General features: G+C 40.6%; 5 protein-coding genes and 1 pseudogene across 5 annotated transcripts in view; 4 read left to right on the top strand and 2 right to left on the bottom strand.

Annotated features, from left to right (window-relative positions):
- The first annotated feature begins 3,626 nt into the window (after positions 1 to 3,626).
- Positions 3,627 to 5,494, top strand: LOC135697250 (uncharacterized). Its single transcript, XM_065216873.1, has 3 exons — positions 3,627 to 3,856; positions 3,924 to 4,931; positions 4,995 to 5,494. The coding sequence occupies exons 1-3, from the start codon at positions 3,788 to 3,790 to the stop codon at positions 5,154 to 5,156; spliced, it is 1,239 nt and encodes a 412-aa protein (XP_065072945.1). The 5' UTR covers positions 3,627 to 3,787; the 3' UTR covers positions 5,157 to 5,494.
- A 16,239-nt stretch (positions 5,495 to 21,733) lies between these two features.
- On the top strand, positions 21,734 to 23,307 carry Alg14 (ALG14, UDP-N-acetylglucosaminyltransferase subunit). Its single transcript, XM_065216872.1, has one exon. It carries the CDS (start codon positions 22,343 to 22,345, stop codon positions 23,033 to 23,035), a length of 693 nt encoding a protein of 230 aa, XP_065072944.1. The 5' UTR covers positions 21,734 to 22,342; the 3' UTR covers positions 23,036 to 23,307.
- A 36,973-nt stretch (positions 23,308 to 60,280) lies between these two features.
- Gmap (Golgi microtubule-associated protein) lies at positions 60,281 to 225,028 on the bottom strand. The gene is made up of 7 exons (XM_065217071.1): positions 224,662 to 225,028; positions 194,800 to 194,898; positions 86,164 to 88,808; positions 85,734 to 85,897; positions 73,594 to 73,797; positions 61,004 to 61,276; positions 60,281 to 60,945 (listed from the first exon to the last, which is right to left on the bottom strand). Exons 1-7 carry the CDS (start codon positions 224,857 to 224,859, stop codon positions 60,590 to 60,592), a joined length of 3,939 nt encoding a protein of 1,312 aa, XP_065073143.1. The 5' UTR covers positions 224,860 to 225,028; the 3' UTR covers positions 60,281 to 60,589.
- On the top strand, positions 197,447 to 200,792 carry LOC135697511 (heterogeneous nuclear ribonucleoprotein L-like; annotated as a pseudogene).
- Positions 225,029 to 231,375: 6,347 nt separating the features above from the next.
- Positions 231,376 to 234,545, top strand: Dis3 (exosome complex exonuclease RRP44-like protein Dis3). Its single transcript, XM_065216987.1, has 3 exons — positions 231,376 to 231,469; positions 231,535 to 234,390; positions 234,456 to 234,545. The coding sequence occupies exons 1-3, from the start codon at positions 231,430 to 231,432 to the stop codon at positions 234,479 to 234,481; spliced, it is 2,922 nt and encodes a 973-aa protein (XP_065073059.1). The 5' UTR covers positions 231,376 to 231,429; the 3' UTR covers positions 234,482 to 234,545.
- A 22,614-nt stretch (positions 234,546 to 257,159) lies between these two features.
- The window catches only part of Stt3B (catalytic subunit 3B of the oligosaccharyltransferase complex), a 4,754-nt gene continuing 2,952 nt past the window's right edge, over positions 257,160 to 258,961 (bottom strand). Inside the window, exons 4-5 of the mRNA XM_065216985.1 lie at positions 258,650 to 258,961; positions 257,160 to 258,587 (exon numbers count right to left, since the gene is read on the bottom strand). The exon at positions 258,650 to 258,961 is cut by the window's right edge and continues 159 nt beyond it. Coding sequence (XP_065073057.1) covers positions 258,320 to 258,587; positions 258,650 to 258,961 — 580 coding nt within the window. The 3' untranslated portion in view covers positions 257,160 to 258,319. The remainder of the gene's footprint in view (positions 258,588 to 258,649) is intronic.

Here is a 258,961-nt window from a genome sequence, read left to right as displayed (position 1 = left end):
TCCATAACCATTTCAGTTAAAGTTTTGCAGGGATTATAAACAATTTTTAACCATTTTAGGTAAGGTCAATTTATGGTTCGCGTTTATGCGGGTCTCGGAAAACAATCAGATACAAAATTTAAAAAAATAATTTAAAGCTGTATTATTGAATTAGACCCTTTTGCGGATTGTATCCAGAAATGTCAAACTGGGATTGGTGAAAAAAGAGTGCGTTCAAAACCTACATGTCGATAAAGAAGATCAACAAATTATTGCGATGACTGTTCCACAATGTGATACAGTAAGATAAAAATGGCCAAACTTTCCAAACAGAAAAACGCGAAAAAGGCTTAACAAGTTTTGTGTACATAAGTTGATAGACCCGTTTCAAATGTTACGTGAGTATTATTCATGTGTTCATTTTTAGTAAACAGAGCCCCGCTGTTGTGTCACTTTTTGTGGAGTGAGTGAACTCAAATCCATCCGTGCACTCGTCAATACATGGTGTTGGGGGTGCACCTGCTCACAAAGCTCACATGACTCTTATAAAGTTTGATTAAATTCTTGTTTCAGCAATTCGTAACCCAGTTTTGGCATTATTATAAATATCAAAAAAAAAAAAACATTTATTCGAGCATCACGTTCGATGATTTACATTATCCGCCTACTAAGGTTGATGTTTCGACAGTTTCATAATTATAATTATTAATATGATTTCATTAGGTGTCTTGTGGTTCAAACAGTAACTATCAACATGACTTCTGAGCTCTTTTGAATGTTTGGCTCCCGTTTGACAATTGGACTCGGCTCCCAGATGACAAGCATTTTTAGTTAGTTCGCAGTACTCAGCTGTGTACCATTTGCCGATTTAAATTTAACTCGTGGTTAAAAGTGACATTTCGAAAGTTATTTTCTATGTTCTAAAATCCCTGTGCTGTCGATCGACCGGTTTTCGAGAAGAACTTATAGTACGTTCAGACTACAGAGTTATAACATGTTATAGCGCTATCTTGATGGTGGTCTCTGTGCTGCAATTATTTGACAACCGTTATAACATGTTATAACTCTCCAGTCTGGACAGCGTTTTAGCCAAGGTTGTCAAAATTTAACTGCTTGTCTGTCAGAAGTAACCACGCTCGCGGTTAATCGATAACTTTTCATCTGTCAAATTTTAACCAAAAGTTAAAATAATCCACCAAATGGTTCAGAGCCTGAGTACTGCGAAGTCATCCATACTTGTGGGTAGTTTTTTCTTACCGTGTAGTAAATAATTCAGATGCTGCCAACGGAGTTTCCATGCATTGTCGGTGAAGGAGGTACAGATGTTTCTATGGAAGTTTCTCGTGTTCTTGGTGGACGGGATTCCACATGATGTTGGTTGCGATTTAAGATGCTGCAAGTGGAACTTCCATTAAATTGCTACAGAGTTTTCTCGTGTTCCCGGTGAAGGAGGTTCCATACAATTTTGGTAGGAATTTAGATGCAGCTAGCAAAAGTTCCAGGGAGCTTCGACAGAGTTTTCCCGCATTATCAGCGGAGAAGGTGCCACATAATTTCGGTGATGCTTACCGATGCTGCTGACAGAAATTCCAGGGAATATCAATAGCGTTTTCTCGCGTTCTCGGTGGACGAGGTTCCACGCGATTTCGGTGATTTTGGATGCTACCAGTAGAAGTTCAAGGAAGTTTCAATGAATTTTTCTTCCCTTCTCGGCGAAGGAGGTTCTGCATGCTTTTGGAGACGATTCTTCGCGGCCAACTCCAACAACTCAGCGACTGAATACAGCGGCGCCGGTGGTTTAGTGGTAAGCGTGATTGCCTCTCACCCAGCAGGTCTGGGTTCAATCCCAGTCAGCGCAGCCGGGATGTTCTGAGGCATAACATCTCTGATCACACCTTCCTTCGAAAGGGAAGTAAAGCCGTTGGTCCCCGATTCATGAGTTGATGGGTCGATAGGGGTAGGGTCCAGGTGTGGGAGTTGCCTCTCTGGCGTCGGTAGCATTGATGCTCAGCACGGAAAACAAGATCGGCGGAAAATAAATCAAGGGAAAACAAACTCAGCGACTGAAATCAATTGACTCAGAGCATTTTCTTTCCATACGAAATTTACTCATATTTGTAGCTATGAGTAACTGCGGTTTTTTTTCCCAAACATGAGTAAATTTCGTATAGAAAGAAAATGCTCTGAGTCAATTAAATTCAGTCACTGAGTTGTTGGAGTTGGCCGTGTAGATCCTGCGAACGAAGATTCTTAGATTTTTTTTCTTTGTCCTAATAAGGCTCATCCATCAGGATTATGTTTAACGAAATAAATTGCAATTACAATTACATGCAGTATGAGCATAGAGGTAACTCTAAGACTAGTAGGTCCCGAAGAAACGTGCTCAACTTTTTGGCTCAGCTCTGATACTCTCTTCGGTCCCAAGCTAATCGATGCACCCCTCGAAACATAGGAAAATCCACGAACCCCTCATTGTATCTGTCAAACTTTCATAGCGAATCAAAACAAACATTGTGTAGTACTAGAATTTTGACTAGAATGGGGTACGTTAATCGATTTAATCGACCAATAGGCTAGTCAAGTAGTGAGCCAATTTTAAATCGTTAGTTTCCACCGGTTGGTATAACCAACAATCAATACGAAACTAACGATTTTAAATTGGCTCACCACTTTAGTAGCCTATTGGTCCCAAGCAAACGATTAACGTACCCTATTCTAGTTGAAATTCTATTACTACACTATGTTTGTTTTGATTCGCTATGAAAGTTTGACAGATAACATCAGGGGTGTGTGGATTCATGCAGAACATGCAGGGGTGAGTGAAATAGCTTGGGACTGCTTGGGACCGTTGTTCTGGTACTGAGTGAGCCAAAAATAATAATGATTTTCTTCGGGACCCAGTGGTCTTAGAGTTACCTCTATGGTATAACTACGTTTAAGCCCGTTAAATCTACCATGATTTCGGTATAGTTGACTATAAATATAATCAAATTTACTACCATTCTATCAAAACTACTATGCTTACTCAAACGGCATAGTAGCATAGAGGTAACTCTAAGACCACTGGGTCCCGAAGAAAATCATTATTATTTTTGGCTCACTCAGTACCAGAACAACGGTCCCAAGCAGTCCCAAGCTATTTCACTCACCCCTGCATGTTCTGCATGAATCCACACACCCCTGATGTTATCTGTCAAACTTTCATAGCGAATCAAAACAAACATTGCGTAGTACTAGAATTTCGACTAGAATGGGATACGTTAATCGTTTGCTTGGGACCAATAGGCTAGTCAAGTAGTGAGCCAATTTAAAATCGTTAGTTTCGAATTAATTGTTGATAGTAGTTTTGATAGAAAAAATAGTAAAATTAAATGAATTTCGTTTCTGCAAAAATCTATTGGTGGGAGTATTTAATTTAAACCATCAATATAGTATTTTTGCCATCATGTGGAAATTCGTTCTTAAAAATGTGTGGAATTTTTTTTAGTGTGAATTAATCTAGAATTATTGACCCCTCTGCTTCTATAAACCTTGACAATACATTATTATAAGCAAAGTCGCCTAATTCTATGACGCTTCACGTTTCGTGTTCGAAAATATGAAATCAAACTGTGTTGGTAAACAAAGTCGTTTGACCGGTTATCAAAATTTACATCAATATTCACTTATTAATAATTAATAGTAAAAAGTAAATAATGTTTAATTAGGGAAATTATTTTTATTAATTAAACAACAACCAGTCATCACGTAACATCGGATCATAAAATATAACCATAATTTTAAATATTTTGTGACCCAACAACTAACAATGACCAAAAGAAATCAGGCTCAACGGAAAATGTATCCCACATGCTCCATCAGAATGCTGCCAAACGACGTAAGTGTGTTGTTTCGTTAATCCCGATCTCCCGAAAAAAAATATAATGTTCATGCCTCTCGCACAGCTGCTGATGCAGATCTTCCGATGGCTCCCTCAGTACGCCATGCTGCCAGCGACGCAGGTATGCTCGCGTTGGAATTCGCTTATTTGTCGCAGCGAGCTTCTGGATAACTTCATGCTTCGAATTAACCCCTCGATGGAAGAGGAGGACGTCTGCCTGGAGTATGGGTACTATTTGAGTCGTTCGGTTCGGCGATACCGGAAGCTAATGATCATGATTCAAGACCAACGGTCCTTCATGGTGGCAGTGCTGGCACTGCGCAAATTTGGACAGCATTTGAACGAACTTAGCCTTACGTTGGACCAATGCCTTGTCCCGACCTACCTGCAGATGCACTATGGCCGGATGAAGGAGATTGAAATGGGTTTGGAAGAATACGATCGTATGCTGTGGGACCAGGAGGTGGATAGCTATGATCGCTGTCTGCTTCCGATTGCCCAGCATCCGAAGGATGAGAAACCGGACCTTGACGATGAAGAAGTCGACTACCGACGAATCGAGGAAGTTTTCCTGGCCTTCACGTACCGTTACTGCTTCCGGTTGGAGAAGCTGACGATCAGACATATCAAAAACTACAAAGACACCCGGACGAAGGTTCTACTGTACGAGGGAAATGAAATGGAGCATCTGAAAGAGTTGGAAATCTACGGCACGGGTTTCATCGTCCTGGCGGATTCTACTTCGTTGCGGAAGCTTACGGTGGATGGAGTGACCAGTGGGCTGCCCTTCTACAGGGGTTTCCGGTATGCATTCCCACTGCTGACTCATCTGGACATCTCGAATGATATGCAGTTTGACAACGCAAGTCTGTGGGCGATTTCGAAGCGATGCCCTCAGCTCGAGGAGCTGACATTTGTTTCCGATCGGATCACGCGGCACGGATTCTATTACATTCATCGGCTGCAGCAGCTGAAGAAGTTGTCCATTACGCTGCAAGGGAAGCAACCGGAGTGCACCTTCGACGGGTGCCAGGCTCTTCCGGTGGAGAATTTGTTCATATCGTCCCACGAGGTGAGGAAGTGGCAGTGGGTTGAATAGAAAATATGGGATTGATGGATGCTTTTTATTGTTTAGCTGCGAGTGGAAACCATCCAGGAGATGTTGGCGAAGAACGTCAACCTGAAGGAGTTTGTCGTGCGCACCATGCGACGTATTGAGTACAATATGCTGAACCTGTTGCATCAGATTAGACCGGCCTGTCAGTTGACCTACCTGCAGATGACGACGGCCGTGTGAGAAACTGCGTGTACGTAAGTGTTTATATTTGTTTGAAAATGGTCATTATTTTCTCTTTTATTTTCTGACTACATTGATCTGTATTACTTAAGCTACCTACAGTTATTTTTTGGACCAAGAGAAGAAAATAGTAGGTAGATAAATTCATGGATTTTTCTGAATAAGTTTTTTGTTACTTATTTTTAACTTTGATTCACAGTAAAGTTATAACTGCAATAAACGAAATCATCGTAACATGTTTAAAACAAGAACATATGTCAAAGTCACAAACAAATCAGTTAAAAAATAACGATGTGTATAAAATCAAATGCGATTTAGTCCAAGGTATCAACGCAGGGATCAACTGGTTAAATGGAGCATTACAAATGTTAAATTATTGTTGTTTCTGCGTTTGGTCTTTAAAATTTGTTCAAATTTTAACTATCTTAAAAATCCGCTCAGAACTCTTTACAAGATTTTATTGGTATGATCTTGAGAATTTCCTTTAGAATCATTCCCCTTCACAGCGATTCAGAATTCTTCCAAAATTAATTTAGTTTTCACAGGAAATCCTATGTATGAGTGCTCATTGCAAGACAGCCTATATTACATTATTAGTGTCTAGTGTAAGTTTTGCAACGCCAGCGCCACCATGTTGTCAAAGAGGGTTTTTAAGTGGGGAAATCGCCGTTAGTGGCGCTTAAGTCGAATAGGAATCTTTACACAAGTTTTTAGTGAAATTTTGGAGCCTCAACGTCTGTTCTCTGTGGCTATCTTATATCGAGCTCTTTTCAATAATTGCAACATGTGAATAATGCAGAACAAGCTTAAAATTGTTCTAGAGCCAAATTGGTTTTGAAGGAAGGTCAAACTACAAACGAACTGCTCAGCCGCTCTGAACCATATGAACATTATGCCTTCCCAATATGGTACATTCTCTCACTATAAACCTGTCATTTCTAGCCTATCTGAACTATTTAATAAATGGAAACCATAACATGGGTTACGCTCCTCCTAAGCGGCCCTCCGCATCCTATCTGTCTTATCTGAAATATTATTATTATTATTTATCTTTATTAGGGAGGCTTTCAGCCTTGGGCTGGTTCGCCTCCAATTATCTGAAATACCAAATGCCAATGGTTTGAATGTATCAATATATACATTGGAAATTGTGAATAGTGAGGAATCATGAGAGAGTGAGAGGATATGTCTAAGAGAGGTTATGATGAAACGAGGAGGCCGACAACAGGTCAGTCGAGAATGAACTATAGCTAAAGTGTACAGTGAGTGTGAGTTTTTAATATTCCGTTTGTGAAGCGTCTTCAAAGGCTTCAGAATCGTCCAGTGGGCAGTGCGCTCTACACTCCAAGTTCCCTTTCTTTCAAATTGACTCCAAATTTTATATTTTACCCCTTTCAGTGTTGATTAATCACAATGAAACATTGTGACAGAGCACGGACTTGAGGTTACTAGAGTATTAAATAATCTAGGTCATATTTAGGATTATATCTGAAAAATCCAAATTTGGTCAACGCCCACCATCTCTCCGATTCTTTTTTGATTATACCTAAAAAAAAATTCAATAATTCTAATTAAAACTCGTATAAATTAACATTAGAATTCTTATGCAGTTATTCTCAGAAATGTATAGAAATTTTTCACTGAAATGGATCACATCATTCGAGCAGTTTAAAATGACCCATCCTACTACTCGAACTTTGCCTTGCAACATTATTTTGAGATGTCTTCTAGAACCTCGAGAAAAGTAGCCAACATTTGTGCGATTCATAAAAAAAGTATAAACTAGTTGGTTCAGTTTTGTGAAATCACTGGTAGGAAGTCACACCAAAACTGCTTGACAAAGTGGTCAGTTGGTGCGTTTAGACTATCTGATTTGTTGGTCTGATTCGAGCGGACTGCTCGATAATTTTTGTCAGATGCAATGTTCGCATGCTTTCACACTTCTTCGACATGATGATTAGATTTGACGTTTGATTTGTCGGCCTACTGAAGATCCATCAATGAGATGTAAATGTGTAAGGCTCATTGAGTTTGTCATCTCTTTCGTTCTTACCTTACCTTACCAATCAGGCTAAGGCCTTGTTGTCCTCTACTGTCCGAAGAAGTCGTCTCCACTCTACTCGATCCATGGTCATACTTTGTCAACCTCGTAGTCTACGAAGGGTCCGCAGGTCGCCTTCTACTTAGCCGATCCACCTTGCCCGCTGCGCGCCTCTTCTTCTTGTTCCTGTTGGGTCGCTTTCTAGAACCATTTTCACTGGGTCGCCGTGCGGCATACTTACAACGTGCCCAGCCCACCGTAGTCGCCCAATTTTTGCAATGTGGACGATGGATGGTTCTCCCAGCAGCTGGTGCAATTCGTGGTTCATTCATAGAGCTAACTCTAAGACTAGAAGGTCCCGAAATAACGTGCTCAACTTTTTGGCTCAGCTCTGGTACTCTCTTCGGTCCCAAGCTAATCGATTCACCCCTCGAAACATAGGAAAAACCAATAACCCCTCATTTTATCTGTCAAGCTTTCATAGCGAATCAACACGGCGAATGAGAGTGACTCAAATTTGAGTTTAGTTCACTCATAATCGCCAAAAGTGCAGAAACTCAGCGATGAGTAAAATTTGTCTCATGGTTTCCTGTGGAAAACCTAAAAAATCTGCCGGAAAATGAGGAAATTGACGAAAATTTTATTCAGTCTCGGAGTAGTACCAATAGACTGAATGAATCCAATCTTTACTTTTCTCAAATTCGGGAATTTTTCCCTGGAAAATCCTGGAAAAACCTGGGAAAACATGAGGCAAATTAACTCATCGCTGAGTTCCTGCACTTTTGGCGATTATGAGTGAACTAAACTCTAATTTGAGTCGTTCTCATTCGCCGTGAAAACAAACATTGCGTAGTACTAGAATTTCGACTAGAATGGGATACGTTAATCGTTTGCTTGGGACCAATAGGCTAGTCAAGTAGTGAGCCAATTTAAAATCGTTAGTTTCGTATTGATTGTTGGATCATTCGCCTTCTCCACGTTCCGTCATCCATCTGCATTCCACCGTGGATGGTGCGCAACACCTTGTGCGGCGGCGAATTTTATTCGACCGGAGCGTCCTCCGGAGTCCAAAGTAGGCACGATTCCCTGCCATAATGCGTCTTTGAATTTCTCTGCTGGTATCATTTTCGGCGGTCACCAGTGAGCCCAAATACACGAACTCATCGACCACCTCGATTTCGTCACCATCAATCTGAACTCGGGGTGGGAGGCTAACATTGTCTTCCCTAGAACCTCTTCCTTTCATGTATTTTGTCTTTGATGCGTTGATGTCAAGTCCAATCCGCCTAGCTTCAGCCTTCAGTCTGATGTACGTTTCCGCCATCGTCTCAAAGTTCCATGCCATGATGTCGATGTCATCGGCGAAGCCAAGAAGCTGGATGAACTTTCTGAAGATCTTGCCACTCGTGTCTATCCCAGCTCTTCTGATCACACCTTCTAACGCGATGTTGAATAGCAGGCACGAAAGTCCATCACCTTGCCGTAACCCCCTTCGAGATTCAAAGGGACTCGAGAGTGTCCCCGATACTCGAACAACGCACATCACTCGATCCATCGTCGCCTTGACCAATCGCGTCAGTTTATCCGGAAATCCGTACTCGTGCATAATCTGCCATAGCTGATCTCGATCGATTGTGTCGTATGCGGATTTGAAATCGATGAACAAATGATGTATGGGCACGTTGTATTCGCGGCATTTCTGCAGAAACTGCCGAATTGCGAAAATTTGTTCCGTGGTAGCGCGGGCACCCATGAATCTCGCCTGGTATTGCCCCACGAACTCTCTTGCATATGGTGACAGGCGGTGGCATAGAATTTGTAGGCGGCGCTCAGCAGTGTGATCGCGCGGTAGTTGCAGTAGTTTTTGTAGATTGGGCATACGACACCTTCCATCCACTTCTCCGGTAATATCTCCTCATCCCAAATCTTGGCAATTACCCAGTGCAGTGCTCTAGCCAGTGCTTCACCACCGTATTTTAATAGCTCACTTGGTAGTTGATCTACACCAGTTGCTTTGTTGTTTTTCAGCCGACCGATCTCCTCCTCATCTTCTTGAAGATCAGGGGCCGGTAGCCTGTCGTCTTCAGCGCGTGCTCCAAGGTATGTTGCCATGCCACCTTCGTTTTCTGCTGCATCACTGTTGAGCTGTTCGTCATAGTACTGCTTCCACCTCTCAATCACCTCACACTCGTTCGTGAGAAGGTTACCGTCCAAGTCCTTGCACATATCGGCTTGCGGCACGTAGCCTTTGCGTCCTGCTGACGCTTCTTCTTCCGGAAAACCGACTTTTGTCTGTTCCGCGCTTGTCTGTATCGCTCCACATTCAATCTCGTGCGGTGTTTCAGCATTCTCGCCCGTGCTGCATTCTTCTCCTCTACTAACAGTTTGCATTCGCCGTCAAACCAGTCATTTCTTCGGTCCGGGATTGCAGTACCTAGTGCCGCTGCAGCAGTACTACCAACAATCAATACGAAACTAACGATTTTAAATTGGCTCACCACTTTAGTAGCCTATTGGTCCCAAGCAAACGATTAACGTACCCTATTCTAGTTGAAATTCTATTACTACACTATGTTTGTTTTGATTCGCTATGAAAGTTTGACAGATAACATCAGGGGTGTGTGGATTCATGCAGAACATGCAGGGGTGAGTGAAATAGCTTGGGACTGCTTGGGACCGTTGTTCTGGTACTGAGTGAGCCAAAAATAATAATGATTTTCTTCGGGACCCAGTGGTCTTAGAGTTACCTCTATGGTACTACCTATGGTGGAACGGATGCCCCTCCAGCCATCTTCAAGAGAAGCTGCGCCAAGCTGCTCTTCCGTGGGTAGTGCAGCTTCCAGCTGCTGCGCGAGTTAGCAACATCGTCACCCGACTTAGCAACATTGCCATCCGGCTGGTAGAACAATAAGTGCAAAGTCCTCACCAGGTGTCAACGAACGTCAGCAGAATTCGTGGGACTCGGCCGCCGGTTAATGAACGACATCGCACCGGCAGCATCGAGGCGCATCAGCAAAATTGACCAACGTGGACGACAGTGCATGGACTCTGCACCGATGGCATGAGGTGCTGAGTAGACATAAGTTCACCTGTAGCATTAATCGATAGAAATAAAGCTAGTCTTAAGTGAGTGTTCAAGTGGACTAGATGTTTAATCTTTTTTAAAAAGAAATCCGTTACCCAAAAAACTTAAGTGGCGCCCGAATAGGGACCTTCCACTTGGGAACTGTATAAGTCTGTGACTGTGAAAATTCTTTGTGTTAAACTGTGAAAATTTTAAAGCAGGTTGAAGTGAAAAATCAACTAATAACGGTGGAAAGAGCCGCACAGTGAACACCAGTGATAGACCTGCGAAAGTCTTAAAAAAGTGATTTAAGAAAAAAAAATCATCTCCCATCGGTTCCAAGAGCCGAGCAGCTATTAAAGTGAACACAGTGAAAACTAGTGATAGATCTGCGAAAATCTTAAAAAGTGATTAAAAAAAAAAACAATCATCTCCCATCGGTTCAAAGAGCCGAGCAGCTATTAAGTGATCACAGTGAAATTCACGACTGGTTTAAGAGCCAGCACAGCCCCAGACGAAGCAGGACAGGAGACACCGTGGGAAAACACCCCGATCGGCACCAAGGCCCGCAGTAGCGACTCCAGCGAACCGGATCAGTTCCTGAAGTGCCTGCTCCCGTTCTCCCCAATCAGCGAAGGAACCGCATCGAAGTCCAGTTCAAATGCTGGCCTATTTTTTGTAAGTAATCTTTTTGTATCTCTTTTCATCTATTCGATTCATTTTATTTTACTATTACCATAAAATCAGTTTCACAAGTGAGCTAGAACAGTGCAAATTAGTTATCCAATCCAGTAAATTGAAACAACTGAGTGCTTTTGGATTTTTTTTTTTTAAGTGAGTTTTTGTGTGCTTCAAAATTACAAGTGAAAAGTATTTAAAAAAATCTCGTGTAGATTTCTATTATCAAAACATTATGATGGAAGACGAAGAAACGAAGGCCCGCCAAGAAGAGGCAAAGAAGCGATTTATTGACGTGGGAAAAATCCCTGATTTTGCTAGGGATTTGACCACTTTTAGTGGTGAAAGACCGTCTGATCTAGCACTTTGGATATCAGACGTAGAAGGCATCCTGCACCTATACAAGGATCTGCCCAAGACTAGTTATCAGTATGGCCTGCTCGAAAGGACCATTCGAAGGAAAATTGTAGGAGATGCATCCAATGCGCTCAATTCTAATAATATTTTATATAACTGGTGTGAAATTAAGAATTGTCTCATTTTATACTTCAGAGATAAAAGGGATTTACAAACCCTTGACTACGAATTGACTTCTATACAGAAGCACAACCATGAAAACCTATCATCCTATTACAGCAGAGTTAACGAGCTCTTAGCTGCAACAATTTCACAAATTCAGACCAACGATGAATTTAAAGCGAACGTAGAATCACATATTGCCTATTTTAGGAAAAAAGCTTTGGATTCATTCATTCGAGGTCTAGATAGTCCTCTAAATTTATTGCTGAAGACAGCAAAAGTAGAAAACCTGAGTGCCGCATATAATTTCTGTATTGATTATTTCAATATGAACGCTCGCTCCTCATCTTTCAAAAGCACATTATCCGATAAACCAGTAATAAAACCACGAGAACTTGAAATGTTACCACCTAGACCACCTCCAAGAAGAAACATCCCACCCATCCCAGCACCACGGCTTATGCAACCAAGATTTCCTTCTTATAACAATAACCCGTTCAACACAGCAAGACCTCAGCCATTATCACAAAATCCTTTCCATAACCAAACTTCTTTCAATCAACCCCGACAACCTCCGCAATTTAATCTATTTCAAAACACAAATCCTTTTAGACCCCAGTTCCATCATCCTAGACCCCAACAAAATTTCCCAAAACCAGAACCAATGGACGTAGACCAGAGTATACGTTCACGACATATAAACTATTCGAATAGACCCCAAAATAATTCAAGTCAATTTAAAAGACAAGCGCACGCTTTAGATGATGAGCAGTGTAATTTGCAAGATTTTTGTTATGAAAATGAAGATGAATATTACACCACAAATTTACAAACACACGAGGATCCTTACGAAGATCATTACGATTATATGTACCCCGCTGATCAGAAAGTATTCACAGATGTTACAAGCAACCATGAAAAAGCACCAGAAGAAACAGCTAACTCTTCTACCACGGCAAATTTTTTAGAATGGAACCCAAGTTGGTGATACCGGTGTTACCATTCATCAACTTGAAGACGACTATCGGAAATTTTCCTTTTCTCATAGATACAGGAGCTAATATAAATTTAATCAGCCCAAAGCTAGCATATTCTTACAAACAGGCAAAACCCTATGATTTCACAGCTAATAGCATTTCAAGTGCTAACGGCAATTTTAATGCTACATCTGCAATAGACATCAACTTTTTTTACCCAAAAATAAACCACAAGGCTAAATTTCTATTGCATAAATTTCATCCATTTTTTCACGGTATTATTGGCACAGGTATACTAAAAGCATTAAATGCAAACATAGATTTAGCTAATAAAACGTTGACGTTAAATGATCATCAAAACCAACTAAAAATTCCCCTTCAAGAGTATACACCTATTGAAAAATCTTCAAACGTAACATTCAGAACTTCTCATCTCTCTACATTAGAAAAATCAAAATTGGATGTAATTCTCAAATCTAACGAAAGATGCTTCCATGAACCAAACAATAAATTGACATATGCAACAAAGGTAGAATGTGCAATTAACACAACAGACGATATTCCCATTCACCAAAAGGTCTACCCATATCCAGCAGCGTATACCGAAGAGGTTAATAAGCAAATCAGCAAACTCCTCGCTGATGGTATTATTCGCCCCTCACGGTCTGCCTGGACATCGCCAGTGTGGATAGTTCCTAAAAAGACAGATGCGTCTGGAGAAAAAAAGTTTAGAATGGTAATTGATTACCGCAAAATTAATGAGAAAACTATAAGCGATCGATATCCCATACCTGAAATTAATTATGTAATCGATCAGTTGAAAGGGCAAACATATTTTTCGACTATTGATCTGGCTTCTGGATTTCACCAGATCAAGATGAAAGAATCTGACATTGAGAAAACAGCTTTCTCAATAAATAATGGGAAGTACGAGTTCACGAGGATGCCGTTCGGATTAAAGAACGCTCCCTCAACTTTTCAAAGAGCTATCGATGATGTACTCAGAGAACACATCGGTAAAATTTGTTATGTATACATCGATGATGTTATGATTTTTGGAAAAGACTTAGACGAGCATTTAAAAAATTTAGATATTGTTTTAAAAACCCTTGACAATGCTGGTTTTAAAATTCAGTTAGATAAATCTGAATTTCTTAAGCAAGAAGTAGAATTTCTTGGCTATATTATTTGTTCCGATGGAATTAAGCCAAATGAGAAAAAAATTGAAGTTATTAATAAATTTCCAGAACCTACATCAATCAAGGAACTTAGATCTTTCCTGGGAATGATGGGATATTACCGACGATTTGTGAAAGATTTCGCAAAAATTGCAAAACCTCTCACAAATCTCTTAAGAGGGGAAGGGAACCCTTCATCTAACAGGAAAATAAACCTATCTGAAGAGGAAAAGAAATGTTTCAATCGTATGAAAAGTTTACTTTCATCTTCGGATATACTAATTTATCCTGATTTTAACAAACCGTTCACCTTGACGACTGATGCATCCAATTATGCTATTGGAGCAGTATTGTCTCAAGGAGAAGCAGGCAACGATAGACCAATACACTTCGCCTCGCGCACATTGACGAAATGCGAAGAAAAATATTCTGTTCCCGAAAAAGAAATGCTTGCTATATTTTGGTCACTAAAAGCGTTTCGCAATTATCTGTACGGCGCTCAATTTAAGATTTTAACAGATCACCAGCCTTTAACGTTTAGTTTATCTCAAAAAATTCGAATGCAAAATTAAAACGATGGAAATCATATTTAGAGGAACATGATTTCGAAATTATATATAAACCCGGTAGATCTAATGTAGTTGCAGATGCTTTGAGCAGAATAGTGTGTTCAATGACTGCCACTCAACATTCTGCTGAAAACAGCGACGATTTTTATATAATATCAACTGAAGCACCAATCAGACACCAAGTCATTTTGAGACATGGACCTGACAGAGTAGTCGTTACTCGTCCTTTCGACCATTTTACACGAATAGAAGTTACGATAGCCCATATTAATGATAACTCTCTCCTACAGGTTTTAAAGAATCACTTCGACTTTTCTAAGATTAACGGACTATTCACTAGCGAAAATATAATGGCAAAATTGCAAGAAGTTTACAAAAAACATTTTGGAAATAAGAAAATATTGAAGATCCGTTTCTCTCAGAAATTACTACGAGATGTACCGGAGGAAGACGAACAATGGAATGTCATTCGTCAGGAGCACTACCGAGCACATCGCGGTGCTGAAGAAAATAAATTACAACTTTTGCGGAAACTTTACTTTCCAAAGCTTTCTCAAAAAATTCGCGATTTTGTTACAAATTGTCAAATTTGTAACGAAAATAAGTATGACCGTAACCCCATCAACTTCCCTCTCCAAGAAACTCCCATACCAAAAGCCCCATTTGAAATCGCCCACATTGACGTACTATTTTTGGAAAATGAAACCTTTTTAACGTACATAGACAAGTTTTCAAAATTTGCTCAGATCAGACCAATTCCTTCAAGAGCCGCAATTGACTTAGTACCAGCAGTAAAAGACATCCTTACGAAATATAAAACACCCGACATACTAGTAATGGACGGGGAAAAATCGTTTTCAACAGGAGAGCTTGTAAATTTCTATAATCAGTATAAAATTAAAACATATATTACCGCTACCGGACGTAGCGAGATGAATGGAACTGTTGAGCGGTTCCACTCAACAATTCTAGAAATTTACAGGATCACTAAAGCGGAAAACCCCGGGAAAAGACTTCACGACTTACTTGACCTTTCGACTCACAAATACAATAACACCATTCACAGCTCGACAAAATTTACGCCTACTGAAATTATATTGCCCTCTGCTAGAACCCCTGATATAATAGAAAAAGTTTATGCCAACATTACTGCAAAACAGAAAAAGATTTAAAGTATCACAATAAAAGTAAAAAGGCTATTAACCCTGTTCCAAACCAAGAAGTATACGAAAAGACAAGGCAAAGAATTAAACACAAAGCTAGGTTCAAGAAGATTAAAATTGATAAAATCAACAAAAGTACTATCACCACCTCAGACGGAAGAAAAATTCATAAAAATGATTTGAAAATCAGGCAAATATAAATTAGTACTTTGAACTTCATTCTTTATTACAGGATTGCATATCTATCCACGCTAAGACTGACGACAATATGGACGACTGGACAGACACTTGCTATACAAAGACTCGACCACCCCATATTAGCTTTCGACAAAGGGCTAGCAAGGCTTGAGTTTGACAAAAAATATTACATTCATCATTTCAATTTAACATCTCTTCAATATCATGTACAGGATCTTAAAATTACATTCGAGAATTTAAAGTTCAACCAATACACAGGTTTAATAACAGAAAAATTTACACAAATAGAAAAATACACTGGAGTCGCTTTTTACGCGGTTTTTTTTTACACGGTTTTTTTTTACGCGGTTTTTTTTTACGCGGATTTCGGAATTTACGCGGTTTTTTTTTACGCGGATTCCGGAATTTACGCGGTTTTTTTTTACGCGGATTTTGGTTTTTTTTTACGCGGATTTCAGAATTTACGCGGTATATCGCTTTTTACGCGTTTTTTTCTTACACGGTCTTTTTTTACTCGGTTTTTTTTTACGCGGATTTCGGAATTTACGCGGTTTTTTTTTACGCGGATTCCGGAATTTACGCGGTTTTTTTTACGCGGGACATATCACCCGCGTAAAAAGCGACTCCAGTGTACTTCAAAATTTTGACCCCTAATAGAAGAAACAAAAGATGGGATAGAATAGGAACCTTTTGGAAATTTATTGCCGGAAACCCGGATGCAAATGATTTAAAAATGATAAATACTTCAATTAACGATTTAATTAGGAACAATAACGACCAAGTGAAAATTAATAGAGACATCAATCAACAAATTAAAGAGTTAATTTTCAAAACCAGAGAAGCAATAAATATGTCTAATTTCCACTCTTCAGAAACACTGTCAATTAATATTTTCTTCAATCTTAAATACCTAGGCGAAAAAATAGAACAAATAGTTGAAAGCATAACGTTAGCTAAAATTGGAGCTCTTAATAGTAAAGTGCTCAGCAATAGAGAAACCGATTTAATTGTTACTGATTTAATGAAGCAGAATATAAGTTTCCACACCGTAGCAGAAGCCTTATCCCAAGCAGAAACAGCCATCGCGACTAACAGCAACGAGATCATCCTACTCATCAAAATGCCTCGATTGGATCCAAGGACATTCAGAAGAACCCACATTTATCCCATACTAAAAAACAACCAGCTACTCCACCTACCCAATCAGCAATACTTGGTACACCATACACAATACTACATAGTCAAATCATTAGAACAAATCATTTATAACTTGAAGGAAGTCGAATTAGACAATTCAACCTGCATCCCACAACTATTACTGGGAAACACAGCAAATTGCAACATAACCACAAACCCAACCCAATGGGAAATCATATCATTGGACAACAAGCACACTCTGGTAAACACCATGGAAAGTTTCACTTTAGAAACAGATTGCGGTGTTACTAAGAGGAACCTAACAGGACCATATCTACTCAAATACGAAAATTGCAACGTTTCAGTTAACAATCAAACGGTCTCTATGGAGGTCAACGAGCTTACAGGCGAACCAATCAATCTCCCTTTAGACGGAGTCAAAATCAATGTCCAGAGAGGAATACTAAACCTAACCCTGGAGCATTTACACAGCCTACATGTAGAGACAAGAAAGGAACTGAAATACTTGAATCTTCGAAACAACAGCATACACATTTCAAAATGGTTCATCATCGGAGGAATAGGATTTCCTCCAATCGTCATCCTAACAATACTTGCATTTGTTCTATGTAGTTTCAGGAAAACATTAAAAATCAATATCAACCAACCAACATCATCCCATGCCAACAGTATTGACGGAATCGAGGAGGCCCCGTTAGATGAGAGGAAGTTTCCAGACGTTAGCCTTTCGGACGTGTTTCGTACGGAGTCTCAACACTAAGGAGGGGCAAGTTAGCAACATCGTCACCCGACTTAGCAACATTGCCATCCGGCTGGTAGAACAATAAGTGCAAAGTCCTCACCAGGTATCAACGAACGTCAGCAGAATTCGTGGGACTCGGCCGCCGGTTAATGAACGACATCGCACCGGCAGCATCGAGGCGCATCAGCAAAATTGACCAACGTGGACGACAGTGCATGGACTCTGCACCGATGGCATGAGGTGCTGAGTAGACATAAGTTCACCTGTAGCATTAATCGATAGAAATAAAGCTAGTCTTAAGTGAGTGTTCAAGTGGACTAGATGTTTAATCTTTTTTAAAAAGAAATCCGTTACCCAAAAAACTTAAGTCGCGTAGTCCTGGGCAACTCCGGCGTCCCGTAGTTGCTCAATGTTGGGTCGCGGCGTTCGACTTCGACGGGTGTTATGCACCGTCGAGAGTTTTGAGCGCATGCATACTGCAACTAGGTAGTGGTCCGAATCTAAGTTCGCACTGCGGTACGTGCGGACGTTGATAATGTCGGAGATGAATTTCCCGTCGATTAGAACGTGATCGATTTGGTTTTCTGTGTTGGTCAGGTGATCTTCAGGTGGCTTTGTGGATATCCTTGCGAGGGAAATAGGTACTTCGAACTACCATACCCCGAGAGGCTTCAAAGTTCACGCATCGTTGGCCGTTGTCGTTCTTTCTAGGCACGGACCGTGAACTATGGTTCATGACTACCGACATGACACTTAATTCTGATTTATGCCCGAAAATCGTAAACGGCCGTTTCAAATGTGCAGTGATCTGAACTGTCAAAACCATAGGATTTTTTTTATCTAGATAAGAATAATTTGTCCGAAATAGATTAGACACGAACCAACTCATAAATTTTGTACGCGTGTTCTTGGCTAGGATAAATATTTTCCGCGGGTTGCAGGAACATCTTCCGTTCTGGGCGAAGGATATGTGGCCGCCATCCAGCCCCGATCTTAATCCGCCGGATTACTCAATATGGCGCGTCATGAAGGCCAAGGCCTGTTCTAAACGCCACCCGAGTACAGCAAGCCTCAGACAAACATTGACCCGTACCTGGAGAGAAATGGATCCAGACTACATTATTAGAACCTGCCGTGCATTCCGGAAGCGTGTGGAGGCCGTAATTGTAGCAAGTGGAAACTAGATCGATGATTAACATAATTTAAAGACTCTGAGAAACATCCCCCCTTAAATAAATAAAAAAACTCGAAAAAGAAATTTTTGAGATTTTTTAAAATTTTGACATTGCTCAATGGTGCAAACATTATCACGCATACGGTATATTAATAATAAAAAAAAATACTGGAAAGATTATTTCGAATTCAATCATGCATGACTACTGCCGAAGTAATCATGGCTCGGACTCAATAAGGTGAAGCGGGAATCTGCATACTTTTTAAGCTTCTGACGTACGACTACGTCTTTGATTTCTATATGGGGGTACACTTTGTGAAAACCGAAAATGGAACATGTAACAAATTAAGAAAGATTTTGAACGTTAATATCTCAGCTGCCCCTGGTCCAATTTCAATAATTTTATCACCAATCGATCAGAAATATGGCTACGCATCGATAACAATGCTTCCGAATGTTGATTTTCAACAAGAAACTATTGAAAAACTGGTAAATGTCCAGCATTGTCCAAAAGCGTCGAATTAACTAACAAATCCACCAATTACCTACATGCATATGCTGCTTCCCCAGCACAGTCATCAGATTGTAGTAAGTAGACGAAACAAGTCGAAGTGGCATTCGCCTCCGATCCTCGGGCGCGTGCGAATAGGGAGGATGGAATTGCGTAATATTTTGCACACTCATCGCCATATTCAGAACCAAACGCAAATTCTTCGAGATAACTACCATCCGTCATCTGGCTCGTCCTGGCGGTGTCTGACGTATCTCCGGTCTGATTTACGAGGTGTGCGTGCTGAAGGTGTTCCTGAAAAATTTCTGGATATCCTATGTATGAGTGCTCATTGCAAGACAGCCTATATTACGTGATATAGGCTGTAATGTGAACGGGGTATAAGTGCAGGAACTCAGCGATGAGTAAATTTGCCTCATGTTTTCCCAGGTTTTTCCAGGATTTTCCAGGGAAAAATTCCCGAATTTCAGAAAAGTAAAGATTGGATTCACTCAGTCTATTGGTACTACTCCGAGACTGAATAAAATTTTCGTCAATTTCCTCATTTTCTGGCAGATTTTTTAGGTTTTCCACAGGAAACCATGAGACAAATTTACTCATCGCTGAGTTCCTGCACTTTTGGTATTATATTTTTTTTTATCTTTATTTTAGAGATTTTTAGCCTTAGGCTAGTTCATCTCTTAAAAGGAAAAGAGTCAGTGTCGCTACTTGATAGCAAACTACTCATAATGCGAGGAGTCTTTGCAGCTTTTATACCACTTGGTTGCACATCATTCTGCTTTAACTTTAAAAGATTTAAAAGAGCCCTGCTGTATGGCATTAGCTCATTTTCGCTTCGGACGGCGTGGTGCAGCAGTAGGAAGGTGGTGGCTAGTCCACTCCTTCACACCCAACAAGCAACAATTGACTGGTCTTGGCAAAGGAGGAAAAGGTCTGGTAAAGGAGGTGCCAAGCGTCATCGCAAAGTTCTTCAAGATAACCACCATCCGTCGTCTGACTCGCCGTGGCGGTGTCAAACGTATCTCCGGTCTGATCTACGAGGTGTGCTGAAGGTGTTCCTGGAAAATGAGGTCCGTGGTGCTGTCACCTACACTAAACACGCCAATCATAAGTGGCCATGGATGTCCTCTACGGCTCTTTTCAGGGCCATCAAGCTTATATCAGTAAAGAGTTGGAATCTAGGTTGGAATAGAATTTATCTGTGCCTGTTTGTCCATATTCAGAACCACAAGCCCCGAACGACCACACAAAATGCTCTCCAGAGTTGTAATCTTGTAATCAAACTTGGAAGCAGGGGTGCAAGTGATTTTGATTGATTATGTTAATCAACTTTCTCTTTGAAAAAAATTACTACAACTTTGGTACGCCTACAATTCAAAAACGGAAAGAGTTGAGATAATAGATAATTGATCAATTAAAAGAACTAAATGCTCTTCACATTTATTCCGTCCACTAGCGGTCCTACGTCAAGCTTCCGTTCGTGCCCCTAGGCACAGACCCTTCTACTTTTTTTTGATTTAATTTATCTTTGAGTGTATATTCCACATAAAGTTGATGGATTTTACAAAACCATCCATGCACCTTACTGACTACGATAACCATTACCATTAAAGTTATCAAACCATAACTAAAAATGTTCTAATATAATTTTCTTTCCGAAAATGTATGGAGAAAACAAGAATTTGGAATGGTAATGGATCTTATAGTACGTTCAGACTACAGAGTTATAACATAGAGGTAACTCTAAGACCACTGGGTCCCGAAGAAAATCATTATTATTTTTGGCTCACTCAGTACCAGAACAACGGTCCCAAGCAGTCCCAAGCTATTTCACTCACCCCTGCATGTTCTGCATGAATCCACACACCCCTGATGTTATCTGTCAAACTTTCATAGCGAATCAAAACAAACATAGTGTAGTAATAGAATTTCAACTAGAATAGGGTACGTTAATCGTTTGCTTGGGACCAATAGGCTACTAAAGTGGTGAGCCAATTTAAAATCGTTAGTTTCGTATTGATTGTTGGTTATAACATGTTATAGCGCTATCTTGATGGTGGTTTCTGTGTTGCAGTTATTTGACAACCGTTATAACATGTTATAACTCTCCAGTCTGGACAGCGTTTTAACCCATTAATTGTAAGGTTCACTTCCAAAAAACCATATTGCATTTAACCTTAACTTTCTCAAACAAACGTTCATGTAAAGTTCCATAACCATTTCAGTTAAAGTTTAGCATTTAGCAAGTAAACCATTTTTAACCATTTTCGGTAAGGTCAAGTTATTGTTCGCGTTTAGGCGGGCTAATCTACAATATTCTAGCTCCTTTGGAACACCCTACCCTGTATTCATCCTCGTACAACCCTTTGGAAATGCAACGGCCATTTCAAAACACCCGGAACGGCACCGATGGCTGCGCTCCTTTGACACCTCCGCTCGGAACCATATCCATGAAGGAAAGATGACGTACGCCAAACTGCCAAATCCGCGCGGATGTCATCGTGACACTTGTTGCTTGCCATCCGTACCATCCGTACATGCCGTTCCATTCCGTGCTCCAACTCCCAACTCCATCAGTGTTCAGTCAGCCAGTCAGTCAGTGATATACGTAGTAGATATATACCTACGTATTAATTAGATATCTGCTGCATGTACCTGTAGTGTGTTTCTCCCTTCTCAAAGCAGTAATCTCACGCAGCTTATCCGTCCGTGCCAATCGAATCTCGCAGTCAGTCGTTCGGTTTACTTACGGGGAGTTATTTAGTGCAACTCCAAGTACCCGTCGCTGTTGTAAATATATCTAGTGAACCTCGGAAGTTCGCAACTACTGCGCACCAGTAGTGGTATCATCATCATCGTCACCATCCATCATCATCGTCAGTAACGAAGCACTTGTACGGAGGAACGATAGTAGGACGCCAGTCTGTCAGGCGTCGACGAGGCAGTAAGGAATTTCATTCATCAGCAGCCAGTGACGCAAGAAAGAAGAAGGTGGTACACGGCTGTCCTCGAATCTGAGGAGACAGACACGGAAGGGCGCGGAAGATCCTGACAAGCGCGTTCGTCTGGACGCAGACTACCCCGACGAAGAAGAAGAAGTATATGTAAACAAAAGTGATGAGGTGGACAAGTGGATGATCGAGGATCGTCAATAGTAAAAAGATTGTCTGTGTTTGTTGGTTTGGGACAAAGGAGAAAGTTTACCTGTTTGAAGATGGGCCTGTTGCTGCAGTTGGTGCTTGTGTTGATCGGGTTAGTCCTGATACGACTTGCCTACCTGTTGGTGGTGATACGAAACAATTCTCGGCGGAATGTTGGTGCAGAATCGGTCGTCGGAGCCAAGCGGAAAGGTCCTGCCAAAACGATGATCGTGATGGGTTCCGGGGGACACACGGCAGAAATGTTGCAGATTGTGGAACGATTGGATTTCGGCAAGTACGCTCCCAGGCATTACGTGATAGCAGAGGCCGATAAGACCAGTGTGGTGAAGGTGATCGATGTCGAGGTTCGCCGAGAGCCGGATCTGGCCAAACAGCAGTACGAAATTATGACCATTACCCGGAGTCGTTATGTCCATCAGGGTTACTTCAGCTCGATATTCACCACCCTGATAGCTCTTGGGAATAGTATCCCGGTGGTGCTACGATCCCGACCGGAATTGATTCTGACCAACGGTCCCGGGACATGCGTTCCGATCTGCTTGGTCGCATTTCTGGCCAAGCTGTTCTTCATCAACCGTAACTGTAAAATTGTCTTCGTCGAGAGCTTCTGTCGCGTGAAGAGCCTCTCACTCAGTGGCCAAATCCTCCAGTGGATAACGGATTTGTTCGTGGTGCAGTGGCCCGGGCTGGCCGGAAGCGATGGCGCTGGTCGGAAGAAGGAATACTTCGGACGGTTATCGTCATGAGTGTCAAAATGACCCTCCCCGCACCCCCACCCCTACCCATCCAGTTCAGCAGTGACAAAGAGCGAATAAAACGCGTCCCAGTCCACCGTCCGTCAGATCCGAGCGTGCCTGAGTCGTGCGAGAATGAGAGAGATGAAGCGCAAAGATTGAGAGTGAATTTTGTGGAATCTTATGTATCTTTATCATTTATCAACTAATTAAGGTTACAGAGGAAAAAAAAAAGTGCTAGGATTAGCAGTGCTGGTGTATAATTGTTTTTTTTTTTATATATATTGTCGAAATGTTTTTATAAATAATTTATAGGCTCGACTTGAAAAGAGCATTCGTGTTTCGATCATTGAAAGAAATCAAAAAGAAACGTCGTCGTCGTGGGTGTAAGCAAGAGAGAAGAATAGAGAGAGAGTTGGCAGGCAATCGGAAAATTTAAATTCGAAAAAGTAACATTCAAGAGAGGGTGATATTTTTTTTTCTGCGAAAAAAGAAGCAAACGCCGCCCGGATGGATCGAAGAGCGACGCGAATCCGACGATCCCCGTTAGAAAATAGCGTTATACAGGTCTTTTATCGAAGTCGCTTCGGTCAAAGTTTGGGGCCATCATTTAATTAGGGTGAAACTGTTTTTGTTAACAATTACTTTAACTGCCAAAAGCTCACTGCTGTAAATTAACAATCACCCATATTCTTGTTTTCGTACGAATCGTATTTTCCATAAAAAAAATAGTTTTTTTTTGTATGGAAAATACGGTTTGAACGAAAACAAGAATATGGGTGAATGCCGGCTGGTACCTCTACCTGATGGTGTCCTTACTTTGCATGTGTGAGCTTTTACTCGCGATAAATCGACGGGTAACGCCATTGTTTACAAAAGCAATTTCGCCCTTTTGAAATGTTGGCACCGACATGCTTGGCATGCACAGTAGACTGATGCAAAATTTGACGGTTTCAAATCGGGTCCTGATTAGCCTCTCAAAGTTACAACTCATTTGGTTAGAAACAGACTTAGCACAAGCCATTTGAAGTTTACATGTAAATTACTATGGGAAATCTCAACTTTTTGTTCATTGCCTTCTAGTCTTTTTCCATATTGAGCTGCGAAACAGTTCGATAGCCATTCTTACAGGGCTGGTAGCGAGTCACTTTTTAGTGACTTGGTCACTTTTTTCAAGCCAGTCACTAAAAAGTCTCTTTTTTTTAGATCAAGTCACTAAAGTCACTTTTTCTTGTAATCAGTCACTATTTTCAACTTTTTTAGCGTGAATTTATTTCAAGATCGATCATTCTTCTTGCACTGCACTGTGTAGGATCTGATAGTCCAATCGCTGCCTACATTTTGTTCTAATTTTCGAACAATTCGAAGAAGTTTTGTGACGTTTAATCGTCTTTATCTAACTACAGGATGTCTACTTATTTTTATAAAAAAAAATTATCTGAGTTTTCCAGGTTTTCCCAGAACATTAACGGATAAATTCCAGGCTTATCATAAGAAAGCATTTTTTGAAATGCGTTAAAAATATACCTTTTTTGGCAGATCAAAAACAACAGCAATTAACCCAAACATTTTTAATACATTGCAATCAGTTTTAAAGAAACAGCTTTACAATTAAATCCATTGAATGTTGAAGTTTAAAAGTTACATAATTTCTCACTTTAATAAAGTTAAAAAAAAAACTTTGAGTAAATCCAAGATCTAAAAAATATTCAATATCTTGAAGTTTCGTATTCCATGTACAAGTTCAAGATATTGAACAATTTCAAAGTGCCAAAATTAAGTGCCCATGCTCTCGTTCTACAAACTTGTTCCCGCAGTTTGTAGAACGAGAGCATGGGCACTTAATTTTTAAGGTAAGTTAAAACGCTGAAAATATGGGGAACTTACTGGAAGCTTTAAAAACCTTTTCAGCAACTTTTATGAATTACAAAGAACTTCACAGGTGTCAAGCGAACTTCAGAGGCGTTAAAAAGTTAATTGAGGTCTTCGCATAAGTTCAGAAGTTAACGGAAGCTTAAACATTTTCAGGACAGTTCAACAAGCTTCATGAGAACAGCAAAAAAAAAACTTAAGAGAAGTTTTGAGAATTTCAGAAAAGAAGAGAAAACCTCAGAGCAGTTCCGTTAACATTAGAGAAGTCACAAAAATTTTAAAGAAGTTTCGAAAACTTCAGCGTATTGTTAAACCTTTAGAGGAGATCCATGGTCGTTAGAAAAATTCAGGAAAATTTAGGAAACCCTATAAAGCTCAGGGAAGTTTAAGAGTTTGATGAGAAGTATTGTAAGCACCAGGTCAGTTTCTCAAACTACAAAAGAACTTCAAGGCAGTTTCATTAAATTCAGGAAACATTTGGGAACTTTCAAGTAGTTCTGAAGACCTCAGAATAGTCCATTCCATATTCAACGGAGATTTTCATTGAAACTATCCTCCGAATTCAATTTTCTTTTAGTTTCCTCGGAATAACCTAGAAATTCTCCACAATACGAAACCCTTTGGAGAGATTCTTCGAATATTCATTGAATTCATTTCAGATTTCCTTTTGAATCTCACTCCTTCCCTTGGAATTCTACTCACATTGAAAGACTCCTATGAATTCATTGGCATTTGTTCGCATAAATTCCTTATATTTCTACTCATAATTTATTTGCAAACTCTCCTGAACTTATTTTCCAAATTCCTTTGAAGATGTTTTTTTTGTTATTCTTAGATTTAATTGTAATCCTTGTTTTAGCATTTTCAAAAAATTCCATGTACTTATGTTCCGGATACGTTTTCTCCAACAAACTTTATGAAATTATCTTCAGGATCCCCTTGGAATTTTCATCTGAAGTTCACAGAAGTTGTGCTCCTCAGAAATTTTTAAGAGTTTTCATAAAAATTTACTTTTAATTCAATTTAGAGATTCTTGAAATGCTACTCAAAACTATCAGGCTTCACAGGAAATCGAAAATTCATCAGAACTACCTTTAAAGCAGATAGCATTTGATGTTTTTTTCTTAAAGATTTTATCGCAGAACTCCCTTGGAATGATGTCCTTAGAAATTATAACAAAATTCCACGAGCCTCTAAAACTGTGCATGGAATTTGACTCCAGATTCTTGAACATTTATTGAAGTATTATAACTTTTAAGACCAGAACTAGTTCAAATTTAAAATTTGTAGAAAATATGCATGTTCCAAAACCAAAAAAAAAGTAACATTGCAAGCCTCTGATTTTTTTAAATTTATTTGTTACTGAAGATTAATACACGGTCTATAAATTTCAAAGTGTTCATAAAAATATCGAGAAAATTTAGATGATAGTATTTTAAAATTCATTATTTTTTTAAAAATATCCTTAGCAAGAAAATTATTCAATTCTCAGAGACTTTAAGGTATTTTTTAGAAAAAATAAAATTTCCTAAGGATACTCGATTTTCCAGGTTTTTGCAGTAATAGTAGACACCCGGACTAATACCGTGGGTTTGACCATAAACTTTCTAAATAAAAATTAAAATTACAACTACTTTTCTTCTCTTAGGTCACTTTTTAGTCACTATTCTTACAATTATAAGTCACTTTTTGGCCACTTATTTCTTCAACATGGTCACTAAAATCACTATTTTTGACAGCAGTGATTGCTACCAGCCCTGTTCTTATAGAAAATTTTCTCAGCTACAATTTTGCTGAAGATCGTTTCTATGTAAAACGAGACAGGAAAAAGTTATTAATTATTTAAGAGATTGGTAAACTTATGACATGATCAAGCAGCTGCTCTGTAGGCAACACTGTATTTTGCAGTGTGACATAGTAGCCATGATTTTTGTGTCCTATTCAACGCCCCAGAAACAACAATGTTGCCTGCTGAGCAGTTGATTGAGCATGATCATAAGACATCAGCGCATTGAACCATTGATAACTTTCGATCCTTGTATTTAATTAAAAAGTGGTCTTCAGCAAAGTTGTAGCTGGGAAAATTTACTACAAGTACAGTTGAAATTTTTTGAAGCTGACCGATATGGTGAATTATTAGATAGGCATGAACAAAAATCTTGGTTTTACCATAGTAATTCCCATACAAACTTCAAATGGTTTGTGCCATCTCAGTTTCTCACCAAATGGGTTCAAATTTTGAGAGGTTAGTCAGGATCCAATTTGAAATCGTTTAAGTATTGTGGAGCGAAAATTTCAAATTTTGCATCACTCTAATGCACAGTTGTACACACCAACTGCTCATTTGTTAATAACTTTTCACTCAGTTGTTGAAATTTGTTTTTGTTTAAAGTAATTGATAGATTAGGATCATAGTTAACTATAGATATGCAAAGAGTAGGTAAATGTTAACATTTGAATCAACACCAATAATTTTTTACACTAAGCTCCAACCGGTATTATCCTCGCATTAAATTCCGATCAAGAATGTCTGGCTGCTTTGATGTCGACATCAGAATTAATTAACACGACTCTAAGCAAATATTTTGCAGATCATTCATACATGGACGGTACCTATTAAAATTTAATCCGAGTCGGAGCTTACAGCCATTCAAGTCCGATGTGTGCAGCGAGCATTTCTAGACTAACAATTGAAATAGGCGGATCAACCAAACGTAAATTTCTTGAGAACCAAAATAAGCCTATCGCAATCTAACACTAGCATCGGAAAGAGCAAGCTTCTTTTATCGAATAACATTGTTACTTTGCGTTGGTGTGTTTTGATTCTCGAGGAATTTGCTGTTAAAGCTATTGTTTACGTTTGGTTGTTCCACCTATTTCGTTGGTCTAGATTTTTCACTTCATTTTAACAACGCAAAAACAAATACAGTTTATTACTAGGATTAAAATCTATTTTTTGGGTACCTTCTTCTTTCTTCTTCTTCTTCTTCTTCTTCGCATTTCAAGCTTATTGCATATCGCATATTAGCTTATTGCGTGCTCTCAACTCAGTGTTCTATCTAGATGCACTTCCACAGTTATTAATTGAGAGCTTTCGATGCCTGTACCATTTTTGCATTGATATGATTGTGTGGCAAGTCCAATCATACTTCTATGCCCAGGGAAGTCGAGAAATTTTCCAACCCGAAAAATTCCTAGACCGGACCGGGAATTGAACCCAGCCACCTCCAGCATGGTCTTGCTTTGTAGCTGCGCTTTTACCGACTGAGCTAAGGGGTACCTATAACAAGCTTAAACTTTATTCTATCCACTGCCTCAAAAAGAACTATGTTTCGTCAACTGTGTGCAAAATTATTAGCAAATGAGCAGTTCGTGACCAAAACTCTCGATTGATTTTAGAATAGGTCCTATCTTCATTTGTCGATCAAATAATCGATTGACTTTATTCGCTTGCTACCTCGATCTGAGCGATGGATTTACGCATCAACAGTTCAAGGTTTAAGCTTTTGATTGTATGTGTCGACATTACAAATCCATCGCTCAGGTTATAAAGTTAATCGATTCTTTGATCGAAAAATGGAGATAGGACCTATTCAAAAACCAATCTAGAACTGTGCATGCCAAGCATGGGCACCGGGTTGTTTATATTTTTTCTGCTTCACGCTCGTCATTGCACAGTGATCCGGGAATGCAATCTAGCAGAACAAAATTAATATCTCCAAAACGTGACATTTACGTGACTTTGTGTCTTCGGCAATATTTTTGATATAAAAAGCGCCATCGTTTGGTCACAAAAGAATTGTACTAAACTGATATTCAAAATGTATCTTTTTAATTGGTGACTTCGACAAAGTTGTTTATTAGTCAAAAATATAAAACTCTTACGAAAACTCAAAACTGTAGCTGGGTTGGTTTTCAAGATGTTGATACTTTAACTAATCATGTTTGTGTTATTTCATGCGCAAAGTTAATGTTTTACATATTTGGAGATGCTTAACGTCAAATGGGAGCGTACCATCAATCATACTGTCATTGGTCGAAAGGTACAGTAGTAGCACCAACAATCAATACGAAACTAACGATTTTAAATTGGCTCACCATTTTAGTAGCCTATTGGTCCCAAGCAAACGATTAACGTACCCTATTCTAGTTGAAATTCTATTACTACACTATGTTTGTTTTGATTCGCTATGAAAGTTTGACAGATAACATCAGGGGTGTGTGGATTCATGCAGAACATGCAGGGGTGAGTGAAATAGCTTGGGACTGCTTGGGACCGTTGTTCTGGTACTGAGTGAGCCAAAAATAATAATGATTTTCTTCGGGACTCAGTGGTCTTAGAGTTACCTCTATGGTAGCACCTCCTCTACCCGTGTCTCTTCGAGATCGTTAAGTTGACGATGACAGGAGCACATACAGCGGTAGAAGCAACAATACCTGCTAATTCCAAATCTACCGACTAGATGCTTACGTCAGATGACGACTTGAGTGTGAAACAATCGATAGGACTGTTTCCGCACATCGAAGGTACGTGAGCAAATCGGCGATCATCTCTTCCACCAGTGGTGGGGGGAGATACCCCTCACCATGCCTCCCCAACAGGGGAGTTTGGTAAAGGAGATGATCAACCCGATTCGTGCCTTCCTCAAAATCGACCTTTGCTCGCTTTTTACTCTCTATATACAATTTTCACACTGCCGTACTCTAACGGAATTATCAACTCTATACTTTCATGTCCTCATCTATCGTATAAAATGAAAACTTTAAGTCTGACTTTAAAACGTTAAGCATCTTCAACTAAGATATTGATGTTTTTAGAAAAAAAAGTCTAAAAAATCAGTTTTTTACACCTAGGTAACTATGTTTTTTTTATCATCAAAAGCAGTAGTTTTTATATATTTTACTGACGTATTCCAACAAAACTTGAAACTTTGCCGAACATAGCACCAACCGATGGCAACTAACGGTTTTAAAATAGCTCACTACTTGACTAGCCTATTGGTCCCAAGCAAATCGATTAAAGTACCCCATTCCAATCGAAATTCTAGTACTACACTATGTTTGTTACGATCCGATATGAAAGTTTGACAGATAAAATGAGGGGTTCGTGGATTTTCCTATGTTTCGAGGGGGAATCGTTTAGCTTGGGACCGAAGATAGTACCAGAGCTGAGCCAAAAAGTTGAGCACGTTTCTTTGGTACCTTCTGGTCTTAGAGTTACCTCTATGATTGTACTAGCATTTTCACCAAATGTACAAGAATATTTTGGTTCTATCTCTTTAAAACGCTGTACAGACTGGAGAGTTATAACATGTTATAACGGTTGTCAAATAATTGCAACACAGAAACCACCATCAAGATAGCGCTATAACATGTTATAACCATAGAGGTAACTCTAAGACCACTGGGTCCCGAAGAAAATCATTATTATTTTTGGCTCACTCAGTACCAGAACAACGGTCCCAAACAGTCCCAAGCTATTTCACTCACCCCTGCATGTTCTGCATGAATCCACACACCCCTGATGTTATCTGTCAAACTTTCATAGCGAATCAAAACAAACATAGTGTAGTAATAGAATTTCAACTAGAATAGGGTACGTTAATCGTTTGCTTGGGACCAATAGGCTACTAAAGTGGTGAGCCAATTTAAAATCGTTAGTTTCGTATTGATTGTTGCTATAACTCTACTCAAAACTGAAATGCATAAAAAAAATGACAGAATGATACACACTTTGCACACTGTCAAAGATCATTGAGTAATGCTGAGCTATTAGGGTGTTAAACACAGATGAGGCTGGTGAGCTGTATGTTGTTTGGAATGAGGGTGACGCGCTTGGCATAGATGGCCCACAGCGACTCACGAAGATCACGATCAATAGCGGTGTGGCTTATTCCTCCTTCTATGGATGCTCATGTGAGCTGCAACTCGCTGCTTGCAAGTAGTCTTTCGTTGTGTAGTGGAGAACAATGTTCAACGCCACGCGCCGAAAGCACTGCTGCTGTTGCAGCTGATGCCGACGACGGGACACCACCCACCACACACGGTGATTGAAACTGAATCCGATCAGCGGTTGTGGCCAGTCTTGGTAGCTAGCTGTTAGCGGGGAGCCTTTCGTTGTGTACTGGAGAACACCACCACTCACCACGCGGTGATTGAATAAACACCGTTTGGTGAGACCGGATGGAATTCAACTTTGAAATCTGTGTTAGGGAAATCGCTTTTCGCAGGCAATCGGTGACAATTTTAATTATCATAGCAACAGTTGCACATTCGTACAATTTTCAATAGGGACGTTTTGAAAAATGATAGTTTTATATTCAAAAAATGCGTAGAAATATATCTGATCGATTGGTGATAAAATTATTGAAATTGGTCCAGGGGCAGCTGAATTATGAACGTTCAAATTTTTTCTTAATTTTGTGCATGTTCCATTTTCGGTTTTCACAAAGTGTACCTCCTTGGTAAAAAAGTTTGTATTTGCAATTCACCAATTTTATGGACCACCCTAATTTCACTGACATAAAAAGATCGACCAAAAAAATGAAGAAACTTTCCCCGAAGACACCATATAGCTAAAACTGACGGTTTGGGCGCAAACATTTCTGTCTTTCCAAATACGGCTTAGGGACCATTGTGCATTGTCTAAACCTTGGTTAATCTTGTTGGAGAACATAGAACATCTGATATACAAGATAATAGGACATGCATGATCGAAATAGACAAAATGAACCTGTTTGGACATATTACGATGTCGCAGACATTGTCCGATTTTTGGTTGATCTTGCAGAACAAATATCTGAACTTTTGATCTGACGCGAGTCATGAGCTTCAGAACAGATTCCTTGGTAATTGTTATGGCCACTTTTGTCCAGTCTTTTTTTACGTAGACTACGTCTTACGGGAAGGTACTGGGGATAAATCGAAAATCTAAAATTGCGACCGTCACGAAAAGGTGTAAGGTTTTGAACGCTTATAACTTTGTCATTTATAGATGAAATAAAAATACAAATACACCAGTCGATAGGAAATAACTCTCACAATCTGCTGCAAGAAATGCTTTTCCAATTTTCTCAAAAAAATTGTACAAATAAAAAGTGATAATCTTATCACTGTTTCAATGAAATAAACGTTTTCTCCAAACCAAGTCGTCATAATCGAGTACCATTTGGTTGCGCATCGTTTTGCTTGAACATGTAAAGCTATATAAGAGCACTGCTGTCGTTCCTCCGCTCATCAATGCAGCTAAAACACAAACCATTCTGTTTCCACACTCGAATTCACCTCGGCTTGTTCCGCCTGCTAACGTCAAGATCCATCTTGATAGCCTCCCATTGAATGGTCGAGTGAAGTAATCTACCTTGGTCTCACCCTCGATAGAAAATTGCTATTCCGATCCCATGTGGACAAGACATCCACCAAGTGTAATATCTTGATCAGGTCGCTCTACCCTCTGATAAACAGGAAGTCCACCCTGTCCCTCAAAAACAAGCTTACTGTCCATAAGCAGATCATTCTGCCGGCTATTGAGTATGGTATGCCAATCTGGGAGAGTTGTGCTAAGTGCCACCACTTAAAGCTTCAGAGGATCCAAAACAAGATCCTCAGAATGATCCTTAACAGTCCACCGCGAACTCGAGGAGCGAAAGACTTCCACGCTGGAAAGGTTCAGAGTCGCCTGTCTGTGATCAAACCACCAGATCATTTGTGATTTGGCAACCTAGTATAAGTAGTTAGGCAGGTTCCTGTGCTCAAGTAGGTAGGTTATCAATTTTTTTAATTCAAACCAAAACAATCCCATAAAGGGTATTCTGTAAATTAGCGCTAAACGCAATCATCACATTAGAATAACCAATTCACTAGAAAAAAATGAAGAGCCAATTGAAATGTTAAACCACTACTACTACTTCCTCCGCTCATTAATGCTTCGGACCTCGTGGCAAGCAGCAGCAGGAGCAAATCAGCAAAAGGTGGAATGTTTCCATCTGCTTCTGCTTAACATTACCGCAGTCAGGCTAGAACGCTGCTGTTGTGAATCCGCTCATTTTCGCATCGGACGGACGGTGTGGTAAAATAGCAGCAGTCAACGTGATCACCTTGATGACAACCAACGATGGGGTGGAGAGGATGTGGAATTTGTGGAGATCGAACAATTGATCCTTTTCAGGACCACACATATTTTACAGAAAGAGTTATTGAGACTGTTTTCGGTCCCGTTCAAATAATATGAAACACGACAGATATTATTTTTATATAACAACCCCCCCCCCCCCCCCTCCATCCTCCCTATAACGACAACCTAAAAAAAATTGACGTTCATTTTTTCAACCGCCAAAAAAGCCAAAAATTCAAGTTGAGAGAAAATTTGCATGTCATGTATGCTGTACCTCTTTATATGCAATTAGATTAACATTTGAAGTCCATCATTTTCTACATATTCTGCACAAAAGATACTTTCTGTCACGCCCCATTCATGAATGAAAGGCGGCAAATCCTGTCAGGGGCGGGGCTAAGAAAGTAGTTTTTGTGCAGAATATGTAAAAAATAGAGACTTCGGATGTTGTATAGTTATGGACATACCGATGCTCTACCCACGTCCACTAACCAACCGAACGTGGCCTAGACGCTGACTCGACAACATCCCCGTATTCGACTCCATGCACGAGGCACCTGGCGACAAGAATCAGCATATCACACCACATGGATGGAAACAGGCCAACGCTTACTCGACAATGCACTTTGGACACCGAAGAATTCGATGACCAGCAATTGTCAACATAGCAGTTGACGATCGGTTACCACCCAGAGGAGTTTTGCTGAGACTGCAGGAACAACAAACAAAACCAGTTGCAGAGGCAGGAGCGAGCGCAGTTTTTGTTAGGTTCTAGTTGAGAAGAGTTGTTGTTCAAATTTAGTGTTAAAAGTTAAATGTAATTACCTTTAAGGGAATAAAGATAATTATTTTTTTTATGATGCCAAGAATCATCCTGGCATAAGTGGCGCAGTCGTTCGGAGCACTCTACAGTGCAGTGAAATTGGCTAGTTTTGATAGACTCTAGTGCAGTGAATGCCCGACCCGTGGTGAATTCGTGAACCGGAGAAAAATCGAAAATTAGTGTCAGACTAACGACAGCGGACGTGCCGGTTAGTAAGCCAAAGTGACGTGATATTGGCTAGTGCGGGACAGGAAAACTAGTGAATGTAAAAACCCGATCCGTGGTTAGAGCAGAAACAGTGACCTTCATCCCAGCTACGAAGATACACAAACGAAGTATTACGCCATCCCTCAACCCGTAGGTGACTTGTGCCGCCCGTTCCAAGAAGCTGTGCTGGTGGTTTTCAAACCTTTGAGAGTGCGAACCGTAAGTAATTTTATTTAATTTACCCCTTTCATGAGCAAATTTAATCCGTTGCCAAAAGTGAAAGCACGGAAATTTATTGCAAAAATGGAAAATCAAATGATTGACCTGCAAACAGTGTACAACAACATGCTTAGCATGGAACAGAGGCTAAATGCTCTGCAAGTAGAAAACAATAATTTGCGTGCAAATCAAAACATGCAACAGAATGCTCCACAACAAGCATCTGACATTTTTCGGATCCCAGATCCGATCAAATCATTGCCCAGCTTTGACGGCAAGAAAAAACAAGCTTCGGCATGGGTCCAGACCGTAAGGCGAACCCTCGAAATGTTTAGAAATCGTGTTCCAGCCGAAACACTTTCGATGTATGAACAATGCATCATAAATAAGGTTGAAGGCGATGCTAGAGACACATTATGCTCAAATGGCAACCCTCAAACATTTGAAGAAGCAGCATCAATACTGCTTGGTAGCTTCGGCGACAGAAATACTATCGCCACCTACCAAACTCAAATATGGAATATGAAGATGACAGATTCTCTTCATAATTACTATCGAAAATCAAAAGAAATTATGGTAAATATAAAATCCTTGGCTAAGGAAAACGAAATTTACAGAACCAAATGGGATGCAATAAACGAGTTCATAGAACAGGAATGTTTAGCTGCATTTATTAATGGCTTACATAAACCTTATTTTGGTTATGCACAAACTGCACAACCAGAAAACTTGGAAGCAGCGTACGCCTTCCTCTGCCGGTTTCAGTGCGCTGAACAAACTAAGAAACAGACAAACCAATTGCCGAATTCAACACACCCCCAATACACAAATAAAAATCACAATTTCAGGCAAAATAAACCGTTTGGCAACCCACAACAAAAATCAGACCGATCCAAAATAACCCCCATGGACGTTGACCCATCTCTAAGGTCAAGGCAAGGAAAACTGTTTAATCACGACTCAGAACCCGTAGAAGAAAATCTAGATAATCAAGAGCAGGAAAATTCGGACTCTGAATCTGAGTACGAGACAAATTTTCAAATAGATATTCACAACAAACCATCGAAATGAATGCTATAAACGGCCTCCCATTCATCCGAATGCAATTGAAAAATGGTAGGGAAGCCAAAATTTTAATCGACAGTGGGTCGAACAAAAACTTTATCTCACCAAATTTAGTTCCAATATCCTCAAGAATTAAATGTAAACCCATAAACATTATAAATCAGGCTGGAAAACATCAATCTAATCAAAAATTTATTACAACATTATTTAATTTGAAAAAAAAAGTCCCATTTTACTTATTCAAATTTCACACATTTTTTGACGGAATACTTGGATACGAGACACTATCTGAATTAGAAGCAATAATCGATGTTAACAACGCTAAAATAATTTTACCAAAAGAAACCGTCAAAATGGAAATTCGAAAATTAGGACCTTCCAACATTACTCTGAATGCAAACACAGTAACTAAAATTAAATTACCTGTCTCACAGAAAAATGGTGATGTTTTCCTTCCAAAAGACATAAAAATTAATAATGCAGTAATTCACTCTGGACTTTACCATGCTGAAAATGGATTCGTTAACGTTTTTGCGAGAAATTTTGGCGACTCGGTTACCTTTAAATGGACAAAACCAGCCGTTACCTTACTAGTAGATAGCAGCATTGAAATAAATAACATGAATTGTAGACCAGTTAATCAAACAGCTACCATGTCCCTTCCCGATCTAGAAAAACTTCTCAGACTCCAACATCTTAATTTCGAAGAAAAATCCGCACTATTAAAAATCCTTTCCAAGAATATTCAAATCGTTCACAAGGAATCCGACAAATTATCTTGCACTACTGCAATCCAACATCGCATCAAAACCGTGGACGACATTCCAGTCCACACTAAAACCTACAGATACCCTCACGTGCATAAAGCTGAAGTTGAAAAACAGATCAGTGAAATGCTAGCAGACGGTATTATTCAAAATTCAATCTCCCCGTGGACCTCTCCAATTTGGATTGTCCCGAAAAAGCTCGATGCAAGCGGTAAGAAAAAATGGCGCGTTGTCATTGACTATCGCAAGCTAAACGAGAAAACGGTGGATGATAAATTTCCCATCCCCCTTATTGAAGAAATTCTCGATAGGCTTGGTCGTAGTACTTATTTTACTACATTAGACTTAAAATCCGGGTTTCACCAAATCGAGGTGCACCCCAAGGATAGGCCTAAAACCGCTTTCAGCACCGACAAAGGGCATTTCGAGTTTATCCGTATGCCCTTCGGATTAAAAAACGCGCCTGCGACATTTCAGCGCGTAATGAATCACATCCTAGGTGATTTAATTGGAAAATGTTGCCTAGTCTACCTAGACGACATTATTATTTTCGGCAACTCTTTGCAGCAACACTTGGATAACTTGAATAAAGTTCTTCAAAGACTGATTCAAGCTAATCTTAAAGTGCAATTTGACAAATGCGAATTTTTACAGAAACAATGTGAATTTTTAGGGCACATTGTTACACAAAACGGAATAAAGCCCAATCCTAACAAGATTGACAAAATTCTAAATTGGCCCCTTCCTAAAACAGCAACTCATATTAAAGGATTCCTTGGGTTGTTGGGCTATTATAGGAAATTCATCCGCGATTTTGCAAAGCTGACGAAACCCTTAACGAAATGTTTGAAGAAAGATGCAAAAATCGTTCACACTCCAGAATTTATAGATTGTTTTAACGATTGCAAACACTTATTGACATCTGATCCTATATTAAAGTACCCAGATTTCAATAAGAAATTCATCCTAGAAACAGATGCCAGCGATTTCGCTCTGGGAGCTGTTTTGTCCCAAAAATTTGAAGATGGCAAAGAACATCCTATTGCATATGCGTCTAGAACCTTGAACGAAGCAGAGTGCAATTACTCGGCAACCGAAAAGGAACTCCTTGCAATTGTATGGGCCACAAAACACTTCAGACCATACATATATGGAACTGTCTTTGAAATTCGAACTGACCACAAACCTCTAGTGTGGCTTCGACAGAAGAACGATTTGAATAGAAGGCTTCTTCATTGGAAACTTGCCCTTGAGGAGCTTGAATTCGAAATTAAATACAAAAAGGGCCTACTAAATGCAAACGCAGACGCACTCTCCCGTATAAACCCGGAATCTGGTCAAAACATGGAAATCAACGCACATCCAGCTGATAACGATAACGATAACGATGACAGCATGACACAACACTCTGCCTATACCGATGACAATGATTTTATTCCAGCAACGGAAAGACCACTCAACGAATTCAGGAACCAGATTGTTCTTGAGGAAAGCAACGAGGATAGCCGCGAAGCATCAACCATCTTTCAAAATTATCACAGAATCACAATTAAAAAACCACATTTTAGTCCCGCAATTCTAATAAACATTTTGAAGGACTATGCTTCCACGAAATTCACAACAGCATTATATTGTAGCGAAAAAATATTAAGCAACCTGCAAACCGTTTACAAGAACTATTTTTCGAGAGCAAAGTCATTCAAAATTTATTGGACGCAAAAGATGCTAGTTGACGTTACCGATGATTTGGAACAAGACCAAATTATCCAACGACAACACAATGCCAATCATAGAGGAATAAATGAAACAAAATGTCACATCTCGCGGAACTATTTCTTTCCAAGGATGAAGAGTAAAATAACAAAATTCATCAATCTCTGCAAGTTGTGTCAAAAGGCTAAGTATGAAAGGCATCCATATAAGCAAAAGTACCAATTAACAGCAACTCCAACAAAGCCGTTACAAATTGTACATATGGATATCTTTATTATAAATAACAAAAATTATCTAACACTTTGTGATAAGTTCTCCCGACTAACCATGGCTATTCCTATACAAACACGTAACGCTATTCACATACTAAAAGCACTAACTCATTTTCTTTCAAATACTGGAAAACCTTCCCTTCTCGTCATGGACCAAGAGGCTTCGTTTACTTCCACAACTATAAAGGAATTTCTTGAAGAGAATGGTATAGAATACCATTATACAAGTGTTGGACAGTCCTCTTCTAACGGACCTGTGGAAATAGTTCACAGAACGATTAGAGAATTGCACAACATTCTAACCAATAAAGAATCAACAAGAGATTTATCAGAAACCACAAAAATAAATTTGGCTGTGGCTATTTACAACGACTCAATTCACTCACAAACAAAGTTGACTCCTAAAGAATTATTCTTCGGATTTCGAAATGAAGACCAAGTCCCTGAGGATCTGGACGAAAGAATCAGACAGAAAGAAAAACTTTACAGGATCTTCTCTAAAAGACAGAAAGAGAAAAAATTAAGAGACCTAGAAAAGCTCAACCAAAATAGAGAGGAACCTGAAAATTTTTCACCAAACGACACGGTTTTCGAAAGGAAAAGGAATAATTTAAAACATCAAGAGAGATACAGAGAGTTGACAGTTGTAGATAACACACAGACTAATATCATCGACGAGAATGGAAGGAGAATACATAAAACCAAACTAAAACGAAAACGAAAAACTTGACTTCGAGTTAAACTAACATCAACTTTCTATTTTTCTTATATCATTTCAGAAAAAAAAACATATAAAAAAAAATGAATTTATTCCATAAATTCCTAATACCTTATTCCATCATCCTCATCCAACCATATCCTATTCATTCCTCCCATATGGAGATACTTGAACTAAATAAAAACCCAGGCATCGTTGTATTCAAAACAAATTCAGTTTTTATAAAAGAAGGTTTCCACACTTTGATCCATGAATTCAACTTAGATTCATTCAAAATTATATTAAAACAATACGAATCAATTATTGCACAATTAGAAGAGAACCTCAATATTATAGAATTAGTTACCATTCTTAAACAAAAACAGATTCAAACTCATTCCATTCTTGAAAACTTGACAACAAAATCAAAAAGAACAAAAAGATCGCTTAACTTTTTAGGATCTACCATAAAAATGATTACTGGAAACTTAGACAACGAAGATTTGTTACAAATTGAAAATCAATTGGAAACATTGAAAAATTCTAATAATGTACTTATTACTGAAAACAACGAACAGGTTAAGATAAATGAACTATTTGAGAGTAGAATGAATAATCTAACTAAAATGGCTTATAGACAGACTAGGGAAATAGAGAGTATCATAAAACAAAATATTTTAGGCTTAGATAGGGCAGTAGATTGGAAACACGTACTGCATGTACACAACATCATATTCAACATCGACATGGTTCAACATCAGCTGACAACAATTTTCGAATCCATACAATTGTCGAGACTGGGTGTCATATCGAAAGCCTTATTACAACCTTCCGAATTGGATTTTGCTACACAACTTTTGGAATCACAAGGCATAACGATTGAAAGCTACGATCAAACTTACGAATTTTTGGAACCCGTAGCTTTCCACAATGGCTCCAAAATAATATTCCTCATAAAAATTCCAAAACTTAGACAAGGTGAATATGTGCAACTCCATATAGAAACCATCCCTATTCGAGGAAAAATAATCCCGATAAATGCAACAAAAGCCATTATCGGCAACGATGAAACATTTTTGATCATTCATCCATGCATAAACGTCGAGAAAAGCAACATTTGCGATATCGAAAATCTTTTCAACGTTTCCAACGACAATTGCCTACATCAGATATTACGTGGAAACATTGGCAACTGCACCTTTACGAAGTCTTCAAATAAAACGGAGGTAAAGTCAATCAAGGACCTCGGAGTGTTAGTCAAAAACTCCATCGAACCCAGTCTACTACAAAACAACTGCGGGTATGGTCCAAGAAACTTGACAGGAACATTCCTCGTTTCATTCAAAGACTGTTCAATTACCTTGAATGGAAACAAGTTCAAAAGCAGAACATTTAAAGGAGACATCAAGCTAACTATCCTCCCACTCCATTCAGTAAAGGTAGAAGAAATAGAAGAAGACACAAACTCCATCAGTAATCTGGAACAGCTGCACACTCACAACCGTCATAAGTTGGAATACCTATTACACTCAAACCAAAGGAATAAATCTTTAAGCTTTGGAGTCATAATTATGGTAGCATGTATCGTTGCAGTTTTCTCCGCTTTCATTTTGAAGGAAGTTCACCGACTTAAGCTGAAATTGACGATACAGGCCCCGATAGTGAACATGGCGGAAACTTCGCAAGCAGAATTGAACCGAGACGGTTCAAACTAAGGCGGGGGAAGTTATGGACATACCGATGCTCTACCCACGTCCACTAACCAACCGAACGTGGCCTAGACGCTGACTCGACAACATCCCCGTATTCGACTCCATGCACGAGGCACCTGGCGACAAGAATCAGCATATCACACCACATGGATGGAAACAGGCCAACGCTTACTCGACAATGCACTTTGGACACCGAAGAATTCGATGACCAGCAATTGTCAACATAGCAGTTGACGATCGGTTACCACCCAGAGGAGTTTTGCTGAGACTGCAGGAACAACAAACAAAACCAGTTGCAGAGGCAGGAGCGAGCGCAGTTTTTGTTAGGTTCTAGTTGAGAAGAGTTGTTGTTCAAATTTAGTGTTAAAAGTTAAATGTAATTACCTTTAAGGGAATAAAGATAATTATTTTTTTTATGATGCCAAGAATCATCCTGGCATAAGTGTATACCAATTACAGACGCATTACTATAATAAGGCTTGTACTCGAAAAAAATGCAGCATTTTTATCCGTGTGTAACTTTTTTATCCGTGGGTAAAAATTGATGAAAATCTGGATATAACTAGTTTGGAGTGAATTGTTTACAAGTGCAAAATTTCATAACAATCGGTTCAGTGGTTATTGAGATGTCATCGAAACAAGAAGAAAATCGCCGGAGAATTTTGCGCGCCGTCATGGAAAATCCGACTGCGACCATGAGATGGATCGGAAGACAACTGGGAATCACCCATACAACTGTGTCTCGGGTGGTAAAATCGTTTAAGGAGTCCCAGACGACCGAGCGGCGGGCTGGAAGTGGAAGAAAATCGAAGACAGCTGACCCTGTGAAGGCCCGGAAGGTGTTGGATTATTTCAAGCGTAATCCGAACCTTTCGATTCGCGACGCGGCTCTGAAGGCAAAGTGTACCGCCTGGTTCGTGCAGCAAACCATGCAACGAGCTGGGCTTCGTGTATTCAAGGTCCGGCACCGAACCGGCGTGATCAACAAAACACGGCGGCCAAATCCCGCGCAAGGAAGCTGTATCGAGAGTGGTTAACGAAACCGATGTGTGTGGTTATGGATGACGAAACCTACATCAAGGCAGACGCAAAGCAGATACCGTTTGATGTTCCGGAAGACATAAGGGAGAAGAAAGTGGACAAATTCGCCAACAAATACTTGCTCTGGCAGGCCATATGCCAAGGCGGTAAACTGAGTAAACCGTACATCACAATGGGTACCATCAACAGCGAAATTTACCGCACCGAGTGCCTCCAGAAGCGTCTGTTGCCCTTCCTGCGGTCCCACGGAGGCGTGACATTATTTTGGCCGGACCTGGCATCATGCCATTACGCGCGATCGACGTTGGATTGGTACAGAGACAATAACGTTGTTTTTGTACCAAAAACCGCCAACCCCCCAAATTCACCAGAGATTCGTCCGGTGGAAAGATTTTGGGCCATAATGAAGGTCAAAGTTCGAAAATCGTCCAAAGTGTTTAAGAACAAGCTGGAGTTGAAGAAAGAATGGATCAAAGTGACCAAAAAGGTCGGCTTCACCATTGCACAAAATGTAATGAGGGGTCTTAAAGGAAAGGCGCGGGCTTTCAGCGATGGAAAGGAAATTGAATAAAGTAATTATGCCGAAACGTAATCCATATGTATTAGTTCATTCCCTGATAGTTTCAAGAAAATCCGACTTAAAATAAATTTTTGGCGAACACTTTTGTCTGGTGCATTTTTTTCGAGTTCAGGCCAACTGTCAAAATCCTATGAATTTACACGCTAGTATTCGTGAGATTCTGTTTGGCGAACTGAATTTTGATGATTTTGGGATTCATTTACATCTTTAAGCAGAGCTTTACATTGTTGATTGTTACAAAATTCATGAATCAAGTGGATTAGCGAGTGTCTAGGTGGTGCTGTGTTTAGTTCGGTCCAACAAAAAATAAAAATTTGAAAATGGGATGGAGCGTCTTTGTGTAAATGCAAGAATGGTAAAAAGTTAAGAGATATATTTCTGAACGCTTGTAGTGCTAGTTCCTCATTATGTACTTCAGAATGAAAATTTAGAATTATGATCCTGCTTTGATAAACGAATTTTTGATTGCTTGAAGTAGCAAATTATGAATAAATATTGAACACAACCCTGAATATCAAATTTTCGAATATGCTGATGGAAAGAAAGTGAGGGGGCAATCCCAAGTAACCAACAACCCTGCTAAGTAATAATCCGACTAATAATGCGCCAAAGCCCTGTATTAGTCGTATGTTAGCTTTATATAACAAAATCAATCCAAATAAGTGGGCTTATTGGTTACCTCCCAAGTAACAATTTGGGTTTTATGAGGGTACTGCAGACCAGGATTTAGACTTGTAGAGTGCCTTAAAACCTCAATAAAGCATACAATGTTACTTGGACTGAGATGTGCAATACATGCTTGTGAACGATTTTCCATCGGAGGTATCCCACTGCGATCAAGCGTTTGGTTAAATGTGTTATCTATATCAAATGTTCAACGGAGATGGGATGGGCATTGAAGTGTGCACGGGGAATATATTCCATAACGGAGGATTAAAGCGAAGACAACAAATCAAGAAGACTGGCAACTCTTCCATTTTCTCATACGAACGCTATGAGACAGGTACAATTGCGTCATCTGCCGCTCAAAGGTAAATGCTTCGAACGAATTTGATAGGAAAGATTACATCCTCAGAAGAAAGGTTTGTGTATTTGCTCATTTTTCTATGCGTTGCTTCCACCTTCACTCAAGCGCAGCGCTATTGTATCTGTCGCTTGGATTCTGGCAGAGTTGCCAGTCTTCTTGATATGATGTCTTTGATTAAAGACAAGTGTTTCATATGCGGAAATATCCCTAACGGAAAGTCCAGCAAAAATAACTAATGAGGGTGAGGAAATTGACATGTCAAGGAGAGGAAATGGAGTAAATTGAGGAAATAAGTTGCTTCTACTGAATTTTAAATCAATATCAAGAAAAATGCACGAGAAGTTAACTAAACATCTCAACGTAGTCTACGTCAACCATCCGGTCGTGTCTTGTACACAATCCCACATTTTTTTTTTAATTTTCCTATTGAATTCACGACTTTAACGTGTTTCAGTAGATATAGCTAGGCCAGGACCCAAATTTGTTTCGACTGCCCTGACCTCCAGTTAGTTCAGAGGATTCAATCCGGCCAAAATAGTGTTGGGATATCATGTTGATGTATCACAGCCAGCACATGTTGTCACGTATTTCCTAAAAAAATAGGCATGATGCAAATGTTGCCATCAGATTTTCCACAAACGGCAAAAGCTGGTACGGGTTCAGACTGTTGAGAAATTACCTTGCGTGGAAAATTGAGCATCAGATATGAGATATATGGAGTGTAGATTGGATGCAGGTACCTACTTGAACTGGCTTAGAAATTGTTGCTGGCGCAATTATGCGTGTGCACCTATTTCTGAGTTGCAAGAGTTGACTGGGTTTCTGCAGCAATAATCATTCGCGTACTAGTGCTCAGAGATCTGAAATTGAAAAGTGTGTACCCACTGCTAATACCTGCTTGCTCTCAAGTTGTAAATTGTTTCCGTTGAGCTTTCTATAAGGTGGTAATCTACATCGATATAATTATGCTGATTAGTCTTTCACAACGCATGGAGGCTTCCGGGGTGGAACTGGTTGTGCACGACAATCTTAATGATGACCGACTGATTTTGACCATGTCGTGAGTTGCGTCACGAATTCCATACCAATGTGTGTGCTAAAATTTGAAAACGACTTCTAGGCTATCACAATAGTAGATTGAACAAATTCGGATTGCCGAATGGAAAGTGCAAATCTCCCGTAAAACTCTACGGAATATCTTTGCAATTGAACTTCCAATGGTGGAGTTATGACCTAGACATGGCTATCAAATCGACTACCCAGAACAAAATTTACCGTATATTAAGGAACATGTTCTGCGCATCATAGGGACGTGGTGAGGGACTTTTTTGAAGTCTGGAGCATGGTTTGAGATTCAGAGTCTAAAGGTACAATTTACTTTGGTACATTCATAAATATTTCAAACCTAGTTGTTTTTCCTAGGCATGATTTCTGATTGCTGAAACCAGTTGTCATTGTATTTCCTTTTGAATTTTCTGTAAGATGCTGGTGATAGTTTTTCAACAGAAGACACTTACGTGTTGTTAAGTAATTTTAGCACTCAATTGTGACACCTAGAAAAAGGTCTCGGTGATCATGCAGCAGTGTTGCCAAAAACGTTGCATTGCCAGGTAGGTCAATAACTGGAACACTGGAGCACTATAAATGGATTCACTTACCCTACCTGCCACCAGCGTCTGCGCAATTGCACACTGTACCCTTCTGGGGGCAAAACAGAAGGAAGCGAAGAGGACCAATTACCGCATCAACGACGCTGGGTCACCCTCCTACTGGTCGACAAGAAACCAGCTGTGCGTCGTCGTCGCCTTAATGGTTGACTCAGCTGTTCAAGAGCATTAATTTCGTTTGTGCGTACAACTTACTTGTGGCAAGATGGTTCATAGGCAGCCACACCACACACCACCGTCGTCGTCGTCGTCGTCGTCGTCGTCATTCGTCACATCCTAAGCACTAAGACAGTGAACCTACGTTGTTACAACATCTACAAACAAAGTAGTACGGCGGCGACTATGGCTTTAGCGACGCGACGTGTGGACGGATGTGTTATGTGCGCTGTACCTCCCTTTCCTAGACCGCCTCTGCATCCCATTTGATGTCGTGGTGGTGGCTGATGGTTGACCAACGCTTTATCACACTGCCCGCATCCGCGTCACAAACTAGCTCAACTGTTAAATTGGCGGTTGGGGTGTTTATGGTTCGGTCAGCATGAATCGACCACTCTGCCCGTCTGAACCTAGATCGTTTAAGTACTTGGTGCTGCAACAGACCTTGGAAGTTAGAACCAGTCTGCACTTTGTGGCATTACAAAGTTTCGTTCAGCGATTTAGTTAAACTCAAAACTAAAGTCGCAAAATCGTTAGAAACTAGGCTGCAGCACTACGAATTTGTAATTGGTCATTTAGCAATTCAGGAGCTACCGAGTACCGAAACCGTCAAAGGAGCAATTAAAAATTCACCTCCTCTCTCTGGCTTCTCCATATAGGCAGCAGAATGTGGGTTAACTTTATGTAAGAAAGAAGCTTAAAAACCACTAACCAACAAACACTTAGTACATACACAAAACACAAATTCAATTAAGCTTCATGCCTACCATTTTTAGGAGGATGGTGTACGTTTTTTCGCTTTTATACTTTACTCTTTTTCCGTCCTTTTTTGTTTGTTTTGTCTACAGACGTCCTCCTAATTAAACGCACATCGCATTCGGAATACATTGCACGTAGTGATCCCCAACCAACAATTTTCGTTGGATTCCTTAACGTCGCTCTCTCGGTTTTTTTTTCTTCAGCGAATCATTTTTCTTAGTTACAAACGTCGACCGTCGGCACAAGACGAAGAATGATCCAAATCCAAAAATAGTTGCGCATGCAAATGAAGATAGATATGAGTCATACCTGTGGTCATACTTAGATTTTGTATTCTATTTCAGTTGGGATTCCGGTTGCAAAGAGAACGACTGGAACAATGTTCGGGACCTCAATCCTCTTCATCCTTATCCTTTTGGGTAAAACAGTAACTCAAGTGCAACGAAACGTTTTTCCTTATTGTGCATACGACAGAAAGCTGATGCGACGTTTTCACTGGTTGCACTTGAATGGCGCCAGTACACAGTGGTCCAGGAATGAAAATTAGGGGAAAATAAATATGTAGACTCCTAAATTGCCACTTTATCGCCATAGTTTCTTCTGTGAAGTTGTTGCTTATAAAATGACCTTCATTTTGATGAAATTGGCAAATAGGGTGGGCCTAAAAATGACGAAATAAAAAAAAAATATATTTTTGATATAGCAAGTTAAAATCTTCGACAACGGTGTAGATGGCGTAATTTTAAGAATGTATTTATTAATTCAAATTATATCTTAATCAATATTTGGATCTAAATATGTTCTGTTATTTTGTTAACCTTCCTAGTGCATTATACCCCGTACAGACTGTGGCTATCATGTAATATACGCTGTCTTGCAATGAGCACTCATACATCTAGTTTTCACTGGAAATCCTATGTATAAGTGTTGATTGCAAGACAGCCTATATTGCATGTAATAAGCCATAGTCTGTACGGGGTATTAGCACCGGTTGGAAACGAACGATTTAAAATTGGCTCACTACTTGACTAGCCTATTGGTCCCAAGCAAATCGATTAACGTACCCCATACTAGTTGAAATTCTAGTACTACGCTATGTTTGTTTTGATTTGCTATGAAAGATTGACAGATAAAATGAGGGGTTCGTGGATTTTCTTATGTTTCGAGGGGTGCATCGATTAGCTTGGGACCGAAGATAGTACCAGAGCTGAGCCAAAAATTTGAGCACATTTCTTCGGGACCTTCTGGTCTTAGAGTTACCTCTATGGTAGTAGGATGTCTATATGACCAAAGCAACACTAATAAATTGCTGGACCTTCACAACGGAACAAGCTACAGAGTTGAAATTTGTGATTTTTTCTAACTCTCTAAAACAAACATTTTGCAACCAAAACAAAAGCGGAGCTACCGCATATTTGAACCAGATTTCAACTTGCTCTCAACAAAATATTTCTAAACCGATTCTTAAAAAATTGAACTCATTTGAAAGCAACAGGATTATAGGATTATAGTATCAATGTGGATCATTCATGACCTACTGTCATGTAAATCAGACGTTCCATGTTCTCAAAATCGTCATGTCATGGACAAAAATGAAGCTACTTAAAAAAGTGTTCAATTCTCAATCTTATGCCCATCCCCTTCCACACATTTGTCATTATGCCTAATTTCTATCCCCATTGATGTAAACAAATTTGCACCATGTAACAATGTTTTGACGCCATTTTTTGCGTTCCGTTATATTTGAACGGGCCCTTAAACATCGATCGCATCTATCGGTCTCTATAGGGTCTCTAGCAACAATGATTAATTGTTGGTTAGGTTATTAGGTTTTGAGCAATTCCACGTCAACTGACGAATCGATTTAATCCCGCTTGGAATTCTATGAAACTTCATCTAATTGTTCGCTAGGGACGATGAACCCTAGTTTGTAACTGAATTCGGCCATTTTGAATCTTGCCCAACTTTTCAAAGTGACGTTTTCGATATTTTTTAATAAATCTTCGCACGAAACAGCTCATCTAGTCGAAATGATGTTTGTGACAAAGGAAACTAGATTGCTTTTCAGAAAAAAATACAAGCAGACAAAAAAATTACAAATTTTCGTCAGAAAATGAAAAAAAACAAAAACGTTACAAGAAAAGTACATTTTAAGGATTTATAAACTTATGTTTATTTAAACGCTTATTAAATATGCTACCTTTTCTGAAATGGACACAACAAATAATTAAAATTGCAGAACGTCAACTTTTTAACTAATTTTTGAATCTTTTCAAAATTTGCGCATTAGGTTTTGGACTAAAAAATATTTTTTCTTGCAAGAAAAACAATAAAAATTCATTGTGGAAAATAAGTTTAAAATTTGTACTAAAAGTTGATGCTCAATTGGTCGGATGGCCCCATGGCCATTTGGGTCCATGTTTATGATATGACCCCAAATTCTTTCTTATATCGCAGTTCCACATGCCTTCGAAAAAAACCGTAGAACTCTAAGATCAGTTTCGATGTTCTAGATCTTGCGAAGGACGGTCCCATGGCCTTCTAGGTACATGTTTATGTCACGACCGCAAATTAATTTATATATGACAGTTCCAAGTGTTTTCGAAAAAACCGTGGAGCCCTAGAATCAGTTCCATACATTGACCACTTTTACGGATTTTCCGGATCTTCCGGAGGACGGTCCGATGGCCATCTGTGTCCATGTTTATGTCACGATCCCAAATTCATTCTAATATCACAGTTCCTAACGTTTTCAAGAAAACCACGGAGCTCTAGGATCAGTTTCGTGAATTTCTCACTTTCACGGATGTTCCGGATCTTCTGGAGGACGGTATCATGGCCATCAAGGTCCATGTTTATGTCACCAACCCAAATTCATTCTATCATCTCAGTTCTTAGTGCTTTTCAAAAAACTGCGGAGCCCTAGGATCAATTTCATGGATTAACCACTTTTACGGATGTTCCGGATCTTCCGGAGGACGTTCCCATGGACATTTAGGGTCATGTCACAACCCCAAATTCTTTCTATCATCACAGTTCCTAATGTTTTCAAAAAAAAAAACCGCAGAGCTCTAGGATCAGGTTCATGGATTGACCACTTTTACGGATGTTCCGGATTTTTCGATGACCGTTCCGTTGTCTCCAGGATCTATATATAGGAACCATGACTGTATTCTGGCTTATTGTGAACATTTGTGCCCATTAATCTAAATTACAGATCTTGCGCCACTTGCAAAACCCTACAAACACACCTTTCAAAAAAACGTGTAACAACTCTTATTGCTTTTTAAAAAAGTAGACGACTCTATTTTCAATTTTTTTTTACAATCAAAATCTTCTACAAACCCTAGGAATTCTAAAGGTACCAACATTTTTGAAATTCATTAAGAATTGGCTAAGCTATGTCATTGCAAACTTGCCGTTACACGTTTTTCGGAGGCTTCGTAGTCGGCGTAACGTTGTTTACCCACCGTATTCGGAGTGTTAATAAACAAAAGTTTGATAATCATTTAAATTCCACATTGAAATCCCTTCAAAATGGTTGATCAATAACCCACATTTTTGTTGTTGCGGAGTAATCTCTATTCAAAGATGTAGTGATTTTCCGGCTGAAAAGCTCAAAATTTCCTACACTCCTAAAAATTTCCACGTCAGATTTACGTGAAATGTCACGTAACTGATCTGAATTTAGGTAATCTCAAATGTTACGTGACGTTATAGTAACGTTGACCTGCATTACACGTAATTTTCACTAAAACTAAAAGTGTTGGTGAAACCAACCGTATATTCAGGTAAACAGATTTAGTAATAAATAAATAAATAAGTGAATAAATAAATAAATAAATAAATAAATAAATAAATACATACATACATACATACATACATACATACATACATACATACATACATACATACATACATACATACATACATACATACATACATACATACATACATACATACATACATACATACATACATACATACATACATACATACATACATACATACATACATACATACATACATACATACATACATACATACATACATACATACATACATACATACATACATACATACATACATACATACATACATACATACATACATACATACATACATACATACATACATACATACATACATACATACATACATACATACATACATACATACATACATACATACATACATACATACATACATACATACATACATACATACATACATACATACATACATACATACATACATACATACATACATACATACATACATACATACATACATACATACATACATACATACATACATACATACATACATACATACATACATACATACATACATACATACATACATACATACATACATACATACATACATACATACATACATACATACATACATACATACATACATACATACATACATACATACATACATACATACATACATACATACATACATACATACATACATACATACATACATACATACATACATACATACATACATACATACATACATACATACATACATACATACATACATACATACATACATACATACATACATACATACATACATACATACATACATACATACATACATACATACATACATACATACATACATACATACATACATACATACATACATACATACATACATACATACATACATACATACATACATACATACATAACTAACTAACTAACTAACTAACTAACTAACTAACTAACTAACTAACTAACTAACTAACTAACTAACTAACTAACTAACTAACTAACTAACTAACTAACTAACTAACTAACTAACTAACTAACTAACTAACTAACTAACTAACTAACTAACTAACTAACTAACTAACTAACTAACTAACTAACTAACTAACTAACTAACTAACTAACTAACTAACTAACTAACTAACTAACTAACTAACTAACTAACTAACTAACTAACTAACTAACTAACTAACTAACTAACTAACTAACTAACTAACTAACTAACTAACTAACTAACTAACTAACTAACTAACTAACTAACTAACTAACTAACTAACTAACTAACTAACTAACTAACTAACTAACTAACTAACTAACTAACTAACTAACTAACTAACTAACTAACTAACTAACTAACTAACTAACTAACTAACTAACTAACTAACTAACTAACTAACTAACTAACTAACTAACTAACTAACTAACTAACTAACTAACTAACTAACTAACTAACTAACTAACTAACTAACTAACTAACTAACTAACTAACTAACTAACTAACTAACTAACTAACTAACTAACTAACTAACTAACTAACTAACTAACTAACTAACTAACTAACTAACTAACTAACTAACTAACTAACTAACTAACTAACTAACTAACTAACTAACTAACTAACTAACTAACTAACTAACTAACTAACTAACTAACTAACTAACTAACTAACTAACTAACTAACTAACTAACTAACTAACTAACTAACTAACTAACTAACTAACTAACTAACTAACTAACTAACTAACTAACTAACTAACTAACTAACTAACTAACTAACTAACTAACTAACTAACTAACTAACTAACTAACTAACTAACTAACTAACTAACTAACTAACTAACTAACTAACTAACTAACTAACTAACTAACTAACTAACTAACTAACTAACTAACTAACTAACTAACTAACTAACTAACTAACTAACTAACTAACTAACTAACTAACTAACTAACTAACTAACTAACTAACTAACTAACTAACTAACTAACTAACTAACTAACTAACTAACTAACTAACTAACTAACTAACTAACTAACTAACTAACTAACTAACTAACTAACTAACTAACTAACTAACTAACTAACTAACTAACTAACTAACTAACTAACTAACTAACTAACTAACTAACTAACTAACTAACTAACTAACTAACTAACTAACTAACTAACTAACTAACTAACTAACTAACTAACTAACTAACTAACTAACTAACTAACTAACTAACTAACTAACTAACTAACTAACTAACTAACTAACTAACTAACTAACTAACTAACTAACTAACTAACTAACTAACTAACTAACTAACTAACTAACTAACTAACTAACTAACTAACTAACTAACTAACTAACTAACTAACTAACTAACTAACTAACTAACTAACTAACTAACTAACTAACTAACTAACTAACTAACTAACTAACTAACTAACTAACTAACTAACTAACTAACTAACTAACTAACTAACTAACTAACTAACTAACTAACTAACATACTAACTAACTAACTAACTAACTAACTAACTAACTAACTAACTAACTATGTGGTCATCTTGCATGGCATTAAAATCAGTTTCGCTTTAGAAGTGAATCAAAATCAAGAAATCCTGCAATTTAAAAATAACACCTACTTACATTAGACAATCAATTGTCAGTGAAGGTTGGTGGGTTTTTGTTTGTGTATTGAACGTTTGGTTGGTAAAATATTCATGTTTGCATTTTAGAAAAAAAAAAGTGATCCACTTCCACCCAGTTAACGAATTCCAGCATGATGCAAACAATTTTTCATATCACGCCTAGCATCATAAACTGTTACTGAGCTCTACCAACCGGTGGATACTAACGATTATAAATTGGCTCACTACTTGACTAGCCTATTGGTCCCAAGAACATCTATAAGCACAAAAGAAGTGACAGACGACTAACTGGCGAAGAAATCAATTAAAATAATGTGGTTCGCTGTAATAGAATTTTCTTAGAAGCTTGTGCCATCAGCCACCAGATGGGCTAGTATTTTTGTTTTGATTTGAACAAAGTTTATTTTGTGTGCAATGATCTTTGACAGTGTGCAAAGAGTGTATCATTTTGTCATTTTTTTATGCATTTCAGTTTTGAGTAGAGTGAAGGAGATAAAACCAAAACATTCTAGTATATTTAGTGCAAATGCTAGTACAGTCCAATAGTAGTGTTGCCATGTGGTACACTGAAAAATTGCAATAGCAGGTTCGTCATCAAAGTTTTCAGACCGCTCCGTCTGTCACTTCGTTTGTGTCTATAAGCGTACCCCGTTCTAGTCGAAATTCTAGTACTACGCTATGTTTGTTTTCATTCGCTATGGAAATTTGACAGATAAAATGAGGGGTTCGTAGATTTTCCTATGTTTCGAGGGGTGCATCGATTAGCTTGGGACCGCAGATAGTACCAGAGCTGAGCCAAAAAGTGTAGCACGTTTCTTCGGGACCTTCTGGTCTTAAGGGTCACCCACATTAGATCCGTTTGCGTTGCGTTGACGTAAATTTGACAGTTAGACAATGGAATTAGCTGTCACTTTGCCGCAACGCGTTCAATCCGGATCTAATGTGCGTGGGCCTTTAGAATTACCTCTATGGCTTTACTGCCTTTAATTGCATATCAGTGCCATATGGAAAAAATGGCAGTCGTAGTTAAGAAGTGAAATTCCTATGTAAATATTTGAAAAATCATAATAAATGAATTGATAATATTTTCAAGTTAAACCCAGTTGCAATGAAGTATGCTTACTTACTTACCAATCAGGCTAAGGCCTTGTTGTCCTCTGCTGTCCGAAGAAGTCGTCTCCACTCTACTCGATCCATGGCCACAGTTCGCCAGCCTCGTAGTCTGCGAAGGGTCCGCAGGTCACCTTCTACTTGGTCGATCCACCTTGCCCGCTGCGCGCCTCTTCTTCTTGTTCCTGTTGGGTCGCTTTCTAGAACCATTTTCACTGGGTCGTCGTGCGGCATTCTTACGACGTGCCCAGCCCACCGTAGTCGCCCAATTTTTGCAATGTGGACGATGGATGGTTCTCCCAGCAGCTGGTGCAATTCGTGGTTCATTCGCCTCCTCCACGTTCCGTCATCCATCTGCACTCCACCGTAGATGGTACGCAACACCTTCCGTTCGAAAACACCAAGGGCGCGTTGGTCCTCCACGAGCATAGTCCAGGTCTCGTGGCCGTAAAGGACCACCGGTCTAATCAGCGTCTTGTAGACAGTCAACTTCGTGCGGCGGCGAATTTTATTCGACCGGAGCGTCCTCCGGAGTCCAAAGTAGGCACGATTCCCTGCCATAATGCGTCTTTGAATTTCTCTGCTGGTATCATTTTCGGCGGTCACCAGTGAGCCCAAATACACGAACTCATCGACCACCTCGATTTCGTCACCGTCAATCTGAACTCGGGGTGGGAGGCTAACATTGTCTTCCCTAGAACCTCTTGCTTTCATATATTTTGTCTTTGATGCGTTGATGGCAAGTCCAATCCGTCTAGCTTCAGCCTTCAGTCTGATGTACGTTTCCGCCATCATCTCAAAGTTCCGTGCCATAATGTCAATGTCATCGGCGAAACCAAGGAGCTGGATGGACTTCCTGAATATCGTGCCACTCGTGTCTATCCCAGCTCTTCTGATCACACCTTCTAACGCGATGTTGAACAGCAGACACGAAAGTCCATCACCCTGCCGTAACCCCCTTCGAGATTCAAAGGGACTCGAGAGTGTCCCCGATACTCGAACAACGCACGTCACTCGATCCATCGTCGCCTTGACCAATCGCGTCAGTTTATCCGGAAATCCGTACTCGTGCATAATCTGCCATAGCTGATCTGCAATGAAGTATGCATGTTTTGTATATCAGCGAAAAATATGGCAATTCAAAAAGCAGAACTGTAACTTGACCTCTGGACGATTGAATTTCAGGATGGGACTGATATGCGATTACTTTGCTTGCTGGGGCAAAAATCGTTCACATACCTAATATGAAAGTAGATGACAATTGATAGTGAATAGCACTGTTATCTAAAAAAATAACGAAGATCCATATTGGACTGATATGCGATTATAGGCAGTTTAGCTCTTTGTGGTATATAACCGTTTGTTATAGTGAACTACCCTCGCACCACCCATGCGTTCGCTCTGCTCTGTGGAACATGAATGTCAAGGTGGTTGCATAATTGACGGCGTTGTACTTTCATACAGTACGTTCAGACTACAGAGTTATAACATGTTATAGCGCTATCTTGATGGTGGTCTCTGTGTTGCAAATATTTGACAACCGTTATAACATGTTATTATTTGGGGCCTCCCTTAGCTCAGTCGGTAAAGGCGCAGCTACAAAGCAAGACCATGCTGGAGGTGGCTGGGTTCAATTCCCGGTCCGGTCTAGGAATTTTTAGAAATTTCTCGACTTCCTTGGGCATAGAAGTATGATTGGACTTGCCACACAATTATACCAATGCAAAAATGGTACAGGCATAGAAAGCTCTCAATTAATAACTGTGGAAGTCTAGAACACTAAGTTGAGAGCACGCAATAAGCTAATATGCCATACGCAATAAGCTTGAAATGCGAGGAAGAAGAAGAAGTATAACATGTTATAACTCTCCAGTCTGGACAGCGTTTGAACAAGGCAATACATAGGAGAAATGGCTCTAGTGTTGGCCTATGGATCTAAGATTGGGCTCATCGCTAAAAATTTGCTATTTATAAATTTTATCTAGATGAACGCGTCATAGGGACGGTACTAATGGATATTTTTGGTCGCTATTGAAATTTTAGCCGATTGCATCCATTTCCCCTATTACACGAAACAAAAAATATTTTATTTATGGGTTTCACTTAAACATTTTTGCCAAAACATCACCCTTATACATTCCATAAGATAAACTACATAGGTCCTATAAAAATTCATATGGGCCCATGCATTAATGATGTCACGCTAAATCGAGGACAAATTTACCCCCCCCCCCGCCTATCGTGACGTCTTTCCTATACCTAATGCATTGCTTGTCACAAAATCTTAGACCCCCCCTCCCTTGTGAAATACTATATGCATCAACCCTTAAACGGTATCTATCCTCATTTATACATTTTATTTGACACATGATCTTCACAACTTTCTTATTTGACTGAGTAACCGTTACCCAGTTTCCTCCATAGGCACACGTTTACTCAAATTTGAATAAAAGCATGTTTACCCATTCTTGGGTATCTTCCCTTTTTAGCTGGACTGAGTGAGTGACTCAAAATGAGTCACCTTTATTAAACTATGAACCTCCTTTATCAAACTATCTGGCAAAAAGTAGGCCGAAGTTACGTCATCAGAATCGTTAAAATAGTATAAAAGAGAACTTTTTTTTTTCAAAGCATCATTTTTCGACGTCCCAGATGGGATTTGAATTCATCCGAGTTTTGGCACATTGTGGCAAATTCGAAACTCAAGCAGCGCTAAGAAATTTAATTTGATGTTGTAGAGGATCCTGATAGCTTCGTGTGCCGGCAGCAGTAGGATAAACGCTCCTATAGTTGCGGTACGTTAGAAGCGTTAGGTTCCTATAGTTGTGTATTGAGTCTCCATGCACAACTATAGGAGCCTAACGCTTCTAACGTACCGCAACTATAGGAGCGTTTCCCCTACTCTTTCCCTGACATTTAACATCCAACACAAGCTTGAGCATCGTAGCCGGTCCCTTCGGGGGGTTTCTTCGGTACCCGATGAGATCCTACGAAGTGGGAACAGGAGTGGAAAGCCGTTTCTTCGACAGGAATTTGTTGAGGCTCAGAAAATCAGCACCAAGGATGCCACATTCGAGGGCAAGAGGCAACAATCCGTTAGCTTTTAAACCGGCAATTTCATTGTTGTTGTACTTTCCATTGCATTTGATGTGGTTATCATGAAGTTTTTCTAACTTTTAGATCGCAGATGTATAATTTTCATTAGAAAAGATTGAAAATGTATGCATATTTACAATGAAAATTTGTTTGTTTTTTCACTGATTCTGATGACATCACACACAAAATGAAAGCCGTGGTTGTCATGACAACGATCTGCAAGCCTGTTGTTCTTTTTTTTCTTTATTTAACGTCAGTCTCTGTTCCGCAATCTAGTGCCAATCACCGACGGACATTGATTGCCATCCATTGACGGCAATCGAATGTGCAGGAAGGCAGCTTCCACACCTGCGTAGGAAATCGCACCCATTCAACACACATGGACCGGGACCAACGGCTTTACTTCCCTTCCGAAGTAAAGCCGTGACCAGAGATTTTTATTGACCCCAGACCCATTGAGGTGAGAAAGCAGTCATGCTTACCACTACACCACCGGCGCCGGCTCAAGCATGTTGTTGTTGTGATGAAATTGAAGTTGTTGTCTTTCTCATATTCATCTGTCAATTTACCCTATTTTGATTTTTTTGTATCATCGAGATTTTCAGTGTGGGAATCATTCATGCTCACTAGATTGATACAAAATTTGAAATTTTCGCTTCCAGTGCTCAAACAGTTTCAAATCGGTTCGTGATTAGCCTGCCGAAATTTGAACTCATTTGGTAAGAAACTGACTGGGCACAAACCATGTGGAGTTTATATGGAAATTACTATGGGAAAACCAAACTTTTTGTTTATTGTCGCCAAGCCTTTTAACAAATCGCACTGACATAGTAGCCATGATTTTTGTGCTCTATTGACACGCCAGAAACACCAATGTTGCCTGCTAATTTCCATATAAACTTCAAATGGTTTGTGCCATGTCAGTTTTCTACTAAATGCTTTCTAATTTTGGGAGGCTTATCAGAGCCCAATTTGGAACTGTGTGAGCACCGTGGAGTGAAAATTTTAAATTGTGCATCAGTCTAATGTTCGCCCTCCTTTATTTCTAGGTTTACACGTTTTATTCAAGATTGTACCAGTTCTGATAGCATTTGTACGAATGAGGATGGACAAGATTTTAAGTGCCAGTTCAAGGGGTAATCAACTCTGCACACTGTGCCGAAACACAGCATGACACACTGTTCGGAACGTTAGGGCACTCGTTGACAAGTAGGTCACAACAAATATAATATAAAACGGCATCACTGTTGACGTTTTGCCAATCGTTGCTATGTAAAGTACTGTAAGTATTTTCTGCACCATGAATCCGTTCAAACTAACAAAACTCAGTTCATCTCATCCGATTCGCGGCTTGTCCAAAGTCTAGAACAGCTTCAATTTCATTTTCCTCGACACCATAGTTTGGCGATAGAGTGTTGTCGATATGGCAGTCAACACGGCCGTAACGGGTTACCTCCAACGAGAGTTGGTCACATACCTAGAAGATCAGGTTGTCCAATACGACGGTTTAGTTGAGAATACGGTCGGTGAAATCGTTGAGTTTGCATTTGGTGCAACAGGCTAAACTGTACCGGCTGCATAGCAAATTTTGAAGAAGTTTGTTTGGGGTTGTCGAGCAGACTTCCGGAAGAGTTTCTGTGAGTAGGTTCTACTCTTTATTCCACACAGCCCTAGGAAAAAAGCTTTTAATTGCAGTGATTTTTTTTTACGAAAATCGATAAAAAGTTGGCATAAATTCAGAAACGATACAATCACTGTTCTAAGCAGTGCTGCAAAATCTCGACAGTACACGGTGATATTGACAATTCTGCTTTGGTCACTCATTTTAGCTAACAGTCATAGTCAAGGCAAACCATGTCAATTGTCAATGACAATGGTGTCAGTGACGAACATGTGCAGATTTGTTTATTAGCTAAATTTGTAACTAAATTAAATGACTTGAGCAAAACAATTACATGGATCCATTTTAGTGAACAAGTATCTACGTACTGAGCTACTTGGATAACAATAATGTGACACAGAATGTACTAAATTACACTTTTCATTACCAGGTGAATCTTTGTCATTGACGAAAAAATGAATGAGATTTTGACGAAGGTTTTTTTGAAGATCAAGTCTGTCAGTGACTATGTGACGAACAATTTTGTCAATATCGCGCGAAAGTCTGTCAATGACAATGACAAATCTCAGCACTGGTTCTAAGTCTAATCAACCTCCCACGAACAGGTGAATGTATTCGCAACACATACAACAAAGCCATAATCGAAACGGGAACGGCCGGAAGAATATCCTGCATCCTACGAAGGTTAAATATACATTTGGAACGAAAGAGGGCAGGATATTCGATAAGAGTTGAGCTACATTTACAAGCTTGTTATGCAGAATAATTTACTAAATATACTTCGGCCTAACGTAACCTTGCTGAATTTCGAAAATTTTACTCGCGGCAGAGTGAGTTTCGGTGCGCTTAGTGGTTTCCGTTTGACGGCTCTAAGCAATTTGCTGTTTAGCAGAGCCCATTGTGAAAAACAGATTTTCGGATTCCAATGCGGCTCATCCAGAGATTACGAGCCATCTTCTTGCATGGATTGCTCTGGGTCCGCACTAGGTACTCGACGCGTCATTTACATGACCTTCGTTCATCTTTCCATCCGTTCGAGTTCATTGTTTACTTTAGTTGGAGAGGATTTCAATGGATGCTGATAGCATTTTTTACCTCCATCGTTCAGGTTACGACTTCGTTTCTGCACACCTGCAAGGAATCAGTAATTCAACACCGTACCTATAGGTTTAATAGCTTTCAGTTTCTCTTTCACCTTCTGCTCCGAAAATGAGAATTTAAACGCAATCACAAAAATGTCATTTAAACTTCAGGGATGTCAAACTTATGGGATATTGACAGTTTGATTGGAAAACTTCAGCCTACTTTGGCACATTGGGCATACCGTGGCATAGCGTTTGGAACAGATGTAGATGTGCAGAGTTGAATACTCCTTTGTGCCAGTTACACTTATCAAGGATAAAATAGGGGAAATATTGCCAATAATATTGATGACATAAAGTTATATTGTCAATATATGAATACGATTATTGTGAATATATTGACATGTGTAACGCCCGGTTTACATGTATAGACCAAGGTTATGCGAATTGCTCAGCTTGTGGCAAAATCAGCGCGGGGTGCACGCTATTTCTGAACAACCCAACATTGAGTAGGAACTACTAATATCCGTCAAAAAATTGTGAAATGTTTGACCTCAACAGAATTAAAAATATATTCCAGAACCCTGCGAACTCATAGAACATAAGTCCTAATGTTAATATGTAGTCTACGATTTGATTGATTGAGGAATAAAAAAATAAAGAAAAAGTAGGGCAACCCAAAATTGAGTAAACAATTTTTGGTAGCCCTACTTCTGAGATATCTCTGTGAAAGCTTGCTTAGATGTCTTTAGAGCGAATAAAGATCGATCGATTGGGAATGTTTTATACTGGTGAAATAGTTTGTGTGGTCGTGGACTTTTAAGACTGCCCCTAATAAAAAATACCATAAACGAACGATAACCCAAATAATAGAACTATTCCACAAATGGTTTGGCTGATACCATGTCGTTAAGGAAAATAACCGGGTCGGAACTTGAACATATAATTAATCAACAAAGTAAAAAAAAATAGAATTCAACAACTCAATAGAACTAATAGTTTGAGAGTTCTCTGAGTGGTGGCCAAATTCCCTGATATTTCCAGGTTTTTCCAGACATTTTGAAATTCCCTGATAATTTAAGGTTTTCCATGTTTCTCCAGGTAGTTGCCACACTGCGATATCTTACTTTGGGATTCTAACTGGACCACACTTTAAATTAAAGCAATCGAAACAAATATGACCATGGCTTTCGGATTGTCCTAGAGCGTGAAAATACACAGCTGCACCGGTACGATAGCTAGACACGGGGGGCTATATTCAGCAGCCGAGCTTAACCTATCTCCTAGATAAATTAGCTATAGAGTACGTTCATTTGTCCTTCAACACAAAGAAGCTACACATGCGTAGTTCAGTGTAGACATAATATATACTGTCCTCAAAATTGCACAAATAAAAATAAAATTACGATTCATGTTATCGTCGGAAAAAAAAACAGGCAAAACAATCTAACTTATTTACAACCGAACAACTCTGATCGGAAACGTACCTTAATGCTCAATCCGGAGCTGCGGGGTCTTCCTTCCCCCCTACAGCTCAAATCAAGAATCGCTGAGGATATCCTTCAGTATCGAGCTGGAATTACGCGGTGCTTGGAAGGTCGTCTGCTGCTGTAGCAGCGTGGATTCCCCCAGCAGAATCGGTTGAACCGGAACGGGCACGGAACCCGCACCCGGTTCAACCGGATTTAGATTTTGATCTACCAATGACTGTTGTCGCTGAGTAGGTGTGGTGGTCCTAGATGAAGATGTCGTCGATTGTGATTGTTGTGGTTGGCTTTGGTGGGCCATTATGTTCAACAGGCCGCTACCGGTGGGGTTCACCGGACGCGGTGCGGATTCCTTTTCCAAGAATTTCACAAATGCTTCCGTGAGGCTCTCCTTGTTGTAGTTTCCTGCTGCAATGGGAAAGGATGTTAGAATTGTGTGTGTATTAGAGTAACGTTTGAGAATTACCTCCTGCCGCGGGAGAATTGCCGCTGCCCAGAATGCTGTGGAACCAACCGCCCCCGGACCGGTTCAGTCCCAGCTTGATGCATTCGGCTTGATCCATGGTGAGGACGGCCGAGATCAACTTCAGAATTTGATGCTTGTCGTTCTGATTCGGCGCAACGACGTATCCGATGACCAGATTTTTGACCAGCGACTTCTCCACCTTGTCCGCTTGACTAGCTTCCGTAGCGCGGAGGCGACCTTCGAGAGTTTCGTACTTTTCACTGCCCTTCGCCACTGGAAACGAGAATCGGAAAGCAGGAAGTGTGTTAGAATTGTAAATTGGTTGGGGTACAAGGTATAAGGGGAGCTCGCTTAGCAAAGAAACTTAGTCTCTAATCTTACAGCTTTCCATCATCATGCCCATTCTCGGTGTCGTCGATCCGCGGGTATCCGTCTCAGAAGAAAAAAAAATGCAAACACTGTTTCACTAACTGTCTTGCAGCATGCACTGACCTCGGAGAGAGCATAACATAAGTACTGGTAAGTTAAAGTAAGGAACCCGATTCGTTTGTGATTCGAATATCGACACCAGTACCTGATGTAATACTCAATCCGATTGGGGCCAGGATCATTCGGTTGGCACTATTCTATAGGAGGTTTTTTTTTAATCTGTTCATCACTCATTTTTCATGCTTCATTCGAGTTGCTTGCAATCAGTTATGTATGGTCGGTTATCGCTTTTATGTATAGTACAATGAACTAATGAAACAATGGCAGACAAATTACACTTAATTAAAAAAAAAAACACATCTAGAAATTACATTCAGCACATCTAAAAAAACAATAAAGAGAAGACACACATCGAAAAAAAAAACACAACGATGACTACGGCATGACCCGGGGAAACCCCAATCTGTAACGTGGGTATAGCGAACGTTTTCCATGCACTCCCGCTCAAACCACACCCACAAAAACCGAGGGGACGAGGGGAGGCTGGAATTCACCAAGGAAAAAAACCCACTGTTACAATTTGAGATTACCTCGGAGAACTCATGCGATCTCAATATGCTCTAGGCGCTGCTCGGCTATACAACAAGGCGGTTCATTCTGTTTCCGATCCTTACGGGTTCAACAATGAGATCAAAGCACAACGCACACACACACACACACACGCTCACATGGCAAATGCACACTGGTACTTACTTATTGTGTCTTCTGTTCTTCTTCGGTTGGTTTGATCGATCCCAGTAGGCTTAGCAAATTACGCACAACAACAGTGAGTCATTCATTTTTCAACATCGAGAGCAGCAGTAGGCGAGCAGGGGTAAATTTTGAAGCTTAATTTTTTGGTTGATAGTTCACTCTTTGGATCTAAAGCCGTTTTAGTTTGATGAACCAGGTTCGAATCTGGGTTAGTTTCTTCAAAATATCACTGTCGCGGTGAACTGGGTGAACTGAAATGTTGTGTACATGTGTATGTGTGACTTGAAATAGAAAAGTCAAAAAGGCAATGACAGCTAGCTGCCAAGCGATTGGTCAAAAGCAGTTTTGAGCTTAAATATGCACTGGGAATTGAATGTATGCTTGAAACTGATGAACATCGAAAAAAATTCGGGTTCGAACCTAGTCGTTCTTCAGGTTGCTTGGTGGCGAACCTAGGTTGGTAACTGGCGTTCAAACTATCAGTTTGACAGCTCTTAGGTTGCAACCCGGGTGAGGGTTCGCTTCAAACTAAAACGGCATAAGTTTCTTATTTTCTGAAGTAGATATGTTGTTTTGGGCATCGTGGACATTGAGGACTTCACTCGTCGTTTAGAAATACTGTGTGTGCCATGGAGGGAGGGAGGGTTCGATTCCCGCTCCAGCCTGTGGAACAATTCGTAAATCGGAAATTGCCCTACTTGTCTACAGTGTTTTGGTTACAAAATGGTGAGGTGACAACCTGGAAGGCACGTTCTCATACCTCATGCCTTCTCGAATCAAAACATCATGTCGACGTTCGCCACACGCCACACGACTTTGACATGATGTTTTGATATGCTGGGGGACTGGCCTAAGATGACAGCCCCTTTTTTGGCGGTTAGGAGACCTTACACTCTAAACATTGTTCACGATCGATTTATGTGAAATATCATCGAAGAACTCCTCAAAGATTTAAAATTGCCCAGCAGCTTGCTGCAAATATTGGACGGTAATTTGATTTTTTAGATTAATTTATTTATGATCATATGTGTAGCTAACTGTGCCTGTTCTTATTTTTATAGTTTCAGCAGCTGGCATCGGCATTTTGAGTGCGCTAATATGAGCAGATAGGGGAAATGGATGTAATGTCGGCCTAAATGCCCTAAATTCAGCAATTGACTAGATTTTCAATAGCGACCAAAAGTATCCATTAGTACCGATTTATAAATAGCAGATTTTTAGCGATGGGCCCAATCTTAGATCCATGGGCCAACATTATTCTCATTAAAAATTAACGAATCTCGTTTGGAGGATAATTCGAGCAGTTTTATTTGATTCTGCTTAAGGTACGTTTAGACTACCTGATTTGTTGATCTGATTCAAGCGGACGGCTCAATAAGTTTGTCGGATGCGTTCAAACTTTTTCGGCATGATGATTAGATTTGACGTTTGATTTTTCGAACGAAATAGGTTTGTGTTTAATTTTCATTCTACTCATTCAGAAAAAAACAGCCGCAGGTGAGGAGGTTTTCTAAAATTTCACGGATTTGAACCGCAAAGTGTTATTGTGTTATTGGCCGAAACATGCCGTAATGGCTTAGATCATGAAATGGTTTGCTGACGTAGGACAACGTCTGTGATTTCTCTATGGGGGTACACTTTGTGAAAACCAAAAAATGGAACATGTAACGAAATTATGAAAGATTTTGAACGTTAATAACTCAGCTGCCCCTGGACCAATTTCAATAATTTTATCACCAATCGATCAGAAATATTTCTACGCATCGATAGCAATGCTTCTGACTGTTGATTTTCAACAAGAAACTATTGAAAATTGGTCAATGTCAATCATTGTCCAAAAGCGTCGAAATAACTAACAAATACATCAGTTACGTACATGCATAAGCTGCTTCACCAACACAGTCATCAGAAAATCGTTTCTAGACGAAACATTTCGATGTAGCATTGCTGCTTTACCAACACTATCATCAGAGAGTCGTTAGCAGACGAAACAAGTCGAAGTGGCATTCGCCTCCGATCTTCGGGCGTGTGCGAATAGGGAGGTTGCATTGCGTAACATTTTGCACACTCATCGCCATATTCATAAACCAAACGCTCCCAACGACCACACAAAATGCTCTCCAGAGTTGTAATCTTGTAACCAAACTTGGAAGCAGGGGTGCAAGTGATTTTCATCGATTCTCTTCATCGACTTTTTGTTTGGTTAATAACTCGACTCGAACTCGATCAGTTCAACCCCCGTCCAGCAGCAGACGGGCCGAGGCTCTTGGAAGTGCCCAATCATTGAACCGAAGAATATGAGATTGTCCGGTCCGATTTGCTGATCCAACTGCCTACTCGTCATCATCATCTTCCAAAGGCTTTAAGCCTGTACTACCATCGGTCCTTTTCAGAGCCACCAAGATTTTCCAAAAGAGTTAAATTTCTGGACGTGTCCCAACTAAAATTCATATCAAAAGGGCAATCATAGTCATACTAAAGAGTATAAACAGAGAGAACCCCGCTCAAATTCCTATTCTTACACAAAACACAAGCTCCTGCTGCAGTTAACAAATAACATTTATTATAAAAGACTACGTAGGCCTACGTCACCATAGCGTACAACCATAGAGGTAACTCTAAGACTAGAAGGTCCCGAAGAAACGTGCTCAACTTTTTGGCTCAGCTCTGTTACTCTCATCGGTCCCAAGCCAATCGATGCACCCCTCGAAACATAGGAAAATCTACGAACCCCTCATTTTATCTGTCAAATTTTCATAGTGAATCAAAACAAACATAGTGTAGTACTAGAATTTCGACTAGAATGGGGCATGTTAATCGATTTGCTTGGGACCAATGGGCTAGTCAAGTAGTGAGCCAATTTTAAATCGTTAGTTTCGTATTGATTGTTGGTACAACCGCATAGGGCTGTCCCTTGTAGTTTTTTACTTTAAATCTTGAATTTGTGTGGTTTTAAGTGACACAGATGCGTCTTTTCAACTTCAGTTCATTTGAAATTTTTAATTATTATTTAAAGTTCCTAGTCCTATCAGGCCTGTTTTAAAGAATGACCAAGTTACACAGCCTACCGACATTTATAAAACTTCAGTAAAGTTTGGAGATTTACTGAGAAATTTGTTGAGCTTCAGGAAAGTTCGTAGATCTTCACAAAAGAACTACAGACCTTAAAAAAAAAACTGAATAGAATTTTAAATAAACTTGCAGAACTTCTGAAAAAAATCACAAGGAAGATCATAGAACTTTAGACAAATTTGGCGACCTTCAAGAAAGTTTGCAGGTTTTCAAATAAATTTTCAGAATCTCAGGGATGTTACTGGATGTTCACAGAAACTTGCAGAACTTTAGAGAATTTCACAAAATTTTTGAAACATGTACACAACCCAAGTAACAATTATGGTTTTATGAGGGTTCTGTAGACCATGATTTAGACTTGTATTCTTTAAAACCACGATAAAACTAGCAATGTTACCTGGGAAATTCAGGGAACTTCGTATATCTTCTTACAAATCTTTAAAACTTCAAAGAAGCTAAAATATGATCAGATAAAGTTTTAGAACTATAGGGAATTTAGAACAGCTTCAGGGAATTTTTCAGGCCTTCAGGAAAATTTGAAAGCCTACTAAGATTTTTTTTAGAACTTCAGAGTGGTTCGGAGATCTACTGAGAAATTTGTTGAGCTTCAGGGAAGTTCGTAGAACTTGAAAAAACTTCAGAAATTTTTACAGAAATTAAAAGACATTTGCAGAAATGCAGAAAAATTCACAAGAGAGATCGTAGGTGTTCAGAAAAAATGTTCAAAGAAATTTTCAAAACAACAATCAAGCTAAAATATTTTCAGATCAATTTGTAAAACTAAAAGGGAAGTTTTGCAAATCTTCAGGATAATTCGCAGAACGTCAGACAAGTCCAAGAATCTACAGTTAAATTTAAAGAATTTCACAGAAGTTTGGTGATCTACTGAAAAATTATTAAACATCAGAAAAGTTCGTACATCTTCAGAACAAAGCTACAGAACTTCTGAAAAAAAAAAAATTAATGAACTTCTGAAGAAATCATAATAATAGATCTTCAGATGAATTTGAAGACCTTCAAGAAAGTGTGAAATTTTACTGGATCTTCAGATCTTGCAGAACTTCAGGGAAGTTCGGCGATTTTTTTTAAAAATATTTGTACGATTTCAGGGAAATTTGTAGATTTTGAGAGAAACATTTAAAACTTCAAGAAAGCTCAAATATTTTCGTATAAATTTTGAGAACTTTAGGTACTTTATAAGATCTTCAGGAAAATTTTAAGATCTTCAGGGAAGCCCGAGAGCCTACAGAGGAATTTTCAAAACTTCAGAGAAGTTTGCAGATCTACTGAGAAATTTATTGAGTCTCAAGGTAATTCGTAGATCTTGAGAATAGAACCAACCGGTGGAAACTAACGATTTAAATTGGCTCACTATTTGACTAGCCTATTGGTCCCAAGCAAATCGATTAACGTACTCCATACTAGTCGAAATTCTAGCACTATGTTTGTTTTGATTCGCTATGAAAGTTTGACAGATAAAATGAGGGTTCTTGGTTCTTTCCTTTATTTAACGTCAGTCTCTGTTCTGCAATCTAGTACCAATCACCGACGGATATCGATTGCCATCCATTGACGGCAACCAAATGTGCAGGAAGGCAGCTTCCACACCTGCGTAGGATATCGCACCCATTCACAACACACATGGGCCGGGACCAACGGCTTTACTTCCCTTCCGAAGGAAGACGTGACCAGAGATTTTTATGCCTCAGAAAAATCCCACTGACCTCGGCTGGGATTGAACGCAGACCCATTGGGGTGTTAGAAAGCAGTCACGCTTACCACTACACCACCTGCGTCGGCTGTATAAAATGAGGGGTTCGTGGATTTTCCTATGTTTCGAGGGGTGCATTGATTAGCTTGGGACCGAAGATAGTACCAGAGCTGAGCCAAAAAGTTGAGCACGTTTCTTCGGGACCTACTTGTCTTAGAGTTACCTCTATGCTAGAACTACGGAGCTTCAGACAACGTTACAGAACTTTAAAGATATTTGCAGAACTGCCGAAGTGTAAATCTGCAGATTTTCAGAGGCATTCAGAGGTTCAGAAAGCTTCACAGTTTCAGAAAAATGTGAGATCTTCAGAAAAATTTGTAAAATTTCAGAAGACTTCAATTTCAAAAACATATCTCAGCGAAGTACGAAAGCCCAAGATTTTACAGAGCTCCATGGAAGTTGCAAATAGATAGATCTAAAGAATTTCAGAGAAGTCCGTAGACCTTAAGAGAAGTCAGTAGAACTTCAAGATTTTCGTACATTTTTAGACAAAATTGCAAGACTTCAGCAAAACTTCACCGATCTTTAGAAGTATTCACACAACTTCAGAGAAATTTGTAAATCCTATAGAGAATTTTTTTAAACTTCGGGGAAGTTCAAATATTTTCAGATAATTTGTAGAGCTTAAGGGAATTTCAAAGAATTTCAGATAAATCTGCAGAACTTTATGGAAGTCCAAGAATCCACAATCAAATTTATAGAACTTCAGAGAAGTTCACTGATCTTTAGAGATATTTGTACAACTTCAGAAAATTTAGCAGATCTTCATACAACTTCCTAAAACTTCTTTCGATTGAATCATCGATAGCCAGGTCTTTTAGAGCGGGAAGCTGCGACGAATCACCACGCCGTCACCACTCCTACCGAGAAATCGCTATGTATTTTAACTGACTCCGCTAGTGTTCTGGCAGCTTTAAAATCACCGGTAACACGTCATCCGTGGATCCAAGATATTCATAAGTCAGCTCCACCGAATACCATCTTCCTCTGGATCCTCTGGTCACTGTGCACAATGGTCCCAAAGCCGTATTTAGGAAGACAAAAATGTTCGCGCCCAAACCGTCAGTTTTAGGTATATAGTGTCTTCGGGAAAGCTTCTTCATATTTTTTGGCCTTTTCATGTTACTGAAATTAGGGTGGTTCCTAAAATCGGTGAATTGACAATACAAACTTTTTTAGTATTTGAGATAGACCGATGTAGATGCAATGTTCTAAAAAGTTGTAGAACAATCAATGCGAAGCAACTTTGCTCAAGACACCAAATTTCTATCTCTTATGGTTCATGAGGTATGATTTTTTTTTAACAAACAGGTTAGAGTAGCCCATAAAAAACAGTTTTCTTTAAATATCTTTTCATATGTTCATTTCTCGTAGAAACGTTATTCTAGTCACTTTTAGAACTTTTTAAGACGCATATTTTTACTGAACCAGGTTGCTATATTTTTAAATAAAAAATTGAAGGAGATTTTTTTTAGAAAAAAATGGCTCTTTAATTCGAGCAAACCGATAAATTTTTAAATTAAAGAGATAACAACTTAGTTGGTTAAGCAAAAACATGCGTCACAAAAAGTTCTAAAAGTGTCTAGAACAATAAAACGAAATACGAGGAATGAACGTATAAAAAGATATTTAAAGAAAGCCGATTTTCTAGAGGCCACCCTAACCTGCTTGATTAAGAAAATCATAACTCATGAACCATAAGAGATAGAAATATGGTATCTTAAGCAAAAATATGCGCCATCAAAAGTTCTAAAACGTGTCTAGAACAAGGTCAATCTTTTTGTGTTAGTGAAACTAGGGTGGACCATAAAATTGGTAAATTGAAAATACAGACCACTCTAACCTGCTTGTTTAAAATAATCATAACTCATGAACCATAAGAGATAGAAATTTGGTGTGTTGAGCGAAGTTGCTTTAAATTGATTGTTCTACACCTTTTTACAACACTGCATTGGTCTATCTCAAATAAAAGAAAAAGTTTGAATTTTAAATTCACAAATTTTATGAACCACCCTAGTTTCACTAACATAAAAAGATCGGCCAAAAAATATGAAGAAATTTTCCCGAAGACACTATACATATACCTAAAACTGACGGTTTGAGCGCAAACATTTGTGTCTGCCTAAATACGGCTTTGGGACTATTTTGCTGTGGAATCAGCGGAAATATTGAAATATCGCTACCAGCGGCCGTAGCGATCGATACTTCGCGAAGCTTGGGCTAGTGAGTGGGCTTCCAGAACAGAGTCAATTATCAGCAAGCTTAAGGGGAAAACAACAAGATGGACAGATGTTCCAAACTGGCGGGACCAACGTGTCCTGTCTCGTCACCCACCTTCCGAAAGAAATGTGACACTTGTGGAGTCACAATGACGGTGGAGCACATAGTGATCAACTGTCCCTGCTTTCGGGGCATCCGGGACCTATTTCGAATGTCATCTAGTATCCGGGATGCTTTGAGAAACGATCCGTCCATTAAAGACGCCGGATTGAATCACGACATTTGAACCACCTCAACCACATTACTTAAACTTTTCCAGCAACCAGGAACGCGATTGGAATTTCGATCAGGATAAAAACGCACAGAAGGATACCAGAAACTGAATTGAATGAGAGCTTTAAACTCAGAACTGAAATTGTGACAACATCTATAAAGTTCTTGCAATCTTCGTGAAGTTAATATATAATTTGAAGTCTGTGTTAGGGATTCACTATATGCTATAGGTTCGGCAAACAAGCAAGTTTGATAAAATATCAGTAGTTTACTATTGATAAACCATTATAACTTTAATTCTCAAAAAATCTTACATCAAATCTGATTCAAATGGTACACAAACAATGTAAATCCATCCATAAAACGCCAGGTTATTAGCATTTAAAACCTTACATAACTTCGTGACGCTGGTGCGATGAAATGGTACTCGATACCTTCAACAAAGACGTCAAAATAGAATGATCTAAAAAGGGCTGTCATCAAACTACCCAAGCAATATTGCGAGCACTATCGAGGTTGTAAAGCTTTCTATAAGTCAATAGAACCCTCATGAAACCAGAAATGTTACCTGGGTATGATGATAGTTTGCGAGAGGCAACTACCTTTCCCCAGGCTTGCTGAAACTCCTCAAACTCACTGGAGGTTTTAAAACACTCTTGTCCTGCGAGTTTAGCCAGCCCTCACCTCGAGTGAGCGGCGGCAGGAATATGGAAGAAGTAAACAAAAACTCCTCGAGAGAGAGGGAGAATGAACTTCAAGGAAAGGATGATTTGACGTGAGGTGCGCTTTTTGAGACTCCGGATGACTTTTTTGTTCGACGCAAGAAGCTCAGAGTTCACCCAGAGTGAGAGTAATGCTGGGTTTAGACTAGGCAAGTCAAATGATCAACTCAGTTGAATTCAATTGGCTTGAAAAGTTGAGCCTGGTTCAACTTTTTTCAATTCAAGTGAGTTGATCAAGTCAGTTGAATGGCATGGTTTACACGTTCAATTCGCGTTCAAGTCAGTTGAATTCAACTGACTTGATCAATTGACTTGCCGTGTCTAGACCCAGCTTAAGAGCGTGTGATAGAAAATATGAACATGAATGACAGCAAACCTCACTTTCATTTTATCCACTTCGCTCACAAGCTCTGAAGCTCAGTGGAATGATTTGGCAGTAGGCATTCTACTCCTCGGCTCATTTCAAACTCGCGAGCGAGGCTCCATCAAGCCTGCCTTTCCCCCCTCTTGATCGATCATCCATATAATGGTTTAACAATATGTATAGACTGTGCTGCCACTATTCACATAACAGTCCCATATCCTACGGGTTTTCAATTCTCATTGAAGTGTTATGAAAACAGCGGCATTGTGGACACCAACTAAACCAACACCGCCCCTTTAGTCTGTCCATGGGGTACATGGACATACCCTTATTTGATTTAAACAAATTGAGGACATCCTCTTGTCCCTTCGCCCCATTGATGGCACGACGTGAGACTATCTCTGAAGACTATCACCATCCACATCTAGGTATTATCGACACTCAATTTGCACCGCTCCAAATAACCGCCACTATCTAACTGCTCTCGATCTGACGACGGTCATCCTTGTAGCCTATTCCCGTCACGTTCGCCCTTCGCGCATAGCAATGAAGCGTTGCTCTATTTTTGGTTTAGCTTGAAAGTAAACACACGCGCACGTTACACTCGTAAAATTCTACAACCACAACAAGCAAAGACAACGTCAAACAAAAAAAAAAGTTCACAGCACTTTCTGTAGACACAAATTCTAATATACTAAATGCCCACACTGACGGAAAACTGCACCGAACTTCTAGGAAGACAAACAACAACCGGTGACAAACAAGCATTGCAAGCGAAGTAACTTCCTCTATTAATCGATTGAAATACTCGATTCGATCGAACCGAAGCCGTGCCATCGAAAACTTTTGCTTTCAAGCGGTAAATGATTATTCACATTACGTTACACATTGTATTGCGGGCAGAATGAAGGGGTGGGGGGGGGGGGGGGTATTTGATTCGGTGACACCGATGGCGATGGCTTTCAGCTTGATGAATTCGGAATTAAGGTAAAATGGATCGAGCGAGTGTGTCGGTGTGTATTTGCTGAATAATGAGTGCATTGCATGTATGTAGCGATTGCAGCACAAGTTCGAAGTCCGATCGATATTAGTGTGGCAGTTAGAATCGGTGCCACAGTAGAATCCGTAATGAGTTTCGTCATCACTGCGGAGCAGTTCCAGGCCAAAGAGCGAAAAAATAAAGAAAGTGTAAGACTTAACCTCTCGGAATTCCATAAAACTTCGCATAATTCAGTGCTCACATTTCAAATGGGCGTAATTGCTTTTGTAAACAAAGGCTTTAGCCGCGAATGGTGTCATTAATTTTCATGTGTGACCTTTTATTCACGAGAAATCGACGGCTAAAGCCTTTGTTTACAAAAGCAATAACGCCCCTTCGACACTGAATTGTTCGCTAGGCGTTCAAAATTTGTACCAATAGTTTGAAGTTGTCGCTGAATTTTGGACAATTTTAAATTGACTTTAAAAAGTTAGTACCTTTTTCTGAAAAGTCAATCAAGTTTCCTACAACTTTGATCTCAGACGTCATTACGATTCGAGGAGTCGCTTTCGTGCTATGATTTATTGAAAAATATCGAATACGTCATTTTGAAAAATTGGGTGCGGCACAAACTTGGTCATGGAATTCGGAGAGCGGAAAAATTTAACTAGATTCGTCAGTTGGCGTGGAACTGCTCTGCTCGGTTCCGTTGAAACCCAGCAAATCTTGCTACCGGAATGAGTCACCCTAAAAAAAAATGCTCGAAAACATGCCTTCTATAACTATGGAAACCATTACGCATGTCGGACTTTTGATGCGGCCGCCTGCGATTTAGAATGACCATTTAGAGGCATACAACCATCAATAAGCAACCAAACAACAAACCGCCAATAAGCATTTATTCATTACTCCTTATTTATCCTACATATGCCAAATGATCCAAAGCGGGGCGGTGCGTGTCTTCAAGTGCGTGCTGGTGAAATGCTGGTGAATAATATGCGTACGTGTGCATGTGCATGTGTGTGTGTGTGCGTAGGTGTGAATTTGAACAATGACATTCTACATTCGGACGATGCGCGGCGTTGTTTGGCAACGGTTTAGCGTTGTCGTCCGTCGCCGCCTACTGCCTGCCTGTCTGAATGTGATGAAATGACCAACTGATGTGTGCAAATTGCCAAAGCCTACTCAATTTTGAACGTAACACCTTTCATTTTTTTTCCTTGTTATCACTTCAGTTTTGGAAACACTTTAACCGCCTTTTTGTCGTCACTGTCGTTGTCTCACTCTCACACACACAGAAAAAAAAATAAACTCACAAACAAAAACCAAGGTATTAATGGTGACGAAATTTTGACCATCTCGACTAAAAAGTGGATATCAGTTGGAATCCCGGGAAGCGAACAATGTTTTTAGAAGCCCAGAATTACCAGCTGATATTGACCTTTCAATCGAACAAACTCCTGTTTCCCATTTCGATGCATGTGTGTGTGTGTGATTTGAATTTATTTTTAAGGTGAAGGTGCATTGGTTTTAAAATGGCGTGCGCGTTGTCGCTGTTCCTTTCCTTGCTGGTGGTGGTGGTGGTTAATAATTGATGGCGTTGTTAGTACCCGTTGTGGCACCCCTCGTTGCCGGTGACAAATGCTGATAATGGAATCAATCAATTTGTGCTCTATCTGCTCCGTGTTACCTTCCGCTTCAAATTTTGAGTGATTATTTAAGTAATTTGAGTTTTTAATTGACAGACACAGAAAAGGTGATAACGCGCTACAGTGTAGTTGATAAGCGAGCTAATTGATAGGATCAGGGAAGAGAGCGTTACTTTATCTAAACAACATGCCCATAAAACAATCGGAGGGTACAGGGGGAGCGCAAGGTTATTAGTGCCATCTAGAGGAAAAGGTTAGCAGAAACGTGCTCTGTCGGGAATAGACAGATCATGCCGGAAATGACAAACAAATAGATAGAAGAGATTGATCTAGCCTAATTTTTCCGAACACTACTTACATTCTTCCTTGAGCGAAGCAACGGTGACCTGGGCAATTTCCAGCTGGTCGGAGATTCTTGCTGCTGCCAAGAGCCCGTTTTTGGCATCGGCCAGTTGCTGTTGCAATTGTCGGATGTCTCCCTTCAGCTGTGCTTCCCGGGATTGTGATTGTCCCAGCTCTTTCCGGATGGCAGCCGTAGCCAGTTCGATGTCACGGTCGCGATCTGTTTAAATGGTTCGAAATATAGTCATCAGCGCATTCATAACTAATTATATTGTTCGTGGGGTTGACGTGGAACTTTTGCAGTGTAACTTGCTGCGGGGATTTGAATAATTTCTACAGGGCTTATCTCTTAAATGCTGACGCTAAACGCAACCAATCAGTCCTTTCACTAAAGATCTACCGGGTAGCTTGGCTTTCAAAGAAAATTGTCGTTTGATGAGCGTGACTCAGCAGGCCTTCTTAGCTGATTCACACTTTTAGCAGGCTGTTGAAAACTGTGGAAACAGTACGGCCATGTCAAATAGTTCAGTTGACAACTGATTCCTGTTTTCCTTGTGTTAATAGATGTTAATACGCTTTATGAACTGTCAGTCGGAGATAATTTATCAACAATTTGAATGGTTCTATTTTAGAGTGTACCTATGCTTGTCAATTTCAGGGTTGGTAGCGATCACTGCTGTCAAAAACAGTGGTTTTAGTGACCATGTTGAAGAAATAGATGCCCAAATACAGGGTGTCGACTCAAAGTCGAAAATAAAGTTCCCTGACTTTCCAGTCGGTTTTCAGAAAAATTCCAGTCCACAAAACTTCGTTATTTTAACCTAAGAAGCTACAACGTGATGTGCTTTATTATACCGTAGCGTAAATTAAGGTTAGTTTAAAATGAGCAGCAGGGTAAGTTTTCGAAAATATCAAGAATAGCATACTCATGGCACTTACAACAGAACTTGATACTAATACAATTTTTACAGACTATATGACCGACTACCTACGAAGGATGTGAATAGACCTAGGGCTATAGATACATATTATAATATAATAATGAATAACTACTGCTCACAACTAGACTCCCTATTCATTACTAAGTAAGGGGCACCACAAAAGATCAAATAATGGACGCAGTGGTTCAACTCCCCCCAACAAAAAAAAGTAATAATAGGAATATTTAATCAATGTCACCAAGCTCTCAATTTGTGTTCATAATTTCACAGCCAAATAAAAATCAACCCGTAGACGATCCTTTCTCTTTACATATATTTTTTTTTTTGTAAAATAACAGAGCAGTGATTATTCTTGCTTTAGCAACCGAACCTGAGGATGCACTGCTCATGCATTAGTCAGTTTCGTACTCTCTGGAATTCCATATGACAACCGCAGACATGGTAAAATATATTAAGTTTAATTATCATTAACATTTTATTCTCTCAGTGAGTTCACATTACAACGAGAAATTGCAAGTTGAATATGTGTTTATTTTCGGATTACTTTTAAAAATGTTTATCATTTGAGCAGAACAATTTTCTCCTGCGAACGACGATCTTTGTCTACATGGAAAGCGAATGCGATTTTTCGAACTCGCTGAATAAGTTCATTCAAAATTTGTAAGTTTTCGAACCCGCTTGCATGAGTAACACCATCATAGATCTGACGTCGCGCTACGACTGAAGGCCCAAACGCAATGTGGGCGGAAGCGGAACGGAAACGGTGTCACAAATGACATCAAGATGCCTAACCGCACTCGAATGTAGTTTTGCAGGAACCAAACAATCTCTCATTGACCAGTGACTCGAACACTTTAGATTCGACCCCGAGCAAGGTAATCCCACGGTAGTTTTCCACATTGCATTTGTCTCCTTTCTTGAAAACAGGGAACATAGTAGAGCATTTCCAAAGCGTGGGAAACTTAAGCGCTGTCCAGACTGGAGAGTTATAACATGTTATAACGGTTGTCAAATAATTGCAACACAGAAACCACCATCAAGATAGCGCTATAACATGTTATAACTCTGTAGTCTGAACGTACTATTACCATAGAGGTAACTCTAAGACTAGAAGGTCCCGAAATAACGTGCTCAACTTTTGGCTCAGCTCTGGTACTCTCTTCGGTCCCAAGCTAATCGATTCACCCCTCGAAACATAGGAAAAACCAATAACCCCTCATATTATCTGTCAAACTTTCATAGCGAATCAAAACAAACATTGCGTAGTACTAGAATTTCGACTAGAATGGGATACGTTAATCGTTTGCTTGGGACCAATAGGCTAGTCAAGTAGTGAGCCAATTTAAAATCGTTAGTTTCGTATTGATTGTTGCTATTACGGTGATGGAGCGATAGATTAAAAAGCAGGGTCATCGGGGCGGCTAAGATATCACAGCATTTTTTCAGCACAGCAGATGGCATAACGCTCGGTCCGGGTGAAAAAGAAGATTTAGTTTTCCTTATCGTAGAGAGGACCATTTCAACATCCACAGTAAAAACATCCATGTTTACGACATCGGTTGGCACATCACGGACTGCTAGATTGATTTCAGCTTGCGATGGTGAGTCGGTCAAGAAAACGCTCGAGAAGTGCCTTGCAAAAAGCCTGCATTTATCCTCAGTTGTCAATGCTACGTCGTTGCCCAGAAACACCTTCGACGGGAGACCAGTTTCCTTTCTTTTAGTATTTACGAACGACCAGAATCCCCTAGGATTGCTTCGCAGATTGCGTTCAGTGCGAATTACATACCGCTGGTAGAGAAGCTTGTTGTAGCGGCGATAGTTGTTACTGGCAATTGAAAAATTCCGTTTGGTCAAGAAGCAGAAATACAGTCGTGCAGAAAGCAATTATGGCGATCGACAGCTATGTCGATCTCCAGGTCATTCAACACGTTCCAGTCTATCTCTGACAAGGAACGTCGCAGCAAACGTAAATCAGTCTTCCGGAAGTTGAGACGATAGACAATCGAAGTTTCATCAAAGTGAAGTTGAGATCTATTTGCGATAGAAATATCCAAAGCAGGATGAAAGTTGTCAAGAGGAACGATGACATCAGGCGCCTCAGTAAAGTACAGTCAAGAAGTTAATTTTCACTAACGAACACCAAGTCTAGGAAATGAGACTGAAAGTTGGGAACTAGATTTATCTGCCTCAATCCATGAAAACCAGTACCGTCCACAAGCAAGCGGCTGGCCGGAGTAGTAACATATGCTATTGGATCTGGATATGTAAATCCCTGACCTGAGTGCGACCAGATAAGCCCAGGTTGATTGAAATCACCGAGCATAAGAATCATATCCGAATAATTAGCCATAGAAGAAGCAAATTCTACAGCATCCATATGAAGTTGCATTATGCTACAGTCGAGACGTCGTTCAGGGGGAATGTATACCGTTCAGATGGTCAATATTAATGAACCTTTCCATAACGCCTCTAACCATTTGAGACATTGCGTTGCACAAAAAAGGCACCATAGGGTTGTCCATCTGAAATTCGCATTGAATTCACGTTCAGACTACAGAGTTATAACATGTTATAACGGTTGTCAAATAATTGCAATACAGAAACCACCATCAAGATAGTGCTATAACATGTTATAAATCTGTAGTCTGAACGTACTATTAGCCATCAGCAGCGAGACATTCAAACAGTTTTTAACATCTTGATAGGAAGCTGACGTTGGTTCAATTTTGTCTTTCTGGACGCCTTGAATAAATTTTCGTATTTGCGGAGTAATTTTGATTGCCCTCTGAACAGCAGCACTATTTTCCAACCATCGGTGACCGCAAAACTTTAGCGGGAATATGGTAGATCCAGAATACATCGTGATAAACGCTCGTCTTGCTGGTACATCTTTGAAGATATTATAGATACCACGCAAATATTTGACAACAATGAATGTATTATGCAAAATATACAGCCCACAGCTTCCCAGATCTATCAGCTTCTCGCCACCTTTTTGTACCTCTAGCTTCAATTCACATTGAGCCCATCCATGGACACTTGCAGCAACTTGTTCGAAGAGATACCGGCAAGGGCGTCCATAAACGCAGCGAGTAGATCTGATGCCCGGGATCTTCCCAAAAACTTTGACGTCATGCACTGATAAAATTTCAAAGATTGTTTTATGTGTCCCACACATGATTTTTTGCAATGTGATCAACATTATTTTTTTTCCCTGACCTACATTAAAATTCCCTGACATTCCCTGACTTTCCAGATCATAAATAGAATTCCCTGACATTCCCTGACTTTCCAGGTTTTTCCAGGTAGACGACACCCTGAAATAGTGACTTATAGTTGTCGTAAAATTACGTGCTCGGTATCAAGATTCGGCGACTGTGTTAGGGAAACCACTTTTTCCCCTAGTTTTCTGATGACAAAATTACACTTTTCCGTGCACAAAACGCACATATTTTTTGGTTTATTCAATAGATTTTCCATTCGAGATTACTATTTTCTAGCGTCCTGGAGGAAACCTTACCTTAATTCAAAGTATTTCTGGTGGGAGAACCAGAAACACTTTGAATTAAGGTAAGGTTTCCGCCAGGACGCTAGAAAATAGCAATCTCGAATGGAAAATCTATTGAATAAACCAAACATTCTGTGCGTTTTGTGCACGAAAAAGCTTAATTTTGTCATCAGAAAACGAGGGGGACAAGGTCATTGCGAGAATTTGTATGTACCTACCACTTCAATACTGTTACGCATTTGACCACAAACGTTTGGTTGCTGGGTACATTATCACAGACCTTTGGGGGTGATGTGGCTGGCAGCAAGGCGAGCAAAAGTTCAATGAAAATTGACTTTACTTATTGCGAAGTTTTTCTACATTTAGGCTCATTTCGTCGTTTTCAAATTTTGCTTTCGATTTCGCTCTCACCAATCCCACCTTGGAACATATATAACGCTTGGTTTCCATGATATTTCTTCTGATGTTTACTGTTGACTCCTTTGTGTCAAACCAGCTGATTTTTCCATATCTAGATAGAGCTGGAATTAGGGCCTAACAGCTTTTGTAAACAATGACTTCTCTTGATGATTTCTAGAAATTCAAGGCTCGCCCACGCAAACTAACAGCCTCATCGGGTAGGGAAAGACTTCCCCTATCCGGTGGTTAGGTTGGTCTACGTGGACGTGCCTTGAATTCCTAGAAATCATCGATAGAAGTCATTGTTTACAAAAGCGGCTACGCCCTAATACCAGCTCTATCTAGATATGTACTTTTGACCCCTTGTTTTCGAGATTACAGCTGGTCATGTTTCCATAACGAATCCAGCTAGTGAACTTGTTTGCTCTCGAAAACGACACGGAAAAGCTGAAATGGTAAGAGTTTCAAAAACCACAGAAGATTTTGGCAGCTTCCACATTTCGTGGAAAAAGTCTAAATATTCATAGAATCCACAATAATTTAAACAACAATAATTTATGGTGGTCTTTAAAAGGACCGTTTTGTCGTGATGGTTGAGTAATGCTGAGCTATTAGATTCTTCAACACGGATGAGACTGGCGGGCTGTATTTTGTTTGGAACGAGGATGACGCGCTTGACACAGATGGCCCACAGCAGCTCACGAAGAGCAACTGAATCCGATCAGTAGCGGTGCGGCTTCTTCTTCCTTCTTGAAGGGAGCCTTGCGGGAAGCCGTGTACTGGAGAAAAATGTACAACACGCGCCGAAAGAACACCGGCTGCTGCTGCTGATGACGACCGGACACCACCACAAACGGTGATTGCATAAGCACCGCTCGGCGAGATGGAATTCGATTTTGAAATCTGTGTTAGGGAAAGCGCTGTTGCAGGCAATCGGTGACAATGTTTTACCAACAGTTGAACATTTGTGTAATTTTCAATAGTAACCTATTGAAAATTGAAAAGGTGTTCATTTTAGCAGATTTGCAGAAAAAATTCCTATCGATTGGTTTGTTTAGAATTAAAATCCATCTGCTATTGACAAAGTTATAAATGGTCAAAACCTGACCACTTTTCGTAACGCGGCCGATTTTGGTTTTTTTTTTAAATTTCAAGCCCCAATATGTTACCGAAAGACGTAATTCTACGTCAAAAAATAATTTTATTTGCCTGAAACTTTGCGCAGTTGTTTGTTATGGGCACTGATTCCCATTTTTTGCTAAAATTCGGCCATTTTAGAGCTTGTAAATTTTCAAAAATGCGTCCTTGAGTTTTTTCAAAAAAAAAAAAAATAGCGCGGTAATGGTGGTTCTGATCGAAATGACGTCCAAGACAAAGTTGTAAGAAAATGTCTTTCTGGGAAAAAATTAACAAAAAATGTTTTTATTTATTTTAAGCAAAAAATTAAAACCGAAATATTTCAAAATGTTCTTGCCCGTTTTTTATATTTTTTTTTTCGAAGAAGGCTTATGAGAAATATAAATTTCTGAAATGTTTCAAACCAAGTACACTTCAAAACTAAGTAAAGTCATAGAACATGAACTTTTGGTCTTGCTTTATAATTTTTTTCATTAATTTTTTACTTGAAATTACTTAAAACATATCCTGTATGTTTTTTTTTCCCAGAAAAACATTTTTGCTAGAACTTAGTTACAGATGTCATTTCGATCAGAAGGGTCGTTTCCGTGATACAATTTTTTGAAAAATTTCAAAAACGCTATTTTTAAAATTTACAATACACAAAATGGACAAATTTGAGCAAAAATGTGAATCATTGCCCAGCACAAAAAATGATGCAATCGGTTCATGCAAATCGGAGAAGGTCGATTTTCCTAATTCGTCATTTGGCGTGGAACAGCTCTATAGGTTCAGATGATAAATCCATAGAGGTAACTCTAAGACCAGAAGGCCCCGAAGAAACGAGCTCAACTTTTTGGCTCAGCTCTGGTACTATCTTCGGTCCCAAGCTAATCGATTCACCCCTCGAAACATAGGAAATTCCACTAACCCCTCATTTTATCGGTCAAACTTTCATAGCAAATCAAAACAAACATTGTGTAGTACTAGAATTTCGACTAGAATGGGGCATGTTAATCGATTTGCTTGGGACCAATAGGCTAGTCAAGAAGTGAGCCAATTTGAAATCGTTAGTTTCGTATTGATTGTTGATAAATCGCTGTTAGGAAGCCGCGATCTTGGATTTCAATACGGTAGCAGGTGGCCCATTCCGTAGATACCTATGTTGGATAGCTTCAGATACATATTCGCTATTTGAAGGTTATCACTGGGTCCGCCATTTCGAATTTCAAAACATAAACTTTTACTAATCAACCGCATTACTCATATTGCATAGGTTCACATGAGTATGCACTGTCTGGAGGTCATTAATTTCATGGTGTGACGGCCATATTGGATTTCAAAATGGCTATGAATATCGATTTTCAGCTTGAATTTTGGACTAACCCAGATTCCAGATTCCAAATTCCATACCTCTCATCACCACATAGAGATTCTTATTCTTTGCATATGAAGTTCTTACTCCTGATAGTGCACAAAGAGAAGGCAAACTCAGGAGAGCACGCAAGCGGTGGTCGGATATGTCGGATATGGCTGAAATTGTTCACATAAGTATTGCCCCAAAGACAATTTCAAAAATATATCATGGCCTACTAAAGGGTGATACGGTCAAAATTTGGTCAAGGGAAAACGCGTGTAAATCGGTGAAATCGTTTATTTAAAAAATCAAATTAAATTTCTTTTTCAAGTTCAATTAGTATAAAATTCAGGAAAAATATTCAGTTAGGCTTCCGCTTTTCCAAATCCGAATTGCCGGGCCTTACGCTTGACCCCTGCCATCAGATTTTGTACAGCCACCTTGTCCACCTTCTTCGCCGCAGAAAGCCAGTTTGCCTTGAACTGCTGCTCGCCCTTAGCAGTTTTTTTGGTCTTCTTTAGGTTCCGCTTGACAATAGCCCAGTATTTCTCAATTGGGCGGAGCTCTGGCGTGTTGGGAGGGTTCTTGTCCTTGGGAACCACCTGCACGTTGTTGGCGGCGTACCACTCCATGGCCTTTTTACCGTAATGGCAAGATGCCAAATCCGGCCAAAACAGTACGGAACAACCGTGTTTCTTCAGGAAAGGCAGCAGACGTTTATTCAAACACTCTTTCACGTAAATTTCTTGGTTGACAGTCCCGGAAGCTATGAAAATGCTGCTTTTCAAGCCACAGGTACAGATGGCTTGCCAAACCAGATATTTCTTTGCGAACTTTGACAGTTTCATGTGCTTGAAAACATCTGCTACCTTTCCCCTTCCTTTTGCCGTATAAAACTCCTGTCCCGGAAGCTGCTTGTAGTCGGCTTTGACGTAGGTTTCGTCGTCCATTACCACGCAGTCAAACTTCGTCAGCATCGTCGTGTACAGCCTCCGGGATCGCGCTTTGGCCGTCGTATTTTGTTTATCATCGCGATTTGGAGTCACTACCTTCTTGTAAGTCGATAGTCCGGCTCGTTTTTTGGCTCGATGCACGGTTGTAGACGATACACCCAGCTTATTTGCGGCATCGCGGAGAGAGAGGTTAGGGTTTCGCTTGAAACTACCGGCAACTCTCTTTGTCGTCTCAGCGGCTTCCGGTTTTCGATTTCCCCCCGATCCAGACTTCCTGGCTGTCGACAAACGTTCCCCAAACACTTTAATTACATTTGTAACGGTTGATTTGGCAACTTTTAGCGATTTTGCCAACTTTGCGTGCGAGTAGCTCGGATTTTCGCGATGCGCGAGCAAAATTTTGATACGCTGCTCTTCTTGCTTGGACGGCATTTTGACAACTGAAGAGTGAATTCCAAAATCAAAATAGGAGCAACATTCTACACACACACACCTTCAAAATGAGGGGTGTTCAGGTTTTTTAAATGCAAAATTGAAAGAAATACGTCAAGTTGATATTGACCAAATTTTGACCGTATCACCCTTTATGAAAAAAAAAGAACCTAACTATTTCGCCTGAAGAGAAAAGTTATAGAACTATTCAAATTATGAAACTTTGTTGAAGGTACCAAATTTCTAAGTCTAATAGCTTTGGATATACGGACCGTTTTCATTGGTTACCCCTTTTAAATTTAGTATTAAATTATTACCTTTTCATATAATAATTTATCATGCAAATAATGTTCTAGACAAATGTACACAATGTATAACCGTATGTTTTTGCTGAAGACAGTATGTGGCTTTGTTCATTCCTCGCAAAGTTATAGCACTTTTTAACTTTCTTGTACCCTAAAGGGTGTCCACGGTTAAATTGCATCACTTTAAAAAAGCTGCAAGATTTTGCTCTTTGGGTTAATTTTAATGAAAGTTTGGGTGAGATGGCCTCAGCGTGTATTGTTTACACTGCGTGAGTTTCATTGCGAAATTTCTAGTAGTTTTGAAAATGGAGTCGAAGGAACAACACACAGGCGGTATGGCAGCAATTTGTTCGTGCGGAAAACGGAGCAAGCCTTTCGTAACAACTACAACCGTAAATGGCCAAGCAGTCTTGGAAGTGGTCACCGTAGTCGACATATTTTCTGTGATAATCGACTGCCTTTGCTTCCGACACTTGCAAAACAAGCTATCAAATTACAGTACCAAACTAAAATGTCATATGACAGGCTCTGTCATACGACACTGTTGCCGAGGACCGTCACGAATGTATGTATTTTAGTTTCTCTCATAATAAGAGCTCCTGATGTTGTGCTTGTGTGAATTCTTAAAATAGCAACCTACGATGTCCTAGTAATAACATTTTTGATCAGAACTGGTTTAATTTACACCAATTTGAGGAATTAGAACGAAATCACACATGTCATATGATAGTTATTTGAAGATTTTCTTTTTGCTCGAATGTTATTCTACCGTTTGTTATGTGTGAGGAAGACGACGTTAGAGCATGAGTGTACGAATACAAACGGACTGTCGTGCACGACAACAAAGTGAGTGTCGTAAAAAACGTCAACAGTTTCAACCCCTGTGGCCAAGTATACATGAATGAGTCCTCAAGAAACGACTGCATCCATTTCTCTAATCACACAACGTTCCTACAATTGTTTTGCCCGGATCTAGCCTCTTGTCACTACTCCAAGGACGTTCTGGAGTGGTACTAGACGAATGGGGTCAATTTCGTGCCGAAGGATCTCAATCCCACAAACACACCGGAGTTGCGACCGGTCGAAAGATACTGGGCTATAATGAAGCACGAACTCCGTAAGCATCCTAAAGTTGTCACTACAGAGCAGGAAATATTGAAATCATGTGGGGGTTGAAAGCAGAAAAAAAATTAGATTCAACCATTGTATGAATCCTTATGGATGGAATTAAGAAGAAAGTTCGAGCATTTGGACTTGGTGAAGAAATATAGTGAAATAAAGATACGTAAATTAAGCTTATAGGGGAAATGGATGTAATGTCGGCCTAAATGTCCTCAATTTGGGCCCATACATAAATTAAGCAATCGACTAAATTTTCAATAGCGACCAAAAATATCCATTAGTACCGTCCCCAATGATGCGTTTATCTTGATAAAATTATTCAAAAGCAGATTTTTAGACATGGGCCCAATCCTAGATCCATAGGCCAACATTAGAGCCATTTCCCCTATATAGTATTATATTTCCTGACAATTTCATGAAAATCGGTTGAGATACTTATTTTTGGCGAGTACTTCTAAGTGATGCAATTTAACTGTGGACACCCTTTATTTTGACTGGATATAGGGGAGAAGGGGGCAATCCGGGACACAATATCAACTAGAATTTTTAAAGCATAGACTTTGTATTACAAAGTAGTACATGTTTGGTTAGCGCCAATTCATAAATGAGTGAAAACGAGGGAAACAAGTGGCAAGGGAAATGTGGCGATGGTAGTGGATGGTGTATTGTCGAAAAACAGAAGGAGAAGAGGAAAATACAGAAGAAGAAGAAAGAGATGAAGAAAGAAGAGAAGCAGATAGGTGGGGAGAGAAATAAGGGAGACACTGAGATTTTTTTTAAATTTTGACAACCAACTGAATAGTTTAGTTCCGTTTCCCATACAAACTTTAAATTTTCCCACAAATCCAGATCGCAACCATTTGACAATGTTCTTCAATGATCGATCAAATTTGACAATGTTCTTGGGGACCTCAATACGGGTTGAAAAAGCAGTGGTGAGCAGGGGTTGTGATCCACTATACACACTTGACCCACTCTAGTATCCATAGCGTCCATCGAGTAAATTGGAATACACTTTGAGGGGGATTCCTGGGAAATTTGGAGGAATATTGGTTGGTGTTGGTGTTGAGTACTTGGCACTGATGAAGTATGCAAGTAGTAGACGAAATACGCGTATCTGTCAAAAGATAAGCAATTATAACGGAATTTAAAGCAAATAAACCAACCCACTCAAAGCTCTTCATAAAGGGATTCCGTTAAGAGGTTCGGCAAATTTAAAGGATTATTTCAAGGGTGTTCAAAAGGGTGTAAAGCTGGGGAGAATCCCAATGGAGTTTTCTGAAGACTTGCAAGGAATTGTGAGGAGAACATCAATTAGAATTCTAGGGTAGTTCTGAGTAAAATTCCAAGATGATTCTGAGAAGATTTCTACAATGCAATGAAAATTCCAGATGAATTTTATGGAGAAATCCAAAAGAACACTGAAAAGAATTTAAAGGTAATTTTGTGAGGAATTGCTAGCAAATTCTTAAGTCAAGGGTGACTAGAATTTCAAATTAATACTATGAAGAATGCTAATGAATTGTGATGAGAGTTACAAGGTTGTTCTGAGCAAAATTTCAAATATTTCCGACGGTTATATTGAGTCGTCCGGATCATGTTGACCGCACTCGGACGGACAGAGGTGGATATAGGCTAGAATCTGATTTGAGCCCCACAACCCATCATGTCAAATCTTGTGATAATTCAAGTACAAGGTGATTGGTAGTCAAATTGAATACTCAAGACCATTAATTTCTTTTACTGGTGCAACGTCGTTCTTGATTTGACCAACTGTCCACCATTAGCTACACCTGAATATGTTGTAGATGCCGCCAGGGTGCCAAAATTTTCCATATTCTCAAGCGATTCTCCAAATTAGATTGAGACTGTTTCCGACCACCTACAACTTTTTTGAAAACCATGAAAGCTTCTCCAGATTAACCAAATATCATCTCATTTATTTATTTATTTAGAACTGCAAATTTTCCCCGATCAAACGTTCAAACTTCAAATTACTCAAAAACCAACCAATACTCACTTATCTGGAACTGCTCCAGCGCGCACTGCAGATTCGTGAGCGAGGCTTGGTTCTTGTGGTCCCGATCGTCGGCTGAGTTCACCTTGGCCACCAGCTCGTCCCGCTGCTGCTGCAGAAGGTAATACTGCGCCTGCAGTGTCTCGGCATGCTGATTCGCACGAATACTGCACGATGCAATGCGATAAAAATAAAAAAAACAAGAACCAAAAACAGATGAGTCAGCTGATTGCCCCGGTACTTACGACTTTTTTATGACACGAAACGGACGTAATTATAATTGCGGGCATGCTCAATTAGACGCGGACAACAATGCGCCCTCAATCATTTTCGCATGTGCTGTTGCTACGGTAACCTTCCGAAGAAACATGCGAACACACTACACATGCGAGAAAAGAGATTGAGGTTAGAGTTTTACAAAAAGGTAGCTCACCTTGCCGACGTCAGTGCGTTGGTTGACTTCTTCACCTCATCCTCTAGTGCTTGCAGCTTTCTCTGGGTCTCCTCGTAGCGTTGCTGAAGTTCTACCGTTTCCTGGGTGTGAGCTTCTCCGACTTCCAACAGATGCTGCCTCAGTCGATCCAAATCCTTGGCTAGGTTGTTCTTCTGCTCCAGCACTTCCTGTTTCTCCTGCTGCAGCATCTTCTGGTTGTTTTGCTCGATCAGAAGATTGTTGGTCAGAATTTCGGATTTCTCCCGCAGGAACTGGATTTGATCGGCCATCTTTTCGAAGTCTTCGAGTTTCTTGATCTGCGACTCGAATGAGGTTAGTTTTTCGCGGAGTGCAGGACACTCTTGGCATTCGGTGGGAGGAATGGGTTCGTTCTTGGCTGCTAGCTCTGATTGCAGCAGTTGGCTTAGCCGCTGAATCTCGGCATGATACTGGACATTTTCGTTGTGCTTTGTCGTTATCAACTGAACGAGGTTGTCTTTCTGTTGGGTTAGCGTTTCGATCGTGCGACTCAGTTCTGCTTGCTTAGCCGTGTTGACCTGGGAATGTTCTTCCAATTCTGCATTTAACTTGTCCAATTCTTCCAGTTTTAGGTTCAGTTGGGCTTCGATTTCATCTTTCTCCACTGCCAAAACAGTAGCTTTCTGTGACTCCGCTTCCAACCGGTCTTGCATAATTTTCAAGCCTTCCTGAACGGAGCTTTCACTGGACAGCTGCATTGTATTTAGTTCTGCTGTTTGCCTCTGCAAGTCTTCTTGCAGCTGCTTGATCACAGATTCCTTCGCTTCCAGAGATTTTCTCATCTCGGAAAGCTTACCCTCGAATGCTTTTACGTTGTCAACTGAGTTCTGCTGTAGTTGTTGCAGTTTTAACACTAGACTAGCATGATCCTCATTAATAGTCGTCAACTGAAATTTGAGACTTTCCGTCTCCGCTTTGTAGGCGTCAATCTCACTGGAATCTTCCGGTGCCGTGTCCCGAGATTTCGACTCATTAATCTCAAACAGTAGGTTACTCTTCTCGTTCTCCAGCGTCTCCATCGCTAGCTGCAGATCCTTGACGTTCTTGGTCTTCTCTTCCAGAGTCTTCTGGTAATTTTCAACCTGCATTTCCAGTTCTTCCCTCTCTTCAAGCACTTCCTCAAGCTTCTTGTTGATCTCCTTGTACTCATCGTCTAAACTTTTGTTCAACCTGCTGCAATCTTCCAGTTGCTTCTCCAGGATAACAATGCTATCCTCTGCATTCTCGTTGATCGTCTCCAGCTTCTTGCATTTCAGGTTCTCAATTTCTGCGATCATCATGTCGTTGTTCTTCATCAAGTTGGCACATTCCTTCTCGTACTCCAGCAGATCCGCTTCGAGCGTATCCTTGCTGTGTTGAATTCGGGAATTTTCCGCCTTCAGGAAGTTCAGCTTGTCCTGCCATTCTTTTTCTTTGGCGTCCATTTGTACGGAATTATCGATGATTACGCTTTTCAGTTCGTTCTGCAACTCACTAACCTCGCGCTGCAGCTGCTGGACCTGCGATTCAGTCACGCTCTGCTGCTCTTTTGCTTGCAATAGGTCCCTGTGTTCTTGGAGTTTCATCTGTAAATCTTTCTCAATTTTCTGCAGCTCAAGATTATCCTCCTGCAGTCGATCGCAGTCGGTTTTCCATCGTTCGGATTCGGACTTCATCTGGTCCAGCTTTCGACGAAGGTCTTCAATTTCCGTTTGATCTTCCTTCTGCAGTGCTACGAACGCTTCCTCTTCGGCTTTCCGTTTGAATTCGTCCAGTTCCGATTTCATGTTGGCTTTTTCTACCTCGACTTCACTGAGTTTCTGACATTTTGCTCTCGTCTCTTCAAGGTTGTTCCTAATCTGTTCGTTGTCGTCCTTCAGGGTTACCAGCTGTTCATCCAATTCTGCCTTTTCTGCGACTATGATGTTAATTCGTTGTTCAGCTTCCTCTAGTACGCGTCGAAGCCGATCTTCCGCTCCAGCTAGACTTTTCTTCAGCTCTTCAATCTCTCCTTCCAACCCCGCTACGACATCCACATTGTCAACTACAATCCTTTGCAGCTCGGACTTCAACCTAACACTCTCCTGACAGGATCCCACATAACTCTGCTCCAGCTTGCCATACTTCACCTTCAATTGTTCCAATTCTTGCGTAATAGCCGCCTCGCCGTGCATCACCCTCAGGTCCTCCTCCAACCGTGTGCATTTCTCCAGCAGTCCCTTCTTAGCACCCAACAAATTTTCCACAACCAGCTCATGCTGTCGATCGAGTTCCTCGATGTTCTCGTTCAACTCCCGGTTTTCGTTACTAACCTGCGTGAGTTTCTCGTTGAGCAGTGCATTCTCCAGCTGTTGCTTCTTCAACTGATGCCGGATGTCCCCCAACTGTCGGTGTAACCGTTCGATGATTTCCCCCTCGGAGGCGGGAGCCTCCAGCGGGATCGTGGTAAGATCCGTACCCGATCGTGGCGAATCATTTTCGTCGTCCTTCTTCGACGAAGACGATGTGGATGAAACGTTCTGCTCTGGATCCCAGAACCAGCTGTCCTCAAGTGCGGACGCCGCTGAAGGTGCTGTAGTAGCCGCTGCCACCGCCGTCGATGTACCCGGACCATGTGGATCCTGAACCTGGAAGACAATCGAGAGAGGGGAGAAATGCGTTAAAATTGTATACTATGTAGTAGCCGGTGATCGGAGTTAGCCTGCTTGGATCATTTTGATATGATTTCAATAATGTATTAGTCGACCATTCTTTTCCTGTGACTCATCGCGCACAAGAGGAAACGAAATAGGCATCTCATTCTTCACCAGACCTTATCGCTCGCGGCAAACATAGAAAAAGCATTCACACGACAAATATTTGCAATTTATGCAGATAACGGCGGGACATGAATCAGTTCGCTATAAATGTCTCAAGTATCTAACCATACATCGAGGGCTTTCGCAAAACCACGCCCTCACGGAGATGATGAAGGACAGTCGTCGCATGGAATGAAGATGTCACAACTTGCGTCCCCTTCACGGTTTCTCGTTGCGTTGTAATCTCATAACCTTCACCTGTCAAAGCCTGCCGTCCGTCGTCTTACGTCAATCGGCAATTTGTCAATTTTGCAGTGTAATTCCCCCTCGTTGGAGCAGCCATCTTTGATGACAAACAGATTCCACTGCCTGCCGCAGCCTACTGCACAAAATTGCATGTTAGCGTCCAAAGTGGGTGAGGGGACTTTCGTTCCACGGTTCGGCGAGGAAAAATCGTTTGTGTATGATTAATGACAACCTATTTAGAAATTGAATAAACGCTGCTCTGCCGGTTAGGTTGGAGTTGATAGCGCTGCGACTTAATCCTGCTCAGGGTCTATAATCATCCGAATTCGTCAAGCGTTGCAGTAACCAGTATATTGAATGGTCGGTTGCTCGCTGGATTTAATAAATCACAACTGACCTTCCACGGAAACTTTGTGTGTGTGTGTCCCGCTTTATGAATATACAAGCGACCGGCGATATGATTGTCATCATCATCATCATCATCATCGGTGTCGTCGTCGTCGTCGTCGTCGTCGTCATCGTCCAGAACGATCGTAACTGCTAAGCTTCGAGATTGTCACACATGTCACTGTTTCACATGACCGTACGGTATCGAGTCCTCATCAGAAAACATCGAACCGACCTACACAGAGCATTCTATTTGTGCGATTGCATAATGCCGTGCTAGCGAAGTAGGCGGCGGCGAAGTCAACTTGGATTATCTCCCTCCCCCTCCCACCGGATGACCCTTTGCGTTCCGAGTTCAATTGCGTTCATTCATAAATGGGCGGTTTTATGGAGCCTGAGGGAATTCAGAAGGTCTCGTCCAGAGCTCAAATAGGTGGAACGTGATGCCTAGTCCTAATTGTCACAAATCGCGCAAGTGTTAGATTACAGAAACCCCCCAGGGTTGCTGCGGTTGTCGCGCTAAACAAAACACAAACCTGCCAATGTGTACTTTGATCATTATTACCTGATGCCTTTTTTTTGTTTTCCCATGCATCATTGCATATGCTCTCTGATGTTCACCGCCCCTGACGTTTCTGTTGCGAGTTTTAATGGAGCCTGTGTAGTCACTCGCTAGACTGTGGCAGTGGATCGTGCAATAGAATTAAAACGATGATGATCGTCGTCGTTTGTATCGCAAACAAGCGCATCATGGTTTTGATTATTTACCTCCATAACCTGCACAGACTACTATTATTATTATGGTACTGGCGAGAGGAGGTATGCAAATGAATCGATTTGGTGTTTGTTCGAATCACATCTGCTTAAAGTTTAGTTTTTTTTTTTTCGTTTGCGTAAATGCTCAATAAGTGGAAGGTAACGAGGAAGTAATTTGGGCAATCTGCTTGTTTTGACTCGCGGATTGTGGAGAAGATATATCGGATAAAAATTGATCATATGATTTAGGCATAGATTGAATGACATTTCAAGAATGTCAGGTCAACTACCTTTTACTCGATTCTGCCTAACTAAATATTCTCCCAAACTCGATGAATTCTTGAGAGTTAGTTTAGATGACTAAACAGGAAGCTTTGGGAAGTCAAGTCAAGTCAGTAATGTAAATGGACCTGGGATAAAACTCACAATCATATGCTCAGTAAACAAACACGGTCACCACTAGGCCACCGAACCCCTTATATCACAGCAAACCACGCGACCAACGATCGTTGAAGCCCGGGGACACAATCAACTATGATTTTGAATCCGAATCGATGACTGCCAAACCGATGATCCATTTCAAGAGTTACCCGTCTTGTTGGTTACTGAGGTATTGACTTAAAAGTTGAAAAAATGTGAGACCAGTGTTAGGAAAATATAAAAAAAAAATCTCACCAACGCCCAAGATCACGTTTGATTGTCGAAGACCAAAATCAAATAGGAAGCAACTGCGGATGATATTACAAGCTGTGATATCGTTGCTGAAAATATCAAGCAAACAAAACTCACCAGCTACAATTCTAACCAAACCGTGATGAGTTTGAGTTTCATGATTTTGGCTTTACTCCCGAACGTGATCCGAACCAACCGTTTCTGCTTTCAGCAGTAGCTTCGTATCAGCCATCGGTGAAGAGTAAGGAGAGATAACAAACTATACTTTCTCTTTCTAAGAAAATGATAAGCAATCATTTACATGTTGTCAATAGTCTCGCAACATCAAAGGAGCTTGTAAGCTTGATATTTTGCTTCAATGAAAGCGGAAAACTATAATTTGATTGATGATTTTGCCAACACTGTGTGAGATGCACCAAAATACAAAAAAAAACTGCGCTTGTTGCTGAGAACTTATTTTCTATGGATCAAAATCAACAGCTAAAATTGCTATAATTAAAAACTAATATGAAATTAAAACCACCAAGTGTGAGATCTGGAAATTTTGCCCCAATAGAAAAAAATAAAATGCATCCTAAAAAATCAATAATTGACGCATAAAGAAAAGGCAGAAAAGAAGAAATTTTATAACTTTTTAAGGGAAACATTTTATCTTTCTTATCGATAAATTCTCTTGTTTTAAGGAGAATATTTTGAGTTTGTCGTGGCTTCAATTTTTTTATGTTGAGCATTTCAACTTAAGTATTGGCACATCTGTCTGATTTTTTTAGTTTTTGAAATTTTCTTGAAATCATATTTTAAGTCATTATTTAAGTGATTCTTACTAAATCAAATTTAAAGTCACTTCTCAGGTTGTATTCGGAACATGTCCAGGTGTCCAGGTTCTATTTTGAAACTGGCCACCGTGGTAGTCTGGACACTCGATATGTCCCATTTCGTCCAGGATCTTGGTTTTGAATTCTGATGTAATTTGTCGTGTCGCATGATGGAATTCTGGAGTGATTCTCTAGAATAGGGATTCCGAAAAATTTGAAGTGGAATTTTGGATAATTTCAAAAGGAATTTCAAAGAATCTACCAAGATGGACTACGGCAAGGGGATATATTTGAAAATATCATCAAAATATCAAGGAAATTATGTAAGTATTCTAATTAAAAAAATCTAATACAAAAAAACATGGAGCTTTTTGTGCTGAACAATGTTTGTTCTACTGATGCTAAGTCAAGAAAATTAAAATATCCAAACATTTCGATACCTTAAGACAAAAAGTCCTGCCCACTGCATTTCGGTCAGGAGGAATTCTGGTTAATCTCTGGAAGGATTCCGGTGAACTTCAGGAAGGATTCCGGTGAATCTCAAGAGGAATTCTGGTGAATCTTAGGAGGGATTCTGGTGAATCTCAGGAGGGATTCCGGTGAATCGCAGGAAGAATTCCGATGAATCTCAGGGGAGGAATTCCAGTGAATCTCAGGAGGGATTCTGGTTAATCTCTGGAAGGATTCCGGTGAATTTTAGGAAGGATTCTGATGAATCTTAGGAGTGATTCCGGTGAATCTCAGGAGGGATTCCGACGAATCTTAGGAGGGTTCCGGTGAATCTCAAGAGGAATTCAGGTGAATCTTAGGAGGGATTCCGGTGAATCTCAGGAGGGATTCCGATGAATCTCAGGAGGGATTCCGATGAATCTCAGGAGGAATTCCAGTGGATCTCAGGAGGGATTCCAGTGAATCTCAGGAGGGTCTCCGGTGAATCTCAAGAAGGATTCCGGTGAATCTCAGGAAGGATCCAAGTAAATCTCAGGAGGGATTCCAGTGAATGAATCTCAGGGGAGGAATTCCAGTGAATCTCAGAAGGGATTCAGGTTAATCTCTGGAAGGATTCCGGTGAATTTTAGGAAGGATTCTGGTGAATCTTAGGAGGGACTCCAGTGAATCTCTGGAAGGATTCCGGTGCATCTCAGGAAGGATTCCGGTGAAACTCAGGAAGAATTCCGATGAATCTCAGGGGAGGAATTCCAGTGAATCTCAGGAGGGATTCTGGTTAATCTCTGGAAGGATTCCGGTGAATTTTAGGAAGGATTCTGGTGAATCTCAGGAGGGATTCCAATGAATCTCAGGAGGAATTCCAGTGGATCTCAGGAGGGATTTCAGTGAATCTCAGGAGGAATTCCGGTGAACCTCAGGAAGGATTCCGGTGAATCTCAAGAGGAATTCCGGTGAATCTCAGGAAGGATTCAAATGAATCTCAGGAGGGATTCCAGTGTATCTGAGGTTCTCTTCCAACCGTGTGCATTTCTCCAGCAGTCCCTTCTTAGCACCCCACACATTTTTCATAACCAGCTTATGCTGTCGATCGAGTTCCTCGATGTTCTCGTTCAACTCTCGGTTTTCGTTACTAACCTGCGTGAGTTTATCGTTGAGCAGTGTATTTTCCAGCTGCTGCTTCTTCTGCTGATGCCGGATGTTCCTCAACTGTCGGTGTAACCGTTCGATGATTTCCCCCTTGGTGAATCTCAGGAGGGATTCCGGTGAATCTTAGGAGGGATTCTGGCGAATCTTAGGAGGGATTCCGGTGAATCTCAGGAGGGATTCCGGTGAATCTCAGGAGGGATTCCGGTGAATCTCAGAAAGGGTTTCCGGTGAATCGCAGGAGGGATTCCGGTGAATCTCAGGAGAGATTCAGGTGAGTCTCAGGAGGGATTCCGGTGAATATCAGAAGGGATTCCAGTGAATATCAGGAGGAATTAAGGTGAATCTCAAGAGGGATTCCAGTGAATCTCAGGCAGGATTCCGGTGAATTTCAGGAAGGATTCAAGTGAATCTCAGGAGGGATTTCAGTGAATATTAGGTTCTCCTCCAACCGTGTGCATTTCTCCAGCAGTCTCTTCTTAGCACTCAACAAATTTTCCTCAACCAGCTCATGCTGTCGATCGAGTTCCTCGATGTTCTCGTTCAACTCCCGGTTTTCGTTACTAACCTGCGTGAGTTTATCGTTGAATCTCAGGAGGGATTCCGGTAAATCTCAAGAAGGATTCCGGTGAATCTCAGGAAGGATTCAAGTGAATCTCAAAGGAAGGATTTAATTGAATCTCAGGAGGGATGCCGTGAGAGATTCCGGAGAATCTCAGGAGGGATTTCGGTGCATATAAGGCGGGATTCCTGTGTATCTCAGGAGGGATCCCGGAGAATCCCAAGAGATAGTTGCGGAGAATCCCAAAAGAGAGTTCCGGAGAATCCCAAGAAAGAGTTCCGGAGAATCCTAAGAGAGAGTTTTGGAGAATCCCAAGAGGAAGTTCCGGAGAATCCCAAGAGATAGTTACGGAGAATCCCAAGAGAATCCCAAGTGAGATTCGAGAAAATTATAAGTGAAATTACAGTGAATCCCAGGATAAATTCCAGACAATACCAAGCAAGATTCTGGAGAATCCCGAGAAAGTTTCTGAAGAAGCCCAAAAATAATTCAGCATTAATAATCCCGTTGGTTTCTGTAGCAGTTTTACTGTAATGACAGCTCGCAAGATCTGGCCAAAACATGACATGTTGCTTGTATGATTGGATGAATGGCGATATTCGCTTTTGGAGACATTCCGTCCTGTAAAATTCTGAATTGAATGTCTTTTCCGTGATGAAAACCTTTGTGACAGATGCCCTGCCAGAATCATGTATTTGCGTTCAAATTTATCTGCAAACACGCCGTAGCCAAGTAAAATGTTTGTCCCGGTAGCTGTTTCAAATCGGCCCTCACGTATGTAGGTTTATCATCGATGACGAGACAACCCTTGAATTTGGTCAACACCTGATCATACAGCTTTCTGGCACGGATTCTGGCCACATTGTTCTGCTTTTGATCCCTATTTGGTTGTCTGAAGGCACGGTATGACTTGAAGCCTTCCCGGAGACGAGTCCGTAGCACGGTACTGCGTGCGGCCAGGAACTTTTTTGGCCAAATCACGGTGCGAGATGTTTGGGCTAGATTTAATGATCTTGATGACATTATTCCGCAGTTTACGGTTGACAGTACCCACCCGACGCTTGCTTTGTGGCTTGCGATCCGTCGAAATGGTTACTCTGTACTTTTTCAGTACTCGCCACACGGAATTTCTGGGAAAACCTAACAGTTTTCCAAATGGCAGTACCTTTTTTGAGCCTAGCTCTGACTCGACACTGAAATATGTAAAATTTACGATCGTTTTTCATTGGGTGTAGCATGCACTATCATAGCTTGCAATAATTCTGTTTCCGGTGCATATCCAACCCAATCCAATTATCAGCTTGGATTCTGTTATAACATTTTAATAGCTAATTGAAAACTCATTAAAGCTACCAATAACTACTAACAAAATCAATAAACAACCAACGCACCAGAGCAGAAAGCGTAGATCAGTGGCTGTCAAAATAGTAAAAGCTCCGCCGATAGACGCGTGGACATGGAAATTTTATGACACCCCATAATTCATTCCGAGTTCTGTGTGCAATATACAGGAAATTTTACGACGACGACACTCAAGCTCGATCACAGTGTTCTCCCGAAGGCAACCTTCGGAGATGCATGAATTATGGCTTGATCCAATCTACTGTTGTTGTCGTTGTTGTTACCGATGCTATTACCACTCTAACGTGGTTATTGATCGTAAAATGTGATCGTACCAAAACTGTCATATGAATCGGACTGCATTCCAGCCTGTAACCACAGGTGTGCGTCATGGGTTACTTTGTTGATTGGGAAAAATTCTAATCAGGAAGTGCACTCCCGATGGAGCCGCTCGAAAAAAAAAGTACATTGCACCTCCATCTAATCGCTCGTGCACGCTCGGCTCGTTCGCTCCGAGCGTAACCTTGATCGTGGAAACCCTGAATTATTATATCTGTCATAAATTACCGCCGTAGTCGTCGGGTCGGGGATCCACTTTGCAGTGGCAGCCCTCCTCCAGCGTCAGTCAGTTGGTTCGAAAGTAAAATCACGGCGAGATCGCAGCATGCTCAGGGAAGTGGTGATAAACTGCTCGGCTGATGGAAAACGAAATCTCTTCTAATCCGTGATCATTACTCATTATCGTCTGCTAAAGACTGCACCGCGCAAGGCAGGCAAGGTGATTCTAATGTTTATGGTTTCAATTGAAATTAATTATATAATCAGCTGCTCCGCTGCTGCCGTCGTCATCGCCATCGTGAGGTAGGCGTAGTATGTCGGAACAGTGCTATATAACACACATATTATACGAAGTGCTGGGTATGAGTAATTACTATTCATCGCGCATAAATATGCATTCGCTAAGTAGCTTCTCACGCTGCCGTCGTTGTTAGATTCGTCTACGAACGGAACGACTCCGAGCACAGGTGGGTTCCCCTTGAAAGAGCTGTTAGCGTGTGTGTGTGTGTGTGTGTGCCATCCCAACTCAGCCAACTGCTGTCAGATTCGCTTCACCGGATTTGAAACTTGATTTGTTTCTGATCGGGTAATCGCGTGATTCCTAGCGGATTGTTCGTTGCCGTCGTCGTCTCCACAGTTGATGGCGCAAACCGATGGCATTTTCTGTGTTCCGGGGAATCGATCGCAGGTGACGTGCCGATTTCATCCCTTCAATGGTTGCTTTAACTGACTGCCTGCCTATTACAAGTGCAGAGCGTGTTAGTGGCACGGATTCGAATTGAAGTTGTCAAGGTCGCAGGTATGCGTTTGATTCCGATAGTTGTGAGAACGTTAGTCTTAAAACAGGTGGATTTTCTTTTAGGGAAAGGTTCGTTTCTTACGGATGCATTGAAGTCTTTCTAGTTACTATTTATGGTCGCTTACTATTTTGTTCAAAATTTATGCGTGGCAGGCCACGCGTTTCCATTTTCCGGTACAGTTTCATGGATTGCTGTGATGCTACTGAGTAAGTCGAAGCAGCAATAAAGCTTGTTCCATTTAGTTTTGTTTGAAATGTCTGTTGTAGCTTGGAAGTATCACTCGTAATGTTTATAGACTACACTAGCTGCCTTTTCTAACACAAAGGCGCGCTTGTTGGCCGAAAACTGTGTCTCCGAAAAAACAAAAGAGTGAACTATATTGTTAATACAGTATGTTTGCTGGAATCATAATTTTCACCTGGGTTTGGTATCCTAATTTTGTTAGACGCACTCTTAAGCGCTTGGTCAACCTGATAACTTTAAAAAATATATCTGAGAGACGTGACTTAAATTGATTGTTGAAGATCTTCAGCACAATATCTGACGCTCTCATACGTTCTCAATATCACGCGTGGTATTGGAACAAAATATCATGCTTGATATTGATTTGACAAGCTCCTTTGATGTTGCGAGACTATTCACAACATGCAAAAATAAAGCTGATAGATGACTCGACACAAAAATGATTCCGTGGCACATCGTTTTCCTAGAAAGAGAAAATATAGTTTGCTATCTCTCGTCACTCTTCACCGATGGCAGACACGAAGCTACTGCTGCCAGCAGTGACGGTAGTTTCGGGTCGCATTCGGATGTAAAGCAAAAATCATGAAACTCAAACTCACCACGATTGGTGAGTTTTGTTAGCTTGATATTCGTAGCTCAACTGAAGGTCTTTGGGATATTTTCTGGTCGAGCTAATATATTGAGAGAATATCTGAGAAACGTTACTTGAATTTATGGACAGTTGAAGATCTTCACCCAAGTAACCAACAAGCCCGCTAATTCACCTTTTTGCAATATAAAGCTGATAGACGGCTAACATAGGGAGTGCTAGGCTTTATATTAGAAGCATATTAGCCTTATATTGCAAAAAGGCGAATTAGCTGGCTTGTTTGTTACTTGGGTAGAACAAAATCTGATCAACCTGAAGTATTGAAAAAATATTCTAAAAAAAATTTAACTGAAGGTCTTTGGAATTATTCCTGGTCAATCTGATATATTTAAAAAAAAAACATCTGAGAAACGTGACTTGAATTTTTGAACAGACCAATATCTGACCATCATCAAGTCTTGAAAAATATCCAAAGACTTTTCGGAGATCTTTAACCAACTGAAGGTCTTTGGAATAATTCCTGGTCAATCTGATATATTTAAAAAATATCTGAGAAACGTGACTTGAATTTTTGAGCTGTTGAAGATCTTCCAACAGGTTTACTAAAATTCCGACAAGTTCACAGAATGTCCAACAAGTTCATAAACTTACGCCACTTATCTTCCTAAAATTTCACTGAACTTTAGACAAGTACACAAAACTACCTACAAGTTTACAGAATTTCCGACATTTTCACTGAACTTCCATCATATATTCATAGAACTTATGACAAGTTCACAGAACTCCAACAAACACAGAATCTATCTTTCATTTTCCGTTTTCTTTGTGTTCATTTCATTTCAGAATCCTCTTCACAAGTTCATAGAACTTTCGTGCAGTTCACAGGACTTGAGAAATTAATAGAATTTTCTAGGTGTTCATAGAACTTCAGAGATTTTCATAGATCTTCCGAGTAGTTCACTGAACTTCCGAGATGTGCATTGAGCTTCTGAGATGTTCATATCAGTCCATATATCTTCCAAGTAGTTCATAGAACTATCGAAATGTTCATAGACATACAAAACTTTCATAGAACTTCCGAGGTGGTCATTGAGCTTCCGAGCACTTCATAGAGCTTCCGATAATTTCATAGAACTTTCGATAATTTCATAGAACTTCCGAGCAGTTCATAGAGCTTCTGAACAGTCCATACAGGAAAGCAAAAATTTATTACATTCCATGTTAGTTGCATTTCCTATCATCCTCCGCAGCAAATACCTCAGTTGGCCATGCCATAATAAATTTCTCTTACTCCATATTTTTCGGTCTCCAATTTTCTTGCATTGGAACGCAGCTCGGTATACCTCTTCCTCAGTTCATGCGGTCTCCACTAACATCCTGCGATGATGAATTCCACATAATTGTAAGCAAAGCTTACATCCCCCGGTAGAACCTCCGAGGTGTTCATAGAACTTCCGAGGTATTCATAGAGCTTCCGAGCATTTCATAGAACTTCCAAGATATTTGTAAAACTTCCGAGCAGTTCATAGAACTTCCGATATGTTCATAGAACTTTCGAGCAGTTCATAGAACTTCCGAGATGTTCATAGAACTTTCGAGCAGTTCATAGAACTTCCGAGATGTTCATAGAAATTCCTAGATGTTCATAGAACTTGCTAGATGTTCGTAAATCTTCCGAGTAGTTCATAGAACTTCCGAGATGTTCATAGAACTTTCGAGATGATCATAGAACTTCCGAGCAGTTCATAGAACATCCTAGATGTTTGTAAAACTTCCGAGTAGTTCATAGAACTTCCGAGATGTAATATTATTATTGTCTTTATTAAGGACACATATCTCATTGGACTTCCGCGTGGTTCATAGAACTTCCGAGCAGGTAATAGAATTTCCAAGATGTTCATAGAACTTCAGAAATGTCCCTTGAACTTCCGACCAGTATATAACATCCGTGCAGTTTACAAGACTTTCGAGAAATTCATAGAACTTCCAAGATATTCGTAAAACTTCCGAGTAGTTCATAGAGCTTCCGAGATGTTCATAGAACTTTCGAGATGATCATAGAACTTCCGAGCAGTTCATAGAACTTCCTAGATGTTCATAGAACTTTCGAGATAACCATAGACTCTCCGAGATGTTTATAGAACTTCCTAGATGTTCGTAAAACTTCCGAGCAGTTCATAGAACTTTCGAGATGATCATAGAACTTCCGAGCAGTTCATAGAACTTCCAAGATATTCGTAAAACTTCCGAGTAGTTCATAAACCTTTCGAGCAGTTCATAGAACTTCCTGGTTGTTTGTAAAACTTCCGAGTAGTTCATAAAACTTCCGAGATGTTCATAGAACTTTCGAGATTATCAAAGAACTTCCGAGCAGGTCATAGAACTTCCAAGATGTTCATAGAATTTTCGAGGTATTCATAGAACTTCCGAGATGTTCATAGAACTTCCTAGATGTTCGTAAAACTTCCAAAAAGTTCATAGAACTTCCGAGATGTACATAAACCTTTCGAGATGATCATAGAACTTCCGAGCAATTCATAGAACTTCCAAGATATTCGTAAAACTTTCGAGTAGTTCATAGAACTTCCGAGATGTATTATTATTATTGTTGTTTATTAAAGACACATCTCTCATTGGACTTCTGACTGGTTCTTCCGAGCAGGTAATAGAACTTTCGAGATGTTCATAGAACTTCAGAAATGTCCCTGGAACTTCAGATCAGTTAATATAACTTCCGTGCAGTTCACAAGACTTTCGAGAAATTCACAGAACTTCCAAGATATTCGTAAAACTTCCGAGTAGTTCATAGAGCTTCCGAGATGTTCATAGAACTTTCAAGATGATCATAGAACTTCCGAGCAGTTCATAGAACTTCCTAGATGTTCATACAACTTTCGAGATGATCATAGAACTTCCGAGAAATTCATAGAACTTCCTAGATGTTTGTAAAACTTCCAAGTAGTTCATAAAACTTTCAAGATGTTCATAGAACTTCCGAGCAATTCATAGAACTTCCAAGATATTCGTAAAACTTCCGAGTAGTTCATAAACCTTTCGAGCAGTTCATAGAACTTCCTGGTTGTTTGTAAAACTTCCGAGTAGTTCATAAAACTTCCGAGATGTTCATAGAACTTTCGAGATTATCAAAGAACTTCCGAGCAGGTCATAGAACTTCCAAGATGTTCATAGAATTTTCGAGGTATTCATAGAACTTCCGAGATGTTCATAGAACTTCCTAGATGTTCGTAAAACTTCCAAAAAGTTCATAGAACTTCCGAGATGTACATAAACCTTTCGAGATGATCATAGAACTTCCGAGCAATTCATAGAACTTCCAAGATATTCGTAAAACTTTCGAGTAGTTCATAGCACTTCCGAGATGTATTATTATTATTGTTGTTTATTAAAGACACATCTTCCATTGGACTTCCGACTGGTTCTTCCGAGCAGGTAATAGAACTTTCGAGATGTTCATAGAACTTCAGAAATGTCCCTGGAACTTCAGATCAGTTAATATAACTTCCGTGCAGTTCACAAGACTTTCGAGAAATTCACAGAACTTCCAAGATATTCGTAAAACTTCCGAGTAGTTCATAGAGCTTCCGAGATGTTCATAGAACTTTCAATATGATCATAGAACTTCCGAGCAGTTCATAGAACTTCCGAGATGATCACAAAACTTCCGAGATGTTCATAGAACTTCCGAGCAATTCATAGAACTTCCAAGATATTCGTAAAACTTCCGAGTAGTTCATAGAGCTTCCGAGATGTTCATAGAACTTTCAAGATGATCATAGAACTTCCGAGCAGTTCATAGAACTTCCGAGATGATCACAAAACTTCCGAGATGTTCATAGAACTTCCGAGCAGTTTAAAAGATATTCGTAAAACTTCCGAGTAGTTCATAGAACTTCCGAGATGTTCATAGAACTTTTGAGATTATCATAGAGCTTCCGCGCAGTTCATAGAACTTCCTAGATTTTCATAGAACTTTCGAGATGATCATAGACTTTCCGAGATGTTTATAGAACTTCCTAGATGTTTGTAAAACTTCCGAGCAATTTATAGAATTTCCAAGATATTCGTAAAACTTTCGAGTAGTTCATAGAACTTCCAAGATGTTCATAGAATTTTTGAGATGATCATAGAACTTTCGCGCAGTTCATAGAACTTCCTAGATGTTCATAGAACTTTCGAGATGATCATATACCTTCCGAGATGTTCATAGAACTTCCTAGATGTTCGTAAAACTTCCGAGCAGTTCATAGAACTTCCGAGATGTTCATAGAACTTTCGAGATGATCATAGAACTTCTGAGCAGTTCATAGAACTTCCATGAACGACACATCTCTCATTGGACTTTCGAGCGGTTCATAGAACCTCCGAGCAGATAATAACATTTTCGAGATGTTTATAGAACTTCAGAAATTTCCCTAGAACTTCGAACCAGTTTATATAACTTCCTTGTACAAGACTTTCGAGAAATTCATAGAATTATCAAGATGTTTATAGAACTCCTGAGATATTCATAGTTTTTACGAGCAGTTCATAGAACTTCCGAGGTGTTCATAGAATTTCTGAGAAGTTTATAGACCTTCCAGAATTCTCATAGTACTTCCGAGATGAACCACAAACTTCCGAGCAGTACATAGACCTTCTGAACAATTCATAGAACGTCTAAGGCGTTCATAAAACTTTTGAGGTGTTCATAGAACTTCCATCAAGTTCACCAAACCCCAACGCGATTCGAAATATCACTTTTTTCCGTTACCGCCATACCTCAGATATGTACAAACTTAAGGCCCAAACGCAATGCGGGCGGAAGCGGAACGGAAACGGAAAGTTTGACAGTTGTCACAAATGACATCAAGATGCCTAACCGAAGTCGATTTTTACCGAGATTTGCATCAGCAAAAGTGACCTTTTACTTGCTGAGTCCCGGAAAATGTTTCACTGAAACTTAGCAAACAAACGTAAGGTTTGCTGCGATGTCAGTTAAATGTGATGCCGAACACTCGGCTGTGGTAATCTCGGCAACATATTGCCGAGATGGGGAAAACAAAACTGATGAGACCGATGAATAATCTAAACACAATTTATAACCTCAGAGTTGTATCGTAAGAAACGCCGTGTGTTCAGCGCTTTAGGAATAATTTGATAAAGGAGCACATCAACGGAATCACCACCAACTGCATAATCCCGATCACGTCCGTAATGTGACTTTGTTAGTACATGAGTGTTATGTATACTACTACATTTTTTTTCCCTTCAGTTTAATTTAAAAACCTCTACCGCAGGAGCTTCACGGAGCCGATAATTCTTTTTGCTTTCGGCAACGTGGGGCTTTAGGTAGTGATGAAACGTCGCTAGAACCATTCCACAGTCGCAGACAGTATATCAGGAAGTCAAACGTGCACTCTTTTGCCTGTGGATTTGTGGACATACCTCAAATCCCCTCATCCATCAATGTATGAGCTAGGTGTTGTCGCATTAATGACCATTCGCTCAAATTCAACTTTTGTGAAATGCCGTACTCTGACGGAACTATCAATCTATCCTCTGCAGAACTTTCTCTAGTTAATGAATTGTCGCACTAAAGTTTTATGTTGATATTAGTAAAGCATTTCCCCCCAACTCCCAAAAGTTCTTCTTTTACAATTTTTGTCAATTTTGAAGTGTCCATAATTTTAAACATTCCAAAAGTCTGCATTTGGTATGAGCTTTTAAAAAAATCAAAAATCGGACATCGACATTTTGAGAGATTTAGGTTTTTAACATCACAGCAAAAAAATAATGTTAATATCACATCAAAGTGGATGCACTTCAATCGTGTCAAAAATATGGTGTAATATTACTTGCCAAAAAGAACAAAATTATCATGAATACAGTGCATGAACTGACAGTACGTTGCTTTTGCTGCATTTGTTTATTTGTGTGGCCATAAAAATTACATGAGATTTTCGACATGATTGAAGTGCATCCTCTTGGATGTAATATTAAAATGTATTTTTTGCTGTGATTGTTTTAAAATTACTAAAGAAATTGTTTGTATATTTGTCCCAGAAAAACATTATTGTTCTCTACAACTTTGTATCAAACGTCATTTCGGTCAGAATTGCCGTTTCCCTGCAACAATTTTTTGAAAAAATTCAAAGACGTCATTTTGAACATTTTACAAGATCCAAAATGACCGATTTTTAGCAAAAATATGAATCATTGCCAACCACAAACAATAATCCAAAATTTCAAGGAAATCGGAGAAGGTTTAGTTGGAGTAAGTTGCTAGCAGCGCACTAATATCATAAATTTTAAAATTTCAAAAATGTTCTTCTCCGAGACATCACTTCACTTTCTATTCGCGAGGACCTTTCGAATAATTACGCTCGAGTCCAATGGAAAATCGAAACACCATTGACAGATAACAACCGATCTGCCTCTAATGGGTTTCTAATTAAATAGCACGTGTTCCGCCCCCCTCATACCACCACCACCAAGGTTATTACACCATCGTCACCTGCCACAACAGCAAAGGCTTAGTCCGGGAGTGGCGGTGGGCTCTGGTAGCGGAAAATTACTCGTGTCCCTTTGATTCAGTTTTTTGTTGTTCGCCCGCTCGAGCTCTCCACTCTGCCTTTCTCTCTTTCTCTACAATCACATTGCATGCTTCGATGAAGCAGCAGAGCAGCAATGTGTGAGCAGCAATTGAGCACCGAAACGGAAAATTGACAATGATAATGATGACAGCAATTTAGGCGATTTCAACACAACAGTAGTAGGCCGCAATGTCACACAAAAAAAAAAGTTACATTGAAAAGGGATGTTCCCAATCAATTTGGACGAGTGATTGAGACCTTCAATTTCGGGGCGAGGTAATGAGACATAATGCATCATCGTGTGCTGGCTGCCGCCGCCACAACGGAACAGAAGGTGATAGCGCGAACCTAAGGCCTCGCACCACCGCCATTAGTGTCATTCCGTGTACATTACCATATATTGTTTTCGAGACGGTGGAAAAAGTCGTATCAGCGTGTAGGAAAAAAAAACACCGCTTGCTTTTAAGCACAAGGCACAATAGTTCCCGTATATTTTTTAAAAGAATGCATATGCGCGCGCATTCGGCTATGAACACGGTGTTTTCTTTTCGGTTTATGACCCGGTCCCGCTCCGGCACAGACCCAAACGTGCGAGCGAACATTAAGCTGTCCGATATAAATATTGTTCTCTTGGCCCTGGTTTTTCTTCAGCAACCAACAGCCTAAGACTATTTATGATGTTTTGCAGGAAAACAAAAAAAAAAAATGCATACAACGCCACCACCAACCAGTATGAGGATGGCGGCAGGCCATGAATAATGTGTCGCGTTGCCGTTTCATGACTTGCTGCGACGACGACGAGCTTCATACCTACATATATGTACTGAGTTTGAGCTTCAATTTGTCGTTAATTTGATGAATGTTGAAACATGCAATTTGGAAAATTACCTCTACGCCTGCGCTTGCCAAATATGCTCAGTGCGTTGCGTGCGTAAAATTGATATGGAATGCGAAATTCTTGTGGAAGTTGAATTGTCAGCAACATCAAATGTGCATACCGTAGGTCACCCCTGTCGAAGCTTCCACGAAAACAACCAAAGCAAGCATTGATCGAATGCTTAGACAGGCTTTTGCGGTCGTCGCATTGTCCCCGTCAGGGATGCCAGATTTGATGTTTTGAAGACATTTTCGAATTGAAGAGGACTTCCGAAGATTTTTTTTTAATTTTTATGTAACCGGATGCACTTGACGGGAAATTTATAGTTGTTATAGTAAATCATTTGAAAATGTATGGAGATGTTCGGGATTTTGTCAAAACTTTTTTTTTTTCATCGCTTGTATTTTTTCTGGTATGAAAATTTATTTGAATTCATATATTTTTTTCTGATAGGGTAGAGAATTACTTCGGCCTAATCGCCCATTTTCGGCCTATTAAGCAGAAAACTTCAAATAAATCCATGATTTCAGAGTTAACAAGTCAATTATGCGTTTGGTACGATACTTTAGTAAATAAACTACCGAACGAAGTCAATTATAACGTGTGATATGATTCCCAAAAACAAAAGAAGCGCTCCGACCGAATCAATTTTTATCTTCATGCGATAGGCCGAAGTGAATTCATTGGCGTTTCAATGGCGTTTCAATACGTTAGGCCGATTTTAGAATCTGTAGGCCGAGTTTGGCGTCAAGAAGCAGTGTTAGGCTTTTGACAATATCTCAACGATTGGGTTCTCTTTATCAAATATTACGGTACGTACAGAAAGGTAAATAAATTTGGAAGCCATCAGTAATAATAACATGCCGTTTGGTACTAAACTGCGCTAGATTAAAAAAGACTAAGTGCGGGTTGTGCTTAATAGGCCGGAAATGGATCAATTCTGAATGAATTCAATGCTGGCCACAGATTCAAGATATGTTGAGAAACAACCAAGATCTAGCCATTTTCTTGAAATCGGTTCCGGTAACGTGACCAGTAATGTTAATCTTTTCAATCACGTCAATATGGGCAAAAATCCTCATGATTTTCAGCGATGTCTCCAGAATCATTCTTAGCAGCACAAGTTGAAATGGCCATCCTAGAGCAGGTTCTAGATTCCCCGTAAGAAGTGACCAATTTGGAACATGACCGGAACATCAAGATTTGGCAAGCCAATGCGAATGGTAGCTTTTTCAGGTACACAGCTTGCCCCGGTTTCCTGAACGAAGAAATTGGCCACTTCCTCCGGGATACGCAAAAACTGCTCCAGAGTAATTGAGGCAAGCTGGGGACATGAAAAATCTACCAGTGGCATTAGTTTGCAAAATCATGAAGTTTGACACTTGATATAATTCCGCTCATGTCCCAAATTGGCCACTTCCCCCGGGGCACCCACGACCTGTTCCAAGGACACCAGGACAAGTTTTAGACTTGAAAAACCTACCACTGTCTTGCAAAATTTTGAAGTTTGACACCCATGTTGATATGGTTCTGGTCATGTCCCAAATTTTGACAAAATTTTAACTGTCCCGATCATTTTGTCTCTACACACATATTTTGCGCCAACTTTTTTTCTCAGTGTGCCGCAGCTGTGCCGGCAGTGCCGATTATGCCAATCATTGAACTTACCTTGTTTGGTTGTGAATAATGGCATGTTTGGCAACCCGGTTAATTTGACAGGTCAATTCAAGGCTCTTTTTTTGTTGTTTTGAAGCAACTAACACAAAAAGCAGTGAAATTCGAAGAATCCGAACCAAGACGACGATACTTTTGGCGAGATTGACCATGAGTGGTCTTAGACGACGGTACACTCCAGTCGATCAAGCTGATACCGGGCAAACTGGCCCGACCAAAGGATCGAGAAGGCGGTTGAGTTCTTCCAACCGCTTGATGAATACAACATTGAAATTGATCTGATTGCATGTATGCCAGAAGGAGAAGCTCTTCCGGGGATCGAAATTGGCTTTTGAGATCAACGATGGCTATTTACCAGCCAAGTGGGACAACGCGACCATCACTACCAAACCGAAACACAACACAGAGTATAGGTAGTGGAGAGCACGGTTCTGTCTATTTCTCTTCCTTGGGCTTCGTGGGCGTGCGGTTAGCGTCATCACCCGTCGTTCAGGCGTATTGTGAGGGCCACGAAGTGAGGTGAGGGTACGATTCCTGCTCCAGCCGGTGGAACTATTCGCAACCCAAAAATTTCCCTACTGGTCTACTGGGTGTTCCCCGCTGTCTAGTATTAAGTGTTCAATATGTGCAACCTCTGGTTGAATGAAGAAGGTTTTGACTTTTGTCTTTAAGGGAACTTAAGGGAAGTCAAGAGCCACATCTACAGTTTTTCAGAATAGCGCAGAGATCACATGGGCTGTCCCAATAGCTTCTGGAAAGTTCAGACATTTGGGGAAGTTTATAGATGTGTAAAGGTTAGTTAAAGACAGCTCCATGAATACCAGGAAAAAATCAAGGAACTTTAAGAAGTTCAGGAAATTTATTCATAGCTCAGAACTCTTCAAAAGATAAGAAAACTTTATACATTGGGAACTTTACAGAGGTCCAGAAACTTCTGGGTAGTTGTTTTTATTTTTGGACAGTACCAAGAACTTCAGGAGGATTGCGAGAGCTTCAGGGTAATTTTGAGAACATCAGGGAATATCAGAGTACCTCAAGGTGTTCAATTTACTTCAAGGAAATTACTCTACAGAATGCCCAAGAAACTCAGAGAATTTGGGAAAACGACAGAATATTTCCGAAATTATTATTTTCTTTATTAGACAGACTTTCAACCTTAGGCTAGTTCGTCTCTTCAGTTCCGAGATCATCAGGAAAACGCAAAGAACAACTACTTAAAGGAAGATCAGAGAACTTCAGAGCAGTTCCATTTATTAATCCCAGGTCGAGTTCCATTAATTAAAAAAAATCCGAGTATTTCAAGAATAAGGCAACTTTCATGAATATCAGGAATTTTTTTGGAACGATAGAGATGTTCCGAGAGCTTCTGGCAGATTTATTATGTAGGAACAAAAACTTCAGGCAAGTCGAAATAAGTTCAGGGAAATTTAGAGATATTAAGCAAAGTTCCATGAAGTTCATGGTATAGGAAACTTCAGAAAAAAAAGGAACTTCAGGGCAGTTCAATTTACGTCAGAAATTTTTTGGAATCTTTTAAATAGTTTTGAGAAATTCTGGGAAGTCTAGAGAACTTTATTGAGGTTCAGAGATCTTAAGGGAAGTAAGCATTGGAAACATCAGAAAAGTATAGACTTTCAAGGAAATTTCAAAATCTTAAAGAATTAGTAAGCCAATCAACTTTTTAAATTTTCCTGATTACAGTTTTATCATCATCAACGTTTCGATCCAGGGGTTCGAATCTTCATAGAAGCTAGATTTAGTTGCAGATTGTAAAACCTTTTGCGCTGAACGAAAGATGGTACAACTTTATGTTTCCTGAAGAGGGTCAAGTCAAAAGACTGAAACCTCGGCCATACAGCATCGTGGTGTTTTGAACCACCGTTCACTTAAAAGCCAATGCCCGTAAACATTGTATTTTTAAGTTTTATGACGAGCTGATTGCAGACAACTCGTACCCGTATCCTAGTTTTAATTAAAGGGAACTAAAATGTGTATACATTCTTGAAATACAGCCCTTAAAAGCAGCACATGGATTTGAGTTGGACGGGTCGCACAAATTAAAAATGAGTAAGTAACCAACTCTAAATCTACCATGACAGCACTGTTCTAAGGAATTCCCTGAACTTCTTCAAAGTTTGCTGAGCTTTAATAAAGATTACCGAGCGTCTAAGAAGTTCATTGAGCTTAAACAAAACTCCCTTCACCTTTATGAAGTTTTACGAAGTTTCTAGAAATACTACGTAGTTCGCTAAACGTCTACAAAGCTCGCTGAGCAGCTATGAAGTTCCCTAAAGTTATACGAAGTTTTCTGAGCTACTACAGATTTTCCAGGCTTATTCCAAGTCTATTGTACTTTACAGGTGGACCATGAAGTAAAAGGAAGCTCCTCGAACTCTATGAAGTTCCCTGGAATTAAACAAAGTTGCCTTAATTTATATGAACTTGCACATAGAGCTCGCTTCTAACAAATTTTCCCGAATTTTTACAAAGTTCCTGCAACTTTTACGAAATTCTCTGAAGCTCTACGAGTTCCTCGTTAATGTTTTCTGTATTGCTACGATGTACCTCGAACATCTACGAACTCCCTGAAGTTTTACAAAGTTCTCTGAAGTTAAAGAAAAATCGTTGAACTTCAACGAATTTCCCCAAATTTCTACGAAATTCGCTAAATTTATTAAAAGTTTACTAAATCTCAACAAAGTTTGATGAAGTTCTACACAGATATCTGAACTTCTTTAAAATTAACTTAACTTGCACAAAGTTTGCTGAACTTGTACATAATTATCTGCATTTTTACGAAATTTGCTGAAACCTTACAAACAGTGATGGAAAAGTTCGCGATATTTCACGAAGTTCACCAAGGGAAAAGTTCGCGAGTCATAGGGAACTTTGATGAACTTTTCCATCACTGCTTACAAAATTCCCTGAGCTTCTGCAAAGTGGTGCTAAACTTCTACAAAATATGCAGCACTTCTAGAAAGTTTTCTGAGCACCTAAACAGTTCCCTGAAATCCTTAGAAGATTCCTGAAGTTCTACGAAGATTCATGAAGTTCCTTGAAGTTCTGCGACGTTCCTTGAACTTTTACGAAGTTCCCCGAATTTTTACGAAGCCCTCTGAAATCAACTCCTAACGCCTACAAATTGCCCTTCAATTCCCTGAACGTCTGTCGAAACTCAAATGTGTAAAATTTGGCACCATCCCCCACTCTCAAATTGGAAAAGTAGCGTTGAAGACATTTCGTCGATCTGTTTGAAGATTTTTTCTAAATACAGCTGGCATCCCTGGATTCTCCACTTAGCATCGAATCGTTTGGGGTCCAAGAACAAACGGCAACAAACTGCTCTTTTTGTAAACTGTAACGTAAGCATATATAATTGCCGAGCTGCCGTGCTGTTGTTGTTGTTGTTGTTGTTGTAGCAAAAGTGCATGCTAATTTAATTTGTCTGTCATTTCTGCTTGTTCATGTTTTAATGTGCGGTTTTTGAGACGCTTTTGGTGCGCTCTGTTCCATTATTCTTTGTGTTGCTGAGATTTGGAATATTTTCGTTCGATTGGAAATGTGTGCGCATTCAATTTCTCGAATTTCATCTGCCAGAGAAGTGTAATTCAACGAAGCGCCCTCTGCAACAGCGGAATGTTTTTCTCTCTCTCTCTCTCTTTCAGTGTTTCGGTGGTAAGCCAAAATAAACAAAACCGAAAAAGTGTCAAAAGCATAGAATGCGCATAGCCGGAAAGCAAAGTTCGAAAGTGCGTTCTATTTGCATTTCAGATTATCGGGGTCAACGTCGGCGGCGACGACAGTTCGTTCGTCTGTATCCAAGCAGGCACAGCTTTTGCTCTTCTTATAGGTGGCGTTCGCGTCTTGCTGGACGCTGACAGTTCCCCACGGCTACCATTGCACAATGATGCCAAAGCCGTATTTAGGAAGACAAAAATGTTTGCGCCCAAACCGTCGGGAAAGTATCTTCAGATTTTTTGGAAATTAGGGTGGTTCATAAAATTGGTGAATTGAAAATACAAACTGTTTTAGTATTTGATATATACCAATGCAATGTTCTAAAAAGTTGCAGATTAATCAATTTGAAGCAACTTTGCTGAAGACATCAAATTTCTATCTCTTATGGTTCATGAGTTATGATTATTTTAAACAAGCAGGTTAGGGTGACCCCTACAAAATCGGTTTTCTATGAATATTTTTTCATATGTTCATTTCTCGTAAAAGAATTATTGTGGAAACATTTAGAACTTTTGATGGCGCATATTTTTGCTGAAGCAATAAGGTTGTTATCTTTTTTGATTAGAAAGTTAAAGGCGATTTTCTTCGAAAAAATGGCTCTTTTCAATTGTCAATATCTCTAAATGGAGCAAACCGATTTTCAATTTTTAGATTCCATTTGAAAGATCGTTTTTCCTTCATTTTTTGGTGGAAAAAACTGTAAGAGCGGTTTTTGTTTAAAGCATTAAATTTAATTAAAAAAAGTCATATTTGTCAGCACAAACTAGTTGATATTTTATGCCTTTCGGCCTTTTCCTATGCGACCTAAAAACATAATTAGACGTTGAATCCATTCGAACTTTTGTCCGTTTAAATTTCATTCGACCTTATTTCCATTCGACCTTTTGTACATTCGATCTTGTGTCATCTGAAATTTTATCGAACCCTTTGTCTAATCTCAAAAGTCCCTTTAAATTCCATTCAACCTCTTGTCCATTTAAATTTCATTCGATGTTTTGATCATTCGACGTTATGTTCCTTCGACCTTTTGTACATTCGATCTTTTGTCTCTTTAAATTTAATTCGACTTTTTGAACATTCGATCTTTTAAGTTAATTCGACCTTAGATCTTTTAACTTTTTGAATTTCGTTCGATCTTTTGTACTTCGAGCTTTTGTCCCACAACCATGAAAGTCTGATATATTTTTTAAACCCGATTTATTTGAATTTGAATTTACATGTGAGGTCGAAACGGGACCTCTAAGGAGGACTCTAAGATTGATTTTCAAATCTTTCGTTCCGCAGTTCTGTAGAGCAGTTCCAGGCCAAATAGTGGAACAATTAACAAATTTTAGATTTTACCTCAGAATTTCATGAATCTTCGCATAATTGTGCGCTAGACTCTCGTAGAATTTTTCAAAATGGCGTGATCGATTTTTTTTTCAATAAATCATAGCACAAAAACGACTCATCTAATCGAAATAACGTCAGAGACAAAATTGTACGAAACTAGAATACCTTTCCAGAAAAAAATTAACTTTAAAAGAATAGAAAAACCTGCTAAAGCCAAAAAACGATCATTTCAAGAACCACATGTGCAAAGGACATATAAGCTTTTTGTAGGCCTCTTCCTTGCCAACCGGGGATCGCCCACGCAAACCAACAACATCATCGAAAAGGGGAAAGTTTCCCCTACCCGGTGATGTCGGTGTCACATAGGTGGCGAGAAAAGGGCATAAGAAGGTTTGTTTACAAAAAGCTTGTATGCCCTTTTCACATGCTGTTCTTGATCTTTAAGATTTTTAAACTTATGTTTACTTGAAAGCTTATCAAATGCACAATTTTCTGGAAAGGACACAATAGACACTTCTAAATTGATGAACGTCGAACAATTCGACAGTGAGCATGCATAAGGGCGTATACGCGATGATCGATTCTCTTCATCAGTTTTCTCTTTGCATTGCTACAGCTAAACGAAACAATTTTCTAGAATTTGTTCAATGCAGAGTTGTAACAGGTTGTATTGGCTATCAAAAGCACCAGCAAACGCACCGAGAAACGCTAATCCAAACGAGTTATTAACAGAAGAGAAAATCGACGAAGAGAATCGATCATCCCGTTTACGCCCTTATGCATGCTCACTGTCGAATTTAAACAAAGGACTTTGAAGATTAGTACGGGCGATTTTCATCGGAAGTTTTGAGAAATACCAGGAGAAATACGAAAATCTTGCACGGGCACATTCGGCAAACATATTGAGCATTTCTACCAACATGTTCGGAGTTAAATGCGAATCAAATTCGGCAAACTTATAAAATAGTCTGAATCTATTAGCACTTGCTAAGAACCTACCGAAAACTTCTTGGATTTCCAGAAGACCTGCAAACGATGTTCGGACGTCCCTGCTCTGCATTTTAACAAATTCGACTCAATCAGCACAATCCCGTGGCAGAAAGTTGCAGCAACATGACTGCAATTGAAATAAACCACATAGACGTTTCCACAACCATTCTACAACAACTTTGCTTCTTGACCTTTAGAGCAACTTTTGCAGGACTTTCTTCAAATTTCAAGAGCAATTTCTTCAAAAAGGCTCATTATTCTTTCGGAGGAAATTTTGAAGAGAAGGTCCAAATGAAGCTTTGAGTGCTTGTTGAAAGCTTCCAATAAGCTTGAACTTCTTATTCCGAGGCAGAAAGTTGCAGCAACTTTCAGCAACAAAATGACATAGAGATGTCCATAATCATTCTACAACAAGTTTGCGTCTAGCGTCAAGGGTCTTTTAGAACAAGCAACAACCTTAATGAACATTTTCATACAAAGAAAACATCAGGTGGCGAAGACAAATCCTGGACAAAATCTATTAAAAGTAATTTCTTCAAAAAGTTCCAAGGAAATTTGTGACTTTATAGATAATGTTCAAATGGCTTCCGAAGGCTATGGGCGCTTAATTTTATTTTAAAAAAAAGTAGAAGGGTCTGTGCCTAGGGGCACGAACGGAAGCTTGACGTAGGACCGCTAGTGGACGCAACAAATATGTTGATCATTTAGTTCTTAACTCTTTCCGCTTTTGAATTGGTGGCCCTGAAAAGGGCTCATACGTCGTGTCCGACGCTTATCCGTCCGTTTCTCGAAAGCGTTTTATTATCGCTGCTTTTCTCCTCGCTTCCTTTAATTGGTGAAATGGTGAGCGGTCAACCGAGCTTTGAGCTCGCTCATGTGAGCATGCGCAATGTGTCGTTTGTTCGATTTGCGCTCTATCGTTGCGTCCGTGTTTGGGATTTTTCGTTACATGTATGAATTTTTATTTTTTTAATGTGACCCCCCGTATAGAAATTAAAGACGTAGTCCTACGTCAAAAAACAAGTAGGGTTCTTTCAAGGAAAATTTGAATTTCTAAAGTATGTGTAAACCACTTCAGAGCATTTCATTTAAGATCGTGAAGATCATCTGAGAACCAAGTAACGCAATTCTATGGCAGAAGGTTGCAAAAAGTTGTTGCTGAAAAAAAAAGTTGTTGCATGATTTAAAACATTTCAAAAGAAATTTAGTTACAAAGTTAAGAGTTTTTGCCGATGATTTTCTGAACATTGAGAGATGGTTTAAGTGACTTCCAAAGGAAACTATGAGTGCTTGGCAGAGAGCTTCTAGAAAGCTTGACTTCTTAAAGACGTAAAACATTGAAAATTGAGTCTTTCAGTGAGAATTTTGAGATTTCGGTAGATCCTCTGAAGACCGTTATTACCCAGGATTTTTTAAGAGAGATCAGATTTGATTGAAGCAAGAGCTGTGGGAAATGTAAAACACTGAATAAAATGAAGGCACAGCATTATACTCCAATATTAAAGAACGTTAAACCAGTAAAAGAAAGAAGATTTGATTCAAACCGCACAATGTCATGGCAGAAAGTAACAGCAACACTTGATTGTTACTGAAAAAAAGGTCATATAGCAATTCTCATAACTATTGTGCAACCAGTGTTGGGAAAATATCAAAAAATCAAATCTCACCAACGCCCAAGATCACGCTTGATTTTCGTAGACAAAAATCAACAAGCAAACAACTGCGGTTGATTTTGCAAGCTGTGATATCGCAGCTCTGAATATCAAGCTAACAAAACTCACCAGCTGCAAATCTCAACAAACTGTGGTGAGATTGAGTTTCATGATTTTTGTTTTACACCCGAATGCAACTGAAACTTCCATAACGGCTTGCAGCAGTCACTTCGTGTCTGCCATCGGTGAAGAGTAAAAAGAGATAGCAAACTATACTTTCTCTTTCTAAGAAAACGATGTGCAACGGAATCATTTTTGTGTCGAGTCAACTCTCAGCTTGATTTTTGCACGTTGTGAGTAGTCTCGCAATATCAAAGGAGCTTGTAAATATTAAGTATGATATTTTGCTTCAATATAACGCGTGATATAGCGAGCGCATGAGAGTGGAAAAATATCAATTGATTTCTGATTTTGCCAACACTGTGTGCAACAATTGTGCTACTAGGGTCAAACAACTTTGATTGACATACAAGGGAGGTTTTCAAGAGATAGTAACTGCGGAGACCTTGCAGGGAAAATTCAAGGGACATTCACGGAAGGAGTTGTGGGCAGGAGGAATACACGCAGAAAAATAGACCCTGTTTAAAATAACAAAAAAAAATAATTGGATGATCAAAATCGAATATTGTTGGTTTGGACTTTGGAGTATCAAAAAGCATTTTTTTTTGTTAAAATAAACAAGTTATACTATTTGAATTTTTGTAAACAATATTTTGATTGTTTGAAACAGTTCTGATGGTTTAAAATAAGAAATTTTGTCGTTTGCTTTTAACATAATATCATTTGGTTTGCTGACTCTCTTCCCTTCCCTTTTTTCTCTTTTCATAAAGCGAGTAATGGCGCCATAACTTTATGTCATATATGGCTAGGACAAGAGTTAGTTCTCAGGTCCCAACCGCTAGAAGAAAATGGATCATCACTTAACCTTTTTAGATCCACCACTAGATGCTCCCAACGATCAACCACGTTTCATCCATTTATTGGATTCTGAAGCATCGTGTTTAAATCTATGATTTAAACAGGCCTGATTTTTCTGAATCATCTTGCCCCTTAAATGCTGCACAGTAGGCCTGGCCGTTTTGATATATTTTGCGCATTTATGATGCGTTACATATACTCAATAGACAAGAAAAGTAATGGAGCTATATCTATCATTTTCCAGGATGCTTTCATGAACTGGCTGTGTTGGTGTTAGATTAGAATAACATTTGGCATGCTGACCAAAATTACCATTAAAATAGAATAATTGTATCGGATTGATGTAAATAAATTTTACGATTTATTTCAAACAATTAACTAAATTTTCCACTTGCAACAGTTCAGTTGTTCAGTGTTTGTTTTGATTTGTACAAACCACGACGTTCGCAGCGGAGGAGGATCCAGTCGATTCCGGTTGAGATTTCGGATGCTGCCAAAAAAAGTTCCCGTAAATTTTTTGACGTTCTCGAAGGAGGAGGTGCGAGCCGATTCCGGGTGCTGCCAGAGATAAGTTCCAGTGGATTTTTCTGACGTTTGCGACGGAAGAGATTCAACTCGATTTCGGTGGTGATTTCGGGTGCTTCCAACTAGAGATGGTCTACTATAAGAGAGGAGCGGAGTGGCTGGTTTTGAGCCAAACGAACTGTCAAAGCCAGAGCCAATCGAGCAGCGCCTATCTTGATTGCATTGGCAGTGTTGCTAGAAATCATCTAGGCATAGGTTGCCAAGACAGTTTATTTTGAATCTGCTCCTCTCTTATACTAGACCCTATCTGCTTCCAACTAAGCGTCCAGCGGATTTTTCTGGCGTTGTTCCAAAGGATTTTTCTGACGTTCACAAATAATGAGGTTCCAGTCAATTCCGGTTGAGATTTCGAATGCTGCCAACAAAAGTTCCAGTGGATTTCAGCGGAGTTTACTGATATTCTCGCTGGAGGCGGTTCCCGTCGATTTCAGTGGAGATTTCAGATGCTGCCAACGAAATTTCCAGTGGATTTCGACGGTTTCATCTAAAATCTTGTGGAGCCTTCTTCGTCGAAAATTTGAGAAAACTCTAGTTTTCGATGAAGGAGGCTCCTCACGATTTCGGTGAAAATTTTAGATGAAGCCAACGAAAGTTCCTGTGGCGAAGCAAGTCTCGGCGAAGCAGATTCCGCACCAATTCGGTGAAAATTTTAGATGAAGCCAACGAAAGTTCCTGTGAATTTTGGCGGAGAAGGTCCACATGATTTCGGTGGCAATTTTAGATGGATTTCGATTGAGTTGGCTGACGTTTTCGGCTGAGAAGGTTCCACTCGATTTTGGTAGAGATTTTGAACGTTGCCATCGAAAATATTAAATTCTCGATCTGTTTTTGTGAATAAAGATTCAAACGTCAATTTCTTCAAACTCTGAGCACTCCCTCGTAAGTTAGTTTCCCCCCCCCCCCCCCCTATTAGAACATTTCCATGCTAGTCTCATATGAAAGGGGTATCCCTAGGTGGGAGCTTCAGCGATACTGATTTTTATATTAGACTGAGCTACTACGATAGGCAAATATATGGCTTTTATAAAAACCCATGAAAAGCATAAATCAATGTAAAAAAAAGCCTTTTCCAATGAACTTTTCCATCCAAAAGCCATCAGGCGTTGCAACAATGTATCGAAGAAAATAAAAAGGCCTAACTAACTAACGCAAACGATTCGTGATCTGACCTTACCGGAAAGCGACACACAAACATCATGTGTCAGTCGTAAAACAGTGCTCCTCCAGCGCCTGCTCCGTTCGTGAGCAGTCGCGCAAGCAAATTGCCACCTCGCAAACCAACCGTGGCCGACCGACCACCAGCCATCCATTATTATTGCTCCGAACCCAACTACCCATCTATACCTATATATCTACGATAATAAATCCCCCCAGGTCTCGAACTCGATGCTCGCTCGGCACGGCACGTTCGAATGGATTTTTTTTTTCGTGTGTGACAGACACATACTGACACATCCACAGATCCAATCCCCGGCGACCAGGGAAATGTGAGAATCAGTGGACAAACAACCCGGAGTAGCCATCATTAAGGCCCGGTTTTGTCGCGCCGGTTCACTGGAACCCCGAACCAGTTCAATTTACACATTCTAAGTATGTAGGCATATCGCTCTTTCCGTCCAAGTGCAAGCCTCCGCGCGGTAATTGAGCACGACTTTCGAGAACCGCCAAGATCTTTATGAATTATTAAAATCCGACTACCAACCGCGCTGCTGCTGCTGCTGCTGCTTTCAATCTCCAAGTGTGACTTCTCGGGCACTCCGCTCTGTACCCACTCACAGTCAGACTCACTCCCAGTCGGCAGGCAGATGGCAGTTTGTCAGTTGTGTGAATAAGAGGTGAAGAATTTAAAAATGTATGTTTATTAAAATTTATATAACCGTATGAACTCGTGATGCATTTTAATTAACATGTACTTACTAAAAAGAAACAGCGCTCCACAAGTTAAGAACTGTTGGTTTGAGACCGATTTTCGTATGATATTTAGCTTTAGTGCGAGTCGTGGAGAAGGCTTCTTCAGCACACCAGAGATAGAAGAAGGCTGTGAGTTTTTTTTTACATAAATTTGCACTTTGTCGCATAAGGAATCTTGAGTGATGGAAGGGCGCGGCGGCGGCGGTGGTGGTAATTGAAATTCACCATACACAAAGTGACCGCCCTGTACCAGATGAACCGCATCTAGGCAAACAGCTGGATTGGAAACGTCACACGGCACCATCGGCTGTCTTGGATCTCGCAATGAGCAGTGGATGAATGGATTCGGAAATCGGTGTGATCCGATCGGCAGCACACAGCAGGCGTGGAAAAGTAGGTTAACTCATCAGTACAGCACGGCGCACTCACACGCACACACTGTGGAGACCAGGTCAGTGCGAGTACTGTGCTGGTTATTCAAATGAGCCATTTGACAGTCTAATTGAATTGAGATCTCAATCACTGGTGCGCAAGGAATCGATTGCAGCTGTGCAAGCTGAGGTCCCAATCGGTGCAATCGCGGAGAATGTGTGAGAACCAACTGGTCAACCTTTGAGCCAGCTTTTTACATAGAAATGAAATCAGCTAATGATCGCGGGCCGATGTCGGAATTATTAGTCGCCATATGAATCGCGATTGTATATTCAATTTTGAGATTTACATTCTATCAAAACCGGTAGCCGTGGGGAACTTTTAACCACTCAGGGAGACACACGAACATCACATACACGACCAATGAGGTCAACCCAAATTTGAGCTCAATTTACTCATAATCGCAAAAAGTGCAGGAACTCAGGAAAACCTCTAAAATCTACCGGAAAATGAGTCAAATTGACGAAAAATTTACTCAGTTCAGGAGTAGTACCAATAGACCGAGAGAATCCAATATTTACTTGTCTCATATTCAGATATTTGTTGCTGGAAAAACATGAGGCAAATTTACTCATCGCTGAGTTCCTGCACGTTTTGCGATTTATGAATAAACTGAACTCAAATTTGGGTTGATCGCATTGGCCGTATATAGGAAGAGCAAAAGCTGTGGAGACCCATTGGCGTACCTAGGAATATTTACATTTTCAGAATCTTGAAAATACTAAATTCTATCCAGCTTTCCATGCTCGGTAATGGCGGCCTGTTTGTATGAATAAATGTATCCTTCACTGTACTTTTTGACACTAACTGGAGGGCGTATGTTGTTCCGTTTCGTTCCGTTTCAGAGGGAAAGGGAGGGGTCAAAATCCGAACATCCAGATAGTGTCAAAACGCACAGTGAAGGATACATTTATTCAAACCAACAGGCCGCCATTACCGAGCATGGAAAGCTGGATAGGTTTCACTGCTTCGTAATGCACCGAAAACAGAACGGTTCGTTAATCCAGACGTTTATTTTTTCAATTAAACAGTACGTCTACTTTGCAACATTATAAATATGTGTGATGATTCTGAACGACACTAATGGCGGTAAGCTCCATCGAGGATAATACGCCAATCTAGAATCATCCTCGATTTCGCTAAGCACCATGCCGTATTATCTTCAATTTTAATCCTGGATTTCACTTAAAATACCCCGATTGCGGAATATGAGAGAAAATCCGAGATTCTGGAAATGCACGCAGCCAAAAAATAACTGCTCTCACACACACAGTTGCATAAGTAACAAATGTCCTGTTTATATTAGTTATTTGGCAGCGCTGCATTCAAGCTGAAACAGGACTGCGGCTATTCCGCCAGCGGAAACAAAAATAGGCCAAGGAGCGGGACAAGGAAACCAATCGGCTGCAAAAGACAACTTCTTCCGGGTGTGACAGAAGCTTACCAGTACCTATTATAGTCGCTATATTTATAGTCTGGCGAATAGAACTTCGTTCGATCAAAAAGCGGAACCAATTCAATATATTGTAGACCAACAATTGAAAAGGTACTATCAACTTTTATAAACAAAACTTTGATAGTTCTTTCTTCGCCAACTGAACGGAAATTAAAGGCCCAAGCGCAATGACAGCGGAAACGGAACGGCAGCGGCAGCGGAAAAGCCCGATCTGAGTAAGCCTACTTGTCGGATTGAAAACAAGTTAGAACCAAATCGACATCGGTTAGGCTTCTTGATGTCATTTGTGACAACTGTCTAACTTTCCGTTTCCGTTCCGCTTCCGTCCACATTGCGTTTGGGCCTTAACAGCATCATCGGATAGGGGAAACTTTCCCCAACCCGCTTATGGTGTTCGTTTGCGCAGACGAGCCTTGAGTCATGAGAAAAGAGTTTCCGAAGTATGGGTCGCAAAAGCTGATGAGCTCTTTTCTGTTGTTGGTCGTGATATGCTCGATTGGTTCCGCTATTTGACAGCTCAATTGGTACCCGAGATTCTATCCGCCAGATTATAAATATAGCAACTGAGTACAGTACTTTTTCGCTAACTGGGCTGTAGCCCAGGTAAAAAGCAGTCTTACGTCAAAAATAACCGTCACATTTAGTTTGTCATTTCGTTGTCAAAATTGGTGAGGGCATTCGAATGGAACGTAAAGTGTTGATATAAATAAACTTGAAATCATTTTCATTTCACACGGAAATTAGGACTTGAATGTGTTTTTAGTGAAAGCGTCAAGCCTTTCTAAACTCGTGAAATTGAATGCTGTGAAAATAACAATATCAAACTTTACACTGTTTCGATAAAATGCACATTATTTTTTTTTATCTAGTTCGTTTATTTTTAAGGCTCAATCGCGTTAGTTTTACGGAGCCGATCATTTTTTTTTAACGTCGCTCAAACAATTCATTGCAGTTCCCCTCAGTGTTTTTTGACGTTTGACAAGTCACCCCAGTTAGCGAGTGTAATTCGCTAACTGGGCTGCGCTCTTAGCCCAGTTAGCGAACAAGTACTGTATATCAATATTAACAAACCTGCCAAGCGATCGGTTTCGTCAGAGGAGTCGATCACGTTTGCCCACCGAATCTATGCATCGAATTGGGCAAGTCAGATCTGAACATCAATAGCCACAAATTGCAGAAACAGAACAGACTGATCGAGATGCACCGGATGCGGCTGGCGGTGGTGGTGCGGGGACTGGAAGTGGAGTGTCAGACAGTCCGAATTAGCATCAGAATCAATCTTGCGAGTTGATGGTTTCACGGGCGTTCAAGGAGGCCTCTCAGGACGACGGATAGGTGATGTCCACAGACAGTTCCAGCTCCAGCAATGCCGGGGTGAATTATGAATAATTTCGATGAGGCAATATTCTAGCGTGTTTCACGAAAATAGCTTCAGAGGGAACTTTAGGTACACTGAAAACAATTATGTATTACTCAGTCCAGCGTGTTAATCAAATGGAGGTGGTCCACGATTGTGGGGTTAGTGTGCATAGATTCAACATCAATACAACTTTGAGAGAAGTTCAGAGAGATGTTTTGGGTGGACTTCTTAGCACTTCAGGAAAGTTCCAAGGAACATTTACGGAAGCTCCGGGAGAACTAAATATAAGTTCCGGAAACGCTTTCTCTGACAGCTTTTGGAAAACTGTACGGGAACTTCACAGACATCCGAGGGGAATCGAGAGGTGGTGCGAGGAAACTTCAGCGAAGTTTCGAGTGTGCTTCAGTGCTCAACAATGTTTGAGAAAACTGCTGAAAGCTTCCCAGCATTTCACGACGAGGAACTTCAAAGAAGTTTCCTTTGAACTGCCCACGAATTCTTGTCCAACTTTCCAGAAGTGCACCTGAAACTTCCCAAAAAATGTTTTAGGGTTCTCTAGAATAAAATTCCTCGAAACTTCCATGCCCTTCCAGAAAGTTCGTGAACTTCTCGACCGATCCGTCAGATTCTTTAAAGTTCCTTTAGCTTCTCGAAAGTTTCGTAAACTTCTCTGAAGTCCCTTGAAATTTTGTAAAGTTCTGTGAACTTCTCTGAAAATACCTGAGCTTCACTGAAATTTCATTACGCCTCTGAAGAACCGTGAGTTTCTTTGAAGATTCGTGAGCGTCTTTAAAGTCCCTTGAGCATCTTTCGTTTTTTGTGAACTTCCCTGCTTTGAATTTTCGTAAACTTCTCGGAAGTTTCGTAAGCATGACGGAAGTCCTGTGAATTTGTCGGAAAATAAGTGAACTTGCTGGAAGTTCCGTGAGAAAGAATTTCCGATAGTAAATTCAGAGAAGCTCAAAGAAATTCCGAGGACAACTTCAAAGAACTTCCGACAAGAAATTCAGGAAACTTCCGAGGAAAAGCTGCGAGAACATCCGACAACAACTCAGAGAAATTTCGAACAGAGGTTCTGAGAACTGTCGACGTGACGTTCAGAAAACTTCCAATGAGAAGTTCTGAGAATTTCCATCCAGAAGTGTTCAGAGAACTTCCGACGAGATGTTCAGAGAATATTCGACAAGAAGTTCCGAGAACTGCCGAGCAGAATTTCAGAGAACTTCTGAAGAAAATTTCAGAGAAGTTCCGAAGAGAAGTTCAGAGAACTTCTGACGAGAAATTCTAAGAACTTCCGAAAATAAAATCAGATAATTTACGACGAAAATTAAAAAAAAAATCCCAATGAGAGCTTGAGAGAACTTCTGACGAGAAGTTCAAAGATCTTCCGAGGAGAAGTTCAGAGATCTCCGTAGGGAAGTCCCGAGAAGTTTCGATATGAAGCTCAGTGAACTTCCGAAGAGAATCTCAGAGAAGGTCTCTGAACATCTTGTCGAAAGTTCTCTATACCTCTTCTTGGAAATTCTTTGAACTTTTCGTCGGAAGTTTTAACAACTTCCGAAAAGAAATTCAGATAATTTCCGACGAAAATTAAAAAAAAAAATTCCAAGGAGAACTTCAGAGAACTTCTGACGAGAAGTTCAAAGATCTTCCAAGGAGAAGTTCAGAGATCTCCACAGGGATGCCCCGAGAAGTTTCAAGAGGAAGCTCAGTGAACTTCCGAAGAGAATCTCAGAGAAGGTCTCTGAACATCTAGTCGAAAGATCTCTATACCTCTTCTTGGAAATTCTTTGAACTTTTCGTCGGAAGTTCTCTGAACCTCTCTTCAGTAGTTCTATGAACTTCTCGTCGGAACATGTCAGAAGTACCGTACACTTCTCGTTCTGAAGTTCCGATGAGAAGTTCAGAGAACATCCCACTATAAATACATAGAACTTCAGACAAGAACTTCAGAGACCGACGAGATGTTCAGAGAACTTATGAGGATAGGTACAGAAATTTTCCGACGAGAAATTCAGACAATTTCTGACGAAAATTTCAGAGAACTTCCGAGGAGAAGTTCAGAGACTTTTGACAAAAATTCTAGAGAGAAGTTCAGAGAATTTCAGAGGAGAAGATCAGAGAACTTCCGACGAGAAGTTCAGAGTACTTCGGACGAGAAGTTTAGCGAACTACCGAAAAGAAGTTTATTTGTTTGAACATTGTTTAGCAGTCATCAGAGATGTTTTTCCAGTGATACGATACAGAGTCTACACATGGCACTATCACTTCAAATTTTCTAAAGTTAATTTTTTTTTATTAAATGCCGGTTATCATGAGGGTGAAATGGCTCTAATGTATACCTATGGGTCTAGTTTTTAGACAAACTGCTATATTTCAAATCTTTCATCGAAACTAAAATATACACTAGTGCCTTTTTTTAAACTTCCCCTAATCACCACCTCCATAAATTTCCCACCTCCTTCAATTAGGTTATTCGTAATGCTTCTGACAGCTCTCACCTCCAGAAGGCGAGTATGAGCTGGTTGAAAATCGACTTCAGAATTTATTAAAAAAATCACCTTTAATTTAAATCGATAATTGTGCACTTTGTCCGTTATATTATTTTTACTTAATGACGCTTTTACTACAAAGAATAAAATAAAGAAATTTTCTCATAGCAAAAGTAATATTTGAAGAAAAATCGTCGATTTTATGAAAATATTCATACAGCAAAACAGGTTCATCCACCACTGGCGGGGCGACATCTGTCGGTTTTGACGGTGGAAAGTAGTATTCGATTACTCAACAACCACGCGGCCCCATATCCAGTACATCCCCTTTTTGAAGCGTCAGAAAAACACACACACGTGTGACGGACACGAGAGTAGGCTGTGCACAGCTTGGAAAAACGCGCGCTCCATGGCCACCTTCGCTGAGTGAGCGTCTCCTGAGGAAAAGTCTCCTGCACTTGTCGCAAATTTCGCACTTCCAATCCAACCGATCTGCGATCTTTTCGGCCCCCGAGGGACGGAGAAAACTCTCCACGGACCAACAACCAACCCACAAAGCATGGGGAGTAGAACGAAGGAAAAAAGCTAATTACCTGTCGTTGGCTGTCGCGCCGAGAGACAACCGTGCACTTGAAACGGCAACCACTTGCCGTCTCGTCTCGTCGCCGTCGTCGTTGCCGGGTGGTTGATCATGATTTTTTTTCCAGCATTTTCAGCACTTTTTCACGCTTCGCGTGTTGTTGGCACCTTTTTTCAATTCACTCGCGAATTTTTAATTTTCGAAAACCGCCGTCGCCGCCGACTGAGATGTTTGTGTGTCCGGTCGTTATCGCCGAAGACCTCCGGCCCGATAGCTGCGAACATCGTGTTATCTTTATTGCGTTGGCGTGTTGTTTGTTCCCGTTGATGTTCCTCCGTCTCTAATTTTGTCTTTGCGCTCTCAAAGGAAAGTCCGCCAGCGGCAGAAAGCGGCACACACTCTTCTTCCGAAAGGGTAAACGATGACCTAATGGACACCTTTTAGCACGAGTCTTGAAAACTCAATTAACATAAATCATACTTTGATGGATCGCTCGCACTGAGTTCTGTTTTCGCACACTTGTTCTATGAACTGGTGAACACCTATATAGAGAGTTTCCGACTTGACTGGATCGAGAACTTCCACCGGGAGAAGACACAACCGTCGCCCTGCACGTTCGCTCGTTCACTAATGAGTTGAGTTGCGCTGACACGGCTACTAAGTCTCCTCCAAACTCCGCCAAACGTTGTCGTTGTTCGGTGTGCTGCACCTCCGCACCAGTCACCCACCCACCTCCACTGCCAGCCACCATCCGTGAACCAGGTGAGTATGTGAGTATATGCAGGCGGTCGTCGTCGATAGTGGTGGAAGGCGCCTCCAAGTGACAAACTTCGATACTAAACAACAATACCTTACATACTCGTCATGATATCGCGCGCGATCGAGTATTTTTTTCCCTCTCGTTCCGTTGAGTGTGTTCTTCCGAGCAGCCCGGGTATGTTTGTGTATATCATTATCGCGGGTTCGTTCTGTTTGGCAGGAGAGGAGAGACCTCCGCGCGCGCACTTTGCGGACCCATAGGTTACCAAAGCAGGCGCTGCTGCAGCGAACGTGTGCGTCTGTCTGTATGGGTTGCTTTGTGGCTCTGTGTATATTTGCGCTGAATGGATGATTCTGATAAAAAAAAGCCAGTATATGACCCGACCGATCAACCGACCAAACGCCAGTATCGCGGGACTCGGGAAGCGCAAACTAAACTTCCACCACAATAATGGCTGGTAACTACTTGGATAGTTAATTTTCGATAGCTTGGCTCCCTATGTGTAATGATGACAACGACTGCACTTTATAAACTTCGACGACCGACTGACTGCCGCAAGATATATGGAACAGACGCGGTGACACTGTTGTCGCTCCATTCTGGCTCAGTGTGCGCCACACGGGACTGTAGGAGCGACGACGATGACGATACATCAAACGGACGGATGGTTAGGCGGGCGGTGTGTGATGGGCATTAGGGATGCTCAGTGGAATTGAATGCTATTGGGGATTTTTGTTTAACTATCGGTCCAAATGGGTTCAGAATTTTATGAAATGTTGCCAACAGGTGTAGTTTATGAAAACAAATTTCAAAAAATTCTGTTTGGTTAATTTTCCAAGAAAATTTCAGTTGAAGTTTTCGGATTTTCCCAGACACTTGAAAATTCATAACTCATAAACCAAGCATCGTAGAAAGAACGAAATTTTTTAAGGTGTAGAAATATCTCAAGGAAAATTATGGAAAAACATTTTCAGGATAATTAAAATTGTTCTAATGATTTTTTTCAGGCTTGTATTGAATGAAATCACAGCGGCTGAATTCCATCCCAAGGCGGATAAATTTTATATAGATCCCTTCCAAATCAGGATAAAAAATGGGTGTGAACACTGTGGCTAATTAAGCAAGTTAAGCTAAGCATGCTATGATTTCTTTTTTATCAGTGCAGGTATGACGAACTATAAAATTTTGTGAGACGTGTTTCTCGGCTGACTGGTCCCATAGAAAGCAACTGACTATTTTTGGAATGGCCATTTCCACATTTTCCAATGAATACGGGTCACGAGTCCAAGTTTTTAGCGTAGGTATTTTATTTTTGACGTAGAACTACGTCTTTGTCGACTATACTGAGGTACAAATCAAAAAATATGTGTTGTGAAATAGTGTTAGGTTTTGAACGCTTGTAACTTTGTCATTTATAGATGAAATTAAAATCCAAACACGCCAATCGATAGGATATTACTTAACCAATGCTGAAATAAATACTTTCCCAATTTTAAATCAAAGAACTTTTGAAAAATGCGCAAATGATAATTTTATCACTGTTTTCATGAACTAAACGTTTTCCCAAAACCCAGTCATCATAAACGAATACCACTTGGTTGCACATCATTCTGCTTGAACCTGAAAAGATATAAAACAGCGCTGCTTTCCTGACTCTGCTCATTCACCCGGTAAGGATCTACATTGCCTTCAAGCAACAGACCCATCAGCCTCCTTTCAGCGCTGAGCAAATTGTTCGAGAAACTCATTCTCAATCGTTTGCACAAGTTTGTCGAGGAAAATAACATTCTCCTACCGGAACAGTTTAGGTTCAGAAAGGGGCACTCCACCAATCACCAGCTAGTACGGGTGATGAATAACATCCGAAGTAACAAAGCTGTATCCAAGTCCACAGCCATGGCCTTGTTAGACGTTGAAAAGGCGTTTGACAATGTTTGGCATGACGGACTTGTGTACAAGCTTTGTAACTTCAACTGTCCTTTATATCTGATTAAAATCACCCGTAACTACCTCCAGCAAAGGTCGTTTAAGGTATCGTTGAATGGTTGTCTTTCAGACACGTTTTCCATCCCAGCAGGAGTCCCACAAGACAGTCTGCTGGGCCCGTCGCTTTACAGCATCTACACTTCCGACATTCCTCCCCTCGGAGACGGTTGCGTATTTTTCCTGTTCGCAGATGATACCACAATAGTCGTCAAAGGAAGGAGGCCTCGCGAAATAACGAACAAACTTGAAAGATGCCTTAACGCCTTTGCTGATTATGCCACCACGTGGAAAATCAAAATCAATGCCTCCAAAACACAAGCGATCATGTTCCTCCATCGGCAATTGCCCAAACTAAACCCAGTTCCATCTTGTACTGTAATCATGGATGGCACAAGGGTTGAGTGGTCCGTTGAAGTAACCTATCTCGGGATGTTGATCACTGAAAAGCTCCTCTTCCGCTCGCATGTAGAGAAAACTGTAGTCAAGTGTTCTACCTTGGTTAGGTGTCTGTATCCGCTGATTTGCCTGCCGATCTCCCGTAAAAATCGGTCAGTATGATCATCTGGAATTTATTCAAAGTACCAGAATGTTTATGAATTCCAAGTTTTAAAAAAATATAAAATTATATAGCAACTATTGGCCAAATTTGAGTGCTCTAGGACTTTCTTTACCCCCTGACGATAATAGGTTAAGGTATTTCCGAAGACAACATTTCCCCTAAAGCAAACTTGTTAGTATTGCTTAAATCATGCCAAAGTTAAGAAAAGTATTGACACAGTGTACCCATAAAGTTTAAATAACCATTACGCAGCATTTCAAAATTGAGTTAAACTGCAAAAAATGTTTTTAGGATTCTGAAGCAGCAAAGAATCAAGCAACTTTTAAGGGATGATTTTTTTTAAACCAAGCTAACGATTTAGTCCTTACCTTACTATTTGATGTTGTACCAGAGTATGTCTTGAAGATTTTTTTTAGTTCTAAATAATTCTAATATTACCCTGAGGTTTATCAGGCTTAAAATTTAATTCTTGAAGTCATACAACTCACAACACCCGGTAGACCAGTAGGCAATTTTATTCTAAACTAAAATTCTCCTAGCTGAAGTGAGAATAAAAGCCTAACATCGTGGTACTCACACCAGTGCTGAGATTTGTCATTGTCATTGACAGACTATCGCGCGATATTGACAAAATTGTTCGTCACATAGTCACTGACAGACTTGATCCTCAAAAAAACCTTCGTCAAAATCTCATTCATTTTTTCGTCAATGACAAAGATTCACCTGATAACAAAAAGTGTAATTTAGTACATTCTGTGTCACATTATTGTTATCCAAGTAGCTCAGGACGTAGATACTTGTTCATTAAAATGGATCCATGTAATTATTTTGCTCAAGTCATTTAATTTCGTTACAAATTTAGCTAATAAACAAATCTGCACATGTTCGTCACTGACACCATTGTCATTGACAATTGACATGGTTTGCCTTGACTATGACTGTTAGCTCAAATGAGTGACCAAAGCAGAATTGTCAATATCATCGTGTACTGTCGAGATTTTGCAGCACTGACTCACACACAGTTTACCTAAACTACGGGTAACTCCATATGACCATTACATATAATTATGCCAAAGAATAATGTTATTACATAACTAAATTTAAATTCTGAAAGCTTCATTTTTGAAGTCTCAGGATCTTGAAATGATTCTAAATTCTGGAATTTATATTTCCTGGGTCTCAGATCATTAAATTTTTAGTTAGTCTGAATTTACTTGGAACTCTTCACAGAATATCTTCGTCCTTTTTTCAGAGTTCAGTTTGAATCATCCTAGAATTTCATCATACTTCTTTTCTGGATTCCCCTAAAGTAATCTTGATAGTATCCAAACTTTTTCAGTAACATTCTATGAGTGCTTGGCATTATCTCTTGTAATCTCTTATAAATCGCTCTCTCATTCCACAGTTCCCTCAAACTGGTAATAATTTCCAAGAATCGGCATAATTTTGTCTCAATTTTTCTCTATGAAATTCCCTTGGAATATTCTTAATAATTTTCTTGGTATGCTCTTCAGAATGACCGTCACATTCTTCTCAAACTTATCCTTTGAACTCTTTGTAGGTAAGATCAGAATTGTTTTGAAATCCTCTTCAGTATTTCCCAAGTGCTCAAGTAATTTGCCAAAATGGCCCTGAAAGTCTCCCAAAAATTGCCAGATTTCTTAAAATTTGATAAAAATTAATCTCCATAGAAACATTGGACAAAATTCCGTTGAAATTATTTTCCCGATTCGTATCAGCATTCTCCTTAAGTTTCGTCTCAAGTATTTTCTGTGATTTCTCTTCCGAATTTAAACTATTTCCTTTCTTTACAACATCTCCATACAATTTTCCTCTGAGTTTGTAAAAGACAATTGACACTGTTTTCAACCAGAGGTTGCACAGACTGCATACTCACACTTCACTGTAAACTATTTTCAGAATTACCTTATAATTCTGAAATCTAGGGCAATTCAGAATTCTTAAGTATTTCAGACTGCTAAGGTAACTCAATATTCACAGGAATTTTAATAAAAAAATGCTAATAATTATAGGATTTCTTTAAAATTCTCCTTAAAACTCTACTTACTTATTCTCAAAAAACATCACGAACATACTTCAAAGTTCTGGTGGTTGTCTAGATTCAAAAGCCTTGCTAATTTTTCAAAGCTCAATTTATTGTTTTCAATCCTGAACAGTTTTCGATTTTTATAAATTCCAAAATTAGGAAAATTCCTCCATATTGATTTATTTTTATTTTTATGAATCCAGGATTAAAAAAAAAAACAATTATAGCCAACATATAAACAAAAGCTCAAAAAAAAAAAAAATCTAGCTCGATATTTTTAAATATTTGAAGATTTCTTTCAGCCAATAATCTTTAGAAAATGTCTCAATTTTCATAATTCTGCAACCCATTGCAAACATGTTGTAACAATTCCATGTATGCTGTTGCACTAATGTCCAACGTTGATGGCCTTTAGTAATTAAAGTAGTAAGTTTGGCTTTTTTTTTTTTAGAGGGTCCATCAATTGCAGTGATTGATTGCAGCAACACATATTAAAAATCTGGGAAAATCTAGAACATATTTAAAAAATCTGGAAATAAACGTGATCTCTCAAGTAACATTTCTGGTTTTATGAGGGTTCTGTAGACAATGATTTAGACTTGTAGAATGCTTTTAAACCTCGATAAAACTAGCAATGTTGCATGGGCTGTCTGTGTATCTGGCAGGTCGACTGAAAATCTGGAAAATCCAGATAAATCTGGAATACTGGCAACGCTGCCTCTATATATGCAATTAGATTAACATCCAAAGTCCATCATTGTTTACATATTCTGCACAAAATAAACTTTCTGCCCCACCCCATTCATAAAAAAACGGCGGGAAATCCTGTCAGGTGCGGTTGCACATAGTTCTGCTTGAACCTGAAAAGATATAAAACAGCGCTGCTGTCGCGCCTCTGCTCATTACCGCTTTGGACGGCGTGGCACTGCAGCAAGCAGGACCAAGTCAGCGGATAAAGGTGGATTACGGCGTGATCACCTGTCACATAATCAGGAATGAGATTTGGATATGCAAAATACCCCTCTCCCCCTCCCCCCGTCTATAACGTCAACTAAAAAAAGACGGATTTGACGATCACTTTTTTTTTCGGGAAATAAATTTTAAGCAAACTACAATAAGTAAAAACAAAAGCTAAAATTTTCAAAACAATTGCTTAAGAGGAGACATATTTACATCGGATGATATTATGTTGGTAAATTACCTACAATTGACTGTGAAACATATGTGGTACCTATATATGCAATTAGATTAACATCCAAAGTCCATCCTTTTTTCCATATTCTGCACAAAAGAAACGTTCTGCCCCGCTCCATTCATAATAATAGGTATAATAGTCAAAAATGCATGACAAACATCAATTTTGCGAGGTTCTACGTCATACATATACTCATTTCCGATATCACTAGACACATCTTTAAGCATCCTTTCTACTTGGAATTTTAGGAAAAATTCCCCGGAAAGCGCTAGCACAAATTTGAAGAAATAATTAGTTGATGAAGTCGTGTTGCCAAAAACGGGAAGGCACTGTACGTCTTTCGGCAACATATTGGTGGCGCAATTAAAAAAAAATCAACCGCGTTACGAAAAGTTGTCAGGTTTTAATCATTTATAACTCTGTTGTTGGTCGGTTAATGCTGGGTAATGCGCAATACAGATCCCATTGAGATCACTAGCCTCTTCCCAGCAACTCCTATCCCAGGGAAGATCGGGTAACCAACCCCGATGGGAACTTTGGTCATAGGCTGACAGGGAAGGGGGGGGGGTTTACTTCGGCAAGCCTGAGCGTCTGTTCTCTAGGAGGAGCGGCTCACAACAGCGTCTGTTCCCATGTTAGGGGCGGCTGATCTACGTCCGAGTGCCAGTGAAGGCTCAACTGTGCACCCTGGTCCTCCGGAAAGTTAGGGGGTTGGTGTCAGGCCCTGCGAACCAGCCGTAAAAAAAGCATTGCAACGGAAAATCAGCAACAGAGGAATACGAACCGAGACCAACGGCAACGACCCCAGCGACGAAATAGGACTTGCGATTGGAAACCCGGCACGTGGAACTGTCGATCTCTCAACTTCATCGGGAGCACCCGAATACTCGCCAATCTACTGAAGGACCGCGGATTCGGCATCGTAGCGCTGCAGGAGGTGTGTTGGACAGGATCCATGGTGCGAACGTTCAGAGGTAATCATACCATCTACCAGAGTTGCGGCAACATACACGAGCTGGGCACAGCTTTCATCGTGATGGGCGAAATGCAGAAGCGCGTGATCGGTTGGTGGCCGATCGACGAAAGAATGTGCAGGTTGAGGATCAAGGGCCGATTCTTCAACTTTAGCATAAGCAACGTGCACAGTCCTCACTCCGGAAGCACTGATGATGACAAGGACGCATTTTACGCGCAGCTCGACTGCGAGTACGATCGCTGCCCAAGCCACGACGTCAAGATCATCATAGGAGACCTAAACGCTCAGGTAGGCCAGGAGGAGGAATTCAGACCGACGATTGGAAAGTTTAGCGCCCACCAGCTGACGAACGGGAACGGCCTACGACTCATCGATTTCGCCGCCTCCAAGAACATGACCAAACGTAGCAACTTTTTCCAACACCACCTCCCCTATCGTTACACCTGGAGATCACCACAGCAGACGGAATCGCTAATCAACCACGTTCTGATTGATGCACGGCACTTCTCCGACATTATCTACGTCAGGACCTATCGTGGCGCTAACATCGACTCTGACCACTAACTGGTGATGGTCAAACTGCGCCCAAAACTTTCCGTCATCAACAATGTACGGTACCGACGCCCGCCACGGTACAACCTAGACCGACTGAAGCAACCGGATGTCGCCTTAGCATACGCGCAGAATCTCGAGGCAGCGTTGCCAGAGGAGGGCGAGCTCGATGTGTCCCCTCTAGAGGACTGCTGGAGTACAGTAAAAGCAGCCATCACCGACGCAGCCGAGAGCACCTTCGGGTACGTGGCAAGAAGTCGACGGAATGAATGGTTCGACGAGGAGTGCAGAGCGATTTTGGAGGAGAAGAACGCAGCGCGGGCGGTAATGCTGCAGCATGGAACCCGACAGAACGTGGAACGGTATAAACAGAAGCGGAAACAGAAAACCCGCATCTTTCGGGAGAAAAAACGCCGCCTGGAAGAAGCGGAGTGCGAGGAAATGGAACTGCTGTGCCGTTCCCAAGAAACACGGAAGTTCTACCAGAAGCTCAACGCATCCCGCAACGGCTTCGTGCCGCGAACCGAAATGTGCAAGGATAAGGACGGGAGCCTCTTGACGGACGGACGTGAGGTGATTGAAAGGTGGAAGCAGCACTTCGATGCGCACCTGCATGGCGAGGAGAACGTAGGCACGGGAGACCAGCGCAATGGAGGAAACGACTACGTCAGTGCAGCAGAGGACAGAACTGACCCAACTCCCACGCTGAGGGAAGTTAAGGACTCCATTCAGCAGCTCAAAAACAACAAAGCAGCTGGTAAGGATGGTATCGCAGCCAAACTCATCAAGATGGGCCCAGAAAAGTTGGCCACCTGCCTGCACCGGATGATAGTCAGGATCTGGGAAACAGAACAGCTACCGGAGGAGTGGAAGGAGGGGGTAATCTGACCATTCACAAGAAAGGCGACCATTTGGAATGTGAGAACTTCAGAGAGATCACCATTTTGAATGCCGCCTACAAAGTGCTATCCCAGATCATCTTCCGTCGTCTATCACCTAAAATGACCGAGTTCGTGGGAAGTTATCAAGCCGGTTTCATTGACGGCCGATCGACAACGGACCAGATCTTCACCGTACGGCAAATCCTCCAGAAATGCCGTGAATAGCAGGTCCCAACGCATCATTTGTTCATCGACTTTAAGGCGGCATACGACAGTATCGACCGCACAGAGCTATGGAAAATCATGGACGAGAACGGCTTTCCTGGGAAGCTGATCAGACTGATCAAAGCAACGATGGACGGTGTGCAAAACTGCGTAAGGGTTTCGGGTGAACTATCCAGTTCATTCGAATCTCGCCGGGGACTGCGACAAGGTGACGGACTCTCATGCCTACTCTTCAACTCTAGAAGGTGTAATGCGACGAGCCGGGCTCAACAACCGGGGTACGATTTTCACGAAATCCGGTCAATTTGTGTGCTTTGCGGACGACATGGACATTATCGCAAGAACGGTGGCAGAACTATACACCCGCCTGAAACACGAAGCAGCAAAGGTCGGACTGGTGGTGAGTGCGTCAAAAACAAAGTACATGCTAGCAGGCGGAACCGAACATGACAGGATTCGTCTAGGAAGTAATGTCACGATAGGCGGGGATACTTTCGAGGTAGTGGAGGAATTAGTTTACCTTGGATCCTTAATGACGGCTGACAACAATGTGAGTCGTGAAATACGAAGGCGCATCATCAGTGGAAGTCGTGCCTACTACGGGCTCCAGAAGAAACTACGGTCAAAAAAGATTCACCCCCGCACCAAATGTACCATGTACAGAACGCTAATAAGACCGGTGGTCCTCTATGGACACGAGACATGGTTTTCGAGCGACGTGTGCTAAGGACGATCTTCGGCGGTGTGCAGGAGAACGGTGAGTGGCGGCGAAGAATGAACCACGAGCTCGCTGCACTCTACGGCGAACCCAGCATCCAGAAGGTGGCCAAAGCCGGAAGGATGCGGTGGGCAGGGCATGTTGCAAGAATGCCGGACAACAACCCTGCAAAGTTGGTGTTCGCTACTGATCCGGTTGGCACAAGAAGGCGTGGAGCGCAGAGAGCACGATGGGCGGACCAGGTAGAGCGGCAGCCGCAAACCGAGTATTGTGGCGTACTATTGTTGATTATGTCTTATCTTAAATGTGATGTTGTACAAATAAATGTATGTATGTATGTAGCTCTGTTGTTGTTGTTGCGGATGGATTTTGATTTTAAATAAACCAATAGGCGAATCCAATAGAAACTAAGCGATTGTTTCTGCCTCCGGCGGTGAATAGGAGAATCCTAAAAAGAGTGATGAGGGTTGAAATTTTCACCGTGAAGCATAGGAAGAGGAAAATATTTTAACTTTTTCTGATTAATTTATCCACCGGTGCTTGAGATAGTCATCCACGTAGAATATTATGTTTTCTGTATCGGGTTTGCAGTGATCCGGCTGGTGCTTCTATGTACCTTTGGTGAGAAAAATGAAGATTTATAAAATTGTCCCAGCGGTTATGAACTTCCGGATTTTTAATGTGTGGTTATTTCAGCTGTAAATCAGTTCAGATCTGTAGATTATCGAAAAATAAGACCACTCCCGATGTAAATTTGCAAGTTGTGCAATATAATGTACATTATTTTGAGTTTTGAAAATCGTCATTATGATGTAAACAATTGGATTGGATGACATTTCCTCTCAAAATCGGCTAGCGCACTCTACATTGATGGTGCATGCAAAGAGCCTATCGATTGAATATTTTGAATACTATCAAATGTCTATCTGTTGCAATGGTGATCAAAATTATTACCGATTGTTTACAAAAAAAATTGTTGCGATTAAACTCAAACTGAAAAGTATTTTGATTTTATATGCGATGTTGAGTTAATCTGTAGCAATTTACTTTGTTATACGACTTATGGGAAGACTGTTCGTCTTAGCCCATAGCACCTGTCCGTTTCATCCACGCATAAAAAAGTTGTAAATATTTCGACCAATTTTTGTAAAAAAAAAAAAGTGGCATAGTTGTTAATATTTCAATTCATACCTTTAGAATGAGTTCAACTAACATAACACTGATATTATTAGATAACTGCTATATTTATTGACGGTAAAATAATAACAATCATATTATACGATGTCCTGAACAAATTTCTGAACTCTAATCACTTCATGGAGCCACATAATATCATGTGAGGCATGTAATTTTGAACGGCGCCGGTGGTGTAGTGGTAAGCGTGATTACCTCTCACCCCAGCAGGCCTGGGTTCAATCCCAGTCGGCGCCGCCGGGATGTTCTGAGGCATAACATCTCTGATCACGCCTTTCTTCGGATGGGAAGTAAAGCCGTTGGTCCCCGGTTCATGAGTTGATGGGTCGATAGGTAGGGTCCAGGTGTGGGAGCTGCCTTCCTGGCACGTCGGTAGCATTGGTGCTCAGCACGGAAAACAAGATCGACGGAAAAAACAAACCAAAGGAAAAAAAATGTAATTTTGCTTCCAAAACATGTATGATTCTCCAAATTAGCCTAGAGTTCAGATTGTGATGTTCTACAGGCTCAACGACATTTTATTCGAAATCCAAGCTGGCCAGTATGTATCATTCTATAGTCACGAGATCAAAGTAAGAAAATTCAACATGGTTGGCTTCGTCACGTGAGTCATTTGAACTTTTCCGGAAGCAGGAAGCTTTTACACTACATGGAATCACTTTTTTTTTCGTGACATCAAAAGCACATAAAAAATAGCTCATTTTTACTTAAAAAAGAAACACCGAAGCCGAATAGCCATCCCTACTAACCGCTGTATTTGAAATAAACCGTCAATATCTTCCCCAAATCTCAATCCAAGAACTTACTCATAAAATTGTCATAATCAACATGCACACACTCATATTTTCCGTTTGTTTGCTCATCCAGCTTTGTTCAAATACAGGTAGGTATGAAGCATCCCGGCCGCTACCCGTGGATTCATAAGTTCCATCCATTTTCAGTATGATTCATCACCCCCGTTTCTGGAGTATGTAACAATTTTGCGTAGCACCGAAAAACAAAGCCATTTTCATTAAAATAAAACGTCCCAAAAAGCCGTCAACGTTTCGTCTCCTGGAAATGCGGCACCCTTCCGTCGTCTCATCTCATCTTCGCTTAGGGGCGTTCTGGCAACCCCGTTCGGCGCGGTGATAATAAGAACAATTGGTTAGCGAGCGTAGCCTCTTGCGATCGCTCAAAACGAAGCACCAAATCCGAAAACAACCACACGAGGAAAGGTAAACATCGTGCGTGAGGTGGTCCTACGTGGATAGTGTTCTTTCGTCATATTCGTTCCGTGTAGTTTTTGTTTTGTAAGTTAATCTTAGACGAAAGTCGCATTTGAATGTCTGGAAAAATAATACTTAAGACACCAACGAGAATTAGACAGCTAGGTATCCAAATCTAAAAGTGATCACATTGCAACACGCCATCATAGAGCATCGCGGCCAACTTCCAGTGTAAGCAAGCTTCAAGAAGGTAATCGCAAGCAAAAGCAGACGCTGTTATTTGCACTGCGACACGTATTCCATCGAAGGAAGCGTCGTAAGCTCGCCGCGGTGGAGAGTAAGAAGCTGGCGGTGACAAACTGCGAGTGAGGATATTATCTTTGCACAGTGGGAAAATCAGCTTCAAGAGCCCAGTTAAGGTTTTGCGTGTCAGCAAGTCATGGCCAACTGCGGTTCTCAGCGGGTCCACTGTACGCTGCTTCGGTGCTATATGGCCATCAAACGATTGAGGTTTCGCTGACTCTTGCTTGGTCGTCGTTGGTCGGTACGTGATGTGTTCAACTTCACTTTCTGATGGGTGTATTCATATATATATGTACCTACATGTATCGTAAGAAGGTTCGTAAGAAAATAAATTAAAAAAACATGTGAGCCAGCAGCTTACACAACTGGAACCATGTCGTCGTCGGCTGATAGCCGCTAAATAATAAACACACAAACGAAAAAAAAAAAAAACGGTAGTAAATAGGAAAATTTATGTGTGACAATACTTTCTGGTTCTGGTTGTATGCAGGTCTGCCAACCGCACTGCGCGTTCTCTCTCACTTTCAGGTAAAACGTGCAGCCAAACCGAACAGTGGACCTTCCATTTCCATAATTTTCAGATTAAGAACATAATAAAAATAATATGTCTTCATATAGCACTCGACAGTTTATTACTGTGTCATTCTCATTTCCTCGGTTGCATTCATGCATCCATGCAGTCCGGGTCCGCGTCGCGCCGTCATCATCGTAGCAGGCGTAGCAATAGATTCTCCACTTCCTTCCCATCCACCCCACTCAACAACTTCTCTACGACACACGGCTTGCTTAGCTTTCGCTGGAACTTCTTCCACATCCACACACTGACACGGCTTGCTGTGCTGTGCTATGCTGGTACTGGTGTTTGTGTTTCGTTTGTTTCTGTTTCCGTCAAGGTATTTTTTGCCTGGCCTATGCAAACAGCAGAGCCCGTGTCGTGCTAACTAAGCCGAACGAAGCGAAACGAATTCTCCACGGAGTGACAAGTCACATTAGAATCACAATTGTGCGTCTTGCGGTAGGTCCTAGTCCTCTATAGGTCGCAAAAACCAAGGAACACATCTCCACAGAATTACGCAAATTCAGGCAACGGCTTTTTTTCCACGATCGCACGTCAGTCACCAGTTAGTCAGTGTGTGATTGCAACTGAACTTTGCATCATGTTGTTGCATTTATTCAAATTGAGGCACTGCGTTTTGCAAACTCATGGCACCGGATTACGAAGCGGGGAGGCTTGTAATTAATAATAACTTTTGGCCGGTGGTGCACCAAAGCCCTCAAGGTTGCTCACTGCGTTAATGCATTCATATTTGGTAGGGTTCATAGCCTACCGTACAAAGTGCAATATGATTTGCCAAATTGATTGTGCTGCCTCGGCGGCGGAGGTACGGCACATCTAAGCTTTTCGAACAGTCAGCCGGATTTTTCCGGACGTTTGAATGAGTTGATAATCGTTTTCAATTTGTTTGCTTCAGCACAAGACTCCACTTAGTGGAGTGCATGTTTTGAATCATATTATAGGTTAGACTTATCTTGTAGCCAAAATGGGGATACAGCTAGTGAGCAGTTCCAAGTCAAATAGGGGAAAAAACAAATTTTAGATTTTACCCTTCCGAATTCCATGAAAATTCGCCTAATTGTAGGGGCAATGAACCAAGTTTGTGCTATTTTGACTCCCACAAATTTTCGTAAAAAAAAAGACTGTTAAAAGTTTCAAAAACACATGTTTTGTTCCCCTAGAAAAACCAAATTTTTCACCAGCAGCTGACTTATTTTCAGCAACGCTAGAAGTGTAAACATTTATTATCATTAGCTTCCTTTCCCACTATAGAAAGCTTCCTTTTCTTCCTTATACACTCTCTCACTTAATGTTAATCCTATTAAATTATTAATGCCAGTGGTGGCGGGGGGGAATACCCCTCACCATCCCTCTCGAACGGGGGAGTTTGGTAAAGAGAGATGATCAAACCGATTTGTACCTTCCTAAAGTTGTTCTTGCTCGCTTTCTACTCTCTATATGCAATTTTCACACTGCCGTACTCTAACGGAACTATCAATTCTATACTTAAATCTCCTCATCTATCGTATAAAAATTATCTGTTATTTGAAATTAGCATCTTCAACTATAAATTAATTTCAGTTAATCATCATTCATCACTAACGACACTAAACTTACGATTTGCTGTATAATTCTTCGCCTGACCCGAACTTCGGTTCAACTACCCTTAACTATTTGAAGGTGCTATCGACCGCGTCTTTGAACGTTTTAGTCAATAAGGGTATTTGTATCAATGTTAATTTTACTTATATAATATAAAATCCAACGAGAATGGTAGATTTTTTTTATGAGTGAATGTATCCTTTATCGTTTTATAAACTTGAACCGCAAAACTGAACATTGAACTTTCAAATAATTTTTTTCTAGATAATTTGCGATGGCGAATTATGTTTACCACTCACTATTATCTATACTACTACTACTACTACTACTTCCTCTATCCTCTTGTTTATTTATATCCATCTCTATTTGTCAACATTTAACGGTACCACTCAATCTGTTGTACCACCATGCAGTGTTTCCAGTTTCACCTCTGCGCTGTTGCAACACCCCAGCCCGTAACATCCGTTACTACATGCAATCCGGATTTACTGAATCTCCAACACCGTTCTTCACCACCCCACGTCTTTGGACTTTTACATCAACGGTCCTCACGTCCACCAGTCGGATTCATCCATCCGAACCCTTGGTTACCGCTTCGACGAAACCTCGCCTTCACCACTTCCGGTTCTATCCGTCGAACACGAACACCAAGTCGTGCTCTTTTGGCGGCTTCTGCCCGTCGAACCATTTCGACCGTTGGTTGATCATTGGCAGATACTCCTTGATCCATCGTTTCCACATCTTGTCGGCAAGATATTGCGAGCGCTTGTATATATTCCGATACTGCTTATCGGCACTGGTCACCGTTCATCGCCATCGGCACTGGTCACCGACATATCCTCCTTCACCGATCGTACAATTCGTTCCCAGATGCCGCCCATGCGTGGCGTTCCTGGTGGGTTGAAGTGCCAAGCGGTAGTGGAACTGACCATACTTTCAGCACACTGCTGGTTGATGCTCTACATCCTTACCATCTCGTTGTTAGCGTTGCCGGAGAATACGTGATTTGGTTTCCCAAACTATGGAAACGACCCAGACAACCAAAATGCACGTATATTCAAAGTTGTTTTCGTGATATACAAACAAACAAGTCGTATAGAATGCAAAGAAATGGCTTATACGTACAAAAGTGGAGGCCATATACGTGCATATTTTCGTTTAATTTTAAACGAGTTGATTTAACATCATATGCGATTTGATCTGTAATAACAAATCCATTTTGAAAAGTCTTACGATGTAATCCGATTAAATTTGTGATACAGTACGACGGAGAAATGAGTCATCGCATATAAGTCGGAAATTTGCATTCTAATATGCGATTTTGACTTAAACTGTAGCAATTTACGATACTGTTATACGACTTCTGGTTGTCTGGGGAGTGATTGCCATCCGGCAGGATTCAGCTGTTAGACTGTGCATGACTTCGAGGTGCACCGCCCGTACGGCCAAACAGGTAAATACGCTTCTCTTTTCTTTGACCGATCGCTACTTCCACCGGACCTAGGTAATCTATGCTCACGGAGCTGAAGGGCCGTAGATGAGAAGTGACTCTTTCAGCTGTTAGGACAGCCATTCTTGGCGATCTTGGACGGCATTTGTTTATACGTACCTGTTCACTACATTTTGGATCGCTGGACGCATCTAGGGAATCAGGAACCGCTGCCTCATTTCGTTGAACATCGCCTCCGAATTTGCCTTCCCCGAACTCTTCGTGATAGTGCTGGATCCATACGCAGCACGCTTTTGTCGTTTTGTACCGGTGAAGTCTTGTACAACTGCTCTTGTAGTCTTGTAGATGCAACTGCTCTTCCTAATCTTCTCCAGTAGCTGACCCGGCTGGCACTGCAGATCGTGAGTGTGCTCATTTCATCAGTGAAACTGTCCCACTGTACCTGCCGCCACAGGATGGTTTCGGCCTGCTGAAGTTCTTCTTGCCCAAGTGGTGCCTAGACTGCCGCATACTTCACCGCTGGCGCTTCGTCGTTGCCCGTGTTGTCACTATCGGCTCACCTCGCTTTTTACGCCGGCAGTTGACGATGAAGCGTACCACAGCACAGACAACACAGAACCCTGTGCCTCCTTTTCGGTTTCTTCATACATACGTTGATTCTTTCGATGGCCATTAATCCTCCGGCCGATTCTTGGAACCATACTCCATCACTTTGAAGAGGCGGGCCTTGCGCTCACTTCGTCAATACGTCGCCAGTCCACAACTTTCGTGAGCCCCTGGATTTCGTCGACCTGAAATGCCATGAATTACTTGTAGCGATGTTGGTCGGAATTCAGCAAGCTACACACGGTACGATAATCCTTCCAGAAATGGGTGCGGAGGATTTTGTAAGAATGTGTGTCCACAACGGTTTGACTCATACCGCACCCATTAGACTCCAGACTCTAGTCCGGATCCCAGATTATCCCTAGAACTCGCTTCTTGAAAGTCTGTTTTTTTTTCTTGATGTGTTTCCCGTCGATCTTGTTTTCCGTACCGAATACAAATGCTACCGACGCCAGGGAGGCAGCTCCCACACCTGGACCCTACCTATCGACCCATCAACTCATGAACCGGGGACCAACGGCTTTTCTACGCCTACTAGGATTGAACCCAGGCCTTTTAGGGTGAGAGGCACTACACCACCGGCGCCGCTAAAGGAAGTCTGTTTATCCCGGTCGTCTCTCCGAAACGTCGAAGAACAATTACACCCAGTTTCGGATCTCGAAGCCTGCCTTTTTATGTACCAAACGCACCTCCTGCGCCAGCTTGACTGCCTCTTGCACTGTATCGACACTGTCGAATTAATCGTTGACCTAGTGCCGGTTTATGATGGCTGCGGCTGCTGCGGGATATTGAGTAGTAAATTCCTCAGCGTTCTGGTTTTGACAAATTGGGCCGAACAAGCGGAGCTAGTAAACCCAAACGTTTCCACGTTTCCGGTGGATTATCCGGAGTCTTCCTGAAGACGATCCTCTACTTCTGTTTATCATCGACGCGAATCTTTATCTGATGAAACATCTCCTTTGCGTCTCCGCCGAAAGCGACTCGACATTCGCGGAAGCCGAAAAGAACCAGGGGTCCTTTCTACAGCTGCAAATTCAGATAAACTCCTTGCACTGTCGCTGCAGCATTTCATACAAGACGTACCTAACCTGGGTTTTGTTCGACGCTGAGTGGGAGATACCAGACCTCGTCGGGGGAAGTTCCAGCCAGCTCGTCCACAGTACTCAGATGTGCGTACCCTTTTTCCCGGTACTCGTCAATCTGCTTGCAGACGTTCTCATGCAGCTCCGTATTCTTCTGCAGTCGCTTTTCCAGTTGCTTCATGCTTCTCACGGCCATGGGAAAACTGTCTGGGAAGTGTGAATCATCTGTTTTCCACAGTAGACCGGTTTCAAAGCGGTCGCCGATTCGTTTGGTTGTCCGCTCGAGTATTTCCCTTGCCCGTTTCTCTTCTGTTGACTCTTGCGGTACCACTACCACCGATTCCTCCAGAGCGTAGTGGCTTTTGAGAAGTTCGGACCTTCCCCACGAAATGGCTTCCGATTCGGAAGCGGCGAACAAAAAAGGTCATGAACCTGACAGCGACTCCGTGTGGAATCTGCGGGCCGTCAATTCGCCCGGTAACTGATGATTTGGTAAGGAGATTGCAGCTGCGGACTGAAAACCAATATTTTCATCACAAACACACCAACAAAAAGAAGGACTCGAATGTATACAACCTTCCATTTCGGCTCACAAATGTCCAGTGAAGTTCTGGACAGATTTGGCAGGCTGCCACTACAGCCGGGAATTGACAATGAGGTGTTGCGCAAACGGCCGTGGTTTGACTGCACGCCGGTTTGACGGGGCTTGTCATTCGTGTGTGGCTTGGAAGCCTTTCAGGCGTCTTCCCTCGTTGGCAAGGATTGACACGGCCTAGGACGATATCGGAGTGACCGTGCCAAAAGGGGAATGCTCCTTTTCAGTTAGGGGTAACCTCCCCGAGTTTCAAACCTCCTTCGTAGTCAGTCGGACCAGAGGTTGGAGTTGGTCGTTAACTGTTAGGCGAAGTGAAGCTTGATCTGATTGGGCCTGACCAGCCAAAATGGAGGAATCCGGTGTATAACATACGAACGCCTGATAGACTGCACGATACGGTAGAAGTGAATTTCTAGTCACGGATATTTAATTGCCAAGGACCATTGTTCCTCTTGAAAGAGGACACCGCTCTCGAGCAGACGGTCCTAATCGCTAAGGAGAGATTCCCTTCCCGGTTTGACAGAGTGCGGCCGTGCCGTCGTCGACCGGCTTCGTCTGAAGGAAGCGCCTGTGCATCGGAACCAGCTCCACAATCCGTCATACCAGCCCATCACCAAAAAACCACACCGCTAAACCAATCCGCCATCGCACGACATCCAATGAACGGTAGACGCGCTAGTTAGATCACCATCGCTGTATTCGCCAGTCAGCCTTTGATCGTCCACCATCGCCAGAATCGTTCTGAAATTTCAGCGAGCGCTCGCTGAACTGCATTTGTCGTAGTTGTCGTCAAAGTGTCGTCCAAAACACCACACTACTCACTACTAAGTGTATTAAGGAATGTTTTTACAATGTTTTAATTAATGTGAAAGCTTGAGTATGCGAAGCCTCTCCAGTTTTCCCGGTAGCCCGTCGACTCTGAGACACAGTTTGCAGAGTTTCATGCTGCTGAGTCGTTGTCGGACAGTCGAAAGTTATATCTCTGAAAGATTAGAGTTCATCATTGAAGCATCGGTATCAACATTGTTTTCAATACTACAATCAGGTTGCTATGTGTATAAGATATTGAGCAACGCGAGTAACTCAGAGTTATTCAAAATTAACTCTGATTTTACTCGTGATCGAAAGCTGTCTAACCCTCAGGCTTCTTCTTTCTTCTTCTTCTTCCTCGCATTTCAAGCTTATTGCATATCGCATATTAGCTTATTGCGTGCTCTCAACTTAGTGTTCTAGATGCACTTCCACAGTTATTAATTGAGAGCTTTCGATGCCTGTACCATTTTTGCATTGGTATAATTGTGTGGCAAGTCCAATCATACTTCTATGCCCAGGGAAGTCGAGAAATTTTCCAACCCGAAAAATTCCTAGACCGGACCGGGAATTGAACCCAGCCACCTACAGCATGGTCTTGCTTTGTAGCTGCACCTTTACCGACTGAGCTAAGGGAGGCCCTCAGGCTCGATGTTGAAAAAAAATGGCCGCTGAGGTTGACCGGTCCACTGTTCGACAGACGATGGCGGGAATTACTGGCTACATGGGATGTTCACAGAGATTCTCTACAAGCTTGACAAATTTCAAATGGCCCAGCTTTTTAGAAATGTCCTTGCACTTTTCCCTGAAAAGGTTATGATGATTTACAGCTTTATGCATCTCGAGAAATCTTGAGAATCCTGAATTGCAACTGCTAATTATTTCTAAAAATCTAGCATTGCCTGTAAAACAATTGATCAAATTGCCATCTAACTCTACAATACCACTCACTATCGCACCGCGGCGAAGGTGATGATAATTAATCTTGGCTTCCCGCAAAGAACTGCCGTGGCAGGGCGGTTAGGGGGGGGCTACAATCAACAACAACATCATCACCCTAGATGCATAGATTACACCTACTGGTGCTGGTAGTGTAGTTACAGGTGTCGCTAACATCCCGTCAGCGGTTGCTGCTTTTCGCCCTCGTTCCTCTCGAGAACGACAAATCGCACGGCCACCTGCGATTCCTTCTGGTGGGTTAGTTGCTGACGTGGCCACTGCGAGAATCTCCGAGCTGCTAGTGGCTTATCCCTCGGGGGGTGAAGACGTGCCGAGCATAAATACACTAATTGAATGTTGTGTTGAGTGGTTTTGATTTAATTTACGCTTCTTACAAGTTATGTAGCCTCGAGGGAGTCGCACCGCGGCATCAGGGAGGCGCACACGGGAATCCGTGGCCGATTAAGCCATTCACTTTGCGCGATAAGTTATATGGCTGCTGGACGTGCCAATCTGCCTGACTTCGACGACTGATATGGATGTGGCTGTTGAGACATGCATAATCCAACAAACGTATTTAGCGTGCAAGGTTTTCCTCCATCCATCCGTAACTGCCACGGACGACCGAGAGGGCTGTTAGTCAATTAGATGTTATTGATGGTGAGGCATTTATCAGGCAAGCTCAGGAGATGCAACCCGCTCCTGTCTGTCTGTCGCTGCCAAGTGCGTCCTATGGCCTTTCGGTTCTGCATTTGAGCACAACTTTTTGCCGCGGAACGCAGTTAACACCTAATTGATTGATTTATTGACGTTCAAATTCAACAGCCGAACGCTGTTATTATGGCCTACCACACAGCTAAGGTAATACATTTTGACGTACCACCCAGAGTCATGGCTTGCTTTGCATGTCACAAAACACACCTGCTGACCTGCCATATTACCTACAACATGCGTGAAAAGTCATGGAGCTGGAAAATTTCTCGAAATCATTGACCTCGTTGAGCCCGAAAAGCACGCGCCATTCCGGCAACCGTCCGGACCTATTTTCAGGTTATGGAACGACGACTTCCACACTACTTCGGCCGCGGAGCCACGCTCTTTTCGGCGCTCTTCAAACAATTTCCAATATTTTACAACCAAATTCCACACTTAATTTAACCGCTTTGCTACGTCTAATTGTACACGGAGGTCCATGGTCTCCAAGACGGCAAAGGCGACGACGACGACAACGAAAAAAACGGGACGGTTACACAAAAATGCCCATTCTCCGCACTTCATCCTCGATGGTACGACGAATGGTACCACCTATAGGAAATATGTTTCTTAATAAATATGATTTTAGTGTTTTCTCGTACTCTGTTTGCTTACACATTTTTTCGAAAGATAACAGCAACAGCAGCAGCAGCAGCAGCAGCAGACAGCTACAGCCAAACAGCCTACTTTGCTGCTTTGTTGCGTTGGTGAGAGTGTCTTTCAAAAATACAAATTTCTGTGTTTTCTTTGTAAAAGTCCTACATCGAAAATGTGAGATAAAATGTAGCAAACAGTCAGTGCTGGTGGAGGGTGAAATTGGAACATTCGGATTTCCTTTCGGGTCACATAATACACACCTCGTCCGGTGACAACAACAACAACAACAACAACAGCAAAACGAAAAAAGGAAGAGCAAATATATAATCGAGTATGGGTGTGCGTCGTCGTCATAAGGTCAGACTTCGAAAGTGTCAAATTTAAAGTTATGGTAGCTTACTATTTGATGAATCATTATTAACTTGATCGTCTCGAAATAGACTACTCCTTTGTTAACCGTTGCGACCAGCACGAATTTAAATAACAATTGACGTTTGGAAAACCCATGCCTTCAACTGATTAAGCTTGTTTGACAGGAAGCACTTACAACCTTGTTGGTGAAACGGTATTTTCTGAGGTCTGATTCATCCCGCTTATGAGTCAATTCCATGCCTATCCCTAGTAATGGATCAATGGATCCGAATGAAACTTAATCGCACGCTGGTGCCCTCGGTTCCTGTGTAGTGCACAATCGAATGCGGCAGAGTCCTAATCAGACTTTCCAAAACAATCAATTTGGTCCCACATCACGCTCGATTACCGTCGCACACTGGTGCAAAACGGGCAAACTCTTGGATAAAACTTAATTTTACTTGGAAAACTGGTCTTATTTACCCTGAGAAATCAAGCATAAAGTTAGGGGCAATTGGGGTTCCGATTAAAATTAGAAGTATAATTTCTAACATCTTTTTAAGTCTGCAAAATGTAGTTTGTTTTCTCAAAAAGGAGGGTTTAATGATTAAAATACCATTGAATGAATGTATAATTCCATGATTGGAGATTAGTAAAATTTATTAATCAAACTCAAGATCAAACTAGGTTATTCACTTGTAAACACATGATTTTTTGCTAACTTAAAATTTCTGTGAAATAATCCCCGCGTTGCCCTAGTCTTCCCTCTTTACGGACATAAAGTTTAAGGTCACAACTAGTCACAAAGCAAATTTCAGCTGCCACCGTCTGCCGCTTTGAAAGTTATTCACATTTTTCTAGAGCATAATTTGGCGCCCCAGCCCGAGCTCTCCACCTGCCTTTCGGCTTTCATTTCGATGGACTTAGCACTGAACCAGTCAGATTTAAGGGGAAAGAGGAGGTCATTATTTTTAGTAAATTAAAGCCCAATTTTTTTCTTTAAAACCGAAATTCTGCCGATGAAAATGTATTCGATGTATTTCGGTAGGCAAGTAGAATTCACAATTTCGGTTTGGAACGAATAAATTGCTTTTGAATTTTTGAAAATTAATGACGTCTCCATTCACCTTAAGCTACGCTCATATGTGCTTCGATGACGCATGAGCGTTTTTTATAATAGTTTCCTAAAACTTCCCAAAAATCGAACCCTTTGCTATTTGTATACGGTTGGATTCCGGGCAGAGCTGGAAAATATCGCGACTGTCATGTGACAATGAGACAAAGGGCTCTCGCACTATCACGAGACGAAACTCGTCATTTCCCAATGATCAAGCACTCATGAGAATTAATCTCATACGGTTTTGACATCAACGTTTTTAAATTATTTAGATGAATTTAGGCAAGCAATAGTTTGTAATCGGCAAAGAGAATATCACTCAGAAAAGTATTGAAACACTCATTTGAATATTGCATCACCCTTCAAAAAGTGTAGCATCACCTATATCTCGAAATCCTGATTATCTGCAAAGGTGCTGTCTTGAGCAAAGCTGGTCATAAGGCCAAAGGCGTCCGGAAGGTGGACAATTTGGTTCGGAATTCTAACACTACGTGGCGCTAGGCACTAGAGTGCATGTCAAATTGAGCATTTTTGAATTTATTTTATCTCGTAATTCCGACCACCTAGAAAGTTCGAGTCTTCAGCAAAGTTGATCAAAAGGCGTTCAGAAGGTGGACAGTCTGGTTCGGAATTCTAACACTACGTGGCGCTAGTGTGTATATAAAATTGAGCATTTTTGAAATTATTTTATCTCGTGATTCCAACCTGATAGAAAGTTCGAGTCTTCAACAAAGTTGTTTAGAAGACCAAGGGCGTCCGGAAGATGGTAAGTATTGTTCGGAATTCTGTCACTACGTGTCGCTTGATGTGAAGTGTACCGGTTCTGAGAAGTTTAAAATCGCTTGAACATGAAGTGAATCAGTCCTGAAAAGTTTGGAATCACTTGAAAACACTACCAGTCATAAGTATGGCATCGCTAAGAAAAGTATTGCAACACTCAGTTGAATAATGCATCACCTCAAAAAGCTTAGCATGTCCCAAAATATTTAGTTTTTTTTTTTTGTATTTATGTAAATTCACGCCAGCACCGTAAAAAAAATGTGTCAAAGAGTTTGACCTTACGTCGTAAAGCACTGACTTACTTCGGAAAGTACAGAAGCACTACAGAAGGTGCTGAATCTCTTTAGAATCACCTCAGAAAAGTTCAGAATCACATCGGAAAGCACTGAATCACTTCAGAAGTGTTCGGGATCATTTTAGAAAATACTGAATAACTCCAGGAAAGTACTGAATTACTTCAGAAAAGTTCTGAATCACTTCGGAAAGTACTAAATTACTTTATAAATTTTGGAATCACTTTGGACAGTATTGAATAACTTTAAAAAAAGTTTGCTATGGCAAGTACTGTATCATTTTTAATAGAACTGACTCATTTAAGAAGAGTTCGGAATCACTTCGGAAAGTACTGAATTACTTCAGAAAAGTTCTGAATCACTTCGGAAAGAACTGAATCACTTCAGGATAGTTTGGAATAACTCAAGGGGTAGTCACTCTACACACTTATTTTGTTCCAATTTTTACTCAGTGTGCCTGAAGTGTGCCGCAACTGTGCCAAGATCTCCAGTCATTGTACTGACTTTGTTTGTTCATGAATCATGGCATGTTTAACAACTCAGTATTTTGACAGCTAAAAGGTTTTGTTCTGCTTGTTGCAACCCTGCCATGAGATCCAGTTCTTGAAACTTCCGAAACCATCAGCAGCGCTGCTGCTCCATAACATAGTTAAGCTCCAATCATGTAACATTAAATGCGGCAAGGTGGCAACCAATTTAATGCCCTCAAAACCATTCTTAATTTCCTGCAATGATCAATTGAACATTTATGAATTATATCTTCGAATTGACGAGCATAATTTGCGTGAATCATGCTTTGCATGGGCTTCCCTTAGCTCAGTCGGTAAAGGCGCAGCTACAAAGCAAGACCATGCTGGAGGTGACTGGGTTCGATTCCCGGTCTGGTCTAGGAATTTTTCGGGTTGGAAAATTTCTCGACTCCCTGGGCAATAGAGTATGATTGGACTTGCCACACAATTATACTAATGCAAAAATGGTAGCAGGCATCGAAAGCTCTCAATTAATAACTGTGGAAGTGCATCTAGAACACTAAGTTGAGAGCACGGAATAAGCTAATATGCCATAAGCAATAATCTTGAAATGCGAAGAAGAAGAAGAAGAAGAAGAAGAAGAAGAAGAAGAAGAAGAAGAAGCTTTACTATAACGTTATCTAGAAAACTAGCTCTAGCAACTCGGCGCGACGTGTACCAAGCTTAATCGTAGCGGAAAAGGAGGAGCTGTCAAATTAGAACCAGAGCACCAGAGAAATTTGGCTTCCCTCGAGTTGTTCGCAGATGACAGACATTGCAGTCCTGTGGTTGCAACCTGAGAGCAAGAGGATAATATCGAGAATTAACAGGAAAGTGTCTCGTATGGAATGATATTCTGCTTCGGGCAAGCATTAGGATGTACGCTAAATGTGTATCGGGAAATCAAACTCTCTTTGTTTGGGGAACCGATGGCGGAACTAAGCGAAAATTTACGGTTGCGGTTCCTAAAAATTGGATTGTGTCAACAACAATCAAATTTTGACACATGCACACTGCGCAGGCGCAGTGAAGTGTTGCCGCCAGTTATTTAAAAATCATAAAAATGTCTAAGTATGGGTGCCAAACAGTGCAAATGAATGTGCCCAGGTGTGCCTAAATCTGTTTTTGACACAGTGTGCGAAGTGACCAACCCCTAGGAATCTTTCTAATCAATTTAGAAATGTTTTCAATCATTTCGGAAAGCACTGATTCACTTCAGAAGAGTTTTGAATCACTTCGGAAAGTCTTGAATCGATTCAGCAAAGTTTAGAATCACTTCTGAAATTACTGAATCTCTTTAGAAATGTTCGGAGTCACTTCGAAAAGTACTGAACCACTTCAGAAAAGATTGGAATTACTTCAGAATTTACAGAAGAGCTTGAAATCACTGTTCAAAGACCTTCGTATAATTTCAGGGCATGGACTAGTTCAACGAATTCCGTACAAATTCAGAAAATATCGTGAGTTGTGCTTTGCCAAAAATTAAGCAGAAACTGAAAAGTTCCTGTAATTTTCTTGAAGTTAAATCAACTGCCCTGATATTGTATGATCTTCCATGATGTTCTCGAAGCTACCCTGAAATTCTCAGAATTTTCCGGAAGTTCCTGGTACTGTCCTAAAATTAATGGAACAGCCTTTAAAATCTTTAATCAACCCTGTAAAACTCTGTAAACCTACAAAGTTGCCAAAATAGGGGAAATGCATGTAATGACGGCCTAAATGCCCCTAATTTGGGCCCATAAATAAATTCAGCAATCGACTAAATTTCCAATAGCGACCCAAAATATCCATTAGTACCGTCCCAATGCCGCGATCGTCTAGATAAAATTGATAAATATCAGATTTTTAGCGATGGACCCAATCTTAGATCCATAGGCCAACATTAGAGGAAATCCCCTATGTCCATACTTTAAAAAAAAATCTGGTAGATCTCTGGACTTCCGTGAAATTCTTGGAACTTCTTAATGATGATAAGGAAATTAAAGTTTGTACTATTTTGTTAATGTTCTCTGAGCTTCTCTAATGTTTTTTTTTTACTTTCCTAAAGTTCTCTGACTATCGATAAATTCCTAGAATAGTTACCCTGAAATAAATAAAACTTTCTGTAAGATCTCCCAAGTAACATTTTAAGTTTTATGAAATACTACAAAGGAACTATAAAACAACGTTCATAAAACCCAGGTCAAGGCTATTTTGTCATTAATGCATCCACCAAAACTAGAATATGTCTAGTTGGCCCACCCTGGAGAAGGTTCTGAAGGGTGTATCCTCGAAGCTCTTCAAGATTGATTTACTGCAAAAGGTTGTATGACGAAAGCATTGAGAACCATTTGAAAACTACAACAAAAGCTATTTAGCAACAATAAAAACCCTTTCCGAGCCATTTCCTCTTGCCACTTGCTAAATCCACTAGGAAAGCATCAATCAAGAGAGAAAAGGATTTATGAATCCGATCTTATCAAAATAATTAAAATAGAAACTGATGGTATAAAAATCTTGTTGAATATCCAAATTTATTAAAATAGTTCTCATTGAGTGGCCTAGTTTTAAGTGCCTTATTAAATATTATGTGAAATGCACGTGAAAACACCGAAATAAATAAGTCCGCCATCGTAAAATGTCAATTTGACTAATTATTTTACATTGCAAAAAAAGTAACTCTTCAGATCGACTTAGGCCGAGATTTTTTTTTATGATTTTCGCATTAAAATGTTTGCCATTGCTAAATTTACCAAAATATAGTTATATCCAAGGAAATAAAGATTGAAAATTGAAGATTGTAAAAAAAACAAGCAAACTAATTGTAAAATGGCGCTGCCAAAAAAGATGATTTTCATGGGTCATTTGTGAAAAAGTTGTTTTGCTTCAAAGAAATCCTTAACAAATTCATAAGGTTTTAAAATGGCTTTTATTAAAAAAAAATAGCAGACTGAATTGTATTTATCTAAAACCAATTTTCTCGATCCTAACCCGTTCAGATTTATGGCAGCATTTATGGAGGCAAAGTAGCCTGCAAAAAGTTAAACGTTAAAGTTTATTTATCTTTCGATAGTTGCGCTGTGGGATCCAGGATTCTTCCAGGCGGTTTTCTCTCGATGGATTGGGAGCAGTTACTCAGATAGTTTGCGATACTGTTTTACAACATTTCGCATTTCGAACAGCTGGAAGCGCAATCGTTCCCGTAAAAGATCCCCTTCTTCCGGATGCGCTTGAAGGAAATTTTCGAAGAGTTGATTCTTTCGCCGAATAAAATCACTGCTAATCTCCGCTAGCTAACAGTTTCAGTGGTTTGCTGTGGGTTGTTATTTCGTATATCATCTATTGGCAAGATCTGGAGATGGCTGGTATGTTTTTAAACTTTCGACAATGTTTTATGAATTCAAGGGCCATGCTCACTTTACTCTTCTCCGCCAGATGGTTAGTCGTTGATGGTGTGCTGGTTCTTTCTTCTGAAGAAATAAATTTTGCTGAAATCGACTTGAATTTTTCATCCTAGACGAATCCTTCGAGATTTCCTTGTCATAAATTTGGCTTTTATTAACTATGAGGAACCATCTTTTAAGCTCAATTTTTAAACAGAGTAAGTGGGGAGTTTATGATGCACTTTAAAAAGCCTTAAAAGCAATAATAAATGCTTTTTGCTCTAATGAAAAACCAAATGGTTTTATGGTTGCTTTTATAATGATAGAACACGTTTATAAAGTATTGTATCAAGATTGCTAATGACGTTCATGCTTGAATTACGGAACAGTTTTAAGGAGGGATTGAAAACAGTTTTAAATTTATTTTTAAAACAAGACAATTTTTGATTTTTTGCCAGACTATAATTTTTTTTAGAACAGAAAAATGCTGAAATATTAAGCAGGAATGTTTTACACTTTGGAATGCTGTATTTAAACTCAATGCATTGTTCATTGCCGTTATAAAACCACCATAAATCAGAGTGGATGCCAAATGGTTACTGAATTGTTACTTGGGCTCTAACCTTCCCCACTGCAGTTTCTCAAATTCCTCGGAGCTTCTGTGATGTTTCGAACATTTTCCTTAAGTTCTCTGAACTTCATTGATTTTCTCAATACCATCTCTAATTTTTAGAACTTCTTGAAGGTTCTCGCTATTTTTCTAAATTTAATGGAACTACCCTAAAGTACTCGGAACTTCCCGTAATTTCCTAATGAAGACCTGCACGGAGTTCACAGAACTGCCAAATGTTACGCAACTTCCCTTAAGATCTTGAAACCCAACTTAAGTTTTGGCATCTTCAGTTAAGTTCCAGAAATTTTCTTGAAGTTAATGGAACTGCCCCCTGAAGCTCATTGAACTTCACTGAAGTTCTCGAAATTCTCCTGAAATATATTGAAAGCTATCGGAACTTCCATTATAGATCTTCCATGTTCTTCTGGACGTTCTTGAAGGTCCCGGAACTAACCTGAAGTTTTCGTAACAACCTTAAAATTCTTGGAATTTTCATGAAATTCTCAAGAAAATCAAAAAGTTTTTTGATTTGCTGTTGGAAGATGCGCGTACACTTATTAGATAGAAGGAAGATTGATGAAGATTTTGAAGATTTCTTGCAAAAAGGTGGAGAGCGATGCTATCGATTGATTTAGATGCAAGAGATGAAAAAAGATTTTTCGAAAATTGATTCGTATCGTGAGATTTTTTGACGATCTTAAATTTAGATTTAGATGTGTCGCACCCCACGGTTCTGACGCTCATGGAACTCTTAACTTCGTTTAAGTTTTCTGGACTGTGTTCTTCTTGATCTTCTTCGCATTTCAAGCTTATTGCTTACCACATTTTAGCTTATTTCGTGCTTAGTGTTCTAAATGCACTTCCACAGTTATTAATTGAGAGCTTTCAATTCCTGTACCATTTTTGCATAAGTATTAAGTAATAAGTATTATTATCCAGGAGAGAACTCCAGGGATGTCGAGAAAATTTCCAACCAGAAAAATTCCTAGACCAGACCAGGAATTGAACCTAGCCACCTCCAGCATGGTCTTGCTTTTTAGCTGCAGCATTACCGACTAAGCTAAAGGAGGACTGTGTTCTTGGAACATGATGATCATGATAATCGAATGGAACTCAAAATTTTCTAGAAGTTTTCGGAATTTCCTTCATGTTTCCACAATTCTCCGAACAATCATGGAACTGCCCTAAAGTTCAGTGAACTTTCTCGACGCTTTTTGAACTTTCTTAAAGATCTTTGGAACTGCCATGATGTTCTCTGATCTTCATCCAAGTTCACGAACTTTTCTGGAAATTAATGGATCTGCATTAAGGATCTGCAAACTTCCCCAAAGTTCTGGACTTTCCTGCCTGAGCATTTCTGACGTTTTTTAAAGATCTATAAATATTTCGGGTTTCCCTAAAGTTCATCTATAGAGCTTTGAACTTCCCTGATATTTTCTAGAGTTCCCTGAGTTCCGCAGAACTCCTAAAAAGTTTTTTTTTTCTGAAATGTGTGGCAGTGTCTTCAAGTTCTCTGATATGTATCACGTAAACAAAACGCAACCAACCATATGCAAAAATGCCTAAAATATATTTAAATGCTTGGATTAAGTTTTCTTTTTTTTTAATTTGCAATATAAATTTGATTATATCCCTAGGAGTGGAGCAATATGTCATCACTTTAAAAGCACCTTGTGAAAAGTTGAATGTAGATATAAACGCGCCCAGTTAGTTTTGATTAAAATAACAAATCGGTTTTCGGAGCTGGTTTCAGCAGGAGTCTGGAATTCATAAGAAATAACTTGAAAGGAATACTCAAATTTCAGATCAAGTTTTCCAAATAATTCTACCATTGGAATTCTCCTCTGAATTCTCCTCTGAGTTCTCTTGAAATTATCCCTAAACTTCCTTGGAAATTCTCATCAAATCAATTAATTAAGGCTCAAATATCAATCAATTAAGCGTTTACTTGTATTTGTTTTACACATTGATGGTATTGGTGCTATCGAGAATTTCAGAAATCATGACACGCTAATACAGCTACATCATACTATTTTTTTTATAATTTCGATGGGTGGCTAGAATTGACATTATGTTGCTTTATAGGAAAGGTTGTTTTAATATTTTAATTCTAATTTAAAATAGGGATTATCAATCCTTCAATCAATTGGCCGTATGAATAATAGAAGAAAAGTTAAGTCTTTTATTCATATGACCTAATGACACCATTCGATCATCTTAATAAGATGTTTCCGTTTCCATTCTATTGGGATTCTCTGAAAGTTCTGTTGGGATTATACGGAATCTTTCTTGATATTATTTATAATCTATGTATTAGTGAGATTCTCCAATGTTCTGTTATTTTCTAGACATGTTCATTGATTCTCCAGAAATACTTTCGCTAAAATCCTTCTTAGAGCACTTTTGAAGTTTATCTGCTAAGATATTCTAAAATTTATCTATGAATTCTCTAAAATTCCTCGTGGAATTCATCGGAATTCATTGTTATGTTCTTCATCATCTCCTGTTAGCATTCTATGGAATTTCAATTGGTAGTTGGAGTTATTTGAAGTTTCTGTTTGACTGAGAGGGACACTTGGCATACTCGAGAATTCCTTTTGATTTTCTACAGAATCGCACTATCTTTCTTTTTTTGAACTCAAAATTTTCTTTGAAATCAGAACTCTCTTCAGAAATTCTTTTGAATTCCTTACAGAAATTTCTTTGGAATTCTCTTCTGAATTTTCGTTGAACTTTTCTTGAGGATTTCTCTTAAATTCTTCGCAATTTTGTTTTTGGTGTGTTATTGCTGGGAAAAGCTTCGGAAGATGCTGCAGGCTATTTTCACCAACTCAATCCCACTTTTTTTGATCATCATTGATGGCACTTTCTGATAAGCTGCGAAACTTTTGCAAGCCCTCATTTAAAAAATACAAGGGACAGCCCTGTGGGGTTGTACGCAATGGTGACGGTGGACTACATGGTCTTATATAATAAATCTTATTTGTTAACTGCAGCAGGAGCTTGTGTTTTGTATAGGAATAGGAATTTGAGCGGGGTTCTCTCTGTTTATACTCTTTACGCGCTTGATATATGGCCCACAGCGACTCACGAAGAGCTACTGATTCCGATCAAAAGCGGTGCGGCTTCTTCCTCCATCTATGGAGCCTCATGTGGGCTGCAGCTTGCTGCTTGCAGGCAGCCTTTTGTTGTGTACTGGAGAACACCACTACTCACCACGTGGTTATTGAATAAATACCGTTTGGTGAGACCGGATAAGATTCAACTTTGAAATCTGTGTTAGGGAAATTGCTTTCACAGGCAATCGGTGTCTTTATTTTAACAGATGCGTAGAAATATTTCTGATCGAATGGTGATAAAATTATTGAAATTGGTCCAGAGGCAGCTGAGTTATTAACGTTCAAAATCTTTCATAATTTTGTTACATGTTCCATGTTCGGTTTTCACAAAGTGTACCCCCATATAGAAATCACAGACCTACGTCAAAAATCTGTTCTTTGAAAATATTATAAAATGTCTGATATTATTAGATACTGGGTTTAAACATTTTTTGAAGTTTAAAAGTAATAGAAATTATCCCTGTCATAGAATAAAAAAAAAAAAAACAAATCATGTTTCGGAACATCCTTTCAGATTTATTATGTTCAATGAGTAAAAGTGAATAAAGAACAAAATAAAATTAGTTGTGTTATACAATGATTGAAATTCCGTGGCTTACTTAAATATATTCTATTCACATTTTTAAGAATTGCATGATGCTTGATATGAGGATTGAAAAAATCCATTTCAAGTTCCAGGTTTTTCGAGGTAAAATAAAATTCCCTAAGGACCAGGTTTTTCCAGCTTTTTCAAGGTAGTAGACACCGTGTAGATCTTATTGACATTGACCTGAACAACCAGACATGAAACCTGTATGACTTGCATTTTAGGAGCTATGATATTCTGTCCATAAATTTGTATAATCTGCCCCGCTGTGCGTCGAACAGGTTGCTGCGATTATTATTCGTATTGCGCGATAGTTTTCCCATTCCGGAGCCCATAATTGTCGTCACCCTTGTCGCTGCCGCAGGTACCGGATGGCATACGAAGGGGGGTTTTGACCAGCTCAGAACAAACAAACTGGGCCTGCGACACATGTTTTCGAGATAACCTATTTTCCTAGTTGCCCAATCAGCGGAACTAATTTCCCGCCTCCTTGGCTGCATGGATGGATGGCTGTTGTCGCAACCTGCGATTGCGATCAGCGTGGGGACAAATGCGCGCGCACACTCTCGGTGCACCTACAAAATGGCCACACATGAATGGTAATTATAGCGTTCGGGCCCTAGCAGTGTCCGCCGCCATCATTGCAAGGGAACATGCCTGCGCACATTTTTGTCGTCAAAACCGGCGAGAATCACCACCCACCGAAGCGGAAGTCGTGTGTTTGTGGCTGTTGCAAAATGGCTCCGCAGTATGTTGGAGCTTCTTTTAAGTGCCGTATGGTAATAAAAACGGTGATTTTACAGTGCCATATTCCAGCCGGTTCGTAGATGCCTTTTTCAAGGTATCGATCCACCTTCATTAATCATTGCACGCGAGGACGTCCACGGAGGGTTTTCCGTTGTTATGCAACTGTGGCCAGGCAGCACATGAATGGCACCAGTATATCTGTTTTCTATGGGAATAAAACTTACAAAGTAGCAACCGCAGTAGGCGTTCGTGTTCATCAGTGCACTCAATCAAATCGGTTTAGCTGTCAAAAAAGCGATGCCAACTTGATTGCACTGCCAAGAAACGGCTATTGGCAAACGTTCGATTCGCAACTGGCAGCATTGCCGGCACAAGACAGTAACTGTTCGCATCGGTCGGACAAATGAGCTTCTATATCTGTTCTCAATGTTTGCAAATATGTACCACTTTATGGGCTGTCAGTTTAACCTCCCTTACTCATTGCTTCGGGGAAGATAAATGGACAATTAAACTGAATATGAAACTAATTCCCGCCGTCATCGTCGTTCGTCAGGTGTGCGGCAAGGCAATATCCACGACAATTGCTTCAATGACAAGCAGAATGCAAATCTTCGCAGCATTTATGAAGAGAGAAAAAAAATGTCAAGTTGATTACCCGTACGGTCTTTTATCTGGCTGTGAATCAAAAGAGCGAGAAAAACTGAAATCAATCTATCCGTGATTGTTCAGTTAAAACGATTTCGTGGCCTGCTGAGTTGTGTTGCACAGGCAGTAAAACCGATTTAAGAACGTCCGTCTAGAGTAGTTAGCAGCAGCTTCCACCGCCGTCGTGAGACCATGTAACAGTTTCAGTTTTGTTTTTAATATACATGTGCTGCACTTGTTCAAACAGAACACACATTTGCTTGATGGCTGCTGCTGCTGCGAATGATGAAGATGACGACAATCAGTAATAGGAAAAGTGTGTCGATGCTGTTTATAGTGCTGAAGTTGGATTGCTTTGATCGTCGGAAAGCCTAGCAAACGATGGTGGTGCGATATGAACGCATGGTTTTTCACTGTACTCAGTCGGTCACTGGTCATCCAACACAGTCTGCCGGTAGGAATGTTTACACAGCTAGTCTAAAGAGTTATAGTCTATCTATCATGCTACAAAAAATAATGCTGTATAAACGAGAAACAGAAGCCAACCAGTCGAGTGAGTTCCAACGATTTTATGGAGATATTGTTAGCCCAATCAAAGTAACTAGGACTCACTTAGCAAAGTCATTGGGGTCTTCAGAGTCTTGTAGAGAGTTTTAGCTAGTTGGCAGGATTTATGAGAGCATCTGCTACGTATTTTCAAAATTCATTTACAGATATGCTCAATGATCAGTAAATGGGCTGTTATAACTGGAAAAGTCCAGTAGTCGTGGTGGCAAGCAGGGTTGCCATGTTACAGGCATGGCAAATAATTTGCATTCATTTGATGCATTAATTTACATTCATTTGCCTCTAACTTTTTTCATCAACAGAATTCCATATGAAGCTTTCGTTGGATTTGATATTAGCTAAAACTTTTGTCAATAATTCAAATTTGTATCTGTTGTGCATGATGAACCGGAGCGAACAGAAACCATCATTGTTTTACAGTGAATTTAAATTACATTCACTGAAAAACAACAACAAGTTCTGCCCGCTCTAGTTTGTCATGCATAAGAGATACAGATTTGAATGCTTCACAAAAGTTGCAGCTAATATCAAAACCTACAAAAGCTCTTCATTCATCATTTTATAAAATTCTGTTGGTGACAAAAGCTAACGACAAAAGAATGTAAATGAGTGCATGAAATTAATGTAAACGATTTTCCATGCCTGACCATTAGAGTGATGCAAAATTTGAAATTTTTGCTCCACAATACTTAAACGATTCCTAATCGGATCCTGACTAACCTCTCAAAATTTGAACCCATTTGGTGAGAAACTGAGATGGCACAAACCATTTGAAGTTTGTATGGGAATTACTATGGTAAAACCAAAAATTTTGTTCATGTCTATCTAATAATTCACCATATCGATCTACTTCAAAAACCTTTAACTTTGCTTCTAGGAAATTCTCCCAGCTACAACTTTGCTGAAGACCACTTTTTGATTAAATGCAAGGGTCGAAAGTTATTAATGGTTCAATGCACTGATGTCTTATGATCATGCTCAATCAACTGTTCAGCAGGCAACATTGGTGTTTCTGGGGCGTTGAATAGGACACAAAAGTTATGGCTACTATGTCACACTGCAAAATACAGTGTTGCCTCCAGAGCAGCTGCTTGATCATGTCGATCTTCAGCAAAGTTGTAGCTGAGAAAATTTTCAATAAGAATAGCTATCGAGCTGTTTTGCAGCTAATTATGGAAAAAGACTAGAAGGCAATGAACAAAAAGTTGAGATTTCCCATAGTAATTTACATGTAAACTTCAAATGGTTTGTGCGAAGTCTGTTTCTAACCCGATTTGAAACCATTTAAGCACTGTGGAGCGAAAAAGTCAAATTTTGCATCAGTCTACTGACCATGGATCAAGATTTGCACTGCTTTTTTTTTCATCCTGATCAAATGATTAAGACCTCATTTATCCTGATTTTTATTGAAAAAGCCTGATTAATTCTGATTTTTAATATCACCACTTCCAAAATTTGCGACTTGTAATGACAGTGGTGACATTTTTTCGTTTGATTTTAGGATTCTCCTCAAAACCACCTAGGCCCTAAACACCATCCTGATTAATCCTGATTGTTTGTTCTTAAGTTTCCTTATATTAAAAAAAAATCTGGTAACCCTGCTCTCTGCTGATTAATTAGAAAATATTGTTTTCATTTTGCAGGGAGGCCACTGAATTTATGAAATTAGGTTTTCGATTTTTTTTTTCGGTTGCTCATCATAGTTTTCCCGGTTTCATATAAATAGCTAAAGGGTGTCCATTGTTAAATTGCACCATTTAAAAAAAATTGTAGAATTTTGCCCTTTGGGTTAATTTGAATGCAATTTTGGAATGAGATGGCATCAGCGTGTGTTGTTACAGTGCGTGAGTTTCATTGTGAAATTTCTAGTAGTTTTGAAAATGGAGTAGAAGAAACAGCACACAGGCGATTTGTTCGTGCGGAAAATGGAGCAAGCCTTTCGTAACAACTACAACCGTAAATGGCCAGCCTACATGACTGAGTGCCTGAAGAATCGATTGCTTCCGTTTTTAAAATCACACAACGTTCCAAAAATTTTTGGGCGGATCTAGCCTATTGTCACTACTCCAAGGATGTTCTGGAATGGTACAAGACGAATGGAGTCAATTTCGTGCCGAAGGATCTCAATCCCCCAAACACACCGAAGTTGCGACCGATCAAAATATACTGGGCTATAATGAAGCACGAACTCCTTAAGCATCCTAAAGTTGTCACTACAGAGCAGGAAACAGGGCCCCACAAAGTCACTTTCAATCGAAAATCGCCAAGTGACGATGAAGCTGTCAACCATCACTTTCAATTGAAAGTCATTCTGTCTTCTCTTCGAGCAGATCCCCGCCAACATCAACAAAACCACTTTCGATCAGTTTTCATGCTGTTTGTTTTGGCGAAGCTGTTCGATCCAAATTCGTGCAGTTTTTATGACTTTTGTAGATTGTTCACTCGATTCATTTAAGCGCATGCGCATAGATCTGTGCACGTGGATGTCAAATTTATCATTGTCCGGTGGTTTATTTACCCATCAATATGGGTATTTTTTAATCGGGGTGACGTCTAGAGAATAAAAATTGATATGCGACGCCATTTTGAAATCCAAGATGAAGGGCTTCCAGTTTAAGAAAAAGTGGGAAATGCTGTCAAATACTTATCAATAAAGGTATTTTTCGAATCGGGATGATGTCTAGAGGATGAAAATCAATATCCGACGCCATTTTGGAAACGAACATGGCGGCTTCCAACAGTCAAATACACATCAATATTGGTACTTTTGTAGTCGGTATGAAGTCTACAGATCGAAAATTGATATGAGACGCCATTTCAAAATCCAAGATGGCGGCTTCCGATTTCAGAACAAGTGGGAAATATTGTCAAATACCCATCAATATAGGTATTGGAATTGAGAAGGCGTCTAGAGGCCGGAAATCGATATCCGACGCCATTTTGAAATCCAATATGTCGGATATTTCAGAAAAAAAGGGAAATGCAGATGCCGTTCCATCAATATGGGTATTTTTTGGAATCGGGGTGACGTCTGGAGATTGGAAATAAATATCCAACGCCATTTGGATTCCGATTTGCGGAAAAGTGTCAAATACCCTAAAATATGATTATTTTCAGAATGGGGATAAGACATAGATGCCGAAAACTGATGTCACGCGGTATTTAAATCCAAGATGGCAGCTTTGGTTCAGACAAACTGTGAAATACTGCAAAATACCAATCAATGTGGGTTTTTTAGGACTCGGGGTGACATCTAGAAGCCAGAAATCGATGTCCGACGCCATCCTGAAATTCAAGATGGGGGCTTCAGATTTTAGAAGAAGTGTCAAATAGCCTACAAATGGCATCGAATATGGATTTTCAGCATCTATGCGTCGTCTTCGTTCCGAAAATACCCAGATCTTAGGGTATTTGATACTTTTTGTGAAACCCGATGGCCGCCATTTTGGGTTCCAAAATGACATCGGACATCGATTTTCGGCATCTACGCGTTGTCCATGTTCCGAAAATAACCATATTATAGAGAATTTGACACTTTTTCTGAAGCCCTGTGGCCGCCGTATTGGAGTACAAGATAGCATCGGATATCGATTTTCGGCAGCCACGCGTTGTCTCCGTTCCGAAAATACCCATATCTCAGGGTATTTGACACGTTTTATGAAACTTGATGGCTACCATCTTGTATTCCAAAATGGCATCGAATATCGATTTTCGGCATCTACACTTCGTTCCCGTTCTGAAAATACACATATTGTAGGATTTTCGACACTTTCTGAATCCTGACGGCCGCCATATTGGATTCTAACATAGCGTCGGATATCGATTTTTGGCATCTACGCGTTGTTCCCGTTCCGAAAATACCCTATTGTAGGGTATTTAACACTTTTTTTTTCTGAAACCCGACTTCGAATATTGATTTTCGGCCCCTTCGCGTCGTCCCTGTTCCGAAAATACCCATATTGTAGGGTATTTGAGAGTTTCCCGATGTCCGCCATCTTGGACTCCAGAATGGCCTCGTTAATTTGATTTTCGTATAATATAAAATAATTTATTATTATTACATATAATCCGCATGCCACAGTGATGGGCAAAACACCGGTACAGCACCGGTACGGTTTTCTAAAGCATAATTCTGTTGTACCGAGTGTATGGTGCTGCTGTCGGTTCGGTTTGGTAGTTGCAAGTAACACCGCACCGTGTTCACCAGTTCGCTGCACACGGTGCGGTTCTGATTTTCCAGTACCGGTGTTCTGTGTTCACAAGGATGATGTTTTAAATTCGAGAACCGATCCGGTACTGTTGTGTGTTTATGTGCGTGGTGCGCATTATTCAGAATTGCCAGTGATGGCAGATAACTAAACAGAAATTGTATTTGATGAATAATATTATGCAGTGTCAAGTCGAAATAGCGGTTTTTGAATACAGAAAAACTGTGAATTCAAATGATGTATTACGCAATGTGGGTATTTCCAGAATCGGTGTGACGTGGAGATCGGAAATCGTCAACCAACGCCACCTTGAAATCCAAGATAGCGGCTTCCGGTTATAGAAAAAAATTTAAACACCTTTAAACACCTGTCAAATACCTTTCAAAATGGGTATTTCCGGAATCAGGGTGACGTCTTGAGACCGGAAATCAATGTCTGCCGCCATTTTGAAATCCAAGATGGCGGCTTCCGGTTATATTAAAACTGGGAAATAATGCCAAATATCATTCAATATGGGTATTTTTGGAATCAGAATGACTTATATATACCAGAAATCAAAGTCTGACGCCATTTTGAAATCCAAGATGCCGGCTTCCAGTTGTAGGAAAACTGTGCAATAATGCCAAATATCCTTCAATATGGGTATTTTTGAAATCAGGATGACGTATAAATACCGGAAATCAATGTCTAACGCCATTTTGAAATCCAAGATGGCGGCTTCCGGTTGTAGGAAAGCTGGGATATAAAGCCAAATATCCTCCAATATGTCTATTTTTGGAATCAGGATGACGTCTTGAGACCGGAAATCAATGTCTGACGCCATTTTGAAATCCAAGATGGCGGCTTCTGGTTAGATTAAAACTGGGAAATAATGCCAAATATCCTTCACTATGCGTATTTTTGAAATCAGGATGACGTATATATACCGGGTAGTATTTCCCAGTTTTTCTACAACCAGAAGCCACCATCTTGAATTTCAAGATGGCATCAGACATTGATTTCCAGTCTCTATACGTCATCCCGATTCCAAAAATACCTATATTGAAGGATATTTGACATTATTTCCCAGTTTTTATCTAACCGGAAGCCGCCATATTGGATTTCAAGATGGCGTCAGACATTGATTTTCGGTCTTTGTACGTCATCTCGATAGCAAAAATACTCATATTGAAGGATATTTGACATTATTTCCCAGTTGTTATACAACCGGAAGCCGCCATATTGGATTTCAAGATGGCGCCAGACATTGATTTTCGGTCTTTATACGTCATCTCGATACCAAAACTACCCATATTGAAGGATATTTGACATTATTTCCCAGTTTTTCTACAACCGGAAGCTGCCATATTGGATTTCAAAGTGGCGTCAGACATTGATTTCCGGTCTTTATACGTCATACTGATTCCAAAAATACCCATATTGAAGGATATTTGACATTATTTTCCAGTTTTTCTATAACCGGAAGCCGCCATCTTGGATTTCAAAATGCCATCAGACATTGATTTCGGGTATGTATACGTCATCCTGATTCCAAAAATAGCCATAGTGAAGGATATTTGGCATTATTTCCCAGTTTTTCTAAAACCGGAAGCCGCCATATTGGATTTCAAAATGGCGTCTGACATTGATTTCCACTCTCTAGACATCCCCCCGATTCCAAAAATACCCATATTGAAAGATATTTAACATTATTTCCCAGTTTTTTTTTTAAACCGGAAGCCGCCATCTTGGATTTCAAGATGGTGTCTGACATTGATATCCGGTCTATAAACCTCATCCTGATTCCAAAAATACCCATATTGAAGGGTATTTGCTACTATTTCTCAGTTTTCCTATAACCGAAAGTTGCCATATTGGATTTCAAGATGGTGTCTGAAATTGATATCCGGTCTAAATTGGTCATCCCCATTCCGAAAATACCCATATTGAAGCGTATTTGCTAGTATTTTCCAGTTTTCCTACAACCGGAAGCCGCCATCTTGGATTTCAAGATGGTGTCTGACATTGATATCCGGTCTATATACGTCATCCCGATTCCGAAAATACCCATATTGAAGGGTATTTGCTAGTATTTCCCAGTTTTCCTACAACCGTAAGCCGCCATCTTGGATTTCAAAATGGCGTCAGACATTGATTTCCGGTATTTATACGTCACCCCGATTCCAGAAATACCCATATCGAAGGGTATTTGACAGGATTTCTCAGTTTATCTGCAACAGGATGCCGCCTTCTGGATTTCAAGAAGGTATCGGTTATCGATTTCCAGACTATAGGCGTCACGCGGACTCCTAAAATACCCATATCGAAGGGTATTTGTCAGACTTCAAAATAATTTCTAGTTCCTTCGCTACCAATATTGTCTATCAAAATATTTGGCAATTGAATTAATAACTGTCGCTTGGTACAAATATTTTACTCACCTTTTTGGGAGCACTGCTATTTAATTCTTGCCAATGTTCCGAACCAAGAACGGTATACCCGGTTTTGGTAACATATAATTGAACCCTGCACACGGTTTATATCTCGTGTACCAAAACGAAAATTCTAGCACACCGGTTTTCGGTTTTCAAGCTGCGGTTCTGAACATCAACTCGAAAACCGGCACCCGGTTTTGATTTAGAACACACTGGTAAACTAAAACTCAACCGAACCAGGGTACACGCTTACATAAACACAGGAGTATTTTTTGAACACGAACCAGCACACGGTGCGCACCGGTTGGTTCAGTTGCCCATCACTATGCCATCCCTATCGGTAACCGATATTGTTCGGATACTATCCTTGATATGTTGATGCCTGCATCGTCAGGTCGTGACAAGTCGAATGAGCCCCGAATTGAAGTGAAGGAAGCAGTTTTCGAGTCATTCATTGCGTCAATTGAAACAAGTCTTTGCTTCAATTGAAATGAACTGACGAACGAAACAAGCAATAGTCCAGCGATGTTTTAAAAGAGGAATGTTCATCGTGACTCGATAAATATAAAACACGATGACTTACACAAACATGATATTGCTCGAAATGGAGCGATTCTGCGGAGAGTTCATTTTCTTTTCTTTGTTTCGAAAATGCAGAACCCTGGCAGGAAATGTGAAACCATGTGGGAGGTTGAAGGCAGAAAAAAATTCGATTCAACCGTTGTACAAAACCTTATGGGTGGAATTAATAATAAAGTTCAGGCATTTGGATTTGGTCATGAAATTGAGTGAATTAAAGATACGCTTATATATAGTATTACATTCCCTGAAAATTTCATGACAATCGGTTGAGACTTATCGTTGGCGAGTACTACTAAGTGATGCAATTTAACTGTGGACACCCTTTACATAAGACCGAAAATTTAAAAGATTTTAAGAGTCTCGGAATTTTTAAATTTCTTTTGATAATCTCTTGACGTAATGTTTTCCAGGTCCAATTGGGGCATTTCATCGAAAGATAAATTAAACTTGGAAATGGGATCTCGAACTGAAAAATTTGTCGACGATTACAATTTCGGGATTTTGGGACTAGGCCAGTTTTTCAAGTTTTTAAACTTTACGAGACTTCAGACTCCGAAAAATATAATATATCAAATAAAGTTTAATTTTCAAGAAAACATACCAGAAAACAGATATAGAAAAAATATCGCTTTGGCAAAATTTTAAGATACTCTGAGAAGTTCCAGGTGATTTTGATTTGAGAAGTTTTTCAAGAAAATTGTAAGGGGCAATAAAATTAAATTCTATGGTAGTTCTGAAGAGACTATTACGGGGATTGTGAAGAAAATTCCAGGGAAACAAGGAGCAATTTAAACAGGTTTTAGGGAAAATGTCCATGAATTCTGAGTACCCTAATAAAAAATAACCATAAACGAACGATAACCCAAATCATTGAACTATTCCACAAATGGTTTGGATGATACCCAGAACACGTCGTTAAGCAAATTAACCATACAATTTTTATTAGGGTAGCATTCCAGGAAGATTAAGAAGTATGTTTCAAGAGAATTTTGAGAAGAATTCTAAGGGAATTGAATTCTCATAATAGTTGAAATGAAAAGCTAAGAGATTCTCTCGAGAAATCGATTCTCTTAAGAAAAGGTTCTGAAGAGTTCTGAGAAAAATTCAGATGCGAATTCCAACATAATTTTTAAACAATACTTTGAAAACGTCGGATGAATTCCAAGAGCAGGAGAATACTGAGAATATTTCCTAGATGATTATGATAAGAATTTTAGGAAAATTCTGAGGTAAACTTTTATGAAATTCTGAGGAGAATTCCGATGTATAATGGAGAAGTTTCCTAGATTCCGTGACATGAAAAGTTCTCAAGGTTCTATAACTTGCAAAGTTATTCAAACTGCCGGTCATAGATTACCAGGGCATCATTAAACTTTTTAAATATCGAAGTAAACCAAAACTCAAGTATCCGAAGTGTGGATTCTCACTGATATCATTTAGAAAAATGTACACGATCTTTTGCTTGACAAATTTATGAAACTCTAATGTTTTTAGATCTCTAACTTAGTTTTAAATATCTCGTACTAATGGCAAGTTAAGAACTAAAAATTAGAAGAAAATTTAATATTCAACATGTCGGAGGCAATCCCAGATACATTTTAAGTTTCAAATTAAATTCCCGGTTATTTTCCAGTTTTCCCGGTTCAGTTGCCACCCTGATTTTGGTGTATGAACATGATTGGAACATTTAGTGGTTTTTACCCTCCCTCTTGTCTAAAAAATAACTTCATTTGATATTTACTGACGAATGTCATGCTCTCAATTTTGTTACTTTAACTGTCAAAACAACCAAAACGAGAGTAGTCTGAGTAATAACATGAACGAACATCAGAACATCAAATTCAGTCTTCGATTTGATCTTATACCCTAATCGGGCAGCTAATGTGTTTAGTCCGTCTGAGCAGCTTTCCTGAAGACAAGATAGACAGAATCCTTTTGACGTAGGACAAGGACTACGTCTTTGTGAAATATGCTGGGGACCAGGGGGTGAGTCACTACGCACACCAATCTTGGGTCAACATTTTTCTCAGTGTGCAGCAAGTGTGCCGCAGGTGTGCTGATTGTGCCGGTCACAGAGCAGCTTGAATGTTTGGTTTGCAATCGCAAGGATAACATCGGTCTAGCGACAACCAAGGACGAATGCTGGAGAGATGGTCCGTGAGCGGTTTCAACCGTCCAACAGGACACAACACAGAAAAAAACCGGAGAGCAACCGGAAGTGTCCCCGCATCGAAAACCGTTGGATGCGATAGTGGAACGGCCCCGATAAGGATTCCTTCTACTGTCGAATAAAACGCATCTACGCCAACTGGAAGGAACCAGAGTTTTCCCATGATGATTCTACACACGTATTTTGCGACAACTTATTTCTCAGTGTGCCTCACGTGTGCCGGCAGTGCCGAGAGTGTCATCAGACTGAATTTTTTGTTTGTATAATGGTATGTTTGGCAACCCGGTTAATTTGACAGTTCAAATGTTTTGCTTTGAAGAAACAAAACAACAAGCAGTGGAATCCTATCCCAGATCCTAACTGTCGTGACTCTCGGATCGTTGCTCTCAAATTCTATCGGAAAAGGACTACACTGAACCTAATAACCAACGGCCTCGGCCACCGAATCGAAGCTTCGAGTGAGAACGTTCTCCGGGCGAGGCATTTCCATTTTCCGATAGGACAATAAATTCTACTGGATTGGAGTATGATGATGACTTGAATGAACCACAGGTGACGGTGGTAAGTAGACAAAGCGAGCGTGCATCATCAGAGAAAACTGCTCAACTAACTATAGGCACGTTATTTCGCCTATAAACAGCTGAACAACGGCTATAACAGTGTTTGTAAGTTCTGATGAGGCCCGTATATAGCCAAAAAGGCGAAATAACATGTCTATGGTTACTTATGTGGTCCATATGCTCTTCAGATTCTGATGAACGCTTCCATGGACTCAGTCAAAGATGTGTCACCAGCATTCTGGTGGGAGTTTCAACCGGAATCAGACTTCCCTGGTGCAGGTTAGATTTAATATGGAGAGAAGTATGATGTCTCTGGTGAAAAGTAGTGTCGACCAGAGAACACCTGTAAAAGCTGGGGCGATGTAGATGGTGAAGATTCTACCTCCGAACATGGTCCGAGTGATCATCGAAGGCGAATTCATCGATGTCAGTTACGATCAGGCATGGAAAATCATTTGCATTCATTTCGTGCATTCATTTACATTCATTTGCCTCTAACTTTTTTCTTGAACAGCATTCCGCAAATTGATGTATATAGCTTTTGTAGGTTTTGTTACTAGCTACAACTTTTGTTAACAATTAAAATTCGTATCTCTTATGCATGACGAACCAGAGCGAACAGAAGCCACTACTGTTTTTCAGTGAATGTATTGTACATTCACTGAAAAACAGTAACAAGTTCTGTCCGCTCTAGTTCGTGATGCATAAGAGATACAGATTTTAATTATAAACAAAAGTTGTAGCTAATAACAAAACCTACAAAAGCTCTACACATTATTTTGCGGAATTCTGTTGATGAAAAAAGTTAGAGGCAAATGAATGTAAATGAATGTATGAAATGAATGCAAATGATTTTCCATGCCTGGTTACGATGAAGAACGAATCAAGGAAGTGAATGTCGGTTGGCTGATCAACGAAGTGGTGAAGCGTTACGGAATCAAACATGGTAAACGATCACTGATAAAACTAATACTAACGGGACTTCTCCTCCACCAAGCCTATAAATATTCTATTTCAAGCGCTGGGTTACCAGGGTCGTGCCTGAGAGTTAAACCTATCCTGCAACCAACTCGCCGATGTCGACTTTCAGGAGCTCACTTTCAAGCCTAACAACTGACCAATCCACGTCTTAAAATTCCACTTAACCTCCTTCGGTTGTGATTTCAGCTCCGTCACGAATCTCCCCACCCCAAATTGATCTACCAACGTCTTCAACGTTCCCTTCACTTCCTCCTTTAGGGTATCGCTCTCCCCACTAACCAACTCTCTAATCACATTCCGAATCGGCACCATCCGGAAGAATTCCAGAATAACCCCCAGATTACAGTTGTACTTGGCAACGGTCATCGCCTTGATGACCTCGCTCATCCTAATGTTTTGAAAATATGAGCGCTGTGAGGAATCCATGGCAGAACTTCGCCGGAAATTCACGGTTGAAGTTATGAAACCAACAATTGGGTTCTTTAATTTTGAAAAATGTATCGTTTTTTATAGATCACCTGAAAGTGCTTCGTTTTCGGAGTGCAGCGATATTTTTTTCGAACCCACACACTTTCATCTCGATTTTTAAATCAAGATTTAAAGCAAAATAATAACTTCACTGTTTGACACTAAACTAACAAACTGACAGCTCGCTCCCAAACAAAGTGACACCGAGGGGCGCTAATAAGGTGATTTTTGTAAATATAATCGTACTTATTTAAAATAGTTTCAGTGTACCAAAATTGATGACATTTTGGGTTTGGGTTCCATTTTTAATGCAGATTACGAATATGCATTTACCTCAATACCCTTAAAGAACCCAATTGGATTGTGTCAACAACAATGTTTAACATATTGACACATGCACAGAGCAGGCGCAGATATAGTACAGTGTTGCCAGTAACTTTAAATATCATGAAAATTTCTAACCATGGGTGCCAATGAAAGTGCCCAGGTGTGCCCATCTGTATTTTTGGCACACTGTGTGGAGTGACCAACCCCTTGCTTAACATCACAAACTGGTTTCCAGTGAATTTGAAAACATTTAGGCTGGGTGTGTTCCATTTGGTGAATTTTCACTTAAAATTGACACTTCTAAAATGAATTAAAATGTTCCAAAATCCCTCTAATGTTGATCGACCGGTTTTCCAGTAGGCGTTTGTCAAAATTGATTCCTGGTCTGTCAGAAATTAGTTTGCAAGAATAGCAGTGTTATTTGAAAATTTTCCATCTGTCAAATTTTAGTGACAATTGAATTCACCGATCGGAACACAGCCGTAGAATGACACATTGAATCCTGTCGATAAGTAAAAGAAACATGAAACTGACCCCAAGAATTTTTCAGAGACCTCTCTCGTTAGCCGAAGCAAACAAAATTTACTTCACGAGTACACCATGGTGCCAAGCTAGACACGGTTCCTCCACCAAACGACACCGGCCATGTTCTACGGTATTGAAAATAAATGTGCCACACATTAGCACCCATGTTGGTATGGAATCTACGGAGAAGTGGCAGTGTTTGCTGATAAAGCAAGATGGGGAAAAAAGCGATGACCTTTTCTCAAGCATCAGCACAATACCTGGCGGTGGACCGTTGAGTTCGAGTGCGAGTTGAGTTGGAGTAGGTACCACCACCGAGGTATAGGGACTTCACGCGCTTGTTGCACATTAGCCTTTGGAACGATGATAATTAATATTATTAATATGCTAATTGTTTGCATCAGTCAGTCTCGTAGTCCGTTCAAGAAAACGATGGTCGACAATTTTTCGGTCGATCATCACCGAAACAGTTTTCCCTCCGTCCGGATCAAGAGTACCGTAATAATGGTGCAGCCATGGAAAATATCACATCCGGCTGATAAATCATCGTCAGGTGTCAACTTCTATTAGCGCTATGACCAACCATGACACAGCCACCCAGCGCAGTTTGGTTTCAGATTGTTGATACAGGGCAGTTAGTAGTAGGCGGTACGCTCATTTTCCGCTTCCATGGAGCCTAAATTCGGACTGCTGTGATCGAGTCGTCGGCGGTGAGGTGATTATGATTACAGCGTGTTTCCCTCCCTTCCTCCTCCGCTTCTTTCACAGTTTGATGGCTCTTTTGACCATAATCCAGGCGTTACATCAGCATTGCATCGAACCGCAGCATGCATGGCCGAAGGTTCATACACTCTTTCGGGTGCATTGGGTTTTGGAATAACATAGTGGCGAAAAAGTGCGGCCAAACTGCTGGGTTAAATGACATCAAATTAAATTTATTCAAATCACGAGCCGGTAATAAAATTAACTTCAAATGTGCCTCTTTTTACCGTCCACCACACTACTGACTGCATGCCGCGGACCCTCCACTCCTCCTCTACATGGAGTTGTCTGTCAGTCTGTTGGGTTTTTTTTTTACCAGTCAATGTTTCATACGTTTTCGTCATACTTTGCTTTTTTCCAACCAGGAGAACCGAGAAAACAACCGTTTAATAGACAAGGCGAGCTGAGGCATAATAATATGCGGGGAAACGCATGAAGTACCTACATGCCATCATAATGGTAAAGTAGTGGGTTTTTTTTTGCCACCGAGTGGTCCAATGATAAACCTGCGTTTTTGAACGAAAATGTACTACCGTAAATGACAGACGTTAAACGGATAGGGTAACGATACAGTAAATCGTCCGCTATAGCGTTGATCTGAGACTGTTAGTTTAAATTTGACACTTCAAAAATAAATAAAAAATGGTTGTTGACCGATCGATTTTCAAGAAGGAGTTTGTCAAAATTGACTCCTTTTCTGACAGAAATAAGTCTGGTGGAATAGCAAGGTTATTTGAAAAATTTCAATCTGTTAAATTTAAGTGAAAATTCACCAAATGGAACACAATGAAATATAAAAAAATGTAATACACGCAACATTTAATATTCGATTCAAGGAATCAAAAATATCTCCAAATGACAAAATGACAATCGATCAACGAACCGAATGATAACGCAATGTCAGAAGTGGAAACCAATAATGATATAATCTTCTTCCTTTTTTTCATGACAAGCAACCCGTGCGACATAGCTCACTCGGGGCGGTAGAAGGAAACGAGCAAATAGTTGGCAAGCTGCTTCACGAAGTAAAGCCGAAGATGATACACGTGTGTTAATGGGATTTTTTTTATGTTGTTTTCTCGATTGAGATCAAGCTTTGTCCTTATCCGTGTATATTGCAACAAAGCAGGCAAGCAATATATCATTATCCTTCTACCACTCCGGTCGAGCTGTGTTGCAGAAAGTGTTTGTCCATGGTAGTCGTAGCAAGTGTTTTGTCTGTATCGTTGGTTGATTTATGTATTTGGATTCGCTGAGCTAGAGGATTTGACGGACCCCATGCAGGGTTCAATATTTTCCAGGGGTATGTTGTGCTGTCAAATCCAATATAAAACTGAAGAAGTAGGCTTTCAAAAGCTGTCAAGCGCTTGTGGAAGATCAAAAGCTGGCATTCCCAAACTAGCTCTCAAGCTGTAAAGACCACATTTAGAACCTAATAAACGTTAGTTGTAGTTGTTATGCCTGTCTGGCCATCCGCCTAGTCCATATATAAAAATAGGTTATGGGCCCAGTCAAGGAAGGAATCCCGCAGCTGACCGGACCGAATTATGAAAATTTGTGTTTCCTGGATGCATTGAAAGTATCTTCTGTACTGACGGGAGAAGCCCCAACTGCTGCTGAAGCTCGCGCGAAATGGGATCAAACGGACAGGAAGGTCTGTACTTCTTCTTCTTCTTATTCGCATTTCAAGCTTATTGCTTACTGAATATTAGCTTATTGCGTGCTCTCAACTTAGTGTTCTAAATGCACTTCCTCAGTTATTAATTGAGAGCTTTCGATGCCAATTACCAATGCATGAATTTTGTATATTGTGTGGCAAGCACAATGATACTCTATGCCCAGGGAAGTCGAGAAAATTTTCATCCCGCAAGATTCCCTCGACCGGGAATCGAACCCGCCGCCTCTGGCTTGGTAATACCGTGCCTTTACTAACTAGGCTATGAGGGCCCTATGTCTGTACTAGGTGGGTGAAAAGTAACCTCCTTGACCGCTAGAATCCGCTGCTACTGCAAAAAAGAGTTATGGTGTCTTGTGGTCCGTTCATATTTAGGCAGACATGCCTAATTTCAGTGCGATACTGTCTTTAGTTTTTTTTGACAGCTGATTGTTGTTGACGTGTTTGACAACATGTTGAGTATAGTATGGCCCTCCGATGCGGTTACAGATACCGCAAATATTAGTACTGAGCGCACACGCCATATTTTGGGCGAGATTCTGCATATGAAAAAGTTATCCTGCCGCTGGGTGCCGCGCAAGCTCACTTCTGACCAAAAACACGAACGCGAGAGCACTTCGAAAGAGTGTTTGGACTTGGTGATGCGGAATCGGGCGGACTTTTGGCGTCGATTGGTAACTGTTGATAAAACCTGGATCCACTATTACACCCCAGAGAACAACAGAATGAGTGCCCGGAAATGGACTGAAGTCGGCACGAGTACTCTGAAGCGGCCGAGGGTGGCTCGATGGGTCAGAAAGGTTATGGCGTCGATTTTCTGGGACTGTCATGGCATACTTTTCGTGGACTACCTAGAAAAAGGAAAACCATCAACTATGCATTATTGGAGCGATTGAAGGCCGAAATCACTGCCAAACTGCCTCACATGAAGCTCAAAATTGTTTTTGCAAGACAATACGCCGGCGCACAAGAGCATCGCAACCACGGCTAAAATACATGACTTAGGACTCCAATTGCTTCCGCATCTACCGTATTCGCCCGATTTGGCTCCCACATACTATTATTTCTTCCCAAACCTTAAAAGATGGCTCATCAATAAAAAATTCAACTCGCGTGAGGAAATCATCGACGCCGCGGAGGAGTATTTTGCAGGCCTTCCGGAAAATTACATTTCGGACGAGATCATGAAGTTGGAAAATCGCTGGAATAAGTGTATCGAGCTAAAAGGGGACTATATCGAATAAAAAAATTAAAAAAATTTCATTCACAAGAAGGAAACTTTTCACCCCACCCAGTACTTGTGGGATTTGTTGCGGATGAAATCTTTGAAGTTGTCCTTGAAAAGGGAATGGCGTCTGAAATGTGGAAGGCTCTGGAAGAAACCTTTGCGAAGCGGTCTGTTTCAAGCCCAACGTTGCTCAGAAAGCAATTGGTTCGGCTACGCAAGAAGGAAGGAATATCCATGCGAGCTATTTTCAATACGTTCGATGACCTTCATTGGCGTAGCTAATGTGGGTGCCTATAGGGCCAGGCCCCCTCCAGAATGATCTAGGCACCATCCAGATTTTTTTTCGAAGATTTATATAATTTATATTGTCTATATTAGAATCACCAAAACAATCATTCTAGAGGAGGCTAGGCATCCTAGGCACCCCCATTAGCTACGCCAATGATGACCTTGTCCGGCAACTTGAAGCCCGCTGGAACTAAAATGGAAGAAGGTGATTTGGTAGAGCAATTATTCTTAACTTTACCCGATAATTACGATCCCTTGGTAACGGCACTCGAGAATCTGGCGGAGAAGGACCTGAAGTTGGAAACAGTCAAGCAGCGGCTGCTGGCTGAGGAAAGTAAAGGGTCTGGATGACTCGAGTGAGGACAACGGTGCGGCGTTTATCGGAGGTAGAAGAAAGAACTAGAAGATGTTTGCTAGCATGTGCCATATCGCTGTGGAAAACCTGGACACATGAAAAAGTAGAAGGATCTGTGCCTAGGGGCACGAACGGAAGGTTGACGTAGGACCGCTAGTGGACGGTTTAGTCCTTTTAATGGGCTTGTTTAGGGGTATTGATGTTTTTGTATATTCGTAATCTACATTAAAAATGGAACCTAATTCCAAAATTTTATAAATTTTGATGCACAGGAACTATGTTAAATAAGTGCGATTACATTTTCAAGCATCACCATTTTAGTGCCCCTCGCCATAGAGAGAACTGTCACTAAATGGACATTAATGCCATCGAATGCAATTTATTGACAATTACAAATTGGTTTCCAAATCAAGATGAATGTCTATGGGATCGATAAAAATATAGTTGTGCTCAGAAAACGAAGCTCTTTCATAAGATTTATAAAAACCGACATGTTTTTCAAAATTCAACAACCCAATTGATCGATCATCTATTATCGTAACTCTTTCCGATTTTGATTTGTAGGCGTGCCAAATTTGTAGTAATTTTTTTCAAAGAGAAAGTTGATGAAGAGAATCGATCAAAATCTCTTGCACCCCTGCTTCCACAAGTTTGGTTACAAGATTATAACTCTGAAGAGCATTTTGTGTGGTCGTTGGGGGCGTGGTCTTCTGAATATGGACAAACAGGCACACAAAATTCTATCCCAACTCTTTACTGTAATAAGCTTGTTGGCCCTGAAAAGGGCCGTTTTGTTGCCAAAGCTGGTGATGATTTAACCTCTGGTACAGAGTACGTATGTCGCTTCAAAGCGTAGACGAAGTCCATGGCCGCTTACGCTTGGCATGTTCAGAGTAGGTGACAGCATCACGGATCACATTTTCCAGAAACACCTTCAGCACACCTCGTAGATCAGACCGGAGATACGCTTGACACCGCCACGGCGAGCCAGACGACGGATGGCGGTTATCACCAAGAACCTTGCGATGACGCTTGGCGCCTCCTTTACCAAGACCTTTTCCTCCTTTGCCACGACCAGTCATTGTTGCTATTGATGCTTCTGCTGCTCAAAATGAGTTGAGGCTAGACAGCAGCGCTGTTTTATATCTTTTCAGGTTAAAGCAGAATGATGTGCAACCAAGTGGTACTCGATTAAGACGACTGGGTTTGGGAAGAACTTTTATTTTATGAAAACAATGATAAAATTATCATTTTTTATTTGTACATTAGGCAATGCTTGACATTGACCAATTTTCAATAGTTTCTTGTTAAAAAATCAACAATCAGATGCATTACTATCGATGTGTAGAAATATTTCTGATCGATTGACGATAAAATTATTGAAATTGGTCCAGGGGCAGCTGAGTTATTAACGTTCAAAATCTTTCAGAATTTCGTTACATGTTAAATTTTCGGTTTTCACAAAGTTTACCCCCAGTATAGAAATTGAAGACGTAGTCCTACGTCAAAAGGACTGTCGTGTGAAGAAACCGGAAGCAGGCTTCCAAATAGTACAGCCTTCTCGCGACAGTTGGTTTATACCTGAATTGACTGTTGCTTTGTGTGCTTTACTACCGCTTGCTACCGTACGTTCAGATCTGAATTCGAAGTGTATTGGCAACAGCGCACGCACGATCGAATGAAAGCTATATTAGAACAGTCGCATCTATACCAACTTTGTTAAAAGCATCGTGCTTGGACGTAGTGAAGCGAATAGGCTATATTTATACATTTCTTTATGACCAGCTTGTTAATGTTTCTGTCGTTATGAGTTATGACAGCCTTCACAAACCGACGACATCCCTCAGCTTAGCCAAGTGGCTGTCACGAAAAGGCTGTCACGAGACATTATATACAATTGGTATACGGCAGTGGAGTATGGAAGAAACTCAGAAAAATGATCCCGAACAGACATGTCGGCCAGATGTTGGATCAATGTAAGGTCAATTTATGATCGACGTCGGCCAAATGTCGGCTCGGTGTCGGGTCAATTCTGTGTTTATGTCGGGCCAACATCGGGTTGGGGTTTGGTAGAAGTCAGGTTGGTGACGGGGCTTTTATTTTTCGCCGGAATGTCGGAATGTCTGATCTGCTCAAGACCGCGCGTTTTTAAAAAAAAATATCAGATTAAAATTTTGCAATGGGCAGCACGAACGTGATCGCAACCGAACGAGCTTCGGCGTCACACTGGGAGTGTAGTAGCAGTCTCACGACATACGAACAAAATTTCAAAGCCAGCAGTAACGAATCGGCAGTTTGACGGACTGCTCGTTGTTGTTTGTACGAGGAACGTTACGAATGACCATCCGAGGCTGTCATAGCCGAACGAACAAAATGCATGAATCAGAACGAGCTGTTGTGTACTGCACAAGACAGCACCGTTGCATGTCGTATGACAGCCTCACTGTGTGCTGTCGCTTATAGCTCAATCTCAAGGCTGTCGTAGGAAAAAGAAAGTGACAGCCGTTGGAATACTGACTTGAGGCTGTACTTTTAGTATGCCTGACCGTAAGGCAACGCTAATGCAGCTATTGGCAGTAAGATGATAAATGAAGGCGTGATCAGAGATGTCATGCCTCAGAACAACCCGGCGGCGCCGACTGGGATTGAACCCAGGCCTGCTGGGATGGGAGGTAATCACGCTACCACTACACCACCGGCGCTGCTAGCTACAACTTTTGTGAGTAATTAAAATATGTATCTCTTATACATGATGCACCAGAGCAAACAGAACCTACCATTGTTTTTCAGTGAATGTAAATTACATTCACTGAAAAACAATAACAAGTTCTGCCCGCTCTAGTTCGTCGTGCATAAGAGATACAGATTTGAGTTTCTGGCAAAAGTTGTAGCTAATTATAAAACCTACAAAAGCTTCATACATTATTTTACGGAATTCTGTTGATGAAAAAAGTTAGAGGCAAATGAATGTAAATGAATGCACGAAATGAATGCAAATGATTTTCCATGCCTGACCAGAGGAAGCCTGAAACTGGGAAGATCCATTTCTGCGTAGACTCGGGGAGCAGCGATCGCCTTGTAAATGATGCAAGCCGTCTACGGTCCATGTGGAAACTAAAGGATCCATTTACTATTGATGTGGCCAAGAATGACGTGTGCCTGGTTGGGAAGTTTGCTGGTGACAGGAACCTTCTATGTAGACAAGATGTTGAGTTAAAGCAAATTAAAAAAGAATATCACACCAGCACTGCCTGGTGAGTGAATTCTGAGCTGAACTGTTTACTGTACTGAACTGAAACTGAACTGGATTTACCTTAGAATATGTCTAGTTTATCTGAATAACTTTGAACGATGCCAAGAAGCTTCCATATGAGCAGGAACTATAGATATAAGATAGCGTAACTTGATTTTGTTTTTTAATTGGCGCCATCTAGTGGGAAAATTATGTTTTACAACAGTATTAATAGTTTAGAAGACCTTGTATTGATGAAAATCTTTTCCGAAGGAAGCAAGATCCTTTATAGTTAGGATCTCGTGATATAAACATTTCTAAATATCCCACTTCATGGGTACATTTTTACTATGACCCCTCCCCACGAGATATCTGCCAAAAAAAAGCTTAATTTTTTTTTTTTTTTTTCCTTTATTAGAGAGATTTTTAGCCTAAGGCTAAGTTTGATAATTTAAACATGAGTTCCACTAAATTTACTCGGCAAAACATTTTAAATTTCGTTTAGATACGACCATTTGAATATGAGGTCAAATTGGGTCAGGGTTTTTGGCTCAGACGAAGAGTTAATTCATTTATTTATTGTCGTCAATTAGATGTAGACCATTCTTTACAAGTTACAAGTCATGTGTTAAAATTATGAATAGAATTAAAGTACTGCCTTAATCTGGTTTTTATCATTATTATTAACGAAACCATTGCTAATTCACGACGCGCTTTCAATGTTTGAATGTTGATGAGCATTCAGCGTGCTTCATTAGATGGAAGAGGAAATCTTGTCCAACCTAATTTACGAAGAGCAAATATTAAGAATTGCTTTTGCACTGATTCTAATCGTTCCTCCAAAAGGTGACCAAACTATGTTGCAATATTCAAGTATTGATCTTACATATGAAATGTACAGTGATTTTATTGTATACGGGTCATTGAAGTTGTAACTGAATCGTTTGATAAAGCCAAGCATGTTATTTGCTTTGTTGATAATTGTATTATAATGATCAGTGAATGCTAGTTTTGAATCAATTATAACTCCTAAATCCCTAACTCGTTTACACTTTTCTACTGCCTGGTTTATACAATTGTATTTTCTGCTTTGTTCCTTTTTCTACTAATAGCTATTGATTTACATTTTTGAACGTTTAGTTGCAGGAGGCTTTTGTTACACCAAACATAGAATAAGCTTATTTCATTTTGGTATGTCTGTATATCTTCTTTATTTCTAGAAAGAGCTTTATGTCATCAGCATAGATTAAAACTTTTATGTTTTTAAGAATAAAGGAGATGTCGTTTACAAATAAAATAAACAAAAGAGGGCCTAGATGCGAGCCTTGGGGGACTCCAGAAGTAACAGTAGTAGGGTTTGATTCACCTTTGAATCCAACTATTTGTTGGCGATTAGTTAAATATGACTCAAGCCATTTGAGAAGTCCAGGTTCAATCCCTATTTTTTTTTTTATTTGAAAAGAAGTATGGGTATATCAATACGATCAAATGCTTTGCTAAAATCGGTATAGAGTGCTTCTACATGGTTTCCATTGTCCATTGCAACCAAAGAATAGTTGACGAATTCAAGTAAATTTGTATTAGTTGATCGTCATTTGAAAGAGAACCTTGTTGCATGTTAGTAGTGATTCTGTTTTTGATCTAATTGAATAATTTTTCATTGACGATTGCTTCGAAAAGCTTTGGGATACAGGAAATAATAGCAATTCCTCGGTAATTATGTGTGTCAGATTTTGGCCACTTTTGAAAATAGGCCTTAGAAAAGAGCTTTTTGTTTATGAGAAGATTCTAGAATCTAGTGATATATTGAAAAGCCAAAATAATGGAGCTGTTAGTTCCAGTGCCAGACTCTTCATAAATACTGGTGGAATACCGTCTGGTCCAGAGCCTTTGGAAGTATCCAAATTGTTCAAAGTTGCCATTATATCCTGCATGTGCCTTTTGCTTTCGATTTCTTAAGTTTATAATTTGTCTTAACACGATGTTTTGAGTCACTTTGACGTTTTCTTTCGATACCTGTACCATTGTCGCTTTCGATACCTGTACCATTTTTGCATTAGAATAATTTTGTGCCCAGGGAAGTCGATAAATTTTCCAACCCGACAAATTCCTAGACCGGACCGGGAATCGATCCCAGCCACCTCCAGCATGGTCTTATTTTGTAGTTGCGCCTTTACCGACTGAGCTAAGTGAGGACCAACAGCATTTCACCTTCCCCGCACACAATCAATATGTGCACAGGTGTTCGAGGTGTATACACAGACATGAAAAAGGAGATTCCCTTCTCGCTTGATTTGCTCAATCGGAAGGGGAATATATTCTATGACGGGAATAAAAACATATGTTTGTTATGTATGACAGAGGGGCACTCTGTGAATTTCTGCCCGCAACGAAAGGGCTTGACGTTGAAAATCAACAACGGATTGAACAACAGAGCTGTATATATCTTGTAAAACAGTATTCTTTTACTAGCGCCAGCGCTACCACGTGAGATAAATCTGAACTCAAATGGTGCCCGTCAACAAGTTTTCAGTCTAAATCATGGTCTACAAAACCCTTATAAAACCCAAATTGTTACTTGGGTGGTCAAGATGGAAGCCTTTTTTTTAATGGATCTCACAATCTCTTTGAAACAGTTTCAAGTGCACAAGTATGGGTCACCCACAATTATGGGCCACTTCCATTTGATTAACACACAGAACTGACGGACCCATTTTTTCCTCTGTTCGGGACCTAACACCACTGCGACCAGTAATTTGATCTATTGTAGTATATCCCGTGTCCTTAGTTTAGTGCATGTCGTATTACTCCATCACTATTGAGAAATGATGAAGTATTCGTTTTTTTTACAGTTGTCATTCTTGCATTTATCGCAAGGATCCGACTCTAATTGAAAGGTTCCACTATTTATACCCTTCGGAGTGTTGAAACATCTTCCAAAGGCGCGCCCCTTTGTCAGTAAAAATTGGATTCCTTAGCAACAAAATTAAACAATGACAATGATTGACCACTTCAAACTAGGGAACAACGAATAGAAGATTAGGAATCTCATTTTTTCCTTGATTCAAGATCATCCTCGGTGGAAAAAGCCGAGTCTTGTCACTATCAACAAGGTATAAAAAGTAACAAGGACTAAGAAGTGTTCCTTGGATTACTGAAATATCCTGTTCCCCTAGTTTGAAGTAGTGAAGTCTAGGAATCGGTGGTAGATCATATCTTACCGTAACGTACCACGAAAAGGTGATATTCCCACGTAACGGGGCGACTGACCCATAATATTGACTAGCTGACACATAATACTGGGGTGACTGTACAACATAGCGTACAGTTATGAAACCATTATACTACACGATTGCTGCCACGGAGCAAATATAGAGTAGCAATTTGATGCGCGAAATCGTAATAAGGTTTTTAAATTCACAACCAAACTGTTTGTTTACATCAGTGTAAGGATTTTTCCAACGCAAATTAAAATATTCTACATTGAACACCTTGCCAATTTCCATCGGTAATTGTCTTATATCTCGATTTTCCACTGATTTGCACCTCAACTAATCACACACGAGAATTACGGAATAACATACCACTAAGGCACTATTCTAACTTTCCACTTTTTTAAAACACAAAATATTTCTGAACATTAGTAATGCACTTTAATGCATTTTAATTATTTGTTTTGTATTACGTTAAAGATTTACATAGTTGAAGATGCTTATTTCAAATAACAGACTAAAGTGGTAATTTTTATACGATAGTTGAGTAGATGAAAGTATAGGGTTGATAGTTCCTTTAGAGTACGGAAGTGTGAAAATTGTTTATAGAGAGTAGAAAGCGAGCAAGGACAACTTTTTTTAGGAAGGTACAAATCGATTTGATCACGTTCACTCAGAAGTAATACAAAACAAACAGTTAAAGTACATAACTCTGGATGGGAGCTTACCATCAATTACTGTCATTGGTCGAAAGGTACAGTAGCAGCACCTACCCTACCCGTGTCCCCTCAAGATCTTCAAGTCGACGATGACAGGAGCACATACCGTGGTAGAGGTAACAATAGCTGCAATTTCCAAACCTACGACTGGATGCCTTCCTTCAGATAACAACTTGAGTGCGATGCAATCGATAGAACTATTTCAAACACATCGTCGGTACATGAGCGAGTCGGTGATCATCTCTTTTTGCCAGTGGTGGCGGGGGGAAATACCCCTCACCATTAGAGTGATGCAAAATTTGAAATTTTCGCTCCACAATGCTTAAACGATTCCAAATCGGATCCTGACTAACCTCTCAAAATTTTAACCCATTTGGTGAGAAAGCACAAACCATTTGAAATTTGTATGGGAATTACTATGGTAAAACTAAGATTTTTATTCATGTCTATCTAATAATTCACCATATCGATCTGCTTCAAAAACTTTCAACTTTACTTGTAGAAAATTTTCCCAGCTACAACTTTGCTAAAGACTACTTTTTGATTAAATACAAGGATCGAAAGTTATCAATGGTTCAATGCGCTGATGTCTTATGATCATGCTAAATCAACTGCTCAGCAGGCAACATTGGTGTTTCTGGGTCGTTAAATAGGACACAAAAATCATGGCTACTATGTCACACTGCAAAATACAGTGTTGCCTACAGAGCAGCTGCTTGATCATGTCATAAGTTTACCAATCTCTTAAATAATTAATAACTTTTTCCTGTCTCGTTTTACATAGAAACGATTTTCAGCAAAGTTGTATCTGAGAAAATTTTCTATAAGAATGGCTATTTCGCAGCTCAATAAGGAAAAGACTAGAAGGCAATGAACAAAAAGTTGAGATTTCCCATAGTAATTTACATGTAAACTTCAAATGGCTTGTGCGAAGTCTGTTTCTAACCAAATGAGTTGTAACTTTGGGAGGCTAAACAGGACCCGATTTGAAACCATTTGAGCACTGTGGAGCGAAAAAGTCAAATTTTGCATCAGTCTACTCACCATCCCTCTCCAACGGGGGAGTTTGGTAAAGAGAGATGATCAAACCGATTTGTACCTTCCTAAAAAAAAGTTGTCCTTGCTCGCTTTCTACTCTCTATATACAATTTTCACACTGCCGTACTCTAACGGAACTATCAACCCTATGATTTCATCTCCTCATCTATCGTATAAAAATTACCACTTTAGTCTGTTACTTGAAATTAGCATCTTCTACTATGTGAATAATGGTTTGGAGCATCTCAAATGAATCAATAAATCAGCAAAAATTTAAAAAGTATTGAAAAAGGATTTTCCCAACATATCTAGTAAATCCAATAGATGTTCTTACCTTCAAGTATCGTTTCAAAAAGTATTAGAAAGTGTTCATCTTCCTATGTCTTACGGTAAAAAATTATGCTAGCAACACTCTTTTTGACATTCTCCTACTCATCACTCATAAAAAACGTATAGTGTACGAAATTTGTGCAGCAAAGTTTTCAAGGTGTCAGGCGCAAGTGAGTCATCACTGAACTGTATGTACAGGTAAATTGAAATTTTTCAAAGTCACGAAGAACTCCTGGAAACGATTTTGGAAAGTTATTCAATCATTGCTGCAGGAAAAAACATGCCAACAATTCTTTTGTACAAATAAAAACGGTGATAGGTTATTAGGCCGAATACCATTAGGCCGAACGCCATTAGGCCGAATATCATAAGGTCATTAGGCCGAATTTTGTATATTTTTTCCCTTTTCGTCATACGAAAACTGCGTTGTTCCAATTTGCGGACAAACTTGATGAAGTCCAATGGATGATGGACTTGCACTGTCACTTAAAATTTTCCAAAGGACAAATCTCGGAAACTAGATAAACTTCGCGCTTGGCAAATGCAACTGAACGATTGCTGCACTGCAGCATACATTGGGATCCATTATCATATTTTTATTGTTGAAGCTGATATTTGGCTCTTTATTTGTTTTAAGTGAAGAAGAGATTTGTCAGAAATAAGGCCTTAACTGACTGCCTTAAGAAATAATCAGCAGTAAATAAAGATAAAGAAATCATCCAAGATGTTGAAAACTATTTCGACAGTAAATGCCAAAGGCTGAAAATCGCTCGAATATTTTCAAAGTCTAAGTTCTTGAAACTTTGTCTACGATCTTTACATTTTCCTATTGCTCACCATCATGGATTCCAAACTGAAAATCTTCAAATTAGGAAAATGATTGATTAGCTTAGAATAATAAAGAATAAAATAATGTTAAAATTATTCAAAGACACATAATTAGGAAAAATATTTCCAAAGATTGAATTAATAAAAAAAAATGTTAGTTATTTTTTCAAAGATCCTGAATCTTTAAAAACAAATTCAAGTTCAATATTTTAAAAGGCATTTCATGAACTTCTGTATTTATTTCCCTTCTTAAAAATTTGAACATATTCGTAGTTCCAGAACGATAAAAATTGATCCATGAATACCCTAAGTTTCATCTTTTACTTTTAAAAAGTCGGCCTAGTGGCGTTCGGCCTAATGGCCCTATAAACACATTCCTGTCTCAATTCGACCCTCCCGTGCCAAACTCAAAGTAAATGCGTGCGGCCCAAGCGGATGCAATTACCTGTCACCTTTTAAAACGGAATTAAAATTTACACGCCTGAAAATACAAAAAAAAAACAACAACAACATTTCTTTCAATGTTGTCCCACAAACGCCGCACATAATTTCATCTGTGGCGGCGGCGTTCTGAGCCACCGAGTAGAGTACCCTCGGCGCTCCGTGGCATGCATAGTTGCCGTTGAGCCAGGTTTACACACATAAATACAAACAGAACGGCTGGTGCTACGGAATCGAGGTAGCACTGAATAAACCGACGTCGTCGTCGTCGTCGTCGTCGGTGGCAAAAGGTGACAACATACGCGCAGTCATAGTAGGCCGTCTCTACACGGTTGGGCAAACTCATGGCCTGCTTGCTTTTCGTTCATTTTGCATTTTACGAAGCTTTAAAACACAGTTAGAACTCGAAACTAAAATTAAGGTACCCACTGCGCTCTCCGATGCCGATCGTCGTCTCCTGGAGGTAATTCAATTCATCGCTGACTTCCAACTGTTTTCCCCGACGACGATAATGATGATGACACAGATGGGCGCGCTCCTAACTAGTCACTAGTGACACTTCACTCACTACACTACGTTCGATTCACACCGCCACCTCACGGGGGGGGTTCAGAGCGTTTATGCAAAATTACCCAGCAACCAGCACTTTTCTTCCGGATCAACCGTCGACTGAATGCGTAATTAGCGCAGGTGGTTTTGCCTATTTATACCTTTTGCGTCGGCAGGACACCCTCGGGGTTCAACCGGGAGCAAATGTCAGGGGGACGTCGATCAACCAATCAGGGAAGGAACTTCAGCTTATCACCCCCCAACGGGTGATAACGGGCTTCCTGCTAAATCTCGCTGATCCCCTACGGTGGGTGGAAAACTGGGAAAATCGATTTGTTTATCTTTGTGATAATACGACGTGAGTGTTTTTGGTTTCTGGAATAGAAATTATGACAGACACTTAAATTTGACACATCGAAAATAAATTAAATTGATCAGCCGATTGCTTGGCTGTCACAATAAGCCCTAGATTTAGATCTAAGTAAGCTGAACATTCGATCAATCCGCCATTGGTTTTGCTCAAATAAAAATGCAACAAAATAGCGTTAGGAGGTTACGAAACTTGTCAACGGTTTAGTATAAAACCGTGTTACTGTGTTTATCGATCGATTCCATTTTCGCCCTTATCTCAACCGATTGCCAATATTTGTCTAGTTTCAAGTGTGTAGAGCACGCGGGGTAAAGTCAACCGCATTTTCCGTGCATCCAGAAGGAGGCCATGTGGCAGACCACCATTATACCATTTAATACGTTTGTACACAAGTATACGGAAACACCCTTTAAAGCTGCATGGCCACGATAAAGCGGACTAGCGGAGCAGAGCAGATATGGAACCTATCTCCTCCGGTTCGAGGAAAGTGGAAGTCGCTATCATTGTGCAAACAATACCTATATGAGTTGCGGTGAAAAGGGAAGTGCAACACACTCCCAGTCCAGCGAGATACGGCCCCAATAAAAAATCCTCTGCGATCGGAACCAGACAATATCCCCGAGGAAAGGAAAGAGACGGCAAAACGCTTCATATGAATCGGATAATTTAATGCGTGCGTGGTAGTGGTAAATAAGGGGATGATCAACGTCTGCTATATTATAAGTATGAGCGCATGGTAGGCTGTGAATCATTTATATCATAATAATGCGGTTTGATAAGGTGGTTTAAATGTCACCTTAGATAAAATATGGCTTCGTTTTTTTTTCGAAAAAAAAGAAAGGTTTACGTAAACCGTCGGCGCTTTATATGGTAATACCTTTACCTAGTATCAGCAGGGGGTAAATAAAGTCCTAAGCGATCATTGCCGACGCCAACATTTTAGTAAAGAAGTAGCAACAAACAGTTGATTAGTCATGTCAGAAGATTAGCGACTCGATCTCTACATCATGGATGCCAGCCCAAGTAACATTTGAAGTTTTATAGCGGTTTTAAAGCATTCTACAAGTCCAAATCATGGTCTGCAAAACCCTCATAAAACCCAAATTGTCACTTGAGAGGTGTTGTAACATTGACAGAACTCTGCAGGTAAATTATCAAAATTCCAAATCTAATCGACTACCTGTTAGAGCAGGAGTTCCTCAGGGTAGCATTCTTGGGCCTATATTGTATAACATTTTCACTTCGGACCTCCCTGATTTGCCTCAGGGTTGCCACAAATCTTTGTTCGCTGATGACACAGGCATTTCCGCTAAAGGAAGAAGTCTTCGTGTTATTTGCAGCAGACTTCAGAAAAGTTTAGATATTTTCTCTTCTTATTTACAAAAATGGAAGATTTCTCCCAACGCTTCCAAAACTCAACTTATAATATTTCCACATAAGCCTAGAGCTTCCTTTTTGAAACCTAGTAGTAGTCGCATACTCACTATGAACGGAGTTCCAATTTCCTGGTCAAACCAAGTGAAATATCTTGGATTAATATTTGACCAAAAATTAACTTTTAAATATCACATTGAGGGCATTCAAGCCAAATGTAACAAATATATAAAATGTTTGTATCCTCTTATAAACACGAAATCCAAACTTTGCCTGACGAATAAACTTCTAATATTTAAACAAGTTTTTAGACCAGCCATGCTTTACGCTGTGCCAATATGGTCTAGTTGTTACACTACCAGGAAAAAAGCACTTCAAAGGATTCAGAACAAAGTTCTGAAAATGATTTTGAAGTTGCCTCCCTGGTACAGTACTACTGAGGTACATAGAATTTCGAAAGTTGAGACTTTAGAACAAATGTCCAACAAAATAATGAATAATTTCAGGCAAAAATCGTTGCAATCCTCAATTGCAACGATTAATTCCCTTTATACTTAGATAAGATTTAGTTTTAGTTTTTAGTTTTAAGATATCAATTGTTATACTGACATGCAGGTTTAAAAAACCTGTTTAAAATAATGAATTGCCAAGACAGGAACAATGTAAAAACACTTATATAGCTAACAATTAAGGCTGGTAAGTTACTGCAGTAACTGGAGCACCTAGGTTAAAATGAAATGTAATTTATTTTGAATTTGGAACAAATGAAGAGTTAAAAAGAAGCACAGTAACATTTTCAAGTTCAAATCTGTAAAGTCCGACTGCTTTAAAAAGTCCAATCCGGATAAAAAAAAATGTTCAAAATCATAAAATGTTTTGCAAATTTCAGAAGCATATTTCAAAAGCACTTGCACCGCCAGCCTGAAAATAATGGGTTGGGACATTTTTTTATTCGGGAAATAAATTTTGACACCTAAATTCGCTCTAAATCTCGATTAGAGCCGTATTTACGGAGATAAATCGATTTAAAGATTTTCATACCAGCCAGCCTGAAAATAATGGGTTGGGACATTTTTTTCCGGGACAAAAAATTTTGGCACCTAAATACGCTCCAAATCTCGATTAGAGCCGTATTTACGGAGATAAATCGATTTAAAGATTTTCATACCAGCCAGCCTGAAAATAATGGATTGGGACATTTTTTTTTCGGGGAAATAAATTTTGACACCTAAATACGCTCCAAATCTCGATTAGAGTCGTATTTACGGAGATAAATCGATTTAAAGATTTTCATACCAGCCAGCTTGAAAATAATGGGTTGGGACATTTTTTTCCGGGACAAAAAATTTTGACACCTAAATACGCTCCAAATCTCGATTAGAGCCGTATTAACGGAGATAAATCGATTTAAAGATTTTCATTTCCGCCAGCCTGAAAATAATGGGTTGGGACATTTTTTTTTTCGGAAAAAAATTTTGACACCTAAATACGCTCCAAATCTCGATTAGAGCCGTATTTACGGAGATAAATCGATTTAAAGATTTTCATTTCCGCCAGCCTGAAAATAATGGGTTGGGACATTTTTTTTTTTCGGAAAAAAATTTTGACACCTAAATACGCTCCAAATCTCGATTAGAGCCGTATTTACGGAGATAAATCGATTTAAAGATTTTCATACCAGCCAGCCTGAAAATAATGGGTTAGTACATTTTTTTTCGGGGAACAAAATTTTGACACCTATATACGCTCCAAATCTCGATTAGAGCCGTATTTACGGAGATGAATCGATTTAAAGATTTTCAGCCTGAAAATAATGGGTTGGGACATTTTTTCCCGGGACAAAAAATTTTGACACCTAAATACGCTCCAAATCTCGATTAGAGCCGTATTTACGGAGATAAATCGATTTAAAGATTTTCATACCAGCCAGCCTGAAAATAATGGGTTGGGACATTTTTTCCGGGAAAAAAATTTTGACACCTAAATACGCTCCAAATCTCGATTAGTGATCATGTCCTTTTGTATGGTGTTCATATTAGTTCATAACTCTCTCACTACGCAGCGCTAGTGTGCATGTGAACTTCCTATGTAAACTGTATCTCGAGAACCTGGCCGTATAGAAAGTGGCTTTCTTCAGCAAAGTTGTTCAGGTGACCAAGTCCTTTCGGATGGTGGTCATATTATTTAAGAACTCTCTCACTACGCGGCGCTAGTGTGCACATGAACTTCCTTAATATGTCATGTCTGGAAAGCTTGTCCATATAAGATGTTGCTGTGCAATGTGGGGACACGAAACGGAATAGGGATGACGTGTAGAGAGGCTGTAAATCGATTTCGGACGGGTATGGGTATTTCCGGAAAGGGAACGAGGTGTATAGGCCAGAAATCGATGCCGTTTGATCGTTGGGAAAAAAGGAAATTTAAAGTGTTCAGTATTGCCTTAACCAAGTGTTCAACTGTGATGAAACAAAACTGTTTTAGAAAAAAAAAACGCTTCAAATATCTTAGGTCTCAGAGCATGTAGTTAAAATGTGGATTTCATAAAATCAGCCGTCGCGCGTGTTGATTGATAAAATCCCAGGTAATAATTTTGGGTTTATAAGGGTTTTGTAGATCATGATTTAGACTTTATTTTTTGCAAAATACAGCACGTTGCTGTGTTCAGGCGTTTTCCAGGTTTGGCTCATTCCATTTTTATCTATAAATTAGGAATTTGAGGAACATTGGAGGTATTTTGTGAGATCGTTTAACTAAACTATATTATACAAACCATTCATTACATCACATATGATTGTTAAAATCACTCTTAAATAACTCGGAGCGTTTGGTACGGTATCTCCACGCATCCTTCTACCCCTGTAGATTCACGAAATGCATATTTATTTAAACTCGAGTCATTTCACAGCGGCAAATGCAACGCAGTAGGCCTGGGCGTTATGATGTTTGTGTCATATCTCAGATATGCTGCAAACATCAATGTTGATAAGAAAAATGATTAGGCGTTACCTAACCTAATCATTTTCCATGATGCTTTCTCTACTGGCTGCGTTTGTATTAGATTAGATTAACAGACTTGAACGGCTAGATCACAGAATTGATAGAAAATCATAATATTAGTGATTAAACCAAGAAGGAATCAACTCTGCAGACTGTGCCGACACAGCATGGGCACATTAAGGCACACTTTGATAAGTAGGACACAAACAATTTAATATAAAACGGCATCACTGTTGAGTGTTGACGTTTTGCCAATCGTTGCTAAGGTTTACTACTAGGTTCAATACTTTGTTTACTCACAAATGAAGCTAGTGAGAAAGCTAGTGTATCACATAAAACCTAGGATCATAAAACTGGTGATACAAGGATTCAATCAAGAATTTAAAAACAACATACGTGTACCCACCGGTGCTGAGGATCTTTCGGAAAATTCTGTAAGTACTGTCTGAATCGTGAATCTCTTCAAACCTAGCAAAACTAAGTCCGCCTCTTCCGAATCACAGCACAAATCTCAGTGGATCGTCAACAGTTTCTATTCGGGCCTCACTTCAGTCGAGTTCATCTACACCATGGCCGATTCTTGTCGGTACGGCAGTCAAGACGGCTGAAATGGGTTACCTCTAGAGACGATTGACGTTCTCGATGATGGAATAATTGTGAAAAATGCCCGACGGTTGCCTTTGGTGATACATTTGGAAGGCTACAGCAACACTATGCTACACTAAAGGGTGATACGGTCAAAATTTGGTCAAGGGAAAACGCGTGTAAATCGGTGAAATCGTTTATTTAAAAAATCAAATTAAATTTCTTTTTCAAGTTCAATTAGTATAAAATTCAGGAAAAATATTCAGTTAGGCTTCCGCTTTTCCAAATCCGAATTGCCGGGCCTTACGCTTGACCCCTGCCATCAGATTTTGTACAGCCACCTTGTTCACCTTCTTCGCCGCAGAAAGCCAGTTTGCCTTGAACTGCTGCTCGCCCTTAGCAGTTTTTTTGGTCTTCTTTAGGTTCCGCTTGACAATAGCCCAGTATTTCTCAATTGGGCGGAGCTCTGGCGTGTTGGGAGGGTTCTTGTCCTTGGGAACCACCTGCACGTTGTTGGCGGCGTACCACTCCATGGCCTTTTTACCGTAATGGCAAGATGCCAAATCCGGCCAAAACAGTACGGAACAACCGTGTTTCTTCAGGAAAGGCAGCAGACGTTTATTCAAACACTCTTTCACGTAAATTTCTTGGTTGACAGTCCCGGAAGCTATGAAAATGCTGTTTTTCAAGCCACAGGTACAGATGGCTTGCCAAACCAGATATTTCTTTGCGAACTTTGACAGTTTCATGTCCTTGAAAACATCTGCTACCTTTCCCCTTCCTTTTGCCGTATAAAACTCCTGTCCCGGAAGCTGCTTGTAGTCGGCTTTGACGTAGGTTTCGTCGTCCATTACCACGCAGTCAAACTTCGTCAGCATCATCGTGTACAGCCTTCGGGATCGCGCTTTGGCCGTCGTATTTTGTTTATCATCGCGATTTGGAGTCACTACCTTCTTGTAAGTCGATAGTCCGGCTCGTTTTTTGGCTCGATGCACGGTTGTAGACGATACACCCAGCTTATTTGCGGCATCTCGGAGATAGAGGTTAGGGTTTCGCTTGAAACTACCGGCAACTCTCTTTGTCGTCTCAGCGGCTTCCGGTTTTCGATTTCCCCCCGATCCAGACTTCCTGGCTGTCGACAAACGTTCCCCAAACACTTTAATTACATTTGTAACGGTTGATTTGGCAACTTTTAGCGATTTTGCCAACTTTGCGTGCGAGTAGCTCGGATTTTCACGATGCGCGAGCAAAATTTTGATACGCTGCTCTTCTTGCTTGGACGGCATTTTGACAACTGAAGAGTGAATTCCAAAATCAAAATAGGAGCAACATTCTACACACACACACCTTCAAAATGAGGGGTGTTCAGGTTTTTTAAATGCAAAATTGAAAGAAATACGTCAAGTTGATATTGACCAAATTTTGACCGTATCACCCTTTATGCTATGCTGTTTTTCGTACGAAAATAACTACAAAGGAATTATTAGCATCGAGCTTGATGAATCCTCACATTCAGTATTGGAAAAGTTCACCAAAACTCAATTGGAGGCGATATTCCAGAATACAGCTCTTATTTTTGAACTAAGCATTTTATACGAAGCGAACAACGAAGGATCAGAGCAGGATCTTCTGCGAGACAACTTTACTATGCAGAATGGACAGTAAAAAAGTCAAGCTTATTAGGGGGTGGCCAGATTTTAATCCCGTTCTTGCCGAGTATCTTCGGGACGGAAATTTTTACATTTTCTCCTGTGTTTTTCCTCGGATATTCTTGTCATTCATTAGCCTCAATTGGCATGGACTTCGATGGCATGACCACAGGACATTATAGCGATGACCACAGAATGCTGTGTGGGGCTGAGTGGATTGGGCGAAATCTGCTCGAGTTCTATAAAGACCTACAGGCGCCGGATAAAGCGCTTCCGCTGAAGTTTGCGGTGGCCGAGAATCCTATTTTCGAAGCATGACAGATGTTCAGGTGGAGATGTTTGATAGTTCTCATCGGTGGTTTTTACATTGCGGAAGGTACCTCAACTGCATCAGATCGTAGCTTGGTAGGCTTAGTGGTGTGTAATCAGGAGATGGTAGAAGGCATCATAATCAGCAAAACGATAGGCTTGGGTTATATATTTGAGAACACGCACTTCTGAGTCGATCAGATAATTTAAAACTTGTTCGACGATGTTGCTCCTAGCGTGGGATTGCACTATCGCTTGTTCCAGTTCTGGGCTTATTTTAATCGGGGAGAAAGGACATCGAGCCAGAATCTTGTGGAATTTGCTTGAACACCATATTGGTTTGATGGTTTCCAGTTCCTCTTTCACCTCTTGACCCGCCAACGCTCTAATGAGAATGAAACTGAATGCTTCCCATTCATCCATCAGAGAAATTGAGAATGTAAACACAATCATCAAAGTCATAAGTTTGAGGGTTGCCAAACTCATGGAATATTGACGCTTTGATAGGCATACTTTGATCGACCTTGAGAGACACGTTCGGCACAGCGCTTGGCACAGCTTTCGGTACAACTCAATTACTCGGCACGAATTACCCCGAATACCCCTAATTGGACTTCTTATTACACTCATTTTTAATTAATCCTTATAACACCAATTTGTTACCAAGTCAGGCTGTAATTGGTCGTAAAAAAGTGACTATCGTGACTACATTTTAATAAATCATGACCAACAATTGAACAGGGTTCAACTCCTTTTTGTAAACAAACCTTGTAAGGCCATTTTCTCACGAATTAAACCTACATTCGTAAACCTAAAACACAATCGAGTAGAGAAGAATTCCCCCTACCTGTTCAGTTTTTTGGTTTGCGTTGATGGTCTTCGGTTCGCTACAAAATGGCCTTACAATGTTTGTTTACTAAATGGAGTTGAGGCCTTTCAATTGTTGGTCTTGAAATAGTGACTTTAGTGACTTTTTGATGAAACAAGTGACTTTTTAGTGACTGACTTGAAAATAGTGACCTAGCCACTAAAATGACCTGCTACCCGAGCAAAGTCTGAGAACAAATTGAAATCTAAATTTGATGTTGTGATTTCGCTGATAATGATAATGACTGAAACCTCAATTTGATATCAATTTTTCCTGTTGATAACAAAACAAGTATTCAATTTGATGTTATGCTAAGGAAATGAAAACAAACCCGCAACAACATATTTATGAAGAGCAGATGTACAGCAAAATGAAAACAAAATTTGGTATCATTTGTCAATTGCGTAAACTGAAATCCAATTATGATTGATGTTGACTTGAAAACTTGATTTCGATTTGCTGTCATTTTGATGCAGCACTTTGCTCGGGATACCAGCCCTGGGACCACCCTTATCATACAAATTTTATAAAAAGAAGGTCCATTTAATTATAAACATATTCTACAAAGACTAAATTACCGTTTAGGGCCACAGATCCATAAAAAAAAGGAATACCGTCTAAAACCCCATCCGCCAACAACGGTACCTTTCTGTACACTTTGCTAACGTTTGCTAACTGAAACAAGTTTACTTTTTCACTTACCGGACAGCATCCGCTAACTTAACTGGATTTCATGTGTTCTGGTTCATCTGGTTGATCTTGAAATTTTAACGCGGACCAATTTGACAGATAAGTGTCCTTTAACTGAAACGTGTTTCAGTAAGCGGACTTTCAGTTAAATTTCTTCCACGTAGCCTAGTGCAAGCTGAAACCAAGTTGACAACCGTGGCTAAACAAACCGTTTACTTGGATGTTTTATCGCTCGATATTCTCTATGATTTGATGAAAGTTCGACCGTATGTCATTTTACTACACGTTCTGATAAACAGTGTGTCCTAGTTGAAGAATACCGTTTACACCAAGAAGTCGCTCTCACGCTGATAAGGTGTGCGCGCGAGCGTAGTCAACAGTGCTGATCATGACGTTACTGGCTGTGACACCAACCAACGTGGCAACCATGAGCCAGCTGAAAGACGGTATATAGGTAAGAAGGCATCCAGGTTCTATATTCGTTCACATGTGTGCTGGTTCCCACCAGGTAGGTGCCCGTTTTCGTTGGTAGGTATTCTTATTCTAGACCCGAATTGATAACGGAAAATCGTTCATGCAGTCAGTACTTACCAGCTTGGAACCCGACGGCGGAGGAAGTTCGGTTGGCGACTTGGACTGGTTCCGTTGCTGTTGTTGATATTCAACAATTTGTTTGCGCAGTGTTGCAATCTGAAAATTCAGGAAGAGAGAGAGAAAGCGCTACATTAGTTTCGTTATCGTTAGCAACAGCAACCAAATGAACGAGTTCGAGTTTGCAACAATCGCAACTCACTCACAACAGCACCGTTGTTTACGTAGTTACGGTTCGCCAGGTGGGGGCTGAGAGTGAGGGCTGAGGAGTCATGGAGAATAGAAAAAGCCCAGCAATTTTCCGATTATAATGTGCAATAATTGCTATTCTCCATAGTTTCCAGAGTGCGCTGCTATTCATAATTCTCATTCGGTACGGTGGTTTTCTGGTCAAATCGGGGACGCATTTGTCGTTTTCTGCCTCCACAGCTCGAAATGGGAAGCTGGGGATGGTGGAACGGAGGCAGTAAACGATGACGACGACGCCTGCCGACCCACGTCGCGTCCCTGAGTACACCTGTTCAAATTTAACATTGCGCGATATCTACGTATGCATGACAGCAGCGTGTGGAGCTGCAGCATTGTCGTGACTAAATAGACAATGCCGAAATTCTTAGTTGAGAATGTAGTTACTATTCACGTTTCAGTTTCAACCCAGAGTTAATTATCAGTGCAAAGTTCTGAAAGCAATTTGTTCCAGAAGCCGTATTGCACTATCAGAGTGTCTATTCATTTTTCTAAATAAAATTCATTGAGGTTTCCAGGTTTTTTTCAGGACTTCAACAGACAATTTCCAAGTTTTTGAAGAAACATTGGTTTGTATTGTGAGTTCATTGAAATTCCTTCCTTTCTTCTTGAGTTCATATATTCTATTCCTAAATATTTGATTGATAAAGGAAATTGAAAATTCTCTGAGAATTCCAGGTGAAATAAAATTCCCTGCAGAATCCAGGGTTTCCAAGTTTCTTTTTTTAAGATTTTGCCATGAAGTAGACTATTGCTTATTCTGCATTATTTGATATGTTTTGTATTAGTATGTGCCTACATTATTCACTAAACATCATTTAGGAATCCTGAAGTTTTCTAGGTGCTCCAAAATGTCCTGGAGTTAAGATTTCGATGGTTAATAGACTATGGAGAAGCAAATGTCATGCCTGAAATACTCCCTAGAAAATTCGAAGTGGTAGTGCAAGTCAGCCATTTTCCAAATGATTTCTGGACGTTGGATCGTATCACCTTAAGAATCCCATACATTTGTTCTCCAAAAATCTGTATTACAGTATTCGTTCGATTTTGGCACAATTCAATTTTAGCACCATGCCAAAACCGAACAGTTTTAAAAAATAGTATGATTTACAATTAATCATCTTAATGGTGACATCTATCGGAAATTATGCATACACTGAGATCCGTTAATTGTTAACACAGGGCAGTTCAGCCAAACAATGTATGATACCTCTATATATGCAATTAAATTAACATCCATAGTTCTTCCTTTCTTATATATTCTACGATAAAAATACTATCCAAGCTCCGCCCCTGGATGGGAAATATAATTGCATAAATAAGGGTTCCCACATTTTTTTCTGGGCTAAGTGCTATACTTTGAAGTCTGTGAAAGGGAAGTCACATATCGTGTGGCATCAATATACATGGAATGTTGTAGAGAGATTGAGCTCGTGAGAGAAAATTTAAGCTCTTGGATTTGAATTGTTTGGCTCTCTTGGGACTGGAAGTAAAGCGGATAAAAAATATATAGGAACATACTGTTTTTATTTAATTGTAGCTTTTTTAACAATAATATCCGCGAAAAAACTAAACGACAAAGTCCCTGAATGATTTCTTTAGGATGTCGTTCACTTTTTTCACCAGAATATGGATCGAAAGCTAATTATTCCATCTTCTCTCAATTTCTATTTGGAGATTTTTATTATTTCCTACCAGCAAAACTGCACCATCTATGTGGAAAATGGCCTGACGATATGATCCATTGTTTACTTATTGTGAACACAGTTTTCACTAACAGACTAATGATTGATGTCACAGAGCAACATTTTACTTTTACTCATCAATTACCATTACCATTGGAATAATCGAAACATGTCAACAATGAATGGAGTCACCAGAGTGGCAGTTAACCACCACTTTAGCTTCCAATTAGGGTTTCCTACCTGGGGCAATTAACCAAAAGTAGATTCCGGGAATTCGATTCGGAAATAGCTATTATTTCACAAAATTTGTAAATTTATTTATATGTACAGGCCAAGGGGTGGTCACTCTACACACTTATTTTGCGTCAACTTTTTTCTCAGTGTGCCTCAGTGTGCCTCAGTGTGCCACAGCGGTGCCGGCAGTGCCGACAAGTCATTGAACTGACTTTTGTTTGCTTGTGAATAATGCCTTGTTATTTTAACAGCTCTTGTTTTTGTTTTGTTTTTCGAAACCTGAGATAACCCGGGATTTCCGTTCCAAAATACGGACCTGGCGGGTGGAGTTTCACCTAGGCCGCGGACAGTTTTAGTCAGAGTCATTCAGTGTTCGATTCTCGGAATATGGAGTCAGAAGTGAAAAATTTTCTGAAGCGCTCCAAATTCGCAGTTTGGTTCTTTGCTTACCCGTGTGTGCTAGTAGACAAAGCTCAATTTCAATGATCATGGTGTTAAACGGAAACGATGCCAGCGGTGGCCAGGACGGGCCGCACAACAAGCGCCTCTGTACCGGCCAGGGAATAATCGGAACAACAACAACATCAACGTCACAAATGAGCCTCAACGAAAGCGCGAGGTAGCAACCCGGTTCAACCATATCCTGCTGTTCACCATCATCAATCCAGTCAAACTCATTACAGTGGACGTTCAACACACTATCTGCTCGCCCAACGGACATGTACAACGTATCGTGATATTCAAGAAGAGTGGAGTCCAAGCGATGGTTGAGTTTGACAGCATTGAATCCGCCACCAGAGCCCGCAATGCATTGAACGGCTGTGACATCTATTCCGGTTGCTGCACACTGAAGATCGACTAAGCTAGAAAAAATTCAATATTTACAAAATCGACACGGACTCCAGTTCGGACTACACATTGGAAGCTACCGTCTCGAAGGATGCCTGCAACGGACACGCCCCCCCCCCCCCCCCCCGTTGCACAGTGGGCAAAAATTGACAAAACCGCGACTAAATTGAATATCTCGGCTGCCAAACGGTTTCATCCAACATATTATACATATTCTCAAAGGAAAAACTCTGCTGAATTGACTGATGGTGGTCTTATTGGCCGGACTTTTGCGTACCGAGATAGAGGGCAGGGATCAACCCGAGTTCCCGGTAAAGTAGGAAATGTCACTATCTACCGACAAAATTTTACACTTGACTTAACGTATATTACTGGAAATTGATAGTAATAAGTATATATGGTGTAAAGACACCATATACGCCCTCAGGGAAACTCTACTGGCCTAAAAGAAAATCCGAAACACCGATAAAGTGGCCATCTTATAAAAAATGTCCTAGAACCTTGAGATTTTTTCTATGTTGTTCAGAATCAAGATATCAAAGCGTATTTAATATGGAAACTATATTTTGGGGTATAATGGCCATATTCTGGTTCTCCGGATAATCTGGAGTGATCGATAAAGTCGCCATATTATAAAAATTGTCGAAACCGTTTGGCAGCCGATATATTCAATTTAGTCGCGGTATTGTCAATTTTTGCCCACTGTGCGTTGCTACACGATTCTACCATCTTCGGCGGAAGACCGACACCGTACAACGACCGTCAATCATTAGTCAACCGTGGTCCTAAACCAGTTCTTCTGGGAGCCGGCGGAGGAAACGGATTTGTACCGAATTTTTCACCGCCCGAGTTTCATCCACCGGAAAACTGGAAACCAACACTGACCGGAACACACGTCGCACTGATGAAGGACCGCTGACCCGAAATAGACTAGCCAACTTCATTCAATCGGCACAGCAACAGGGCGCAGTGATGATGGTCTACGGACTCGATAACAACACAGCCAAGCTGTTCAATCTGTTCTGCCTGTATGGAAATGTTGTCAGGATAAAGTTCCTAAAGACCAAAGAGGGTACCGTCATGGTCCAGATGGGAGACGCCATCGCAGTCGAACGTAGCATCCAGCACTTCAACAACATTCCAATCGGAAATAATGGTAGCAAAATTCAGATTGCATTTTCTAGGTAGCACTACTTTTCAGAGTCCATCAACCCCTACATCCTGCCGGACAATTCGATCAGCTTCAAGGACTGCAGCGCCTCCAAGAACAATCGCTTCTATTCGTTGACCCAGAGCAGCAAAAATCGCAATCAGCCACCGTGCAAGATTCTCCACTTCTTCAATACCCCACCCGGTATGTCCGAGGATCTGCTGCTGATTGCATTCACACCCCGTCGCAAGTGCGAATGTTCCCGCTGAAATCCGGACATTCCTTCTCCGGATTGGTCGTGTTCCCGAGTGTAGCACTGGCGGTGAACGCCATCATGAAGTGCAACCACAGCGCGATCGATCACAAAGGCACATAATTCCCGTTCATTATGAAGCTGAGTTTCTCCTTGTCCAAAACGATGAACGATGCGTGGAGCAACGAGGACATCTTAAAACATGGGCATGGGCATGGCACCGGCAACCTGGCAACCCAATGTAGGCAGCGGCCGCGACAGCCTCCCCCGTGGCAGCAGCGTCCGGTGCACAGTGGTGCAAAAGGCCAAATCCATGAACTTTTTTCATTAGCACCTTTAACAGTGGTTTTTTCAATAGGGTGTCTTCAGAAGAGTTTTTATAAATGACAAGACCCATTGAATGAAGTTAAGTTTTAGTTCGAAACTTCACCACAGGTGGTGCTGCAAAATCTAACTTTTCAGTTTGACCAGATAGAGATATAAAGTCTTCAGCTAAGTCAGCACCACTGTGCGGTGGTGTGATTTAGGAGAATCCAAGGCGATTCACGGTTGTGTTTTGAAAAAAATTGTATTATATTGTGGCAACATCAATAACAAATTTTGACGCATGCACACTGCGCAGGCGCAGAAAAAGTTCAGTGTTGCCAGTAGCTTTAAAGATCAGAAAAATTGTAACTATGGGTGCCAAACAGTGCCAATGACTGTTCCCTGGTGTGCCCAAGATTATGACCAACCCCTTGGTACAGGCTCAATCCAATAAACTTCACAGAGCCAAATAACAAAAGACATGCTAAGAATAAATTGCTAACACAATTTAATTCACATCCAATGGGAAAATGGGATAATTTGGAGTATATAGGACGAAGAAATCAATTAAAGTTGGGAGGAAATTTTACTAGAATATGAAATAAAATTCCGGGATAAGTCGGAATAAAAAATCAGTAGCTGGTCTGAAAACGCTTTTGAAGGACGACAGAAGATAATTTTATCAGAAAGCAAATGTTCTTCTGGGGAAGTCAGGAGAAACTTCCAAGGAAAGTCTGGAGGAACTTCCGGAAACAGCCGGAGGACACTTTCAAAAGAATCCAGAATAATAATTCCAGTATAAGTTGGGACAAACCTTCGGGCAAGTCCGGAGAAACTTTTGGGAGAAGTCAACTTAAAATTAATCTTTCAGCATAAGCCAGATGCGGCAGTTAGAATAACCTCCTAAGAGGAGTCAGGGGGATTCAATTCCCGGTTTTTTCCCGGTTATTTAAAAAAAACCCAACCCAAATATCACCTCTGCCTTATACAAAAAAGACGTTCAAAATTAACCGTTTATAGATAATCATATATTTTTGTCAGCTGAATTGCTCTACAATACGTCTATTTTTTAATGAGATGAGATTTGCATTAATATGTTGATGATCTAGAGTTACGTTGGAACATCTACCCGAGTCAGCAGGTCGTTAACCTAGCAGCGGACTTTGCCACAGCGAGGCACCACCTGAGTCAGCGGATCGTCAACCTGGCAACGGACTTTGATACGGCCAGCCTCATCGATTTCATCGAGGAGCACGGTCAGCAAATTTAGCTTATAAGTAGGACTAAGCATGACAGGAACGTAGTCAGTTAGTATTGTGAGTTAGGTGAATTACGTGCGAAGTGCATAATTCTGTGTGAAGGTGAAGAATCAGTGAAAATAAATGTTAGTTAGTTGAATTGTCCTTTTTTAAAAAGGTTATCACGGCCAGACACTCGTGATTCTAGATCTCCAAAATCTCATGGAATCATGAATTCGTATAAAATCAAAGAGTCTGTTGCGAGCTTAAGTCCTGACGTAGAAAGAGAAACGACAGACCATATGCGCACTAAATCAACGAAAAAGAGTGGATGTACATTGGAGCAGGTTATTTATTCCTTGTGTGACATCACATTATGTCCCACAATTATCAGGTGCCTCATTAGGCGATCCTAGCTTGCCTATACCTAACTTCTTTCCTGTCCTACTTAAACTTAATACTTGTACTCTTCTACTCACGGGCCCGTTGAGTTTTGCTGGCTGGCTGCTCATACACCGCAAACGCTGAAAATGACTCGAACGTGCCGCATGGCTGCGATCATGCTGCGATCCACTGCGCACGATGTTGAAAGCAGATGAGAATTCCGGCTTGCCTCAGCTGCCACGTCTTCTCCCCACATCAGTGTCAACCCACTGCTGTCGGTGCCAGATAGCACCAGCTATTCTGTCTTAGACCGGTCACAGAGTTCGTCCTTGCCTACTTACACCAGCGTGACTAGCACAGCCGAGCTCACACTGGCTACGACCTCTCCGTACGGCACACATGCACACCACAGTCCTGATCTTCAGAACTTGGATCCGTTTCGCGTAAAGTGGGCTAGCCGTGCTGCAATCCACCATCGACTCTCCAAGTCACTCGACACCAAGGCGCCTTCGCCGCGATCAGACGGTACGGTGCACCTGGCTGCTTCACGTTGATTGACGAACTCGCACTAGAGCACTCACGGTCGTGAAAAGAAGCGACGGAATCCTGTCACGCTCGTGCCGTCTATGAAGATGGATGAATAAAAAGAGCCCCTCCAGGGCTCTTGGGTTTACCCAGCTGACGGAGTCTGACGGATGTACAGTCACTTCGTGGTGGACCGTCAATGTTCACCGGTTGAAGGTTATGTAACGTCCAGACAGTATCTTATCCACGTGGGGGTTGTGTGCGTGGTCTTCGGTTTTTGCAGGAAAGTTTCCTCCGGTGCTGACTCTCGGATGAAGAAATGACCCGGATAAGACACCGACGACTAGGAACGAAACAGCCCCGTCCAAGGGAATCCTTCTCCAGCACGTTTTTTTTTTATTTTTTGAATCACACCTTCCTGCTACCGTACGAGAGGACTGCAGTTGCGTGGACACTTTTTTCGCGATATGAGCGTACACCAAAGATGGCCGTTCTGCCCTTTTCGCGTGCACCGTGCAAAAAAGAACGTTAGCGCTGCTTCTCGCCGCGACGGTGATCCGTGGACTTCTGTCTTCGGCTTTCTAATTTCTGCCGGTACCGCCGGTGCCTGTACTCGGTTTTCATCTGACTGTGTGTGCGTGCAAAAGTGATAACGTTTGCGGTGCGTTCCGTTTAACGATCGTTGTTTACTTGACGAGGGGTTGTCGCACGGTAATTACCAGGTGATGCACACTAATTCTTACATAGCTAACTTGTATATGTTCTCTACTTATATTTAAATCCACTTTGCAAAACAAATTGTAACAAGTCTTGCAAAAAATGAGCCTAAATGTTGTTTTGTAATGCCAGAAAAATCATATATTAGTGGTACCTGAACAGGAGAAACGCAGTATTTTTTTTTAATCTTCCTGGAGTTTAGCTCTTAAAGATCTATAAGTCAAACAACATTTTGTGGGATACAAAGATGTGTTACCAATATATTTATCATTCTCATTTTCATAATTGTCTTGTAGATATTTTACAGTTTAATCGAAATCTTTAAAAAGAAAATTGTTCGATTATCAAAATCATCCCGGATATCTGTTCCTGAAGTTCTGCAGACCCAACAAGGCATACAAGACACGAACCGGCTAAAGGCTGAAAGTCTCTATAATAAAGCAAAAGACAAAAGAAGAACAAGGCATACGATAATTCGACTTAATTCTTAATTTACCATTCTATGGTAAACCTTTGTGAAGCCCCATATGGTAAACCTTTGTTAAGCCCCATAATATTTGGTTTTCCAAAATGCCTGGAGTTCAGATCTGTATTCTTTTTTAATATAGTCAATTTAACACTATTGGATCATTTGTGTCTTAAATTTGAACTCATGAAAATGATGAAACGAATTATCTCTCAGATAATTAAGTACTTTGTCTTTGGCGTGAGAGGTATGGAGTCAGATCTTTATGTTTTATAGACTAACCAAGGTATTCTACGATGTCCTAACTAATCTTGTGTAGCTGGTTCGCACAATGTGCAGACATTATTTTTAAATTTATCTCTGAACCAATCATCTTAGTTCGTTGATGGTGTCCAGTGTCAAACATTTGCATGCCAAGCATGATGGAGCATGTAAGGAGTTTGAGATCGGACATATATTTATTGGCATGAATCTGCTTCTTATATTCAAGTAGCGTTTCTTCAAATGACACCAATAGAAATTATAGAAAAATACTCTGTAAGCTATGGTGGTAGAAACAACGGTAAAATCACCATTTGCCCCGTGCGCCAACAGATTGTGAGTGAAAGAAAAGAAAAGAGTTTTTGCAATTTTGGAGATTTTTTATACTTTAACATAGTGTTGTAAACAGATGTGTAAACAAAAGAATATAATTATGTATATGATATAAAATGGATTGATTTCAAGTAACATTGCAAGTTTTATAAAGGTTTAAATAATTTTTCAAGACCAAGACCAAGACAAGACTATGATAAAACCAAATTTTTCATTTTCATTTTGCAGCGTTTGGTGGGGCAATGGGAGCGCAAGTCAATCCAAAGCCGAGGATAAAGGACGGGTAATGGCTGAATAGTCTATGCGGACCACTTGAACGCCAAGGGAAAAGGAAGGGATTGAAGAGGCCGGTTATTGGGGGTTTTGAGGAAATGACACATAGTGATGCTAAATGTAAAGAAACCAAAAATCCATCTCCCACTGATTCATCCTTTCACATATATACCAAATTGATATTTTAAAGCAATAATCAAAATTAACAGACAATACATGAAAAGGCTAGTTGCCAGTTGCTTTAAAGGCTAGTTGTCTCCCTAAGCAGACCATCCGCATCCTAACTCTTATGTTAATCCACTTAATGCTACTAGGCTGTCTAAATTTTCTTATTTAAGTTCGTTTGATGATTATGATATCTCTAGTCTAATTTAATAAATAATTGAAATCTCTAATCTACCTACCATGCTTTATTAAGTACCTGCACTTGTGAATGTAATCTAAAATTTAACGTGTTTCAAGTTGATTTTGACTTTGACCTATATTTAATATATATTAGTTCGTCCCAGGTGACACCTTCAAGTGACTAAAATGCTTCACTTTGAAGTTAGTTTCCTAGCTGATTTTTAAATTACATAGGGTATATGCTTCAACTACGCTCACACGTTTCCACTATGTCGCACCACAAAAATACGTATGGTTATGTCACAATAGAAGCACGCCACAGTGGAAATCCCGAGCCATAGTTCAAACACGTATCCCAAATCAAAATGAAGCACATATAAGATTAGTTGCAATACCATGTACAAACATGGTGTTTAACATTGTTCCCTGAGTAATACCTCAATGAAAACAACAACGGAAGCTTGTCACGCAAGTAGAAGGAGCACTGTTGGCCACTTTCTGAAATATTTCAATAGTATAATTCCCTTGCAAACCCAAATAAATCTATCTGCGTAAAAATAAATAAAATAAGAGTGATTTGCGGCAAAACCCGCCAGTATCGCACCCAACGTCAGTGCCTATACGTAAGCGTACTACAACGCGGCTTTCAAATAAAGGAGTAACAAGTGTGATACTATCACTTCAGGCTAGAACTTTGGTTCTCTTATGCAATGGTTCATCAGAGAGGGGAAGCTCAGTAATCCTCATCGCATGCTCATGACGCTATTCTGTCACGGCATGAGCCAACGATGCCGGACCTAACCAACCGTCTCCAACGCTCCACTATGAAGCATTAAATTAGGCCCACCCACCAACGTCCACGTTAAAAAACTAGCCAAGGGGAGGGACAAGACTATGATAAAACCAAATTAGTTACTTATATGAACTTTCCCGGTGCGATTTGGGTTTTCCCAGGTTTTTCCCGGTTTTGGACACCCTGCAGAAGACAAACACTGTCTGGCGATACCTAAAAGAGTTCCTAGAAATTTCTGGAAGAAGCTTCAGGGAGAAATCTTCTAGGGAAAATGACAGAATTTTTGTCCGAGTGAAGTAAAAAAAAACATTGATGAACAATATTCCCAGGTAAAACAAGAAAAACTTATGGGAGCAATTGGAAAGAAGTTGAAATAAGTTTTCAGGGAAAATATCAAAATAATACTTCCTGGAAGCTAATCATCGATATCAAAATAAACTTCCTTAAGGCCCCCGTCTGGAAGTATTATTGATATTATTCCCTTGCTGGGATTTTTTAGAACATCTGGGAAAACCCTCGAAAATGAGCTAGAAAAATAAGCTAATCGAAAAATCGAAGCACACTACGTTCTAGCCTAACTTTCTGGCAACATGATAGTTGGAAAAATTTTGGGAAAATCCAACCCACAAAAAAACTGGGTTGTTTTTCCGACATGAAGACCACCCAATTCCGGCCACGTGATTGCATAGGTGTAGACACCATGTTCTATCTTTCCCCTCTGATAGCTCGTGATCTTTATTCTAAAGTACCAGATAATTATATACTAGAAGATTCGTGAGAATGTCAGGAATCTTTTGGTGTACTCCAAAGTACAATTTTCCGACTTTCCTTGCATCGTTTTTCCATTTTCATTTCATGCATACCATTTTCCCGATATACCGGTACATGACGAACAAGGCATGGGAAAGAAAAAAAATGTACTAAACACGAATTTCTCGCGAGGAGCTTTCGGCTCACATGATTTTGCGGACGGCTGACTGAAGCATGCGAATAGTGGTGTCGTATGTTTAGCAAAAAATAATTCAAGTGGTTGATAATGAAAAAGGTCATCAAGAAATAAAATGCCTTTCCCTACATCCTCCATTTCGCCCTGAATGACAATGGGTCCAAATATGCACTGGGAAACATAGTGTTCTCTGCAGGTCGATGAAACTAGCTAGGTTACTTGTGTTTTCTTTGTTTGGAGTAAACATATAAATATTGTTTGGGAAGCAATATAAGCAATAAGCAAAATATCCTCCCACCTTGATATTGACTATATAATCTACACAGCAGGTATTATTGATTTCCGTATCTAAGAATCACATTCAAAACTTCATATGGTATAATTGTCAATACCTCAAAAAGCTCCGCGATGCGGATAGAGTCCCTATTGACAGTGTGATTTGTTGTAAGATGTAGATCTCACCGAGCTGATTCAATTAAAAATTACGATATTACAGCCGATAATGACAAGACTTTGCTATGATGAGTTCTGAAACTTTGCATAACTTATATCAGCAGAAAAAAATGCATCAGTTAGTTACAACATAGGCAATTGCTTTATTTCAAATGTCAGTACCATTTATTGATAAAGTGAAAACATTTCTCAACTGTTGTAAAAAGGTAATGCTTTGTTCAGAGTTGGGCACATTTTAGTTAATCCACAAGGAACATTTTCGATAGCGATTATCGCTTCCACTAATTTTCTAACTGATATAAAAAATCAGAGCAACCTGTTTTTTGAGACATTCATGATTATAATTTATAATTTTTACACTAAAAGACTCCTGAAATAATGTTGTTAAGCTATTATCGAATTATACTGACGTATTATCTGTAATAGAAGTAATAGTAATAGTTTTTGGTTAGTTTGACAAACCTCGGCAACTTTATATAGATAGTGTAACAGTCAATTTCCGGCAGATATGAAAAGCCACAATTACTTGTGACTACGATACATATCATTCTCATTAGATGTGATCATCCCTACTTTCAGAAGAAAGAAATATTTATTTGCTTCGTGAAGAACGTCGTCAGCTTAGCGTACAACTACTGTTTATAAATGTGGGGTTTCCTAGATGTTTCACTATCCTGTATCTCTCATATCTAACATCAGCGAAAAGGTACTTTACAAAATTATTCTAGAAAGTTGCAAAGAATATCAGGCGTAACATTTGATAACGGCACAAACACTTTTGTAAACAAAAGTTGTAAGGCCCTTTACACGCGAACCGAAGTACGCCCACGCAAACCAATACAATTATCGGAAAGGGGAAAGTGTCCCCCAGCCGATGATGTTGTTGGATTGCGTGGGCGTACTTCGGTTCGCGTGTAAAGGGCCTTACAAACTTGTGTTTACAAAATTTTTTGTGCCGTTATCAAATGTTACGCCTGATATCATCAACATTTATGCATCATATCATTTTATCCTTCATATCCAAATCAAGGTCAGATAGGCTAGGTGATGTAGAATTTAATTTTTCATTTATGTGTTCCTGAACTTATCCTTGGTAGTGTACGAACAGAAACAGTGCAATGACGTGTACTAAAACCGAATATGAGCAACAGTTGTTCGTATTTTCGATTTTCATAAACCGGACCGACGCATCGATCAGTTTCAGTCTACAGCATGATGTGCTCCTCTCTACACATGTCAGTCGGGAGTACGTAGACTTGGAAATATGATGGTCAGCATTCTTATGTTAAACCGGCCTTCCCCGATACTACGCCTTGAAGGATGTGTCTTATGGCCATTTCTGGGATCAGAAAATATTTTTCCGGGTTTCCGAGAACGCCAAGTAACCAACTCCAGTGATATGTACACTGATGGACATAAGTATTCGTCGTGCACATGTATCATGTTTTCGTGATATTTTTCTAGGCGGTGTGATTTTATTTCGTAACAAAGTGTACTTCAAATAAAACAACCAAGGTTCATTCGCAGTTCCCTTTATTAAAAATCCAACAAAACGAATGTAAGCTGATGATATTGAGAAAACATTAACAATTACTCTAAATTCAGCTGGACAAAAGTATTCGTCATTAAGAAAATCTCTCTGGAAAATCATCATTGGGGAAATTATTCAAATTATTAATAACTTGTATTTAATCCTCTTTGTCTGATGACCTCTTTCAATCGGTTTTGCATCGAGTGAACCAGTTTTTCACAGACCGAGGGTTCGATCTTATACCATTCTTCACGAAGGATTTCTCTCAACTGTTTTTGTGAGGTTATGTGATGTTGTCGAACGCGCCGATCAAGAACATCCCACAGATGTTCGATTGGATTCATATCCGGTGACTGGGGTGGTGTTTTGAGCTGGTGAGGAGTATTATAAAGAAGCCAAAGACGTACAACTTCCGCGGTGTGCTTCGGGTCGTTGTCTTGTTGGAAATAGAATTCGTCCCCTATGCCCAACTTTACAGCACTTTGCTTCATATTTTGTTTCAAAATATTCAAATACTCCTCTTTTTTCATGATTCCATCAATAAACACCAATTCCCCAACACCAGATGCAGCCATACAACCCCAGACCATCACTGATGAACCCCCATGTTTGACGGTAGTTTGGATGTTCTTCTTCTGCAGCTCAGTGCCTGGTCTCCGCCATACCAGAACTCGTCCATCTGATCTATAAACATTAAATTTACTTTCATCGGAGAATAGCACTTTGTTCCAGAAGCTGGTTGGGTGATTCTGGTACTCTTTTGCGAAGTTCAATCTCTTAGCCTGATTAACCTTACTTATTAAAGGTTTTTTTACGGCACACACGCGCATTATACTGGGCTTTATTCAACACTCTGCGCACTGTTCTGGAGTTAACTTCTTTTCCACTGAACTCCAGTAACTCCACTCGCACTTTTGATGAAGATACTTTCGGTTCTTTCCCAATAATTTGTACAATTTTTCGCTTTTCTCTGTCCGTCAACCTGCAGGGACGTCCTGTTCTAGCCTTATTGCTGAGGTTTCCGCCATTTTTGTATCGTTTGATTATGTCCTGAACCGTTGTTCTGGGCCTACCAACACTCTCAGCTATTTCGGAAACAGTTTTTCCCAACTTAAACAAATTCAAGATGATTTTTCTCTCTTCCACCGTAGTTTCTTTGCCTTTTCTACCCATTTTTTTGAAATCGGATAAAGATCGCGCAAGAGCAGTCGAATTTGACAAAAAGTAAACATTAGTGAATGGAAAATGTCAAATTCATTAATTTGCAGTGTTCCCAGATTTTTGGCTTGGATATTAAAATAATCTCAATTCCGTGACGAATACTTTTGTCCACCCAACAAAAGGATACTGAAGTATTTTATGGCCAGTATCTACGAAAAATCGAATGGTTCTTTTATAACTTCGACTCATCAGTTAAAGAACAATGCGGAGAGTCTTTTTCACTCGAATTATTACGTTGATAGTAAATACAATTTCCGTAAAGTAACATGAACAATGATAATGAGCGTGTGACGAATACTTATGTCCACCAGTGTAAGAAAAAAAATCCGTGATTTCAGTACCTTCATGTGGTGTTCAGCATTTTCGCGGAGAAGCTACCTCCCCAATACTTGAAAAATTGTTCCTGTGAACATTCCATAGATTCAGAATTTTATTTTTACGAGTTTTTCGAAATGCCAAGCAGGCTTGCTTCCACTCACTTGCTATAAAAAAATGTTTTTCAAAATTATGAAATCATTAGATTCATAGTTTCGCTGTCATAAATTCGCTGATTGTGACGCACTGAAAGCGAAATTGACAGGTTTTATGTGTCAAATACATACCTTCCAACCTCTTCTTGCTTCTGACAAGTACAAACTTTCATAAAAACATCCAATGATTCCATAATTATGAAAAACATTTTTTATAGCGAAGTGAGTGGAAGTAACCCTGGCCAAGTGACCATATTCTTTGATATTTATGTTCAACTGCCGGTGATTTCAGTGAGAGAAATTAACCTCCATGTGGGTTCAGCATTTTTAACAGAGAACCAGCCTTTCCTGATAGTGAACCTTGAATAATAGGTCCTAAGGTCATTCATGAGATCCTGAAGTATTTTTCCGAGTTATCAAGGGACCATTCAATGATATTTGAGTTCCCACACCGCTGTTTTCAATAAGAGGAAATTATCCTAAATGTGGGTTCAACTTTTTCATGGAAAACTGACCTTCTCCGATACTGAACCATGAAATAGTTGGCCATTCCTGAGATCCGGAAATATTTTTACAAGTTTCTTGAAATGCTAAGGAACCAACTTCATTGATATTTGACTTCAAATACCGGTGATTTTAGTAAGAGGAAATTTACCTATATTTGTATGGAGAATAAGTCTTCCCCTATACTGAACCTTATAGAAAAGTTCTTATGACCAGTCCTTGGATCCGCAAATATTTTTCCAAGAATTTTGAAATGTCACCAATTGCAATGATATTTAAGGTTAAATATCAGCTATTTCTACACAGGGGAATCAAATAAGTAGAGATCAATATTTTTATGAAGTTCCTCCCTTGTGCACCTTGAAGTTATATCTCCTGTGGCCATTCCTGAGTGCTGGATTTTTTTTTAAGGTTATTGAAATGCCAAGGGACCAAGTTCAATGACACTTGAAATCAAATACCACTGATTTCAGTGAGAGGAAGTTAATCTAAATGTGGGTTCTGTATTTTCATGGTGAATAGGTCTTCCCCGATACTGTACTTTGAAGGATAGTTCTTATGACTATTCCGGAGATCCGGAAATATTTTTCAGAGTTTTTTTTTTAATGTCAAGCGACTAACATCAATGCTAATTATATGAGTTCAAACACTGGTGTGTTCCGTAAGATAAAATCAACCTAAATGTGGGTTCTGCATTTTCATGGAATGCCGGCATTCCCTGATACTGTACCTTGACGAATAGTTCCTGGGATTCAGATATATTTTTTGAGTTTCTTGAAACACCAAGAGACCAATTGCAATGATATTTGAGCTCAAACACTGCTATTTGCAATAACAGGAAATCATCCTAAATTTGGGTGCAGCATTTTCATGTAGACCTCGCTTAACTCAGTCAGTAAAGGCGCAGCTACAAAGCAAGACCATGCCTGGACGTTACTGGGTTCGATTCTCTGTCCGGTTAAGTTTTTTTTTTAAGTTGGAAAATATATCGAGTACCCTGATCATAGAGTATCATTGTACTTCCTACTCAATTATACAATGCAAAAATGGTACCTTCTTCGAAAACTCTGAACTGTGGAAGTGCATATAGAAATCTAAGTTGAGAGCACGCAATAAGCTTGAAATGCGAACAATAAGAAGAAGATTTTCATGGAGAACCTGCCTTTCCTGATACTGGACCTTGAAAAATAGTTTCAAGGCCATTTCTGAAATCCGAAAATATAATGTCGAGTGTTGTGAAATGAAACGTGATAATCTTCAATGATATATGAATTCAAATAAACACAGGAAAACATTCTGAATTTTACTGGTGTTGTAAACATCCATGCATGCAAACATTCATGCATGTAAACTTCAATTTCACGTAAACTAGCAACTTGCAAGAAATGTTGTATACAAATATGGACAGTTGCGTAGAACAAGTGGAATATTTCATTGCATGTCTCATAAATTTACACGATCTTTAATGTAAACATATATCTCCATTTATGTGCATCATAGTAACGGTAATTTACACTACTTTTTTAAACTGTGAAGGCAATTTACATACACGTGAATTTACCGAATTATAGAGTTTAGCATATTCATGGAGATAAGACTACGGAGCCTTCCTTAGCTCAGTCAATTTTAGCATAGTTCCATTCTGGAGGCAGCTGGGTCCGATTCCTAGTTAAGTTCGGTGGTTATTCATCTATGCAAACATTGTATATATTTACGTTATTTGACAAATCACAGCATTCACTTATTGCAAACAAAATTAATGAAGAAAACAATAGTACTGCAGTCCTGATTATCAGAGTTTTGTCAAATAATGCAAATATAATTGACCTGTGCATCGAAGAACTGAGTATGATTGTACAGCTCCCAAAGAACGCATTGCCGACTACCACCGCTTTTTCTCGGCGGGTTTTCAACCAACCGCTCTGATTTTCTGCGAGTGGCTAGTTCTCTATTGACAACATGCATTGACTAACATGCAAAAAATCATACCAATTGGTTGAAAACCCTCCGAGAAAGACGTGACGTTTTTTCTCCATACCATTTCCATGACATTTACTCTGGTTAAGACACTATTTACTAACAAAATTGACTGACAATGTTTATAGTGTTTATCAAGTTTATCTAGTGAATATATCATGATCATCCATAATATAGTGAGTAGATGTACCTTGTCAACAACAGAAAATCACCTACTTGTTAAATAAAAGCTAATTATGATCCAAAACTGCAAAGCAGGGAAAAATATTATAAATAATTATTGATTTAAAATATAAACAACGACGGAATAGAATTGGTAATACGCCCAAGGACAGAATGTGATTTGTGGGCTCGAGTCCCGCCAACAATACCGTTTTTTTTTTTTACTATTTTACATGATCAATAATACTTCCAGACGGGGGCCTTAAGACAATAAATTCTAACGATCTAGGATGTAGAAACTTCTGAAACACATCAAACATAGAAAACAATCATAACTCTGGGATCTCTTGTAAATATTTTCTTCTCTGAAATATGTTGATTCCTTCCAAATTCTCCTCCATACTCTTTTGGAATTCTCAACAAAATTATCTAAACATTTCTTCAAAGTTAAGAAATCATGAAAATCCCGTCCAGTCCAAGAGTCTGGAAAAATGTATAAGGTAAAGAATGTTATTTGGGGCCTCCCTTAGCTCAGTCGATAAAGGCGCAGCTACAAAGCAAGACCATGCTGGAGGTGGCTGGGTTCAATTCCCGGTCCGGTTTAGGAATTTTTCGGGTTGGAAAATTTCTCGACTTCCCTGGGCATAGAAGTATGATTGGACTTGCCACACAATTATACCAATGCAAAAATGGTACAGGCATCGAAAGCTCTCAATTAATAATTGTGGAAGTGCATCTAGAACACTAAGTTGAGAGCACGCAATAACCTAATATGCGATATGCAATAAGCTTGAAATGCGAATAAGAAGAATGTTATTTTTATTTTCCGGAGATACGAGTTAAGAAAAACTGGAGTTGGAAAAGCAGATCTGCCAGCTTCCTAGCTACGCCCCTGAAGCACAAACCTAAACTACATGCAATTACACCCTCTCTATCATAGCCAACCCGTGTGTGTTGAGTTGTACCTGTCCGCTCGGAGTCGGAGGCGGGCGGTTCAAAATTAGACCCAGGGACGTGGGAATCACACATACCCCAAACCGAACCGACGACGACGACAACAACAACGGGCACCATTCTATTGAACCCCAGAACAAACGTGGCATACACCACAACTGACTGAACGAGCACCCCGGCTGATGTCGGAGAGCGGAGGGACTGCGGAGGCGGGGCGGAGGCCGGAACACCAAGTCACAAATATAGTAATAATAAAAAAACGCTTTTTGTGATAACGAAAAATTTCCCTCCGTTGCTGGGTTGGGGAAGGTAACATGTCTACCATATTTTTTTTTGCGGCTGTATATACCAACTTAATTCTACATTGAACGCGCGAGGTGAGTCGAGGGAAAAAGCTAAACACCGGTCGTTGTTTATAAGCGACAGATTTGTTTCCATCAGTAGGGCTTTTTTTTCCATGAATCGTTTGCCACATAACCTACGTTAGGACGTAGCTTAGCTAGCTAGATATCTATACGAGTATTTTTCTCTTTTCTCTTCGAGCCCTGGAACAACTGAATCAACTGAAATCCGAAGTGGAAATACCGCGCTGAAACATGCGATCGTTAAACATTTGCTATTCTCTATGCTATGGTGTACCTGTACCTGATACCTGGAAGTTTCAAAATGGCCACAGTTTATGACTCTGTTGGCCAGATCTAAACTGAATTGTTTTGTAATTTCTACTCCCAATTATTACTGCAGCGACACAGTTTGTAATTAGGAACGGAAAATTACTTAACTAAGACGTTGCAGGCCGATATGACCAAATTTTCCTCGAATTTTCTCATATTAGAGCCGATTTTTGTGGAAAATCGAGGAATATTTTGCTCACTCACTCACTTTTTGCTATTTTGAGTGAAATTCGACTCAATTTTGAGATGATCTCATCGGCCGTGTGGATACAATTGACAGAATGGAATCACATTATTCGGCATTCGATCAGCTAACAATGACGTTTCCTTACCATGGAACAATATTTTGAGATTTTTTTTCCTCCCACACCTAGACCCCACCTATCGACCCATCAACTCATGAACCGCGGACCAACGGCTTTAGTTCCCTTCCCCGTGATCAGAGATGTTATACCTCAGAACATCCCGGCGGCGCCGACTGGGATTGAACTCAGGCCTGCTGGGCTGAGAGGTAGTCACGCTTATGACTATACCACCGGCGCCGCTATTTTGAGATTTTGTCTAGGGGCAAGCCAGCTGTACTCCGAGCTAATATTTTTTAATCGAGTAAATTTGAGTTACTCATGATTACTCAAAAGTGATCAAAGTAGTCCTATGTCAACAAGTGAAATCAGGTCAACTGTCATCAGTTTGAATAAACATCAACGAGTACTTGTGATGAGGTTCCGGAACCGATTCCGGATATGGTTGATGATACAGTTTCTATCCTATCAGCAAGGCTGCCTATAGTATACCGTCGATTAAAGCGAAATAGCAGTTTGGTGGTAAACTGGTATGCCAGTTTCACCGCCACTGTTATAAAAACAACCTGAATACCCAATCACATGGCACGGATTTAAAAATATTGATACATATTTTTGTAACAGTTTGGTCAAAATTTATAGCAAACAAAACCTGTAGTCAGTAACATGGGAGAGCAATAATAAATAAGATTTCTACCCAAAGCGATTGGTCTGATTTAAAAATTAAGTCTGCCATCCGCATGCTTGAATTTGAAAATTTCGTCGCGCCATGGTACACTAATGAGGCATATATTGTGTTTTTAATGCATAATATACAATATACAATGTTGCAATAATAAAATAAAATAATCGATTATAATCTCTAGCTACAACTACATTGAACTGCCACATTAAATTTCCAGTACAAATCGTTGTAATATTGTGAGTGCCGTGGTTATTTCAGTCGAGGGCAACAGGCAAGCTAAATTTCTTCAGGTTAGTACTCATAGATGTGGGACTAGAAGACTTATTTATAATCTGAAAATAGAATGGAACAATTAAACGGTAAGAATCGATAAATGATGGACTATACTATTTTTCGGAGGACGAACAATTACAAAACTGGAGAGAGATGATCCTGTATGAAACGCGGTTATAACCCGTACAGACTATGGCTTGCATGCATCTAGTTTTCACTGGAAGTACTTTCCATTTAACACCAGCAAAAAAATTACCTGCTCTTAAGTATATTCTACCCAAAAATAAGTTTAATTCACGTAAATTTGAGAATATGAAATTTACTCAAAAGTAACTTATTGGGCTGAACTATATCGTTGGGTCGAATCTCTTGTTCCTTTTTGACAACAATAACGAGTGCAAGTGAGAGGCTGAAATTTTGGGTAGTATTTTTTCTCCGTGTATATCACATGATATAAGCCATAGTCTGTACGGGGTATTAGATGATATTGTTGTTTGACATCTGGGAAATGAGCACAACAAAAGCATGGTTACTGAGTCTGCTTGTATTGAATTTTGAATAACTCGAGCTGCTCAGAGTTACTCAAAATTAACTCGGTTTTAAGTCATGATCAAAAGCTGTCTTGCCCCTAGGATTTTGTCTTCGAGAAAATACCGGGTTGCTTTATGCTGAATAAATCCTCAAAAAATCTGGTAGCAGATTGTATGCTCCAACCGGTATAACCCTCGGACTTAAGGCCCAAGCGCAATGTGGGCGGAAGCGGAACGGAAACGGAAAGTTTGACAGTTGTCACAAATGGCATCAAGATGCCTAACCGAAGTCGATTTGATTCTAACTAGTTTTCAATCCGACAAGTAGGCTTACTCAGATCGGGCTTTTCCGCTGCCGCTGCCGTTCCGCTTCCGCTGTCATTGCGCTTGGGCCTTTAATCCTGATCACGAATCTCGGGCTGTTTTACTGTCGAAGTCGATGTTAATCGGTATTAGCGTGAGCACATCCAGGTTTGTTACAAAAATCATTATTTTGAAATCGCTACGACGCAAAGTGGTCTAGAACTGCGAAAAGATAGTCAAAACAAGGGGTTGGTCCAAGGGGTAAGTCACTCAGCACATTGTGCCGAAATTAGATTCGACACAGCTTGGGCACATCCATCGGCACAATCTCGTAGGCATTGGATTGTTGTAAATAAAATGGGAGCACTGCTCACAGCAAAAAAAATATTTTAATATTACATCCAAGAGGATGCTCTTCAATCATGTCTAAGATCTCATGTAATTTCTATAGCCACAAAAATAAACTAATGCAGTAAAAGCACCGCAACGCTAGGGGCACGCAATAACCTTTAACTCCAACGCCGGCAACGGCTGTAATTAAATTAATTCCATTAACTACTGCTTTAATTACATTAATTACACAATGTAGAACATTAACTACTTTTAAACTCCATTAATTACAGTTGAAATTTCGTAATTAAAGTACATTAATTACATTTTCAATAATTTTAATTACATTGATTACGAATAGATAATTTTAATTACCGTCAGTACTACTTCAAAACACATTAATTACTTTAAGTACTTTTGATTGCATATTAATTTAAAGCACCGGTTCTCTATATTGCGTGCCCCTCGGCGTAATGTCAGTTCATGCACTGTATTAATGATAATTTATCAAGGGGTATTCAACTCTGCACACCTCAATCTGTGCCGAAAGCAGTGCCAAGAGCTATGCCTAACGTCTCGAAGTAGGCCAAAGTGTACCAATTAAGGTGTCAATATCCCATAATTTTGGCAATCCTGAAATTATAATGACATTTCAAGAGCCACATGTGAAAAGGGCATACAAGCTTATTGTAAACAAACCTTTGTAAGCCTTGTTCTCGCCAACCGAGGGTCACCCACGCAAAGCAACAACATCATCGGGAAGGGGAAAGTTTATCCTACCTGGTGATGTTGATGGTTTGCGTGGGTGTCATGTGGGTGGCGAGAAAAAGGCATAAGAAGGTTTGTTTACAAAAAGCTTGTATGCCCTTTTCACATGTTGTTCTTGATTTGTGATTGTGGTTAAATTTTCATTTTCAGAACGAAAGGTGGAAGAGAAACTGAAAGTTATCAAACCTATACGGTGTTCAAACAAACTCGACCATTCCACAAGATTCTGACTATAAATCTATTTGAATTACTGATTCTTTGCAGGTTTGCAACAACAAAGTCGTAGCCTGATTGATGGAGGAAGAAAATGCCACCAGCATCATTTGGAATCCACTCCAACAAAGCAAACAAAGAATTCGAACGGACGGAAAGATGAACGACGGTCATGCAATCGACAGCGATCCCTGCTATAAGATAGCTCGTATGAGCCGGATTGGAATCCGAAAATCTGTGTTGCACAGTTTTTACTACTGCTTGCTTGTCCATAATTTGGTCGACAATCTAGTGTCGATGTTGCTGCTTCGCTTGTGCAGGTCGATTGTAGTTGGTTCATCTGCACACCGGTAGGCTCTTGCTAAACAGCAAATTACTTAGAGTTGTCAAGTGGGAACCTCTGAGCACACCGATATTCACTCTGCAGCGAGTCAAATTTTATAAATTCAGGCCTTACAGTTGACCGATCGGTAGGCTACCCATAACACCTGGGCCTCTTGTGATGAACAAGTTGAACTAGTGAGGTGACAAAAGTTACTCATTAGTGAGGTGATTCTCCGTACAAATCACACGACTCATAGAATAGGCCTGGGAGAGTCACGTCACACGACCTGACGTTGGTCACCTCACTAGTGACATAGAGTTACACGTTTGGTAGAATGGGTCTAAATGACAAGCAAGAATATCTGAGGAAACTCAGGGGGAAACGAGAAACATTGCATACCAGAAGATCCTCGGCAAAACCGATATTAGAACCAGGCTGAAAACCCCTATGCTAAGCTTTATGTCTGTATTGATTATTCGGTGTGGATGTACGGACGTGCTGATGTGCATTTCATGTACATATCTACATAGCAAACTTGTATATGTAGCTGAACTCTCATAGAATATCCTGCTCTATCCTTCATTCCAAATGCAAATTTGATCGTCGCAAGATGCAGGATATTCTTCCGGCTGTTTCCGTTTCGGTTATGGCTTTGTTGTACGTGTTGTGCACCTGTGTCAGGAACCTCTACCTGTAAGAAATTCACTTCAACGAAAAGCATTATTTTCAAGGGCTTCGAAGCTATTTACAGACATTATTTCCGGAAGTCTGCTCGAAAACAGGTGAAAACAGACTCCTTCAAAAATTCTTCTGCAGCCGGCACAATTTAGTCACCGCTCAGAGCAGTTTCGTCACTATAGAGATACGAACTGTGAATCAGTTTAGATGGACTGAGTTTTGTTAGATTGAAGTAAACAAAGTATCCATCCTTAGCAACGATTGGCAAAACGTCAACAGTCGACAGTGATGCCATTTTATATAATATTTTTGTGTGTTCTACTTGTCATTTTGTCAACGTGTGCCCTAACGAGACAAACAGTGTGCCATGTTGTGTTTTGGCACAGTGTGCAGAGTTGATTACCGCTTGTAATTTAGTCCTTTTTGGCAAGTAATATCACACCATATTTTTGACACGATTGAAGTGCTTCCACTTTGATGTGATATCAACATTTATTATTTTGCTGTGCTGGACAACTGTCATTGAAGGTGTTCACAATATTACGTGCTGTTTGACTGTATATTCAGGAACATCCTCTAATTGAATATACCAGAGGAACTCAGACCAGCAGTGTAGCAAATGTAGGTTCTAGAGTGGACTCAAGAGAAAGAGGCAATTAATCAAACCCCATTAGTACCCTTAATTAAACTAATGCTACAACTCACACGAATCAAACTACAGAAGTCATATTCATCATCCTCTATAGTTGATCTCTAACAATGTTCCCCACCTGTTCCAACTCTTTCCGGCCGCTGATAGACCGTTGATTTTCACATCAAGAAAATATAGGTTTCTGGTCTGTCTTTGAGGGCATTTTAAAAACTTAAAACACAGTACTTTTATTATCCTATGAACACAAGACACCAAAATTTTGCATACCCGTCACTTCCCGCGTCATCCTCATTCCAATTTATCATTGTGATTTCAAACCAAAACATTCAAGGTGTCAGAAATACCGGATTGCCGGGATGGGTATTTTATAAACAATCGCAGCTTGCTCTATGACCGGAACAATCGGCACACTGACAAAAAAGATGACCCAAGTTTGGTGTGCGAACTCACACAGTGTGCCAAAAACACAGTTGGGCACACCTGGGCACACTCATTAGCATTGTTTGGCACCCGTGGTTAGACATGTTCAAAATCTTTAAAATTACTGGCAACACGGTTCTATCAACAATCAATACGAAACGAACGATTTTAAATTGGCTCACTACTTGACTAGGCTATTGCTCCCAAGCAAACGATTAACGTACCCCATTCTAGTCGAAATTCTAGTACTACGCAATGTTTGTTTTAATTCGCTATGAAAGTTTGACAGATAAAATGAGGGGTTATTAGTTTTTCCTATGTTTCGAGGGGTGAATCGATTAGCTAGGGACCAAAGAGAGTACCAGAGCTGAGCCAAAAAGTTGAGCACGTTATTTCGGGACCTTCTAGTCTTAGAGTTACCTCTATGCTTTGAAGATAAGTCCAGAGGAATTTCAGAATAAGTCCTAAGATCGTCCATAGTAGAACCAAATTACTTGTTGGGTAACTCTAGAAGACTTCTACGGAATGTTCAGAGGACTTCCAGGGCAAATTCAGAGGATTTTCAGATTAAGTCCAGAAGACTTTCCGATTAACTCCAGAGAACTTCCAGAGCAAGTCGAGAGGACTTCCAGGGTAAGTCCAAATGATTTCTAGAAGTCTAGAACTGGTCAGTATAGAGGACTATCAGATTAAGTCTAGAAGGCTTTCAGGTTAAGTCCAGAGGACTTGCAACAACGGCGCCGGTGGTGTAGTGGTAAGCGTGATTACCTCTCACCCCAGCAGGCCTGGGTTCAATCCCAGTCGGCGCCGCCGGGATGTTCTGAGGCATAACATCTCTGATCACGCCTTCCTTCGGATGGGAAGTAAAGCCGTTGGTCCCCGGTTCATGAGTTGATGGGTCGATAGGTAGGGTCCAGGTGTGGGAGCTGCCTTCCTGGCACGTCGGTAGCATTGGTGCTCAGCACGGAAAACAAGATCGACGGAAAAAACAAACCAAAGGAAAAACAAAAAAGAGGACTTGCAAGGTAAGTTCAGGGATTTTTTAAAGTAAGTCCAAAGAATTTTTAAGATAAGTTCAGAGGATTTCCAGGATAAGTTTAGTGGAATTCTGTTGCAAGACCAGAGGCCTTACAAGCTACGTCCAGTAAATTCTTCAAGTAAGTCCAGAGGTCTACCAGCGTAAGTTCAGAGGACCTTTAGTGTAAGTTAAAAGAACTTCTGGGTTAAGTCAAGATGACTTTTAAAATAAGTTCAGAGACACGTATTCAGGATAAATCAAGATAAATTTCAGGTTAACACTAGAGGATTTACGTAGTGAATCCAGAGTAAATCCAGAGTACTTTCAAAATAATGTAAGTCCAAAGGACTTTCAGGATATTCCAAGGTATGCTAAGGGAAATTCCAGCCTTGCACGATAAGTTGAGTAGATTTCTGATATTCTAGAGAAAGTCATTAGGACTATCAGGGTTCAGTGCAGAGAATTTCAGAGTCTAGAGGATTTCCAGCGTGGAAGATATCTAAGGCTAGTGAAGAAGCCTTCCTTCGCAAGTCAGGAGAACTTCCAAGCTAGCATCTAGGGAATGTCAAGGGGACTTTCTGAGTAACACTAGAGGCTCTCCATAGTATATCCAGATTAATTCCAGAGTAACATAATTTCAAATGACTTTCAAGGTATTCCAGGGGAAGGCCAAGGAACTCTCAGGGTAAGTCCAGAGGACTGTCAGTATAAACCCAGAGAACTTCCAAGATAAGTTCAGAGGATTTACATGATAAGTCAAGTGAGATGAAACACTCCCCATCTTAAGACTAAAAAACTACCAGGGTAAGTCCAGAGCGCAAGGACTTTTAGGATGAGAGTCCAGAAGAATTATTTTAAGTCTATTCCAGAGAAAGTGAAGAGGACTTCCAAAGTATGTTTCGCGAATTTATTGACAAAAAAGAAGCTCGGAGGAATTTAGGATAAATGCAGAGGATGTCCTCGGTAAGTCCAGATAAATTCCAGAGACTTTCACAGTAAGTCAACAGCAATTACAGAATAAAAACAACAGTCCAGAAGCCTTCCACGATAAGTCCACAGTTAGAAATTACTATTTTGACACCAGAGGACTTCCAGAGAAAGTCCATAGGAGGAAGCCTAGCGGACTTCAAAGATAAATCCTGAGGACTTCTAGGGTAAGTCCAGAGAACTTGCAGGGTAGGTCCAGAAGACTTTCAGAATATGTCCATTCCAGAGAAAGTCAAGAGGACTTGCAGGGTATGTTCAGCGAATTTCTAAGACTTGCAGTGATTTATAAAACGTTGGTAGGACTTTTAAGATTAGTGCAGTGGATTTCCACGGTAAATCCAGGGAACTTTCGGAGTAAATCCAGACGACTTTCATTATGTCACGCAAAATTGAGGAAAAACTTACCCCTTCACCCCTTCACCCCTCCCTCTTTCATCACGTTTTTCCTATACCAACTGCAATGGCTTGTCACATTTTTCCCCTGCGCCCTTGGAGCGTGGCATAATATTTGCATCACCCCTAAGACCACAGCACTTTCAAAATAAGCCAGCAGAGCTTTCAGGATAAGTCCAGAGAACATCCAGTGTAAATTCCAGAGAACTTTTAGAATAAGTTCAGCGAAAGTCCAGGGAAAATCCAGGAAGACTCCCAGAGTAAGTCCAGATGACTTCTATGTTACGTATAGAGGACTGTCTCAGTAAGTCTGTCGAACTTCGAAGGTAATAAATCCAGAGGATTTTCGGAGTAAGTCCAAGAACTTCCAAATGGCTATAGGGATAATTTTAGACGACTTCTACGAGGACCCCAGAGAGACTTGTAGGGTAAGTTCAGACTTCCGGGGCAAGTTCACAGGACTTTCATATTAAGTCCAGTGAACTTCTAGAGTACGTTGAGAGGACTTCCAGGGTAAGTTCATAGATTTCTAAAGTAAGACTAGTTGACTTTTAACAAAAGTTCATAGGATTTCCAGAGTAAGTTCAGGAGACTTCCGGTGTAAGACCAGAGGAACTTCCTAGGTATGTTCAATGATTTTCTGGAGTTCTAGGACTTCTAGGATGAGTTCAAGGATTTTTTTAGAGTAAGTCCGGGAGAGTTTTAAGCACTAGTATGCGCAGCAGGAGTGGCAATTAACTGTCATATTAATCTCGTTAGTTATTTAGAGCTATTTTTGGCCCTTGGACAACCTTGAATTGACACTCCTGGTTTTAAAAGTCTAAGAGTAATCTAAAGCGAGTTTACCACCCCTTGCCCCCCAAATTTGCACACTGCACACGCTAATGGTTGAACGATAAAATCAGAGCATTTCCTTGGAAAAATCCAGAGGACTTCCATTACTTAGTAAGTTCAAAGTACTTTCAGAGTAAGATAATTCCAGAGGACTTCCAAGTATTCAAAGGTAAGCCTAGGGCACTTTCAGGGTAAATGTAGAGGATTTTAAGGTTAACTCCAGATGACTTTCAGAGGACTTCTGATCTTCTAGTGTAAGAATTTTGGACTTCACAGCAAGTCGGGAGGATTTCTAGGGAATGTGAAGAAGTCGCCCAGAGAAGTTCCAGGCTCGCATCCAGGATAAGTCAAGAGGACTTTCAGATTAATACTAAAGGCTGCACAAAGAATTGCACACTACTTTCAGAGCAAGGTAATTGCAAAGGATTTCCAAGGTATTCCAAAGTAAGCCCGGGGAACTTCCAGTGTAAGTGTCTCACTTTCATTATAAACCCATAAGACTGACAGGATAAGTCCGGGGAATTTTTGATCATTTTCTAAAGTAAGTTATGAGCAATACTACAGCAATACAGGTTAAGTTCAGTCCAGAGGACTTCCGGACTAAGTCTAGTGTATTTATAGTGTAAGTGTAGAGGCCTCCCAGCGTAAGTCCAGAGGACTTGAAGGCTCAGAAAAGGGGTTTTTCTGGAAGTTTTCCAGGGTAAATCCAGAGCTATTCCAGAGTACTTTTAGAGTAAGATATTGCCAGAGGACTTCCAAGGTATTCTAATGTAAACCTGGTAAATGAAATAAACACTACTATTCAGATGTTAGCTATTAGAATAAAACATCGCGAGTTTATTGCTCTCGACTATTTATATCAGATGTAAACAATCATGTTCGAATGCCTTTTGTTTACTTTGTACATTATTTACTACTACTTCTAAAACTATCATCTTGTTGTCCAAAGAGCTTTCAGGATAAGTCCAAACTCCAGATGACTTTCAGAGCAAGTCCAGATGACTTCTAAGGTAGGTCCAAACGATATGCAGGGTAAATCCAGGGAATCTTCAACATAATTCCAGAACACTTCCAGGGCAAGTCCAGAAGAATTTGAGTTCAGTGTTAATTGTAGCATTTACGGTAAGTCTATAGACTTTTACGATATATTCAGATTTAGATCCATTACTGCTAAAAAAACTACCGTAAATTTCCCAATCGTGCTCCAAGCACATTCAGGGCAATCTAATTATCAGTTTGAATGTGTCGCTAGCTTGCTCCATTCCACGCAACGAGCAGATAAATCAAGCTGCCTGTCTAACCAAACTCGAACAACATCCGGAACATGTCCACCGGAAGTATTTATAGATCAGAGAGCCGTTCTAGAAAGTATATGTATTATTGCCATCTCTGGACATATAGGTATGGAGTTAGAAGTACTCTTGTACAATGAGTAATTATCTGGCGCAAAACCGCTACCGGTGGTGGTGGTGGTGGAGGAGGTGATACCAAACCGAGATGACCGCGGTGCTCAGTATGAGAGATTACGTGACCGTCCAGAACGGTAATTTGCTGTCACTGTCACCGCTGTCGAGCTACCGGTGTCAACGCAGACAACACGGATTATTAATCACATTGTTAGCCCCATTATTTTGCAATTGCTGTGTGGTCGAGCGAGAGGTGATGATAATCGCCTAAATTGCATATTGGAAATGGGCATAGAATTTTACAACGCTGTTATTATTCTGGTTGGGTGCCTGCTTCCCATCTGTAGCTTTTTCATAATTATTCACAAGCACAGTAGACTAATCAGTAATGTAGTAATTTAGGTACGGTATTACCAAGCCGGAGGCGGTGAGTTCAATTCCCGACCGGTCTAGAAAATCTGTCGGACTGGAAATATTCTTGACTTCCCTGGGCATAGAGTAAGATTGCGCTTGCCACACAATGCTCTAATTCTCGCATTGGTTGGCATAGAATGCTCTCAATTAATAACTGTAGAAGTGCCCAAAGAACACTAAATTGAGAACAGGCACCAGCTCGTATAAGAGCGTCAAAGTCAAGCATTAATTTTCGTTTATTACGTTGAATCTAGAATTTCATTTGTTGTCATAAAGCAAACGAAAAAAAAACATGAAAAGCAGCCAAATCTGAAACTTTCCGGACAGCTGGATGATTGAACCCTTCCCAAACAAAAATATCAAAACAACAATTCAACCTACCTCCTGGTCCTGAGTCGCACATAGCCCCGTCAGTTCGCCGATCTTCTCCCGGGCTTCATCGAGTTCACGCACCGGGTTGCGATTCGGATCTTCGTCCTCCTGCTCCTCGACGATGCCTTCGGCCAGAACCTCCTGCGCAAAGCTGGTAATCTGACCCTTGACTTTGTTCAAGCTATCGTTCAACTTGAGCCACGACATTTTTCACAGGGGTATTCTCACTTGCCTTTGTACGAACCACGAACCGCGACAATGTCACTTCACATCACTTTGCGACGGATTTAGGAATAAATACGCGAATAACAATCAATTTTACACAGAATTTCACCGAAAACCACGAATATTTTTCACCAGATTCCCGTACATGTACACGTAAATCAAAACAAAAACATCCACGGAGTGTTTTGACGTTTCTTCGGCAGTTCGTTGCGATTTTTTGCGCAGTTATGCTGTCGGTCGGAATCGGTCGGAACTGACAGCATCTACACTGTTAATTTTGATCAATATATTTTTAAAATAAGCATTAATTTTTTGTGAATAAATTTTATGTTCTGATTTCTCCATGGTGAAACATGGTTGATTCCTGATCAACCTGATGTCATATAGAAGAGGATTAACCGGCTGGTTTGGAACAACTCTAATAAAAATAACCATAAAAAAGAGCTTAACGACGTGTTCGGGGTATCATCAAAACCATTTGTGGGATAGTTTACCCATCCAGGATATAGTTCGTTTATGGTATTTGTTTATTAGGGAAAGGAGTCAAAAGTAAATATCAGATGAAATATCATGAAAACCAAGCGTTATATATGTTCCAAAGTGGAATTAATGAGAGCGAAATCGAAAGCGAAATTTGCGAACGATGAAATTAAAATCTTTCGAGTCTAAGAGAAGAAAATTTTTGCAAAAGATTTTCAGAATAATACAAATTGCCTTGACAACCCTAATAAATAGTGGAATAGTTTTACCATTTGGGTTATCGTTCATTTATGATTTTTATTTTTAGGGAAAAAAATCAAGCTACTTTACGCTGATCATTGTTAAATTGAAAGTTTTTTGGAATAATTTATGACTATCGAGCTATTTTGCTATAATACCACAGAGACATTATTTGTCGAGGGGGGCAACACAACTAAATCTCAGTTCTTGATGCTCAACAAATCTCACACTAGCGAATCAATCTTCGAAAAATCTTCTTTCATTTCTCGCATCCACTTGCATTGCTCATCATATTTTTGCAGGAAATCTCCAGAATCAATCTTCTTTCTATCTACTCAGCGTGTACCAGGTCAATGACAAGGCCTATACCAACAGCAGCGTTTGACAGTAGGCAGCATGTCCCGGGCTCAAATCGTTTATTTTGCTGTGCTGGGCCCGCTGTCACGATATAACATGTTGCCTACGCGCCTGCCACTGGGTTGGCGTGCACGCAGCTTGCCACAGAAAAACACAATCTTTGCTTAATTGTTGATAGATTCACCCCCTCGCAGGGAGTAAGTCACTCTGCCACCTTGTGTTCGTGCTTACAGTGTTTCTTCGGTGTTTTTGGGTGTCAGAAGGTGTTTCAGCGTGTCAACATAGTTGTCAAAACGTTGAGTGAAAAATAAAGTTTTCTGGCAACCACTACATCTATCACAGCTGATTCCAATGCGATGTGTTTGCTGTTGATTGGAGAAAGGATAACAATAAACAATAAATTTTCAGACTACTCCTGCCGAACGATACGGATGAACGTGGATCATGGAACGTGGACCAAGCCAGAGAACAACACACACTGGATTTGCACGCGGGAATACCGTGGTAAACGGAACAGCTGACTGTGTTTGGAATGGGACAAAAACTTATACTTCAAAATATTGGAAGAAGGTAGGAGCGTCTCGAGAAGGGTAGTGAATGTCACTGAGATTTTCTTTTTTTAGAACACAGACGCCGCTTTATGATCGCGTGCAAAAGGCAGCATTCGAGGGTTTGAATCGTTAAGTGGTTTGTTAAACGAACGGAGTGGCATCGACGGAGGCGAGGTCTTCATGACTACTAACTACCTGGAGACGTTAGGTCCTTTACATCGGATATTGCAGCCGGCAACCCATTACTGGCAGAATGGGTCGGAACGAGTGGTGACCTCCTCGTGAGAATACATGGAGCAAGGATCGATGCGAATATGATCGGGAGGATTTCAACTATGCCACCCACGAAGCACACATTTGGTCGTTTGATGTCTTACTATACTTAGTGAACGGGAACCGTTGCATATTTCATAGTAGTTCACGAATACGGGAATGGATTTTTTCCAAGTAGCGCTAGTTCTGGCATACACACAAAATATACATAACCAGTTTTTTCTTCGTAACTGTCTTCATAGCCATGTATGAACTTGTTGAGTGGCATAACGGGAAGAACAAAGCATATTCTGAATAATCCGATGAAATAGCCCAGATCTGCTCAGCAACCATTCGAACAACTTTCATTATCGTGCCCCCTAGACTCGTCCTGCAAAAATTAACCGCCGACTGTAGGCCCGATCTCTCTGATTTTGTAGTGCGTATATGGAATGACTACCAAATTAGAAAGAAATATCTTTGTACAACCATCGGTCAATCATTGACTGGATGATTATTATCCGCTCATTTCTTCATATAGTTAAGGATAATCTAGCTCATTAGAGGCTGAAATGGTCTGCTTTTATAATGTTGAGCTTGACGTTGAATCATCATCCCCAATTGCAGGAGTCATCATTGCAGCAATAGAGACCCTAAAGATGATGTAAGGCATTTCGAGTGTCCATATCGGAAAAAAACGGAACATTTCACTTTAAAAGCATTTTTGTGTTTAGGCTACCAAGTGCTTTAAAAAATAACTATTGCATCAGTTTAAGCAGAAGAAGTAGTAATTTATTGCCTCTAAATACTATGATAAAACGTCAGCGTTGCGATTTTACACACGTACACACATTAAATAAAAATATCAACACAGTTGGAATAAATTAAGCAAGCAAAAGAGTGCAAATGTTTGATTATTTATTTGATTATTTGATTATGCTGTGCCGGAAGCTGGTTCTGAGCTCACATCACTTTCCTGACACTCCCGAGCGCTTTCCACCTTGTCACTTTCTTCGGCACTGGCCACGACTTCCAGCGCTTGGTCGGCAGCACCGGCGTGTTTGTCGCCGATAATGATCTCCTCCGGATCGGGAGCATATCCTTAAAGATCAAACTATGCTATGCTTTCATCGTAGTCCAACTCGTAAAGCGGACCGCAGGCCAGGTGGATTCCTTCCGGCAGGGAGCCGGACGGATGCTGGCACGCGACGCATTTCGGAATGTTGAAGTACAATTTGTAGAGGATTGCTGATACGTTATTCTTCCGGAGGTATGAAATAATCTTTTGAGAGAATTTGCGACACGTAGGGTTCCAAATCTGTCCTCGGGTCACCGCTGATGGATTTTGCCGTCACGTGGATGAGATCTTGAAAACAATCAAAATAAATTATAAATTGTCCACACGCCTAGGCAGACCTGATTACTTACAAATGTTCTTCGGGCAAGTGCCACTAAAGTGTGCCAACTGGATAATGGTAGCCCCATCTTCGTGCCCTTCTACGGGGGACAGCTTCATCGGCAACACGCCACCTCCACCGGAATTCTGCGATGCAGAATTCAGCAGCTAGTGTGGTCATTCCCCATGGCGATTTTGTTGTACACATTTTGTTGTAATGGATCAAATTCGAGGTCAACTTTTGTTTCTTCAAATACTCCAGGAACGTCTTTCCCTCGACTTCCGCTGCCTGATGCTCGCTCCCTTCTCCTTCCCCTTCCCAACTTGCGCAACTCTGCAGAAACTTCATCAACAGTCGCTTCTCCATCACATTCACGTCCCGACTTGTAAACACATCCAACCTCGAACACGGAACCGTCATAATCCTCCCGTTCCAGATCGTCGCAACTCGGTCCACCGCTCTAAATTCCGCATACCGACCCTGATACTGACAGATGTTCGACGAAATCAGGAGTCCGTGTCCCGATCACATTTCTGTGGAATCCTACCGATTGCTTTTTTTTTGCCATTTAAATGATCTTTATTTCTTGTGATTGTGTGGTTTACATGTATGAATTTTTTAAGTGACACAGATGCGTCTTTTCAACTTTAGTACATTTGAGATTTTAATTATTATTTACAGTTCCTAGTCCTATCAGGCCTATTTTAAAGTATGACCACCTTGGTGGGATTGGTTTGATTTGAATTGGAAAAAGGAGACTACTTATAACTACTATTTACAACTACAACTAACCTACAACTACTATGTACACCTAACCTACTATATACAAATTGCTTATCAAATCATGTTCTGATAAATTACATTTTTGTGCAAATTTAATCTTAATTTCGTTAATTTTGGAATCTATTTTGGCAATGCCTGCCTCTTCATGTAAATTTGTTATTCTAGTGTCGAAAGGACGATCAAGAACCATCCTCAGCACTCTATTCTGAGCGACCTGAATTTTGTTCCTGTGAGTCTGTGCACATGATTCCCACACCGGAGCTGCGTAGAGGATCGCAGGTGCTATGATTTGTTTGTAGACGGCCAGTTTGTTCACCCTTGAGAGGCGGGATCTGCGGCAAATCAGCGGATACAGACACCTAACCAAGGCGGAACACTTGACTATGGTTTTCTCCACATGCGAGCGGAATAGAAGCTTTTCGTCAAACAACATCCCGAGATAGGTTACTTCGGCGGACCACTCAACCCTTGTGCCATCCATGATTACAGTACAAGAGGGAGCCGGTTTTAGTTTGGGTGATTGTCGATGGAGGAACATGATTGTTCCTACCGATTGCTGGACGGTGATCTCTACTTAAGAAAAATGCAACAAAAACAAAAAAGAGCATCACACGAATGTAAACATTCTTGGCTCTAGGCAGTGCTGCCAAAAAAGATTGAAAAATTGTTCTCATGGTGATTAATGGGTGTTTGAGTGTGTCGAAGGTGTTTTTGATGTGTTTAGCACAAGGTGGCAGAGTGACTTACCCCCTGGTTCGCGTGTAAAGGGCCTTAGAAAGTTTGTTTACAAATGCTATGCCTGAAATCTGATGTCTGGACAAAATATCAAGAATACTTTATGCGGTTCTTGGAGCAATTGAAGATTTTAGGAATCATTCCAGAACATTCTGCTTTCTGAAAGAAATATCCCTAGGAATTGGTCGCGTCAAAATTGTTCAGTATTTATTTCCATAACTTTTTGAAAGTTGAAATTCCAACCGAGAATCCAACCTCAACTCCCACAAAACAGCTCTCGAAGTGCAGCCTGCTCAAGAAAGTGGCAGTTATTATGATACACTCTAAACATAACATCAGCATGATGCTTGATAGTTCTTACACATCCTAGTACACATCCAACATTATCGATAAATAGTTGATGAAATCGGATAAAACTTGCAGGCGCGTTTATTATTCATTACTAATCGAATGTATCCACAGTTCATCGTAATTAAGAATCGAATTTTATTTAAATCCATGAAATGAAAAGTGTAACGGAAAACATTCATCTCCTTCGGAGCAAGAAATGGTCATGCTGGTAAAACGTGATAGATTTTACTAAATTTTTGTACAATAAAAACCCATATTATTAAAAAATATTCCAACATTTCACAATCACTGGCTGCAAGATCTTTTGGCGTTCTTCAACAACTCAGCGCCAACATTTCAAAGGGGCGTAATTGCATTTGTAAACAATGGCTTTAGTCGTCGATTTCTCGCGAATAAAAGCTCACTCTTGGAAAATAATGACACCAACAGGTAGAGGAATGTTTCCTCTACCAGCTAGCATTATAGTTTTGGAGAGATAAGATTTCATTCGCGAGAAATTGACGGCTAAAGTCAATGTTTACCAAAGCTATTACGCCCCTTTGAAATGTTGACACTGAATTGCTTTCTCAGTTCATGCATTTTGACGTTCCACTGCAATCGGCAATAAATAAATATTTCATACATCAGTCAGAGACGTTAAATAGAGACACGCATAGACTGAAGCAAGAAGAACCAAACGAGCAAAGTAAATAAACATTACTGTTCCGTCAATTCACCAGAAAGTAGTATTGTTCTCAAGGATGATAAAAGTGTTTAATTATTTTCACGAAATATTTGATATATGTTGTTTACTTATTTATTCTTGATGCAATTAAATGCCACATTTATTAGTGATAAAAAAATTATGGTATTAAAAATGATTTCGCTACAAGAAAAAACAGTAAAATATGACAAAATTTATATTGTCATGGAGCGACTGTCATCTCTCGTCTTCACTTTATTTTTGCAAAATGTTGCCGCGCACTTCATTTTTATTCAGTTCCGGTCGAACGTTCAAATTTTCTTAACAGCATTGCGGCACTGTATGAAAGTCATTTGAAGCCACTCGAAGGAGCATCGTTGCCAGTGACATTGCCAAAAGATCCATCAAAAACCGACAGAAACAGCATCTCTGACATCCGTATGAAATACATTTAGTCGATCATTAATTTTGTTTTGCTGTGTACGGATGTTGAAACTGACAGCATTGTACATTGTAGAAAGAAGTGATAGTAGCGGTGGAGATGCTCTATTCTCTAAAAAAAATGCCAAATAATATTCAACGTGCACGCCCACAGGTATCCGTCAATTGACAGCTCTCCGCGCGACGATCGCAAACCACGCGACACGCGAATGTAAACAGACAACAGTTTCGAGTTTATCATCAAAAAACCACCGGCAGAAATTTCGCCAAAAAGGCCTCCAAAATGTTAACGAATCGAGTATTTATGAAGAAAACTAGAAAAGGTTAGTGCACTTCACGCTTCGAGCTGAAAATTGCTTCTAAACTTGCCTGATTGGTACCGTTTCAGGCGGCATAATAAAAGTCGTCCGCGAGCACTACCTCCGTGATGATATCGCCTGCGGAATAGCGTCGTGCGGGCTGTGTATGCTGACGGAAACACGGACCAGTTTGGATCGGGCGCCGCAGTTTTGCAGCACGGCTGTCCCCGGACCGCACTACCTGATGCTGGATACGAACATCATTTTGTATCAGATCGATTTCCTGGAATCGGATGCCATCAAGAATGTTATCGTGCTGAGTACGGTACTGGACGAGGTTCGGCATCGGAGTCCGGTGATTTTCAAACGTCTGCGGAAAATCCTGGGCGATCCCGGGAGGAGATTTTTCACGTTCGTCAACGAACACCATCGGGATACGTATTTGGGAAAGGGCGTCGGGGAGTCGGCCAATGATCGGAACGATCGGATGATTCGGAAAGCGGCGGCGTGGTATGGGAAGCACATCAAGCAGGAGGATCCGAAGAATAAGGTGCGAGTGGTGATGCTGACGGATGATGTGGAAAATAGGAGGAAAGCGAAGGAGGACGGATTGCTGGTTTCGTCGGTGGCGGACTACGTGGGATCGTTAAGCGAGCATCCGGAACTGAGAGATAAGGTGTTCAGTAGCGAAAAGTGGCAGGACGAATCGAAGATCATATTCCCGTCGCACTTTACGACGACGCAGATTCACGAAGGAATTAAGAAGGGAGAGTTGCTGCAGGGAAGCTTTTTTGCATCGAGGGATAATTTCCTGGAGGGAAATGTGCGGGTGGAGAGTATCGAGGAACCGGTTCTGATTCAGGGTAGATTGAATTTGAATCGAGCGGTGGACGGAGATGTGGTGGCTATTAAATTATTGCCCAAGAGCGAATGGAAGTGTCCCAGCAAGGTGGTCCTGGTGGACGAACAGGCAATAGATGACGAAGCAGTCGAGACTGCTGATCCGGAATTTGAGCAGGACGAGGGAGGGGATATTGTCCCAACTGCGGCTGTGGTCGGTATTATCAAGAGAAAATGGCGCCAGTACTGTGGAATACTGGCAGCTAATCTGATGGCACAATCGACGCGACATTTGTTTGTCCCATCGGACAGGAACGTCCCTCGGATTAGGATTGAGACAAGACAATCGGCACAGCTAGTGTCACAACGGATCGTCGTTGCAATTGACTATTGGCCGAGACATTCCAAGTATCCCATTGGACATTTCGTGCGAGCCTTGGGTGTCATCGGGGAGAAGGATACGGAGAATGAAGTAATTCTGCTGGAGCACGATGTTCCCCATGGAAGCTTCTCGGCGGAAATCCAGGCCCAGTTACCGAAATTGCCGTGGACCGCAGGTCCGGAAGAGTACAAGAAGCGCGTGGATTTGAGAGATATTACGATCTGCTCGGTAGATCCTCCCGGTTGTACGGATATCGATGATGCATTGCACGCCCGAAAACTCGACAATGGCAACATCGAAGTCGGAGTGCACATTGCCGATGTGACGCACTTCATCAAACCGGGAACTCCGTTGGATAAGGAAGCAGGTCTCCGCGCAACCACCGTCTATCTGGTGGACAAAAGAATCGACATGGTTCCGGATGTTCTCAGTTCCAACCTTTGCTCTCTGCGAGGAGGCGAAGAACGTCTAGCATTCTCTTGCATCTGGGAACTGGACAGCAATGCAAACATCCTACACACCAAATTCCACAAGTCCATCATCAAATCGAAAGCGGCAATGACCTATCAGGAAGCCCAGCTGATCATCGACGATCCCTCAAAGACGAATCAGACTGCCCAATCGTTGAGACTGCTCAACCAACTGGCGAAAATCCTGAAAAGGCGTCGTATCGACAATGGAGCCCTGGTCCTCGCGTCGCCGGAGATCCGTTTCAACATCGACAGCGAAACGCACGATCCCATTGATGTGGTGGCCAAGAAGCTCCTCGACACCAACTCCATGGTCGAAGAGTTCATGTTGCTCGCCAACGTCTCCGTAGCCGAGAAAATCGAACGAGAATTCCCGGAATGTGCCCTGCTCCGTCGTCACCCTTGTCCACCGGATGCCAACTTCGATCCACTGAAGAAGGCCGCTTCCTACCAGGGTTTCGAAATCGACACCTCCAGTGGAAAACAGCTGGCCACCAGTTTGGACCTCGCAGTCAAAAAGGACAATCCCTACTTCAACACTCTGCTTCGGATCCTCACCACACGCTGCATGATGCAAGCCGTGTACTTCATCAGCGGCACCATTCAACAGCAGGAATACTTCCACTACGGTCTCGCTTCTCCCATCTACACTCACTTCACGTCTCCTATCCGTCGTTATGCGGACGTAATCGTCCATCGGCTGCTGGCGGCTTGCATCGGAGCCGACGCCACCTATCCGGCCCTGCTGGACAAACAGGCCAGCTCGCAGCTGTGCAACAATCTGAACTACCGCAACCGGATGGCCCAATACGCCGGCCGCTCCTCCGTCGCCCTACATACACATCTGTTCTTCCGCGATCGAACCGAAGACGAGGAAGGCTACATCCTGTTCGTCAAAAAGAATGCCATCCAGGTCATCATTCCCAAGTACGGCCTGGAGGGTACCATCTACGTGGCTGGCAAGAACAACGAGAAGCTTAAAAAGGACGGTCCCACCTTCGTGTACAACGAGGAAACGCAGACGCAATCCTGCGGCGACGTGGAGTTCCATGCCTTCGATCGGGTCGTGGTCCGATTGAGTTTGGATTCGACCAACGTGCAGCATCAGCGGTTGGTGTTTGAACTGGTCACTCCGTTCATCGAAGGGTTCAGTGTGGCTGCGCTGGAAGGCGGTGATGCTGCTGCTGCTGCGAAGCGGAAGGGCGAAGAGGTCGTAGAAGACACCGGGAAGGTGGCCAAGAAGAGCAAGAAAGGTACGTTTTTGGGCATAATCTATGTTAAGTGGCATTTGGAAAATTATGATCCTTTTTACTTGCAGAGGAAAGTAAGAAAAAGAAGAAGTAAAAACTTCGTTTCGAAAACTGTTTCAAAGTTCATTCTTATGGTAAGTTTAACGATTAAAATCGGCGTGACAAATTATATTCGTTTAGAAATCCTGTTCATGGTTGATTTTGATGACATCCTTAAAATTCAACCGAAAAACGTGTGACGGGTTCACCCTGGAAGTGCTGCATTTAGCAATGCTTTATGCCGTGCATCATGCTGGTTGCATATTTATAGGCGGTTTTTTGAGCATTTGAAATATTTCAGTAGGTGCTGAAAAATATTCACGGTCCATGAAAACAACTCAAACATGACTCAACTCACTCGATTTCGTAAAAACTGGAGTCACATTACCGACAAACCGACTTAGAATTTAAATTCAACTTTTGCTCAAAACCCCTATAAAGGCCGATTCAAATATGTAGCGATCCGATCTGTTAAAATCATAGGATTTTTTATATCTATAGATAAAAATAATTTATCTAGCATAGATCAGACACGATCCATCTAAAAAATGGTGACGTTTTCGTGGTTTGACTAAACGTTTTCCGCAAACATGGGGATAGATGTCAGAAGTGTGCGATGAGCAGAAATTTCATGCTAACTTTTATGGACCCATCACCAACAAACCGACATGACACTTGATTCTGACTTATGTCCGAAAATCGTGAACGGCCGATTTAAATGCGCAGTGACCCGAACTGTCAAAATCATAGGATTGTTTGGTCTAGATAAAATAATTTATCCAAAATAGATCAGAATAGGATAGGATTGTTTGGTCTAGATAAAATAATTTATCCAAAATATTATTATTATTATTATTATCTCTATTTAGGAGATTTTCAGCCGCAGGCTGGTTCATCTCCGGGAGCCCCAGAAGGGGGCTTCCCTAATTACATAGTTGAGATTTTGGAGAACCCAGAAGGGGTTCTCCTAGAGGTTGGTGGAGCTCCAGAAGGGAGTCCCCTTAGTACAGAGTATTTTTAAACAGAGTTCATTATAGTTCCTGTCTTGGTTCTTAGCGTGGTTGGCGGATCATGGTGTGAATGGCGGTGGTCGTTGTCGAAGGCAGTCAGGTAATCGTCATGTGATATCCAGGCTTACTCCAGTGGTGTCCATGTTCGAAGTGTAGTCATTTTGAATAGGTTGATTATATTTTATCGAACAGTCCAGCATCTTTTAGGAAAACTATTAGGGCTGCTTCCGTGGACGGGTCGTTAGAGAGGGCGTTACGTATGCTGTTCGGTATTCCATAGAGGAGCCGGATGTTATGAAAGCAGGGACAGTTAACAATCAGGTGTTCGACTGTCATAATCGTGTTGCAGGAGTCGCAAAACTTCCGAAAAGAGGCAGCACTACCCATGTTGTGGGTCACTCGGGTGTGTCCGGATCGAAGCCGGGATAAGACCTGTTGTTCCCATCGGCTCGTAATGTCATTCCATTTGGAGGTGTCGTCCTTTATTTTTCTCAGGAACGGTCCCCTTTTTGCGAACCACTCCCGGGCCCAGGCGTCTCGGAGGGATGCTTTCACCCATTTTTTTACGTCCTGACTGGGTACAACTGTGGTGGCCATCCGGCCGGAGCGACCTGTGGCAGCGAGATGATCTGCTTCACAGTTGCCCCGGATACCGCAATGGCCGGGTACCCAAACAAATGAGGTGTTTGGCGGCGCGGCCTTTTGGATCCCTTGTATCCAGGGGTGTCTGGATGTTGCTGAATTCAAGGCGTATAAAACGCTGGCGGAGTCTGTTAGGACACATATGGGTTTATTGGCGGGTGTCGTGGTGGCGAAGTGGATGGCCGCAGCCTCCGCCGAGAAGACGGAGCACTGATCGGGTAGTCGAAAGAAGTAGCTATTGGATACATCCGCTACTCCGAATCCAACCTTCCCCACGGCCTTAGAGCCGTCCGTGTAACGGTGTTGAAAATTTGGATATTTAGTTCTCAGCAGCTCCGCTACGTGGGCCTGCATGGCACGGGAGTTGTTACCTGCCTTGAAGCGCTTGGCAATTGAAAGGTCAACGCGTATGGTTGGTTCTGTCCATCCTCTGGCTCCGTTCCAGTGTACCCTGGACACGGGTGGGAGCTCCTGATGGACCAAGTTTCCGAGAACTCTGTTCCCCTCCCTGAGGAGAAAGACCTCGTGATTCCCGGTGGTCTTTTCCAGGTAGCTGGTCGTTCTGCAGCTCAGCGTTTCGGCGACTTGGTATTGAAACGGTAGTACACCGAGTTCGACGCATGCCGATTCAGCCGGTGTTGAAGGCAGAAGTCCTGCGACGATTCTGATTGCCTGGTTATACGTTGGGGCTAGTCGTGTGGTAAGAGAGTCGTTGGAAAGGCAGAACAGTTCGATCCCGTAGAATAATCGACTGTTTACAGTGGCTTTGGCCACTTTTAGTAGAATCTCTCTGTTACTGCTCCGGTGTGGTTTGGAAAGTGTCCGGAGGAGGTTTAGCCGCGTGCGGCAGTTGGCTTTGATTTCGTTGAAATGTGCGTCGAACCTCAGCTCCCGGTCCAAGCGTACACCGAGAACCTGGATGGTCTTCTTGTTGGGTATTGGAATATTGTTCGCAACGATGGCTGTTGGTAGCGGGCGATGACGGAAGTGGCATAGGTGGGAAACCACGCTCTTTTCTGCGGATAATTCAAAGCCGACCCTACTGGCCCATCTTGTGGTGGCTGATACAGCAGCTTGTAATTTCCTTCGCAGAGCCTTGAGGGTGCGTCCTAAAGCCAGCAGGACGATGTCGTCTGCATATACAAATATGTATATTCCTTTTGGTAGGATCCCAAAGACTCCATTCATGGCGACCAAGAAGATGGTGACCGCTATGACGGATCCCTGTGGGACTCCAGTTTCTTCCGCCCGAGTTGAGGAGCGGTGGTTCCCGATCATCACCTGAAAGCTTCTACCGCAAAGGAAATTTTTTAAAAAGTGTAGAATGTGGCCACCCAGACCCCAGTCAGCCAACTGTTTGATGACTTGGGGGGTCCAGGCGCGGTTATACGCCTTAGCTAAATCCAGGGCCGCTATGTCGACATGGAGTTCTTCATCCATCGCCTCTTGGAGTACATCGCCCAGGCCAGTAAAGTACGTTCCGGTGCCGTGACCGGATCTGAACGCATGCTGTCGGTGATCGAGATGGTCGTTGTCCTCGAGAAAGCGAATTAGACGGCGATTGACCATCCGTTCCATGACTTTACTAATGCAGCAAGTCAGAGAGATCGGACGGAAGTTTTCTGGAGTAGAGGCCACTTGCCCCTGCTTTGGGATGGGGACTACCAGACTGTGGGACCATTCGTTTGGCAGGGTGTTCTCTATCCAGATTTTATTTATTAGGTCTAGCAGTTCGACTTTGGTGCTGGACGGGAGATGTTGCAGCATGGGGTATCCTATATCATCCGGACCGGCGGATTTCCCTTTGCTGCGGGATAGTGCAAGGGTTAGTTCATCGAACCGAAAGGGCGCGTTGATGGGCGTAGGTACAGAGTCCTCCGGAATGACAATGTTGCCAAGGCTCTGTGTGGATGCGTGGTTTTTTTGTATGAATTTCCTGTCATAGCGGTCAATGGCAGAGAGTGAGGCGAAATAGTCAGCCAATTCGTTGGCGATGGTGAGCGGGTCTCGTGTGAGGCCGCTTTGGAGGCGGAGGGCCATCCCCCTGGCCTTTCTTTTTCCGTTGAGGGCGTTGACCCGGCTCCACAACTCGGACGCCGTTTGGTTGGAGTTGATCCCCTCCAAAAATTCCTCCCAGCTACTTTTCTTGGCATCCCTGATGATTTGCCGGCACTCGTTTCGCTTGGAGCGGTAAAGCTCGGTGGCTCGTTCCTTGTCTGGGTGGTCTTTAGGGAGGCGCTTCGCAGCACGAAGAGCTTTCCTTCTGGCTTTGATTGCAGATTTCGCTTCGGGACACCACCAGTGCAGGGGTTTTCGGCCGGGGTTGGGGCTGGTCTTCGGGATGGCGATATTGGCGGCCTCAGTGATGATCCCCATGAATTCTTCCATGCTCGTCGCTGGGTGGTCAATGTATGCCTGCGTCACATTATCGTTGAAGAGTTTCCAGTCAGCTTGATCGTAAAGCCACCTGGGTCGCCTTGAGGTCTCTGGAGGATCATCCCCTAGCGAGATGATGATGGGGTAGTGGTCGCTCCCTGCTGGATCCTCGAGAGTTTTCCATAGGAGCCGCCCAGTAATCGCTGGACTAGCCGCGGAGATGTCGATCGTTGTTTCGTACTGGCCGCGAACGAAGGTGCTCGAGCCATCGTTGAGGGTCACTAGGTCGAGGGACTCTATGAGTTCCGCTATAGTAGAGCCACGGGGGTTTGCTTTGGGGCTCCCCCAGGAGGGGTGGTGCCCGTTGACGTCACCGAGGAGTAGAAGAGGGCCGTCGATTAAGGCTAAAGCTCGTTGGAGCTTGTTCAGTAGGTCTGGGATTTTCCCGTGAGGCAGGTAGATGTTAATGACTGATAATGGAAAAGGGGATTCGACTTTAGCTCCCACGATTGGGAGATCGGTGTTAAGGTTGATGGGAGTGAATGGGATGCCATCAGCGATCCCGACGGCGACCGAGTGGTAAATGTTGCTTTGGCTGCAATTGTTGATCCAATGGAATTTGCTCGCAAGTGTGCGATTCATCTGTCCTATGTTGGCTCTGTGGGTCTCCTGGAGGGCCAGGAACATGGGTGAGTTGTTCTGAACTAGAATTTCCAAGTCCCCGAGATTGTTAAAAAATCCGTTCATGTTCCATTGGATCGCTAAAGTGGTGCTGCGAGGTCTTCCAGGAACGCTAGGACTTTTGGTTGGAGAGGGCATTTGGGTATATCTGGTGGTGGAGTTGGAGCAAGTCGAGGTTGGAGAGCTGGGGGTAGATCCCAGCAAGGCTCCACCGGCCGAAGGTGTCAGGATTGAACCCACTGCCTGCAGAGTTGTATGAGCCACCGAAGCAGATGCAGGTCTAGGCGACAGACCGATGGTTGGAGAAAGGTATTCTCCAGTAATGTCCCGGGACGACTGTCCAGTAACTGACTTGATATGGCATCGTTTGAGGCCGGGCGTTTTGGTGTTTGTTAGTGATGAGCAGAAGGGAGTGGACCCCAGCAGAGCTCCACCGGCAGAAGGTGTCAAAACTGGCCCCGCAACCGGCAAAGTTGTCTGGGCCACCGATCCAAAGGCCGGACTCGACGAGGATCCAACGAATGGGTTGGGAACCCCTCCGATCTTGGCCTGCCATCGATCGTACTCGCGAGCATTTGATAGTGCGTGAACAGGAACAGCTCTCCTGTCACACAATTTACGCAATGGTGTTTGAGGTGTCCGGGACGTGACGTTGTCACTCGACCTGACGAAGCGAGGTTTCACGGCTTCCGCGTGGGGGAGAGTGAAGTTATCACGCGACCCACCGACTCTTTCCTCTTCCTTATCGTTCTCGTTAAGATATTCGTTCCTAGATCGTTGGGGGAATGTGATGTCATCACTCGACCCATTATTTCCACATTCTTTGTCGTCCTTATACGGCTTATCCTTCTTGAATTCCTCGTCGTCCTGATTCATTGTAGTTGGTTTCGATCCCTCGTTGTCCACAGGGGGATAGGAGTGTACTCCCTTTTCCGTCCCTCTTCCGGCAGCCATAGAGTGACGGGGGTTGTCCGTTGGTTCCGGTGGAGGAATGACTTCCGCACCTACGGGGCCTCGACTGCTCCGTGGCTTAACCGGGATGATGAAGTTTCGGTGTTCTTCGGAGTTTGCCAACAAGCGTCGGGGGGTGTCTACCAGTTCCGGTTGGTCCATAGCGTCCGCACTGATAGGGCCCCGACTACCCGAGGCCTTATCCGGTATGTTGGAGGTTGTTGTGATACTAGTGGATGTCATGGTATTGGTAGTTGAGCTAGATCCAGTCCGTTCTGCTTCTTGATTGGTTCCAGCCTCAGTAGAGGATGGATTTGATGTACGGTGCATTTTGATGGATAGGTTGTGGAAATTCGATTACGCTGGGTCAGATAAGACGGACTGGGCTGCTGAGGTCTAGTTTTCCATTGGGGTAGGGTTGCCCTCCACGGACATCCCCTCGTCTTCCGAGGAAATCAGCCCGTCGACGACAATCTCTTCTCCGGAGGGGGAGCCCTCGGGATCGATTTCGGTATCAGAAATGTATGCTGGCATGTGATAATTTTTTGATCGTTTAGAGTCTACTGCGTCGCTTGTCGGCTTAGTTTGCTTCTTCTTCGTTCCAGTGAGTTTTTCTGGTTGCTGATGCTGAGGTTGGGTTTGTTGTTGTTGCTGCTCCTGTTTTTTATTTTCTCTTACTCCAAATGGTTTCGGGCATTTTGACTGTGACTTGGTTTGTGTGATGAGTTCTTTGTACTGCTGGTTCACTAGGCGGAGATTAGCGACCTCCTTATCTTTGTTGGTAACGGTGGCCTCGAGGAACTTAACTCTGACGAGTAAATCCTCAATGGTCCCGTGTTTACGTACGGTGTCCAATCGGTTTACCGGTTTCATGGCTGATTCCAGGGCTTGGATACGCTCGTCTTTACGCAGTACTTCCGTTTGCAGGTCCAGAATCATCTGTCGAAGTTCACCAATTTCCGTGGAGCTGGTGGTCGTAGGACTTTGTTTCAGCTTTTCCTCCAGTGCTGCAATTTTGCGATCCTTTTCCACCATTTGGCTGGAGAGATGGTCGAACTTTGCTGAGAGGTCTGCGAACGCTTGGTCTTTGCTCATGTTGGTGACTCCAGCAAAAGATTTTTCTCCGGTGGCCATCTCAAATATCCTTTTGGCTGCTGGGTATGGGATCCCCTTATCAACACGGATACGCTGTATTGCGTCTTCCGTTTTATACACCGGACAGTTCCGACTAGATATGGGATGGTCATTTGTGTTACACCTGGGGCAGAACGGGGTGGCAGAACAGCGTTCCCCCTGCTTCATGCTGTGCTTTTTAGCGCATTGACCACATGTCTGATCTGCTTGCTGGCATCGCTTGCTTGTGTGTCCGAATGCAAAACATTGGAAGCAGAGCATCGGTCCCGGGTAATAGGGCCGGGTTCTACATCTTAGATACCCAACGTCAACGTGCTCTGGAATGCGGGTCCCATCGATCGTCAGAATAACTGTGGCCGTGTTCTCTCTTTCGGTTCCCGTAGTTGATTTCCTAGTTATTCGGCGGATCTGTGTAACTTTCTGCTCCTTGAGATACGACAGAACATCGTCATCGGTAACCTTCGCCATGCTTGGGCAATTGATTACGCAACGGACGGAGTTGAGGTTGACATGCTTGGTGATCTTGATCTTGGTTCCATCGGTAAGCTGATCCATGGCGAGGAGGCGTTCCATTTGATTCTTTGAGCGGACCTTGAGCGCGTATGTTTTACCCCTGGCCTCGGGGATAGCACCATCGATTTTGCCATTTATCCACTTTTCGATGGAAGTGCGAATCAAGAAAGGATGCTCTGGCAGCTTTCCCGATTCGGTATCAGCAGATTCCATTCTTAATACCACAATTTCACCATGCAGCCCTTGTGGATCCATGTATGTTGGCAGCGTCGCACCCGTGTATGACCCGTCAATTTTATTACATGCCCCACCTCCACCGGGGTCTGGGAGGGGGGGGAAGTCCCACGCCAGCGACATGGCTGGGGGGAATCGGTGATGAAAATCGTTAATCGGAGCCGCTTGGTCCGCGATCACACTCGAGGGGAGATCAAACTACACTCGATCAATCGCGCCCTCGCCTGGCTCGGAGCTACTTAATTGTCTTTCTATCTACCACACCACCGAACGTAAGTTTATGATCGAAACCGACGACGACGAGACGAGTACAACCGTCAGTTCAAATCACGTAAAAGCTTCGACGGTAAGCTTGCATGCAAGAATTCTACCTAACACGGCGTGAGTCCACAGACAGCGATGGCTGTCGTCACTTTAGCGTCTATATGCGGTTTGTCCAGTAATAATAGTTCACTTTTTATTACAATTTCCCTCACCGGAATAGTTTTTCAGGGAGACCTCCACTGTGGGACGACTTCCTGTCAGCCCCCAAAACTGTTCAAATTCACTGAGGTGATAAATTTGCTACTAATCACTCGCGATCTCTCGAAAAAAATAATTGAGCCGAAACAACACGACCGATCGTAGCGTAGACGCAATGACATTTTTTTTGTTATCCAAAATAGATCAGAAACGAACCAATTCATAACTTTTGCATGCGGAATCATGGCTTAGCTAAATATTTCCCGCGAACACGGAGCCAGCGGTCAGTAGTGTGCTTTGGTCAGAAATTTTATTGTTTTTGCTGTGGTCATTCATGTCGGTTTGTCGGTGGTCCCATTACGGAATTCGAAACGAATAAATCTTTTCTATTTGATTAAGATATAAGCACAGATAAACAGACATAACGCTTGTAAGTTGTTCATCGAACAAGCATTTAACGGACAATTTAAAAGTATCGCAGTTGGTAGTACCAACAATCAATACGAAACTAACGATTTTAAATTGGCTCACTACTTGACTAGCCTATTGGTCCCAAGCCAACGATTAACGTATCCCATTCTAGTCGGAATTCTAGTACTACGCAATGTTCGTTTTGATTTGCTATGAAAGTTTGACAGATAAAATGAGGGGTTATTGGTTTTTCCTATGTTTCGAGGGTGAATCGATTAGCTTGGGACCGAAGAGAGTAGCAGAGCTGAGGCAAAAAGTTGAGCACGTTATTTCGGGACCTTCTAGTCTTAGAGTTACCTCTATGGTAGTACCATAGAGGTAACTGTAAGACCACTGGGTCCCGAAGAAAATCATTATTATTTTTGGCTCACTCAGTACCAGAACAACGGTCCCAAGCAGTCCCAAGCTATTTCACTCACCCCTGCATGTTTTGCATGAATCCACACACCCCTGATGTTATCTGTCAAACTTTCATAGCGAATCAAAACAAACATAGGTAGTGTAGTAATAGAATTTCAACTAGAATAGGGTACGTTAATCGTTTGCTTGGGACCAATAGGCTACTAAAGTGGTGAGCCAATTTAAAATCGTTAGTTTCGTATTGATTGTTGGTAGTACCGCCACCTGTGGCGCGCATAGTCAATTCTCTTGCGTTTGATGTTTAGCGACGACGTTCTACAGTGAGAAATATTCAATGTGTTATGTCTGTGTGTCTGTGATATAAGCGTGCACGCGTGGAGCAGAGCAGGCTTTGCAGCAGTTTTCAAACAAAAAACTGCTATTATTTTGAACAATTTTGCCTGGTGTCTCACTTTCCGGCAGGTGCTTCCAAAAATTTAATATTTTGTAATCGTAAAATTGAACATATTTGTAGTTCTTTGGCGAACGTTTAAGCTCAATTGATCATAAGTTAACAAAGTTATATCATGTCAAAGTTGACCATTTTGTATGCAATTTTATCGAACACAGCTGTAAGGGTGTTTTATTATGTTCACTAATTACTCAGAATTTATACTATACATAAATAACTGTTATTTTTTAATTTTTTTTTTCAAAGGTTACAAACGATACTCCTTTAGCTCAGTCGGTAAAGGTGCAGCTACAAAGCAAGTCCATGCTCGAGGCGACTGAGTTCCATTCCCGTCCGGTCTATTCATTTTTCGGGGTTGGAAAATTTCTCAATTAAAATGTGAAAGTACTTCAAAGAACACTGCGTTGCGAGCCGGCAAAAATCTGATATGCAATAAGCTTGAAATGCCAAAATCTAATATGCAATAAGCTTGAAATGCCATGTAGTAGCAAAGATGAATACTAAGATGAAACTGTCGGAAGAAAAACTTTCAATTTTAGTGTCCTCTTTCACGGTCCCTTTCATCCAATGAATACCCCCAATATGCAAGGTAATTTAGTGGTTAAGCTGCCCCCTCGGTAGAGATGAAATTTTGCGCGCTTTTTTTATCAAAACAATCACACCAAAATCAGCGATGTCCCATTTTTTAATTACTCGATTAACAACTAATCGATTTTTTTTTGTTCGCTGTTCTGTCATTTTTCCACCAATGAGAGTGCAAAACTTGTTTGAAACGATCGGTGATGATCCTCTGAAGAGTTAATGCTTATATCGGCATGATATAACCGATTACAAATATTTTACTGTTCGGTTCGTTAATCGATTAATCGATTATACGAATGAAAATCGGCCATCACTACACTGAGCGAATTTACCATGTCGTCATTGCATGATTAATCATTCAGAGCTATCCGATTTCTTTAACATCGAAAATAATATGAGATACCCGATTGACTGATAATTGACATTAAATGGGATGATTCATCATACATATCATAAAAGGAAATAACATCAACCACTTAATGAAGTACCGTTCAAGTTTTGAAAGGTATTAACAATAAATGAATTCAAGAACAAAAATGAACTAAAATCATCCAAGTGAACCCCATAACGAAAATCATACAACAACTGTCATACGATTAATTTTCATATCGTTTCAGTCTCCCATTACGTTTTGGCCTTACCATTTTTTCGCAGTTTGTTGCGTCTCTCTCGAATAGCAGTACACAGTTTTTTCGCATACCACGCGGAGTGTCACCAAAAAGCGAACGAGAAAAAAGTTTTCGGATTCATGTGGCAAAAAAATATCTACTCGTTCCGTTCCCGTTTGATTCGAATGCTTCAGTGCCCGTGGATTGTTCGCGATCCAGCCCCCCCTCGAGGAGGTGGTCAGCGACTTTGAGGAAAGCAAGTACCAAAACGCCGAACTGCCTCTTTCGTACTACGGCAAGTCGCCGAACGAGTGGAGTTTTACAAACTGGCCAAGTGGCCATCGACAGAAACGTGTAATCAAAACAACATCCGCTGGTTGATTCAAATTCCTAGACTTCAGTAAGTTACTGGGAGGGAGGTCCTTGGTTTCAAGCAATAAAATTCTAACAAAACAAATTTATCTTCCAGTGATATCTTCAAGACCAACCAGCTGATGAGCTCGTTTAGCAGATTTTGGACAACATTTTCAAACTGCTTTTTGAGGCCACAAACAACCCGAGCCAACATCCTAAATTGCACAAGTTCCTACAGAACGTGATTGGGTTCGATTCCGTGAATGACGAGTCCGAACCGGCGAATCCACTGTTCGATGGGGACGCCAGGGGCGAGGCCGGCCCAGTGCAGCATTTAGTGTAGATAAAACAAATAAATGAATAAAACAATTGTTCAGCTTATAAAACAGAAGTGTTTCATTTACAACATTAATTAACAGTTCCAACAATTTAGAAGAGATATATTTCGTTATGATCACAATTTTTAAACAGTAAAATAAGCTTTCTGCTTCCAAATTTTTTTCATTCAGATTGCACTTATATTTCATTTAAACGTTGCATGACAATTTATTTTGAAACTGTATGACGAGTCCGTATCTATCTCAATGTTAATCATACGGTTTGTTCATTTCAAGTCTTCCTAAGAATGGATGATAATCATGCTAATGGTTTACAGCGTGCAGAACGAAAATCATCCTGTTTTAGAATTAATGCTATTCAGTTCTTCTGTGCTTTGAGAGCTGAATCAGAGAATGATAATCTTTCACAAATAGAAAAATAATCCGTATGGGGCTCAAGTGAAGCAATAATCATACATTGATGTATGGACAATTTGGTTCAGTGTAGATGAATGTGAAACGTCATTTCAAATATAAGGACCGTACATAAATAATGAAACAATTTGAAAGGGACCGGGCTAATCACAATTTACGTCCCCACGGTAACTGAAATAAACACGAGTGTTCACCGGTTGGTAGTAGTATACAAATGGTATTTTTAGGCAATGAAAACAGTTTTTTTTTTTGTCGCGGATTAGTATTTGAAGTCGCGGATTTCTTTTGAGAAATCGCGGTTTTCGCAGTTCATATTTAAAAAAATCTTTTAACAGCCCTGCAATTTAAAATCGTTAGTTTCGAATTGATTGTTGCTACTAAAGGGTGATACGGTCAAAATTTGGTCAATATCAACTTGACGTATTTCTTTCAATTTTGCATTTAAAAAACCTGAACACCCCTCATTTTGAAGGTGTGTGTGTGTAGAATGTTGCTCCTATTTTGATTTTGGAATTCACTCTTCAGTTGTCAAAATGCCGTCCAAGCAAGAAGAGCAGCGTATCAAAATTTTGCTCGCGCATCGCGAAAATCCGAGCTACTCGCACGCAAAGTTGGCAAAATCGCTAAAAGTTGCCAAATCAACCGTTACAAATGTAATTAAAGTGTTTGGGGAACGTTTGTCGACAGCCAGGAAGTCTGGATCGGGGGAAAATCGAAAACCGGAAGCCGCTGAGACGACAAAGAGAGTTGCCGGTAGTTTCAAGCGAAACCCTAACCTCTCTCTCCGAGATGCCGCAAATAAGCTGGGTGTATCGTCTACAACCGTGCATCGAGCCAAAAAACGAGCCGGACTATTGACTTACAAGAAGGTAGTGACTCCAAATCGCGATGATAAACAAAATACGACGGCCAAAGCGCGATCCCGGAGGCTGTACACGACGATGCTGGCGAAGTTTGACTGCGTGGTAATGGACGACGAAACCTACGTCAAAGCCGACTACAAGCAGCTTCCGGGACAGGAGTTTTATACGGCAAAAGGAAGGGGAAAGGTAGCAGATGTTTTCAAGCACATGAAACTGTCAAAGTTCGCAAAGAAATATCTGGTTTGGCAAGCCATCTGTACCTGTGGCTTGAAAAGCAGCATTTTCATAGCTTCCGGGACTGTCAACCAAGAAATTTACGTGAAAGAGTGTTTGAATAAACGTCTGCTGCCTTTCCTGAAGAAACACGGTTGTTCCGTACTGTTTTGGCCGGATTTGGCATCTTGCCATTACGGTAAAAAGGCCATGGAGTGGTACGCCGCCAACAACGTGCAGGTGGTTCCCAAGGACAAGAACCCTCCCAACACGCCAGAGCTCCGCCCAATTGAGAAATACTGGGCTATTGTCAAGCGGAACCTAAAGAAGACCAAAAAAACTGCTAAGGGCGAGCAGCAGTTCAAGGCAAACTGGCTTTCTGCGGCGAAGAAGGTGGACAAGGTGGCTGTACAAAATCTGATGGCAGGGGTCAAGCGTAAGGCCCGGCAATTCGGATTTGGAAAAGCGGAAGCCTAACTGAATATTTTTCCTGAATTTTATACTAATTGAACTTGAAAAAGAAATTTAATTTGATTTTTTAAATAAACGATTTCACCGATTTCCACGCGTTTTCCCTTGACCAAATTTTGACCGTATCACCCTTTACATCGTTGGGCATTGGACTTATTATTTTTAAGGTGAGCTTTAAGGTCACTGGTGCGGATTCAAATTTTAGATTACATTTTTTTTATAAAAATCAAAACATATTTTTTGTTTCGAGACTTTTTAGCTTAGGACCGAAGAAAGTACCAGAGCTGATCGGTTGACCAATCACCATTTTACCAATGAATGGAAGGGAGGTAATAAAAAAACGCTTGCCAAATCGTTTTCTTCGTCATTTACTTTCGAGCAACGGACGGATAAGCTTCGGACACGACGTATGAGTGGAACAGCACGCATCGCACAAATACGAAGACGATGACGAATGCACCCTCATCGACCGATGAAAGGCTTCCCGCAATAGGCAGCATGACTGGCCGCCGTCATCCATTCGGCATCGACTTGCACTGGTGTGAAAGAGTCGAGTAGCGCTAGTTGTTCTTTCACAACAATCCAATACAATGCTGGTCGGAGCACGTCTTGATCTGGTGTGAATGCTGTCCTATACTTGCAACTAGGAACGCCCTGACGAAAAATAATCCCAACGGGAGGGACCTAATTAGCTATTCTGCAAGTTTAAAACACTGCAAGTAGTTCAGTGAACGTGATATAGGATGAATGACCTTAAGGGTTAAAATCCCACCAAAATAAATTAAAAAAAGTGAACGTGATCAGTTGCAATTCCATTAGCTGTGAGGACAGTCATCACAACTAATTTGAAAGACCCAGAAAATGGACGCGGACATCGGAATGAGAAGCATTACCAACGACAACGAAATCCTTTGACCACTACACAGCTGAGTTTGACTACAATGACCACCTGCGTAATGTTGCTGCCAGGAAAGCCAACTGAGCGAGCACGCTGTCTCTGGAGATACCCAAGTAAACCAGTTTGTTCGCTTCGCTTTGCGACGGAGATGGTAACCACAAATTTGGTAGGACCCTGAAGAACGCGGACATCGGAGTAGTAGCTTCACCATCTTTCGGGCGTTCCACTGCAGTCGTTCCATTAGGCTGACTACAGCATTGATCACCTGCAAAATTTCAACCGCTGTGCAATGGTGTAAGCACGCCATCCCGAAAATGTCCTTTTTCAGGTCCACTATGTTTCTACGCTATAGAATTTCTAGATGGTGATTAAAACAGGTTCGTAAAATGGAAATATGTTTGAACCTTGGAGAGAAATAATAGCAAAGAATCATCAATCAGTGCCAATAGCAGTGTTCGGAAAATCACTATCAGCTTTAGGTCCTTGAGTCTCCGTGAGAGAATAAACTTGCGTAAATCATCCAGCTCTAAACCTTCCCGCAGACGTCAATTGGTAGCCTTAGTAGCACGTTTATGCATTTCGTGTTAGTTTGTCCATCCACTGAAGTAAATACAACAGCAAAATCAACAAATAGCGCCTACATAAAAAGAGCGCCAAAAGGCAACAGCGATTAGTACCTATTTGTTCCTAACCCTCCAACTTCGTCGGTGCTCCAACTCCAACCGATGGACACCAGGAAAAAAAACAACAAACTGTCCTTTTCAGGGCCACCAATTCAAACACAGAAGGAGTTAAGATAATAGATTTCCGAATAATTAAAAGAACTAAGAGCAAACACGGTTATCCTGACCACTCACGGCCTTTACGCTACATATTCCAGATCTTAGATGTAAAGTATTCATCACCTATTTCTCTTACCATCGGCCTATACCAATGACGTTTATATAAGGTCTGGGCCAAAGGGCTGATTGGTGTTAGTGAAATGTGCAAATGTTTAGTGGTGTTCGTATTTTATTGCAATGTTTATCTTTTTACACGAAACAGCTGTTAGCAGTGACGTATTTCTATCTGTTCTCAGTATGTTGGCAGTGACGTATTTCTATCTGTTCGGAGATGTTCAGCAATGTTTACAACATTTTTGCTTCTAACACCAGCAAGCTGCCTGTTGGCCCAGACCTTATATAAATGTCATTGGGCCTATACCTACTGATACAATATTCATCATCATTCAGAATTTAATTGTAATTGTAATTGTAATTGTTCAGTGCATAGGCTGTGCCTTCCGCTAAGAAGGCTTATCTAGGGACCAACCCCCTAGTCTATACACCTACTGTCTTTCCCGTTGCACTCGTCAGCTCGTGCGATACTCTAGACACACATGGGTGGTCGTATCCGGGTCCTCCCCTGGGTAGGCTCGTGTCCGTCCAGGTTCTGGTACATTAACTTATATATATGCATGGTAAATATACTTTTAAAACTCACCTTTTGATTATAATGTCGGAAATGCTGAAACTAAATAAAGGTTAGCGATCCATATAAGGTGTGTGCTGCGACGGAGTAAAGGGTGTCCACGATGAAATTGCCACACACAAAATTGATTCGCAAAATTCGAGTTTTCATCCGATTGCCATCAAATTTTCAGGGATTGAGAAATAACTATTAAACTTCATTTTACCATTTTACTCGTATTTTATTTACAGTCCATACGCAAATGCCCGCACCTTGGCCTTAACCCCGGCCATAAGATTCTTCACAACCTGTGAATCAACCGTTTTTTGCATGTAAACCCATACTTTCTTCAGTTCCTCGACTGTCTTCACTACCTTAGGTCGTTTAAGAAGGTGCTGCTTCATAATCGCCCAGTACTTCTCGATGGGGCGGAGCTCCGGAGTGTTGGGAGGGTTGAACATTTTCGGCACGAAATTGACCTTATTGTCCGCATACCACTTCAGCACGTCCTTGGAGTAGTGGCATGAGGCCAAATCCGGCCAGAAGATTGTTGGGACGTTGTGGGCCTTCAGGAGAGGAAGCAGCCGCTTCTGGAGGCACTCTTTTATGTACACCTGTCCGTTCATCGTGTCCTGGGTCACGAAAGTTGCACTCCGCTTCCCGCACGTGCAGATGGCTTACCAAACCAGGAATTTCTTCGCAAATTTGGACATCTTCTGAGTGCGGACATGCTCCGGAACGCTGAACTTATCCTTGGCCGTGAAAAACAGGTTGCCGGCGATCTGTTTGAAGTCGGCCTTCACATATGTTTCGTCGTCCATGATGCAGCATTCAACTTTCGTCAGCATGTTGAGGTACAACTTCCTGGCACGGGTTTTGGCGGACTTGTTCTGCTTCTCGTCGCGATTAGGGGCCTTTTGTACCTTGAACGTTCGAAGCCCAGCCTTAGTTTTGGCCTTCTGGACAAAACTTCGGCTTAGGTGCAGCTTCTTAGCCACATCCCTAACGGAGGCGTTCGGATTTCGGTTGAAGGCCCCAACTACGCGGTTGTGATTTTTGGTGTTGTACGGAATACTTTTTCCTTCACTTCTGGGCTTCCGATCGGTGGTCAACCGTTCCTCGAACCGCTTAATCACTCGCGACACCGTGGAATTCGCGATTCCCAACGTTTTAGCGATGGAACGATGCGAGAGATCCTTGTTCTCGTGATGAATGCGCAAGATTTGATCACGCACGAGCTGTTCTTTCGACTCCATTTCCGCGAGTTTTGATCACAGGACTTTAAAACTTGCAGGATGTAAATAATGCACTATGAACTAAATCCACCCAAATTTTCATTAAATTCTACCCAACGGTTAAAAAGTTAGAGCAATTTCATAGTGTGGCAATTTCATCGTGGACACCCTTTAGTATTCGAAGGAAATGAGGTTCTGATGTGAAGTATAGGTAATTCTAAAATAGGTAAATCTGATATAAGAAGCGTACGGTTGATGCGATTTGTGCCAAGTGCTTGCTTACCCTTTATTCATTGTTACAGTCCGAAGGTATCGTATCACTTACCATCGAATCGGAGTCATATATGTGTTAAGTTCTAACCCTGGAAATGTTTCTTCTCCTTCTGAATCAGAAAATCCATAAAATTCTTCCTCATATTCCTCATCGTTCTCGGGTACTTCTTCCGATAAGCTTTTCCGTATGTTGTTTAGGAACGCTTTTATTCTCTCCCGATCTTCGGCAATGTAGTGGATGCATTCGGCTGACAATTTGGTCCACGCAGAATTTCCAATTGTGACATGGGCGTCCTAGTTTTAAGGGCCCTGGAATCATGTACTCCGCTGCTAGCTGTTGCACCTCATCGTCAGGCATTCGTTGCAGGTGGGCCCAATATAATATGCGAGCAATTCGGATCTTTCGCACTATGGTGTTTCCTTCCAGCATACTTTCTGCATCCATTGATTCCGACTCAAGCTCTTGGGATTGATTCACTGATTGATTACACTAGTTTACAGCATTTTTGAACTCGGTAAAGTGTTGATCATTTCCAATGCAAAATCCTACGCTGAATTCAATGCCGTGGTCAGAAAAAATTAAAGTAGAGCCATTTTTTAGATATACAAAAATTTTGATTTTTTGGATTTTGGACAAAAGTACGATTACTAAAATGTCAATATCTTTGGAACTAGTGCACCAATTTTAAATCTTTTTCATGAAAATGAAGCTAAATAAATTTACTATCGTTCACTAGAATATTATGTCTTAATTAAAAATTTAATTTTGAAGTCATTTAAAAATTTACAGCATTTATTTTTTATTTTTCCTGCGAATTTTCCATAAAAATCAACATTTTTAATGGGATAAAAAGATTCAAAAAATCATTCCATAATTTATTCTTAAAGTCCATTCAAAACCGGAGAAAATGAGCCTTTAATGGATGAAATCGGTTGGAAATTGTCGAAGTTATGAGCATTTTTGTAAAACACTTAAAAATGTTTCTGAAATACAACAGCTTTAGAGTTCCTTTTCTAGGTGTCGTTGTAAGCATCCAAATCGCATGTAAAGTTTTCATGGGAGATTCTTTTCTCTACATATAAATTTGATTAAGGCATATCAGGATTTAAAACCGAGTTGATACAAAAGAAATTTATTTAGGTTTTATTAAAAATGATTGAGAATCGAATGACTTTGTCTTCGATGTTTTGAACTTGTTTCTCGAATCAGAAACCAACAATAGTCACCCATCATTGCTTCATCCCAAAACACTTGGTAACGACGTTCCATCATCTTCATTTGTTGGTGAAAACGTTCGCCGTGCTCATCACTCTCGTCACCAAGATTTTCCGGGAAAAAATCCATGTGAGAATGTAGGAAATGTATCTTCAAAGACATATTCACACCTGTGCTCAGTGAAATAAAAGGATTTGAAATTAATTATATGTAACAAACACAATATTTTTGATTTATACCTATTTTCTCATAATTTTTGAGCAATTCATCGACGGCTTCCTCATAATCTGGGCTTCTGAAATTTCCTAATAAGGTTGTGACAACACGCTGGAACGATTTCCACGCTTCTTCCTCATCTGGTGTCAAAACTGTATTGAATGCGGAATCATTGAGCAGTTTTTTGATCTGTGGGCCAACAAATACACCTTCCTTTATCTTTGCGTCAGATAAATTTGGAAATACTGATTTCAAGTACTGGAATGCCGGCCCTTCTTTTTGCAACGCTTTGACGAAATTTTTGAATAGCCCAAGTTTTATATGTAGTGGTTGAAGTATTATGCGTTCTTTTACCACAAGAGGATCATTTTTAACGTTGTCTTTACCAATTGTGAAATCACAGACAAACAGACATAACATATTGAATATTTCTCACTGTAAAACATCGTCGCTAAAACATTACCGCCATCTGTTGAGCATACTGTGGTAGGTAGTACGCTGAACAGATGGCGGTAGTGTGTAAACGTCAAACGCAAGGGAATTGACTACGCGTGCCACAGGTGGCGGTACTACCAACTATGAAACTTTTAAATTGACCGTTAAAAAACAACGAACAAGCGATGAACAACTTGCGAGTGTTATGTCTGTTTGTCTGTGGTGAAATTATCCCGTTTTGGCCAATCTTTTCGGACGTAGTGTTCCTTACGAGCTCGACTGTCCCATTTACACAAAAAACACATATATTTTGTGTATCCCTGTTGCCATCCAGTCAACATGGCAACCACTTTAAGATCGAAACAAATTTTCCAATTGTGTTGATTGTAATTTATCAAATTGAGCAATAGAGCCATTGATTCATACGTTTCCTTCATATTAACGGCATGAGCTAATGGAATAGAAGGTTTCTCATTCCCTTGATGCAGTAAAACGGCTTTCAAGCTCAACTTGCTGCTATCGATGAATAAACGCCATTCAGCTGGATCATATGGCTCACCAAACTCTTCAAACAAGCCTTTTACGTCATGGCAAAAACATGCCTTGTCCTTTGTAGAATAATATTTGTCAAATTTCTTGTGACAATTCCTGTGACAAGAAATTTTGACCTCCTTGCTCAGCATGTTGTGTTCTTTCAAGCGTGATGCCAGCAATTCGGATTTCTCCTTCGATAAGTCGAGATCTCGCACCAAATCATTAAATTCGGATTGTGTAAACAGTTTTGGGTTTCTTTCCAATTCCACCTCGAAGTTTTCCTCGCATTCCTCCTTGAATTCCTCCTCACTTTTTGTAACGGTCGATTCAACAGAGGGCGCTCGTTTCCGCTTTGGATAAACAGGATACGGGACCGAACTTGAATGTGGAACAGGTTTTGTCATAGAAGCCACTTGTGGATACTCAACTGTGACGTCCTTGTTGCTTAACTTTTGTCAAGCAGAAATAACAATCCGTTGCATGACAAAACGGTCGACGCCATATGGTGGGCATGTCAAAGGACAAATAGCGACTGACAGATAACAAATAAGTGAGTTAGTAAGTAAGACATTAACACTTATCAAAAATAGATGAAGTAAGATAATGTCGATCAGGAAAGAACAAAGCACTACCATGCTGTACATAAATTGTGTATATGAAAGTTATTCAAAAAATCAATTTACCTTGCGCCTGACATCCACCTAGCCAAGCACGTTTTGCACGAACTACATAATACTTTTGGAATCCACGGTTCGTCAAAGTCTCCAGGATCAATTTTAAAATAAAGCCTGTATGCAGTTTGCAACGAAGCAGTGAAATTGACCGATTTTGTAAATATATAGTTGCCACACGCGTAACAAAACTTTTGAGGATCATTTTTACACTTGAATTCACGTTTTGTCGTATACATCGTTAAGCAATGTTAAAGAAAGAAAGCTGTCAAATTGAGTTGGTTGCGTTAGGTTCTCGCCGAGCGGTCTCACAAACACTAGCGTAAATTATATTGTTGAAAATATCCCATTTAATTTTGCGTGACAGCTGGTAGTGTTAGTGAAATGCACCGTATGCGTACACGTCCGCAGAAAGGCTTACTGGAAGTGGTGCATGAACCTAGGAGCGGGACAACGGCCAATCTTGGAACATTCAATTTCCAAGATTTTACAAAAAAATTTCATAACTTCGACAATTTCCAACCGATTTCATCCATTAAAGGCTCATTTTCTCCAGTTTTTAATAGACTTTAAGAATAAATTATGGAATGATTTTTTGAATCTTTTTATCCCATTAAAAATGTTGATTAAAACAAGATTTTTATGGAAAATTCGCAGGAAAAATAAAAAATAAATGCTGTAAATTTTTAAATGACTTCAAAATTAAATTTTTAATTTAGACATAATATTCTGGTGAACGATAGCAAATTTATTTAGCTTCATTTTCATAAAAAAAGATTTAAAATTGGTGCACTAGTTCCAAAGATATTGACATTTTGTAATCGTACTTTTGTCCAAAATTCAAAAAATCAAAAATTTTGTATATCTCAAAAATGGCTCTACTTTAATTTTTTCTGACCACGGCATTGAATTCAGCGTAGGATTTTGCATTAGAAACGTTGGTCAACCACTAAAGTTCACACTTTTTATGTTGTTTTGTAAACTTAGTGTTATTTGAGCGTCTTTGTGCGATATCATGTGAGCAGTGGAAAAGGTCTGATACTATCGTGGCCTCCATGTCACGAAGGCGATCTCGATTATGTTTTGTCAACGTTGTCACTTTTAGACCATACAGGACGATAGGGGCGATTACCGAGTGATATATGCGGACAGATGTTTTCCACCATACCCTGAACTTCTTAACGAAGTCCAACACGCTGCGATATACTCTGAAAGCTTTTGAAATTCTTTCAGCTACTGCCTCCCTACGATTCAGAGAGCTTGTGAGATATATCCCTAGGTATCTCATCTTCGTTACCACCCGTATGTTGTAACGCCCAAAAGTGCCTTGGTGTGGGGGGTCCCGAGCAACTGTTATTGATGGATCACGTATTTGAACTTCGGTTTTGGATACATTGAGTTCCAAACCGAACGCCTCTAAGGCAGGAGTGAGGATTGTTATAAGTCTTTCGATCTGTGATGGATGCGTTAACAATCCAATTATATCATCGGCATATACCCGCAGACAGGGTAGTCGAATGCTGCTGGATTGTTCCAACAATAACTCCGGCATTTTGCGTTGTAGTTGGATGAGAGCTTGATCCAAAAGGTATACAAACAACTTTGACATCCTTGCTTGATTCCGCGCACCTTGGGATATTCCTCCGTTCTTTGACCAAACCATTGAAGTGAGGTGCGTTCCGTTAAGCAACACTTTACGATTCGATTTATTAGGTACACCGGTACTCCTAGCGCACGAAGTACTTCTGGCACTCGGTTCAGGTCTATGCGGTCGAAGGCTTGACAGAGATCCAGCGATAGAACATATGTCACTTTACCTTTTCTCCATCGCTCATCTAGTATCTGTCTTACTATGAAAACTTGATCTTCAGCAGAGCGGTTTCGGTGGTATGCAAACTGATAGTTAGGAACATCGCCTAAAAAGAGTTCCAGCTGCTCTAACAAAAACCGTGCGTACATTTTGTACACTGCCTGGCAAAGTGTTATGCGACGATATTCTTCCAGGCCTTTGGGCTTAGGTGTCTTCGGAATCGGTACTTGGAATTTAATGTCACAAACAAACGAATTACAGGTATCAATAATCACTATTGTTTCAGGGCCACCATTCGAAAAACAACCGGTCCTTTTACGGGGCACCAATTCAAAAACGGAAAGAGTTAATATAATAGATTATCGATCAATTAAAAGAACTAAAGGCTCAACATATTTGTTCCGCCCACTAGCGGTCCTACGTCAAGCTTCCGTTCGTGCCCCTAGACACAGACCCTTCTACTTTTTGTTGCCATGTGAACCTTTGCCATTGACGAAGGTTTTTTTGAGAATCGATTCTTCTAGTGACAATGTCAAACATAATTTTATCAATATCGCGTTAAGTCTTTCGATGATAACGACAAATCTCTGCACTGGTCACCTCGGGGGTTATTCCGCAGGTCGAAGTGACTTTTGTCACTAGTGAAGTGAGAAAGATCACGTCGTGGTGACGTGACTCTCTGTGCAAATCAAATGGAGAGTCACGTCACCACGACGTGACTTTTCTCACTTCACTAGTGACAAAAGTCACTTCGACTCTCGGAATAACCCCCCTCTCCCCACTCACCGCGCAGAATGGGCCTGACTGAGTTTTTCTTCTATACCAACGGGGGTCCGTTCGGATAGCAAACAAAAAAGCCTTCAACGCATTTTCACTGAAACTGTGTTTTTCTATTGTTTAGATTCGCCATTTGCAACTGCTTAAATTTCCATAATGTTTTCTTCACATTCACTCCTGCACGCAAGATATTCTATTGTTTTATTTTTGCTGCCTGCTGCATCTCTGTATCATTGTGGGAATCGTGATATTATTGGTAATGTATTCAAGAACACTGTCCTAGCATTCTCATCATGGTTCATGGTGCAACAAACGGTGCAAAGTCACGACCCTTCCCTCGCCGCCTGCCGATCGGATTCGATTGATTTTCCACTATTGGTTGCTGTTGGACAATTAGAACTGGTTGTAAAACAATCAAACGAAATGAGATAAACATTCTACCATTTCCTCCCTTCAGCAGATGCGGTTTGGTCTTGTTATCCCACAAAACAAACAAAAAGGTGCGCCGCTCTAAATTGGATTAAGTGATTAACCTAAGGTAAACGCGATTCGATTGTGTAATATTTCTATAATCTACCTTTCCGTCAGAGTCGGGTCTTTCAATTTAACCATAGAAAAATAAAAGTAAATCAATAGTTGTTTGTGTATCACCAATTTTTGATTATTATATATATGATCCTATCCCCTAATCCGTTCGAAACGGATTTCCGATACGATTTTCTTTTTGCATGGGAAATCTGTTTCGAACGGAATACAGAATAGGGGTGATAATTTGGCTTTCTCTTCCCCATCATATTATGCGAATGTTACCGCTTGAAGATGCCTTCCACTGAGTTATGAAAGGAAAAACCGACCGGAAATCGAAACTAGGTAATTAGCTTCTTTTAAACGAAGAAATCCTGATGCCTACTAAATGCTCTACACTTTCTCCCTAACTTTCCAGAGCAGATGTTGTTTCGACCCCGGAATTTGAGAAAACGTTAAACCGTACTATATTCCTTCTTACCTACTTTGAGGGGTTGTCTTGCTTGATTGATCTCTTCTCCCCTCCTCTACCACCTGCTGTGTGTCACAGTAATAGTGGTTCCGTAAAAAAACAAACAAGAAATATGTCTACAGAGAAGTACAACAGATATAGAATCACACGAAAGGACACACCACTCTTGCTTTCTCTCGCTCAGTCGATAGTAGTAATGGTTGGTAGTAGTAGTTGGTAGTAGGTATTACTAAAAAAAAAAGGTTGCTGGGAGTTTACTTGTTCCTCTTTCCCTTGACCACAACCGGACGGTTCTTGATGAGACCTTTCCTCCGCTTGGAGGTCTTGCGTGACACGAAGTCACCCGCCGGGACGACCCGTTCGTCCTGTTTCAGAGACGGCCGGTTGAATTCGTGCGGTTTCTTCACCCGATAGATGCGCACCAACCAGTGCTCGCTCGTATAGGCTTCCTCCAGATAGGTCAGCTCGAAATCTTTGTTACCGATGACGGCATTTCGGGTGCGGTCGTACCCGGCTGGACCTCTGCAAGTGTGAAGAACGGTTATGTAGCACCAAGATTTTCCTTTCACGAAATGAATCCCTACCTGTAGTCCAGTTTCAGCTCGCCGAATTTGTAGTAGCTCAACTTGTACATCAAACAGTTCAGCAAGGCTGGCGCTCCCTCGGCATCGATTCGGAACTCTCCCCGATCGGTGAAGTAATCGCTCTCGCGGATGTCCTTCGGGTGCTCCCCTTCGGCGATCCGCACCATCCACAGGAACTTATTGATGTCGTCTCCGCTGTACCCGATCACGCCTCCGAAGATCACCAGCACATAGTCGACGTCCAGCGAGGTCATAATTTCGTAGGCCTTGTCTTCCGGCGAGGACATGGCCTTGCCCACCAATGCGATGTGA

Source organism: Ochlerotatus camptorhynchus, unplaced genomic scaffold, assembly GCF_037179485.1.
Source record: "Ochlerotatus camptorhynchus isolate MF236.1 unplaced genomic scaffold, CSIRO-AGI_Acam_v1.1 ptg000070l, whole genome shotgun sequence".
Taxonomy (NCBI): domain Eukaryota; kingdom Metazoa; phylum Arthropoda; class Insecta; order Diptera; family Culicidae; genus Ochlerotatus; species Ochlerotatus camptorhynchus.
This window is presented reverse-complemented; position numbering and strand designations above follow the sequence as displayed.

Excerpts from the sequence above, each read along its gene's own strand:
- Dis3 (XM_065216987.1), top strand. The coding sequence starts at position 231,430 with ATGTTAACGAATCGAGTATTTATGAAGAAAACTAGAAAAG. Across the intron at positions 231,470-231,534 it reads TATGAAGAAAACTAGAAAAG|GCGGCATAATAAAAGTCGTC; the intron begins GTTAGTGCACTT and ends GTACCGTTTCAG. Across the intron at positions 234,391-234,455 it reads GGCCAAGAAGAGCAAGAAAG|AGGAAAGTAAGAAAAAGAAG; the intron begins GTACGTTTTTGG and ends TTTTACTTGCAG.
- Gmap (XM_065217071.1), bottom strand. The coding sequence starts at position 224,859 with ATGTCGTGGCTCAAGTTGAACGATAGCTTGAACAAAGTCAAGGGTCAG. Across the intron at positions 88,809-194,799 it reads CGCCGTCGGGTTCCAAGCTG|GTTCAGGATCCACATGGTCC; the intron begins GTAAGTACTGAC and ends ATTGTCTTCCAG. Across the intron at positions 73,798-85,733 it reads GCTGGAGCAGTTCCAGATAA|ATCGCGACCGTGACATCGAA; the intron begins GTGAGTATTGGT and ends CCATTTAAACAG.
- Alg14 (XM_065216872.1), top strand. The coding sequence starts at position 22,343 with ATGGGCCTGTTGCTGCAGTTGGTGCTTGTGTTGATCGGGTTAGTCCTG.
- LOC135697250 (XM_065216873.1), top strand. The coding sequence starts at position 3,788 with ATGACCAAAAGAAATCAGGCTCAACGGAAAATGTATCCCACATGCTCC. Across the intron at positions 3,857-3,923 it reads TCAGAATGCTGCCAAACGAC|CTGCTGATGCAGATCTTCCG; the intron begins GTAAGTGTGTTG and ends CCTCTCGCACAG. Across the intron at positions 4,932-4,994 it reads TGTTCATATCGTCCCACGAG|CTGCGAGTGGAAACCATCCA; the intron begins GTGAGGAAGTGG and ends TTTATTGTTTAG.